This window comes from Lycorma delicatula, chromosome 11, assembly GCF_047948215.1.
Source record: "Lycorma delicatula isolate Av1 chromosome 11, ASM4794821v1, whole genome shotgun sequence".
Taxonomy (NCBI): domain Eukaryota; kingdom Metazoa; phylum Arthropoda; class Insecta; order Hemiptera; family Fulgoridae; genus Lycorma; species Lycorma delicatula.
Window position 1 is genome coordinate 66,751,208 of NC_134465.1, and position 245,667 is coordinate 66,996,874.

The 245,667-nt window shown below is 31.1% G+C and overlaps 1 protein-coding gene and 1 long non-coding RNA gene across 11 annotated transcripts; both read right to left on the bottom strand.

Annotated features, from left to right (window-relative positions):
• Window positions 1-83,050: 83,050 nt before the first annotated feature.
• Window positions 83,051-105,519, bottom strand: LOC142332079 (uncharacterized). Of its 2 annotated transcripts, XR_012758148.1 has the most exons (4): window positions 105,380-105,519; window positions 97,780-97,907; window positions 92,206-92,276; window positions 83,051-87,569 (listed from the first exon to the last, which is right to left on the bottom strand). It is a non-coding gene; the product is annotated as an uncharacterized LOC142332079 (long non-coding RNA). The 2 variants fall into 2 exon arrangements; XR_012758149.1 differs by lacking the exon at window positions 97,780-97,907 and having other exon boundaries at window positions 105,380-105,472.
• Window positions 105,520-112,282: 6,763 nt separating this feature from the next.
• On the bottom strand, window positions 112,283-239,748 carry LOC142332080 (uncharacterized). 9 transcript variants are annotated; one of them, XM_075378271.1, is made up of 27 exons: window positions 239,582-239,747; window positions 236,578-236,713; window positions 231,076-231,171; window positions 225,903-225,998; window positions 216,651-216,764; window positions 211,945-212,013; window positions 209,917-209,973; window positions 204,401-204,502; window positions 197,991-198,045; window positions 195,280-195,933; window positions 190,453-190,520; window positions 180,862-180,963; window positions 174,465-174,519; window positions 171,754-172,407; window positions 167,196-167,263; window positions 157,054-157,155; window positions 150,649-150,703; window positions 144,774-145,520; window positions 140,816-140,883; window positions 133,569-133,661; window positions 132,140-132,226; window positions 128,968-129,060; window positions 127,347-127,418; window positions 127,071-127,142; window positions 123,738-123,833; window positions 120,898-121,058; window positions 112,283-115,864 (listed from the first exon to the last, which is right to left on the bottom strand). In XM_075378271.1, exons 3-27 carry the CDS (start codon window positions 231,134-231,136, stop codon window positions 115,727-115,729), a joined length of 3,939 nt encoding a protein of 1,312 aa, XP_075234386.1. In that variant the 5' UTR covers window positions 231,137-231,171; window positions 236,578-236,713; window positions 239,582-239,747; the 3' UTR covers window positions 112,283-115,726. The 9 variants fall into 9 exon arrangements, with proteins under 9 accessions (XP_075234386.1, XP_075234385.1, XP_075234391.1 ...); XM_075378270.1 differs by lacking the exon at window positions 236,578-236,713; XM_075378276.1 differs by lacking the exons at window positions 195,280-195,933; window positions 236,578-236,713 and having other exon boundaries at window positions 239,582-239,748.
• Window positions 239,749-245,667: the final 5,919 nt, after the last annotated feature.

A 245,667-nucleotide genomic window follows, 5' to 3' on the forward strand; every position in this document is an offset into this window, starting at 1 on the left:
CGAATAACAGTAAAAAATTGAACAGCAATGTTCATAAAAATATTCAAATCCCACGTAACTTGAACGGGTCTGGCCATTTAAACCTTTGTTTACTTAAAGGTGCCCTAATACATAGGCGATATGAAAAACTACCCACCGGGTTGGTCTAGTGGTGAACGCGTCTTCCCAAATCAGCTGATTTGGAAGTCGAGAGTTACAGCGTTCAAGTCCTAGTAAAGCCAGTTATTTTTACACGGATTTGAATACTAGATCGTGGATACCGGTGTTCTTTGGCGGATGGGTTTCAATTAACCACACATCTCATGAACGGTCGAACTGAGAATGTACAAGACTACACTTCATTTACACTCATACATATCATCCTCTGAAGTATTATCTGAACGGTAGTTACCGGAGGCTAAACAGGAAAAAGAAAGATATGAAAAATTACTTTAATCAAAAGAATTTTTAGAAATATAAAAAGTTGATCTAATTTTATCGTAATATCACCTTTTAAAAATTATTTCACCGTTTCTATTTTAAAATAAATCTGTAGTACAGCGCTGCACAATGCAAACCTCCGCGGCTTAGCGGTATCATCGATAATTTTTATTAAAATTGTTCTAGGTTTGAATCCTGGTTCAACCAGACCGTTCCAGAATTTTTAGATGTCCAGCGGTGCTTCAAGTGCTGCAAGTGACGTCAGAGGGCTAAGTTCTGTAGTTATCCTGCTGTATGTGCTCATTGTGGTGACGAGGGTCACAAGCGTGACGAGTGTCAGCAAAGGTCAGAGGGTCTGACTTGTGCTAATTGCAAGCGTGTTCGGAAGGAGTCCAAGCTTTTTGAATCGGAACAGAAAAAAGAATCCTTACGCGAGAACATCGACTTCTCTTTATTTTATTTTGTATCTTATTAAAAATAACAATTCATTCTAATCGATCGTCTAACTTGCTTGCCCCGCTCAAATTTGTTCGACCTTAATTTGAATGTAACTCAAGAACGACTCGACCTATTTTCATCAAATTTTCACACGCATAACTTCAGATACGCTACTAGAGCGTATCTAAATTTCAATAAAATCTATCGAGTCGTTTTGGAGATTTTCGAGCCACAAAATTTTATACGTAGGCCTATAAATATGTATAAATAAAATATATAAGGAAGCCGCAATTTAAGCGAATGGTATTTTCGTACTCGTACATCAAAACGTAAAGAAAATTCACTTTCACCCCCCCGCTCCCACCGAGCGACCGAACATAATACCTTATTTTTCTTCAAAAAGTCTGTAAAAGTTTAAACTTTGATTTCGAACCTTGCATAGTTTACTTGACGTATTCGCGTTGTTGTTGTTATAGTTAAACTCTTACGATTAATTATTTCACACTCAGTTTTTTTCGTATTAGATCGTAAAGAGAAACCGATTCCGAACGAAAGCCGCCGAGTGAGGGGGGCTGATGCTCTCGACCGGTAACAGCGATCCACTTGAATTATCGTCATAGACTTCATCGAGTGTAATAAGCGTTCTAAAAAAAAAATGTAATAGAGTTTGCAAGCCAAGATTCAACGCTCTGACTGTTTGAATAAGTCATCATTCGTGTCGTTTTGCCGTTTTTCAAAAGCGATTAACGTAAGCGACCTATTGGTGTGACGTTTTGAAGAAAATTCGGAGAAACGATTACAGAAATAATAAACCGTAAATTCTCATTTACAACTATAATTTTTTACGCCGTGCAGAGCGTTTGAATGGTTAAGACGATTTAAAAAATGGATACGAACTCGCCGAGCTGCAAAAGTGAAAGAACTTGCGCGCAATAATCGCTGTTTAGACGGGCGGGAAATAACGAACGAGGATATAATTTTAATCGGGTCAAGCGCTGAAATTCTCACTGAAAGATTAGGGGGAGATGATTACGCATAGAATTGCTACATAGTGCACGCCGCAATCGATAACAAAATATAAAAAATCATCGTCTTTCGGTCAGAAGTGTTAAAAACGTGTCGACGAAGACGAAATATTTAAAAATAATATTGTAGTAGACGACAAAACCGGTTTCAACGCTACGATATCGAAAATATAGTCGTATTCGTAACGGGTAGAAAAAAGTTAGTCGACACAAAAAAAGGCGAGTCGAATTCGATCGAACACCGAGGTCACGCTTAAGGATTTTTTACAATAACGATATCATTCGCTATACATTTTTTAAGCCGGTTTGCGGGCCGCCTGAAGGATAAACTGTAAGTCGACATTATACCTTGAAGTTTTAAAATACTGTGAAAACAATGTCGGCAGGAAAAGCTCCGAACTTTAGCGTTACGAGTCGCGGCGACTCGAAGCTTCCAAAATTTCCAAAATACGAAACTTCTGTTCGAATACTAATTCGACAAATTACCGTTTCGTAAAACAGCAGCGTTCCTGACTTCACAATGCGGTCGGCGTACCGTTATTTCCTCTTCGACGACAGCAACCGTATATTTACACGACGGGCTTGTGATATCACCGCGATCCAAAAATAAAATAATCTAAAGAGGTAAAAATCAACAAATCTTGCATTTTGCTTTAAAAATTCATCTCCAGAAATATAAACATCGCGTGAAAAAGTATACGGGTAAAGGGCATCGAGGTCACGAGTTCACGAGGGGTACAAGCGTTTCCACGATACTGACATTCGGCAATTCCAAAAGGAAATCGTTTTGACAAATATTAACGCTTACGTTGAGATTTCAAGATCGAAGATTCACTCGCATTCCCCGGATTATTTTTCTAAAAACACTAAAATAAAGTCGCTTAATGATTTCACGATATAACAATTTAATGAATTCTAAAAGTTCATCGGCGAATACTAGCGGTCAAAGGGGGTCATTTTGGTTAGAATTATCTAACGATGATTTCTTTATACCGATATGTTTGACTCGTTAAGGCGATTTAAATGTATATCTCGGGCACAGTTTCCGATTGAATACGAGTTATCCTTTGTTCCTTATTAACCGGGTTCGGGTAAATTCACTATCTCCTCGCTAACAGCGTAAATTATCTACCCCGAGACGTAATAATAACAACGCTATGTTGAAATTTAAAAAATCGGCGAACGTAAAATTTTATTCGGTGTTAGGTAGCAATTACACGGGATATATTTTACATATATACGGATAAGTCTTCATCGACACTGATTCTCTCGTAAGAAAGCCGAAACTCTTTTTAAATTTTTAACAAAAACGTAATACGAAGGACAAAATTTTAACATCGGATTGCCGGTCGCTTCTTCCACTTCTAGATCGTATTTGAAATTTATTCGGCTATAAGATCGCATTTGTTTTACAAGAAAAACTCGTTCTTTAGCTCAAAAAGACGTAAAAAAAAAAATGAAAATCTCTTTTTTTGTATCTTTAATCGGTTCAGTGTTCGTAAGATAAAGAATCGGTTCTGTAGAAAGTATCGAATAAAATTAGAATCTTTAATCGGTTATAAAAGTTTTTTAATTAAATTAAAAAGTTCTATAAAAAAAATTCATCGTTTATAATCTGCTAATAGAATATATAGGCCCGTTACTGATGTAGTCGTCTTTATTATTTAAGTACGGTCATCGAAACGTTGTAAATGTAAAACGACAGACAATAAAGAGAACGGATTGTTCCAACGATGTAGTTTCTAGTTATGACTTGTCGATCTATCATCCTCTGGTTTGAACGACCGATCTAATTAAGAGACCTGGAATTTTTTTACGTTAAGATCGTGCCGAAAGTACTGTAAACTATATTTTTAATCTACAGAATTTTTTGATTTAAAATTTTAAAATTTAATTAGGAATTTTTGTTACGTCTTCGAAAATAATGCGGCACAGCTACTCAAAATTACTTTAAAAAAGTGAAAATATTTTCTAAAAGAAAATAAATTTCTTTTTTCGGTTACTGTGTTTATTATAAAAGATTCGTTCGCTTTCAATACAAATAGAATAATAAATATATTATACGCCCGGTTTACGATAGATTATTTTAAGTGTGAAAGTAATAAATAAAAGAATTTTAGGCGGTTCATAATACTACTGTTTTTTTAATTTTTTAAACCGAATTTTTTTTTTTCTTAACGACGATTAAAATTATAGTAAAGTCTTAAGCTACAATATTTACATGTAGCCCACTCCTACGATAAAAAAGTTTTCGGTATTTTTGATACGGTTAAGCAGGATAAAAGATAAATTATACCGTAAAATTTGGTAAGTTTTAGTAAAAAATTTTAGAATTTTCAAGGGGGCTCCACCGCAGCAAAAGATTGCTCGAGACAGTTTTTTTGTAACGTATGACATCAAACCTTTTTTTTGGGAAAGAATCCTTAACGGTGAAATTAAGATAGATTTTTAACGACTTTACTGGAAAAATGTGTCAAAATTTCAAATCGAGCTTTCTTTCCCGTATTGGCGAAACCTTTTTCAGGTTTATTCACTCGGGGTGCGCTTACAAAATAATTTCAACGGAAAATTCAAGCGAACGTAACTGGAGACTACAATCGAAGGAATTATTTTTTCGTAATTTTAAGCCGGATTCTACTTTTAATCGCCGATACAAGAGCGTTGCATTGTTTTAGCTTTTTTTCTTTCTTTTTCCTGTTTAGCCTCCGGTAACTACCGTTTAGATAATACTTCAGAGGACGAATGAGGATGATATGTACGAGTGTAAATGAAGTGTAGTCTTGTACATTCTCAGTTCGACTGTTCCTGAGATGTGTGGTTAATTGAAACCCGACCGCCAAAGAACACCGGTATCCACGATCTGGTATTCAAATCCGTGTAAAAATAACTGGCTTTACTAGGATTTGAACGCTAAAACTCTCGGCTTTCCAAATCAGCTGATTTGGAAGACGCGTTCACCACTAGACCAATCCTGCGGGTAGGCGGGGAGGCCTGTTTGAGTATATGTACACTGCCCTGGGCTGTGTTATACTTAATTGTGGGTGCGGCCCAGGGGAAAGAAGGAAAAAAAACATTGATGCTAGTGGAAATAAATTTGTCTAGATTTTTCAAATTTCCATAGGATTTTTATGGATCTTCCAAACAGTTTCAAGAATATTATACGTAAAAATATTTTGAAATCGCTTTTTAAAAACTATTATTATTAATACCACTAATATTAGTTTCGATGTCGGAACGATTCTAATCTTACGCTTTTACCCAAAGTTATTGTTGACAGTTACGCAACATTTTACGTGTTATCTTTCACTTATAAGGAAGTTAAATGAGCTGTTTTAGTTTTAATTGAAAAGAGATCTGTGGGAATTAATTTAATGAAAGTTTCTGACTTTAAAATGATTGTCGATAAGACTTATAAGTCATTTTAAGACCTAAAAACAAGTACAGTTTCCCGAAGTACTACTCCCTGGCGTGATTCTTGAGGTATTCTCTGATTTATCACCGGGCGCATTCATAAAAAAAAGATACAGAAGCGAGGCCGACATCTAGTGGTATCGCTTGAATCCGCGATCTACTTTATTTCGAAATAAAATTAGATTTTTATTTTAATTATCGGAATGTATGTAAGGAATATTTATTGTTTTTTATCGTAATTTAAATTATTTAATATGGAACAGTTATTTCTTATTAATTATGAAAGTTTTGAGATGCGGCTACGGTTTAACGACATAATATAGAAAGAATTTAGTATTTTATTATTTTGCTCGATACGATTTATCTTCGAAGAGATATGTCAAATCTAAAACACGAACTATTCTAAAGAATAGACCGACAGTGTTCTTAAATCATTCGGATGAAAAAATAATTAAGAACGATAAAAATTAAGCTGTCTATCGCTCACTATTTTTTTTTTTTTTTTGCAGTTATATCATCCGTTTGAGACTTATGTAAATCGTTAGTGCGGATAAAATATTCTATTATTGCGGTCAATATCACCGATTAAAACGTGTAAACTTAAAGATGCGTATATATTTTTAATTTTATGAGTCGACTTTACTAATTTAATAACTTCATTGATAGCTGAAAAAATATGATGTATTCGTAAAAACATACAGATTAAAATTTACTTACCGAAACGTTCCGTGCATCGTAAAAACAGTACATTTAAAACGCAAAGAAGAAAAACAACAAAATTCTTTTATAGGTTACATTTTGAATCGAACTAGCCCGCGGAACCCTTTATTGTTTTCGTATTGCGGTCAAATACATAGTACAGAATTTACATCGACTGCACGAGATTACTTATGTAAATTTAGTTTGCATCAGCAGTATTTGAATATATAACTTGGCGATTGTATAATTCTATAAAATTACTACTTCTATAATTAGCAAATTACATAGATAAAGGTGTACATCGCCTATTTTTAAGGGAAAAGGAACGATTTCCATTATAAGACACCAGCCTTTGTACGAAACGGTTTCAAAATACTAGTTGAATTTCTACTGAAATCGGTACAGTAGATTAATTTATTCTTCGATACAACCTTTGCCCGATCTGAATTATTAACGCAATAGTTAAACTTTTCTGTATCACTTCTGTCCGGGTTAATGAATAATTCACTTGTATGGAGAATGATTTATCCGATCCCAGACCGTAAATTCATAGCCTAAAACTATAAATAAGCGTCGCCTAAATTTAATATTAACGCTATGAAACATTCAGCTACACGGCCGATTACTTAAACGATTAAATTAATATCCGTGTTGTAAAGTATATTTCTATCCGCTACACTGGACTACCACAGGCCAGACAATTTCATTCTGTTTGACCCATTTTCTTTTGAAATCTCTTAAAGAAGACTTTTTTTTTTGCATTTGAGATGCAGTGTTTATAAAAGCGTATTTGGCTAGATTTAATTTCTGATTTTACAATTCAATTTTTTTGCACACTTTTCCCCAGGATAGTCCATTAATCATTTAATGTACTACTTCAAACAGTTTTATGGCCCGGTACAACAAATCAGTGCCGCCTAGGCTTTTCTTTTAAACTATGAAACGTTCAAATTATCTATCAGATTTAACCGGTTAAAATAGCGATAAATTTTATGCTATTTTATAATCTTGCATTTTGTCACCGGTCTATCGCAAATTTCATAGTAATCGCTTCAATTTGCAATCTACAAGTTATTCGTCAGAATTTTATGAAAAATAAAAGAAAAAATATACAATATCTAGTTACGTCGAATAAGATCGATGAATTAGTATATTGAACATGTATACGTTAAATGACGCGTTATAAAAATTTAATTAAAACAAAAATGTCGCTTCATCCAAAAATACATTTTTTTGTAAAATGTCGGAAATAGAATTAAATCCCCAAAAAAATTACATCATTATAATAAATAACAAAGCCTAATTACATTAAGGAATTCATTTTTAAATAAGTTTCAGAATTAGTGCGGTATTTTTAATTTCGCATAATCATTGCAAACTGCGGAAAACCACGTGCTGGTGCATTTTAAATTAATTGAAAATACTTTTAAAAACTATGTATTAATGTTTTTTCTCGCATAAACAAACGTCGCATCAAATAAGCTTATCCTAATTTTATCTTAATTCCTAGTAATTTTTAAGTAATATCTACAACGACGATGTCATCCCTTCGAAAGTTTTATGATCGCGTTACCAATTTGAATATCTTTCAATTTCAGCTTAATAATAAAAAAAAACCGGTTTGAAACTTAAACGTATTTTGAAAGTCAAATTTATGCCGATTACGAGTGTGGCTTACCCTGATGTAAATTCTTAGTTCAAGAAATGAAAATATAGAGTATTACTCTGTAAACAGTGTTAAATTTGTGAACGGTCGTCATTTCCTATAATTCTATTATCAAATTAATTTATTTTTACGTATATTATGTTACTGATACAAATTGATATTTTATAGACAACGAATTAAATTTAGCAAATCACATAATTACTTTCTGAAGAAGTCGATATTAACATAGACAACACTATTAAATCTCGGTAAAGAAAGTTATAGATTTTTATTTATAAACTTTTTTTTATGACTTGCATAATAGTGAGATTGATGAGATTTGAACTGCGGTTAAGTTTCCAGGTGTCATAAGAAAGTTACAGGTAAAATTTCGTAATGACCGGTTCAGTAGTTATTGCGGTAATCGGGAACTAACGAAAAAAATGCCGTCAATATAATAGAACTGTGGTTAATTTTTTTTTTTATGTGTATTCTTCAACAGTAAAAGATTTTAATCTCTTGCCATTTATTTAAAATATTTTCTTGATATTTTACAACAAAGTATGTAATTATTTTTTCATAATGTGTCCGAAAATAAAATCTGTTTATATATTATTTTACATTTACAACATTTTTGTAAATGCTTCTGGAAGCTGTATTTTTTTATAATTTTTATCTTCAAATTATATTTTATAAACATTACATTTATTACAAATATATTAGAATTAAGATTCGTTATTGATTGTTTTATCCGATCATTTTATTTATAATTTTAAGATAGATTGTATTATTAGTTAAATGTATTTTATTTGAAAAATGTATTCACGTCGGTATAAATTGAAAGTAAAATATTCAGTGGAATATAAAAATTCATATTTTAATGATGAGTACAGATTAGTTCATTTTTTATCAGCGACTGAAATAGCAAACATACAGCTCTATAATTTTAATATTATATTTATAATTAGACCGTACGTACAGTGTATTCGCCGAACTCCAGAAACCGATTCAGGACACCAAAATGTGAAAAAAAGTTTATATCGACATAAGTCCTACTTTGCTTTGTTTTCCTTCTGGACGCTATTTTGTGATTTTCAACAAAAAATTATTTCTCAGGAGCCGGTAAACCTACAGTAATTAAAATTTTATAAACGTCACCTTAAAAATTGGCGGCCATCTTAATTTTTTTATTCTTCAATATCTTTATGATTGTTTATTTGATATAATTTTTACTAACACAAAATTTATTAAGCATTTTATTTTGAAGAAAATGACACCTCATTTGTAAAATTCCGTTGACAAACAATCGAGTTATAGCAGACAATTAACCCGGCAGTACGCTTTTGCTAGCTGATAATTTTTTGTCTGTTTCTATTTTCTCCATTAATTGTAATAAAAATTATTAATAACAAATAATAATATAAAAAATTAATAATAATATAATAAAAATTATCAGCTTTTAATATTTTATTCCTTCTACGTTGTATGCTTGGAAATGCAAAAATTTTAATAATATTTAATTAAGACTCATTTATAAAATTATTGTAATAGTTCTTTCCTTTAATTCTGCAGTCGAAACATTTTATTTGTTTTGACTATGCCCGCGCGCGCGTGTGTGTGTGTGTGTGTATGTATTGAAACATAATGGACGCACACTTATATCACAGTCACAAAAACCAAAAGAGAGAATATGAAGAGATTTGTTAGTTATTTATAATAAATCGTTTATATTACAGAGCATGCTTACTCAGTTATTATCTCTCTCACTCTCTCTCTCTCTGCACCAACATATATATTTACTGGACAGCTGTCATTTGTTTTGTCTATTATAAGTGATGTTACATGCTATGTTGAATGATTTATGGCTTTTAGTTCTCTTGCGGGTCACTTTGTTTTTTAACGGTAATAGTAGTTGCTTCATTTGTTTCTTTTCTAATGTAACTTACTTAAATCAGTTATATTCTTTCTAATAAATAGAATAACATTTCTTTAAAGATATATTCACTTCCATTTGAATTATGAAAAAAATCAATATTATTATTTCTTGAATCTTTTCTTTATTTTTTTTTTCGGTTGCCATTTCTTAATAACTGGAGATGATTTCTAAAAATATAAGATAAATTATAATTTTCAGTTATTATTAAATTATCAGATGTTTCACCATCTCTATTACATCATATACACATTTTTAAAAGTACACAGAATTTTATTTCACTAATAACTTCTGATTTTTTTTTTCATATTTTTTTTTTATTGAATAATTATTTATTGTAAAATTCCTTTTACAATCACGGGTTAATAATTATTAATAAATTAATATATTTAATTAAATTTTTTAAAAAAACTTGTTAAAAAATGGAAAAGGAGATGATGTCTGATTCAAACCGATATGCCTTTTCCTTATAGATCCAGATACGAAACGACTAGGACTAGATAAGGGAATCTTGGAGAGCCACATAAAAGCAGTCAAATGACTTAAGGCATAAAAAAAGATACAGATAGAAAACGTTTCAAAAATATTAAACGGTTTTGATTTAACTTTTTAAAAAGCATTAACCAAATTATTATAGATTATTTATTTGAAGAAGTTTACGAATTTGAATATAGATCAAAGAAATGAAACAATCGATTTAATACGCGCTATCAGTTAAAAAATATTTGAAATACTTTTTTATAATTTGATATAATACAAAAATCTACTTATTCATCGGCAAAACCTCACAAGATGATGCGGTATGAAAAATTTATCGATGCAAATTTGGACGATTTTTTAAGTAATTTATTAAAAATCCTGTATTTTAATTTTCGTTTCCTTTTACAGCGAAAAAAAAAATATTGCGACGTTTATGCAAAGTTTATTTTACGCTCGCTTACATAAGATCACTCGTACTTTCATGCAAACTATTTGGAAAAAGTTCCGTTCCGTGTTACAGTATAGATAATAGTTTAAATGAAAGTGAAAACCTGCAAAATCGGTGTCTTAATAAAAACTGTACCTAACGTGTAGATTCTATTACACGTATTATATAGATTAATGTATCGATTACCACACGATATATCCAGGGATAAAAGTTGAAATTCCAGGAAGCCTCCTACTTATACGCCCATTTCTCTGCAAATCAATCGTCCCAATAGAAACATCTTCCACACACACACAAACGCGCGCGCGAGTATATAAGAATCATTCAAAAACAACCAGTAGAAACCCTCTATTGAGACTTCATTTATACTTTGATTTATCCTCTACTTTATATATATAGTAGCTTCCTGTTGCAGCTTCGCCCGCGCTGTATGGTTACTTGCGTTTCCCGTGGCGTTCAGTCTTTTTTATTTTGTGTTTATCAGTCAAGTAACCGGAGGAAGTGCAGTCAGTCACACGTATACTAACGGTGGCACTGGCTGTGGTGGTTGAGCCACAGCGCCGAATACCTTCGCACCCCTTCAAAAAATCGGAATTAAAAAAAAAACGAAAATGGTTTTTAAACATTTACCTGAAGAGTATTTGCAAGCCCAAATCTACTAAATGTCTCGTTTATTACAGTCGGGATTCGGAAAATTTACAATAATTGTTTAAAAATTTTTTACCTTTTTTCATTTCCTTTCAAGGTCGAATTAAAAAAATCTAGAAATCGGTTTATCGACGTAAAGATTACACTCGCCGAAAATCAAATTGATTTTTTCATTTGTTACCGAGAAAATAAAAAAGTTAACAGGGTTTCAAATATCGTTTTTAAGTCTTGAAACTCGGAATTAAATTCAAAAAATCTAAAAATTGATTTTTAGATGTTTCTAATCAATCGGTTAAAACTTAGCTTACACAGTGATAGACACTCACAGTTCACAATTAATTAGAGTGTGCTTCAATCGGAAAATCTACACTCCTAAATTTTAAATATATATAAATATATTAGACATTTTTCGAGATGAGATATATCGAAAAACCTTTTAAGTTACACCAAGAAACATGAGTAAAAATTTAGTAGCAATAGATCGGGAAGTTCATTTGTTTATCCCGAACTAAAAACCCTGTTTCTCACTCTCTCTCTCTCTCTCTCTCTATATATATATATATATATATATATATACAAAATTTACTCACAATGATGACATTTTTTTTCCTAACCAAAAAATATTCTTAAAATCATTCATTTTTTTTTTAAATTATTTTACGATAAAACTGTAGATAGGAACTTGGAAATTTAAAATCCTTTTTTACCGAATGTGTTAAAAGAGGACGATTTTTAATTCGACGTTTTTTTTTTTTATTTTGGCCACTACGGAATGCATTACAACTTTTGTTTTGCCTTGTACGTAATTTTCTTTCTTTTCAGTATGTCTTTATCGTTTCTTCTTTCTTCCGACGGTTGAATTTTAGTTCGAAGTTTTCTGATCTCGGATCGGAGACCTTCCCGTTTGATTTTTTCCCTAAAGATTTCCCTACACTGGATATCATTTTCAGAGATCTGTTTTTCTCGCTCGGTTCATTTTTTAATTCTTAGAACCGAGTTGAATTTAACGTTTCTGTTTCTAAAAGAATTAGAATAATTTTTATCTGTCGATCTATTTTTTCCCGTTCTTGAAAGATGCGCGTAAAACATTTTCATCTTGTTCTTTGTAATCGAATCTGAAAATTTTTTCGCATATTTTATCCGTAATTTGTATTTGTATTTTTTATTACGTAATATAAAAACATTCCGGCAGAAGCTGAATTTACTCTCTCGACACAAAAATGTTACGGTACAGGCGGGTAATCTTTACCGTTATAGAGAACAAAAGGAGAACGTAAAAAAAAAAATTATTTCCAAAGAAAATAACGCGATAACTAAAACAGAACAGACTTAATTACTTCGTCAAAATAAAGATAGCCGTAATACGTACAAGATGATATCATTTCAAAGTCATCGAGCTACGCCTCTCAGAGTTCGACGGGCGATAAGGTTTAAACCCTTTTTTTTTATACGTAAATCGATCAGAGATTTGAACGTAGAAATTCTAACTACCTAGTAAATAAAAATTCCTGTAATTTAAAATTCTATCTAAAAACAAATGTTAACGGTACAAGCGACCGACGATAGGGAAGTTAAAACAAAATCGAAAACGGATGTGCAAAGTCGTGAGGAAATATCCCTCTTCACCGACAAAGCTTCCGGTCTAAAAAAAATTCTGGGCTCTCAAAGGAAAATAAAAAAAAAGTTATTTCAAGGGCCTGTATCGTCGGTTCTTGAAATTTTTACGGTACAAAGCTCTTTTGTAACTTTCTTTTGTAGTCTGTAACATTAAACAGACATTACTCTGTAACCGAACTTCAGAGTTTTAACCGTTATATTTACTGTGCGATCGTTATATAAAAGTTAGTCCTCGGTTGTCACAGATGCGTTAACTCGATAGGTTTTAGTGACCTCGGCCTTTTGGTCAAGACGTATTTAATAGATAGCTTTTTTAAATTTTTGGGAAATGGAGAACGCGAGGGCAATGTTCTTTTTAAATAAGATAACCGCGTATGCGCGTATATATTGAGCTTAAAATAAAGTTAGGTTTGCAAAAGTTTGGGTAAATTGACCTGAAAGAACTATACCCGGCCGCTGGATATGTCGTCCCCGAACTTTTAACGAAAACTTTCCCCGTATACCTAAGTCTGTGCCGAATTTCATCAAAATGCTTCAAACACGCCAACACAAGTACTTACATACGAACTAACATTACGCCCCGCTTTTTTTCTCTTTTTTGGGGGTTCCTGGATCGTAAATCGTCGAGAAATGCAAAAACAAAACCGTACCCCATTTTTTGACCGATTAACGTACTTTCCTTCCCTCACCGTATATCAAGAGCTATTATTCCAGTAAAGTAAACGATATAATATCATCCGTTGAAATCCAATCGATTTGGTTCTAAATGTCGTTTAAGATAGTCCAGAGTGTAAAGACATCGTGTAAGAAAGTTTTTGCCCTATCAAATACAACGGGTACGATAGTTTTATTGAAACTACGCATTATTAATTGATTTCTCTCTTTTACATGGTGATCGTTGAAATCTGTTAAAAATTTACAGAAAAACAATCGCTAATCTACGAAAAGAATATAGGACCCGGAGTACGACCGAGTTAAACTCCAATTAATATGTATTTCGATCATATAGGAGTCTTAAATATAAATTCTAAGCGATCTCAGACGACACGGTAACGTTTTTTGGGGAATTAATATACCGTTTAAATGAATCAAGTAACTTTCAACATTTATAAAGAAATAAAGACGATAAGTTTATATCTTAATTTATCGTCTTCATTTTCTGTTTTTTTGTTACTTAAATGTTTATTTAGAATTTATAAATTTTATTTCTCATTTCTCTCGGTTTTAAAACGTTTCTTTTAAACTGTTAAAAAGTGTTTTCTTAAGTTTACAGCCTTTTTTCGATCGGTTTTGTTTGTGTGTAAATTTTTTATATATAATTATGGAATATCATTGACTTAAAGGTGGTACTTAAAAGCGGAACGCAAAGACTCCAAACACTTGTAATATAAAATAACTCAAACATTATTTACGCGTTTAAAAACAATATTAAATAAAAATGGAAGTAAATCAAATGAGATTTAGTGCGATTAGTTTTCAAAAATTATCAGGTTTTTTCGAGATTGATATTTTTTACAAAACTAGGAAGAATAATTTATCATCTTAAACTGAAGTTTTATTAAAGTATATTTGTGTATTAAAGTGTTTTAATTATAATGTTCATTTTAATTTTTGTAATGACAAACGTTTGTCGTCGACAAAACATAAACGTAAAATAACAAGCTTTGATAGGCTGGACTTGTATAAGTTTATAGTTCGTAAACGAAGTCGGATATATGTATTCCTATCAGATATTCAAATAGAAGTGAATTTAAAAATAACGACGGTACTGTGTTACGTTAAACATTGCGAAATAAAATTTCTAATTTTTTATCGAGTTCTAATATAATAAAAAAAATCTGTAAACAGAATTATTTGTGATGCACGCCTTACACACACACACACGCACACAACTTAGTTTAAAATATTTATCGCTTTATTTAAATACAATATTTTTTCCTTTATTTAAGTCTGTGATTCTAAAAACGCGCATACACATACCGTATTTAATTCGCGTGGGTGTGGCGGTCCTCTGCCACGGTCGGCGCTGACTAAATTAATATAATTTCACAAATTATATAGAACAATTTTCGCTTGTACGGTCTGCAGCCGGTGTAGCCGCGAAGCTTAACGCATCAGTTACCGAATCGACCGGACGATCGAGTTCAAGACCGTACGAGATAGAGTTATATTTTTACACTTTAAATATTATTCATTTATTTAATTCTACCGCTCACCTGTGACGTCACAACACGGGAGAAGACTATAACCGAATTTTACGGTACGGGTGTGGGTTTTTGCAAAAAATATTTTTTGCAGATATTGTTATTTTTTAACAAATACGTATATTGTTTAATATTGTTTTTTCGTTAACAAATACGTCTGAGAAAAATACGACTTAATCAGGCGAAAACTCGAGATGCTGAACGTGACCTTGGTCCACAGCCTCGACTCCTTGTTAAAGATTTAACGGCATCAATGTCCCATATATAGAACTAATCCGATCATGTCTGGTTAAAATCGGTCTGAAATAAGGCGATTAAGTGGCCAACAATGAACACACAAATATATATACACACGCGCTCACTGTCGTACAAACATTCGAAAATTTCCATCCGCTTTTTGGTTGTTTGGGTTCCTCAGACATCAAAACCTGAAGATCGGGTGAAAACCACGTATCTTATTTGGTGCGAGGAGATAAGTCGGTTAATTTAAATTGCGATCGAGAAGCGAATAGAATATTGGATCGCTGCAATAAAGAATATTTGCCGAATTTTCATTATATCTTACAAGTTTTAGCGACTCTTCCGGTAACAACATGTAATAATGAACGCTCGTTCTCCGCAATGGAAAGAGTCAAAACGATTTCGTGTAACAAGTCGGGGGATGGAAAATTTAAGTTCGTTAGTGTCTTTGTCGGTGCATATGATTTTATGATTCGATTAATCTTCTTTTTAAAACGCTTTGTTTTTTAAAAAAAAACCGTTGGTCTGCTTCCATTAGAGGAAACAACATCTGAATCCGGTTGTTTTATTTGCGATACAAGAGTGTAAGCGATTTGTTTACTCGTGTACACATGTACACATTTACTCATGTATGAGGTTAAATGAAGTGTAGTTTTGTACATTCTCAGTTCGACTGTTCCTGTTTAATTGAAACCTAATGGTTAATTGTGGTTAATTGAAACCCGACCGCCAAAGAACACCGGTATCCACGATCTGGTATTCAAATCCGTGTAAAAATAACTGGTTTTACCAGAACTTGAACGCTGGAACTCTCGACTTCCAAATCAGCTGATTTGGGAAGACGCGTTCACCGTTAGACCGACCCGATGGGTTACTGTTATTTATACTGTTCGTATATATTATACTGAATTACAGTGCGGTTATCAAAAGCGGAAGCGGAATTAATAACGAAACAGGATACATAATTTCATAAAAATATTAAGCGACTTATCTTCCTCTTTTCTCATCGCTTGTACTTGTACTACCGGAATTTATTAATTTCTTTTCCATTATTTCAAACTATAATAATTTTGATCGATTTCACACGCCGTTAGAGTTAAACGTCTTATTGACGAATTTGCATTTACGTTTAAAAGCAGGAAGTCGAAAGTTCGATCAAAAGTGAAATTTAATCGACAGGTCAAAATTAAAATTAAAAACAGCATCGGCTTAAAATGATTTTGTACGGTGTAAAATGCCGCGTAATATTTTTTACTTCCTTGTACGAATTAAAGGAAGTATTGTGACGGCGAAAGATTTCGGTTTACAGTTTTTAACGAAAATATCCATTTTGACTAGTTTCGGTGTGACGTCTATACATATATACGTATATCGCATAACTCAAAAACGATTAACTGTAGAACGTTGACATTTTTGATTTAGGACTGTTGTAACATCTAGTTGTGCAATTCTCCCCTTTTGATCGCAATCGACTTGACTAAAAATGACCAATAAAGCCCAAAATCCAAAAAATTTCGATTTTGGACTTTTTCTTCGCCGCAACAATAAGCCTTCAACGAGAGCTTTTCAGCGATGTACCGTAAGCGGTACTTATTTCCATTTGTTCCAGAGTTATAGCCAAATAAAATTTTAATTAATGAAGTTTTTGGATCTTACAAGATCGAATTACTTTAAATCTTTGTTTCTACTCCGGAACGCAAAAATCTACACGCTAAAAATATATAATGAATTTAAAAATCTAAACGCATTTTGGAAAAAACTTTAAAACAAACAGAACAATTAAATTTTGAAATTCTATTCGTTTGTTAAGCGGTTTAAGATAAAAGAAAGAAGGGAAATTTGTTCTAATTTTTTGTGGGTTTAGGGTTAAAATTTATTAATGAAGCGGCTATCGAGAGAAGTCTTTCATATGGAAAAATTATTAGCACCTTTTCTTCTTTCATATAGTAATACAGATATACTTAGTTTACTGTATTTGGCTTTTATTTTGTTTTTTTCTTTTTTGCGTTAGTATATAAGTTCAATATTAGAAGAAATAAAGTCAAATTACTAAAGCCGGGAAATAATAAAAACAATTTTAATCAAAACTACTCGTATGTAATTTTACCGGCTTTTATTTCTCAGTCGCATATATTGTAATTTACTATTGACAATGTACGCGCGAGAAATAATTTATTTGAATAGATAAACAGTAATCGATAATCGTTTGCATTTACATTACACGCTTACAAAAGAAATGCCATTAGATGTATTATGAAGAACGTAAATTTATATGAATATGTCTGAAGCGATACGTTTTCTACTCTGTGTTTATGTACAAGATACCGGAGAATATTTATGCAGTATAAAATTATTTCGCAGTTCTTAAAAAGAAATTATTCGAGGTCGCCTTATAGGAGAATAATTTTAAATTGAAATACATAGATGTTTCATACACCGAATATGTGTTATTAAACGTAAATAGATACGTATATGTTTGTAAAACGTAAAATATATACTTGTGCTCGCGATGTAAACTACTCGACATCTTTACTTTTTTGAAAAATTATTTTTATATTCTGTCTTTATTACCCCGTTTATTTTTATTAAACAAATTATTACGCGTAACAGCGGTACAGGAATTTCGTTAAATCCAGCGTCGTATTTTTATAATTCTGTACGAACCGTTTTAAAAACGTATCGGTTTACAGGTTTGCTTCTTTTAAAAGAAACTACGTCTGAATTCGGATATTATATTTACGATGTCAAAAGCAAACAATTTATTTTCTCATATATTATGTACATAGCGTTTTACTTACCGCTTTCGTCACCGTGGGTTTTCTCAAACCGTATACAAAATGGAAATTGTTTAACCGCAGAGAACATTTTACGTTCTTGTTATTTGTTACTTTCACTTCTACAACGTATCGCATTAATTAGTTTTTATATAAACCTTCACAATATATTGAAAAGTTTTGATGCGTTTGGTAATAATTTGATAACCGAATTTCGGTTAAAAAATCGTAAGTACTTTGAAAATGATCGTAGTAGAGACATCGGTGTAATATTATGTTTTATAATGTACCTTTTATTTTCTTCTTTTTTACCCTAGGGATGGAATCGGCAATATGATTTACAACTTATTTTATGTAAAGTTTCAATTTTTCCCATTCCATATGAATTTTATATCGATAGCTTCAATAAGAGGTATATTTAATCGATCAAACGTAATTCGTGAATTACTAAAATAAGTTTTGATGGATATTAAATTTGGGACGTGCAAAAACGGTTCGCCTTCAAAATTGATCGAAAAATTAAGATCTTCACATCAAAATTTATTCGTTTGTCTGAAAGCAACGAACGACTCGTACTCGCCGTTCAATTTGTACGCGAATATGTTTATAACGATGGAGATAACTTATATAGTATTTATCGTAATTACCTACAGGTATATACGGTTTAGAATCGCACTCATATTATGGAGTATTTATTATGCGGTTACGTATTCAGTTATTGGCGTACTTGCTACGAGGCAAAAAAATAAGGTACCTTAATTGCAGCAGGTAAATTAAAAAAAAAAACTGTGACAAAAACTTGGTACTCTCTACGCAATTTGAGAAGAAAATTTAGAATGTACCGTCAGTTTTATCGAAATTAAATGAACGGGAACGAAATGACTTCTTCTTTAAATAATAAAGTTTATATCGTATTTTCTTAACGTAAGTAGCGATAGCTTTTTTTCATTTTGTTATGAAATCGTAGTAAAATAAGTTCTGAAGTACTAAAGATTTATTACAGTTATACTATCTTTATTAGATTAGCAGTAAAGTCATTTTTAAGCGTACAGTTTCATTAAATATTGTTGCAAACACAGCATTTGTCTTTCGTTAATATATGGATTAAGCTAGAAGAGAGTCTATTAAGTAATGAACAATAATAAAGATTTAACGGTTTGAGTGATGTATAAAATTTTACTGGATCGAGAGAATACTAGATAAATCCGTTATCGATAGAAATGCTTTATCAAATTAAGAATATGTTATAAAAAGTTTATCCTTTTTGACGAGTCTTTTTTTTTAAATTATATTTCTTACTTAAGAAAATTTGTTTTCGTTATTTTACTTCTTGCAACAATCCCGTTCTTTACATCTAACGGAATAATTTTAACTTTTAAAAAATTCAAACGGGCAACGCGTGTTTCACACGTGCTTTTCATATCGAAGAGATATCCTTGTACCGAAGACCCGTTTATAATAATGAAGTGCAGAGGTGAAATTATTTAAAGAAAATTAGTATTCGGTATTACGTAGTGAAATTTTGAATCGTTCATAATAATTTCATATACCTAATCGAGCATAGCCGATTCTATCTGCTTTCCGTATTTAAAAGAATTATATTTATATTCTTTCTTTTCAAATATAATTCCTGTTATATTTTAATAAAATTAATTCCGCTTAATTTAAAATAATTAATTACATGTAAAATGCGATTTCAATTTGTTATCCGATAAAATTTACTCTTATTTCAGAAGTAAGTCGCGCAAACGTTAATTAAAATAAAAATATAATCTATATCGTACGACTCGGTCAGTGCGAAATTCAGGTCCGATGTTAGAGTCGATTCTGTTTTAACGGTGCAAAAATTAGAGGTTTATTCGTTAATACGATTTGTACGTACGAAATAAAATTATCTGGAACAAAAACGAATCGGTTACATTTAAAGTAATTTTCTAATATTTTCATAAAAATTCTATTCTTATCTAACGATTTGAAAGGATTATTTTTTCATTTTGTTAATCGAATTTGTCAAGCGAATTTTCATGTTACTGTGATATAATAAATATCGTATCGATCTGCCGCGGTTTAAATAAACGACAAATAATACCGTGATTTTTTTTCTAACTATTCGTAGGCGAATTAAATATAATAAATATTAAATGAAGATGTATGACGCGATCGTTAGGATGAATCGGATATGTTAAACTCAAAAGAATTTATTTTCATTTATTTTTAACGTGAAACTTCTGTTTGACTAATTACGGGTTGTTCACGATTCGAATAGCGTGAAATAAATAAAAAATAAAAAACAAATGTTCATAATTCAGACAAGATGCGTATTTAATTAAACAAAGAGTGGTCTGTAAAAAGAATAAAATACGAATTTATAAATGTTCATAAAGAGACTTGCGTTGAAATGAAAATAATTTAAATAAAGATTAAACAAATAAGATATAAGATCGTTAATGATGCTTGACGGATGAATTGCATACACGGCTGTTATTGCGCGACGACTGACCGGTCCAGCTAGCGTTGCGCGCATACCCCCACTACTACAGTGACAGTACGAGCGCAAACATACCGGCCTACAAAAAATATATTTTTTTAAATAAGACTAAGTTTTTTTTTTTTGTCTTCAGTCATTTGACTGGTTTGATGCAGCTCTCCAAGATTCCCTATCTAGTGCTAGTCGTTTTATTTCAGTATACCCTCTACATCCTACATCCCCAACAATTTGTTTTACATACTCCAAACGTGGCCTGCCTACACAATTTTTCCCTTCTACCTGTCCTTCCAATATTAAAGCGACTATTCCAGGATGCCTTAGTATGTGGCCTATAAGTCTGTCTCTTGTTTTAACTATATTTTTCCAAATGCTACTTTCTTCATCTATTTGCCGCAATACCTCTTCATTTGTCACTTTATCCACCCGTCTGATTTTTAACATTCTCCTATAGCACCGCATTTCAAAAGCTTCTAATCTTTTCTTCTCAGATACTCCGATCGTCCAAGTTTCACTTCCATATAAAGCGACACTCCAAACATACACTTTCAAAAATCTTTTCCTGACATTTAAATTCATTTTTGATGTAAACAAATTATATTTCTTACTGAAGACTCGTTTAGCTTGTGCTATTCGGCATTTTATATCGCTCCTGCTTCGTCCATCTTTAGTAATTTTACTTCCCAAATAAAATTCTTCTACCTCCATAATCTTTTCTCCTCCTATTTTCACATTCAGTCCATCTTTGTTATTTCTACTACATTTCATTACTTTTGTTTTGTTCTTGTTTATTTTCATGCGATAGTTTTTGCGTAGGACTTCATCTATGCCGTTCATTGTTTCTTCTAAATCCTTTTTACTCTCGGCTAGAATTACTATATCATCAGCAAATCGTAGCATCTTTATCTTTTCACCTTGTACTGTTACTCCGAATCTAAATTGTTCTTTAACATCATTAACTGCTAGTTCCATGTAAAGATTAAAAAGTAACGGGAATAGGGAACATCCTTGTCGGACTCCCTTTCTTATTACGGCTTCTTTCTTATGTTCTTCAATTATTACTGTTGCTGTTTGGTTCCTGTACATGTTAGCAATTGTTCTTCTATCTCTGTACTTGAACCCTAATTTTTTTAAAATGCTGAACATTTTATTCCAGTCTACGTTATCAAATGCCTTTTCTAGGTCTATAAATTCCAAGTATGTTGGTTTGTTTTTCTTTAATCTTTCTTCTACTATTAATCTGAGTACTAAAATTGTGTCACTTGTCCCTATACTTTTCCTGAAACCAAATTGGTCTTCTCCTAACACTTCTTCCACTCTCCTCTCAATTCTTCTGTATAGAATTCTAGTTAAGAATTTTACACCATTTTCTAATTCATTTCCTCCGTATAACTCTTCAATATATTCCACCCATCTATCGACTTTCCTTTTCGTATTATATATTGGTGTACCATCTTTGTTTAACACATTATTAGATTTTAATTTATGTACCCCAAAATTTTCCTTAACTTTCCTGTATGCTCTGTCTATTTTACCAATGTTCATTTCTCTTTCCACTTCTGAACACTTTTCTTTAATCCACTCTTCTTTCGCCAGTTTGCACTTCCTGTTTATAGCATTTTTTAATTGTCGGTAGTTCTTTTTACTTTTTTCATCACTAGCATTCTTATATTTTCTACGTTCATCCATCAACTGCAATATATCGTCTGAAACCCAAGGTTTTCTACCAGTTCTCTTTATTCCGCCTAAGTTCGCTTCTGCTGATTTAAGAATTTTCTTTTTAATATTCTCCCATTCTTCTTCTACATTTTCTACCTTATCTTTTTTACTCAAACCTTTTGCGATGTCCTCCTCAAAAATCTTCTTTACCTCCTCTTCCTCAAGCTTCTCTAAATTCCACCGATTCATCTGACACCTTTTCTTCAGGTTTTTAAACCTGAATTTACATTTCATTATCACCAGGGTAAGTTTTGCAGTCAACGATTTGATTTCTAAATCTTTGCTTAACCATGATGTAATCTATCTGATACCTTGCAGTATCGCCTGACTTTTTCTAAGTCTATATTCTTCTATTGTGATTTTTAAATTGGGTGTTGGCAATTACTAAATTATACTTCGTGCAAAACTCTATAAATCGGTCCCCTCTTTCATTCCTTTTGCCCAGCTCTTATTCACCCACTATATTTCCTTCCTTGCCTTTACCAACACTTGCATTCCAATCTCCAACTATTATTAAATTTTCATCTCCTTTTGTGTTTAATTGCTTCATCAATCTCTTCGTATACACAGTCTACCTCATCATCATCATGGGCGCTTGTAGGCATATAGATGTTAACAATCGTTGTCGGTTTAGGTTTTGATTTTATCCTTATTACAATGACTCTATCGCTATGCATTTTGAAATACTCTACTCTCTTCCCTATCTTCTTGTTCATTATGAAACCTACTCCTTTTTTTTTTTTTTTTTTTTTTTTTTTTTTTTTTTTTTTTTCTTAAACACCCCCAACATCCCCGGCCTCCGCCGTTAGGCTATGCGCAGGAATGTCGGAGTGTCGTGGCAGTCGACTGCCCCCCTGTCTTGCCTTTTCTTTGGCGTCCCATCGGGGTCCTCTCAGTTTCATCAGGATGCAGCAGCCCTCCCTTCTGGACGACCACTACATCCCTCCACTTAGAGGCTACCCTTCCCGTCCCTACACTAGGTTGCCGGCTACGCATTGCGCGAAGCCGGCAAACCGCCGCGTCCCCTTCTCACACCTGAGGGTCCCAAATGCATCATCGGAGCACCCCAACTGACCTTCATTCTTGCATATGAAGGAGCCAAAGCGTCCTCTGCATCCAGGCTGCCTCCCTGGCCCTGCACGGCGACCACGATTCGCCCCCTGTATTTTATTTATTTATTTATTTTTCCTCCCTTCAGTTGCAGCCCATCACGTTGGCGTCTGAACTTATTCCTCCTTCCGCAATCCGCGGGCACGTTCGCTGTGAGTGCCCTCGTAACCGTTAGAAGGAACACAATCAATAAAATAAAATAATACCACAATCATACAATACAAGGAAAATACATAATAAATGAAACCCACTTCATGTTGTCTCTTCGGCGATGTCACCTCTAGCCGTGGCCCTCCTGCACACGGTCGAAGCGATCGTGCTTGTCATCTCGAGCCGGCCGTAGGGTACCAACCACAGTGACAATGGAGACAATGAATTCACAATACCATACAACACAAAAATAATATATATAGTAGAAGAAACACACAGTATACTTGCTAGGGACATTGCTGCTTACCCGCGCCTAGAAGTCTTCTCCCCACTCTCTTCCATGTACCTCCTTCGTCTTCAGGATGCTAACCACCATGCTCTGTACCGCATCCCATTCTCTCTTCCCTTTCAGCATGTGAGCTACAGTTGTTTCTGGAGTGAGGCCATCTGTGCCATGCCTACGCCGGACCACAGCCCACCTTTCGCACTCGTAAAAGGTGTGCTCCGGCGTGTCATCCTGACCGCAGTAGAAGCACCTCGGTGTCCGTCTTCTCTTGAACCGATATAGGTAGACCCCGAACTCCCCGTGTCCAGACAGGAACTGCGTGAGGAAGTAATCTACCTCCCCATGCCTCCGCCTGACCCACGGTCCCAAGTCCGGGATCAGTCTCCTGGTCCATGCCCCAGCCGTAGCCGTTCTCCACATCTCCTGCCAGTTGACCATCAGCTGCCTCCCGGCTTCCGCCTTCGGCGTTCCTTCGTATGTGGAGACCAGCTGCGTGGCCCGCAGCTCGATGGGAGGCACCCCTGCGATGACTGCCACTGCGCATCCAGATACGGTGCGGTACGCCGATGTTATGCGAATCGCCGCTCTTCTGGTAAGGGAGGCTAGCATCCGTACGTTCTTCTTTCTCGAAAGTGCGTCCTTCCAGGCCGGGACCGCGTACAGCAAGACGGAGGAAACCACTGAAAGGATCAGCCGTCGCTTGCTCGCCCGTGGTCCGCTCTTGTTGCCCATTAGTTTTTGTAGAGCGTCTTGTATCTTCTCGGCCCTCTTAGTGACCTCTCTGAGGTGGGTGTTAGACAGCCCATTCTTGTCAATCCATACGCCCAGGTACTTAGCGCAACCGGACGTGTGGACCCGTACGTCGTCTACCATGAAGGACATTCCTCTCAGTCTTCTTCTGCCGGTGATCGGGACAGCTGCCGTCTTGTGCGGTGCCAGTCGTAGTCCTCTCTCCCCCAGCCATCTGCTGACGACTGCCACCGCCAAGTTTGCCTTATCTTCTACCTCCTCCTCCGTCCGTCCCGACACCATCAGCGCGAGGTCATCTGCGTACGCGACCGACTGGCATCCTTCCGGGAGTTCTTCCCGCAGAAGGCCGTCGTACGCGATGTTCCAAAGAAGAGGCCCAAGCACCGACCCCTGCGGAACGCCTCCAAACATGTTGAAGTCATCTTCTCCTTCCTCTGTGCGTACCCGCAGAGATCTCTCATGCAGATAGTCATTTATTACGGCGAGCAAGTAGCCGCTGATCCCTCTCTCCCGGAGTATTCCCATGATCACTCCCCATGGCACGCTGTTAAATGCATTCCTGATGTCTAGGAGAATGATCAATGGGATTTTCCTTCGTCGCCACGTGCCTGCCGACTGAACTCTGGCCCACTCTAGCACCCGTCGGACGGCGTCGACGGTCGATCTTCCCCGAACGAAGCCGTACTGGTCTGGGGAAAGACCTCCGCCCGCCTCAATCTCCGACCGCAGTCTTTCAGCGATCAGTCTCTCATACAGCTTTCCCATCGTGTTGATGAGGCAGATCGGCTGGTATTTCCTGGTTTCTTCGGCTCCCGGTTTCGGGAGGAGGACCAACCTGGCCTCCTTCCAACAGCCGGGAAAACTCCCCGTGGACAATGCCCCACTGAACATGTCTAACACCGTCCACGGGTGCCTATCCACCAACACCTTCACGATGGACCCAGGGATGTTATCTGGGCCCGGGCTCTTCCGCAGGCTCATCTTCTTGGACGCCCACTGTAGTTCTTCTACAGTGAAGCGCCTTTGTTGATCACCAGCTATCGGTTCCCATTCCTCCTCTTCGACGTGGAAGAGCTCCGTTATCGCTGTGAGAGACTGTTCCCTTGTCAATGGGGTCAGGCGCCTACCAAACTTCTTGGTGACGATCTGGTAGGCCCTGCCCCACGGATCTTGCTCCAGGTCTTCCACAAGGTGTTGCCACGCCTCTTGTTTGGCAGCCTTAATGGCTCTACAAAGGCTTCTTCGTGCCGCGTGGAACACCTCCGTTTCCTCCTGTAGGCGCTCAGAGTCCCTCCGTCGTGCGCGCTGCAACCTCCGCCTTGCTGTTTTGGTTTCACCACGTAGTCTCGCAATGTCCCTGTTCCACCAGTAAACATTCTTTACGCGTCTTCCAGGCTGTGGCCGCTGTTTCACACATTCCCCCTGTAGGATGAAACCTACTCCTGCCTGCCCATTATTTGAAGCTGAGTTAATTATTCTAAAATCACCTGACCAAAAGTCACCTTCCTCTTCCCACCGAACCTCAGTAATTCCTTCTACATCCACATTTACCCTATCCATTTCCCTTTTTAAATTTTCTAGCCTACCAACCTTTTTTAAACTTCTAACATTCCACGCTCCGACTTGTAGAATGTTATTTTTTAATTTTCTGGTGACCCCTTTCTTAGTAGTCCCCACCCGGAGATCCGAATGAGGGACTAGTTTACCTCCGGAATATTTTACCAAGGAAGGCGCCTCCATCATTGCTATATGAAAATGCAGAGAGCGACATTTTCTTGGAAAAAAAGCAGCTGTAGTTTTCCATTGCTTTCAGCTGCGCAGTACTCAGAGGACTGAGTGATGTTGATATGGCCGTTTAAATCGTCCTGACTCCCGCCCCTAACAACTACTAAAAGAGCTGCTGCCCTCTTTCAGGAATAATTCCTTAGTCTGGCTCTCAACAGATACCTCTCCGATATGGTTGCACCTTCGGTCCAGCTAATCTATATCACTGAGCACTCAAGCCCCCTCACCAACGGCAAGGTTTCATGATTCATAGAGGAGGAATAAATATATATTAATTTATTTATTTAGCGTATGGCTCCAACATGCAACACCAATTACAGTCAAAAATTACAAACAAACATTCAACAAATTAATATAAGCTACTGATTCTGGAATTGCCATCAGGAAATCTTCAGGATTCCCTTCATAAGTTGTCCTAGAGCAAACTTCTGTAATGTGTTTAACAGTGTAATTTTCACCACACTCACAAAGCGGCGTCGGTGTTTTACCCCATTTATACAGGAAATAGGCGCATCTACCATGCTGAGTTTGTATTCTGTTTAGCGTTGACCAAGTCTTACATGGCAAGTCAAAACCCGGCGCTTTTGAGTAATACATGGGATTTCGTTTGCTCTGTGGTCCCATTTTCTCCTGGTCAGCCATCAGGACCCTCCTGCGACTTTTCAAATGATCTACATTTTGTTGTTAGCACCCAGTCATCGGCGTAGCCATGCTTTTTAGTCTTGTCTCTGGCATGTCTGCACCACAGAAGCTGAAATGAGAGGCGCAAGTACCGATCCTTGTGGCAGGCCGTTCTTGAGTTTCCTAGGTGAGCTTATATCGGATCCCATGATAACTTGGAACATTCTGTAGTTTAACATGTTATTAAGGAGGCGAGCTGTTAGTTTGCATGGGATTACAGGGAGGACCTTACAAATCATTCCTTCTTCCCCCCCACACAAACATTTAAATATATATTTAAATGTATAATTATATACACGGATTTTTAAAGACGGATATTTCAAACAGTGAATATTGTTGTTCATATTCATAAAAATTTATTATATTTACTTATTTATTTTGTAAAAAAGGTATCAAGGTTAGAGGTTATAGTTATGTATTATTTTTTATGAGTAAAATTATATGATACATAAAATAGTATCAGATAAATTCTTGATTTTGCATAAATAAATTTAATTAACCAAAAACAAAATTTTTGATAAAATGGACTATCATAAAATAAAATTGTTTGTATCATATATATATGATTTCACAAGCCGCCGGTAACCTTTCCTGGCTATTAAATCGTCATCCGAAGAATTAATGGAACTAAACTACTCAAAATATATTCAATGAACTTGTTTTATATGACGAATATTTCAATCATTTTTAACAGTATAAAATAAATATTATTCAAATTATTAAGTGTTATTCAATTAAACTATTATTCATGTATTAATGTCGATTGTTTGACTCAAATATGTTTGAACGTGTAAAAACAATAAGTTTTTTAAACTTTTTTTTTGTACACAAATATTACTCCTCGTAGCGACGTTTTATGTCTATTTAATTAAAGACACGCGTATTCAAATTGTAGAAAAATACTTATTAATTAAAACATAAATAACAAAGACAAAAGTGAAAATTGAATAGAATACTGAAAACAGATTTTATTGACTGGCTCCAAAAGTTACATCGATAATCTACACACATCGATAACTCGAATGATGGAATACAACAAAAACTAATAATAACGAAGTAATTATAATAACCTATTGAATATTGAATATATTAGAAAAAAAGAAGGTAAGTAAAGTTTAGTTATTTTTTGTGAAATAATGGGTCCGAGTGATAATCGACCTGTTGGAAAATAGGAAATTAGTCATGAACAACAAACAGATATTCAGAATGGTATTGAAGGCGAGAGGAACCCATTGGTACCTCACATGTTTGTTCAGTAGAAGCTTTGAGAATCCATGGTGGTTACTAACTCGGCAACTTATTTCATTATTTTTACATATATTGTAGACTGTGGTGTATGAACACCAGTAGTGATGTGCATTCCTACCATGCGCTGTCACTGTTGACACCCTCGGTTATATATGAAATCTACTCTGTGATCTGTGTGGTGTTTGATAGTCATTTAAATTATTTTTACAGAGTGAAAGATGTATGTATTATTTACATGTTGTAAGTTTATTAATATAACTAAATATAATATAGTAAACTGTATAATAACAGATTTAATAATTAATCATATTCGCATAGCCAGATGGTAAGAAATCGCCATGTTACTTTTTGTGAAATTACGGAAGGTCACCCGGGACTGAGTCAGAGCATTAGCAAACAGGAAATTAGTCGTGAACACCAAGAGACAGATATTCAGAATTATTCTGTAGCCGAAATAGTTTGAAGTATTCTCAAACAAGTATAATTAAAACATTAAACATATTTATGGAAATAGGCAGATTTCGATGTGCTTGTGTTTTTTCAGTTGAAATCATATCCTACATATAAATTATATTTTTGATTAAATTTTATGTACTGGTTGTGATTGTTCAATTCTCTAAATGGTAATTGTAGAAGGTTCTCATAAACTTTCTATAAGAAGAGATAATCTCATATTTTTATGTTAAATTTTTAACTTTGACACAATGGCTTCTTTGTATCACAGAAAATTAATGCAGTCTGGCTTTACCAGAAACACTGTAATAAATTTAGATGTTTAGTTAATCGAATGCTGCTCCTGAATATTTCATGCAAAAAAATCTGTAATGTGTTTATTAATGGTTGGTTTGGTTGATAATGGCATATGAGAGTCTGCAGTTTTACAAGTTTTCATGTCTAATGTTACTATGTCAGATTAATTAAAAGAGAAAGAAGCCAAAGCGAATATGCTTGTGTTAAAAACACAGTATAACATTGAGATGTCATGTCATATTATGCTAATCGATAAGCACTGGCGTTTGTCACCCCAAGATGCTTGTGTGACAAAATTATAACTAGGGTCAGGTTAGAATACTCACTTTTGATTCGCGTTCTTCTAATAGCTCATGGAATATATATGCTTATTTTATGTTACTGGCTTCTTAACTCATTAATTATGTTTTTTCTTCGGAAAATTTTTGATTCTCTAAAAATTAAAGTTTTTTTATAATACAACTGAATTGACTTTCACTAGTACTTTAAAAACATCCAATAATCCTTGTTTAATTTAGCATCATGCTCTATATACATAGCATATAGTTTTTTTTCTTTTGCAAAAGAAAACCTTTCTTTTGCAAAAAATTGTATCATTTTAGGTAATAAAAAACCTTGACCTCTACTGTTATTGCCTACTCATGTATATTTTTGGGAGAAAATAGAAATTCAGTTATACCATAAAACTCTGGTTTTCATGTGGTGTTAGTTATAAATATAGATTATTTGTATAGCAAATCATTTCCATACATAACCGATGCATTTTAGTGCATTAAAACCCACTTTTATACATATCTTTATGACATATCTTAAATTATCTTTAACAATATAGTGAGATCCAGGCTCTTGACTTCATCAAATGTTACGTTTCAGTAATATCTCATTTAACATGCTTATTTTAAGTCACACTTTTGTAGTAGGATATTAATATATCTTTATATTTTTTTTTGCAGAGTATGGATTCACAAACTAACGATTCAGTTTTGGAAGAAAATCCATTATCCTTGCCCATTAAAAAAGAAGACATGCACGAAACAGGGCAACAAGAATATTTGTTTGTACATCTTGCCAAGACTGATGATGAACTGACAATTTTTAAACAAGTAACCTATTTTCTTCTTTATTTTGGTTTAAGTTACAAACATAAAAGCTAGAATTTTTAATTTTTCTGTTCGTGAAGATGTTTTATATTTACTGTTTATAGTCCACATATTATTGAGCATTCATGTCTGACACGAGATATTTTCATTTATAGTGTAAAAAACATTTATTAGTGGAGTATAAGGGGTTAAAAAGTAGCTTTGTTTAAGAAATTTCATCTTAACATTTTATGGTAGATAAATTTTGTTCAACAATACGTAACAAATAAAATACAGTGAGCAGATGCCTCATGCTTTAAACAAAGGTGACTAACATATTCATTTTATACCCACATTTAACATTGTTTATATAAATGTTTTAAAAGAGTACAAAGCTATCTTTGCCTTTATGAAGCATTTTCAGTTACAAGAAACTTTGTTATAGGTTTCAATAATCCTTATTCTATGTAACTGCAATTTTGTTTCCAAACAAGGTTGATGTGTTTCTTTATATTTGCACCAGCAACTGTTTCTTTTACCAAACAATTTAGATTCTGCAAACATTTTTCTATTGATTTACTGCCAATGCTTACAATATTTCCCTTTTCTGGAACTATCATGGGTGATTATATACTGAAAGGTTCCAGATGAATGTTATTATAGATGTACTCACTCGGATGAATTATTTCTATGAAAATCTATTTGTTTTATCATTGTAAGAAAACTAGATATTTTTTTAATAGCTGTTAATTATATAACAATAATAAATTATTATTATTACTTTATGTTTTGCTGCAGAGTATGGATGCACAAACTGATAGAAGATTTTTGATGAAGATCCATTATCTTCCAGTATTAAACAAGAAATCAAGCATGAAACAGAGCGAACAGAACATTTGATTGTTCCTGTTGCTATGACAGATGATAAACTTTCAACATCTTGACAAGTAAGATATTTTCATTTCCTTTTTATGGTTTACCTAATATTTAGCATTCTTGTTTAACACTAGATATTTTGTTTAAAAGCTTAAAAAAGTGATGCCAAACTGTCTGTGAAATGATAAAACAGTATGTGTAGGATTGTACAATTGACAAGTCACACGTCACTCCTGAAAACTGGTGGCTTTTCATAAAGAATAAACATTCTTTATGCTTTATACTTCCTTCTCATCACACAACAAACCTACTGAAATGCAACTGATATATTCTTGCAAGTAAATTTATAATCTATTCTCAGAAACCAGTTTTATACAGAACATTGTTGTCCACAGAGAAAATACTTCATTGTATCTCTTATGGTACTGTAAATGTTGCACAGCCATAAAAAATTCTGTAACATAACAAACTGTTTACCACCTCCCAACAGACAGCATGTTATATTATTGCTGTTAAAACATCCATAAAACATAGAAATAATAAACGCAAGAAATATTTTACTTCGTAATACCATCTTATTGGTCTTTGTTAACAGCCATGAGGCTACTCTTCCAAGATGTGTACATCATGTATAGTTTTTTCAAAAGAAAACCTTTCTTTTGCAAAAAATTGTATCATTTTAGGTAATAAAAAACCTTGACCTCTACTGTTATTGCCTACTCATGTATATTTTTGGGAGAAAATAGAAATTCAGTTATACCATAAAACTCTGGTTTTCATGTGGTGTTAGTTATAAATATAGATTATTTGTATAGCAAATCATTTCCATACATAACCGATGCATTTTAGTGCATTAAAACCCACTTTTATACATATCTTTATGACATATCTTAAATTATCTTTAACAATATAGTGAGATCCAGGCTCTTGACTTCATCAAATGTTACGTTTCAGTAATATCTCATTTAACATGCTTATTTTAAGTCACACTTTTGTAGTAGGATATTAATATATCTTTATATTTTTTTTTGCAGAGTATGGATTCACAAACTAACGATTCAGTTTTGGAAGAAAATCCATTATCCTTGCCCATTAAAAAAGAAGACATGCACGAAACAGGGCAACAAGAATATTTGTTTGTACATCTTGCCAAGACTGATGATGAACTGACAATTTTTAAACAAGTAACCTATTTTCTTCTTTATTTTGGTTTAAGTTACAAACATAAAAGCTAGAATTTTTAATTTTTCTGTTCGTGAAGATGTTTTATATTTACTGTTTATTGTCCACATATTATTGAGCATTCATGTCTGACACGAGATATTTTCATTTATAGTGTAAAAAACATTTATTAGTGGAGTATAAGGGGTTAAAAAGTAGCTTTGTTTAAGAAATTTCATCTTAACATTTTATGGTAGATAAATTTTGTTCAACAATACGTAACAAATAAAATACAGTGAGCAGATGCCTCATGCTTTAAACAAAGGTGACTAACATATTCATTTTATACCCACATTTAACATTGTTTATGTAAATGTTTTAAAAGAGTACAAAGCTATCTTTGCCTTTATGAAGCATTTTCAGTTACAAGAAACTTTGTTATAGGTTTCAATAATCCTTATTCTATGTAACTGCAATTTTGTTTCCAAACAAGGTTGATGTGTTTCTTTATATTTGCACCAGCAACTGTTTCTTTTACCAAACAATTTAGATTCTGCAAACATTTTTCTATTGATTTACTGCCAATGCTTACAATATTTCCCTTTTCTGGCACTATCATGGGTGATTATATACTGAAAGGTTCCAGATGAATGTTATTATAGATGTACTCACTCGGATGAATTATTTCTATGAAAATCTATTTGTTTTATCATTGTAAGAAAACTAGATATTTTTTAATAGCTGTTAATTATATAACAATAATAAATTATTATTATTACTTTATGTTTTGCTGCAGAGTATGGATGCACAAACTGATAGTTCATTTTTTGATGAAGATCCATTATCTTCCAGTATTAAACAAGAAATCAAGCATGAAACAGAGCGAACAGAACATTTGATTGTTCCTGTTGCTATGACAGATGATAAACTTTCAACTTCTTGACAAGTAAGATATTTTCATTTCCTTTTTATGGTTTACCTAATATTTAGCATTCTTGTTTAACACTAGATATTTTGTTTAAAAGCTTAAAAAAGTGATGCCAAACTGTATGTGAAATGATAAAACAGTATGTGTAGGATTGTACAATTGACAAGTCACACGTCACTCCTGAAAACTGGTGGCTTTTCATAAAGAATAAACATTCTTTATGCTTTATACTTCCTTCTCATCACACAACAAACCTACTGAAATGCAACTGATATATTCTTGCAAGTAAATTTATAATCTATTCTCAGAAACCAGTTTTATACAGAACATTGTTGTCCACAGAGAAAATACTTCATTGTATCTCTTATGGTACTGTAAATGTGGCACAGCCATAACAAATTCTGTAACATAACAAACTGCTTGCCTCTCAACAGATAGCATGTTGCATTATTTCTGTTAAAACATCCAGAAAACATAGAAATGAATAACATAGAAACAACATAAGAAATATTGTACTTCTTAATACAATTCTTATTGGTCTTTGATAACAGCCATGAGGCTACTCTTCCAGGATCTGTACTTCATGTATAGTTTTTAGTGTGGTATTTATGAGTTTTCTGAGGGTTCCTTGGGATTTTTAATGTGATTTTATGCCATTTCTCTATGCTTTTTCAGTACTCGTTGATTAGAATCTTTTTTTCATGTGTATTAAATTATAATCTGTAATTATAATAAAATGATTATTCAATGTAATATGACTATTGCATGATATAAATCTGAAAATTAGTAGAACATATTGATACGTCACTATTTTTTTGCAAACTTGCCTTTTTGAAGCCATGGATGGCATCGGCTTTCTCAAAACAAGGTTAATTTCTTACAGTTTCTTTTCACAGAGAATTTAATTCATATTTAAACGGTAGTATAAATTACATTTGTGCTTAAATAGTTGGCAGCTCACAAACATCGTCTAGAAACTGTTGAAACCATTCCCAGTATTGAATTCTCTTTGCACAGTCTCTGGCCAATAACTTTTGAATCGTTTTATATGAGACAAGACTGAGGCGTATTACAAATTGCCTTGTTGCAGTTGTTTTTCTGTTAAATTAACTTTTGTACGGATTTGTTGAGACTACATCACATAGTAGTCGATACGTCTTTATAAGTACTGATGGTCTACCACTTCACTCATATTTCTTTACTGATCCAATCTTATTATTCATTTCATTCAATTCTTCCATAGGATGAAAATCTAATAAAAATTATAAATCGATCTTATTACTCTTCTCTGTGTTTGATTTTTTAAGAACAAATGTAATGACCAATATCTTAATCTGGGGATGAGTTTGGAAAATATCTACACTTATTGCCAGGTTTCTATTTTCAGTTAATATTAACAGAACTATACTACAGTAATTTTTTTTTTAAATTTGTTTTTTTTTTTTTATTTATTTGGCATTATGAAATTGCCTGTTGACTGATCAGCTTTAGTTTCTGTGCTATGTAGCGTATAGTTTGATTGTGTTATATTTTGTCTTCTGTATTTTAACTGCTTATACTAAAGAAATGTATTTTTGCTACTTTGAAACAAACATATTGTGCTTGCTTAAATAAATATGAACATAAGATATTTAATATTAGAGTATATGTTGTCAATTTGTAGTTGAACTTATTAAAAATAACAAAGTTTTCCGATAGATTTTTAACTTAACAGTTAAGTTTTTTTTTTTTTAGGATCTTGTTGAAGAAGTTATCAATGATGTGGAGGAAAGAATTACTGAAAGTAGTTTACAGACATCAGAATGTGTGGTTTGCAATAAATTAAAATATAAGTGCATATGTGACAATGTCATCGATGAAGAATATGATGATTTCAGCAGTTTTTCTTTTAAAGAAAAGTGCTTGCAAATTACAGAAAAACTTGTTAAAGAAAGGAATGTCATATCTTCTCATCTTCCTATTCACACACGTGTTTCTTGTCAGGAGTCTTTCACTCAGAGATCTAATTTAGAGTCACACTTATCTATTCATGTTGTCAAAAATAACCTAACCTGTAATTTTTCTAAAAAAACATTTATTCGACGCAGTAATTTAAAAACACATATCTCTACTAATACAAATGAGAAAAAATTTACATGTAATTTTTGTAAAAAAACTTTTAATCAAAGCAGTAGTTTAAAAACACATCTTTCTATTCATACTGGTGAGAAGAAATTCACTTGTAATTTTTGTAAGAAATCATTTAGTCAAAAGAGTAATTTAAAAACTCATCTCACTATTCATACTGGTGAAAAAAATTTCACTTGTAATTTTTGTAAAAAAACATTTAATCGTAGCAGTAGTTTAAAAAGACATCTCTCGATTCATACTGGTGTAAAGAAGTTCACTTGTAATTTTTGTAAAAAAACTTTTAATCAAAGCAGTAGTTTAAAAACACATATCTCTACTAATACAAATGAGAAAAAATGTACTTGTTTTTTTACCTTATACTATATCATAGTAGTATTTAAAAGCACATCTCTCTATTTATACTGGTGAAAAAAATTCACTTGTAGTTTTTGTAAAAATACTTTTAATCGTAACTGTAGTTTAAAAATACATCATCTATTCATACTGTTGAAAAAAAAATTCACCTGTAATTTTTGTAATAAAATGTTTATCAACGCTTTAGTTTAAAAACATCTCTCTGTTCATACTTGTGAGAAAAATTTCACTTGTAATTTTTGTAAAAAAACATTTAATCTAAACAGTAACTTAAAAAGACATCTTTCTATTCATAATGGTTAGAAGAAATCCACTTGTAATTTTTGTAAAAAACTTTTAATCATAGCGGTAATTTAAAAGCACACTTCTCTATTCATATGGGTGAGAAGAAATTCACTCGCAATTTTTGTAAGAAATCATTTAGTCTAAAGAATAATTTAAAAACTCACCTCACTATTCACACTGGTGAAAAAAAATTCACTTGTAATTTTTGTAAAAAATCTTTTAATCAAAACTGTAGTTTAAAAACACATCTATCTATTCATACTGGTGAGAAGAAATTCATTTGTAATTTTTGTAATTAAATATGTATTCAACGCATTAGTTTAAAAAACATCTTTCTGTTCATACTGGTGAGAAAAATTTCGCTTGTATATTTTTGTAAAAAAATTTCTAATCAAAGCTGTAATTTAAATACACATCTCTCTGTTCATAATGGTGAGAAGAAATTCACTTGTAATTTTTGTGAGAAAACATTTTGTCACAGGGCTAATTTAAAAAGACATCTGTCTATTCGTACAGGTTAGAAAATTTCGTTCTGAAAAGTTTTACACAAAAGTCAAATAAGGTTACAGAGTGGTATAAATTGTCCCTGTTATAGGGCAGTTTGTGGCTCGTTTTTTCATTTTACACTATTGTATACACAATTATACTAATTAGTTTATAAACAAGTTCATTTGGAACCATTTATATTATATATGTAAATTTTGTTAATAAAGCTTTATAATAACTTGCATATTACATGATTCATATTTCCTTTATTTCCGGTTGTCTAAAAAGTATTGAGCCTTTGGAATCCAAAATGTAGAGTACATCTATTATTATTGAAAAATAACATTTTGATACTACCTAGACCATATTTTTTATAACCTTCTGCCATTTTTCTGTCAACACCATAGATCCTACACTATAGAACTTCTAAGGTTTTCGTTCTTAAAATTGAGATACATGGTTTTCACAGGCCTTTTTTGAAACTAATTTAACAGCATTCAGGAAGTTATTGCAGAGACTGAAACAAGTTATATCCTAACGGTGCTAGGTCCAGGCTATATGATGGATGCATCAAAACTTCCCAGTCAAGTTCTTGCAATTGTTGATAGGTTGTTAAAGATGTCGTATTCTGGTGGTTATCAGTGCTGTGTATGACATCCTTTCTGTTTACTAATTCTGGCCGTTTTGTTTTTAATTGCTAAGTGCAGTCGCACTAAATGCCAACAGTTCAGGTTTGAGCCTATCATACAGCTTGGCAGCAGCAGTTTGTTACACGATGGCCTTCCAGTTACACCTAACACGACATTATCTTCTTGGCTGTCAGTATGGGCTTTGTCACAGACTATGAAGTTTCTCCTTGTTTCAGTCACAATCTTTTTCGCCATTGTGTTCTTAAATTATCCACTTTTCATCACTGATGATCATCTGGCTTCAGAATGGCTCACTTTTGTTGCGTTTCAGTAGAGATTCACAGATAGAAATTCAATTGAGTAAAGTTTTTTCAGTCAGATCATGTGGCACCCAAATGTCAAGCTTCTTTTTGTAACCGGCTTTCTCTGATTGGACTAACAGTGTTTGGTGATGGGTGTTAGGCCACTGACAATGTCATGAAGGCTTGCATGGCTAGACTTTTGGCAGAATATCACTCACTTTTTCTGTGATTTTGTTGTTGGTCTTTACTGCAAGGGTCATCTTGGACATCAAACTTTACAAAACAAAAGCGACTGAACAATCTTTTGATTGTTGTTTTTGATGACATATCTTGCCCATAAACAGCACAAGTTTCTTCACGGTCCTGCGCAGCATTTGCATCTTTATCTAAATAAAATTGTAGTAAGATGTTCATCAGTTTCGCTGAACATCCACTGATTTTCATAGCACAATACCTTACGTCCAAGTATAAAAATTGCAACATATTTTGCACATCAACTGCCAGCTGTCAAATAACATTCGGCCTGACCCACTGCGACTCATATACCCTGAGATTTAGGACATTGAACTATATAGTGTGCAAAACATTCATTACTTCTTAGATTTCCTATTATTAATGAATAACAAATTAAAATTTCAGGTTTAAAACATTGTTTCAAAGGTGTTCATTAAGTTAAGAGTGTATTAGAAGTAATTGAGAAAGAATATTAAAAACTGTATCCAAATATATCTATAAGTATAAAATAGCATGGGAGTCATTTATAAAAAACTTCCAAAAATCACTAATGAAGATTAATTTGAAATGAAGGAAATTTGTATACACGTCTTTCCTATAGTGTAAGTGAGCACCAAGAAAGAAGTTTTTGAAATTTTGAGTTTAAAGGTTCAAATTAAGTTAAATAATTTATTATTTTTTGAATTTTTCTGATATCTGCTTGATTTTTGGTGTGTGTATATATGTGTGTGCACATGTGCATGTGTTTGTGTAATCTTCATGTGAATATCAAAAGTGCAGGCAGTATATGGCATGGCAGCTCAACAAATACAGCTACTGCCACTCTTATTGTATGTGCGATGCGAATGTGGCTTTACCAGCCTCTGGTTACTTGACTAAAAAACATAATGTTTTAAAAAATAATTTTCCATTTCACAGAATACGATTCAAAAGAATATAAAATATTAAAAAACCTCTGTATTTTTATTAAAAATTTTAAAACGCCTTCTTAACTTTAAAATAAGGAGTGCGATACATACATGCATTGTGTTTTTTGACCCAAAAACGTACAGATTTACAGAAAAAAAACCCGATACCCTATCTTTGACATGATCACTGTACTTCATCTTTTAATATAGCTGTTCTAGCAATATTCGCTGGAAAAGTAATATTTATTTATAAAATAACGTTAAGTTAAAAACATATAAAAAGGCCATGTTGATAACTTTGTAAGTAGATTTCGTCACATAATTTAATTCAACTTTGATAGCTAAGATACTTGCTAATAGTATTTGATCTTAATCACCTTAAAGAGATGGGAAAAAACTTTTCTTTTTTGCTCTTTCTGGATTCGAATTCCCATGCTTTAATTTTATTACATCAATATTTTATTATATCAATATATTCTGAAATACTGACAGAGCACGTACTACATATCTTATCAAAGCAATTTTATGTTTTCATATGCACAAATCTATATCTATTTCTATCTATAATTTTAACTATTAAAATTCATAAAAACTATTGTTTAAATTTTTGTGCTAAATGAATGTTTACAAAGTTCATATTACATTAAAAATATATATATTTATAAAAATAATATCAATCTAAAAATCAATGTGATATTTGACATTCCATTTCATTGACCAGTGCCTCATAATTATTAGATCAGTATGATGATATTCTGTTCGTAAACACTTCGGTTGCTCATCAGCGAGTCAAGATCTATATTTTATGTTTTCTGACACATTTTGATACTTTGATATTATTTGATACATTTTAATATTATAATATTTATTGTCAGAAATGATTTGCAAAGATATATGGTACCCGAGAAATGATTCTGTCCTATAAGCTACTCTTTTTAAGAATGAAAACCTCTCAGTAGTGCAATACAAAACTGCTGAATACAGAACTACGTTCTTATATGACACGTAGTATTTTAGCATAATGTCATTACGAAGATCCAAACTTTCTTTCCTCATTTCTTACTTGAACAAGCTCTGTAATGTGTGCATTCATTCCTATTATATTAGGTGAGTAGAAGGGTCCATTAAAAAAAACCATTGGCTTGATGACTATTGACTTTTTTTTTAGAATTTGAAAAATTGTATGACTAGTTAAATGTCACCTACCATTTTTTTATATATGTATGTATTTATATATATTTTTTTTATCGATGTGGAGAGATATCATTTATGTACCCCCCACGAGGTGGAGGAGTGTTGGACACACACCGGTTTGGCTAGATGTTATAGAGACTATGAGTGCCTGCACCCTACTGGCAGCTTCATCGCCGCCGCCGCCCACCTGCTCAAGCATGGACAGACGGCGACTCCACTGAAGGCTGTCCCTCACCGCCTCACCTTCCGACTCTTGACGCTGCTTCTGACAACTACATTATTCTGACTGTTTCTTCTTGGGCTGTTTTAGTTCACTGCTTGCATTAATTAACTATAGTTTAATCAATAATCTAGATAACATAATAACTTCTACCGACTATACACACGTGTTAGCTAATATTCACAACCTACGTCTCTATTTACCTTCCTTTTGTACATCGGTTTCACTTGCAACTTGCTCAGAGGCTAGTGGAGTCCCCTCGCTTCATCTACCACCCATGCGTGTAAACCCAAACGAGCGGCAACTCCACGATGGGCTGTCTTCCATTCCCTTGCGACACCTGACCTGGCTGCCAGGGTTCTGTTGTAACACTCTACAGACAAAATTAGCCGCAGCTGCAAATCAGTCGCTTCACATCACATTGGCAGGATTAATTTGCCCTGTTACTGGTGTGCACTCTCTTTCCTTCTCCCATCTACTACAGGAAAATATGACATATTCTGCTGTTTCTCTTTCATTGCAGTACCGACACTCCAGACTATCTGTTCTGTGTCTTGCAAACAAGTACGCTCTGAAGGAGCTGTGGCCGGTTAGGAACTGTGTAAGCCAGTAATTTAGCTCGTCAAATTCTCTCCCGATTCACGGCCCGATCTCACATATTAATCGTCTTGTCCATTCACTTTTACACGAAACAGTCCACCCTATCTGCCACTTCTCTAATACCTCACGATATGCTTCTTCTTTACTCATATCTTCATCTATCTTCACCCGTGAATCAGCCAACTGCTGCAGCGGAAACACTCTGGGGACCACAAATAAAGCCTCTGTGAACACTGAGGAGTAGGCACACGTAATTCTCAGAGCTATCCTCCTTTGTACTCCCTCCAGCTGTCATCTGTTATGATCATACCTCAGAGATCTGTACCATACTGGTACACCATACAACAAAATGGAATTTACGTGTGAAAACAATCTCCGTTTTTACAGGCCCACGGTCTAGTCGTAGTTCTCAGCAATCTGTTCAGGCTTTGAACAACTTGTTCGGCTTTTACCCGAACTTCTAGGACATGAAACGTGAAGGACCTTCTACGGTCCAACTACAACTCGAGGTAATTTGCAATCTTAACTGCCTGGATCTATCACAATCGGTGTAGATCCTATAATTCTCCTACCTGTCGTAGAGATAGCCACTGTTTTTCCATGTGATAATCGATGGCCTCTGGCTTTCATCCATCGACTTACCATGTCTAAAGCTTCGTTTGCCGCCCTCGCAACATTTCCTTTTTTTTGCTGCAACCACCAAATTGAGGTCGTTGGCAAACGCTACTGCGTTCACCCCTTCTGGGTACTCTAGGCGTAAGATCCCATCAAAAGTACTATTCCATAGTATAGAGCCCAAGACTGAACTCTGGGGTACCCCACTAGAAACTAAACTTGAGCTCATTGTTGCCTGTACGGTACACCAAGATTCTTTCCTGCAGATATCTCTGTATCAGTTTTCTCAGATAGCTTCTTGACGTATTCAGATATCTTATCCTTCACGATCACCAGTAAACCGTCAACCTAATCTTTCTGATACCAACTGGTAGCCTCTCCCCCACAGATCCCTGTCAATGTTCTCGCATAGTTCCTTCCAACATTTAGTCTTGGCGTTTTTAATAGCTGATGCATTCACGGTTCTGGCTTCAGCATACTCCTTTTAGGCACTGTTTGGTTATAATAAAGAATAGAAAAAGAAGAAAATATTGTAAAACCGAAAGGAGTAAAAGATTGATGAGCCTTATGTAGCCTTTACTTGTAAATTGATGTATAAGAAATCTAAAGAAAAATTAAGATCATGAAAGTTGTTTTTTTTTTAAATATTTTTATTGTAAATTTTTTCATGATCTTTTCTGCCCTGCCAAAAACTCTACAGCAGGGAGGAAGCTACGGCCTTGCACTGGGAACTACAAAATAATTTCTTTAATACACTTTTTAGGAAGTGTACCGTACAATGCTTCTTAAAACTACATTGTTTTATTTTGTGATGTAGACATCACAAAAGACATACAACACTTTTCCCTTCAAAGTTAATATGACAGGTGGTTTAGCGAAGCAGAAGAAACTTCTTGGCTGCCTTTGCCGGCTTGGTCCACAGACCAAAAATCAAAATATGGACCTTTTGTGGTTGAGATCAGTTATGCGTAAATTATATAATTTTATATAAATTATATAAATATCTTGATAACAAATCAAGTAAAATCGTATTTTTTATTTACTTATTACTTTTTTGTTATAATATTTGGGCTTATAATATTCTACAGCGGTTTTACATATACATATACATATATATATATATATATATATATATATATAAATTTATAACTAACTTCTTCTATTGCGGCTTCGTACACGCTATGAGTAGAGAGCTTAAGAGATTGGAAATAGTTTTTAGTAATTATGCGTGGGTTATTTGCTCTTAAAGTTATAGTTGTTACTAATGTCATAAAATGTTTAGATAAAACATGTGTTCCCAAATTCAAATTTTTAATGAAATCTACCTCTTACATTTGAGGTGGCATGGTTGTAGTCGATTAATAGGTCCTTTTATACTTGAAAAGTTTTCTGTTAAGATTTTTTTTTGTATAATTAAATTCTCTACAAGTTTTGATAATAACATTTACAAATTTATTAGTCATTTAACAAAGCTATTGTACTTCAAAAAATAAGAACTTGTTTTACATTGTCAAATTTTTCTGTTTTACCTCCGGTATCATGAAAACGACTAGAATAATCTACAGAATAATTTTAAAAACCCGGACTCTGTATATCAACATTTTTATTAATTATAAAGAACGATATGTTATTTTTTTAGAAAATTTTAAGAATTGCTTTAGTAATTAGAACTCTTTAAATACCTGTGTTAGAATTATTTATCTGATGCCTTTCTTTTATATATAATCTCAGGCACATCTCAAATTAACGTCCAACAGTAATCGAATAGCATGTTAGTATTCCATTTCCTTTATATCGGCTTTCCATCGCCGAAATGTCTTGGTGGAAACGTTCACCGTGTTCGTCGCTTACGTCTCCGAGGTTGTCCGGGGAAAAATCCATATTTGAGTGGAGGAAATGAATTTTCAAAGACATATTACATCCCATAGCTCTGTATGAAGTAAGAAGTCGATTAACAATATCGTGGTAATTGTCGGATTTTTGTTTGCCGAGAAAATGTTTGCAAACGACTTTAAATGAAGCCCAAGCTGCACTTTCTACGTTATTGAACATCGACTTAAATACTTCATCTTTGACCAGCTGTCTTATTTGAAGACAAACAAAAATTCCTTCTTTAATTTTTCCTTCACTTACATTCGGAAATTTCTGCCTGATGTACAAAAATCAAAATTTATCCTTCATTGCTTTTACGGAACGAAAGAATGGCGGGAGTTTAAATATCTCTACCTACAGATCGCAGAGCCGGGACAATGTCCCTTGCTGCTGTATCTTTCTATTATCGGGCGGATTTCATCGCGTATTTAGTGGCGGTTATACATTTTAAGTTTTATTTATTGACGGATTTGGTAATTTGCGTTCCTATCCGTACGGACCATGGTGGAATTTATGTACCTGTTCTGACCAAGATAGACTAAGCTTTTGAGCCTAGTAATCCCGGCGTGATTCCCCTTCAGTCCATCCGCTGAAGTACTTTCGGTACCAGCACCTATGGGCTAGCAGGAGTGCGCCTACCGGAGCTCTAGTTATTTGGAGGGAGAAATGCGCCCCGTTCTCCGGAGGGAGTCGCATATGCTGTCTAAATGAAATTGTGGTCTCTTCGTGGGACGGTGTGGGGTGATGTCTAGCTTTTTATGGTTTTAACAAAATTTAATTGTGAAAACGGTCACTTTCGCGGCCGGAATTTTCGTGCGGTTGCCATTTATAGGTTACGCCATATAGAGGCTCCTAAGCCTCATACGGTGGTTCCTACGCATCTTCGCGGTGGTTCGTTTAATACGGCATGAGGCCGTTTTCTTATAAGTACGGTCCTCTCGGCAGATGTCCCGGAGATGGCCGTGTTCGGACATCCCGAACAGTGTGCGTGCCTGCGCCACTCTCACCTCGTAGCGAAGAGTGACGTTTCTGACGAACCACGGTGCTCCAAATATCGTCCGCAACGCTATGTTTTGGACGGCTTCTAATTTCCTTTGAAGCGTGAGTTCAACAAAGCTCCTCATGCCGGGTAAGCATATGTTAGAATTGGCAGGACGTATAGCCGAAAAATGAGCAATTTGGTCGCCAGTGGATATGGACTGGCACTGTTCAGTACTGAGTATAGTGAGGCCCTCACGGCCTTTGCCTTTTGGATCACATATTTAACATGTTCTCCTAAGGTAAGCTGTTTGTCCAGGACTACTCCCAGGAACTTGACTGTTTTCCCAAAGGGGATTTTCTCCCCTGAGATTTCCAGCTGCCTAGCACGTGTCTTGCATGTGAGCATCACTGCCACCGATGTTTCACCGTTGACCTTGATTCTCCACATATCGAGCCACGGCTCTAATAGATCCAGTTGCCATTGGAATCTCTCGATCGCGTAATCTACACTTCCGGATTCATAATAATATGCCGTGTCGTCTGCGTATAGAACTGTTTTGACTCCTTCCGACAGCGGCATATCGATGACGTAGGCCGTGTACAAGAACGGCATAAGCACTGCTCCTTGGGGGACTCCAGCGGCTACGTCTCTGGTGGAGGAGATTGTTCCCCCTACGCGTACAACAAATTGTCGGTCTAGTAAATAAGACCGTATCAGTCTGACATAGCGCCAGGGAATCGTCTTATGTGCGAGTTTATACAGCAAGCCGCTATGCCAAACTTTGTCAAAGGCTTTAGCCACATCTAGAAAAACGGTTGCAGGTACCGCTTTTCTATTTAGGCCTCCGACAAGACTGTCGATTATTTTAAGCAGTTGGAGGATCGTCGAGTAGCCCTCCCTGAACCCAAATTGTTTAGGCCGTACTCCTTTTCCCAAATGTCGCCTAAGTCTCCAGGAAAATCCTTTCAGGTTTGGGTAGGCATACCACCTTTGCAGTTTTCCAGCAATTTGGAAAATATTCAACGTACAAAATTGACGTGAATATTGTGGTTATGGTCGCTATATGAGCGGGTGAAACATTTCGGAATGCGCGGGCACCGATCCCGTCAACACCCGGAGCCTTGTCGGGGCGTGTGGCTTTGATTCCAGCGGAAACCTCCGCCTCAGTGACTTGGTCTATTTCTAGTAGGGCGTCCTCCACCTGTGCTAAATAATCTACGAGGAAGGACTCTACCTCGGTTGTGTGGTCATCGTTCGGGACGGAAGGGGGTTTGGAGTAAATTGGTTCTCCAGTGTGTCGGCGAAAACCTCCGCCCTGTCCGCCCCCGAATTTGCCAAAAGGCCTCGTTGCCCCACAACCGGGTGGCAGGGCTTCTTTCCTTCTGGTAGTTTTTTGTTTAGCCTGAACACCGAGGAGAGGTATTCATTCCATGAATCCTCCCGATGTTGTGTCAGCAGCTGTTTCACTCTGTCCGTTTGAATATAAAAAGCCCTTTTATCATCGGGGGACAGGGTGATCCGGTATCTCCTCCTCAGTCGACGCTTTTCTGCTATAGCATCAGAAACGTGAGGTGGGAGATTATTACGGATAAGCCTCGTGGACTTTTCCGTAGAGCTGTTTGACAGAGCCTCGGTCATTGACGATGTGACGCGTTGGACCGTGTCGTCGATTTCCTCCGGTGTGGTCAGGAGTTCAGGATGCGCTGGTCTGTAATCCCGTTGGAGAGTTTCATAGAACCTTTTCCAATTCACTGAGCTTCGGGGTATAATCGAGGGGTCTCGGCCGCCCCTACTTGGCACAACTCTAATAATACAGGAGAGTGGTCGGAGCCGAGGTCTTCTATCGCTTCAATCGTGACCGGAGTTGTTACCGCCTTCATGATTGCGATGTCGAGTACATCAGGTCTCGCTCGATCTGCTCGTTCGATGAACGAAGGTGGGCACCTCGGGGCCTATGACGACTAACCGGCGTGCTCGTGCCCTTTCGTATAGCAATCTCCCATTTGCACTTGTCAGATTGCTATTCCAAGACTCGTGCTTAGCGTTGAGGTCGCCCATGAGTATCATGGGCCCATCCCATTTTTCTAGCACGGCATCTAGATCTGCGGCGGGTACTGCTGAGTTTGGTTTATTATAAGCCGAAATCAGCCCATACTCCATGCCTAGATGCTCCACATGTACATAAGTCGCTCCATTCATTACGTTAGTGTGGAGGTCGACTCGCGTGTGTACATGGTGTCTGTGGACTAAAATTGCGGTTCTGCCGCTGGCAGGGCGTCCGGGTCGTACTGGGCCTATCCGTCCTATAGGTAAAGTAATTCCGATTGGTCAGTTGTTTGTTCCTGTTCAGACACGTCTCAGACAATAGTATCATGTCTATTAGTAGATCCTCGGCCAGACGGCATAGTTCTGCCGGCTTGCCTACTACTGAATTGGCGTTCCACTGTAGTATCATCATCTGAGAGTTTGCATAACCATACCTAGATAGCAGGTTCATGAGGCACTCTATAATGGACTGAATGCAGCCCTTAAGAGATTTTGCTTGGAGCAAGCTGGGCAATATTGCTAGAATTTCCGGTAGGACATCTTTATTGTCACTTGCGACAAGAAAACCTTGTCGGAACTCTCCTTCGGGATAGCGGTTATATTTATTTTGCCGCTGGATGGGCCGGTAGTCGTTAACGCCTTTTTGGTGGGGCTTCTGGGACCTTGGTGTGTTTGCCAGACGTTGTGGGTTTGGCACCTGCCCTCTTTGATTTTGCCGGTTCGGCTGCGCAGGCTTGTTCGGCTTTTTTGCTTCCACCTTTCCTGTAACTATTGCTGGTTTAGGCTTTGTTGGTGTGGGGGTAGGTGATTCTCCTTTTTCCACCGTCATCGTTGCTGCCGGTAAAACTACCTGAGGCTGGGGGCTCGGTTTTCTCCCTCCTGCAACTCGTGCCCAGCTACGTCTGTCAGTAACAGCGGATGTTTTCTGGGTGCCCTTTTGCTTGTTCAGCTGCTCCTTTTGATAAGGACAGCCCCTGTAATCGGCCGGGTGCGGCCCGGCCGATTTTTCTGCAGTTTTCATTAGGTGCTCCTTAAATTAAAGCGTTCTATCAAGTGTCACGCCTAGGTATTTTGGTGTCTTATTGTGAAAGAACCACGTGTTCTCGAATAGAATTTTAAGCTCCCTATTAGCAAATTGTTACTCAGATGGAAGCATGAGACTGCTGTTTTACTAGCATTTGGTTGGAGGCGCCATCTCCGGAAGTACCTTCCCAGTTTCTCCAGGTCAGCCATCAGGACCTTCTCCGACTCGTCAAATGATCTACATTTTGTTGTTACCACCAGTCATCGGCGTAGCCATCTTTTTAGATCTTCGTCTGTGGCATGTCTGCAACATAGAGGCTGAAAAGGAGAGGCCCAAGTACCGACCCTTGTGGAAGGCCGTTCTTCAGTTTCCTATGTGAGCTTATATCAAATCCCATGATAACTTGGAACATTCTGTAGTTCAACATGTTATTAAGGAGGCGAGCTGTTAGTTTGCATGGAATTACACGAAGGGCCTTACAAATCATGCCTTCTCCCCACATTTAAATATATGTGTAATTATATACATGGATTTCTGAAAACAGATATTATTTCAAACGGTGAATATTGTTGTTCATATTCATAAAAACTTATTTATATTGCAGCGTATATTTATTTAGTGAAAAGTGTGTATCAAGTTTTGAGTTTATACTTATATATTATTTTTTTATGAATAGAATTATACAACACAGAAAATAGTATCAATTAAATTCTTGATTTTGCATATATAATTTTAAATTCACCGAAAACAAAATTTTTGATAAAATGGACTGTCATAAAATAATCTGGACTGTCATAAAATATGTTGCAAATCGCCTCATAAAAAACACTTATCATGTCACAGGGGAAAAAGTTAAATATTATTCATCTATGTACTAAAATGGTTTCCTAACCTTTTGGAGAATGGTCATCGTTAACAACAGGGCTTTCAGAAACTCCTTTGATGAAAGTGCTGATAATTGGTACTAAAGGTTCCTTAATCCAATTGAAAAAGTTAAGATAAATAATACAGATCAAGAATAAATGATTGAATGAAAATGACGGTAATTGATTTATTGTCATAAACATTGTTTCATGCCGATCTCCATGGCAGATTAGTTAACTTTTATCAGGAGGTCTGGGCTCGAATACTGGTCAAGCATGTCATTTTACAAAAACTATTTTTAGAACTATGCTATTTTGTAGCATGTCGTGCTACAAAAATTCATTATCATCCATGAGTAAATGTAAGCAGAAATAAAGATTAATAAATAGTATATGATTATACCATGCCATATTAATATTTTTAAATTTTGTGTAAATTTGTTAACTACGTTAACTGTATATAAATTATGAACATTTTTCAGAACAACTAATATAAACCATACTTTTCTAAATTTCCCTTTTATTATTACTACATTATAAAATAAACTCTACAAAATTTCTTATGATAAATAATCAGCAGTTTAAAAAACTAACAATAACATACAGGAAATTAATGAAACTGAAAATTCAAATACCCTGGGGAGATTATTGAAGTCAACATCTCTCAAAAAGAAGCCATTATGGCCAAAATCAGTAAAATGGCTAGCCTATCGATTAACAAAGAACACTTGCGGTAAAAAATTAATATCACTCAATGGTAAACTATAGCAGTACTTTACAGTCATTTCATCGGAAGCTCTACTTCCAACCGAATATCTGACATTTGACAAACTTCTAATCGACAAAAAAAACGAAGAATACTAAAAAAAAAAAGTTTTTCAGTCCATCAAAGACAGAAAAGAACACAATAATGAACTTTACATGAACATGGAGAAACTATCACATTTAATCAGAAAATTAAGAATCACCTTTTATGGTAATCTACAAAGAATGAACCCCCTATTTATACACTTTAAAAATCTGACAGAAAAAGACATATTAGGAATGAAAATAACACATCAAGTCATCAAAGAACATTTACTATGAGAAAGAATCGCAAAATACTTCAGGTTTCCAGGAGAAAAAAACGACTGAAGAAATATTTACCCGGTAGAAAAAAAAAGTAAAATACTGGAAAATAACGAAGGAGATATGGAAGAAAAAGAAACTGAAAAAGGGAAATAAATTGTACATAAAAACAATTTGATTAACAGCAACATCAAAACTACAATTTAACCAAACACAAATCGTGTAAACCTATGAACCAAATACTGATAGTAATAGTTAGTTATTTACCCCTTAACAATTTTTGACAAAATAACTATTCGTCAACTACCTTGATAAAAATTGGCCTTCACAAAATAATTATTCATCCACATTTTGGCTTAAAAGTGTGACTGACAAAATAATTTATCATTATTAATTGTTTTATTCTGTTTGTTGATGGTTTACTGTTACATGCGCGTGTCTAGTTTCATTTTTACTCTAATTTAATGCTGAAGTGCTAATAGCACATTGTTTCTTTATTTTATGTCTTGTTTCCTATCATTCTGAAGAGCTGTTACTACGTATTTGTTTTCATAGTTTTGATTGCTCCGTAAGTTGAGTTTGGGTTAATTTTATTATTTCTTTGTATAATATATTAGAAAGAATATTTCAAAACGCATAGCGATAGAATCATTGTAATAAGGATAAATTCAAAACCTAAACCGACAATGATTGTTAACGTCTATATGCCTACAAGCGCCCATGATGATGATGAGGTAGAGTGTGTATACGAAGAGATTGATGAAGCAATTAAACACGTAAAAGGAGATGAAAATTTAATAATAGTTGGAGATTGGAATGCAAGCATTGGAAAAGGCAAGGAAGGAAATATAGTAGGTGAATACGGGCTGGGCAAAAGGAATGAAAGAGGGGACAGATTAATAGAGTTTTGCACGAAGTATAATTTAGTAATTGCCAACACCCAATTTAAAAAACATTATAGAAGAATATACAATTGGAAAAAGTCAGGCGATACTGCAAGGTATCAGATAGATTATATCATGGTTAAGCAAAGATTTAGAAATCAACTCGTTGACTGCAAAACTTACCCTGGAGCAGACATTGATAGCGACCATAATTTGGTGATAATGAAATGTAGATTGGGGTTTAAAACCTGAAGAAAAGGTGTTAGTTGAATCGGTGGAATTTAGAGAAGCTTGAGGAAGAGTAGGTAAAGAAGACTTTTGAGGAGGACATCGCAAGAGGTCTGAGTAAAAAAGATAGGGTAGAAAATGTAGAAGAAGAATGGAAGAATGTTAAAAAGGAAATTCTTAAATCAGCAGAAGCAAACTTAGGCGGAATAAAGAGAACTGGTAGAAAACCTTGCGTTTCAGACGATATATTGCAGCTGATGGATGAACGTAGAAAATATAAGAATGATAGTGATGAAGAAAGTAAAAGGAACTATCGGCAATTAAGAAATGCTATAAACAGGAAGTGCAAACTGGCGAAAGAAGAGTGGATTAAAGAAAAGTGTTCAGAAGTGGAAAGAGAAATGAACATTGGTAAAATAGACGGAGCATACAGGAAAGTTAAGGAAAATTTTGGGGTACATAAATTAAAATCTAATAATCTGTTAAACAAAGATTTACACAAAAATTTAAAATATTAATACGGCATGGTATAATCATATACTATTTATTAATCTTTATTTCTACAGTAACCACAAGCTTATGGCTGCTTACATTTACTCATGGATGATAATGAATTTTGTAGCATAGTTGTAAAAATAGTTTTTGTAAAATGACATGCTTGACCAGTATTCAAGCCCAGACCTCCTGATAAAAGTTAACTAATCTGCCATGGAGATCGGCATGAAACAATGTTTATGACAATTAATCAATTATCGTCATTTTCATTCAGTCATTTATTCTTGATCTGCATACCGACTGGTAGAGATTGCTTTGTTTTTGCAGTCAATAGGAAGTATGAAGTTTGTAGGAAATGTTTATTATGTCTACGTAAATTCCTCTATAAAGTTTAATATCAAATCTAGGCACTCCCTCAAAGTCAGATTGAGCTTTTAAGATAGAAAATTGTGCTGTCTGATAATTAACTGGTGTTTATAAGTGAAAATAAATATCTTATTCTATCCTTGTGTTTATATTTTTGGATATGCAATCTTTACTAAAACCAATTGTCACTTATTCTTAACAAATAACAATATCCACCTAAACTGAACCATACAACAGTACTGTTCTTTAATCACATCTTTTTTATCTTATAATTTGTTTTATTATTACTAATTTATTTTGCGAAAACATAATATAATTATATAATGGTATTATTAAGTTCCAGTCAGAATAAAAAAAGATTATTTGTCGAATAATAATTAGTTTTTCACATTTTTTTATAAGATTTTTTCTTTTATCTTATTTAAAGGAGTCTGAGATCTCATTTAATGATGAAGTTTCACCGCAGATTAATCTTAACATGAAAACCAGTGAATTTGAAATAAATGATTTACACACTGTGAAGACAGAAGAAAAGATGGAATTTTATCCGGGTCATGTAAGTATTTATAATTATTGGATATTATAACAAACATGAGTTAGTCTCTTGTTAATTTCATTTCTGTGTGTGTATGCGCACATGCATGTGTTCTGTTATAAAAAAAATTATTTTTAATTCTCTTTCTATTTAATTAATATCGACTTATTAAGTTGTGTGTGAATGATAAATGGTTAACATTTGAGGGCAAAAGTGTTGTTTTTAAACTTCAGGGATATCTGAAATGCATGTATTTATCTTTTTGATAGAGTTGTGATTTTAATAAGCGCTGGGTAAACAGATGGTATTTGCAATCACTTGTCATATTTGAATATTTATCAAGTTAGTAATTAAAACCTAACTTGATTCAGATTCAACAGAGTTGTGACATTTAATTTTATTATTGAAGTGAAAATAAAATAAAATTTAATTCAGTATTTACATTAGGAAAAGTTAACATATGTACCATATTATTACAAATTATATTTTAAGTTAGCACTCTGTGGAGCTGATGCGGCAATGCTAAAGAAATCATACTTAGTCACCTGATGCAAAATGTTGTCAATAATTTCAGTTTTTTGTTGTGAACGTTTGCCTTCAGTTATTGATAGTGCAATTTCAGAAATATGATAGTAGGCAGAGGGTTTTATATTTGTACAATATTATAATGTTTAAAAGTGTATATTTAAATATAATCATTTAAAACTTTTTCTAATTTTTGTAACCCTGTAACTTGGTTGCCCAAAGGGATAACACATGTTAGGTCTCTTATAAGAGACTATCCGTCTAACCAGAACCTGGACCATTCGAGGCTCAGGTCAACCCATGCGAGAATCCCAGAGACAACTCAGGGGCACCTCAAGGTCTATCCCATGGGTGCAGACATCGCTTCGATTGCCATTCCCAATTTTCCAGGGGGAATGGTGTCCTAGACACCTGCAGATTTTGCTTCGGTGGCCATTTCCATCTCACCAGATGACTCCATATCCTAGACTCTCCCGCACTGTATGTTATTCTCATGGTTATGAGAATAATACTGAAAAATAATAGTTATAGTATTCAGGCTTTACAGAAATCTGAAAAAGGACCTAAATTACAAAAGGTAGAATAATGGGAACTATGGTAAATAAAGGACACACACCTTTGAAGATGAAAAAATTCTTATTTTTGTGCAAGGTGCAGAAATATAATAATGAAGTAAAAGGATTAGTCTATTTTTTCCTTTACTTAATGAGTATCTTTAATAAATAATTTCACCCACCTTGGGGGCAAAGTTAAGTTATATTTTAACTTACAAGGCAGCCAGGGCCTTGGGTGATGGTTTAAAAGCTTCTCTGGGATAAGATGAATGTATCCTGCAAATTTGAAAGTAATTGGTCAGTTGGTTCTCGCTTGATGCATTAACAGCAGACAAACAATATGTATATATATATTGTTTCTGTATATGTAGATCTTAGAAGAATCAGTTTTTTTTTTTTTGTTATTGGATTTGTCTGTATTTCCCCTCTGTACTGATTATGTCAAAGACAAAAGTATAAAAAGTTTACCACCAAGAGTACAGAATTCAATAATGCCTCACCTTAAGTAAGTTGTTATTATATAAAAGCGCTTTCGAGGGTTTCCCTCATCATCAGTTAATAAAACATATTCTTTTTAAAAATCACACATTAAAATTTAAAACTTATAGTTGTAAATATATAAAAACACATAGTCATAATAATTAAAAAAATTAAAAATTTGTTTAATCTTGCACATTGCAGCAACATATCAACAAACAGAATAAATAAAGTCAATTCATATTGACAAATTATTTCGTCAGTAGCACTTTTCAGCAAAAAGCGGATGATAAATTATTTTATCAAGGGCAATTTTTATCAAGGTAGTTATTTACAAATATATTGTCAAAAACCAGTAAGGGGGTTAAATAACTATATTAATATCAGAAAATTTACATGATTTATGTTTGGTTAAATTGCAGTTCTAATCTCACTTGTTAGATCAAATTTTTTTTATATACATGTTATTTCACTTGCTCAGTTTCTTTTTCTTCCATATCTCCTTCTTCGTTTTCCAGTATTTTACTTTTTTCTTCTGTCCGGGTAAAAAATATTTCTTCCATGGTTTTTGTTTTCCTGGAAACAGATATTTTGCAATTCTTTCTCACAGTAAATGTTCTTTGAACATTTTAGTCTTCCTGAATTATTTTCATTTCTTCTGTCTCTCTCAGTTTCTCTAGTCAGTTGTTATTATTTTTTAGGTTTTTAAAGTGTGCAAATAGTCTGTTAGGGTTCATTCTTTGTAGGGCTGTCAGATCATTCTCTGGTGTTTATAAGTATGAATCGTGTAGACCTATATTTAGAAAATTAATATCTTATTCGATTCTTGTGTTTCTATTTATGAATATGCAATCTTTGCTGAAAAAAAAAATTGTTAACTGAACCAGACAACAGTTCTGTTTTCATAAAACTAAACACAATACGTCAACTTACAAGTAAGGGGCTTATTGTGATTCTGAATTACTGAATCATTTTAAAATATCTTCCCACCAATTTATTTATAATACAATTAAATAATTTTCTTTTACAGAAACAACGTTCCTCTGTCAATAAATTTTCAAATAATACTAATTACAAAAAAGAAGCACAATTGAACTGCATTCTGAACAAAATATACATAGATGTATGCTCAAAATTAATTTTCATTACCGCCTTCGGAATTATGAATTGTCTTTTTATGATTTTTTTATGTTTATATATTTACATTAACATTATTTCATTTATTTTATATGAACAATTAATATAGACTTTATTATCTTTTTTTATTTGTTGAGCTGATGCATCAATGCTAAAGTCATGCTGAGAGTCACTTGACACAAAATGTTTTCGATGACTTCAGTCTCTTATTGTGAATTTTCACACTCAGTTATCGATAGTGGAGAAGTTTGATTTATAAACTTCAATCCTTTAAATAACCTAAAGGAAAAAATTGCAGCTAGACAAATTTGGGGAAGCCACTGTCCTCTGCTCACAGTAAAAGCTGCTAAAGTCCAAAATTATTGCAATTATTTGGAAGAACAATGTACAGTCAGCAGCAAGTACTTTTGTGATAATCTAAAATATAAAGCGAAATAGAAGTAAACATCCTGGTTTTCTTTCAAAATGCCTTATTATTTTGCATGAAATGCTTGTTCCCATACAGCTCAAAACTATTCAAAAGTCAGGGTGGGATGTGGTCCACATCGGCCTTACATTCTAAACTTGCACCGATAAACTTTTGCTTGGTTGGTCCTTTCAAAGAGTTTTTATATGACACCGAGTTTATGACAATAAGCCGGTCAAGATTGCAGTACAAAAATGTCTTAGACAATGAGGTGAAGAATTTTTTACTACTGGAATAACAAAGCTGACAAAAAATATGCGACAAATACTTAAGTGTCGCTGGGGATTATGTTGAAAAGTATTATTAGTTCCATTGTTATTGAATAAATAATTATCTTTCTACAGTCATTCATTTCTTTAATTATTGAACCCTTGTTTATTAATTTAGAAAAAGAAAACAGTCTTTCTTCTGCAATGACCATTTTGTTACATTGAAATTTAAGTGGTGTAATTATAGAAGTTTAATAGTTTAATTTTGGAATAACCGTTTGTTGCATTGAACAATGATTGTTATTGTTTACATTTTTCTTTTATCAATGTTTTTTTTTACAGACGTAAGTAATACCTGTGTCTACGTGGTTCCAGCAGCATCATCGTACCAACCGCTGTATTCATCTTTGTCATCATCGTCGTTATAAACACCATAATCCAGTTTAAAACGTAATCAGAAATATATTGATATGAAAGTGAAGATTGTTGTTTTCGGCACAGGAGGCCAATTAATAATATATTGACAAAGTGTTTTGTTAAGCAAGGTGTGTATACATATGCATGTAAAGTATATATATATATATATTAGAAAAAAATAATGAAATAATAGATGTACAGTTTCTCTTAATTATTAACTATTAACTATTGACTATTTATAGAATGACAACTACTAGAAGAAAAAAATTGTAGTAAATAGGTAAAAAAAAACACATGGAAAAACAAGTTATGTACTTTAAATAAAAAAAATGTTGTTCAGGCTGAGCCAGTTTGAATTAATAATAAGTAGGCCTGCATTATAAACTTGTTTATTTGAATTTGATGGTGCCAGGTCAAATTCGATTACTGTTGATTATGTAACTCTGTTCAGTAGAAAAAAATCAGATTGATTTATAAAATTTTTAAATTTACATCTGCATAATGCAAAATTATTTTTTTTTTTACAATCTAAGTTGTATTATAAAATTGTGTTTAAAATTAGATGCATAAGATTAAATTTAGTATAGAATTTGCAAAACGGTTGAAAAAAAATAGTGGATAAAATCCACTAAACATAATATTTTGTTTAATTTTTTTTTTTTTTTTGTCTTCAGTCACTTGACTGGTTTGATGCAGCTCTCCAAGATTCCCTATCTAGTGCTAGTCGTTTCATTTCAGTATACCCTCTACATCCTACATCCCCAACAATTTGTTTTACATATTCCAAACGTGGCCTGCCTACACAATTTTTCCCTTCTACCTGCCCTTCCAAAATTAAAGCGACTATTCCAGGATGCCTTAGTATGTGGCCTATAAGTCTGTCTCTTCTTTTAACTATATTTTTCCAAATGCTTCTTTCTTCATCTATTTGCCGCAATACCTCCTCATTTGTCACTTTATCCACCCATCTGATTTTTAACATTCTCCTATAGCACCACATTTCAAAAGCTTCTAACCTTTTCTTCTCAGATACTCCGATTGTCCAAGTTTCACTTCCATATAAAGCGACACTCCAAACATACACTTTCAAAAATCTTTTCCTGACATTTAAATTAATTTTTGATGTAAACAACTTATATTTCTTACTGAAGGCTCGTTTAGCTTGTGCTATTCGGCATTTTATATCGCTCCTGCTTCGTCCATCTTTAGTAATTCTACTTCCCAAATAACAAAATTCTTCTACCTCCATAATCTTTTCTCCTCCTATTTTCACATTCAGTGGTCCATCTTTGTTATTTCTACTACATTTCATTACTTTTGTTTTGTTCTTGTTTATTTTCATGCGATAGTTCTTGCGTAGGACTTCATCTATGCCGTTCATTGTTTCTTCTAAATCCTTTTTATTCTCGGCTAGAATTACTATATCATCAGCAAATCGTAGCATCTTTATCTTTTCACCTTGTACTGTTACTCCGAATCTAAATTGTTCTTTAACATCATTAACTGCTAGTTCCATGTAAAGATTAAAAAGTAACGGAGATAGAGAACATCCTTGTCGGACTCCCTTTCTTATTATGGCTTCTTTCTTATGTTCTTCAATTGCTACTGTTGCTGTTTGGTTCCTGTACATGTTAGCAATTGTTCTTCTATCTCTGTATTTGAACCCTAATTTTTTTAAAATGCTGAACATTTTATTCCAGTCTACGTTATCGAATGCCTTTTCTAGGTCTATAAACGCCAAGTATGTTGGTTTGTTTTTCTTTAATCTTCCTTCTACTATTAATCTGAGGCCTAAAATTGCTTCCCGTGTCCCTATACTTTTCCTGAAACCAAATTGGTCTTCTCCTAACACTTCCTCCACTCTCCTCTCAATTCTTCTGTATAGAATTCTAGTTAAGATTTTTGATGCATGACTAGTTAAACTAATTGTTCTGTATTCTTCACATTTATCTGCCCCTGATTTCTTTGGTATCATTACTATAACACTTTTTTTGAAGTCTGACGGAAATTCCCCTTTTTCATAAATATTACACACCAGTTTGTATAATCTATCAATCGCCTCCTCCCCTGCACTGCGCAGTAATTCTACAGGTATTCCGTCTATTCCAGGAGCCTTTCTGCCATTTAAATCTTTTAATGCTCTCTTAAATTCAGATCTCAGTATTGTTTCTCCCATTTCATCCTCCTCAACTTCCTCTTCTTCCTCTATAAAACCATTTTCTAATTCATTTCCTCCGTATAACTCTTCAATATATTCCACCCATCTATCGACTTTACCTTTCGTATTATATATAGGTGTACCATCTTTGTTTAACACATTATTAGATTTTAATTTATGTACCCCAAAATTTTCTTTAACTTTCCTGTATGCTCCGTCTATTTTACCAATGTTCATTTCTCTTTCCACTTCTGAACACTTTTCTTTAATCCACTCTTCTTTCGCCAGTTTGCACTTCCTGTTTATAGCATTTCTTAATTGCCGATAGTTCCTTTTACTTTCTTCATCACTAGCATTCTTATATTTTCTACGTTCATCCATCAGCTGCAATATATCGTCTGAAACCCAAGGTTTTCTACCAGTTCTCTTTATTCCGCCTAAGTTCGCTTCTGCTGATTTAAGAATTTCCTTTTTAACATTCTCCCATTCTTCTTCTACATTTTCTATCTTATCTTTTTTACTCAGACCTCTAGCGATGTCCTCCTCAAAAATCTTCTTTACCTCCTCTTCCTCAAGCTTCTCTAAATTCCACCGATTCATCTGACACCTTTTCTTCAGGTTTTTAAACCCCAATCTACATTTCATTATCACCAAATTATGGTCGCTATCAATGTCTGCTCCAGGGTAAGTTTTGCAGTCAACGAGTTGATTTCTAAATCTTTGCTTAACCATGATATAATCTATCTGATACCTTCCAGTATCGCCTGGCTTTTTCCAAGTGTATATTCTTCTATTATGATTTTTAAATTGGGTGTTGGCAATTACTAAATTATACTTCGTGCAAAACTCTATAAGTCGGTCCCCTCTTTCATTCCTTTTGCCCAGCCCGTATTCACCCACTATATTTCCTTCCTTGCCTTTTCCAATGCTTGCATTCCAATCTCCAACTATTATTAAATTTTCATCTCCTTTTACGTGTTTAATTGCTTCATCAATCTCTTCGTATACACATTCTACCTCATCATCATCATGGGCGCTTGTAGGCATATATACGTTAACAATCGTTGTCGGTTTAGGTTTTGAATTTATCCTTATTACAATGACTCTATCGCTACGCGTCTTGAAATACTCCACTCTCCTCCCTATTTTCTTGTTCATCACGAAACCTACTCCTGCCTGCCCATTATTTGACGCTGAGTTAATTACTCTAAAGTCACCCGACCAAAAGTCGCCTTCCTCTTCCCACCGAACCTCACTAATTCCTACTATATCAACGTTTACCCTATCCATTTCCCTTTTTAAATTCTCTAGCCTACCAACCTTTTTTAAGCTTCTAACATTCCACGCTCCGACTCGTAGAATGTTATTTTTTAATTTTCTGGTGACCCCTTCCTTAGTAGTCCCCACCCGGAGATCCGAACGGGGGACTATTTTACCTCCGGAATATTTTACCAAGGAAGGCGCCTCCATTATTGTATATGTGAAAATGCAGAGCCACATTTTCTTGGAAAAAAAGCAGCTGTAGTTTTCCATTGCTTTCAGCTGCGCAGTACTCAGAGGACTGAGTGATGTTGATACGGCCGTTTAAGTCGTCCTGACTCACGCCCCTAACAACTACTGAAAGAGCTGCTGCCCTCTTTCAGGAATCATTCCTTAGTCTGGCTCTCAACAGATACCTCTCCGATATGGTTGCACCTTCGGTCCAGCTACTCTGTATCCCTGAGCACTCAAGCCCCCTCACCAACGGCAAGGTCTCATGATTCATAGAGGAGGTTTGTTTAATTAAGTTCTTAATATTAATTGTAGTAGTGTGTGAAAATTCTGGATTAAATAAATACAATCCAACCCAAGTTATATTTATTATTTTTTTTTAATATGTGTGTATGGATATGTAGAAATCTACGAAGTGGGAAATTTTAAGATGTGGATAATAGATGATAAGAACAGTATTTATGAAATTCTCTGTTATAGAATGTAAAAAAATAAGTGTTATTTATGATTTAAATGTATTAGTTTATAAAATTGTAATATTATTATATTAAAAAAAATTACTGCCATATAATATCTGAGAACGTTTCCATTCGGGCTATCGCATTTGAATATTTTAATTGTAATTGGATAATTGTTCGGTTCATCTTTGAAGAACATTTAAATAATTTTGTTGTAACGTTTTAAAATCGCAGTAACTAGTAATAAAATACAGCCCTCGATGAGCATAATCTTCTAAAACTTTAAATACAGGTTCAATATTCTGCCTGATGTATGTAGATGAGCCTGATGACAATGTGTCAGTAAATGCTGTTGATTCTGCCGAAATGAGCCTTTGGCTGCTTTTGATAAGTCTTGTTGTTCAAATTTTTATCGGACATGGAAAGGAAGTTGTTTTTTTAGATTTTACAGTAAATCGAATGATTCTAATAAGAAACTATTTTCTTGTTGTAAAATCATAATGTAATTGAAATAAAATTTTTAAAATAAAATATGGTAAATGCTAAATTAATAATTATTTCCATAAAATATGGTTTCTGTTTATCATCAAAATTTTAATGACAGCTCATTAAATTTACTTTTTCTTTTAAAGAACAAAAATTGTTTTACTCCTTAGTCTTCTATCTTATATATCTATTAATATTTAAGAATTAACACGATTCACTCGGGGGAGAAAGCAGGGTAAATAAACTACTATATTCTGTGAGGTTATAATTTTGAAATATATTTTGTAATGCATTGTTATGCGATGCAGTAATGCAGCATAAGGGTTGGAAGTAAATCTTGAACTGTTACTCGTGTTTGGTTCACATGGCCCACCTTTATTCAAATGTGTCATTGGTAGTCAATCTGTTAAATAATCTAAAAATGAGATTCTGGTAGTAGAAAGATAAAATATTCCAAATGAATAAAATAAATCTGAATTTAATCGGTGATATATGTTTTTTTTATAGTTTCAAGTAGTTTATTTGTTTATTATTTTCTTTTAATTTGTTTCACACTGTAAATTTATTTAATCGTATTAAAAACAGGAGAGTTTTATAAAATGAACAAGTATTGACGTTAAAATCAGGGATAAATTGTATATTTATAAAGGGTAAATATTATTTACCTATCTCCATTTATTTTTTCGTTTTTAGATTTATTATAATCGCATTAGAAAAATGTGCGTCTAAGTTGTGTTAAAAAATCAAGACTGAAATTGATCTCAAAGGATCTAAAGATGTCTCGGTTGAGACGATGTTTTATTACTCTATTTTATATTAATATTGATAATAATAAAATTATCCTATATATGCATAATAAAAGACCATGTATGTATAATATTATTGGCCAATTTTTTTTTTTAAGATAAACAACCATTGTATAGACTATTCCAAACAGTATCGGATGTAATATTTCATTTCGTAACAAATATGAAGCTGCATCATAATTCAGTAATATTTTCTAACCTCATCACTAACACAGTCATGTCTTACCTTTACTTTTATTCCTAAAATGAACTCCAATTCTGTCGGTTACCTTACCTAGCTGCTTTTATTTGTTTTCACTCAAAATATTATGTTTAAATATATTATTTTGTCTTATTATACAAAGGAACTAGAGGAAGGAACCGATAAGATTATCAGTCATTTTATTTGTGGGAAAAAGAAGTAATACATGTTGTAGTTGGAATAAGTGACTTCTTCTTAAGAACAAGTGAATTGTTCTTAATAAGTTGCTAATATTATATAAATGTTTACACTTAAAATTGTCTGTGAAATGATTTTTGCATCGTATTTTGTATGCAATTTAATTTAAATAAGTGGTTTATAACTAAAAATAATAAATAAAGATTATAATAATGTTGGATGCATTATAAAAATTTGATTGTTTTTTAACGGAGACAACAGTTTAATTACTGAACATATTTTAAAATTTATTTTCCCGATATGGTGTCGTTAGTGTAATTGCATTTCTCAGTTATACAAACAGTATGAAAAAAAAGTTACGTTTTAAAAATTATATTGTTCAAATGATGTTCACCAGGCAGTGCTTTATGCAGCAGTTGGTAATTGGCTTATGGCCTTTTTAACTTCATTCAAATTACAGGGTTTATTCAAGTATATTTTGGATTTAAGAAACCTGTATAGGAAAAAATCACATATGCCGAATGAAAGAAGGCCAAGCAACATTATCTATTAGGCACGCAAGAAATTTCTGTTTCAAATAATCCACCGCAGCGGTAGCTGGGTTTATAGTTGCCCTAACACTTGCTGTTACTAAATTGACTTGCGAGTAATGGATCTCTTTTGAAGTTTGGGTATCAGGTAATTTTGAAGCGATGGGAGGTAGTTAACACTGCTTTGTTAACATGCTCGATGTTCTCTGATCTCCAGCTGACCTCGATCTTCAGATTGGTTCTGTTTTTAAAACTGAACATTTACTATAAAATTCTGTACTTGTAAAAAAATAGTGTTACAGGATGGGATACGACCTCAATGTTCAGCACTGAAGTGTAGGCAGAACTGTCGCTGGGTAGTAACAGAAGACTCACCATTCTTGAAAAAATTAATACAATGAACACGACTGCACTTCCATTGTTATCAAAATAGCACTGTGTAGGAAGTTGGCCCTACCTATTTTCCCTTTCATTTGCCTGTGCTGTCAGCTAATTAAAACCGCCAAGTTTTTATGTCGCACCTTTTATCATATATTTGCATGGTAAAAAAAAAACATTGTGTATTTATTGAGTTTATTTTTTTTTTATGTAATGTTGAAAATTCAGTATTTATACAAATATAGTATTGTTCTTAAAATTTTTTTTTTTTTAATTTTATTCCTAGTTCAGAAAAAAACCAATTAGTTTTTACGTTAATTTCTTTTTTTGAGCATATTTTCTCCTTTTTTAAATCTATATCTAACTCTGTGATTATGTCTATAAATTTTATTAATAAAAATACACGTATTTTAACACTGACTTCTAACCAAGCTAGGTAATTCCGTTTTATTTTTTTACAATTATCTCCAACAGGACAAAAACTAATTTTTTAAAGATTTTTTACAGCAAATACCACATAACAATATCCTTATTGTATAATATACATGAATAAATTATGTTAAATGAATTCAAAGAGATTTTCTGATTTCTTTGTTTGTTTTAAAATAATTTCATAATGTAAACTGTAATTGTAAAAATATTAGTTAGAAAATGTAATATCAAAGTTTTTTAGAATTTCATTTTTGTTTTAAAAAAATCATTTCAAATTTGTTTAGAAAACCAGAAACAATAATACAGAGGGAGTCCAAAAAAATGTATTCACTGTTTATAATTAAATAGTATCTAAACAAAAAGACTTACACTCACTAATGTAATGTGTAGTTGTAAGATATTAAATTTGTTGTGGTAGGCAGAGGTGGCAATTTATGCCAGTAGTGGAATGAGTCAGTCATATTAGCCAGTGCAGCAGAAGACAGTCGAGTAGTAAAAATGGCTGAGGTTCGCTTATCGTTTGTTGAATGCAAGGCTGTACTGAAGTGGTACTAGAAGTACAAGAACATTCATGAGGTACAGTGCCAGTGGCAGATAGAGTTTGGAACAAGGATAGATCTGACCAAACGTGAACAGCTACAGGTCCAGTATCCAGTGCTGCGGTGTTGCAACATTTTGCTCAATCACTGTAAAAATCAGTGAACCAGAGCACGCAAATGTGGGGTGAGCCGGTCAAGTGTAAGACACATTCTGAAGAGTGGAGAGCGTACATTCCAAGACTGTGACGACCCAGATCGAAGGATGGAGTACCGTGAATGGTTTCTGCACATGGTTGGTGAGGATGAGGAATTTGCAGGGAGGTTTGTGTGGACTGATGAGGCGCAATTCAAAATTAATGGTACTCCTGTGGGCTCCTGATTTTCAGGAGCCCACAGGAGTATCCTGTGGATACTCCTGTGGACTCCAGGAGTACTCAGGAGTTCCTGAAAATCAGGAGCCCACATGGTTCAGGAGCGTCAGGATTTTCAGGGCTCCTGAAAATCCTCACGCTCATGTGGACAGGGCAGTGAATCTATCAGGGGTTGCTGTATGGTGCAGTCTTTAAGTGCATGGTTTGATTGATCCCTTCTTCTTCAAGGGTACTGTAACTGGTGGGCGTATCTTGATATGCTTCAGACAAGGATTTTGCCTGCCATCCAAAATCTGTATGGTGATGAACTTTTTTACATGCAACATGACAGAGGCCCGCCTCACTACCATCGAGATGTCAGGTTATACCTCAATAAAACTAACTGGACGTGGGTGGATGGGTTGAGAGCTGTTGAATACCCATCTTGGTCTCCTGATTTGACACTTCCGGATTTCTACCTCTGGGGGACTGTCAAAACTGACATGTATTGACAAAAATCTGCAACAATCAATGACCTACGTGAAAAAGTCACAGTCATGTGCTGCCATTATGCCAGATACACTAACAGTTGTAGTTTGGTGTGAAGTTTGGCACCATGGGCGTTGTATAGAAGCTGCTGGTGGTTATTTCTAACACATACCATAAGTCTCTCTTAGTGCCAAAAATTGTCACTTTAAGTCAGATTTGTCATGAGATATGGACTAGCAAACAGTGAGTACATCGTTTTGGACCCCTCTGTAGATTTCAAAATATATCTAATGGAAAACATCCTGAATAAAATTTGGTTACTTTTTTTTTTACATACAAATCCATCATTACATTTGATTTGTTTTGTTCCATATCCTCAATATTTTCATTGTTCACATACTGCTTCATCAAAATTATGATTAATTTTTTGTAATATTTTTCCATTATCATCATCAGAAAGATTTTGGAATAGTACGGTAAATGAGAACTAGATTGAAAGACTAGACTAAAGCGTGTAGTGGCCCTAAATAGCCTTACTTAGTTTTTTAACATTTGGGTTAAAAACCTTTATTAATGAAATCTTTTAATAAATCATTACATTTATCGATACAGTAACTTACAAATATATCAGGTAAAACAATAGTTGAATATTCGTGAATTTCGTGTCAGGTGCCATTTTTGAAAAATCATAAATGTACAAGTGTGTTGGTTAGAGGGTTAAATTATTAAATTAAATATTTTTTTTTAATTTGAATGAAAAAATTTAATGCAAAGTATTTTAGAAATGGTTTCAAATATTTTTTGGTAGTGACATTTTTACATTATTTGAAATTAGAATAAATTATACTTTTAAGTAATAGTTGTGTATTTTTTTCTGCGATGTTGTAAGAGATGTATAAAAATAAGTTTTGTGAACACCCATTTTTCTCAGTCTTTTTATCATCATTTTCCTTGTGTTTGCTTTCTGTTACTTACAATATTGCAATCCTTTTTTTCCATTTTTCTTCATTAAAGACAATTCCTACATATAATATTCATTTCTGCTACTCTTTCCCTTAATCACATTTCAAAATACAATTATTTCTTTGACTGTCCATGATCCAGATTTGTATATATTATCTCACACTATACAAAATCATTTGGCATACTTCTTTTTCCATAAAATCAAAAAGGTACTTTGATTAATCCTTTTTAAATATCTAGAAGGATAGCGTATGTAATTTAGGTATAGGTTTAATAAGAAAAATGTTTTCTTAAAAGAATATACTGTACAAAAAAATTAATTTTTGTTAAATAAAGTCAGTTTATGTAACTTGAATAAAAAACTGGTTAAGTTTAAATCCTGTACTTTTATAACCGGCAGGTATATAAACTAATATTAAAATTGTATAGAAGTAGTATGTTTGGTTAGTTTTTTTATGTAGCTTTTACTCGATTACATTCTTGCAGTATAAGAACTGGGAATGACCTGCTTAAGGAGTTAATCGTAATCGATATGTTAATTATATTATAAAATTAGATATTAATAAATATTTTATCTCTGTGATTTTAAATAAGATTTCTGTTATTGTAAAATGATTAAGTATTTATAAAATAATTTTCTTTATATGTATTTCTAATTTGTAATGTGGTACCAGAGTCAAAAAAAGACACGAGTTCAGGTAACGTTAAACTATTATAATATTGTTTATTGATAAGAAGTTTGCCTACAGCAAAACAAAATTTTTTATTTATGTTTGTACAGTTTAGTTAGATTTATCACCTTTGAACTAGTGTTCTCACACTGTAATAGGTTTTTTTTTTTACTGTAGAAGTATATCTATATATTCAGTAGTAAATTTTTTTTATCTCACATTATTTGGAAACAGTTTCCTGTCAGTGTAGTTTTCATTTTTGAAAACAGAAAGAAATCCAGTCGTGTAAATTCACATGAAAAGGTGTAATTTTATTTTCGAAAATGTTTGAATAAGAAGCACATAGAGCACCAAATATTCTCATGGAGCATATAGTGAGTCAACAGAGACTCAAAAAGGCTTCAACCTTGAAAAAATTCACTACAGAAAATAAATTGTTGGAATGGGTTTGGAAGAAGTATGTAGAATAAAAGTGTGTCCTAGCAAACATGAGCGAATAATTATTTAATTTGTTTATTAACAAATTAAGGAAAAAAGTTTTAATTTTTTGCTTTATTTTTAATCGCATGTAAAAATAAAAGGCACCAATAAATCTTATATCATAGACTAAATGGATAAATTAATAATTTCATCGATTTTCAATAAATGAAAAATTTGATATTTTTTACTTCCTATTGAAATTTTTTGAAAAACCATCTCTGCCATAAAGTACATGTGTTTTGCCTTAACAATGCCAATTAACAATTAAAATACTTTTTAAATGAATAAACTGAATTAATAATGATCTGTTTTGAGCATTAGCCAAGGTACCAAAACACACTTTTTCTTAAAAAATACAATTTTCAAATGACGATAAATAAACAAATAAAAGAGTTATACCGAATGGAACTAATAGATAGTAAGCTCAAGACAAAATGCTATATTGAATTTTTTTAATTTTTTGCAATTTGTTTATTGTTATAAGAATTTTATCAACAACTTGCAAATTTTCACATTATCTGGATTAAAAGGCAATCAGAATTAAAAATACTTTAAAAGATTGACTAATCTATAGCCTTGAGTCTTATGAATCTGTACATTTTCATTTTTTTAATTATCTAATAGGAACTGAGTTACCAAAGTTTATTTATTGCATGCCCTCGAGTTATGTGTGTGGTAGCTCTGGCAAGATTTTAGTACTTATTGTAAAATTTGCTAGCAATTTTAGGTTTGCTCTTAGAAAATTCTCAGCTATCTATTGGTGCTCTTTATTTTTACATGCGATTAAAAATAAAGCCGCTATTGATGAAAAACAAAATAAATTTCCTGAATTTGTTACAAATGAAATAGTTAATCGATAATTTCCACGCTATGGCATTCCCTTTTTATTTTATATATTTTTCTAAGCCCATTCCAATAATTTATTTGCTGTAGTAAATTTTTTTGAGGTGACTTATCTGTAGTGACTCGGTTAACACATATTTTATTTTCTCGCATTTCTTCCCCAAATATTGCATTACTTTCAAATTAACATTTTATTGATGTCAATAATAATATTGTGTGTAAATCATATGATATTATTATAATAACTATCAGAGTTTGTGAACATCTCACCTGATTTGAAATAAAAGATTTCCAATACAAATGTTGTATATCAATGATTTTTTTATTAGAAAATCATTCCAAGCATGAATGATATGTTATTTACATGGTTGTAGATTATAAATTTAAAAAAAAAATGAAATAATAAAAATAAAATTATTTTTAAAATATCCTATTATACACAGTACGATTAGTGGAAATGATAATTTTTTAACATAATCTTTCTTCCTGTTATTAGAACAAGCTAATGACAACTGATATAAAATAATGTTTTTTTTAAAGTTCTATTTTATCGACAAAATAAATGAACAAATTAAATTAACATATTTTAAACAGAAATAGACAACTTTTAACAAATTGTAAATTTAAATTTGAAATAATTTCATTTTGTAAAAGTTTTTGCACATTCTTTTGGTATGTAAAAACTTATTTATCCTAGAATTAAAATAGAAGGGTCAATTACATATTTGAATTGATAAATTATATATATAGTTAAGTGTAATAATGAAGTAAAAGAAACAAATTTGTAGATGTATTTTAATTTTTGTCTTAGCTTGGTATGAAAAAAGTTTTTTTTTTAATATTAATAGTAATGAAATTATAATTATTTTCATCATTAAAAATTTAAGTAATATTTTACAAAATTTTACTGATTTTTGTTTGAAAATATAAATATTTGATTAAATTTTAAATTATTCATTCTCTTTACTGGCAGATCATTAAAACCTAGTAATTTTAAGCCCATTATTCTCAATAGTACACGTATATATATATTTGTAGTTTTATTTTGTTATGTAAAACAAATAAATTATTACATGTTATTACAAAAGTATAAATTTGTGAAGTAATAAGAAATTCAGTTCATTGTACTGTTTTATAATTTTACTCACCTCCCTAAATTGCTACTACTGATATTGAGATATTTTTCATATTCATATACATAAGTTTAAAAATACTTTGCTTCATATTTATTTGCTGCTAATGCATTTAATTTGTCACACCATCACATTTTTCATTCTCTTTACTTGATGATCATTATCGCTTAATAAATTCTTAATTTTTTCTTAAATTATATGTGTAATTATGTTTCATAGATACACACTGCAATATTAGCGGTGTAAAATCACAACACTATTTGTAAGTCACTGTCATTTATGGTTAGCATGAATAACTGTGGTTATGTACGCAGATCGGTTGTGTAATTTTTCCTAATTATTCTGTGCATTATAAAATCTATCGCATAAGAAATACAGGTCATCGAAAAAAGTTGCTTCAATTTAAAAAAAAATCATATCTCAGAAACTTCTAAAGATAATCAAACAAATATTTTTTTTAAAAATTCACCGACTCAGTTTTCTACATACCTTAGAATATTCCAGAATGAGCTGCGTCAGTTGCTGTCCAAACATCCAGATGATAATCAACTTGTGCCCAGGACTGGTGGATCATCGCAGGCTTAACTGTGGCAAAATAGCGGTGGTGATGTATTGTCATAAATGTTGTACATCCCTGATTTTTTTACTGTAGACAAGGTTTTAAACATATCCTTGTACAAAATGTTTAGGGGATGTCAAATTTGGGCTTTTTGGAGGCCAAAGCACAGAAACTGCTCTGTGCTTTAGGAAATTATTATGAAATCTTTCAATTAAGAACCTGTTGATCCCCTAGGATAAAGTGTGGGGATGCACCATCTTGTTGAAACATTACACCAATGTTCAATTTGGTCAACTTGTGGGAAAACATACAGTTTTAACACGTCTAAATAAACATCCCTGTGATAGATTCATGAAAAAAGAATAGGCCGATCACATGATCGAATCTCAAACCGCACCTTATGTTTATTATTTTTGGGGAATCTCTGATGTTATCAATAATCTCATCGAGTCACTGAGAACATTTAAGACAACGGATCACTTCACCGCTATTGCTGTAGTTGTGCCTGCAATGATCCAGCAGACCTGGGCAGAAGTCGATTATCAGCTGGATGTTTGCAGAGTGATCTACGCAGCTCATATTGAAACATTTTGATACATAAAAAACCTTGTCGGTGAATTTTTAAAAAAATTATGTAGTAATTTTTGAGATATGATTATTTTAAATTGCTGCAACCTTTTTCGACGACCCTATAATTTAAAAAAAAACTATTTTTTTACATTTTATCAATTTGTTTCAGTGACTAATTATGATACTGCTTAAGTGATTCATATTTCATCTTTAGTAACATTATTTGACAGCCATGTTTTCAACAGTGGTAACAGTTGAATTCAATAATTCATTACATTTCTGTATAATTAATAAAAAAAAATATTTTGCTATATTTTCATATGTTTATGATTTTCCATGAACATGCACAAATCTTTAAGAAAATTTTAAATTACTTTAACTTAAAAAAAATAGTTCAGGCAATTTGTCATCAAAGTAGGCTGTATTTGAAAATCCTTACCTATCGATTGATCTTTTGTCCATGCGTTAGGAGTGATGAGGGAAGCTTAACCCCAGATTTTTAACATCCCCCTCCCATAGATTATTGAAAAAACTCAAAAGGTTTTTGAAGTGCGTTTTTCTCTGAATCTATGCATTTTAGAGAAATATTTTTCAAACAAAAACTGTACAGAACATTCTCCTCTACAATTAATGTCTTTGAAGTAATGCTGTATAATTTGAAATTGAAATACTAGGTGGTGCTGAAGTTGTAAAAAACGTGTTTTTTTGTTTTTTTCACCGGAAAAAATTGTTTTTGTGAAAAATAACTTTGAAACGACTGCTTTGAAATGTTACTCGTTTAATTAAAACTCATAAATTGGAATTTTTTAATTTCAAAAAGGATCATATGGAAGTTAAAAAAAAATAATACAAATTTCAGTCATAGACTGATTTCATTTTAAAAGTATAATTGTCATATAAATAAATATGTTGACTACAGTGATGGCAAAAATTTGACCTGCGTAATTAAAATAAAAGTACGTAATCAAAGTATGTTGTAATTATATAAATAACGAGATAACCATTGTTTTATTAAATGTCATACATAAATGCTATTGTGTGTATGATATTTTTCTACTACTTTTTTTGTGTTAAAAGTTTATGTTTCTTATGGTATTCTATTTTGTAATAGGTTCAATTCAGTTTAATTTTGTTAAAGGATGTGACATGTAAATAGAGATAATATAGTTATGTAAATAACTAGAAGCCGTTTCTCTTTTATTTGGTATTTTCTAAATATTGATATAAACATAAAAGGTATCAACCGCAATGTATTATTAATTATTTATAAATGCATAGAACACGTGCAGTATGTCTTAAATATTTTAAGATTAAATTTAAGTAATTCTTCTAATCTTTCTTGAACAATTTTAACTATTCCTCACCTGAATTGATATAAAATAATTTTTATTTTTTTAGTATATTAATTTGAAGTAAAATTAAGATGTTCATTAAGTAGTAAATAAAAAATCAAATAAAACAATTCTTGTTCTCTTATCTATCATGATGATCTAAGTTCGTGAATTTTTTTTTAAAATAAATAAAGTAATAAATAAATACAAAAAGCTGTAAAAATTGAATATATGAACTGTATTTTATTATAGAATTAAATAGCTCATTGTGAGTTATATTTTGGTGTAGTTAGGTTATTCAAAACTACTTTGGAGCTAGGCTTTATCGTTTCATGTATCTTTATTCGGTGAGCCTGTATGTTTATTTTTATTTGAGCTAAGATTTCAGAGTATTAAAAATAACTTTAATTTTTCTTAAGCACACACTTCACACACTGGGATATGTTTACCTAGGACAAATTTTTTATTATTATTATTTCTTACATGTTAACGATTATATAATGTGGATTGTACTTTTAACATACACATTTTCGTTTGTTATTACACCTTTTTTTAAATACAGTTCTTTATTTTTGTTTTTAAATTTGTTTATAACTTGAAGACAATTTAAAGATATTGTACCTGAGATTTATGTTAAATGTTTACAATAAAGCATATGAAATATGTTGCTGCTGCTACTCTGCCTTTTTTCTCACTCTGATAATTTTTCATAAGCAATACAGATATATACAGCTATTATGATAGTATGTAGATTTCTATGTTTATTTATAAGTTATTAAAAATTAAACTTTGCTTCTGTAATTAATGAACTATGTTATGTAAAAATTGATATTTATTTCTTTATATGTCGTAAAAGTAAAAATAAAAACTTTTTCACAAACTTAATTTTTAAAAATTTACAACTATGAATTTACATTTGTTAAATTAATTAACAGATTACCGTATATATATATATATATATATATATATATATATATATATATATTTTTAGTAATTTTTCATTGAAAAATAATTAAAAATACATTTTTAATAAATATTTTTATTAAATATATATACATAATTTTTTTTTGTTTTTGTAAATTATTTATTATATTAAAATATAATTGTATTAAAAAAAAAAATTCTTTTAATAAATTGTTTATAAAATTAAACACAATTTTATTATCATTATACCTTCTTCTAAAAAAAATATTTTTATTAAAATTAAGAATGTTAATTATTTTGATTTAAAAAAATAAGTTAATGTAAAATAATTTTTTTTTTTACTTAACCGTTCATTGATGTATGTAAAAACTCAATGTTTGAGTCACATGATTTAACAATGAAAATTTAAATATATCAAATTTCCATCTCTGATGCACCACTATATACGAGACCTGACTTAGTAGTCTGACTACCGTTTGTTTTAATCTCTGCAGACACTAAAACAAGTTCATTCAGAAAACACGTTAGTCTACAGCGAGAGGATTTCAATTTTTACGTCAGAGATGACAAAAGGTGGTATATCAAAACTGCACATAATTGGTTTTAATAAATTTTACGTGAAACAAAAAACCTTTTTGACCTTTGTGTTAAGATAAAAAACTTTGTATATATAATCAAAATAATTGATTGACATCTCCTTAATAAACTATTTTATTTGTCAAAAAGACAGGCCTTCAAGGGACTGGTCATGCGATCGTCACATACAAATGCGTCGACTATAACTCCACAATTTATAGTCGCCTAGGTAACTTGCAGGTTGTGAATAACTGTCACCAGGAGGCCGGGGGTTATGTGCGTTTGAGTACTTATCACATCGTTGGAAGGCGTAGTGAGCGTAGCGTAGTGAAGGCGTAGTGTGTATCAGAATAGGAAAGCCGATAATATTTCAACGAATGAAAACATATTCAGCTGTCAGTATCTCGTTTTATATTTAACATTCAACGCCATCCAACATTACTTTATTAACAGTATTATCAGAATAGGAAAGCCGAAATTATTTAAACAAATCACAATACACAATCACCCTTTAGTATTTCGCTTTACATTTAACATTCAACGCCACCAAACATTACCTTAGTAACAGTGTTATCAGAATAGGAAAGCTGGTAATATTTAAACATATGACAGATCTTATTCACCTTTCAGTATCTCGTATTACATTTAACAATAATCGCCATCCAATAATAACTTCTAACATTGTTATCAGAATAAGAAAGCCGTTAATATTTAAACCAGTGACAACACACATTCACCTTTCAGTATCTCGCTTTATATTTAACATTCATCGCCATCCAATAGTGAATTAGTAAGAGTAAGTAAGTAAGTAATAGTGTAAGTAAGAGTGTTATCAGAATACGGAATTTGATAATATTTCAACCAATTACTACACACTATCACCTTTCAGTTAACATTAATTACAGTTAACATTCATCACCACTCATAGTAACCTAGTAAGAGTTATCAGAATAGGAAAGACGATAATATTTGACCATATGACAACACATGTTCACCTTTCAGAATCTCGATTTAAATTGAACAATCATCGTTATCCAATAGTAAAGTAGTAACAGTGTTTTGAGAATTAGAAAGCCGTTAATATTTGAAAAATGACAACACACTTTCCCCTTTCAGTATCTTTTTCTTCACACTGAATATTCATTAGTAACTCAGTAAGAGTGTTATCAGAATACAGAAGTCAATAATATTTATACCAATGACTACACAAATTCACCTTTCAGTATTTCATCTTACATTGAACATTCATCTCTATCCCATAGTATAATAGTAACAGTGTTTTCAGAATAAGAAAGCCGGTACTATTTGAACAAATGAAAACACAATCACCTTCAGTATCTCGCTTTTAAGTTTTAATTACAATAACTTTGTTGTAAACTAATAAAAGCGTTAATTTTATTATTAAATCTTTTTAGAGAATTTAATTTTGAGAAAATTGATGAAATAAGATTTATGAAGAAAAAAATCAACTGTTATTATAAAAAAAACCTTAAAAAAATGTTATGGATTTATAAAAATAAAAAACAGTTGTTTTCAGTACACTAAATTAAAAATAAAATACTTTTTATTTACTTTTAAAAAGATACTCGTTGTGATTTATAGTTTTTTTTAATTTAAAATAAATATTCGAAAATTCCACCATTGACATCGATGCGCTTTTCCACTCATTTCCTTACATTTTCTGTTGCTAATCTAATGATATCTTCGCGGTCGTTGATGAGGGCAGTAGCCAGTTCATCTCACACTTCTACTTTTTGCATTTACTTCGCATTTCATTGATCGCTATTAACAATAATCTGAGGGAGTAATGTACGATAATCTAGGTGGCCGATTTACAGGTCTTCTACTTCCAGTAAACTTTTAATGTGTCTTATCTCATTTGTTAAATGTGATGGTGCTCCATCATGGTTGTAAATTTTAATTCGTTTCACGTATGAGAAATTTTCAAGCGGTGTAAGAAATTAATTTTTTTTAAATTATATATAATTTCTCGCCGTTACACATTGTTCTAGTATGAAAGAGCTTGTTAATTGCCACACCAAACTTTCAGTGAAAATTATTGTTGGAAATTTAACTCGACTATAATATGTAAGTTATCTTCAGACCAAACCACCAAAAAGGTGGTAAAACGAAAGCCTGCTAAGAAGGCTGCGGCCAAGCCGGCTCCGGCGGGGAAGGCCAAGCAGGCAGTTAAGAAAACCGCGGCCCCCCTGAGGCCCCGCGCCCCACCAAAAAGCGCCTCCAGCGGCAAACCAAAACAGGCCACCCCGAAGGAGAGTACCGGCATGGATTTCCTGTCACAAATGACAGTGAGGGATGTCCTGCCAGATATTATGATGGTCTTGCCACGCCTGCTCCAGGCATAATCTCTCAAGGACTGTATTCAGTCCTTAATAGAGTTTGGCTTCGGGAATGCGCGTTTTTTTTTCTCGCGTGTGTGTGTTCTGTTTCTTTTGTTACAAATACGTGAGAGATGTGTGTGTGTGGAGCGATTCGTGCCCACTTGGTCTTGGTCGTTGGATCACCGAAATAGAGAGGGAAACGCCTTTCCTTTTAATCCCGCCATCCCAAAATGTAAAAGAAAATATAAATTCCTTTTTTTTTGTGTGTGTGTTCTGTTTCTTTTGTTACAGAAACCCACAACAAACATAAATGGTTTCTTCACTGCGGCCACCCGGTCCCCCCAAACCCTTCCCGGACACACGTGTGTCTGTTGATTAATAATTATCTTGTGTAAAGAACCTGCTATTTGCTTCTTCTCAAAAGGCGATCGCCTTTTGAAAGAAGAAAAGGGAACGAGTGCAGCAGCCATCAGCCCAGTGGCCACTGACTGAACAGAAGAACGAAGAAAGCTGCACTTTTCCCCATTCAGCCCTCCGGGGCCACGGGAATATCAAGGTTAATGGCATGTAACTTCGTTTACTGCCAATTCTCGCAAAGTGCAGGCCAAAGAAGAACGAAGAGGTCATCGGAAGGAGAAGAAGAAGATAGAAGACCGTCTACACGACCCAACGTCCCGGACGGGGGTCCGGGAAAAAGCCCAGCAGAGATGCGTCCTGAAGGGCAGCCATCAAAGAAGTGGATGAAGAGCTTCTACTTAACCTTTTCCTACATAACTTACAAATAAATCAGCAATTGCGACTTCCTCCGGAGAAGGGGGCGCATTGCTCCCTCCAAATAGCCAATGCCCCCTTGTGGCGTGTTCCTGCTAGCCAATAAAGCGTTAGCACCGAAAGGACTTCAGTGGACGGACTGAAGGGGAATCACGTCGGGAGCACGGGTTTTAAAAAGCCTAGCTCCTGCGGTCTGACCCAGAATTGGGTGTGATAACGCTGGACATGAACGGACACGGAATGCTATAGAAAATCCGTCCATAAAACTAAAAGAAACCACTAAAATCATACCCGACATTAAAATAAACCCATAAACACGCCCGAATAATAGATAGATACAGCAGCAAGGGACATTGTCCAGGCTCTGCGTTTTCGAAGGGAGAAATAAAAACTCCCGCCTCCTTTGCGTTCCGTTCCGTTCCTTCAGACCACCGATGTGAATTCCATGGGTTGTTTATAACGCTACTGATTAAAATAGCTTTGTCCAAAAATAGTGAAATTATGTGGTAATTATTGTTAACTCATTGACAAAACTGTATTCGTCACAAAGCTGGAGCTATTGAACTTCCTGAACATATTAAGTGCACTGCCCCTGAGCACATAATATCCTCTAAATTGTATTTTGTGGAATGTCGAGTCGTGTAGAAATTCTTCGTGTGCTCGTTTTAGGACTTGCTTTATTATCTGAAGAATGTTTTTCCTTCCATCCCAATGTACTGGTTTAACATGAACACTGGGAAGGTATTCTCAAGAATATTATTAAAAATAAATTTACAATAAATATATTTGTACTTTAAAAAAAGATAAATATTAAAAATAAAAAAACAAGACTGCCGAAAAAGAACACTGCTGACAAACATTGCTCTTGTCTTGTTCTGATTTGGTTCCAACGTGATTTTGTATTATAGTATAAAATACCCCGTTCAAATTTTGCAAATCGGAAAACTGGTTGCAAAGATATAACGACATTTCCGAATAACCGTAATCTATTAGATCGATATTGTACCTGATGAATGCAAAAATTAGCCTTCAACCTACTAACAGATTAAATCTTGAAAATCGGACGATTTTTTGCAGATATTATAAGTGCAACTCGCTGCTCAAAGAAGAGCAGTGAACAGCGTGCTCCAAGGGCATCATCCATTTTGTTACTAGTTGATGGTGATGATTGGTCTAACCTCGCACGAGGTGCTCGCATCATCTCACTCCTCTAGCAGGCCCCACGGAAGCAATTATTAAACTGAAATTTTTAAATTTATTTAATATTATTCATTCGATTGATTCGAATCATTTAGTTCAAACCCAGCTACACAGTAATAGAGGCTTGCAGTTCGCAGTTCATTATTCGATTTTATACAGTTTGTGCTTCAACCAGCAAATATCCAGTGCTACATAATTTTTTTTATATATATATACATTTTTGTATAACTTATGACACTCCCGGTGACATAAGGATTCAACGCCGTCATACATCTAAATCGGTTCGGCCATTGAGCTACTACGGTGAAACAAAAATATTTACACGTAAATACATTACACTCCTTTTTGGACAGTCATGTAAAAAGAATTGTTTTTAATATTTGCAAATTCATAATATCTTTCTGCGAGTTTTGTTTTTAATAATAAAAGTTGACTTTCTTTTTTTTCATAGACTTTATCATATCAATTTCTCAGAATTAAATTCTCTACGAGTTTTGATAATAATAACGCATTATTAGTTAACTAACAAAGTTGCCTTGTATGTAACCTATTAAATTCAAACTTAGCTCAAATATTTCTGTAAATGGGGCATTGATTATATCAATTTTTTTGTTTAATCTTATAATTCATTTTCTGCAAACATATATACGAGATGTGTGAGAAAAGTAATGAGATTGGTAACACTGCAAGCGATCTGGCAACGCTGTGTCTACCGGTCTGTTCATCCCTTCCACATGCTCAGTACGAGTTTCAACTCCGTTCAGCCAAGACATTATCTTTAACAGTGCCATCAGTGAAGTTGTGTTTTTGTTGTGCGTTACGAAAATGTAGCATCGGAATTCAGAGCAAAGTTGTGCAATGAAGTTTAACAGCAAAGGCGGCGAATTCCCCAAGTTTAACTTGGGGAATTCGCGAGTGTGACCTTTGAAAAGTTGAAACAGGCCTATGCTTATCAAGAAACTATACATTGCTTATCAAGAGCACAAGTTTTCAGCTGGCAAAAATCATTTTTGGAAGGCCGAGAACACGTTGAAGATCAACCTCGCTCAGGGAGACCTTAAACTTCAAAATCTGAAAACGTTGAGCGTGTGTAGGTTCTTGTGAGATCAGACCGTCGTTTAACTATAAGGATGATGAGTGAACAGTTAAATTTAGACTCTTTCACCGTACATCAAATTTTGACAGACGATTTGGACATGCGAAATCGGTGCCGAAAAAACCTCACAACAGGACAGAAGGATAATCGAAGAAACGTGTGCGTTAATCTTCTTGAGAGGATTGACAATGACCAAGAATTCTTCAATCGTGTGACCACAAGTGATGAATCCTGGATATTTGAGTACGATCCTGAAACAAAGCGAAGAGTGGCACACTCCGTCATCTCCTTGACCGAAAAGATGTCGAATGAGCAAATCAAAGATTAAAACTGTGCCGATTTGCTTTTTTGACAGTAGGGATATCGTGCATAAAGAATTTGTTCCTCCACGACAAACTGTCAACCGAGTGTTTTACAAAGGTGTCCTTGAAAGGCTCAGGAAAACAGTGATTCGCGTGAGATCAGACATTGCTGACAAGTGGATGCTTCATCATGACAATGCCCCGTGTGACAGTTATTTCCATCACGGAATTTTTAACCTCAAAACGCATTTCTACGGTTCCTCAACCCTCCTCTTCATCTGATTCGAGTCCTTGTGACTTTCTCCTTTCCACGAAATTGAAACGTGTCTTAAAAGGACGTCATTTTGGAACTCTGAAGAACATTCAAAAGATTGTGACCGATCAGTTAAAAGCCCTACCGGTTGAAGCCTTCCAGCGCTGCTACCAGGAGTGGAAACAACGACTCCGCCGGTGTATAGCTGCCCAAGGGAACTACTTTGAAGGGTATATTTTTGTTTGAAACATATAAAAACTTTAGTAAGTAAAAAGTAAATCTCATTACTTTTCTCACACACCTCGTATATATATATATTCAAGCTCGATTGAATGTATTAATTTTATAAGGTTACAGATTGACATAACTGAAATAGAAGTTTTCACACACAGTACGGCGGATATATCTATTACGTAATACCAATTTAATTTCTCGACTAATCATCATAATCAAAGCTTAGTATATAATGTTATTGTGAAAAATCAATATATGGCACATATCGATATTCTCCGTTGAATGTCAACACATACCAAATAAGTCAGTGAAATATTTGTTTTTTCAGACTTTCGCCGGTATATGTCGACAAACAGTTAACCTATGGTGAGGGTCGATAATAATTAAAAAAACAAAAATCATCTAATACCAATCTCTAAGGTAAATAATTTTTTACGAGAAACCTTTAAAAAAAGTTTAAATTTAAGCAAAACATACCTACGCTCGCTAAACTCGTCTAATTAATGTTAAATATAAAAATTATATATGTTAATCTCTAATATTGGAGGCGATTAATCAAATTCACCTCATTTATAAAAAAAATTAATCAAATTTTCCACATTTTATAATTTGGAAGGGCCAATCAGGATATAAAGAATATGTGCATTGATGAACGGTAATGTTCAAAAATGCTTTATTCAACTTCTACCATCAGTGCATACTGAATGCGGTGAATTTGATTAATCACCTCCAGAGTGTTAGAGAATATCATATATAATTTTTGTATTTAACACGAGGTTAGCGAAGTATAGCTTATGTCTTCTTTCTTTTTCCTGTTTAGCCTCCAGTAATTACCTTTCAGATGATACGTCAGAGAATGAATGCGGATATTTACACTCATATGAGTGTAAATGAAGTGTAGTCTTGTACAGTCTCAGTTCGGCCATTAGTGAGATGTATGGTTAATTGAAACCCAACCACCAAAGAACACCAGTATCCACGATCTAGTATACAAATCCATGTAAAAATAACTGACTTTACAAGGACTTGAACACAGGAACTCTCGACTTCCAACTCAGCTGATTTGGAAAGACGCGTTCACCACTCAGTGGGTTACACAGCTTATGTCTGGCTTATTTTTAACTTCCTTTTTTTACGATGATTTCTCATAATCTATTTACTTTGTAAGAAAAACAAACCAACATACTTGGCATTTATAGACCTAGAAAAGGCATTCGATAATGTAGACTGCAATAAAATGTTCAGCATTTTAAAAAAAATTAGGGTTCAAATACAGAGATAGAAGAACAATTGCTAACATGTACAGGAACCAAACAGCAACAGTAACAATCGAAGAACATAAGAAAGAAGCCGTAATAAGAAAGTGAGTCTGACAAGGATGTTCCCTATCGCCATTACTTTTTAATCTTTATATAGAACTAGCAGTTAATGATGTTAAAAAACAATTTAGATCCGGAGTAACAGTACAAGGTGAATAGATAAAGATGCTACGATTTACTGATAATAATAATTAGTAATTTTAGCCGAGAGTAAAAAGGATTTAGAAGAAACAATGAACGGTATAGATGAAGTCCTACGCAATAACTATTACATGAAAATAAACAAGAACAAAACAAAAGTAATGAAATGTAATAGAAATAACAAAAATGGACCATTGAATGTGAAAATAGGAGGAGAAAAGATTATGGAGGTAGAAGAATTTTGTTATTTGGGAAGTAGAATTACTAAAGATGGCCGAAGCAGGAGCGATATAAAATGCCGAATAGCACAGGCGAAACGAGCTTTCAGTCAGAAATATAATTTGTTTACATCAAAAATTAATTTAAATGTCAGGAAAAGATTTTTAAAAGTATATGTTTGGAGTGTCGCTTTATATGGAAGTGAAACTTAGACGATCAGAGTATCTGAGAAGAAAAGATTAGAAGCTTTTGAAATGCGGTGCTATAGGAGAATGTTAAAAATCAGATGGATGGATAACGTGACAAATGAAGAGGTATTGCGACAAGTAGATGAAGAAAGAACCATTTTGAAAAATATAGTTAAAATAAGAGACAGACTTATAGGCCATATACTAAGGCATCCCGGAATAGTCGCTTTAATATTGGAGGGACAGGTAGAAGGAAAAAATTGTGTAGGCAGGCCACGTTTGGAATATGTAAAACAAATTGTTAGGGATGTAGGATGTAGGGGGTATACCGAAATGAAACGATTAGCACTAGATGGGGAATCTTGGAGAGCTGCATCAAACCAGTCAAATGACTGAAGACAAAAAAAAAAATTTACTTTGTACATTGATATCAGGTACTCTTCTTTTTTTTTTAATTTTTAATTATTGTTTCAATTCCCACCAGAGATTATCCGTGTTTGTCGACATATACCGGCGAAAGTCCGAATAAGCAAATATTTCAGGTTTCACCTAACATATTTCGTATGTGACGACACTTACCATATAGCAACCATAATTTAGTAATAATGAAATTTAGAACTGAGTTTAAAAACCTGAAGAAAAAGTGTCAAATGAATCTGTAGAATTTAGAGAAGCTTAAGGAAGAGGAAGTAAAGAAGATTTTTGGGAAGAACATTGCAAGAGGTCTGAATAAAAAAGATAAGTTAAAAAATGTAGAAGAATGGGAGAACATTCTCCCATTCTTCTACATTTTTAACATTAAAAAGGAAATTCTTAAATCAATAGAAGTGAACTTAGGCATAACAAAGAGAACCGGTAGAAAACCTTGGATGTCAGAGGATATGTTGCAGTTGATGGATGAACGTAGAAAATATAATACTACTACTGATGACGTAAAGGAACTATTGACAATTAAGAAATACTATAAACAGGAAGTGCAAACTAGCAAAAGAAAAGTGTTTAGAAATGGAGAGAGAAATGAACATTGGTAAAATATGACGGAGCATACAGAAAAGGTAAGGAAAATTTTGTGGTACATAAATTAAAATCTAATAATGTGTTAAGCAAAGATGATACACCGATTTAAATATGAAAGGAAAGGTCAATAGGTGGGTGGAATATATTGAAGAGTTATATGGAGGAAATGAATTAGAAAATGGTGTTATAGAGGATGAAAGGAGAGAAGCAATACGGAGATCTAAATTTAAGAGAGCATTATAAGATTTGAATGGCAGAAAGGCTTCTTGAATAGACGGAATACCTGCAGAATTACTGCGCAGTGCAGGTGAGGAAGCGATCGATAGATTATACAAACTGGTATGTAATATTTACAAGAAAGGGGAAGTTCCGTCAGACTTCAAATAGAGTGTTATTGTCATGACACCACAGAAAGTTGGAGCAGATAAATGTGAAGAATACAGAACAATAGCTAATTGTTAGTAGTTAGCTAAACTACTCGCGCATCAAAAATGTTAACTAGAAGTCTGCACAGAAGAATTGAAAGGAGAGTGGAAAACGTGTTAGGAGAAGATAAATCTGGTTTCAGGAAAAGTATAGGGGACAAAGGAAGCAATTTGAGGCTCAGATTAATAGTAGAAAGAAGATTAAAGAAAAACAAAGGCATTTGCTAATGTAGACTGGAATAAAATGTTCATTATTTTAAAAACGTTAGGGTTCAAATATAGAGACAGAAGAACAATTGCTAACATTTACAGGAACCAGACTGCAACAGTAATAATCGAAAAACATAATTAAGACGCCGTAATAAAAAAGGGAGTCTGACAAGGATGGATGTTTCCTATCACCACTACTTTTTAATCTTTTCATAGAACTAGCAGTTAAAGAGCAATTTAGATCCAGAGTAACAGTGCAAGGTGAAAAGATAAAGATGCTACAATTTGCTGATGATGCAGTAATTCTAGCCAAGAGTAAAAAAGATTTATAAGAAACAAAGAACAGGATGGATAAAGTCCGCGCAAGAACTACCATATGCAAATAAACATGAACAAAATGAAAGTAATGAAATGTAGTTGAAATAATGTAGATGGACCACTGAATATAAAAACAGGGCGAGAAAAGAATATGAAAGTAGAAGAATTCTGTTATTTGGAAAGTAGAATTATTAAAGATGGATGAAACAGGAGCAGTATAAAATGCCAATTAGCACAGGTGAAATGAACTTTCATTGAGAAATATAATTTGCTTATATCAAAAATTAATTTAAACATAAGGAAAGTATTTTTGAAAGTATATGTTTGGAGCGTAGCTTTATATGGAAGTGAAACTCGAGCAATTGGAGTACCTGAAAAGAAAAGATTAGAAGCTTTTGAAAGGTGATGCTATAGAAGAACGTTAAAAATCAGATGGGTGGATAAAGTAGCACATGAAGAGGTGTTGTGCCAAATCGATGAAGAATTATTAAAACTTCACATTTCTTTTCATTATTATTATTATTATTATTATTTTCTTCATAATTACTTCTTACTAACTAAACCAGAACTTCAGTGACATTAGTTTCAATTCACTGTAATAAAAAAATTATAACATATATATAATGTTAAAAAACAAAAAAACAATCAGAGAATTAAAATATATATATATATATATATATTAAAATCAGGGGCACTTATACACTTAAAATTCGATTAGTAAATTATTATTTATACATTTTACATAATTACATTTATAATAATATGCATATACATAAAAATACATCTGCCCATAATATTCTAAAGCTGCCATTAGCAACCTAATTGGTGTGTCATTTTGCAGTGAACCAAGCTTATTCATGCTAGTTCAAAAAGGGTGTGATGTATATAAGTTATATCACAATTGAGAATAACAAATTGTAATGATGCTTAACGGTTGCATAAATAGGAAATTTCAAGACCCGACCAAATCAATTACAATATAACACCGGGTGAAATGAATAAAATGTAGAATCTAATGTAACTTCTCTCCAAGTTCCTTTGGATGAATTTTCACTTTGGTTCCCAAATAGATGAAAGATTTAAAAGAATACAAGGTCATAATAGAGATGGTTTTCTATTTGTCATATAATTCAACACCTCTTATTATATGGGAACATATTTTAAAAAATGAAAAGGTTAATGGAAATACTGAATTTCTATATCTACTTGAATTGTAGAACGGTCTATTTCATCGTTGTTTCTTCATTCAACCTGTTATTTCTGAAAAAAATTAATTTCTGATAATGACAGATGTCATTATTGATTAAGATGTAGGTATATTTTGTCGGCAATAAACAAATAATATTTAACTTTTCTGTCACCTTTATTTATTAATTTATTTAATAACAAAATACATTAAAATATATAATACAAAATTCAATACAATACAAGCATTATACATTTTTAAAAGAAATATAGTTTTGTTGATTCATTTAAAATAAAAAATATTAATGTTATTTTACAAATTTATTTTAGTTTCAGCAGCAAAGGTTTAAGACCTTGTTGTTAGTAAAAACATTAATTTAACTATAGTAATAAATCTAGTAGATACAGTAAAGATAAACCTTGAAAATGCAATACTTAGTTCATGAGCACAACAAAATTATAGCAGCTAATTACTGGATTTAAATATTGGATGTTTTGAAGAAAAAAAAACAAGGAGGTAAATTAGTTATGTAAATATACATATGATGGTGTGTGTATATATATATATATATATATATAGACAACTCATTCTTGAAAAGTAAGAAAAAAATCATATAAACATAGGTCCGAAAACGCTTCGTTAACGAGTTATACAGGTGAAACATTTCACCCGAGTTTTAGTTCCTCCGGGTAAATTAAGGCTTTCTGAAATTCTGGGAAGGTCAATTAATGGGCAAATTCAATTGTTTCTTATGGGTTTTGAGCTGGGAAATCAAAAAAAAATAGGTCCCAGAACTGTATCTCTCTTAGTTTCTAAGATATCCCGTGTAAAACGCCAAAAATAGGGTCAAAAAACACATTATTTACGTTTGACGTACAATTACGTTAAATTGGCAATAAATCATACATTTTTTGAACATAAATTGTAGAGAATTTAATTATAAGAAGATTGATGAAAATAATGTCAAGAAAAAAGAAATAAAATTTTAAACATGTCGACTTTAATTAACAACAAAACCAACGAAAACTTAGAAGAAAATGTTACAAAAAAGAAAACAGATGTGTCTAGTAGGTACAATAATTTTAGACCTATATTCCGTAACCGCTGCGGCACTTCAATTGCAAAATCCATAGATGAAAATCATGTCGGCATATTCGGCATTAGTGAAGATACATTTTTCAAAACAAAACTAAACAGAATTTCACATTTTTTAACAGACTTGATTTTGATGCGCCGTAAATTGAATACAAAATTACACTTAACAGTTTTTCCCTCACTAAAACTTTCCATTCTCTCACTAAAACTTCTACAGCACAGTTGAATAATAGCGGTGAGAGCCCATCACCTTGGCATAGTCCTGTTTTGATCTCAAAAGGTTCTGAGAGGTCACCTCTAAATTTTAATTCTGACTCAATGTATGCAAGGGTCAGTTTTATCATGTTTATTAATTTGATAAATAGTCCACGGTGTCTCAGGATTTTTTGTAAGGATTCTCTGTGGATGCAATCACAAGCTTTCTTGAAATCTCCAAATGTTATGACCACGTCTCTTTTTATTTTCCAGTTGTAATCCATTATTAGCTTGAGACTCATGATCTGGTCTGGACAACTCCTCCAGGCTCTGAAACCTTCCTGGTATTCTCCTAGTTCTTTCTCGAGTTGTGGACCGATCCTGCTGAAGATTATTCTTGAAAGAATTTTTTATGTTGCGAGTGACATTCCCCTGTAATTGTTAGGGTCGTTTTGTCACCTTTGTTGTGTAGCGGATGGATGAGGGTTGTCGTCCAGTGTTCTGGTAATTCTTCATTGAACCACATGTTGACAAGCTATTGATGAAGTGCAATTTTTGCTGATCTTTTGGCAAGTTTCCAAATCTCTACAAAAGTTTGATCTTCTCCTGCCGCTTTGTAATTCTTCATCTCACCCAGTGCTAGGTAGATTTCTTTTATTGAGGGAGAGTAGATGTTATGATGGTTGTGTTGTTATTGGGGTGTTAAGTGTTGAAATTTAGGAATTCAGTCAGTTTTAGGAGTTTGTTGAAATATTTAGCTAGGATTTCCAAACAGTTTTTATTATTATGGACCAGTTTACCATTTTCATTCTTTATTAGCAGGGTTTGGGGTTGGGGTTGGTATTTTTGGAGATTTTGTACTAGTCTCTCGACTGTGTTTAATTGAATTCTTCTATTGATTTCAGTGTGTCCTTATAGTGTTGTCTCTTTATTCTCCTTAGGGTTTGGATGGTTTCTTTTCTTTGTTTTACTAGAGTTTAGAAGTATATTTCTGATTTTTGGGATTGGTAAAATAGCCATGCTCGATGTCTTTTTTCACTGTTCGTCACCATTGATGTTTTTTACAGGATTTTATTGGAGCTAATTCTTCTGTGAGTTGTTTAATGTTATCAGCTAGATCTTCGAGTGTACCTGTGACTGTTATTTCTTCTATTGCTTTTTGGTCATTTTCACTCTTGATCAGTTGGGTAGGATTCAATTTTCTTTTAGTTTTAGGGGCTTGGTTTTGTTGCTTTCTTTGAGAAGTAAATTTAATTTTGACTACATAGCGGTCTAAGCCTGTGTCTACTCCTCTGAGGACTTTTACGTTGCAGATCTCCTTGAGGTGGTGTTTATCCATGAAGACATAGTCCAGTTGCCATTCTCCTTTAGTGTAGTCAAGATGTTTCCATGTTTTGAGTTTTCCTCTTGAAATATGTGGATTTTGAGATAAGGTTGTAGTTTCTGCAGAAATCGAGTCTCTGCTTATTTTTGTTTTCTTTTGGATTTCACGATGACGTCATGATATCTTCTTTCTCTGCCTAGTTGAGCATTGAAAACTGCAATTAATTGTTTAAGATGATTTTTGAGGATGTTATTTATAGTTAGGTCAAGCAGATCCAAGAACATTTCTGTTTCCTAATGGTCTTTTGGAGAGTTATTTTTATTATTAGTGAATGCATGGGCATTTACGATAGTGTCGATTTTATTACATTTATTTGGGTTGAGTGGTAAGGCTCTTGGGGACTGCGACTTGAATCCTTGTATGGAGTTTATTACTTTGAGGCTGACTAAAAAGCCTGTTCCAAACTGTGGGACATTTTTCACCACTTCTATCCAGGTATAACTTTGTAGACTCTATAATTACTGAGATTCCATGCCATTGTCAGTGTTTCTTACTTCTTGCAGACCCATGATGAGAATTTTGCGGTGGTCAATTTGGCCAGTTATTATTTTTAGTTTACCAGTCTGCATCAGTGAGCATAGATTGTGTATGGAAATGTAGGTCATTTGCTTTGGTTTGACTTTGGACTTTGTATTTTTGTTATTTGTGTATGTAGTGTTGAGGCATTCCAGTCCTCTGATTGCATGTTATCTTCTAAATGGCAGCCCACCATATCCAAATGCTGCCTTCTCTGAACTCTGGTGTTGTTTAGTTCAGACGGTGGAGTATTTCTTAAAAGACCTTTCATGGTTGACTGTCAAGGGGTCACCTGTAGTGAGACTAGGTCCTGAGTTACAACTCTAGATGTGATCTAGTGAGGTGTGATTTGATGATAAATGAAGCTATGAAGAAGTTTGTTTAGATTCAGTTCACCAGACAATTTTCTCATGTTTGTTCCACATATAGCCAACAGCTATATGTGGAACAATCTGTCAATCTGTGGAGGCTCAATCTGACTTTTGTAAATCTTACTTTGAAGAAAATTTAGAAAGTCTGATCTTAAATGTTACACCCAAATGTGATATTAATAAATAAATAAATATATTTATATATTATATAATTGATTAATGTGTATATATACATACATCAATTTTAATCATAAGATTGGAATACGTTTTCATTCTCTTGACTGAACAAAATATTAGTTCTGAAAGTTTTAAAATATTTTAATTTTATTAACAAACAATTTTTAAAAAATGAAATGTAAAAAGCTTAAAATTAATGTGTAAATGTAAACAAAGAAGAATTTATTAAATAAAAAATATCATTAAAGATGGGCATGGACCCAAAAACATTTTTTATATATGTGTTAAGAAATGAACTGCATGTAATCCAAAATTTACAATTTACAAATAAAGTAATAACAATGAAAAATACAGTAGGATGCCAATTTTCCAGATGTTCAACTAACTGGACTACTTAAATCCAAACTAGGCAATTTAAAAAAACAAAACCAATACATTATTTGAAAAAATAAATCTTTGCTTCAATGTAAATTATTTTTATTGATATTTATTTACTGAGTTTTTCAATTGACGTTTATGTATTCATTTAGCAAAAACATATAGATACCAGCCTCTGTAAAACTAATTATAAAAGCAAATTTCTACACATTGTACCGTATTACTATATCTCTTTTTTCTTACATTGTACATATGTTCCAAATTTCTTCTTAATTTTACGGAAATACATTTACTTTTTTATTTTTTTTACTTAGTGTCTTACATTACATTACATTAAAATGATAACTGCAGTATATATGATGAAACTTTTTTAAATTGTCCTTTACAATTATCCAAATTTGGCCTTCCAAGGTCCATCTGAATAATTGCTGTTCCACTGTATGTAAAATCTAATACCCTTACCACTTTATTTTCATCTTTTCAATTTTCTGATTTAACTAAGTCAGTCTCTTCAATTGCTAACGGATCTTTTTCAATATCACCATTACTAATATCAAGCACTTCCTCTTCCAGTTGTAGTAAATTTACTTGCTGTAATAAAAAGCAAAACATGAATGTTATAAAGTAAATATGTTTATGATTTTTTGTAAAATTTATTAAATAAAAATAAATTGTATCTCTAATTTGCTTACTATTATTATTCGGTGACTTTAATATGCCAAGTTTCGCTAAACGTTATCAAAAAATGCTGCTACTCATCTTACTGACATTAGTGTTAATATTGCTTATGGTGAAATTTTTCATTTATCACAAACATCATCACAGATAACGTTATCTAAGATTTTGAATTCTATCTTATTTCTCATAAATTCTTACCAAATTATAAAAAAACTCATTTTGTAATATACAGCATTTACTTAATGAGAGTTTGATTGTAAATAATAATTATTTTTCATATCGCCACATAAGCATGAAGCTCATGTGTGAAACATAGAAACGGAATTTTACAGGATATGAAAAATATCTCACCTGACTGAGATTTGATATTGATCATGATATAGAAATCTTTGCTTAGGAATTGCAACTATGTATTAATAAATAATATTGTTGATAGTCACATGACTATCAAAATATTGATAGTCATGACTATTCAATATTTTTAGTCACATGACTATAATATTTTTGGTACATACCAAAAATATTCATAAAAATATGTCATTTTCAAAGCGGTTCTCTAGTGAACTTATTTTCACAATTTTTAATAAGAAAAACTTCCATAGGTTTCAAAAACAATATGGATCTACTTATTATCAAAAATTATTTAAGAACAAAGTATATTCTTAGTCATAAAGATTTATTATATACTATTATATAAAAAGGAAGAGGGTTTTTGTTTGTTCGAGATACACAAAAAAAACTACTCGATCAATGAAACCAGATTTTTACCCACATTTCTCAGCATAACTAAGAAGATTTTAGATATTATACCAATCTCAAAAAAAAAAAATAAATATATATATGAGTATATAAGTATATGATTTGCCGGTTGAAACACAAACTCTAATGAATTGAATTAGAGTTTGAATTTAATTAAACTGTGAGTTTCTATCACTGTGTGAGTTGGGTTTGAACTGAATTATTCGTATCATTCAACAAAATAATATTACAAAAATAATAAGAATAATATTAAATAAATTAAAAAAATTTCTGTTTAACAATAATAATGGGCTTTCCGTGGGGACTGCGTGTGAGGCTAGAGTGGTGAGATATATGAGCGCACCTCGTGGGAGGCTAGACCAATCATTACCATCAACTGGTAACAAATGGGATGTCCCTGGGGTACTGTTTTGGGAGGGCAGAGTTGTGTTCTTATAATATGTCTGCAAACAATCATTTGATTTTCAAATGGGGTATTTGTTAGAAGGTTAAAGGCTAACTTTTGCATGCACAAAGTACACTCAAAATCTAACAGAACACAATTATTTAGAAATGTATATATATATATATAAATTTTTTGTTTTAAACAATTCTTTTAAGAATTATACTCCTCTGCACTATATTTAAATATATTTATTTTATTACATTAACCAAAGGACAGAATAAATAAAGTAGAATAATAACTTACCACCATATTCCACTATATATGCAAATATTCACCTCAAATTATATTACCAACTTCGTAAAATATAATAACATATCATGCATTTATTTATTTTATTTCAAATTTAAAACCTTTAATCCTTTTATTTTTATTTTAAACTTATTCGGTTAAATTAAAAATTAAACAAAATTTAAAATATGAAAAATTAAAATTAACATTTAAACATTTTAACATATCTAAAAATATGACATCAAGGCATAAAATCAAATTAAAATTAAAAAAAATAATTTTAAGTAAAGCAATTAATTATGCATGTTGTCCATTTAACTGAACTTACTTCACCAACTACTTTACTAATTACTACTTTCTTTAATTTTTAATTTAACTGAATAAGTTTAAAAAAAAGATTAAAGGTTTTAAATTTTAAATAAAATAAATAAATGCATGATATGTTATATTTTACGAAGTTTGTAATGTAATTTGAGATGAATATATAATGCAGCTGTAGTATAATAAGTTAAGTCATCCTACTTTATTTATTCTGTACTTTGGTTGATTAAATAAATAAAAAATAATACATATATATATATATATATATATATATATATATATATATATTATTGTCTGTTTGTTAATGCATCATGCAAGAACCAGAGAACCAACTGACCAATTACTTTTAAATTTGCAGGAAGGTTATCTCAGAGAAGGTTTTAAGCCATCAACAGAGGCCCTAACTCCTTTGAAGATTAAGATATTAAAAATATTCATTATTTCTTCGCCCCCAAGGTGGGTGAAGTTGTAAATTAAACATATTCATTGAGGAAAAAATAGATTAATCCTTTTACCTTACAAGAATATGGGAATTTTATACAGAAGTTAAAAAAACTTTTAAATTACTATTTTTGAATATATACTTTTTATAACATTATAATACTATACAAATATAAAACCTTCTACACTATCATACTTTTGAAATTGCACTATCGATAACTAAAAACGAACGTTTACACTGATAACATTTTGCATCAGGTGTTTCTCAGTATGATTACTTTAGCGTTGCTGCATTAGCTCTGCAGGGCACTAACTTCAAATATCTTTTGTAATAATATGGTAAATATGATAGTTAACTTTTCCTAATGTAAATACATAATTAATTTCATTTCATTAATAAAATTATGTCACAACTGTCTTTAATCTGTATCAGGTCAAGTTTTAATTACTAATCTGAAAAATATTCAAATATGACAAGTGAATACAATTAACAACCGATTACCCAGAGTTTATTAAAATGAGAACAAGTTAAACTTAAACAACTTATCGACAAGTTAAAATACATGTATTTCAGATATCATTGAAGTTTAAAAACAACACTTTTGCCCTCACACTTTTCCTGTGATAGGAGTCCCATAGCAACACAGTATCTTTGATATCAAAGTTTGTTGTCTACTGTAGCAATCCAGTCATCTAGCCGCTTTGCGCAAAGTGTGAGTTTTACACAGTTAATAAATTAGGATGTAGTAACAAAAGTAGTGAAAGAGGGTTGACTAAATGCGTCTTTATAGCAGCGGAATCTGCACATTCATTACCCAGAATCCCCTCATGGCTAGAGATCCAACAGAAACTCACTTGTGTGTCGTGATGGTTCAACTCAGCGATTGCATTGTAAATTTTGATGACGATAGGATGTCAGCTTTGTCTATGAAATTCCGGCCACCCGAAGGGCTTGTACCGAATAGTTGAAGACGATTCCACAACGTGATTTCTCCAGAAAGTTTGACAGGCTCTACTGGCATTGCAACGAGTATAACTAGAGAAGGGTTCTGTTGGGTTCTGTTGCACTAGAGAAGGGCTGATGTTAGTTGCTCTTTTTCTTGGGGATATTACCGATAATGAGCATAATAAGGGACAGGATTTACAGCCTCCTGTTCAAATAGGTAAAAGACCTTGAATATCTGTTGCCAAAAAAAAGAGACAAAACTTTGGGTTTAGAATGGTTGACATACGATGTTACCACAAAGCTTTGTAATGCTCAAATATTTACTGGAACTCCAGGAATAAACTTTCCAATTGATGACCCTAACAATATATTATTCAATGTATTAATTATTTAGATTTTTTACGAATAAATTAGTTGATATTCTATGAAGCAGACTAATCTTCATGTCAAAAATTTCTTTAAAAAAAATACTAAACCGGTTTTTGAGGTTTCACCTGTGGAAAAAGACTGATAATTATAAGATGCTTTTGTTTGCAGCTGTATATATCCTATCAGCAATTGTTTGGAAGCCAAAAATTCAAATTTATGGCACAAACCCCTTTTTACAACTCTTGGATTTGAAAAAAAATTATCCCATAAGAGCCAAACTTCTGTCACATTTCCTCCACCTTACTGATGATAATAATACTTAACCATCTCCAAAAAATAAAACCTGTTATCTTGTTAACAGATTCGGAGAAGTATATATACATGAAAAAATTTAGCGATTGATTAAAGTTTACTGGAAAGGTAGGCTGAACTAGTTTAGTAAAATAAAAACGGCACCCTTTGGCATTAAGACGTATGCTAATTCAATCAGAAACTGGTTATATACAAAACTTGATAGTTTATGTAGGTGCATTATATGGTTAGAACTGTAAATTTCTTTATACAAATTTGGATATATGAATATAATTGTTTATAATCTAATATATAAAGAATATTTATTATAAAAAAGTTTATTACAGGTTTTAAATTTTTATATAATTCAACTACCATTTCATACACATAATCATTTTGATTTACATTAAACAGAAACTTCTTTTTAAAAGAGGATTTCTTTCGTTTTCTAAATTTTCTTTCTGATATACCAATTCAAAAGCAATATTATGCAATATATTTGACGCTGTGTTTTTATATTGAAAATTATGTATAGTAAACTTGGACAATTTTTCCATGTTCAATATAATTTATATTTAGTTTTATTTTTACATTTAAGTTTATAATCAATAACATTTACAGTTTCATGTAATTTTGAATATAACAATGTAAGATATTCAGATATATTGTATGTAGAATCATCATATTTTTCTAAAATATCTGCAATCTGTAAACATGAGATCATTTTAATATATAATTACGGTACTCACGTATTAACGCCACCGCAGCTACAGCTTTATTTAAAAACAAAGTAGTCAATCAGATTTCAGTGGAAAATGGGCTGAAACAGATTCAAAACAGAATATAAATGGTTATTTATATTTATTTATTTTATAAATATAATTTAACCAAACTTAACCTACGCTTGCTAACCTTGACTAATTAACACCGTAATTTGTTTAATAAATTCAGTAATTACAATTATTTATTATTTAAATAATCAAATTGCAATAATTACTGAATTTATTAAATAAATACTCAAAAAATTACGGTGTTAATTAGTCAAGGTTAGCGAGTGTAGATTAAGTTTGATTAAATTATATTTATAAAATAAATATTTATTTATGTTAAATTCTATATCGGCCCATTTTTCACCGAAATCCGATTGACTACTTTGTTTTTAAATAAAGCTATAGCTGTGGTGGTGTTAATACTAAGTACCTATAATTACTGTTGTAATAAGTAAATTACTAAATCATTTTTTAACTATTAATGAGGTTTATAAATAATTTATGTTTTACATACAGTTGAAATTACAATAAAATAGTTCATATTAAACAATGAATGGTAATAAATATTTGTTGCATATATCATAACATGAATGGAACTACAACACGGATCTCACAGCGGCCGGAATTCCGGCTGCTGTGGAAATGTCTAAAGTCACTGGTCAAAGTGTGAAATCATAAGAGGAATGTAATAAGAGAATGTCTTATGAATGTCATAAAAGGTTTGTGATAATTTAATACTATCAATAGCTTCCTGGATATCCCCAAGTTTTATATTAAATGTAATAAAATTTAATCAATTTTTTCATCAAAAATTTTAAGTTATATCAAGATGCATATATCTGAGTGTAACACTCGGTTACAAGCAAAATTAAAAGAACTTGAAAATATTGAGGATTGATTACATCAAATCGAAAAAGAAAACAACTGTGCATGAAAATTCAAATCATATGTTTGAAAATGATAGATTAAACAATAAAGCAGAGACATAAAACTATGGCAGTACCATTTACACACGATAATGAAGATAATTGTATTGTAATTATAGATACAACCGGATGATTCGTATATTATTCTATGATTCTTTTAAATTAAAAAAAAGATCCCGATTATGAAATCCTATATCGAAAAGTAAAAGAGCCAAACAGTATTAAATTTTTCAATTATGCATGCCATGATCTTAAATTAAAAAGGAAAGGCAATCATTTTGATACAGCAATCGACATTGATAGTTTAAAACAAGAATTAGATGATGTAATATATTATTATTTTTAGAAGGGGAATGTCCATTAAAGCTGATTCCATTCAAAAGAATTAATTGAGTTTTATAATAGAAAAGCCGCAATCAGGATTCCGCAATAGATTATTATTCAGAAACTTTGGCTACTCAGAATTCCGATGAGTCAAACACTATATATGAAGTTAGTCTAAAATGTAATAAAAATCAATTAGATTTACTAATTTCTGGTACATATAAAAGTTAGATGTTATATGAAAAAAAACGTTTAATAAGTTGCAAATCACAGCAACAGTAAAAGAAGAATGTTAAGGTGAGTCAATCTAAAGAACTATTATTACATTAAATCTCATCGGCCCTTTTTTTAATGCGACAAAGTTATATCATGATGAATGGAAACAGTTTGATAATTTGTTACAAAAAAAAAACAATCTAAAGAATTAAATGAATCCTGGATCGGCTTTTTATGAGATTACGGGTGATAATAAAATAAAACTATTACAATTACTACTGGTACACGTATGTTTATAAAATATTATTATTACTCGATATTGCTTCATGGTTATCAAAAGAGTTTTATGATAAATGTTATGATATGAAAGATTATTTCATCAAAGACTTTCATATCAAAACGATAATATTCAGCTGCATTCAAAGTTGTAATATATAGAAAATAATAGACTTGGAGATGAGAATTTAAAACGCAAGTTGCAAATTAACGAAATGGTAATGTAAAAACCCATGCCCACACCATATTTGTCATCACACATTTCCCACATGATGAAAGTGATAATTGTCTTGTAATTTTAAATAAACAACAAGCTAATGATGAGTATAAATATTATGCTATTCACGTTTGCTACACTGAACATGTTCACATTCAACGTCGGGTTCAATATAGCATTATAGAGTTTGTTCAGCATTTACTGTTTTTTTCCGGTTTTATATGAAATTATTTTAGCCTTGCAAATCTGAAGGAACATATACTATAAAGAAGATTATTTGAAAAACTGATAATGAAATAGGTTTGAGGTGAACTGACATTAGCGAATTCTACTCGCGCAAGTATCTCGGGAACGGTTGGACCTAGATGCATTAAACTAGGACCTATTGTTCTGGAAAGTACTCTTTTTAACCGTTAAGGTTTTCAAAATCGCATCAAAGATTGTGTAGGACGCACCCTTTTCAAGATACGCCCTTTTTTAGAAATCATTATTTAATATAATAAATATCAATTTTTTATGTATAATATACATAAGATAATGTCATTAGCTATCTCAACAATAAAAAAATGAACAATCCACAACCTTTATCACATATCATCCCGCTTTCGCTTAAAGTAATGATGACCGATTTTTTCAAAACATAGTCATAAATTTAAAAGTGATCAGAACAGTTAACCTGTTGATTGGTAGATAATAAAAACATATTTTTATTTTATTTCATCATCAAATACAAAAAATATTGTAAGAAAAAGCATATCTTGAGAATGGTTGGACCTAGACGCTAGAATGGTTGAAACTAGCAGCTATTGTTCCAGGAAGTTGGAAAGTACCCATTCAGTTAACCCATTCAAAATCGTGTTAGAATTGGCCTAGGACACACCATTTTCGAGATAAGGAACTAACAATGATTTTGAAGTTTAAACTGACATTATAGACATTAAATAATAATCAATGATATATTACACAATCGCTGAAAGTAATGATGACCAAATATCATAATACAATTTGCACTTAATCATGGTGATTGCAGTTAAATGAAAGATTGGATTCGATGAGAATATAATAATAAAACAGTGTTTCCCTTATAGTTGAGAAATCATTATTAATAGAGACGGGGGAATCCCCATGACAGCATCAAACTATTGAATAAAACAATTGTTTTACTATGAATTTTTCAATAAATTAACTGTTTTAACATGTAAATTTAACGTGAACACACATTCATCATTGTGAGTAGCCGTTCTTTAATGTATCTAATAAACCCGTGAAAAGAGACCCTCAGGTTCAAACTTCATTTGATTGTTGGTTATTTACTATAATTTTGGGGGACATCTCAAATCCACGTTTGGCTATATATTTTGCAGTAAATCCACTCTTTCAGCTCATAAATTTAACTACAAACACATGTTCATCTAAAAAAACATGACATCGGGTTCAATTCCAAATAATCACTACTTTCATAGAAAGCAAAATGACAGTTGAACCCGAGGTTTCTATACTACTCATATGTCTAATAATGCCGCAGATGCTCCTAAACATCTGCCAAGAGTTAGATTATTGTTCTAGACATCTGCCAAGCTACAAAAGGTGCATACATTGAAGTTGAATAACCTATAATAAAACAGGGAGAGTTGTTTGTTCTCTTAATATACACTGTACACTTTAACACTGTACAATTAGATACTTTTAAACCAGACACAAATGTAAATTCAGCTTAATGAATCTGCAGACAGAATTCACTAGGGATATTCTTATAAATATTATTTAAGTTGGTAATTTATAATTTATAAGCAATTTCATATAAATTAGATAATCAGTACAGTAATATGTTAACGTAAGATCGCAAATTAAAGTAAATTTTAATAACATTTAAATTTTTAAAACGAAATTTTTATTGACTGAACAAATTTTAACAAATGTTACCTATGTGTAAATTCAGTAAACATTACTGAAGACAGGCTTATGCCCGAAACCCACCAGGTTGGTCTAGTGGTTAACGCGTCTTCCCAAATCATCTGATTTTGAAGTCGAGAGTTACAGCGTTGAAGTCCTAGTAAAGCCAGTTATTTTTACACGGATTTGAATACTAGATCGTGGATACCGGTGTTCTTTGGTGGTTGGGTTTCAATTAACCACACATCTCAGGAACAGTCGAACTGAGAATGTACAAGACTACACTTCATTTACACTCATACATATCATCCTCATTCATCCTCTGAAGAATTATCTAAACGGTAGTTACCAGAGGCTAAACAGGAAAAAGAAAAGAAAGAAAAAAAAGGCTTATGCCCGAAAGCGCTTTAATGTGAAAAAAGTAAGGTATGAATATTCTTTCATTCTGTACTTTGTGGAGTGTGTAAATAAGTTGTAAATAATAAAGTTACCACAACAACTGAAGAAAAGCTGAAATCAAACAGTGGCTTTAAGAAAAAGTGGTTGCTTGCAACTGCATTTTCATATTTTTTTTTTAAATTTCACCATTATATTAAATTGTACAATGTTTACTGATATGATTTTAATGTCTTTAAATTTGTTATTCTTTTTACACAGATGAGTCTTTGGCAGAAATATTGCGAATAATAATGATGATGATGATGATAATGATAACAATAATAATAATGTGATAATGATAATAATAATATTAATGTCAATGAAGTATAAAGTAGTCTGATAAAACTGTACGAAAGGCATTATTAAACCATGACTGTGTGTCGCTGGTTATTATTGTCAGCCCATGCTGACAATATTACAATTTTCTTGGAGAACCTCAAAAAGGCAGCTGAACAAGTAAAATACTTAAAATAATTTGAAGAGAAAATAAGGCGTAAAGATTTCTTTGAAAAAGGCAGAATTCACAACCAACCAAGATACCCCAAGTCCCTAAAAATGAAATATGCAAAAATCAATAAAGTTAACAAATTTAAATATATGGAAGAAATAATACAAATTAATGATTTAGATAAAAAAACCAATGAAACAAGAAAGAATAAAAGAAAATTAGCCTACCGACTAACAAAAGATATTTTCAACAAAAAGGACATTCTCAGCAGATGCCAAAATCAGGCACTAAAATACATTAATCAAACCAGAGGACCTGTTTGCATCAGATGCATCTTCCATTTGAAATCAGATTAAATAAATCCAATACAAAAATAGAGTAAAAACTTGAGAAAGATTCTAAAATCAATAAGAATACAAGAAGAAAATGAATGCAAATTTAGAAGTAATAAAGACATTTACAAATACAATGAAACCGATAAAATGTCAATTTCATCAGTAAATGAAGAGTCAAATCTCACAAAACAGATTTTCAACCACATTTACAGAGAAAAGAATGAATATCAATAGATTTCAAAGGTTGTAAATGAAATGAAAATATTAGAAGGAGATAGTACAACGTTCAGAAAACCAGTAAAAATTTCAAAGAAAAGTAAAAAAAGAAACAACATTTGGTCAGAGGAGAGAAGGCAAAAATAAAGCAAAATAATGAACTGTTGGAAAACCAAGAAAAAATGCACAGAAGAAAGAGAAATGAATGTTAAGTAAAATATTGCCTCAAATGTACAAAAAAAAAAAAAAATTAAAAAAGCTTACATGCCATGTGATGTGGTAACAAAAAACATATTTCTGCTACATTATCCTGTTCAATCTCTAATTTAATATTTTTATTTAAGAGGTAGAACTTCACTACTCAAAGTATTATTTACAGGCCCATTCATCATCTATAAAAATGAAACAAAAAAAATAATAAACACATCCATAATAAAAAAAAAGATATATGGATAAAAATATTGTTGTGTTTTACTCTTCTCATAAATAGCTCTCTTATAATCCTTAATGATTTGTTTTTTGATTATGCTTTATGGTGGCTTGAATGAGGTTATATTTTATACTGATGCAAGCTTTCTCAATGAAAAATATAAGAACACAATAACAAGCAAATAATATTAATACATGATGCCAATAGTATAGAAACCTCAACTCCTGCATCAGTCCGACCAGTCCTGAGCACGAGCCACTGACGCAAAAGTTAGGTTTTTTCTCGCAAGAGCGACCCCCTCTTTTTCACCACGAAAGCCTGTATTTACTACGAAAAGCACAGCAAAACACGACCAGTAAGCGCAATTCTGCATCCTTCATAAAACAATACTCATTAATTACAAAAGAATAAAAATAACACATACACACACACACACAGAGAGAGAGAGAGAGAGAGAGAGAGAGACAAGAGTGAATGTTAACATCAATAACGCATCATTATTAAAATTATTTAAATTGTAATAAGAATGCAAAAAACCATGAATTTTGAACGAATTGATAATGTTAGTAAATTAGTAATTTGTTATAAAAATCTGACTGACAAGAATGATTTAAAAATATTTTTAGATAATATAAATGGTGATATTGAACAATTATATAAAAAATATACTTCTAATCCATTTACTTATAGAATTAATTTGTGAATATATTAAAGATGTTTTTATTTCATACGGAAAAACTCTTTATAAATCAAACAAATTAGAAAAAATAAATCTTTACGTGGAAAATAAATTGTCTATTGATAGCGCTTTTGATGATTTAATTGAATATTATATTGAATGGAAACAAACTAAATAAAGAAATATCTGTTTCTGAACTGATGTTGCATATTCAAATACCAGATACAAAACAAGCATTGGGTGGTTCTTTAATAAATACTCATGGAATGTTAGTGATATGAAAGATAGGGTATTTAACGCTAAAAGATTACAAGTTGAAAAATATAAAGGAGACAATATTAAATATTATATAGTCGTTGTTGAGTTGCAAAAATGAGCGGGTGATGAATGTGATTTTTGTGAAGTTAACTTACACAGCAGCATTCGATTAGCTTTAAAAATCCAACTGTCTTGAACTAACAGTATTTAGAAGCCTATGAAAAAATTAACAAATCTTTTGAAAGATTTATTCAAATGGGAAGTGGTTGGGTTATGAATAAAATATTAAGATTGGATCTTTCATTATCAGAATTCGATCCACTTTATGGAGTTAATAGTACATATTTACAAACACCAAAAGCTTTATTAAATAAACGCGCTATAATAAATATACAAAATGATGATCAAAAATGTTTTTTATGGTCTATTCTAGCACATCTATTTCCTAACAATAATCGTAATTATCGTGTTTCATTCTATACACAATTTGAAAATCGTTTAAATATGAAAGAAATAGAATATCCTGTTTGTGTAAAAGGCATTGATAACTATGAAACTCAAAACCCAGATATTGGTGTAAATCTGTTGTGTTATGATATCGAAGATGACAAAGTATCATTTAACCCTTATAATGTATATATAAAAACGTGTGAATAATAATCGAAGAATCGTCATTTGGTTATTATTATTATTAACTGATGTTAAATTAATTCGCTCCCATTATATTCTAATAAATATGACAAACAAGCATAATGGTTTATCAAAGATGTTGAGTGATAATAATAAAAGATTTACAAAACGTGAATATTGCCCCTATTGTTTTAAATCTTGGACTAGTGAAAGCGAAACTAAAGAAAAGCTAGCAAAACATATTTAAGATTGTAAACAAGGAAAGGTTCAGAGAATTAGAATGCCAAATGAATGGATTGGCAAAGGAGAGAATCATAGACGAGGTAATATAGTATCGTTTAAAGACGATTCTTCAACATTACGCGTGCCTTTTGTTATATATGCAGATTTCATATAGTTTATCATTCCAAATCGAATTGCAAACTCTGAACCAGACACTAGTAATACTACAAAAACACATACTCATAAACCATCTGGATATTGTTATGATTTTGAATTACACAGAACTACTATAGATGATGATAAAAGGTAGTTCAAAAAAAAATTTGAAAAACATACTAAATGTATTATATGTGGAGATGAGATTGATGGGAATCGTGTAAGAGATCTTTCTCACACAAGTGGTAAATTTATTGGCCCTGCGCATGAAAATTGTAAACATGTAACATTTATTCCAGTTGTATTTCATAATTTATGTGGATACGATTCACATCATATTGTATTGGCGATGGATGAATTGACAGATAAATTTGAAATTTCTTGTATTGCATACAACAGTGAAAAACTCGAATCTATTAACACTCAAGAATGAAATATCATCTTGATTTATAGATTCCTATCAATTTCTATCTTACAGCTTAGATGATTTGGTGTATAGTTTACTTGATTGTGATGGTTCATTTAAAAAGAAGTTGTTTAAAACAACATACTCTCAATTTGAAAAAGTATACAAAGTAATTGTGATGAAAATAATAAAGAAAAGGATTTGTTTTATATGTTAATCCGACAAAAAGGTGTTTATCCCTATACATATATTACATCAGCTCTGTTTTCAATGAAACACAATTACAACCCACCGAGGCTTTTTATGATGATTTAAAGAGAGAAAATATCTCTGAATCCGATTATAAACACGCGCAAAATGTTTGGAATAGTTTTAAAATTAACACGCTTGGTGAATACCATGATTTCTATATGAAATTGGACATTATGCTGTTAGTTGTGTATTTGAAAATTTTTGTAATCAAATGATTGACATAAACAGTTTGAATCCTTGTCCACATTTATCATGGTTTGCAGCACTCAAGGCTACGAAAGTACAATTGGAACTTGTTACAGACCCGGATATGTATTTGTTTTTTGAAAAAGGCATTCGTGGTGGGGTGTTGATGATTCCCAACCGTTATGCCTTGGCAAATGATCCAAATGTAGATAATTATGATGAAAATAAACCGATGAAATCTATTAAATATTATGATGTCGGATCTCTTTATGGTCGTTGTATGATGGAACCATTGCCTGTAGATGGATTCAGTTGGTGTGACGAAAATGAACTCAAATATTTGTTCACAAATGTTTAAGATTTGAAAGATGAAGAGGAAAGAGTGAAATAGTTACAGCGCAATGTTCAGATACAAAAAAAAATGAAATGGAAAAATAGCAGGGATTTCATCAAAACACAGACAAAACAGAAGAAAGTGAAGGCCACAGTGAAACCCAAGGTGGTTATAAACAACAGTGCAAAAGCATATATACATTAATAGGTTTGAAAAGTTCCCAACTAAATTTCTGTAGTCGATACAAGTAGCGCCACCTCTCAGACAACCAAGGAACTATGTAGCACAATGTGTGACGAATGTGTGTATAAAATTTCATCACATTTTGTCACTCCAGTCACTAGACATATTCGGCCACATTCATTGTGTTTATGTGATCTTGTGCGAGCACGATATATGTAACAGAGAAGCATGATAAAATTTTATATTCGACTTCAAAAATCGTTCAATGAAATTTATTTTATGATACAGCAAGCATTTGGTGATGAAGCCGCATCTTGTACTGCAACATACACATGGTGGAAGAAGTTTAAAGATGATGAACGAAGTGGGAGGCCATCACAGCTGTTCATGACGAAAACATTACGAAAGTGCATGCACTCCTGCTGGAAAAACCTCTTCTCTTTTTCTACCTAAAAAAAAAATGAACAGAAAAAAATAACCATAAACAGAAAAAATGAACTGCTGAAAGATGTGCTCTCGTTTTGTTCCACATTTCTTAACCAAAAAATAAAGATAGATGAATCTTTCTTGCGCTTAAGACTTCATTGAAACTGCTGATAGTGACCCAAATTTTTTACAAACAATTGTAACTGGAGATGAAAGCTGATGCTTCTTGTATGAACCACAAACAAAGCAGCATCATCTGCTGCTTGGCTGAGTCCTAAAGCACAAAAACCGGCGAAAGTCAGGCAGCAAAAATCAAGAGTAAAAACAATGTTGATTGCATTCTTTGACTTAAGGGTCTGATTCATCATGAATTTGTTGTAAATGGTTAAACTGTGAATTCTAAACTCTGTTTGGAAGTAATGAAACCCCTGATCTGCTGCAGTCATCGAATGTGGCCTGAGTACCAGGATCCAGGCAATTGGAATCTCTTGAAACGATAATGTCCCAGCACACATGGCAACAGTTTTAACATGTTATTACGCTGCAAATGAAATCACTGTCTTATCACCACCTATTCACCCGACTTTGCTCCACCAGACTATTAAATGTTCCTGAAACTCAAGTTGAAGAAGAAAGACCGCTTTTCGACGACATTCCAGCCATCCAATGGGCTTGCACTGAGCAGTTGGAGGGCATCTCCAAAGTGATTTCTCCAGAGCGTATTGACAGGCTCTACCGGCACTGCAACAGGTGTATAAATAGAGAAGGGTTCTATGTAAAGGGCAATGTGAGTAAATTCGTTTATCTTTAAATCGTATTTTTATTAAATTTAGTTCGGAAACTTTTCAGACATTTGTCTGACCAAATGAGCTCATATTCCAACAGCCTTCGACATTCAATCAAGTGATATTAAAAAATCATTTTTTAAATACTGTTTGAAGTTCAATTGCCAGCGCTTGGTTTTCGTACAACGTTGTTATTGAACAACAGAGACTTCCAATGAGAACCAAAATATTTAGGGAAGAATTGACTTTACATTTTTTTTTACAAATTTTTAACAATGATATGCAAATTTAAGTCAGTCAAGATGGAGCTACAAAAGAGACTGCAACAGTATATTGGCTTATCAACACAAGGTAAGAAGTCATCAAAACAGCAAGACAGAGCTGCAGTGGCTACTAAAAAATAAAGATGCAGACAGAAGACAGAGAAACCTCAGCAAAAACTATCAAAAGGGTAATGGCAAAATGTTATGTGTTTGAAGCTTTATTTTATCTTAATTGCTTCAGCTGTTAACTAATTTTGTTATTTCATAAAACTTTTGATTGAAACGTTGTTGATCATGATTTTGTGTAAAAAAATCTGTATTGAATTATTTATAACAAAATTCATAATTAAATGATAGATATAATGAAATGTTATTGTTTTCTGTAAATAGTTTTTTACAACATAGTATGATGTAAGTAATAATGGCAGTAGTAGTTAAGAGATGTACATAGGTAGTTTCCTTAAGGGTTATAAATATAACTTTTTTTTTTTTTATATATATATAAAAATACTTTGTAAATAATATTAAAATTTATCAAGTGATCCCTCTAAGGCTTACATGGATCTCACAATCAAAAATTAAAGAAATAGTTTTTTGTAACCGATCTCAGATTTTTTTAGCGAGTTTTACCAAATATAGTAGGTGAGCAGGCAATTTTCGGTAAACACATTAGATGGAAAATAGACGTGGGGATTTTTCCTTTATATTGTTGTAAATATAAGTTTATGGTTATCAAGCGATGGGGTTTTTTTTTCTACATCTAGTTGGAAATTATGGAATATTTACAGACATCAGAAGAAAACAAAATTGAAAAACTTATGGGCATATTATTGTGCAGACATGTTTAGAGCAACATATTTTTGTTCAAGTTGTTAATAGAACCTTTGAAAAGCCTGAGACTGGAAGTGTTGATTATCAGAAGAAACTGGTGAATGGATCATAGCAAATAGAAAAAAGAAGAATAGTCAAGAAAAGAATTATTCTTTCTCTAGATAGAAATTTTTTATTGGGTCGAGTTACATCCTACTGCCCACAAAGTATGGTTGAAATTAAAATAAATCTGACATTCCTCTTGCAAAGTACAGTGAACTTCAAATGAAATGATACTCCTAGGCAAAACAATATATGAGAATGGCGTGCGCAAGGCTTTAATAAACATTGCCTCATGTGTTTTACCCCATTTACATCACATGGCATGACTTGCCAACAGAAGACACGGTCTGAATTGCAAAACTACTTTTAAATATGAGTTGGGATTATGATACGAAACATCTTTAACTCAAGGTTGATTGTCAGTCAACCCAGGAAGCATGCTTCTAGATCAAACCTTAGCAAAAGTGAGTCATGCTAAGGCTAATGACAATGGCAAGAAATGTTTTGGTTGTAGAAAATTAGGTCATCTCTCTAAAAATTGTTATGTGGGACTTATTTGTTGTAAAAGCAAATTATATGGCATAAATCAAATGAATGTCCATCTAATAAAACAACACTTTGCTATAGTTGAATCAGGCTTGGAAAAATTAATGCAAGTGTTAACATTTTATGACGGTATCTTATACTCCACAACAATCTAGAGTAGCTGAGAAAGAAAACAGAATCATTTGTGAGGTGGCAAGATCCTGGTTGCATTCTGCACTCTATTTACCCAAATTGCTTGGGGGGGTGAAGTAATGAAGCAGTCCTTTCTGCTACATATACAATAAATAGAACAGCACTGACAAAAATGAAAGGAAATGCCTCTGTTGAGTTGTTTCTGAAAAGGGAAGTGAATATCAACTACCTCAGAATTTTTTGAACTGAATGTTTTGCTTGGAATCTACACAAAAAAAGAAGAAAATTTGATGTAAAATCATTAAAGGTTAGATATGCAGACTGCAGTTATGGAGTTTATTTTCTAGACAAGTAAAAAGTTGTTACTTTTTACTCTCTGACCTCAGAGTGACTTAAGATTCACAGGTTAAATTTGGTTAATTTATATCTATAATTATAAACAGTAAACTTTTGGGTTATAGTTAATATCATCCAATATAACCATTATATTACCATTGTTATTTATTTATTTTATAAATATAATTCAACGAGACTTAACCTACGCAAGCTTTTCTTTCTTTTTTTCCTGTTTAGCCTCCGGTAACTACCGTTTAGGTAATGATGTGTATGAGTGTAGTCTTGTACATTCTCAGTTCGACAACACCTGAGAAGTGTGGTTAATTGAAACCCAACCACCAAAGAACACCGGTATCCACGATCTAGTATTCAAATCCGTGTAAAAATAACTGGCTTTACCAGAACTTGAACGCTGGAACTCTCGACTTCCAAATCAGCTGATTTGGGAAGACGCGTTCACTAGACCAACCCGGTGGGTTAACCTACGCAAGCTAACCTTGCCTTACACCACGTGAGTAATAACGTATACGATACAAAGGTTAAGGTAGAACAAACTGCTTAATTGCCAAAATTACTAATTAAAAAACGACTAATAATAATATGCCCACGATATAATAATTTTTTAATGTGCTGCTTAAATAAACGATTTTACGTCGAACTTAAATAAATTTACATCGCAAGTTAAAGCTACACTCTCAGTTCATAAACACATTAAATTCAAACTTAAATTCTATTAAATTATGTTAGAATGGTATAAAATTACTTACTTGGTCAACAAAAGTGAACACAAATAAATAATACTGATATTACAATACAAATTTCACTTTAACAACGCCTATGAACAAATGATCCCAATCTACTAAACAGTGACGCCAACACATGTAATTGTACATTTCAATACAAACGATATCTGGTTATAATGTTGGGGGAAAAAAAATATATATATACACACACACATATGATATTGCACAAGACTTAATAAATAATGTTTCATTCACTTAACAGTTAAATAAGTTTAATAAAATAAAAATTTACTTAAATTTTCAGAATACATTCGGGTTATAATAAGAAATGTACAAATGTAACATTGATCTCAAATTTGTTTCAAACATTAACTTCAATGTTTGCCATTTTATGCTTTGTCTCACCGCGTGTTAAACGTTGATGGCAATGCAAAGTCTATCAAATACAGTAGTCCTCGCAATGAAAATTATATAACTGGTGCAGTTGCAGCAGCCGCCAATGTGATCTCTTTTGTCTCTTATTTGTTGTGCAAGACAAAGAATGAAAAATTTTGCAGTCGGTTTCTTTCAACCGTTGATATGAATGGTAAGGAATTTTAATATAATGCAGCAAATGAATTGGAGTTTACGAACTGCTCAGTAAGCTGCTGCTTTGAAACATGTCCATTGTTGGACGTATGGTGTAGCAGTCATGAGCTTTCAAGTCACGACGAGTTCCAGTTCTGTAACTCTCGACTTCCAAATCAGCTGATTTGGGAAGACGCGTTAACCACTAGACCAACCCGGTGAGTATCACTGTGTGGACTGGGTTTGAACTGAATGATTCGAATCAATCAAATGAATTATATAAAAAAAAAAATAGAATTAACTCCACATTTAGTAAAATAATATTAAATAATTTTTTTTTTTTAACAATAATGGGATTCCCGTTGGGGCTGTGTGTGAGGCTAGAGTGGTGAGGTGCGCAAGCTCCTCACAGGAAGCTTGACCAATCATCACCATCAACTGGTAAAACGCGATGCCACTGTGCCGCTTTTTTGGAAGGTGTTCTTATAATAGCTCTACAATCATACGATTTTCAAAATTCAAACAGTGTATTTTTTAGTAAGTTGAAGGGTAGCTTTTGCATGCATCCGGTACACTCTCAAGCTAACAGATCACGGTTATTCGGAAATGTATATATTTATAAAAGTTTGTATGTTTGTTTATTATCACATCATGCAAGAACCAACCGACCGATTACTTTCAAATTTGCAGGATACGTTTACCCCCTATGTGAAAAATGAAGTTAAATTTAATTACGTTAAAAAAAATAAGATTGAAAGAAAAATATTTAGTTTTATTGATGATATATAAACAATTATGTTTAATGAATTCGTCTAAAGTCGATCTCGTATTCTTCTGATAATGGAAATTTGAATTTAAAGAAGCTAGGAAAATTTAATCAATTTTATTTACTTTTTATCCTAAATTACGTTAAAACAGATAAGATTGGAGAAAAATATTTATTTTATTGATGATTTATAAAAAATAACTATGTTTAATGAATTGGCCTAATGTCGATCTTGAATACTGATCCTGTCTTTTTCAGATATAGAAGAATCTTTTTACAACAAAACTATCCGACTACCGGTTTGGCTTTCAAACAGATCATAGTATCATCGAACAGATTTATAGAGACTTTGATAATATTCAGATAGCTTTAGACAAAAAACGTTTGCTCTACCGGGTTTCTTGATATCTGCCAAGCCTTTAGATTAAGTGTGGCACACAGACTCTTTTAAAATTAGTCAGCATGTACCTTTTTCAGTTCTTTTTTAAGTAATTGATATTTCAAGGTTATATTCCAGACTGAACTAGAGTGATCGGTCGGTTGGTTCTCGTATAATGCTGTTGCAAACTGACAGATTCACAAACAATCGCATTTATCTATTAGATGAACCTTCAACGCGTTTAATAAAATAAAGCAAAACAAAAATATTATTGGCGTAAAGTTTTATAATAAGTAGACCGATTAAATTAAATTTTTAAAAACAATATACGCATATGCTGGCAAAAGATACATCTACCATTGGCTGTACGTATTTATGTACATATTTTATTTTTCCTAGAGTACTTTTTCAACTCGTACTATTTGTGTTCATTTCTTCCTAAGATACTTTGTATTTTTGAATAATTACTCAATTATTGTAATTAAACAAAAAAATAAGCTTGGCGCGGAGAAACTAATCTTTGTACTAATGTTAACGAGCGAAATATGGTATATTTCGCCGCAGTTCACCGTTGTGCGAGTCACAAGGGGTACACCGATGGCTTGGCGAAGATTCTGAACGATCTCCCGGGCATCAAGAGTGCTGGTTGCTAACGCAAAGTCTTCCGCCTGGGGTTCACCACTCACAGGACCCAGTGTCGCACAGTTCATTGAAGCCAGGAACCTCTACAAGCTTAACACGGCAGAACCGCCACCTTTCTCTTCTGACTGTGGGAAAGTTACATCGACGTCACCTTGGTGACGGGCGGTCTGCTTAGGTGTACAAGTAGTTGGACTGTCTGGCCCAAGGCCAGGTTAGTGATCAAAGGTTTGTAACCTAAGGAGCCTGGATCAGGGCAGGCTGCGGCTTGTCTTTTTTTTAAATAGAAAATATAAATTTTTTTTACTATCATTAAATTACAAAGAACTCATTCTTTTATTGCAAACAGTGTAGCACTATTTTTAATGCTCTAATAACTTGTGATTTTTTCCAAGTCTTTATTTAATGTCTCATTTTCACATCATTGAAAACCTTTAATAATATTACAGAGCTCCTTAATTAATACTTTGACTTCTCTTTGTTAGTTTAATAAATTTAATTTCTCTTTTAGTGGATTTGATTTTTGTTTACTTGAATATATCTCAGACCAACTTACTTATATATTACCAGCTTATAGATGACGTGATTATATTTTTTTTAGAAAACTTTCATTTTTTACTTTTGTTGAATAATAAATACTTCATCAAATTAAGTAACTTATCAAAATAAATAATTACTTTGATAAATACAATTTTAAGCCCAAAAATCAACAGGGCTTAATGAAATCCATACTTAAAAAATCATTTTTTTTTAACTTTAATTTCATGATCAAAAATCTAATTGTATTAATGTAAATGAAATGCAAATTTAAAAAAAATACAGGTTATAAACAATTTTTCAGACTTCATCAATTCTTAATCTGTGGCTGTTTTTATAAATGTCACACGAGGTAGCTGTTCAGCAAAGAGGTCAATGAATTTACAATTTTTTTTTGTGATTATATTGCATAATTTTAATAATCAAAAATTTCATTTGGTTAACCAGCCATTAGTCAGGTTGTGAGAAAAAACCTCACCTTTTTATACGCCATTTCTGCTCTACTGGGAAAAGGATGAAACCGTCCTAGGAATTTTTCCAAAATTATAAGAGCTGTAGTCGTGGCAGTTAGTTGATGCTCATTCTTAAAACATTACTAAACTAGCAAGAGTAGTAGCAAAAGACAACAAAATAACTATGGAGTGCTGGAAACACTTTTGTCTGGATTCAATGATGCATGAAATCATAAATTTTACAAACCAGAAATTGTACTAAAATGAATATAAAATATTCAAGAGGTGTACAGGACTGTTATTTAACTAATGAAACAGAATTAGCTGTATCTTTAGGGTTAATGTATATCATTGGAGTTAAAAAAAGAATCGCATTGAATTAAATGATCTTTGAGCTGTAGATGTAACAGCAACTGAAATATTTACTGCCACTATGTTCCAGTGAAGATTTCGTTTGCTACCGCAAGCACTGAGATTTAATGATTACTCTATACACGTTGAATGAAAAAAGATTGATAATTTAGCCCCTATTCGTAATATTTTTGATGGATTTGTAAAAACATGTAGTGAAAGATACAGTGTAGGAAAAAGTGTCACGGTTGACGTGATGATGCAGGTCTTCAGAGGACGCTGTAAATTTAGTGTATATGAAGAGTAAACTGTGTCGATACAGAATAAAATCTATGCTACCGTAGACTGAAGAACCCTCTAGACAAATACATGGATATACAGGTCAACAACTTAAAGACAGCCCCCCTTTATCCGTATCAAATGTAGTCAAACTCTGTGTCAGTGAAATAGATGGTACAGGAAGAAATGCGACTATGGATAATTTTTTCACCTCTACACCTTTAGTAAACGATCTCTATGCCAATCACGGATTTACGATAATTGGGATTCTCTGCAAAGATAAACGGGAAATTCCAGGAGAGCTTCTCAACGTTTCAAAAAATCCCAGATGTTAATCTATATTTGCTTTATCAAATCCCCCAAATTATTGTTCCATAGTTTCTTGCATTCTGGATAAGAAAGAAAAGAAACTTGTTCTTGTACTTCCTATTCTCCATGGTATGAAAGTAGTGGACATGCTCTGAAACCCGAAATTATAACTTATTGTAATGTTACTAAAGGTGGATCACCGATCATCTAAAAACTGAATATTGTATATCATGAATCAGTCGGTTGTCGGTTGAAATGGCCGTTTACTATTTTTAATGGTATGCTAAATGTCAGTGCTATCAATGCTCTGATTATTTTCAAAACATACATGTGAATATAAGAAGAAAAAATGATTTTGAGGACCTTGGAAAAGTTAGTGAAAAATCAACTGCTGAAAAGAGTACAAATCAAAACACTGACTATTCCCGCAAAACAAAAAATTACATTGTAGACCTTGCCTACAATGTTTAAGATTAGCCTGCTGAACCTAACGATCAAAAGCCTCCAAAGTGCAAGTACTGCCCTAAAAGAAAGAACAGGTACACTAACAAGTGCAGAGCCCCTATTTATAAGGAGCCAGTATCTAGGGCAGTCTTTGTCTGCTTTGAATGTGTCAACAAAGACTGAATTAAAACAATTTATAAGAAATTATGTTAATTTTTTTTAAATATAAAGCAAAGCAAATTGTTTTATCTTTGTAATATGCAAACAATAAGTAAATATTGATTACATGTAACTTCTATCATACTATTTTTACATACCCCAATTTTTGTTTACCAGTGATGTTTCATTTGTCTAATATCTTATTCGCAATTATATCTTGCAAGAACTAAACATATCTGGGACAAAATAAATCATTTTTTTTTAATGTCAAATACAAGAAAAGTTCTCTACACACCTGACTAATGTCGTGTTAAGCGGGGGGAACCTAATCAGACCCAAATTTTTCTACGCTCTCTTCGGATATTGTGTCAAATTTGCTTCCGGTATTAAGTCACCCAAATCATAAAAAGATTATTTTCATGATTAATAATCATTAACCCCTTACCAGTTTTTGAAGAGATAACTTGTCATTAACTACCTTAATAAAAATTGCCCTTAAAGAAATAACTCATCATCCACTTTTTTGCTAGTAATTGCAAGTAATTTGTTATTATGAACTGATCTGCTTTATTCTTGATGAGTTACTGCAATGTGTGAGTCTAGTTCCATATTTATTCTAATTTAACACTCAAGCACTAGTAGCATATTGATTCTCTATTCTATCCTTCGTAACAGCTGATACCGTGCATTTGTTTTCATTGTTCCTGAGTTGAGTTGATGTTCGTTTTATTATTTCTTTGTGTTATTTGTTTTCTTTTATTGCGCTCTCTAATATATTTTCTGAAAAATCTCTAATATATATGTAAAAGTGGAGATTTGCCAGTTGAAGCACAAACTTCAATGAACTGAATTAATGAATTGTGAACTACCAGTCTCTATCACTTTATGATCTGGAACTGAACTGAATTATTCGAATCGATCAAAGGAATAATATTACAAACATAATAGAATTAAATTTACGTTAAATAAAAGACGAGGGTAAATCAAATATAAACGGGATTTTTGTTCCAGAGGATCAACGGTTGGTAGGACTGGGCCTGTGCTTCTAGTATGCTTGGGTGGAGTCATTATGAGTGGGGAGAGCCAGCCATTCCACACTTCCAACCAATTCGTCAGTAACGCTCACAATGTAGCAGCAATAGGTGCACCCTTCCACCGTGCAATGTATAATTATAAAATTTCTTGTTCATGAAGTTTAAGCGTTGGAAATTTTTCATATATTGACTGCACAGTTCAGGGACCAAAAATTGTCAAGGACTCGTGTGTTTGCCTGGCATAAAGAGTTCAAGGAAGAACGAAAACAAGTGGAAAATCAGGAACACGATCACCGTCCTCGGACCAGCATTACAGACAAAAACACTCGTGTGATTTGAGGCATTCTTGAAGACGATCAGGTTGAGAGTATCTGAAATTGCAGAACAGGTTGGAATAAGTTATGATGATGATGAATCATCACCATTAACTGGTAACAAACGGCGTGCTGTTTTGGTAAGTGAAATGGTGTGCTTCTCTAATATCTCTGGAAAGTCATCAGATTTTCAAAATTCAAACATGGACTTTGTTAGTATGTTGAAGGCTAACTTTTTACATTCATCAGGGTACACTGTCAATCTAACAAATTGACATGATTATTTGGAAATGTGTATATATATATATATATATAAAGTTTGTTTGTTTGTTATTGCATCACATGAGAACCAACTAAAAGAATTGCCCCAGAGTTGGCTCTGGATTCGCCTGGGCTGACCTGAGTCCAGAGGGTCCAGCTTCTGGCTAGACGGCCAGCTAGTACTTGATAAAATAAATAGCAACGAAATGTATTTCTGTGTATTACTGAACTCTTATCTGTCTATATATATAATATGAGAGAGATCTTTGACAACAATTTTGGCTGAAGGGAAGTTATGTCTAAACATCCATTTTTAAAAAGAAAATAATCTATCCCCAACTTTTTATTTATTCTTTTGAAGTATTTGACTGTACAGATTATAAACTGCTAATATTTCATTGATATTATATAAATTGGTGTCATTACTGAACATTAATCATTTTCCAGCAATTTTAATTCCACTATTATTCTATCACAAAATAACATTAATAGCATAAATAACATTAATGTACCTATCCGTAAACATATAATCAGAGAGACCTAAAATAACAATTTTTATATTGTATTATTTTTAATTATAAAGTAAATAGCAACCAAGTATTTTAGCTTATAACTCATATCTACTTATCCATATACATATGACAGAAATCTACAACCAACCCGTTTTACAAAAAATCAAACTGCTTTTTTCATTTACTATTTTGGTTAGATTGCATTAAAGTAATACATTAGATTGTACAGATTATAAAAATCTAAAAAATAAAATCACAAGAAGAAATCTTACTTACAAACATGCACGGCCCTGTCAGACAACAATGTAATAAAAAAAACAAAACAGAAAGATCAATCGTAAAAGAAAAGCTGTTAAAAACTTAACATTGTCATGAAAAAGTATTAAGTATTTCTGTATTAACAGAGGCCATTTGATTTTCACTAGTTTCTGGTTTTTCAAATTTTATTATTGTGTTTAGTTTAATTACTGCTTTTTTTATAAATAAATTGTATCAAATTTGTATATATAACACAGACCTGCAAAATTTGGGATGTAGAGGAATGTTTTTTAACTACTGACAGACAATTAATTCCTAAGTATTTTTTTAACACTGAATCCAAAAATAATCTTCATTTTTTCTATCATGTCAGAATTTTTCACAAATCGCAAATTTCAAAATTTGTAAAAAGTTGAAAATGTGATACTATAAAATAGGCATAAAACATTATTTTTTTATTAAAAAATAAAAAAAACATATTCATTTTTTTGGCCTTTACTATGCATTCTTATAGCTAAACAGATTAGTTAAACTGAAGATAGCTAAACTGAAGAGAATGGTTGGGGGGGGGGGGGTTGAAAATAACAAGACAGTGGAAGAAGAGCTTGGTCAACAGGTTGCGATAACACTTAACAAGATGTAATACTTTATTGGCAGCTATCCGCCACTGCTGTTTTTGTCAGTGGAAAATATGTTTCCAGACCATAAGCAAATGAACTGAACCGTCTCAAGCTTTTAAATATTTAGCCTAATTTTATAAAATCAAGATGAAATTATATTTAACACTTTCAGCGCCAGGCATATATGGCAGTGTTATTGCAGTAGCCCACGATAGATTTCCCATTTTCTTTTCACCAGACCATGTGTATCAATGATATACCCGATCACAGTTTCACCCCAGGCTGTGTGTATCATATTGTCTCACATGTGTTGTCCAAGTTGAGAAGGTTGTGTATCAATATTTTGCACGCTAGCAGTGATTTGTGTGGGTTAATATGTAGGCCTGGGCCGGGGTAAAAGTTTTATGCCTTTGGGTTGTAAGATTTAACACATCGGTAGCCCTGTCAGCTACACAAGATCAGCTGACTTTTCGAGTCCATGTGTTTAGCATCGCTAGTAAAATTTTGTGGTTATGATTGTTGTTTTGTAGCTTGTGTTGCTGTTAATGAAAATAATCGATAATGAATTCTCAAGACATTATGGACTTCTTAAAATAATAATGGTGGTAGTGACTCGAGTAAATTTGCCGATATCTCAGACTCTGATGACCTAATATTTGATATTAACAATGCTGAAAGCGAGTCTTGTGATTTAGATAGTGAATGTGATGTTTTTGAACAATTTGAACTTCCTGAAAGAGATGTTAGCAACTCTTCTAATTTTCAATCTAAAACCTCAAAATAATACACAGGAACCACCAAATATAATTCCAGCTGACCGTCAACTTGTACAAATTAATAAAACAGGAAGGTGTGTATTGTGTTATGCACATTTTGCTAAAATATTTGATAGAAATACTGCTGCTAAGAAGACACGCAAGTTACTCTTAAGTGTTTATCTTGTGAGGAAAAATTTATGTGTATACAGTGTTTTTTTAAAATCCATAAGTGTATAAAGAAGCGGTGAACTTCACATTGTAAATACCATAAATAATAGACTAAAGTAACACTTATACTTTAGAATAGTTAGGTTTACAGCATTTCTTAATAATTTGTATTTTTTTATAGCAGCAGTCTACTGCCAATTATAGTAGAAACAATAACTAATAAAGTAACTTCTAAGCGCTTTAGGGTAACTTATAATTTGTATTTTTCAGAGAATCAGTCGACTACCAGTCATAAACAGTGAAAATAATAGTTTGAAGTAAAATACTGTATGTTACGTTTTGTTGATACATCATGGTACATTGATAGGCCTATAATATTGCTTGTTATTTAATAATTTGTAATCCTAATAATTTGTTTTTCTTGAGAAGCAGTGAACTTTAGACTATAAACGGTGAAAGTAATAGAATAAAAAAACTTAAAACTTTAGGATAGTTGGCCTTTGTCATTCGTCGTATCATTAATTAGTCGTATCGGTTTTTGTATTTTTACATTAGGGAAGAATATTAAACATAATGGTATTGTAGAAACCAGTATGCATATGTTCTTAAATTTACAAGTACCCTGCTATATTTGTGGACCGTTTACCAATTTTTTTCCATAGACCGCAGGTATATATTTTATACACGCATTAAAACTGAACTTAAATTGATTAAAATGCAATTTTAAGTACATCAAACTATTTAACTTACATCAATATTGCTTGTTTTTGAAAAAAATTTGCTTAGGCCCAAGGTAAATTTTTTAAGATTATGAATTGGTCTGGTGAACTGGGTCTCATTTGTATAATATGTATACACATGGTCCAGATAAAAGTCTTACTGTGAATAATAACTATACACATGGCGCTGAAAGTGTTAAAAAACAATGACGTGTATTTAATCGGTTAAATGCCGAATGATGTATAAGAACAGCGGGACAACACTTTTAACACTTCTTCCGATGTGAATCGGACATAATAAACCTTTCTTTATTAACTATTTTCTAATTACTAAATAAAGACACAGAATTTTAGTCCACCCGGTATAAGATACCCGTCTCAGAATTGTTTCATACCGACAAGATGTATTTTTTACACGCTTAATAACACATTTCAGCTCCATTTCTATGTTGCTTGCACGTACTGCTTGTAATTTCACGTAAAAAAATGTTACATCGCGTCGAATATTATATTCACCATTCCTGATACTGAGTATATGTATATAAAATTTGACTACAAAGAATGACCAAAAACCACATTTCTGAAAACAATCTTTAGATTCGACACGAGCGAATTTTAAAAAGCTATACATTTTCAGTGGCGTACACTTAATGTTCTACAATAATTAACTTAAGATTATAACAGGTAGTTGTTTTATTTTTTTAATTATTAGGTCTATTATTGTGAAAAAATTATTACTTAATTTGATACTAATTTACAATACTAGAATTAACTATAAATAAAAACAATTAATATTTCATCGAATCAAACGTAAAAATAGACACGATGTAACTCTATCTACATGTTCAGTCCAAAATAATAAGTTTTGCTTCTGGATACGACATTTTAAACAAAATCATGTCTTTAACAATTTTTGGAGTTTCTACAATTTTTTTGTTATTGGCCTTAGCAACCATAATGATATCTTTTACCTCTTGTGTAAACTGTAAAATAAAAAAATACATATAATAATTACAAAAAAAATCACATATGAACAAACCAAAACAGCAAGCTTAATATCTGGTGAGCAACTTAAAATCTAACCAACAAATTGTATTTTTTTTTTTTTAGTTGATCCATTTTTTTTTTTTAAGATTAAAAAGGTTTGATTTTTGCTATTAAATTAAGTTGGAAGTTTATATATAATAAACATGTAAATTTTTGTAAATTATTTATTTAATTAAAGTTACATTTTTTAGTAGACATAAGATTTTATGAATGAAATGAAAAAATGAAAACGTAAATTAAATTCTGTATTTGCATTAGCAAAGGTTTACATATCTAACATTATTATTACAAAATATCTTTGAAGTGAGCACCACCCTGCGCAGCAATGCAAAAAAGTGCACTGGTGCACAAAAACTCCATCAACAGTGGCGGGGGATTCAATTCATAAAACTTACCCTTCAAATTACCTTGAAGGAAAAATTCATAACTAGACAAATTTGGGAACATGGAGGCCATTGGACTCCAATGTGAATCATTTGAGAAACATTGTTCTATCTTATCGCAAGAAGCAATACTTGTCTTCATGATCTATTCAACTTAGCAGAATTCTTTAAAATTTGTACAGTAAATTTGTGTACTAACAGTTCGGTCAAAAAGTATTGGCCCCACTACACGATTATCAGAAACCGCACACCATACACTGATGTTTTTCATCACGAAGTAGATACTCAAACATCTAGAGAGGATTTTCAATCATCCAATATTTGGTATAGTGCAAGATAACATGTCCACATAATGAAATCATGCCTCATCTGACATGAAATATAGCATCTGGTCTATCAGTCCATTGAGAATTACTTTGGAAAGCCAATCACAATAATGCAGACATTTTAATTTGTCTGTTCTCTTAAGTTATTACACAATTTGAATTAAAATTTAAAGCATGATGAACTTGATGCAAGATGTGTATGTACGTCACACCACCTTGTTGTGAACATTTACGTATAATTTTGAGACTGGCAAATATTCTTTGAATATCAATTATGGCTTCTGGAGTCTAAATGGAAGTTGCCTATTTCATTTTATGTTTGAAACTGATCCCATTGGATGCTAATTTTTAACCAAATCATATATACTACTCTTTGCTGGGATATAGGTATTCGGAAATTTTTCCATGAATATTTTATGTGTTTCTTGAAAGGATCCAGAACACACATTAGCTTCCAATATAGCAACCCTTTCCTCGATCAATTAAGGCATTTTAGAAAAACACAACTGAAAAGAATGAAACACTACAGCACAGAAGCACAAACAATTTACTATTGACAATAGGTGTGAAGAGTAGTAACATACACAACCAATAGTGGTGCTAGTAATACACATTAGCTTCCAATATAGCAACCCTTTCCTCAATCAATTAAGGCATTTTAGAAAAACACAACTGAAAAGAATGAAACACTACAGCACAGAAGCACAAACAATTTACTATTGACAATAGGGGAGAAGAGTAGTAAAATACACAACCAATAGTGGTGCTAGTAATAGTAGTATTCAGATAACTGTGGTTCAAGCTGGTTCAGGTCATTTTTAAGTTGCTCACCAAGTACAAACTTATTAATTTACATAATAAACTTTTAAAACACATTATCATCATCCTCATCAGTTATAAAGCATCAAATGACTAGGAAAAAGGCATGCCTATGGTCAGCTACAAAAATTTAACATGGTTTATGTTTCATTACACATGATTTTGTTAAATGTTTTTGCCGATTGTAACTAAATAACGTTCATGAATTGTAGCGTACTAAAACAAAAACTTTTACAATGAACAGCTTCCTAAACATTTTTAGATGTTTCTTGAGTTATTTTTTAATTTAACACAGCTTTAACCCCAATGTTTTCCTGTGTTTTCCAAAATACAAATACAATTTTAAATAAAGTGTTTGTATCAAGAAGTATAAATTGTTCGGAAGAATAAACTGTTCAAACTAATGAATTGCTTGTGCGCTGTGCACTGCCATTGGCCTGCTTTGTGCTAGTAGCAGCTAAAATAAAAATTTGAACACAAAACAAACAAACCCATTTTTTATGGGAAAGATACATTATTATCATTTAAAAACTACATTATACCATTTAAAAACTCTGATGGTTCTCAAGATCAATTAAATAAAATATTTATTATATAGTTATATAGCTGGCTATTAAAACATGTTTGACAGTTTAATAATTTATACTATTCAAATTTTACCAGTTTATTCTTAACTTTATTTACATGCTTACGATCATATAAATATTATACATTCATTTTTTATATTAAATTTTTTTTCTTTATTTGTTATTTCATATCTGCATCTAATAAGATTGTCAGCGAAATTTGAAATAATTCTTTCATTTACTTTTGTATATTCTTAAATGTTTTTAGAAAAAAATCTGTTTGAACTATTTATTACCATTGGGTTAGTCTAGTGGTAAAATAGTTATCACAAATCAGCTGAGTTTCAAAGTCAAGGGGTTCTGAGTTCCGTCCTAGTAAACTTAAAGTTAGTTTTATACAGATCTGAATACTACACTGTAGTATTACTACTACACACTACACTATAGCAAATACTACAAGCTTAGAATACTACAGAGTGGATACTGTAAATTTTGGTGGTTGGAGTTCCATTAATTACACAACTCAGGAATCTAAAAAAGACTGCACACCTCATTTACATGTCATACACATCATCCTCATCTCATAGGGCTACGGGATTGCTTAATCTTTACAGGTTAACAGATTGCAACATAAATATTAGAAAAAAGAATAAAAAAAAAGGATTTATTTTTTTTACTGATGAATATTTATTTATTTCCCTTATTGGAATGAATTCTTTAAATTCTGTTACTATTAAATTCATCATGTGATGTACTTTTTATGAGTTATTTTATTAAATTATTTATTTTATTAATATAGTTACATATACAGGTGATTCAAAGAAATGGAAAATTTTGAAAGTTGTGTTGGTAGCCGTGGGTGATTGGTACCACTTGATAAGTGGCGCCAGCCTCTCTAACCTAACCTGCCATTTAGCTGTCATGGATCCTTGGAGTGGTCGCAACGTGCATTTGCTATCAAAGCGTTTTACAAAAACAATGACAGTGTGGAGGGAGTACGTAGAGAGAGAATTTCGTCGTCATTTTAATCTGGGACGGCACAACCGTGTTCCATCAGCACATGCAATTAAAACATGGATATCTAATTTTAAGGAAACCGGTTCGGCAATGAAAAAGAAACCTCCAGGCTGTGAGCGAACCGTCCGTACACCACAGAATGTTCAAGCTTTACAAGATGCTGTCACACGAAGTCCACATCGGCCAATCCATCATCTCTCAGCATCTTTACAATTGCATAGTTCAAGTGTTCGAAGAATGTTAGTGAAGGACTTGCAATACCATCTGTACAAGTTGCAGATCGTCCAGGAACTGAAACCGAACGATGCAGTTATGCGAGCACAATTCTGTAATGTAATGCTTCAGAAGATAAATGATAACGAAAAGTTTGTTCACGAACTGTGGATGTCACACAAAGCGCATTTCCACCTCAGTGGATTTGTTAACAAGCAAAATTTCAGATACTGGGCACAAGAAAATCCTACGCAACTACACCAGCGTCGGTTGCACAGCCATAAAGTGACCGTGTGGTGTGCTATGTCATCTTACAGTGTTATAGGCCCTTATTTTTTTGAGTTTGACAACGGTCTTCGATTACAGTGACGTCAGCTCGTTACGTAACCGTGCTTGAAACCTTTGTTGTGGAACAACAAAAGAGATTTCCACCGATTCTTAACACAGGCTGGTTTCAACAAGACGGAGCAACATCACATACTGCACGAATATTGATGGCAGCTGTACGCCGATTGTTTGGACAACGTGTCATTTCACAAAATGGTGACATTAGATGGCCTCCCAGATCGCCTGATCTCTCAGCTTGCGATTACATTTTGTGGGGGTCACCATAAAAGCAAAGCGTTCCACAGTAGACCTGCTACAACGGAAGAACTGAAGGCAAAGATTGGAAAAGCAATTGCGGAAATTCCAGTTGAGATGTTACATCAAACCATGAACAATTTAACGAAGAGACTTCGTGAGTGTTTACGTAGAAGAGGAGGTCATCTGGAAGATGTCATCTTTAAAAAATAAACTAAAATGTATGAATCCTAAAATGGCAACATTTTTCATTAACGTTATTTAATTTTTTTAATTTCCCGTTTCTTTGAATCATCCTGTATTATATTTCTTACTGTTTATGTTGGAACTAATGAAATCTTTTTTCTATTATCTTTAATGAATTATTATTCTCTAAAAAAAAAAATGCAACACCCTTAATTTTCATTAATTCTTGTATGCTACTTAAATATATTATAGATTTTAAAAATAGGTATACTTTATTTATATAAAATTATTAAAAAACCCAATCATGATCACACCTAATTAACAGCATGATCAATGTAAACTTTTACTAACCGATTTAATAAGTCCTTTATGCAAATAGGTAACTTTATATTGAATTTGGTGTGTTTATAGTTACTTTTTGTTAATAGTCATTGATCGCAACACATTGGAAAACAATGTTATATTTACTTAACATTCAAAATTATTGCAAATGGAAAGAGAAAGGTTACATATCATTTTGAAGAACAATGAAAAACAAAACTTTTAACAAAAAATTTTCAATCTATGACTAATCAAAATGGCAGCCTCTTACTTTTTTCACAGCTGTTTTTAAAAATGATCTACAATATCCCTTAAATAACTATACAACTGTGAAAAACTAAACAAAAATAAATGATATAAAGAGAGTTGCAACCTTTTACCTTTCCTTTTAAGAATTTTTGACTTCTCTCAAATGGGGGGTTTCTTGGGTTTTACGGGAAGCATTTTCTAAATTTCCATTTTTCTATGTTTAATGGTTGAAAAGTTGTTTAAGGATTACAATACTTTAGTAACACTAAATAAATATCAAAATTATATAATTCATAATATTACATACCAATAAATTTCCATTTTCAACATCCATTATAGTTGGAAACTTATTAACAATAAATATATTTATATTATCTTTTGAATTATCAGATCCAGCAGAATCACTTTTCTGTTTTTCACCAGTACTTTTCTTTTTCCTTGGTTTCTTTTTTTTTGCAGCATTTGGATCTGAAACAAAAACAAAAAACAGCAATTTTTTATATGTAAAATAATAGAAAGATATTGTTTAAAAAGCAAACATAATCTCAATAGTAAAGAGGTACTGGTACACATTTAATACTAGAATACAATGTAGCCTAAAACTGAAATAAAATAGCATTCAAAATATTCTCTCCTAAGAAAAAAATTCTAAATTGGTACTAGGTCTTGCATTTTGCTAAAGGTTTAAAACAGGACTAAAAGAAAAAAAAATTTGGCTGCTAGTGTACATAGCGTAATTTTTTTCAAGAAAAACATTTTCCTTAATGAACATTTGGAAATTGCTAAGAATTTCAGAACTGCAAGATAAAAAAGTGTAATATATTTTTAAAGAAAAAAAAAGATAACCATTAATAATAAGTTAACGGTTAATAAATATCATTAAAATATAATTTAAAATTGTGTAAATATTATTTGTGTCAATTATGTATAAATATTCTAATTCTATTATTGAATTTTAAATTACTTAACATTTTTTATATAGATTAAAAACATTTCTCATGTAAGAAAATTGATTTGGCTTCACTGTTTCATTTAAATAAAGTGACAGTAAAAAGAATTTGAAGGTATCTTCCAGTAATATACTTAGAATTAAAAATTTTCATGTAAAATGACAACAGAAAAATAACAGTTTTTCTGCACTGTAACTTGTAGTTTACTTTTCTGTGATATAATCAGAAATTCAGCATACACAAATTCACAGTATACAAACTGTGAATATTACTTTTAGTTCAATTATATCACTATCATTTACACGTGAAGAACAGGTCATTTTGTACTAATAAATATCACTTAAAATACCTAATTGTCATATCAATAATATTGTAAAACACTAGTAAGTAATTCAAATAATGACACAAAGATCATTTACTCAATAAAAAGATTATTAAAAATAGATTATAGTAAACAACTCTTGTTATTTCTTATTTAAGTATGGTCACATCTACAGACACAAACAATCGGAAATAAAAATATAACTGAAAATTACACAAAAATAATAGTAAAATTATGAAAATAAAATAAAACAATAAATAACACAAAGAAATAATAAAATTAACATATATGCAACTTTGAGGAACAATCAAACCAAAACAAATGCATGGTAACAGCTGTTCAGAGGTAATGAAACAAAACATATAGAATAGAGAACCGATAGACTACTACTGCTTCAATGTTAAATTAGAGTAAAAATGGAACTAGATTCGACTTACATGGCATACATTTTGGGTATGAAACTAGTAGCAACAAAATTGATAACAAAACTATTAAATTTTCAAACACAGAATAATTGTTAGTTGACATTGCCAATGACTAAATTACTAAAATGTATAAAAAACAAAAAACAAGGCAAATGTTAAGGTATTCCATACTGTTTTTACAAATGTAACACTTTCATCCATTGTAAAGTCTTACTTCAAGTTTGTATGGTTAACAAATATGATTAATTGGTAGTTTTATGTCGATTGCGTGAAGCAATCTAAAGATAATGACCACAAATGTAGGCAAACAATTCTTGGATTTTGCACTATGATAATGCCCCAGCTCATACTTCACTATTTATTTATGAATATTTATCTAAAAATAATACCATACTGATGCTGCTGTCTTCTTATTTTCCAGATATGACACCCTATCATGTTTTCTTGTTCCCAATGAATAAGAGAACAAGAAAAGACAATGATTTGAGTTAAGAGATGAAATAAAGAAAAAAGTTTCTAAATAAACTAAAAGTTATATAAAATAATGCTCTCCACAAATGTTTTGAATAGGTAATAATAATATTATCATTTTCTTCGGTGAATTCTATAATTTTCAAATTAGTTTTTAAGTCAGTAATGGAATTTTTATTCAATATTAGATGGTCAGTAACATTAGAAAATCCTACTTTATTGTTTTCATAATATCTAAAATGTTCTACAAATTTTGCTCTAAATTATTTATCTATTAGTTTTCCCAGTATAAATTTTATCAAGTCATTTCATATTATTTTATAGATACAACATAAAATATTAATATTATAATTATCATTATGGTTTTTTAAATGTCTTATTATATGATTATTTGGCTTCAAACAATTCTTTTATGAATCACACAAGAAAATTGTAATAATAATAAAAAATTGGCCATTTTAGAAAAATACCATATATATACAAATAAAAATGGAAACTCAGCTTGACCAATCTGCAGACAGAGTTTGATAATGATTCTCTTATCAAAGCTGCTAGAAGTAGCAGCACTTTTTTCAATGTCAGGTAGAATTTATATTAATGCTGTGCTGTATTCAGTGGTTAGCCACAAACATGTATAATAAGTTAAAAGAATTTTTAATTTTTTAATTATTCGACTACATATATGTATTACATATAACAATATTTTAATGTATGAAGTTTTTAAAAAGATTTTAAAAATATAAAATTTTAATTTTAACCACCTGATGAGGAACTCCTCAAAAGCGCTATTGGTGTGTAGATGAAAAAAGAAAAATAATAACATAAAGTAAGAAATCTTATTTGATTCTGCGGTGGATTGTGTTGAATTTTGTTTTATATATATATTTCTAAAGCCGATCCTTTCAAGAATTATATTCCTCTGCGGTATACAAGGTTGATTGGATTAATATAATATATATATATTTTAATAAAAGTATACCTGACGAATCTTCTTTCTCAGCACTTCCAGCAGTATCAGGCTTTTCTTGACCAATTTCAGGTTTTTTCTGATTTAATGGAGTTTCACCCTTTGATTCTAAACAAATTAAACATTTTTAATTTAATCTAATTTAAATTTAACTCAGTGGATGACTATAAAAATACAAAAAATATGGATAAAACAGATTTTCTTTCAAAATTAGAAAGATTAAAAATAATCAAATATCATTTTTTTACAATCTCGTTTGCATAATTTTTATATATTGAACTATTTATTTAACACAATGTCAACTATTATCTACAACATTAATTTTGCCTTTGACAAGAAAAAATAATAATATTCACTACAATTAAAAATCATAAAATAGGCAAAACTTTTTTAGCTACTTTTCAAAGGCAGGCATTCACTTCGCTTTCTCTGAAAACAAAGCTACTAAATTTTGTTTAATTTGCATCCCATTCAAAAGATATCATTTGTAACATATAGTGTCAAGGAAACTAGCTTACTATACTTTCAAATTTGATTACCAAGCAAAAGATACTTGTAAAAAAATGACCTCCCTTTATGAGGACTAATGACCACTTTGTAATTTCTCCATTGGAAACATTTAAAATGATGAAAAAATTACTCGATCACAATTTCTGATTTAGAACTCTCTCTGATTTAGAGTTTTTGGGAGTTTAAGGAAGTTCTAGGTAAAAATCATCCAAATATTAAGAGCACAATAAAATCTGTAAATGTTATTAAAAGGCCATAAAACATATGCAAATAAAATTTATGTTGGAATTTTTGATAATCTATGTATTGTATTGATAATCAAAATTTAATTTTATTAATGGATTGTAGAATAAACACTGAATTGAACATACAACTTTATTAACAAGAAATGATACTAACACTTTTAACAAAAGAATATTGATACATAATAGTTGGCGACTTGGCTATGTTGTGTAATTGCTCTTTTAGTGCACTAACAATTAATGAATAAAAATAGAAAGAAAAACATTATGTAAAAAAAAGAAGTAAAACTAATATTTCAACATATGTAAAAAAGAAGAAAAACTAATATTTTGTATTACATGGTGTACGAGACAGTAGCGCTACTTGAATAGTTCGATCTTATGCAAGCGACGCAACAAGTCATATAGATAATGAATTTAGTGATTCTGAGATTAAATAACCATAAATGAAATATGGTTCATAAAGAACTTTAGAGATAAAAATCATCTCCTTAAATGGTACCATCCCCTTTAATTACTAAATCAAAAATTTTTTTTAAAAGTAACCAAAATAAAACTCTCTTGTACAAGTTGATAAATACAATCTTTTACAATGAGTGTTCTTATCAATTTCATACCAAAAAGAGCAAAATATAAGAAAGAGTCTACTGATAAAATAACTCCAGGTTATGTTAATACTGACATTAGATCAAGGTGATGCTAATATTTATTGTTACACGATAATGGATACCCACGTTATAACTGTGATATGCCATTTGCTGGCAAATCTGAATCATATATGTTTTGTTGACATGAGAATAGTATTTTTGGTGTTAAAAATTTCAATCAAGTAATGATCTGAGTGTATAGTCTAATTGAAGTTAGATATGAGAAGAGTTTTTGCGTGAAATCTTTGCTGTTAGGGAAAAGTATGGGGATCGTGCTTCTGTGATTCAATTAATCTGATAGCAGAGGGTTACAAGTTACAGTAGGTGGGCATGGTTGGAAGAAGTCATACAAAAGCGACAGTAAATTGTGTAAGTACACTGATGGAAATATCTGTTGAGGCATTTGCACCAATGGCATCCTGACAGAGATCGAACTAATGACTGTGATGTGTTATCAGATAGGGCATCTAAAAAACCTCCAGTAAAGCCCATCAAGGCAAGAAACAGAAGGGGTGGTGTGTAATCGGGATTATCACAAGGTGGGTGCTTTCCCTGCAGGGGGTCAAGATCTCAGAAAGTAGTCAAAAGGACCGACAGAAAAAATAATGATAACAGTATTTTAAAACAAAGTATTTCAAACACACTGTCAATTGACAGATAGACCCGATGCTGTTATTTCACAGCACAGTTTCATTTATCTACGCATATTAATTCGCTCAACACCAAGTATTACATGACTGAAAATGTGACCAGATGTTTGCCCACCACTTTCAATGAGAAGAAACGCCTTGCCATACATAGGTATGGCGAGGTGTTTCTGGTAGTTGTATTGTGGAGCCAAATCGTTTGACTGGACTGTCAGTATAGAAGTGTATTGTATAGATCTAAAAGAATTCTACACTCATTTTAGAGCTCATGATAAAAAGTACAGTTTCTTAATACAAGACAGAACAACATGTTGTTGTTCAAACAATTCACTAGCATGCAGTCATGTAGCTTTTACAGAAAAACAAACGGTCAGCAAGGGACAGTGACGACCGCATCCCCCATTTGTCAAGTTGCAATTTTTTTTTTTTTGAGTTACTTTATGATTAGTTTATGAATCAAATTTTCCAAACTATTGATAATTGGAAGACAAATAATCAACAAGAAATTGATGGCATTGCCAATAATGTTTTGCGTCAGGTGATCACAATATGATCACTTGAGCGTAAAAGTACAATGCTGTACAAGCCTCACACTCTGGACTTTTTTTTAAATATGATAAATATGTAAACTTTTGCTAATGAGAATTTAACTTAATTTAGATTTTCATCTTTTCACTTCATTCATAAAATATTACATGTTACATTTTACAACTGTGGTTAGTCCATAGCCCTTCATTTTGAAGTTGTTCACTCTGTATATTTATAAATTTAAAAGCGCTTTTGAGAGATTTCCCTCATCATCAGTTAATAAAAGATATTCTTTTTAAAAATCACCCATTAAAAATTTAAAACCTAAAATTGTAAACATATAAAAATATGTAGTCGTATGAATTAAAAAGATTAAACATTTTTTTATATGTGGCTAGCCACACATACAGTACTGTACACACAGAGTACACTCACTAGAGTACAGTACTGTATGTGTGGCTAGCCACATATAAAAACACTTTTAATCTTTTTAATTTTTATGACTACATATTGTTTTTATGTTTACAATTTTAATTTTTAAATTTTTTTGTGATTTTTAAAAAGAATATCTTTTGTTAACTGATGATGAGGGAAAACCTCGAAAATGCTTTTACATAATAACAAGCATAAGGTAAGAAGCATTATTGAATTCCGAACTCTTGGTGGTAAATTTTTCATACTTTTGTCTTTGATATATATATATATATATATAAAAGTGTGTGTGTATACTTTTTTTTTTTAATTACTATCATTAATACTATTACAACTTACCTGACGAAAGTTTTTCTGAAGTACTTCCAGTATTCTCTGTTTTTTTCTTGTTTGTTTGAGCATCACCTTTACCTAGTCAAAAAAAATTAAAAGATTAATAAAGACACACACATACATATATACTCAGCAAATTAAAAAGATTTAATTAAAAAAATTAAAAGCAGTTTTCTGTAATTAATGTACATAGATAGCATGTTCAATTTCATATATATATATACACATACACACACACAATTTTTTTTTAAATGCTACTATCATTAAAACTATTACACTTACCTGACGAAAGTTTTTCCGAAGTGCTTCCAGTATTCTCTGCCTTTTTCTTGTTTGTTTGAGCATCACCTTTACCTAGGTAAAAAAAATTAAAAGATTTAATAAAGACACAAACATACATATACGAGGTGCTATCCACAAGTTCAACGAATTTGAATTTCGCACGCGAACCATTACTGGTACGACCTGCTGCCATTAGATACGGCTAACAGTACTCTTTGTGAATCAATGTTCCAACAGCTGTGATGGTGAGAGGCTGCATTGTTGACTTTCGTGCGGTTTTGTAACGTTGTGTTTTACTGCTTCAGCGAAGTTCTGAATGGCAGATTTTAAAGAGCAAAGAACCTGCATCAAATTTTGCTTCATGCTTAAAAAAACTGGTGCAGAAACCCATCACATGCTTGTGAAAGCATTTGGTGACAATGCTATGAGAAAAAGTAAAACTTTTTTGTGGTACAAACGATTCAAACATGGACGAACAACAGTCGACGATGACCATTCAGGAAGACCATCAACACGCGCAACACCGGAAAACATCGTGAAAGTGCGAGAGGCTATTGTTGCAGATCATAGACAAACAATCCATGATGTTTGTGCAATCGTACAAATGCCATATAGGTCCATGCAACGCATCTTGTCAACACAATTTGAACATGAGACGCATTGCTACAAAATTCGTACTGAGACTGTTGAATAGCGACCAGAAACAAAATCGCATAGCTGTCTGTAGTGAATTGAAACATTCAGCAAGAGATGACCCTAACTTCATCTCCAACATCATAACCGGTGATGAGACATGGGTGTACGGGTTATGACCCTGAAACTAAGCAGCAGTCGTCGCAGTGGAAATCGCCAAGTTCACCGCGGCCAAAAAAAAGCACGCCAAGTTCGCAGCAATGTGAAGTCCATGATGATTGTTTTTTTCGACATAAAAGGCATTATCCATAAGGAATTTGTTCCTCTTGGTCAAACTGTGAATGGGAAGTTCTATTGTGAAGTTTTGAAGCGGTTATGTGAAAGCATTAGGCGCAAACGTTCAGATCTGTGGGATAACAACAGCTGGGTTCTGCATCATGACAACGCACCCGCGCACACATCGCTAGCCGTTCGGAATTTCTTGGCTTCCAAAAAGACGGTAGTGATTACCCACCCACCCTATTCGCCTGACCTTGGCCTGTGCGACTTTTTTCTCTTTCAGAAAATAAATTTCAATTGAAAGGCCATCGTTTTAACACAATTGAGGAGATTCAGGAAGAAACGCAGAACGTGCTTCGAACACTTATACCTGCAGACTTCCAGGGATGCATGGAATCATGGGAAAAACACTGGGATCACTGTATCAATGCCCAAGGAGATTACTTTGAAGGAGACAGTGGAAATTATAAGTTATGGTAAGCTATTTTATTTTTATGGTAAAATTCCCCGAACTTTTGGGTAGCATCTCATATACTCAACAAATTAAAAAGTTTTAATTAAAAAAATTAGAAGCAGTTTTCAGCAATTAATGTACATATGTTCAATTTTTTACACACACACATACACACACACACATATACACGCATGTGCGCGCACACATACACAATTTTTTTTAAAATACTACTATCATTAATACTATTACACTTACCTGACGAAAGTTTTTCCGAAGTAGTTCCAGTATTTTCTGTTTTTTTTGGTACATTTTCAGTTTTTTTCTTATTTGTTTGAGTATCACCTTTTCCTAGGTAAAAAAAATTATAAGATTTAATAAAGAACAAATACACACAACTCGGCAAATTAACTTGAAGAACACAAAAATATTAATTTAAAAAACTAATAACTTAAGAAAATTATAAAATTTTAAATTATCATATAAAACAAATATTTAAAGTTTCCATTATTTATGTTATTAAATGTATACTTTTCTCACTCAAAAAATTGTAACTAAGGGTTTTCCAAAAAGTATTCACTTGGTTCTTTAACACTGATATTGTTCTCTTCCAATCCTGTCCATCTTCTATAGGCCTCATATAATTTATTGTATAAAATATTTATAGCTTTACCACCTACCTCTAGACCATTTTAAAGAAATCGGTACAGGAATTTACATAATAACTACTACTAAAACTCAGTATACAATATAAGAGATGACATGAATCACTTGCCAGAGAAGCAAAAGAAATAAATAATCGCAGTTGGAAAAACTAGATAAAAGAGAGTTTCCTGATATGTTCTTGATATAATTATGCTTTTCATGATAAATCCACCATAATCATTGGCTAGCGCAATAGCTATATCCCATTTCATATTAATAATTATTTGTTTAAATAAGAGTCATAATGTCATTTTTAATCCACACAATATGAGGAAGATTGAAGTCTCTGAAGATGTACAAAGATGCATAATTATATCTGTTCATGACCTCATTCACTCCTAGAAAGTCACTTATAAACACTCAATTTTAAACATAGATTGAAAGTAAACAGAGCCCAAGATATGTTTACAGAATGACACATCAATAAATACAAATATTTGTTCGATGTTAGATGGGGATGAAGTAATAAGAGAGCTACAGATTTTTTTCAGATACTGCAATAAGGACTCCATCCCCGCCTTGAAGTTGTACTTGTCGAAGAGCATATTTTACATATGTAGATAGCATAATTATTCAATTATATCTCGTTCAGAGAAATACAGATTAATGAATTTGTAATTTTACTTCCTACCAGTATATAATGATTATTATCAAATAAATAAAATAAAAATTTCACTTTCTGTTTATTCCTTTAAAAATTATCTCACATTAGCGCTTTCATAGTGTGCACCGCACCGCTTCATGGTATGTATAAAAAATGTTTCTTTAAAGTGTAAAAAAGAAGTATGACACTCCTTAGATTGTTAAAGGGCAATAAGAAGAAAAATATTTACTGTCAATAACATATACTGCTATCTATTAGATGAATTTATAACTACATTAATTCTACTATTTGCTGAATCCATATTCAAATTTCACTTGCTCATTTATAATATTCTGCATTTTTAATTCATTACTATTTACTTATAATACTTTTATACCTCGTAAATTTGAAAATGTATGTTTGTTGTATTTTATTTGATCTACATAACTTGATTATTGTTTATTATATTTAAATGCTCGTAAGTATTTCTTAATTTTTTTTTAAATGTTCTATTTGTCATACCTGTATAAAATTTACTACAATTCTTATTACCACAATTAATTCTATATATTCCTGGTTTATCATAAATTTTGTTATTATCAGATTCATTATTATCTACAACTTATTTTATAAAAGATTGTGATATGTTTTTTGAAGAAGTGAAATTATTATTATACGTTATACAATGTAGGTAAAAATATTTATTATCATTAAACTATAAGAGTAGAATATATTTTCTTATTGCTGTATCTATACATTAATTTATTTGTTAAATTATTTATGATGTTTTACTGCATCCATTTTCAGTTGCTAAATTTTAATTAAATTCATTCATTTTTTAATATTATATTATCATCAATGTATTATAAAGCTCCATTTATCATATGAAAAAACAGAATTTTATTAATTTCATAAAAAAATTGTATGTGGAATTTTTATGAAATGGATGTAGTGGTTATTTACAGTTTTTATAGGTAAAACTGGTTTCCTGTATACTCCTAATTTTAATTTTCCTTTTAATATTTGTCACGAAAATTTATAGTGTAATTTAAAGAAAATCGTTATGTTTATTAAACATTATTACAGGTTCCACATTTATTTGTTTATTAAATAATATGAAAATAGCTTCTACATATCTAATCCAAAGTTTTATAATGTGAATATGTGCAATATTAAATTTAAAAATTTCTTTCATCTTTTTGTTTCTAATAAAATATTACTTAAATAGGATCCCACTGGTAAACCTTTATCCTGAAAGTAAAATTCATTATTAAATGTACAATAATTATGATATATGTTAAGTTCCAATAATAGTATTATTTTATTTATTATAGAAATGTTTATTTTATTTTTATGTAATAATTTTTTTTACAATATTTAAAGTTTCTTTTACTGGCATTTTTTATAACATATTAGTTTCGTATGATATAAACAATATGTATATGGATTAGAAAACTTTGTCATGCAATTCATATTAAGTAACAAACATACACTTTCAAATTTACAGGACATCAAAATATTAGAAATACGTAATAATAATTAAAAAACACAATCTCTTGAAAAAAATACATAAAAAACAATGATACTAATATTATAAATGAACAAATGAAATTTGAATATGATGAATGGATTTAGCAAATAGTAGAATTAACATAATTATAACTTTATCCAATATAAAGCAGTATATATTATTACCACTATATATTTTCCTTCATATTGCCATTTAACAGACTGACTAAGAAGTAATATCCATCTTTTTTAAATTTAAAGGAAATTTTTTTGACGAAGCTATTAACACTGCGAAAGCACTAATATGAGAATTTTTAAAGAAGCAAGCAATAAGTGAAATCTTTAATTCATTTGATAATAATGTATATATCATGAATTATATATATATATAAAATTTTCACAATATTAATTGTCAATAACTAGTTTTCACAGTATCCTGTATATTCACTTGGTAATAAATTCTATATCTATTACACTAAAACTCATTCTTTTAATTTTTTATAGTTTTATTTGAAATTAAATTTTATATTTTAAAATTTAAAATAATATAATGAACATAAATGTAAATTTTGCTGTTCAGTACTGAAAAATACATGAAAAAAAACTATTATAATTAATACTATTCCAACTTACCTGATGAAGTTTTTTCCGAAGTACTTGCAGTATTTTCTGTTTTTTTTTGTACATTTTCTGTTTTCTGCTGCTTTGTTTGAGCATCACCTTTAGATAAGTAAAGAAAATTGCAAAATTTAAAGAAAAATAAATACATATTAACTCAACAAATTAGAGATTTGAAAGTACACAAAAATATCAATCTAATAAACTAACTTACAAAATTATTTAATTTAAAATATTCAAATAAAATAAATGTTTACAATTTCCACTAATGTTTATTTTAATAAATTTATACTTTTCTCATCTGTAAAATATGTTGAAAAAATGTTAATTAAAATGATATATAAGAAATAGGAGGTGATGAAAATAATATTGAGACCAAATTTTTTTTCAAAAATAATTTACTCATTCTTCTACACTAATACTGTCCTCTTCAAAGTAGTCCATCAAGGATGTCACATACTTATTCTTTTCCAATTTACAAAACGTTTTTGGTATAGCATTAATTTCATTTTTCTTTATTTCATCTATCACTGCAAATCCTTGTTCTTTTAATATTTTCTTGATCTATGAAGAGAAAAAACATGGTTCTAAGTCTGGAGAATATAGAAGCTGTGACACCAATACTGTGCTATTTTTGTCTAAATGAAGATGTGATTTTTGAATTAATAAAGATATGTGAGCTAGGGCAATACTGTGGTACAAAATTCAATTACTAGATTTTAACCATATTTGTGGTAATTTTTTCTGCTTGTGTCAAGTAAATGGCATTCAAGTTTGTTGTCCATACAACCTTGTATTAAGAATTGATAATGGACACCATTGTAATTGAAAAATACACCTTAACATTCAAACTTGAGTGTTTTTTTCAGTCTTGGTTCTTCAGGAAGCTTCCATTGGGATGTTTGAAACTTTGTTTCAATTTCATGTTTAATATCACATTTCATCAGATGTTACGACGAGAGTAATTCTGAGTGACCAGTAACATCAGTTAACAACCGACTTGTGATGTTGCTTTTGTTAAAAATTCAAGTTTTGGAACAAAATTAGTTCCTATTCATTTTACACCAAAATAACAGTAAAAAATTAACACACCTTAAGAAATTTCAATCTCTTCAGCAAATTCTCTAACAGTGATTCAATAATTGAAGACCTGAGAATAACAACCAGATAAAGACCAAACTGCTAATTTAATAGGGGAAGTAAAACGCTGAAGAAGGATCATTACAGAGGACCTTTGATAATGACAACCAGATAAAAACCAACATTTCTGATTATTCTTTATTTCATTTCAGTTATTAAGCTAGCTATTTCAAATTAAATAAGCTAGCTACTTTTATGTTTTCATAGGCAGTTTTCAGTAATTGTAGCATACTTGACAACATATATATATATATATATATATATATATAAATACATTTTTTTTATCAATATTATTACAACTTACCTGAAGAAGGTTTTTCTGAAGTACTTCCAATATTTTCCGGCTTTTTTTGTACATTTTCAGTCTTTTTCTGCTTTGCCTGAGCATCACCTTTAGCTAAGTAGATAAAATAACAAAATTTAATGAAAAATACATACATATAAACTCAGTAAATTAAAAATTTGAAAGTACACAACAATAACAATCTAAATTAGTAACTTTCACAAAATTATTTAATTTTAAATATTCAAATAGAATAAATGTTTACAATTTCCTATAATATTTATATTAATAAATATATACTTTTCTCACTAATAAAATTTGTTCACGATGTTTTAATTAAAATGGGTGCATTTTTAGGTCTTTGTTCTTCAAGAAGTTTCAATTGGGATGACTGGATCTTCATTTCAATATCATAACCGTACACCCACATTTTGTCACATGTTGTGACAGAATAACGCTGAGTGATCAGCAATGTGAACTAACAATTGATCCTGTGATGTCGCTTTTTTTTTTAAAAATTCAACAATTCTGGAACAAACGTTGTTGGTAGTCATTTCATATCCTAAAACATAGTCAAAATAGTTTCACATAAGTCATAAGAGACTCTACTTCTTCAGCAACTTCTTTAACAGTGATTCAACAATTACTGATAACAATGTAGTTAATTTTATCAAAATTTTCATAGGTTGTTGATGTTTTATGAAGTAGAAATCTTTTGTTGTCATCATTATCAACAACATCTTCAGTCTTCTTGAACCATTTGTACCACTTACATAAATCCCTGGTGTCAACATAACATTCTCGTCAAAAGTGTTCTTTATTTCATTTTTTAACATAAAATTTTATGTATATACTTCGTTGTCATTTTCAAACAAAATAAACTGCCCTTATAATAAAATAGGTTCTCATTATTCAGTTACAATATTTTAACTATGCGTCTTATACGATAGAAAATAATGATTAACATAATAGACAGTACTACAACTGTGTGGGGAAAGACAAACTTTGATGGAAAGGTGTAGAATAATAACATTGTTTCCTTTTAACTATTTGTTCTAAGTTATAATTAGGCTCTGTAATAATAATAATAGTTCAGTTCATAGAGTTAATTGTCAACTAAATATTCTTAAAAGCACTGACCATCATGTTTGGAAGTGATTGAAACTGCACGCATATAAACGCAACTGCTCCATTAAATTACACCCAGTGGTAAGTCACAAAGAGTTCAATTTGTAATAACCAATTAGACATCATGTCTGTTAATGAAAACTACTGGCAGTGAATTTTATTTTCTGATATAGCAACTTTTCAAATTCATGGAGTTGTGAAACACTGTAATTGTTGAATATTGGAATCAGAAAATCCACACCAATTGGTGGGGGTTCGTATGCAACTATCCGAAAGTGAATGTCTGGTGTGGTAGGGCATAATCCAAATTTGGGCTATTTTTTTCGATGAGCAGTCTATGATGGGCGTAAGAGTATTGAACATGTTAGAGAAATTTGTATTTCTGCAGACTGAAAATACAGTGGGCCTAATTTTCCAACAGAATGGAGCACCTCCATACTGGAAGATCTACTATCATGGATTTTTCTTTTGGGGCTACGTAAAATTTCTTGGTATATGATGCGTACCATCAGACACCAAGAAAAAATTCAGTCACTTGATCACCTGTGCCAAAGAATAACAGCACCTGTAGAAGTGACTCCTATAGTCATATTCTCCAGTGTTGGATGAGGTGAATTATTGGTTTGATGTCTGCAGGGCTGTAATCAGTGCTCCTATTGTTATGTAAAGAAGTAAAAAAAAAAACTACACTTTGTACTTTCATGTAATAAAGTACATAGATTTGCAATTCTAAATGTAATAAAGTCATTTAATTTAAAGTTGCAAAGTTCTTTTTTGGACAACTGGTAAATATCTGAAAAATAAAACTTTCTTCCAATGAAGTGAATACAGTGAACCATTAATATGTATGAAAAACTAAATGCTTCATAAAATCTAAGTTTGAAAGAAATATAGTAATTTTCAAAAAATCATTCTGTTAACAGAGTACACACAATTTTCTATTATTGATTCCAATATTAATTACACCAGTTGCTGGAAATAAATTCTGCGTAGATTTTTGAATTGAAGAAAACAACAGTCATTTAAAATATCAAGATAAGTATTTTCATTAACAGTTTTTTGCAAAGAAAAAGAGCCCAATTTCATGATTTGTTATTAAATCACACCAAAGATTAGCTTTGGGTATTTCATATGATTTAAAAAAAATTACATGTTGATTTTCAGATATCTATGTTAAGGAATTATGTTTACTAACAAAACCATTAAGAAATTTCAATAGTGAATTGGAAACAATTTTCTCTAACATGGTTTTATTTCTTCCAGTAGCTTAAACAGAACTTTAAAATTATACAATTATACAAGTGCTAACTTTTATGTGGAGCTTTATAAGTAGTTTTTTTTTTGAAATTTATAACTTTATGCTTAAATGAGCAATGGATTTATTAGGACTTTTAATTGAAAATCGACTAATTTTTTCAAACACTTTCTTCTGACAATAATGGCCTTCAAATTGATTTGTTTTAAAACTGATCCATTTCCTTTGAACTAGTTGAACTGGCATTGTATATTATTTTCTTGTAATGACTTCTTTTTAAATCTATCCCAAATTGCACATTTAGCTAAAATTATTGGCTTCAGTGCATCGAGACATAAAACACACTGTGATTTTCCTTGAAGAAAAAACATAGTAAACAATGAAATACATATCTGCATATACAGACTAATGCAATGGTTAAAATGTCTGAAATATTTTGGGTAAGACATTTTGGTAATGCTACCAACATAATTTCTCAAAATGTCCTTAACACTTGATCCGAGCTAATAAAACCCAACCATTCTTTTATAATGACTGTATCAATTATTTTAAAGATTGATTTTAGATAAAAAATTTACTTAACAAATTTAATAAACAATTTTAAAAAAGGACTTTAGAAATAGATTTGTATAGAGTGTTTCTAAAGGTTCTGGCAATCATTCAACGGGTGATAAGAAAGTGAGGAATCTAGCAGTGTTTATCTATTGAAAAATTAATAACCAGTTGTATGATTCACTTATACGGGAACATTTTAATTAAATTTTACAGTTAAATATAAATAAAATCTGTTTAAAAAAATTTGAAGAAGACTAATAAAACATGAAATCAAGTCTCATCTTACTCACTTGTCTGTAGGGGACTTAAAACTTAATGTGGTTAAAATTTCATGCACTTTGATCTAATTTGGTGCTTAATGGTTAATCTAGTTTAGTAATATTAAGCAAAATTAAAATATATATTTACATATATTTAGGATATGGAGCCTTGTTGGAACTGAGTCAAAAATGTAACAGAAGTTAGAATTTATGTAGATAAATAGTTTTTCAAAGTTTCATATGTTTTTAACAATATATCTTGGGAAATATACCAAAAACTCTAAAAAAAATTAAACCAATTATATCTCCACGTAAATAAAACAATTACTGTATCGAATTCCAATCTCCTACATGCCCCAACAAAAAATTGATTTTTTAAAATGGTGGGAAATACTACAATTCCTTGGAAGATGATCAAAATTTAATGGGACAATGCCTGCTTTATATATAAAATATTTGAGCCAAATTACTAGCTTTAATGTTCAAGCAATCCCGAAATATTTAATAAAATATAGGCATATTACACATATATATATATATATATATATATTAATTTATGTACATTGATACACACATATACGTGTGTATCCATATATGGATATATACACGTAGATACACACATGTACGTACATAAATACACCCTTCAAGAACTTTTCTTTTCATGGATTTTATGTTTTTTTATTAGAGAAGAGATCGAGATTTACAAAAACTCCTGTATCCAAAACTCTGACTTAACACCATATTATCTTGACCAAAACATAAAAGATAAAGCAGTAGCTTTGTCTAAGAAAGAAAACGTTAAAAGACATTATCTAACAAATCATAAAAATTACGAAGAAGATTATCCACGTGGCACTGCGTTAAGAAAAACAAAAGTGCAACAACTGAAGGCACAAATAACTGCACAACAAAATAGTTTTTTAAAATACAATACAAATTCGAAGACAGCTACGATTGCTTCATTCAAAGTTGCTGAAACTTTGATTAAACACAACAAACCGTTTCAAGATGGGGAAATATGGAAAGAGGCATTCATTAAAGCTGGAGAAGAATTGTTTCAGAATTTTAAAAATAAATCTGAAATAATGACATAAATCAAAAATATGTCGTTATCGCGAAATACAGTTATGCGTAGAACAGAAGGAATGAGCCAAAATCTTGAAGACATTTTACATGAAAACATTAATAAATGCGTTGTATTATCACTGCAGTTTAACGAATCTACAGACTATATCGGTACTGCACAATTATGTGTTTTTATTCGAATGGTTTTCGATGATATGTTGGTTACAGAAGAATTATTAACTATTATTCCAATGCATGATCGCACAAGAGGTCAAGATATCTTTGATTTATTTAAAAATTATATTGCACGAACAAATTTTCCAATCTGCAAGTTGGTATCAATAACCACTGACGGGGCTCCAGCAATGATTGGCAACAAAAGTGGCTTCGTTGCTTTGTGTAAAGGTGATGATGACATTCCAAATTTTATTGACTATCATTGTATCATACATACTCAAATATTATGTTCAAAAGTGTTAAAATTCAATCATGTTATGGATGTTGCGTTTAAAATTGTAAATTCCATAAGATCTAAAAGTTTGTCACGTCGTCACTTTCGCGCTTTGCTGAATGAATGCGGAGAAGAACACAATGAACTGTTACTTCATACTGATGTAAGATGGTTAAGTCATGCTACATTTTTAGCAAGATTTAGAGAACTTCTGCCACAAATAACCTCATATTTACAATCTAAAGGTGATTCATATCCGCAATTAAATGATCAAGAATGGCTTCTCGATCTTGCTTTTTTCTGTGATGTTACTGAAAAATTAAACCAATTAAATCAGCAACTACAGGGTAAAGGTAAAACAATAATACATATGATTAGCATTTTGAAGTCATTTAAGGAAAAATTAAATATGCTTACAATGCAACTAAAGCGTCGTGATTTAAAACACTATCAAAATCTGGCAGATGAATCTAAAAATAACAAGACTGTTGCTTACGACAAATAAGCTGATGTTATTGGAATGCTTCTGAATGAATTTGATAGAAGATTTCTCAAACTAAGTGAACTTGAAGATATTGCCTGTTTTTTATCTTACCCATTTAATGACATCGACGTTGAAAGTCTTGCACAGAAACTTCACAATTTTCTTAATACTACAAATATAGCAGAATTAGAAGAAGAAATACTAAATATTAAATGCGATATAAATCTAAAATCAATGGTTTCAGATAGCAATTTTTGGAAACTAATAAGCAAAGATAAATATCCAAATATTTGGACAATTGTTGCTCGTTTCAATGCCTTCTTTGGCTCCACATATTTATGTGAATCTGCATTTTCTTATATGAATGCGATCAAAACAAAACAGCGATCGCAAATAACGGATCTACATTTAGAGTCATGCTTAAGAATTGCTTTAAGTTCATATGAGCCAAATTTTGAGAAACTTGCTGCTCTTATGCAATGCCAAGTTTCATCCAAATAAAAATTGTATGCTTAAAATTTGTTTTGTTCGTATTTATTTCTTGACATTGTTTTTTTTTAAATTTTAATTAATATTGTTGGAATTCATAAAATAAAAAATATGTTTTGTTCGTATTTATTTCTTAACATTGTATTTTTTTAAATTTTAATAAATATTGTTTGAATTCATAAAATAAAAAATATATCGTAGGCTTAGATTGCAAACCTGCTAACTCATATTCAGCATATTTTGCACAACTTTCTTAAAACGCATAAATTTTTTGCTTGTCACATGATTTCAATTAAATAGGTGCATAATAGCGGTGTTTCATAGCCAATGTAAGGTGTTTTTCTCTTTCTAATAGTGTGAAAATGTAATTTTTGACCAAAAGTGGAAGTTTGCAATTTAAATCGGCGATATAATGACTTCTTTAATTATCTTCTAAAATTTTAAAATTATTTGCCCATATCCATAGTCGACCGCAGACTATATTTTATGGAAAAAGTAGCCCCTAAAAGCTAAATGTTTGGCCACACCTGCACTAGACCAACCCGGTGGGTTTGGTATCCAGTCTGGAACTCAGATTCATCACTCCAATCATAATTCTACACTCCCAAAACCCATATCGGTTAACAGAAGAGGTGGCAAGCAACTGGAAAGTTACAATCACATATCACACATAATTTCTATCATCTTTGTGCTGTTTCACAATGTATGTGCTATTTGTTTTTTGTTACTTTGTCAATATTAACTTTTAAGAAATGTATATAAGATTTATTTCTAGTACTTTACGAATATTTTATAATAAAAAAAAAAGATGATGCAGAAAAGCATTTTATGGCTTAAAAATGAAATCCCTTCCTGTTAATGACATCTAGTGTGGACCGTACTCCCAGCACCCTCTCTAGCCAGTTCTATAGGGTCCTTATCTTTTATCCTGGTGACTGTTTTACTGTCATATTGACTACAGTTGACTATGGACTCTGACTCAACAAAGTTATACCAAACATTCAGTAAAACATCCAGAATATCATACATTCAATCACAAAACCACATGAAATAAAAACTATGATGAAGGAGTTTAAAAAGTTTTAAGTTATGAGTATTTTTAACTGAAAAATGTTTAGTGCAAGTAAAAATACTTTCTTTCTTAAGTTTAAATGGATCCAATTAAGCTAACTTCAGAATCAATATGCTGAATCACCAGTATAAGAAGTGTTTTTACACTGAGATAGTATTAAAAAAAAAAATGTAACTAAATGTGATGCATTAAAAAAATAATGAAAATTATACTGAAGATAAAAATTAAAAACAAAAAACCTTCATCACACATATATAAAAAAAAAAAAATATCAAGACATATCAACCAGGGTTAATAGTGGAAGGAAATGTGAATAATAAAATATACATTAGAGTAATTTCACAATAAAAAACAGTACAATTAAAACAGTTTTAAAAAAATTTAACAAAAATTTATGCATAATGCATTTTCTTTAAAAAAATAAAGGTTGTAAGGAACAGACTGGAAAGTAGAAAATTATTTAAGTTATTGATAACAAAAAAAAAATTAATACACAGTAAAATACATACTATTAATATTAGGTTTTGTAGCATTAGAATTCTTCATCGTTTCATCACTTTTACTATCTCCAGCATTTCTGAGGAAAAGAAAAAGAAAAATTAGCTTACTGCATTATTATTATTATTAACAAGCAATAATAAATAAAACAAATTATATAATAAAGCAGCACAAGAAATATTTTACAAACTACTCTAGTATTTAAATTGTCACGAAGTTAAAAAAAAATTATGGGAACATTATTCAAGTATTAACGATCATTTGATTAACGATCAAAGCAATATGGTTGAAAGCTCAATTTAAAAAGTAAATTACCAATATCATCGAACACTCTCATTAATTGTAAATGATTAGCAGAACCAAGAGAGAAGTTACTGAAGAGGTGGAGTTATGCCTTGTGTGAAAGATTTTGAGTGACATTTAAGGTAACGAGTACCAGCAAAATTTGTTCTAAAACTATTAAACTTTTCACAAAAGCAACACCGACAGAACAATTGTTACCCAACATTCTTGATGGCTCAGAATTAGTCAAATGTGTAATAACAGGTGACAAAACATGAGTGTAAAAATTATGATATTGAAATGAAAGTCCAATCATCCCAACAGAAGCTTCCTGAAAAACCAGATCAAAAAAAGCATATAGAGTTCAATTGAATATTAAGGTTCTTCTTACTGTTTTTTTCCAATTGCAATGGGGTCATCCATTATGAATTCTTACCAAAAAGGCCATATGGTCAGGTCAGCAAACAGTATTAATTACCAGTATTAAAAGGTATATATGTGGAATCAAAGAGAAATATTGCAAATACGGATAAAAAATTTTTGGATTTTGCGTCACAATAATGCTCAGCTCACACTTTACTATTAATCTGTAATTATTTAACCAAAAATAACATCAAACTAATGCCTGTCTTTGTATTCTACAAATATGGCATTCTATAACTTTTTCTAGTTCTCACTGATAAACAGAACATTAAAAGACAATGACTTGTGATGATAGATAAAATAAAGGAAAAATCTCTAAATAAACTTAAATCTATACCAATAAACACTTTCCCCAAATATTCTAATTTGACACCCATCTCTGGAGACTACTTTCAAAGGAATATATCAATGTAGAAGAAAAAGGATTTTTTTTTATAAAAATTACAATTATATATATATATATATATGAAATTTTAAAATGGTCCTGGATTGGCAACATATTTTGAAATAGTAAGTGAAAAATTACTACTTCAAAATCAGGTTTCATAAATTGACATCATTTATGTAATCATAATATGGTGGGTTTTACATCCACCAATCACTTTAACAGCTACTGTTGGAAACAACTACAGAGAGCAAAATACATGCACAATCCAATATTACTGAGGTAATGGATGCATGTCTACTGTAACATATGATGAAAATATTTAACATGAATTTAAGTGATAAAAGAAAATACTGCGAGAATTGGAATCTAAGTGGAAAGATGCTACAATATTATCCAAATTATCTGAAAATGCACTATATTTACTGATATGCAAAATATTGCTTCAAAAAATGTTACCAGCACATCAATAAATGAAGGTCAAAAAGTACCTTACATATGCGCAGTATAACATATCTGAAGCAACCATCACACAATCCTGACTTGGTGCCAGCTTATTCTTACTTGTTCAACGTTTGAAATTTACTTGAAAACAAAGTAGATACAAAGATCCTGATGGCATCATCAATGATACAACAAAGCATCTGAAGTTTCTAAGAATTGCTTCAAGGAATGTTTTCAAAAACTTTAACAAAAAATTCTAGCTAGTTAAGGTAAATACTTTGAAGTATATTTTTTACTTACACAGGTTTTATTTTTAAATAAATGTAAGCTAGGAAGTTTTTGAAACTGTTTTGTTTAATTAATTAGTAATGAAATTTACAAATACAATATTTTATATTTGGAATGATTTAGAAATACCAACCAGTTTTAATTCTTCTTATCCATTATTTTATCAGTTCACTTTTACGTAAGCATTAACAGACAGAACATAATTTAATAATTAATAGAAGTGCAGCAATAATTTTAACCAATAATTTTAATATTCCAGATGAGATAAAAGTACAGCAGTGTTAAAAATTATTTATGATAGTTTTAATCATATAAAAACAAATGTACAGGGTATAGTTACTATAAAATTTATTTATTTATTTATTTTTTTATTTAAAAAAATTTGCTTTATCAAAAAAGGGGTATCATGTATCTATATTTTTCTGGCTAGAATATTCCAGAAGGTGTTGGCTAAACTTAAGGGACCAATTCAGAACATCAAAGTAAACAAGAAGTTCATGCGGACAAATCCCTTACTTGCCATTTTCCCTCTATCTCCAATGTTTTATAAACTTTTGTTCCCCTGACAACAGCTATAGGGTGTCCTGAGAGGTGTTGGCCAAACTTAAAGGACTGATTAATACATCGAAGCAAGTAAAACCCTTCACATAAAAAATGACTTACCTCGTTTTATTTTCCCCCTGTTCACCATTTACTGTTTTTTTAATAAGAATTTGTATTTTAATAGATCAAGATTTTTTTTTTAAATTTGGTAATTAAATACCCAACATTTACAAAATAAATAGGTTTGAAAAGTTTCCCTACGAAAATTACAAAATTGTAGCTATTTAAATTTGTTAATCATAATAGTTCCGTAAATATTAGTCTTATAGAATTTTTATTAGATAAATTGTTAAGCCTTTCATTGTGAATAAAACGACATCTCATTTATTCAAATCTGTTTACAAACAAACAGCTGTAATATGTCTAAAATTTTTATAATGGAACACAAATATTACACATTAAAACAGGCAAAAAATTGTCAGACTTCATAATTTACAGTCCACACTCCCCCTTTAGATAAGCAAGTAAGGTGGTGTCTGATTTCACATTAATTATTTTTCTTCTACCATTAAACAGATTCTACATTTACAAGAGATTTAATTTAAATATCTTCTTACAAGAAAAATATACAAAGAGTTATTAATTTTTTACATGAAGTAGCACCGTTACATTCATTATCAGCTAGTGAAATATCACCAGAACTTCTAGGAACATTCTGTAAATACCAATTTCTAAATTTTTTTATCTAAAATTGTTTTCCAAAATAATTTCCATCTGTATTTTGTAATTTATTTGGTCGATTTTTAGTAAAAATAATATAATCATTAATATTTAAAAACCCAATGGTACATTTGAAATAAAGGTTTGTAAAGTATGAAACCAAGAAAGTTATATATAATCCTTTGTTGTCTATATTAAATTTAAATCTATTGAAAATTAAATAAAATATTATAATATTTAAAGTATTCAGTAACTTCCATATAATTAGTGCTTCAACAAAATATTTACAGAATATTAACACAATGTATCATTTCTATTTTTTTTAACTGCAATCTAGCAGCACTATTTGTCACTATCTTAATTTGTAATAAGCTTTTCAAAATTCATCAAAAAATGAGAGATGAATCATAATGAGCCACATAATTCAAAGTAAAGGAACGGGTTAATAGCACTGACCTGCATACACAAGTCACCATATGATTTTGATAACTGCTCCAAAAATAACAAGCAAAATAGAATCATATCCACATATACAAAAGTTACCCACTTTTGTTTGCAAATTTCAACTTCGGGACCTCAACTTAAAGTAACGAGAGAAAAACTGGGAATCCAACAAAGCTTTAACCCGTGTAATATTTTTTTCTTATAGCACATAATAGTATCTGGGAAAGGAAAAAAGAAAAAAGTTATTTTTAGACTAATCAGTTCAGTAGTTAGTGCTTCTGTCCACCATACACGTCATATGCAAACTATGCTACAAACTAGATATCCCTGACAAAATCAACCAGATTTTGTAAAAAAAAGAGAACGCAGAAGTAGGCAAAACATATATTAACCAAAAAAATAAATTTCTATTTTAATTAATAAATATTTAAAATACTTACTTTGTATGCTCACCACTTTCTGAATTTGACTGCGGTTTAGCTGCTGCTTTTTTCTTCTGTGTATTATGTTTGTCTGATGGCTGTTGCTGTCCATCAGTTGGATTTTTTTTCGGTTCTTGTGGTTGTGACTGTTTCCGTCGCGTTTTCTTTCCAGGTGCCTTATTCATCTGATTTGTATTCTGCTGATTAGGTTCTTGATTAAAATAAGGTATAAATGGAGACTGATTGGTATTAAACATATATTGTGGGTTTCCTTGAGGAAAACTATTAGGATCCATTGGTATATTATAACCACCTGATGGTTGCAGTGGAAATTGTTGCGGTGGCTGCGTAAAATTCTCATTACGTACAAGATAAAAACCTTGAATGGGTTGATTTATATCAAGAAACTGTTTGTTGTTAAAAAAAGGATTCATCGGTTGAGAAGGATGAGAACATGAATCTTCAGTAAATTTTGAAGTATTTTTTAATTTATCATTTGAATTTGCCTGTCCAAAAAATGGATTGGAAGCACAATCAATATTATTAGTATTTAGAGGAAAATCTTGATAAGGAGATGTTAGATGATTCACTGATGGAGAAACTGGGAAATTAAATTTATCCTTATAACAGTAATTATCTTTTAACTGGTTGTAAGTATTATTTAAATCATTTGATTTACTTGTTCCAGGAAACCAAGCCGGGTCACTGTAAGACTTTCCTCCATTATTCCCATTACTTTCTGCTTTCATATATTTAGATGAGTTGCTAAAAAAAAATATTTAGTTTTAAATACTTCAAAAATACAACTCTAATAATATTTTTTTTTTTTTTTTTTTTGTCTTCAGTCATTTGACTGGTTTGATGCAGCTCTCCAAGATTCCCTATCTAGTGCTAGTCGTTTCATTTCAGTATACCCTCTACATCCTACATCCCTAACAATTTGTTTTACATATTCCAAACGTGGCCTGCCTACACAATATTTCCCTTCTACCTGTCCTTCCAAAATTAAAGCGACTATTCCAGGATGCCTTAGTATGTGGCCTATAAGTCTGTCTCTTCTTTTAACTATATTTTTCCAAATGCTTCTTTCTTCATCTATTTGCCGCAATACCTCCTCATTTGTCACTTTATCCACCCATCTGATTTTTAACATTCTCCTATAGCACCACATTTCAAAAGCTTCTAACCTTTTCTTCTCAGATACTCCGATTGTCCAAGTTTCACTTCCATATAAAGCGACACTCCAAACATACACTTTCAAAAATCTTTTCCTGACATTTAAATTAATTTTTGATGTAAACAACTTATATTTCTTACTGAAGGCTCGTTTAGCTTGTGCTATTCGGCATTTTATATCGCTCCTGCTTCGCCCATCTTTAGTAATTCTACTTCCCAAATAACAAAATTCTTCTACCTCCATAATCTTTTCTCCTCCTATTTTCACATTCAGTGGTCCATCTTTGTTATTTCTACTACATTTCATTACTTTTGTTTTGTTCTTGTTTATTTTCATGCGATAGTTCTTGCCTAGGACTTCATCTATGCCGTCACTGTTTCTTCTAAATCCTTTTTATTCTCGGCTAGAATTACTATATCATCAGCAAATCGTAGCATCTTTATCTTTTCACCTTGTACTGTTACTCCGAATCTAAATTGTTCTTTAACATCATTAACTGCTAGTTCCATGTAAAGATTAAAAAGTAACGGAGATAGAGAACATCCTTGTCGGACTCCCTTTCTTATTATGGCTTCTTTCTTATGTTCTTCAATTGCTACTGTTGCTGTTTGGTTCCTGTACGTGTTAGCAATTGTTCTTCTATCTCTGTATTTGAACCCTAATTTTTTTAAAATGCTGAACATTTTATTCCAGTCTACGTTATCGAATGCCTTTTCTAGGTCTATAAACGCCAAGTATGTTGGTTTGTTTTTCTTTAATCTTCCTTCTACTATTAATCTGAGGCCTAAAATTGCTTCCCTTGTCCCTATACTTTTCCTGAGACCAAATTGGTCTTCTCCTAACACTTCCTCCACTCTCCTCTCAATTCTTCTGTATAGAATTCTAGTTAAGATTTTTGATGCGTGACTAGTTAAACTAATTGTTCTGTATTCTTCACATTTATCTGCCCCTGATTTCTTTGGTATCATTACTATAACACTTTTTTTGAAGTCTGACGGAAATTCCTCTTTTTCATAAATATTACACACCAGTTTGTATAATCTATCAATCGCCTCCTCCCCTGCACTGCGCAGTAATTCTACAGGTATTCCGTCTATTCCAGGAGCCTTTCTGCCATTTAAATCTTTTAATGCTCTCTTAAATTCAGATCTCAGTATTGTTTCTCCCATTTCATCCTCCTCAATTTCCTCTTCTTCCTCTATAAAACCATTTTCTAATTCATTTCCTCCGTATAACTCTTCAATATATTCCACCCATCTATCGACTTTACCTTTCGTATTATATATAGGTGTACCATCTTTGTTTAACACATTATTAGATTTTAATTTATGTACCCCAAAATTTTCCTTAACTTTCCTGTATGCTCCGTCTATTTTACCAATCTTCATTTCTCTTTCCACTTCTGAACACTTTTCTTTAATCCACTCTTCTTTCGCCAGTTTGCACTTTCTGTTTATAGCATTTCTTAATTGCCGATAGTTCCTTTTACTTTCTTCATCACTAGCATTCTTATATTTTCTACGTTCATCCATCAGCTGCAATATATCGTCTGAAACCCAAGGTTTTCTACCAGTTCTCTTTATTCCGCCTAAGTTTGCTTCTGCTGATTTAAGAATTTCCTTTTTAACATTCTCCCATTCTTCTTCTATATTTTCTACCTTATCTTTTTTAGTCAGACCTCTTGCGATGTCCTCCTCAAAAATCTTCTTTACCTCCTCTTCCTCAAGCTTCTCTAAATTCCACCGATTCATCTGACACCTTTTCTTCAGGTTTTTAAACCCCAATCTACATTTCATTATCACCAAATTATGGTCGCTATCAATGTCTGCTCCAGGGTAAGTTTTCCTTCCTTGCCTTTTCCAATGCTTGCATTCCAATCTCCAACTATTATTAAATTTTCATCTCCTTTTACGTGTTTAATTGCTTCATCAATCTCTTCGTATACACATTCTACCTCATCATCATCATGGGTGCTTGTAGGCATATAGACGTTAACAATCGTTGTCGGTTTAGGTTTTGAATTTATCCTTATTACAATGACTCTATCGCTATGCGTCTTGAAATACTCCACTCTCCTCCCTATTTTCTTGTTCATCACGAAACCTACTCCTGCCTGCCCATTATTTGACGCTGAGTTAATTACTCTAAAGTCACCCGACCAAAAGTCGCCTTCCTCTTCCCACCGAACCTCTCTAATTCCTACTATATCCACGTTTACCCTATCCATTTCCCTTTTTAAATTCTCTAGCCTACCAACCTTTTTTAAGCTTCTAACATTCCACGCTCCGACTCGTAGAATGTTATTTTTTACTTTTCTGGTGACCCCTTCCTTAGTAGTCCCCACCCGGAGATCCGAACGGGGGACTATTTTACCTCCGGAATATTTTACCAAGGAAGGCGCCTCCATTATTGCTTTTGAAAATGCAGAGCCACATTTTCTTGGAAAAAAAAAAAAGCTGTAGTTTTCCATTGCTTTCAGCTGCGCAGTACTCAGAGGACTGAGTGATGCTGATATGGCCGTTTAAGTCATTGTGACTTACGCCCCTAACAACTACTGAAAGAGCTGCTGCCCTCTTTCAGGAATCATTCCTTAGTCTGGCTCTCAACAGATACCTCTCCGATATGGTTGCACCTTCGGTCCAGCTACTCTGTATCCCTGAGCACTCAAGCCCCCTCACCAACGGCAAGGTCACATGATTCATAGAGGAGGAATAATAATACTAACAGCAATATTTATATAATTACTCTAGTAATGTAAAGTATGACGGTTGTTCAAAACGTTCTCAACAAAGAGAACAGCATTTTTCTGATTTTTTTTTTCCATGTAATCAGTCTCTTGCAATTTGATATATTTAGATTAATGACTTTCCAACTTTTTAATATTCTTAGTATAATGTGATTTATCAGACTTTGCAAAATAAACAGTTGTCACTCACAGCTTTCACCTCTTAATTTGAAACGAATCTTTGTCTAGCAAGCCATTTATTAGCCTTTAAAAAGAGGAAATAATCATTAGGAGCCACATCTATTAAATAAAGCACATGCATTATCGTAGAGAAAAAACACTTCTATCTGGGCAGATATGGGAATTTGGTCCGAATAGCAACTTTCAATTGGTCCAGTATAGTAAAAACATAATAATCCTTGATGATGGTCCAACATTTTCTTCAGATAGTTTATAAGCACCACAATTTTTATGATGGGTTATCAATACGTGAACCTCACTGTTAAATTTTGTTTTCTTTAATGGAAAACAGCTTCTGAAATAATAGTGATGTTTCAAAGGTTTTTAAAAAGAAACTTTAAGAATTATAATTGGTTCACTAGTAATTATATATTTCAAATGAGGGGAAATATCACTTGAAGACCAACTAAGATCTCACTAAACTTTCACTATTAGTAATAAAAAAATCTTGAAAAATTTTCCAATTCAATTTACAAAGATTGCTGTCAGGCTGTTGAAGAGATTTCTGAATTGATTTATGTTTTGAAGCTCTTGCTAATGAATTTTAATGGTGATTTGGAACATAAAAAAATTATGCCAAATTTTTTTAATTGTGTGATTTGAAACTAAAAAATTTGTGCCTTGGTTATTTATAAATCAGACAACCATGTACACAGATCATATTAATGTGTTGTGATTTGAAGGATCAACTTTAAAATAATCTGACTTTTCTAAAATTGTGACAAGTGATAACAATGTTATGACCCAGAAACAAAACGACAATTGCCAGTGGAAATCACAGAGTACACCGAGATCAAAAAAGCATAAAACATTTAACCAAATGTGAAGGCAATGTTGGTATGTGCTTTTCAATGGGATTCTGTTAACAGAAAATGAATCAACATCTCTACTTGTATATGTTGAGAAGATTGTATGTGATAAAAATGAGAGTGGAAGAATCGTGAGATAAGTTTCTGTACCATAAAAAAGCTCTATGTGACCAATTGTTTCTGTCAAAAACAAGATGGCCATATCCCTCACCTTTGCTATTTGCCCAACCTCACTCAACGTGACATCTTGTTCCTACAAATGAAAAAAAACTCAAAGGACAATTTTTTTGAATTAAAGATGAAGTGGAAGAAACGTCGCGGCATGCCGTGAAGAAAATTCATCTTGAAGAAACCCAAAGATGTTTCCACCATTTGAACAAATGGAATATACTTTTAAGGAAACTAAAATTTTCATAAGTAGAACTCATAAAAAATTATTTTTTTTTATAATTCTGGTTATTTTTGGGTACTCACATATGTAAATGAAAGTATCTAAAACATATAAATGTACATATACATAAGTGTATACAAACATAAATGTAAATGAAACATTAATGTATGCAGACACAAACGTTTTAAACAGAAAATTTTCTAAGTTTCATCCAATAGCCTGAAAGAGATCATGCTTTAAATCACCATTCGAGAAATTTGCAACACCAGTTAGTAGCAATACCCATCTTATCAAAAAATGAAGAATTGTTTAGGGGATCTGAACATTGCTAGGATTGTAACCTAATTATTGAAGTGTATAAAATAAGAACAATATTCTAACAGGTGAAAACATTTTCAAAAAACTAATTCCTGCAAAGATAAATAATGAGCTGAAAGTCAAGAACTTCACTACAGGCTGACATTTTTTTGTGACGAGGGTATAGTAATCAATTTGACAATCTATTAAAAAATATTTTCTAGTAAATGGTAAAAAGTGTCTAGTACTCTTACCCTGATACATTTTCTGCCAAAGCATCAAATTGCCGAAGTTTCTCATTTAAAAGAGCTGTAAGCAGAGATTAAGAAATAAATTAAAGATTTTCATAATAATAAAACCAAAAAACATATTTTTACAGGTATACATATTATTGAATATGTTGTCCAGTGAGTTTAATTAGCATTACCAACCTCCATGGTTGAGTAGGTAGCATCCTGACATTTCGTGCAGAGGTAACAGGTTCGAACCTTGGTCAGATGACCTTGGTCATCTTTTTATATGCGACCAATTTTCACTAATGACAATAACTGTTGATGCCAGCTCTTTCATAACAAAAAAAAAGATTAACATTATTAACAAAACACATTTATGAACACATGAAAACGGTAAGCTTAATATACACTAAACAATTTAAAAGGTTTGATAAAAAAATACGGGGAATTTTAGTTTTTCTCAAAAAATCTTTATTTATTCATCAATATTGATTTTGTCCCCTTCAAAGTACTCTTTTCAGATATACATTTGTGTCAGCGCTTTTTCCAATCTTTGAAGGAACTTTGGAATGCAATTTCTGGTATGGCATTTAGTTCCTTCAGCGATTCTGTCTTTATCTCTTCAAGCCATCTTTCATGGTTCTTTTCAGCTTGGAGAATAGGAAGAAGTCATAGGGAGCCATGTTTGGAAAATACAGAGGCTGAGGTATCATAATGGTGTTTTTGAAAATTCACAAACAAACAGTGAAATGTGAATAGGTGCAATTGCCTTGAACTGTTTCACCATAAATCTGGGCATTTCTTTGGATTGCTTCATGCAAACCGCCTAGTACTTGCAGGTCCTTGCATCCTTATTGAATCTTATAGTCATTTTCAACGTTGTAACTGGTTGATGTGCTGAAATATCTAGGGTACTCATCATCCTCAACATCTTCATGTCCTTCTTGGAAATGTTTGTACTACTTGTAAATGCTTGTTTTATTCATAGAAGAATAGTCATTCAACATTTTCATTGCAGTGCTGCAGTTTATTCCACTACTAAAGGAGAATTTAATGTAAATTATTTATTCCATTTTTTCCAGAAGTTAAAAATTGCCAACCATACAAAACACATGTAACCTCTTTGAAAGCCAAAAATAAACTAAGCATCCAATACAACTACCAATGTAAACATACATTAAGAAAAACTGAACAAACACAAAAAAAAAATTGTGGCAACTGAACTTATACAGCCTGTGAAATTAAAAAATTCTGTATACAGATTTTTAACAATACAAGCAAAAACTCAAAGATATCATACTCAATTATGACAAAACAGATGAACTGATACATTCTTTATTTCATAACCTTCAATTGAGTTCAGTTGATCATGCCAATTGTCAGTTTTACATGAATGACAATAATGCTCACCTGATTTTACTACTGATAATGAGTCCATAGATTCAAAGATCTTTTTATACAGATTGCTGAGGTTATATTAATCTTGCTATTTTGATGTGTTCATAAGTGGTTTTGTTAATGATGATATACATGTTTATGTGTGTATATGTATGTGTGTATATGGGGGGGGGTGTATGTACATATATATATATATATATATGTGTGTGTGCAAGTGTGCATATGTATGTATGTATGTGTGTGTGATAAATGCAATGTATATTATGAAATACAAGGTCTGTAAATAAAGTAATGAGACCGGTTTAGAAAGACCTTTTATTTACAATCCAATTACACGTGGACTCTCAAAATAGTTCCCTTGGCAAACCATGCAACACTTCAAATGGTTTTTCCACTCTTCATAGCAGTGTTGGACTCAGCAACCGGAATATCGCTTCAGATGGTCGGTTACATTTATGTTTTATACTGTTCCAAAATGGTCTCCTTTGAGGTGTTTTTTTAAAGTTGGTAACAGGAAAAAGTCACAGGGACACAATTCAGGTGAAAAGGATGGTTGAGGAACTATAGGAATGTTTTTCTTTGCCAAAAACTCATTAATTGAGAGTGCAGTGTGACAAGCTGCATTGTCTTGATGCAGGATCCGGTTGTCTTTGATGGCTGGTCTCACGCAGCCAACTCTTTTCCACAATCTTTCAAGAATTTCTAAAAAAAAAAAAAAAAATGGTTTACAGTCTGTTCTGTAAGCAAAAACTCCTTATGGACAATGCCATTTTTAATTTGCTCATTTTTTTCTTTTTTGGGACGTGGTGAGTTTGAAGTGTGCCACTCCTTGCTTTGGCGTTTTGTTTCTGGGTCGTACTCAAATAACCACGATTCATTACCAGTAACAACATTTTTTTAGAAAATCAGGGTCAGTTTCAATTCGCCTAGAAGATCGCGGCACACTTCCATTGTTGTTTTTCTGTTCAACACTGAGGTTTTTTGGGACCAATTTTGCAGACTTTTTTCATGTCCAATTTGTTTGTCAAAATTTGATGGACCATGGTATGGTTCACATTCAATTGTTCTGCAATCATTCTGACAGTTAATCGCCAGTCATACAGTATCAAATCTCAGATTTGCTCAACATTGGTGGCATGTTTTGACGTTAACAGTCTTCCAGAGTATGGATCATCTGCAGCTGATTCCCAGCCATCTGAAAATGCTTTAAACCACCAAAAGACTTGAGATTGTGACAGAGCGCCAACTCCATATGTCCTTTTCTATTTTGAAAAAGTTTCAGTTGCATTCTCACTGAGTTAAACAAACAAACTCGACTGCACAATATTGCTCATAATTAGTATCAGTCATTTTTGTAACGCACAACAAAAACTTGCATCATGAAAATTTTGCTTACGTCTCACATGGCAACAAGAGATTAAAAATATTAACACTTAATATAAATAAACTCTTCATGTAACCGTATGTTTACTAGTAACTTTACAATGTTGCCACTTTGGCTACCAAAAAAAAACTAGTCTCATTTCTTTATTTACAGACCTTGTATAGTATTTTATATTCACTTATAATGTAACTATAATATCTTTACAAAAATGTTAACATACTACAAGTAATAAATAAAATTAAAATAAAAGTATTCAGAAATTACGTATATTTTTTATTATATATTTATTTATACTACATTTAAAGAAATAAGATCCTTGTTATAGGGCTGAAAGAGTAATGATTACAATCAATTTTACAAAAATATATGAATATAAGAAAACATATAGTAGGGCCAGTTAACTATACATCAAGCTTTTATCTTCATGGCTCCCACACTAACATGAGTAGGCTATCATAGAGGGATATACTGACAGCAAAGAAGTGGAAGGAGATGGGTAGTTAGCTACCTCAACATTTACGAAGATAAATGCTGATGTTTGATAAAACAATGGCAACTTACGGTTGATATAACTGCTTCACATGTACTATCAGTCACGGAAATGCTCATTCCATTACTACAAAGCGCTTTGTGTTTCACAAAATCTATGTGAGGTAGGTTATAATATTAGTTCCAAAAATTAGAAATATGCCCGACAGGAAATTTTTCAGACTACTGAATCAATTTCAACAAGAAATAATTTTTTCATTTAATAGTCACATGTGACGGACATGGGTCCATCACTACACTCTCAAGTCAAAATCTGTAGTACGAAATAGCACAGCAATGGAAATCTTGACTTGTAAAAAAAAACATCTGTCAGGAGGAAGAGTCCTAACAACCATTTTTTGAAAGTTGAGAGGTGTACTACTTACTGATTTTCTCCACAAGTATCACTCTTTCAATGTTGCATACAACTGCCAGCACTTTCAATTTGTCCAAGAGTTAGCCAGCTTTGACAGAGAAAGCCACCTTTAAGAATAAAAGGCACTGTCACCCAAACAGAGATACGATTCTCCTTTACAATGCCAGCCCTCACACAGTCATTAGTATTTGAGATAAACTGGAAAACCTTACAAAAATCCTTATACAGTCCAGATTTATCCCCCTATGATTTATTTTTATTTGGGCCACTGAAAGAGACACTGGGAGGACATCAATTCCAGAGAGACAACAAAGTAGAGAAGTTTGAACACATCCTGAAATGTTTTATGAAAAAGGGATCCACAGTTCTCAGTGTTAGAACAACTAGTAGAACCTCAGGGAGACTACACAGAAAAGTAATAAATTTGTTTTATATTTTTATCCAGTACTAATAACTGTTAAAACAAAAGTTAGTTTATAACTAACTAACCCTCATAATAATAATATCTAACAGTAAAAGTAAATTCAATCTAAATAAAACAATAACTGTGTTTATAATAGAAAAAAAAAACAGATTGAACAAAACAAGCAAGGAAAATAATAATAAAGTATTGAAAACAAATGAAAAAAATAATAAATAAATAATAGTATCAGTGTGGGTTACTATTCCACCATCTGGCACATCACCAGATGGTGGACAGGGGTAAGCTCAGCAGATATGCAGGGTAAGTCAATCAAGTCACACAGTTTAAATATCTAGGTGAAACGATTCAGGAAAATGGAATCAAAAAAACAGCCAAATGAAATTAGATGGCAAAAAATGGAATCAGCATATCATCTCGCCTATAACATTTATAACAAAAATGCATCTTATACATATAAAATTATTACATTATAACACAGTCTTAAATCAGAATATCTCTTTGGATCAGAGATACTTTATTTTGAATAAAAAGGGAGATATAGAAAACACTGAGAAAATGGAACGCAAAATAATGAGAAAGATTCTAGGACCAAAATGTACTAGTGAACAATACAGACTCAGAAGCAATCAGGGAAGCAAACAGTACACAAATATTCACATGGTCATTAGAAAATGCAAGAACTTTATGAACACAAAAAAATGAACCCAAATAGACTTGCAAAACAAGTAGTAAAATTCTATGAAACCAGAAATAAACCAAATACAAACACTATGGAATGGATTGGTGAAATTAAAAATGACCTAAAGCTGGCAGGAATAATTAAAGCAAACCATTCGAAACAGAATAATTTTTGCATACAAAATTGAGAAATGACAAGTTGACTCATAGAGAAGACCGGAACACCTGGCTCCAGGTGTTCCGGAAAAAGAGACTCACAGAAGAAGATTGAAAGAAATATGGGCACAAAGAATGCAACAAAAAATGCCACTACGTACTTTGCATAATCATAAATGGGATTATCGAAAAAATAAAATAATACTAATACAGATTCAAGAGGCAAATCAAAAAATAATTATCACTCATTGTGAATAAATGAACGAAGAACTTAAGTATTAATTATAAAATTACAAGTTTGAAAACATTCAACTTTAAAAACAAATCTAAGAAAAAAAATGAACTAACTTTTGTTCCTGGTCAACAGTAATCAAAATATTTAATACAAATACCAATCTACATAGGGCACCTTACATAAAATTAACTAAATCTTAATTTTCAGTATGATTAAAAATTTTACAGAGCTGATTAGGATCTTTTACAGTAAGCAATCATTTTTTTAACAAATTTAATAATCACAATACTATGTAAACACATATATGAAGTAATAATTCGGTAGAATAAAATGGAAGAGAAAACAGGAGATAATTTTGAGGACGAGTAATATATAAACAAAGGTTAATATAATACTTACTATAATTTGACGATTTTAATTTCAGTAAATCAATATTATAAAGATCCAATTCATACTTTTTTTAGAGTTAAATCTAAATTTTTTCTCATTTCTGGAACGTATTGCCCATTTCACAGCAAGTATGTCAGTCTTTATGAAAAATTGCTTAACCCAAGGTACCCAGTTGAACTTTACATTACTGGAAGGGAAAGAGTCAAGCTCTAGTAGCCTGTTATAAATAATTCCAGATTACCTGCAATTCTCCCATACCAAAACTTTTACACAATCAGTTCACTGATAACTTCAAAATCATAGAAGCTACATATGCATTACTCATTTTTAAGAGAAATTATATAATTCAATGCAGATTTTATTAACTGAAATAATCAGATTATAAAAATTTATCTGCATCACATTCAATACTGGGTGTAAAAAAGAAAGAATATAGATACTCTGATTTATTATAATATCTCTTGAATGAGATGTAACTTACAGTATTCAATTAAGGTTAGAATCAAAAGAGCAGAAAGTGTCTGAAGAAAATGTTGAATATGTCAGGAAATCTTTCCTGTGCAACCCTAAAAAATTTGCTAGGAAGGCCAGCTGCTAACTAGCAATACCAGTGATGATAGAGTACGATATTTTAAGGAAACGCTTATACATGCCCCCATATCGTATACAATTGTTTTATTAAATGCCGTAACAAAATGTTTTTAATCAACCAAATTAAAAAAATTATTTGCTTGAATTTCTTTAAGAAATGAACACAGTCCAAAAATACTAATTTATCATGCACTAAATAAATAAGTTTAGCACTTCACCAACAAATTTTCTGATCGATTTATTTATCTAATAAACACTTAACTCACCATCATTATTACATGATGTAGAAGTTTCAGAAGTAGAATTAGTTTTTTGTAGATTAGCAATCGCTTCATTAAAAACTCTTTTTATCACATCTTCTTGAGTTTCTACAACAACAAAAAAATGCAAAAGAAAAGATTTAGGTAAGTAAATGAGATAAAATAATAGGAACCAGAAAAAAATTACAAAAATTTATTTTTAATTCTCTAAACTATAATTTAGAAACCTATCCTGATAAATTAGACAGTAATTTTTTTATTTTGAGTTAGATAATATAGACTAAGTAAGCTACTTTAAAATCAATACTGCACATTATGTACTTACTGATAATAATTAATACTTTTATTATGACTCCTTTTCGTATAAAATACATTCCCAGTGTCACGTGATATTTATTTATTCATTCATTTCGCTTGTAATATTTTATTCATCAGGTTTTAAGCATTTCATTTAAACTACAATAATTGTATGCTTGCAAGCACAAAAAAAAAAATAGCATGAAAAGGTGTAGAATATGACTAAGTGTCATTGTGTAATTTCCACACCATACAATAAGCAGAAAAATATTCATTAATTCTACATGAGCATTATCTTGCATAAATTTACAGTGTATATTTTATTCTTATAAAGAAAGTTGAATATATGCAATGAGAGTAATTAAGAGTATACAAACAAAAACATTTGAATGAATCTGCATAGATATATGCGTATAGAACGGCAAAATTTATGGATAAACAAAACTGTAAATTGTTTTTAAGAACTACAACTAAAATATTAAAAAAAATTCATATTTTTCAGCAAGAAAACTTAAATTGTAACTGTGGTGCTATCCTTAGAGTTCAAATACTTATTATTTCAAACTGCTTACATTTATAATTATCTCAAAGAAAAAATAGATAATTATAACTAAATTATATATATATAAAACACAGTCAACATAAAAACAATTAATTGTAAAAATGAATCTTATGACAAAAACATTATGAAACCAAAGAAATGGTGAAAAATACAAACCACTGAAAAACACAGTGTGGTATCCCTCAAAAAATAATTGTTTATCCTGAATCTGAAAAAAGAATATTTTGAAAATTACAAAGGTTTACTAACCACAGGGCGGTTACAATTACAAAAATAATAAATAGCAAACTAATGTGATGTGCTCTTAATGACTGAGTAGCTTGCTTGTTTTTTCTACACCAGTTGTTTGTTATATTTTGAAACAGCCTCATGATAAGTGAACCAATCTAACTTTAAAAATCAATTTTTTTTCAGTTTTGGGCAACCAACTGTTTTTTGAGAGATAACTTCACATTAAGTGTTTTTTGGGGGTTTGTATTATTCACAATCTTTTTTTCTTGTTTTTGTCATATGGATATTTACTAAAAATTTTACAATGAAATTGTTTTTTTGGTAGTTGTAATCAATTATTTTGGTTATAGTATCCTTCACCCTTTTCTCATAACGTATATGATGCTATAAAATAAATAGAAAACAAATGACCATTTTAGCTTCAAATTGTAGTTGTTGATTTATCCAGCAAAAACACTTATTTCAGATATAGGTATTATTACTAATAATAAATGTTGTAAGTGTATTATTTAAAAATCAGATGGGTGGATAAAGTGACAAATTGATGAAGAAAGAAGGATTTGGAAAAATATAGTTAAAAGAGACAGACTACACATAGGCCACATATTAAGGCATCCTGGAATAGTCGCTTTAATATTGGAAGGACAGGTAGAAGGAAAAAATTGTGCAGGCAGGCCACGTTTGGAATATGTAAAATAAATTGTTAGAGATGTAGGATGTAGGGGGTATACTGAAATGAAACGACTAGCACTAGATAGGGAATCTTGGACATCTACATTAAACCAGTCAAATGACTGAAGACAAAAAAAAGAAGTGTATTATTTCCATTTAAAAGGTATTATACAAGAAACGGAATCTTCAATTTTAAAAATAGTCATTTATGGAGCGAAGACAATCCAAAAGGTGCTGTTGGGAATAGTTTCCAACAGATTTCATGTTAATGTTTGGTGTGGAATTCAATATTTATGACAAAATTCTGGGATCATTTTTTTTCAATGAAACCTTACGGGAAATTTATACATTCATTTCTTAAAAAATAATTTTCCAGCTCTTTTGGAGGATGTAGCTTTACAAACTAGATTGCAAATGATTTTCCAGCACGATGGTGCAATGCCACATGTTTCTTCAACAGCTAGAAATCACCTGAATGCTAATTTTTTACACTGGATTGGACGTGATGGACCAATCAATTGGCTACCATGATCACTCGATTTAACGCGACTAGATCACTTCATTTGAAGCCATATGAAAACAATAGTATCCAACAAAAAGTTAATACTAAAGAAGAGTTACTCATTAAAATACTAAATGCTATTAAATTTAACAATAAATTCTGAAGTGATACGGAAAGCCATCGGAAATATTTTACATTAGACAGACTGCTGTGAACATGATGGAGGGAATTTCAAACAATTACTGTAACTGAGGTTTGTAATTATTTAACATTTCATATATTTTATTTTTGTTTTGCTGCGTTATGAAAACAATGTTTATTAGGTACAGAATAATACAATTTTCTGTCTATTCTTTGTACGTTTTGCTTCAATAAAAAAAAAACAATTTTTAAAAGTTTTTAGTTAATTTTTATTGACTGTATTTACATTAATTTTATCAGAATTTAATCTCTACAAGTTTTGTTACTAAATCTTTCACATTTATTAGTCATCAGATTAATAATCTATATTACAATTAAATGTATAAATAATTACAAAGTTTTTTCATAATAACCTTTTGATAAATTCTAGTATTTTCTAAACCCTGATAGCCTGCGCCATCTGACAGAATATATAAGGAAAAATGGAGGTTTCAATTTTTCTTGATAAGAAAAGAGTAAAACATATGATTGCAGCCTGCGCTATCAGATTAAATATAAATAAGGCTGGCTTGATGTTGGGGAAGAATAAAACTGTCGAATTCATTTTCCATGATGAAAAATATTAAAAACATGTAAATCTTGTCAATTAATGCATATTTAACAGAGTAAATAGCTGTTATATAAAGAAATATACATAACAAAGCCAAATTATCGGTTATCATGTTAGTTTATGTTTTTTTGGTGAACAAAAATCCATGACCTTTCGTAAGAAGCTATACCGTTACTGTGATTAACACCTACTTTATTGTTTTCTTGTCATTTTTTGGTGGAGATTCAACGCCCAAATGTGAGTCTTGATAAAAACACAAATAAATAAATAGCAGACCTAATTTTATCCAATGCACATTTTAGTTTAGTTGGCTTTTCTTGCAACACTTAAGATAAGAAATAAACTTTGTTCTACAGGCAAGTAAAAAAAAAAGTAGCTCCACAAGCATCACAAATTTGCTACCTCACTGAGAAGCAGTTGTCCTTCCAGCAACTGGAAGGTGATAGTATTGAATCACAGATAGAACAATTCCCATGACATTCAATCGAGGAAGAAAGAATAACAATAAGGTATTAACTTTGATCAGAGTTTATCATTCTGACAGGACTTAAGGTAGCAAAAATTATCTGGTTTTCAAATGAAATGTGAACACAGATTAAGACCTATGTTGACATTTTACATTTTTTAATGCTATTTTCCCATTCATCATCATTGTCAAACCTTTGTGATGCAAGCTACTGTTGAAGGTGCAGAAAAAGAAAACAATCACTGGGAGCTAAGTCAAGGCTACAGAGTGAATGAATGAAATTTTTCTACTGTCTGATTTGCTGTGTATAGATGGGCATTATCATGCAAACACAAATTCACAGGATAGGATCCCATGTCATTTGTTCCTTATAGTTCTAAGACTTTTAACATTTTGCAATGCGTATCAGCATTCACGGTCATTCTGCAATCACTAAATTTTCTTGTTTGAACTTCCTTAGTATAGGAGATGATGAATGCTGTCATGGATAACATCAACTGCTGTTTTGTCTCAAAGTTCATTAAATAAAAAAGTTTTCATTTCCAGTAATAAACAATTCATCACTTTCATTTTCATAATGCCATAAAAATTCATGTGCTGCAAATGGGGCTACGTAAAATTTCTTGGTATATGATGCGTACCATCATACACCAAGAAAAAATTCAGTCACTTGATCACCTGTGCCAAAGAATAACAGCACCTGTAGAAGTGACTCCTATAGTCATATTCTCCAGTGTTGGATGAGGTGAATTATTGGTTTGATGTCTGCAGGGCTGTAATCAGTGCTCCTATTGTTATGTAAAGAAGTAAAAAAAAAAACTACACTTTGTACTTTCATGTAATAAAGTACATAGATTTGCAATTCTAAATGTAATAAAGTCATTTAATTTAAAGTTGCAAAGTTCTTTTTTGGACAACTGGTAAATATCTGAAAAATAAAACTTTCTTCCAATGAAGTGAATACAGTGAACCATTAATATGTATGAAAAACTAAATGCTTCATAAAATCTAAGTTTGAAAGAAATATAGTAATTTTCAAAAAATCATTCTGTTAACAGAGTACACACAATTTTCTATTATTGATTCCAATATTAATTGCACCAGTTGCTGGAAATAAATTCTGCGTAGATTTTTGAATTGAAGAAAACAACAGTCATTTAAAATATCAAGATAAGTATTTTCATTAACAGTTTTTTGCAAAGAAAAAGAGCCCAATTTCATGATTTGTTATTAAATCACACCAAAGATTAGCTTTGGGTATTTCATATGATTTAAAAAAAATTACATGTTGATTTTCAGATATCTATGTTAAGGAATTATGTTTACTAACAAAACCATTAAGAAATTTCAATAGTGAATTGGAAACAATTTTCTCTAACATGGTTTTATTTCTTCCAGTAGCTTAAACAGAACTTTAAAATTATACAATTATACAAGTGCTAACTTTTATGTGGAGCTTTATAAGTAGTTTTTTTTTTGAAATTTATAACTTTATGCTTAAATGAGCAATGGATTTATTAGGACTTTTAATTGAAAATCGACTAATTTTTTCAAACACTTTCTTCTGACAATAATGGCCTTCAAATTGATTTGTTTTAAAACTGATCCATTTCCTTTGAACTAGTTGAACTGGCATTGTATATTATTTTCTTGTAATGACTTCTTTTTAAATCTATCCCAAATTGCACATTTAGCTAAAATTATTGGCTTCAGTGCATCGAGACATAAAACACACTGTGATTTTCCTTGAAGAAAAAACATAGTAAACAATGAAATACATATCTGCATATACAGACTAATGCAATGGTTAAAATGTCTGAAATATTTTGGGTAAGACATTTTGGTAATGCTACCAACATAATTTCTCAAAATGTCCTTAACACTTGATCCGAACTAATAAAACCCAACCATTCTTTTATAATGACTGTATCAATTATTTTAAAGATTGATTTTAGATAAAAAATTTACTTAACAAATTTAATAAACAATTTTAAAAAAGGACTTTAGAAATAGATTTGTATAGAGTGTTTCTAAAGGTTCTGGCAATCATTCAACGGGTGATAAGAAAGTGAGGAATCTAGCAGTGTTTATCTATTGAAAAATTAATAACCAGTTGTATGATTCACTTATACGGGAACATTTTAATTAAATTTTACAGTTAAATATAAATAAAATCTGTTTAAAAAAATTTGAAGAAGACTAATAAAACATGAAATCAAGTCTCATCTTACTCACTTGTCTGTAGGGGACTTAAAACTTAATGTGGTTAAAATTTCATGCACTTTGATCTAATTTGGTGCTTAATGGTTAATCTAGTTTAGTAATATTAAGCAAAATTAAAATATATATTTACATATATTTAGGATATGGAGCCTTGTTGGAACTGAGTCAAAAATGTAACAGAAGTTAGAATTTATGTAGATAAATAGTTTTTCAAAGTTTCATATGTTTTTAACAATATATCTTGGGAAATATACCAAAAACTCTAAAAAAAATTAAACCAATTATATCTCCACGTAAATAAAACAATTACTGTATCGAATTCCAATCTCCTACATGCCCCAACAAAAAATTGATTTTTTAAAATGGTGGGAAATACTACAATTCCTTGGAAGATGATCAAAATTTAATGGGACAATGCCTGCTTTATATATAAAATATTTGAGCCAAATTACTAGCTTTAATGTTCAAGCAATCCCGAAATATTTAATAAAATATAGGCATATTACACATATATATATATATATATATATATATATATATATATATATATATATTAATTTATGTACATTGATACACACATATACGTGTGTATCCATATATGGATATATACACGTAGATACACACATGTACGTACATAAATACACCCTTCAAGAACTTTTCTTTTCATGGATTTTATGTTTTTTTATTAGAGAAGAGATCGAGATTTACAAAAACTCCTGTATCCAAAACTCTGACTTAACACCATATTATCTTGACCAAAACATAAAAGATAAAGCAGTAGCTTTGTCTAAGAAAGAAAACGTTAAAAGACATTATCTAACAAATCATAAAAATTACGAAGAAGATTATCCACGTGGCACTGCGTTAAGAAAAACAAAAGTGCAACAACTGAAGGCACAAATAACTGCACAACAAAATAGTTTTTTAAAATACAATACAAATTCGAAGACAGCTACGATTGCTTCATTCAAAGTTGCTGAAACATTGATTAAACACAACAAACCGTTTCAAGATGGGGAAATATGGAAAGAGGCATTCATTAAAGCTGGAGAAGAATTGTTTCAGAATTTTAAAAATAAATCTGAAATAATGACATTAATCAAAAATATGTCGTTATCGCGAAATACAGTTATGCGTAGAACAGAAGGAATGAGCCGAAATCTTGAAGACATTTTACATGAAAACATTAATAAATGCGTTGTATTATCACTGCAGTTTGACGAATCTACAGACTATATCGGTACTGCACAATTATGTGTTTTTATTCGAATGGTTTTCGATGATATGTTGGTTACAGAAGAATTATTAACTATTACTCCAATGCATGATCGCACAAGAGGTCAAGATATCTTTGATTTATTTAAAAATTATATTGCACGAACAAATTTTCCAATCTGCAAGTTGGTATCAATAACCACTGACGGGGCTCCAGCAATGATTGGCAACAAAAGTGGCTTCGTTGCTTTGTGTAAAGGTGATGATGACATTCCAAATTTTATTGACTATCATTGTATCATACATACTCAAATATTATGTTCAAAAGTGTTAAAATTCAATCTACAGACTATATCGGTACTGCACAATTATGTGTTTTTATTCGAATGGTTTTCGATGATATGTTGGTTACAGAAGAATTATTAACTATTATTCCAATGCATGATCGCACAAGAGGTCAAGATATCTTTGATTTATTTAAAAATTTTATTGACTATCATTGTATCATACATACTCAAATATTATGTTCAAAAGTGTTAAAATTCAATCTACAGACTATATCGGTACTGCACAATTATGTGTTTTTATTCGAATGGTTTTCGATGATATGTTGGTTACAGAAGAATTATTAACTATTATTCCAATGCATGATCGCACAAGAGGTCAAGATATCTTTGATTTATTTAAAAATTATATTGCACGAACAAATTTTCCAATCTGCAAGTTGGTATCAATAACCACTGACGGGGCTCCAGCAATGATTGGCAACAAAAGTGGCTTCGTTGCTTTGTGTAAAGGTGATGATGACATTCCAAATTTTATTGACTATCATTGTATCATACATACTCAAATATTATGTTCAAAAGTGTTAAAATTCAATCATGTTATGGATGTTGCGTTTAAAATTGTAAATTCCATAAGATCTAAAAGTTTGTCACGTCGTCACTTTCGCGCTTTGCTGAATGAATGCGGTGAAGAACACAATGAACTGTTACTTCATACTGATGTAAGATGGTTAAGTCATGCTACATTTTTAGCAAGATTTAGAGAACTTCTGCCACAAATAACCTCATATTTACAATCTAAAGGTGATTCATATCCGCAATTAAATGATCAAGAATGGCTTCTCGATCTTGCTTTTTTCTGTGATGTTACTGAAAAATTAAACCAATTAAATCAGCAACTACAGGGTAAAGGTAAAACAATAATACATATGATTAGCATTTTGAAGTCATTTAAGGAAAAATTAAATATGCTTACAATGCAACTAAAGCGTCGTGATTTAAAACACTATCAAAATCTGGCAGATGAATCTAAAAATAACAAGACTGTTGCTTACGACAAATAAGCTGATGTTATTGGAATGCTTCTGAATGAATTTGATAGAAGATTTCTCAAACTAAGTGAACTTGAAGATATTGCCTGTTTTTTATCTTACCCATTTAATGACATCGACGTTGAAAGTCTTGCACAGAAACTTCACAATTTTCTTAATACTACTAATATAGCAGAATTAGAAGAAGAAATACTAAATATTAAATGCGATATAAATCTAAAATCAATGGTTTCAGATAGCAATTTTTGGAAACTAATAAGCAAAGATAAATATCCAAATATTTGGACATGCTGCTCTTATGCAATGCCAAGTTTCATCCAAATAAAAATTGTATGCTTAAAATTTGTTTTGTTCGTATTTATTTCTTGACATTGTTTTTTTTTAAATTTTAATTAATATTGTTGGAATTCATAAAATAAAAAATATGTTTTGTTCGTATTTATTTCTTAACATTGTATTTTTTTAAATTTTAATAAATATTGTTTGAATTCATAAAATAAAAAATATATCGTAGGCTTAGATTGCAAACCTGCTAACTCATATTCAGCATATTTTGCACAACTTTCTTAAAACGCATAAATTTTTTGCTTGTCACATGATTTCAATTAAATAGGTGCATAATAGCGGTGTTTCATAGCCAATGTAAGGTGTTTTTCTCTTTCTAATAGTGTGAAAATGTAATTTTTGACCAAAAGTGGAAGTTTGCAATTTAAATCGGCGATATAATGACTTCTTTAATTATCTTCTAAAATTTTAAAATTATTTGCCCATATCCATAGTCGACCGCAGACTATATTTTATGGAAAAAGTAGCCCCTAAAAGCTAAATGTTTGGCCACACCTGCACTAGACCAACCCGGTGGGTTTGGTATCCAGTCTGGAACTCAGATTCATCACTCCAATCATAATTCTACACTCCCAAAACCCATATCGGTTAACAGAAGAGGTGGCAAGCAACTGGAAAGTTACAATCACATATCACACATAATTTCTATCATCTTTGTGCTGTTTCACAATGTATGTGCTATTTGTTTTTTGTTACTTTGTCAATATTAACTTTTAAGAAATGTATATAAGATTTATTTCTAGTACTTTACGAATATTTTATAATAAAAAAAAAAGATGATGCAGAAAAGCATTTTATGGCTTAAAATGAAATCCCTTCCTGTTAATGACATCTAGTGTGGACCGTACTCCCAGCACCCTCTCTAGCCAGTTCTATAGGGTCCTTATCTTTTATCCTGGTGACTGTTTTACTGTCATATTGACTACAGTTGACTATGGACTCTGACTCAACAAAGTTATACCAAACATTCAGTAAAACATCCAGAATATCATACATTCAATCACAAAACCACATGAAATAAAAACTATGATGAAGGAGTTTAAAAAGTTTTAAGTTATGAGTATTTTTAACTGAAAAATGTTTAGTGCAATTAAAAATACTTTCTTTCTTAAGTTTAAATGGATCCAATTAAGCTAACTTCAGAATCAATATGCTGAATCACCAGTATAAGAAGTGTTTTTACACTGAGATAGTATTAAAAAAAAAAATGTAACTAAATGTGATGCATTAAAAAAATAATGAAAATTATACTGAAGATAAAAATTAAAAACAAAAAACCTTCATCACACATATATAAAAAAAAAAAAATATCAAGACATATCAACCAGGGTTAATAGTGGAAGGAAATGTGAATAATAAAATATACATTAGAGTAATTTCACAATAAAAAACAGTACAATTAAAACAGTTTTAAAAAAATTTAACAAAAATTTATGCATAATGCATTTTCTTTAAAAAAATAAAGGTTGTAAGGAACAGACTGGAAAGTAGAAAATTATTTAAGTTATTGATAACAAAAAAAAAATTAATACACAGTAAAATACATACTATTAATATTAGGTTTTGTAGCATTAGAATTCTTCATCGTTTCATCACTTTTACTATCTCCAGCATTTCTGAGGAAAAGAAAAAGAAAAATTAGCTTACTGCATTATTATTATTATTAACAAGCAATAATAAATAAAACAAATTATATAATAAAGCAGCACAAGAAATATTTTACAAACTACTCTAGTATTTAAATTGTCACGAAGTTAAAAAAAAATTATGGGAACATTATTCAAGTATTAACGATCATTTGATTAACGATCAAAGCAATATGGTTGAAAGCTCAATTTAAAAAGTAAATTACCAATATCATCGAACACTCTCATTAATTGTAAATGATTAGCAGAACCAAGAGAGAAGTTACTGAAGAGGTGGAGTTATGCCTTGTGTGAAAGATTTTGAGTGACATTTAAGGTAACGAGTACCAGCAAAATTTGTTCTAAAACTATTAAACTTTTCACAAAAGCAACACCGACAGAACAATTGTTACCCAACATTCTTGATGGCTCAGAATTAGTCAAATGTGTAATAACAGGTGACAAAACATGAGTGTAAAAATTATGATATTGAAATGAAAGTCCAATCATCCCAACAGAAGCTTCCTGAAAAACCAGATCAAAAAAAGCATATAGAGTTCAATTGAATATTAAGGTTCTTCTTACTGTTTTTTTCCAATTGCAATGGGGTCATCCATTATGAATTCTTACCAAAAAGGCCATATGGTCAGGTCAACAAACAGTATTAATTACCAGTATTAAAAGGTATATATGTGGAATCAAAGAGAAATATTGCAAATACGGATAAAAAATTTTTGGATTTTGCGTCACAATAATGCTCAGCTCACACTTTACTATTAATCTGTAATTATTTAACCAAAAATAACATCAAACTAATGCCTGTCTTTGTATTCTACAAATATGGCATTCTATAACTTTTTCTAGTTCTCACTGATAAACAGAACATTAAAAGACAATGACTTGTGATGATAGATAAAATAAAGGAAAAATCTCTAAATAAACTTAAATCTATACCAATAAACACTTTCCCCAAATATTCTAATTTGACACCCATCTCTGGAGACTACTTTCAAAGGAATATATCAATGTAGAAGAAAAAGGATTTTTTTTTATAAAAATTACAATTATATATATATATATATATATGAAATTTTAAAATGGTCCTGGATTGGCAACATATTTTGAAATAGTAAGTGAAAAATTACTACTTCAAAATCAGGTTTCATAAATTGACATCATTTATGTAATCATAATATGGTGGGTTTTACATCCACCAATCACTTTAACAGCTACTGTTGGAAACAACTACAGAGAGCAAAATACATGCACAATCCAATATTACTGAGGTAATGGATGCATGTCTACTGTAACATATGATGAAAATATTTAACATGAATTTAAGTGATAAAAGAAAATACTGCGAGAATTGGAATACAACAAAGCATCTGAAGTTTCTAAGAATTGCTTCAAGGAATGTTTTCAAAAACTTTAACAAAAAATTCTAGCTAGTTAAGGTAAATACTTTGAAGTATATTTTTTACTTACACAGGTTTTATTTTTAAATAAATGTAAGCTAGGAAGTTTTTGAAACTGTTTTGTTTAATTAATTAGTAATGAAATTTACAAATACAATATTTTATATTTGGAATGATTTAGAAATACCAACCAGTTTTAATTCTTCTTATCCATTATTTTATCAGTTCACTTTTACGTAAGCATTAACAGACAGAACATAATTTAATAATTAATAGAAGTGCAGCAATAATTTTAACCAATAATTTTAATATTCCAGATGAGATAAAAGTACAGCAGTGTTAAAAATTATTTATGATAGTTTTAATCATATAAAAACAAATGTACAGGGTATAGTTACTATAAAATTTATTTATTTATTTTTTTATTTACTGCTTTGTTTTATCCCTAGCACATTTAATAACTTGGAGAAACTTCCTCTGCTTCATCAAGATTTTTTTTATAGAATGTAATTCAAAACATAATTTAAAATTACTTAAATCTAATTAAATTTCATTAAAAAAATGAAGCAGAAATTTCTGTGAGAGTACTAACTAAATTTATTTTTTTACTAATCAATTATGAACTGGAAATCATTTGTCTAAATTACATTAATAAGACAAAATCCGTTTCAATGAATAAATTTGATTAAATATACAAAAAAAGCACTACTACAAAAAATGAAGTAAGCAAGTATACCCACTGACTAACTGATATGGACTGAATAAAATAAAAGGTAAATTATTTTATTAAGTATTTTTACTTTCATGGCTACAGCTCTACTTCTGATATATATAGCAACTATGCTATAAAAGTAAAGTAGAAGGATAAGTTCCAAATTTCAACGTTGTTTTGTGCAAATCTTGACATTTCACAAACTCAGAGTCCTAAAAAACGATAACAATTTCCAGAAGATGTATGTTTATATGTATATGTTTTAGTTTGTATTTTGATTAATATTTCTTGATTTTTACTGATATAAATTCTTCAAAAATGGCTCAAAATTTCCTTTATGTGGAACAATGGTGGGATTAAATTTTGAAAAAATTGACATTATTGGTATTAAGTTTTCGCATTTTGGATTTCTGTACAGTTGTTGTAGAAAATTAAGTTTTAATATGACAAAAGTATTTATTAAGTAATTTTTTAAATTCTAAAATTTTAAGTCGATTTTAATTAGGGGAAGGAGAACATTCAATATTAATTTCAAAAGTTTTCATCTCATATCTTGAAAAGTTGAAATTCTGACTGAAAGCAAAAAAATTTGCTTTATCAAAAAAGGGGTATCATGATATCTATATTTTTCTGGCTAGAATATTCCAGAAGGTGTTGGCTAAACTTAAGGGACCAATTCAGAACATCACAGTAAACAAGAAGTTCATGCGGACAAATCCCTTACTTGCCATTTTCCCTCTATCTCCAATGTTTTATAAACTTTTGTTCCCCTGACAACAGCTATAGGGTGTCCTGAGAGGTGTTGGCCAAACTTAAAGGACTGATTAATACATCGAAGCAAGTAAAACCCTTCACATAAAAAATGACTTACCTCGTTTTATTTTCCCCCTGTTCACCATTTACTGTTTTTTTAATAAGATTTGTATTTTAATAGATCAAGATTTTTTTTTTAAATTTGGTAATTAAATACCCAACATTTACAAAATAAATAGGTTTGAAAAGTTTCCCTACGAAAATTACAAAATTGTAGCTATTTAAATTTGTTAATCATAATAGTTCCGTAAATATTAGTCTTATAGAATTTTTATTAGATAAATTGTTAAGCCTTTCATTGTGAATAAAACGACATCTCATTTATTCAAATCTGTTTACAAACAAACAGCTGTGATATGTCTAAAATTTTTATAATGGAACACAAATATTACACATTAAAACAGGCAAAAAATTGTCAGACTTCATAATTTACAGTCCACACTCCCCCTTTAGATAAGCAAGTAAGGTGGTGTCTGATTTCACATTAATTATTTTTCTTCTACCATTAAACAGATTCTACATTTACAAGAGATTTAATTTAAATATCTTCTTACAAGAAAAATATACAAAGAGTTATTAATTTTTTACATGAAGTAGCATCGTTACATTCATTATCAGCTAGTGAAATATCACCAGAACTTCTAGGAACATTCTGTAAATACCAATTTCTAAATTTTTTTATCTAAAATTGTTTTCCAAAATAATTTCCATCTGTATTTTGTAATTTATTTGGTCGATTTTTAGTAAAAATAATATAATCATTAATATTTAAAAACCCAATGGTACATTTGAAATAAAGGTTTGTAAAGTATGAAACCAAGAAAGTTATATATAATCCTTTGTTGTCTATATTAAATTTAAATCTATTGAAAATTAAATAAAATATTATAATATTTAAAGTATTCAGTAACTTCCATATAATTAGTGCTTCAACAAAATATTTACAGAATATTAACACAATGTATCATTTCTATTTTTTTTAACTGCAATCTAGCAGCACTATTTGTCACTATCTTAATTTGTAATAAGCTTTTCAAAATTCATCAAAAAATGAGAGATGAATCATAATGAGCCACATAATTCAAAGTAAAGGAATGGGTTAATAGCACTGACCTGCATACACAAGTCACCATATGATTTTGATAACTGCTCCAAAAATAACAAGCAAAATAGAATCATATCCACATATACAAAAGTTACCCACTTTTGTTTGCAAATTTCAACTTCGGGACCTCAACTTAAAGTAATGAGAGAAAAACTGGGAATCCAACAAAGCTTTAACCCGTGTAATATTTTTTTCTTATAGCACATAATAGTATCTGGGAAAGGAAAAAAGAAAAAAGTTATTTTTAGACTAATCAGTTCTGTAGTTAGTGCTTCTGTCCACCATACACGTCATATGCAAACTATGCTACAAACTAGATATCCCTGACCAAATCAACCAGATTTTGTAAAAAAAAGAGAACGCAGAAGTAGGCAAAACATATATTAACCAAAAAAATAAATTTCTATTTTAATTAATAAATATTTAAAATACTTACTTTGTATGCTCACCACTTTCTGAATTTGACTGCGGTTTAGCTGCTGCTTTTTTCTTCTGTGTATTATTTTTGTCTGATGGCTGTTGCTGTCCATCAGTTGGATTTTTTTTCGGTTCTTGTGGTTGTGACTGTTTCCGTCGCGTTTTCTTTCCAGGTGCCTCATTCATCTGATTTATATTCTGCTGATTAGGTTCTTGATTAAAATTAGGTATAAATGGAGACTGATTGGTATTAAACATATATTGTGGGTTTCTTTGAGGAAAACTATTAGGATCCATTGGTATATTATAACCACCTGATGGTTGCAGTGGAAATTGTTGCGGTGGCTGGGTAAAATTCTCATTACGTACAAGATATAAACCTTGAATGGGTTGATTTATATCAAGAAACTGTTTGTTGTTAAAAAAAGAATTCATCGGTTGAGAAGGATGAGAACATGAATCTTCAGTAAATTTTGAAGTATTTTTTAATTTATCATTTGGATTTGCCTGTCCAAAAAATGGATTGGAAGCACAATCAATATTATTAGAATTTAGAGGAAAATCTTGATAAGGAGATGTTCTTGTACTTGTTCCAGGAAACCAAGCCGGGTCACTGTAAGACTTTCCTCCATTATTCCCATTACTTTCTGCTTTCATATATTTAGATGAGTTGCTAAAAAAAAAAATATTTAGTTTTAAATACTTCAAAAATACAACACTAATAATAATAATACTAACAGCAATATTTATGTAATTACTCTAGTAATGTAAAGTATGACGGTTGTTCAAAACGTTCTCAACAAAGAGAACAGCATTTTTCTGATTTTTTTTTTTCCATGTAATCAGTCTCTTGCAATTTGATATATTTAGATTAATGACTTTCCAACTTTTTAATATTCTTAGTATAATGTGATTTATCAGACTTTGCAAAATAAACAGTTGTCACTCACAGCTTTCACCTCTTAATTTGAAACGAATCTTTGTCTAGCAAGCCATTTATTAGCCTTTAAAAAGAGGAAATAATCATTAGGAACCACATCTATTAAATAAAGCACATGCATTATCGTAGAGAAAAAACATTTCTATCTGGGCAGATATGGGAATTTGGTCCGAATAGCAACTTTCAATTGGTCCAGTATAGTAAAAACATAATAATCCTTGATGATGGTCCAACATTTTCTTCAGATAGTTTATAAGCACCACAATTTTTATGACGGGTTATCAATACGTGAACCTCACTGTTAAATTTTGTTTTCTTTAATGGAAAACAGCTTCTGAAATAATAGTGATGTTTCAAAGGTTTTTAAAAAGAAACTTTAAGAATTATAATTGGTTCACTAGTAATTATATATTTCAAATGAGGGGAAATATCACTTGAAGACCATCTAAGATCTCACTAAACTTTCACTATTAGTAATAAAAAAATCTTGAAAAATTTTCCAATTCAATTTACAAAGATTGCTGTCAGGCTGTTGAAGAGATTTCTGAATTGATTTATGTTTTGAAGCTCTTGCTAATGAATTTTAATGGTGATTTGGAACATAAAAAAATTATGCCAAATTTTTTTAATTGTGTGATTTGAAACTAAAAAATTTGTGCCTTGGTTATTTATAAATCAGACAACCATGTACACAGATCATATTAACGTGTTGTGATTTGAAGGATCAACTTTAAAATAATCTGACTTTTCTAAAATTGTGACAAGTGATAACAATGTTATGACCCAGAAACAAAACGACAATTGCCAGTGGAAATGACAGAGTACACCAAGATCAAAAAAGCATAAAACATTTAACCAAATGTGAAGGCAATGTTGGTATGTGCTTTTCAATGGGATTCTGTTAATAGAAAATGAATCAACATCTCTACTTGTATATGTTGAGAAGATTGTATGTGATAAAAATGAGAGTGGAAGAATCGTGAGATAAGTTTCTGTACCATAAAAAAGCTCTATGTGACCAATTGTTTCTGTCAAAAACAAGATGGCCATATCCCTCACCTTTGCTATTTGCCCAACCTCACTCAACGTGACATCTTGTTCCTACAAATGAAAAAAAACTCAAAGGACAATTTTTTTGAATTAAAGATGAAGTGGAAGAAACGTCGCGGCATGCCGTGAAGAAAATTCATCTTGAAGAAACCCAAAGATGTTTCCACCATTTGAACAAATGGAATATACTTTTAAGGAAACTAAAATTTTCATAAGTAGAACTCATAAAAAATTATTTTTTTTTATAATTCTGGTTATTTTTGGGTACTCACATATGTAAATGAAAGTATCTAAAACATATAAATGTACATATACATAAGTGTATACAAACATAAATGCAAATGAAACATTAATGTATGCAGACACAAACGTTTTAAACAGAAAATTTTCTAAGTTTCATCCAATAGCCTGAAAGAGATCATGCTTTAAATCACCATTCGAGAAATTTGCAACACCAGTTAGTAGCAATACCCATCTTATCAAAAAATGAAGAATTGTTTAGGGGATCTGAACATTGCTAGGATTGTAACCTAATTATTGAAGTGTATAAAATAAGAACAATATTCTAACAGGTGAAAACATTTTCAAAAAACTAATTCCTGCAAAGATAAATAATGAGCTGAAAGTCAAGAACTTCACTACAGGCTGACATTTTTTTGTGACGAGGGTATAGTAATCAATTTGACAATCTATTAAAAAGTATTTTCTAGTAAATGGTAAAAAATGTCTAGTACTCTTACCCTGATACATTTTCTGCCAAAGCATCAAATTGCCGAAGTTTCTCATTTAAAAGAGCTGTAAGCAGAGATTAAGAAATAAATTAAAGATTTTCATAATAATAAAACCAAAAAACATATTTTTACAGGTATACATATTATTGAATGTGTTGTCCAGTGAGTTTAATTAACATTACCAACCTCCATGGTTGAGTAGGTAGCATCTTGACATTTCGTGCAGAGGTAACAGGTTCGAACCTTGTTCAGGCATGGCATCTTTTTATATGCGACCAATTTTCACTAATGACAATAACTGTTGATGCCAGCTCTTTCATAACAAAAAAAAAAGATTAACATTATTAACAAAAAACATTTATGAACACATGAAAACGGTAAGCTTAATATACACTAAACAATTTAAAAGGTTTGATAAAAAAATACGGGGAATTTTAGTTTTTCTCAAAAAATCTTTATTTATTCATCAATATTGATTTTGTCCCCTTCAAAGTACTCTTTTCAGATATACATTTGTGTCAGCGCTTTTTCCAATCTTTGAAGGAACTTTGGAATGCAATTTCTGGTATGGCATTTAGTTCCTTCAGCGATTCTGTCTTTATCTCTTCAAGCCATCTTTCATGGTTCTTTTCAGCTTGGAGAATAGGAAGAAGTCATAGGGAGCCATGTTTGGAAAATACAGAGGCTGAGGTATCATAATGGTGTTTTTGAAAATTCACAAACAAACAGTGAAATGTGAATAGGTGCAATTGCCTTGAACTGTTTCACCATAAATCTGGGCATTTCTTTGGATTGCTTCATGCAAACCGCCTAGTACTTGCAGGTCCTTGCATCCTTATTGAATCTTATAGTCATTTTCAACGTTGTAACTGGTTGATGTGCTGAAATATCTAGGGTACTCATCATCCTCAACATCTTCATGTCCTTCTTGGAAATGTTTGTACTACTTGTAAATGCTTGTTTTATTCATAGAAGAATAGTCATTCAACATTTTCATTGCAGTGCTGCAGTTTATTCCACTACTAAAGGAGAATTTAATGTAAATTATTTATTCCATTTTTTCCAGAAGTTAAAAATTGCCAACCATACAAAACACATGTAACCTCTTTGAAAGCCAAAAATAAACTAAGCATCCAATACAACTACCAATGTAAACATACATTAAGAAAAACTGAACAAACACAAAAAAAAATTGTGGCAACTGAACTTATACAGCCTGTGAAATTAAAAAATTCTGTATACAGATTTTTAACAATACAAGCAAAAACTCAAAGATATCATACTCAATTATGACAAAACAGATGAACTGATACATTCTTTATTTCATAACCTTCAATTGAGTTCAGTTGATCATGCCAATTGTCAGTTTTACATGAATGACAATAATGCTCACCTGATTTTACTACTGATAATGAGTCCATAGATTCAAAGATCTTTTTATACAGATTGCTGAGGTTATATTAATCTTGCTATTTTGATGTGTTCATAAGTGGTTTTGTTAATGATGATATACATGTTTATGTGTGTATATGTATGTGTGTATATGGGGGGGGGGTGTATGTACATATATATATATATATATGTGTGTGCAAGTGTGCATATGTATGTATGTATGTGTGTGTGATAAATGCAATGTATATTATGAAATACAAGGTCTGTAAATAAAGTAATGAGACCGGTTTAGAAAGACCTTTTATTTACAATCCAATTACACGTGGACTCTCAAAATAGTTCCCTTGGCAAACCATGCAACACTTCAAATGGTTTTTCCACTCTTCATAGCAGTGTTGGACTCAGCAACCGGAATATCGCTTCAGATGGTCGGTTACATTTATGTTTTATACTGTTCCAAAATGGTCTCCTTTGAGGTGTTTTTTTAAAGTTGGTAACAGGAAAAAGTCACAGGGACACAATTCAGGTGAAAAGGATGGTTGAGGAACTATAGGAATGTTTTTCTTTGCCAAAAACTCATTAATTGAGAGTGCAGTGTGACAAGCTGCATTGTCTTGATGCAGGATCCGGTTGTCTTTGATGGCTGGTCTCACGCAGCCAACTCTTTTCCACAATCTTTCAAGAATTTCTAAAAAAAAAAAAAAAAATGGTTTACAGTCTGTTCTGTAAGCAAAAACTCCTTATGGACAATGCCATTTTTAATTTGCTCATTTTTTTCTTTTTTGGGACGTGGTGAGTTTGAAGTGTGCCACTCCTTGCTTTGGCGTTTTGTTTCTGGGTCGTACTCAAATAACCACGATTCATTACCAGTAACAACATTTTTTTAGAAAATCAGGGTCAGTTTCAATTCGCCTAGAAGATCGCGGCACACTTCCATTGTTGTTTTTCTGTTCAACACTGAGGTTTTTTGGGACCAATTTTGCAGACTTTTTTCATGTCCAATTTGTTTGTCAAAATTTGATGGACCATGGTATGGTTCACATTCAATTGTTCTGCAATCATTCTGACAGTTAATCGCCAGTCATACAGTATCAAATCTCAGATTTGCTCAACATTGGTGGCATGTTTTGACGTTAACAGTCTTCCAGAGTATGGATCATCTGCAGCTGATTCCCAGCCATCTGAAAATGCTTTAAACCACCAAAAAACTTGAGATTGTGACAGAGCGCCAACTCCATATGTCCTTTTCTATTTTGAAAAAGTTTCAGTTGCATTCTCACTGAGTTAAACAAACAAACTCGACTGCACAATATTGCTCATAATTAGTATCAGTCATTTTTGTAACGCACAACAAAAACTTGCATCATGAAAATTTTGCTTACGTCTCACATGGCAACAAGAGATTAAAAATATTAACACTTAATATAAATAAACTCTTCATGTAACCGTATGTTTACTAGTAACTTTACAATGTTGCCACTTTGGCTACCAAAAAAAAACTAGTCTCATTTCTTTATTTACAGACCTTGTATAGTATTTTATATTCACTTATAATGTAACTATAATATCTTTACAAAAATGTTAACATACTACAAGTAATAAATAAAATTAAAATAAAAGTATTCAGAAATTACGTATATTTTTTATTATATATTTATTTATACTACATTTAAAGAAATAAGATCCTTGTTATAGGGCTGAAAGAGTAATGATTACAATCAATTTTACAAAAATATATGAATATAAGAAAACATATAGTAGGGCCAGTTAACTATACATCAAGCTTTTATCTTCATGGCTCCCACACTAACATGAGTAGGCTATCATAGAGGGATATACTGACAGCAAAGAAGTGGAAGGAGATGGGTAGTTAGCTACCTCAACATTTACGAAGATAAATGCTGATGTTTGATAAAACAATGGCAACTTACGGTTGATATAACTGCTTCACATGTACTATCAGTCACGGAAATGCTCATTCCATTACTACAAAGCGCTTTGTGTTTCACAAAATCTATGTGAGGTAGGTTATAATATTAGTTCCAAAAATTAGAAATATGCCCGACAGGAAATTTTTCAGACTACTGAATCAATTTCAACAAGAAATAATTTTTTCATTTAATAGTCACATGTGACGGACATGGGTCCATCACTACACTCTCAAGTCAAAATCTGTAGTACGAAATAGCACAGCAATGGAAATCTTGACTTGTAAAAAAAAACATCTGTCAGGAGGAAGAGTCCTAACAACCATTTTTTGAAAGTTGAGAGGTGTACTACTTACTGATTTTCTCCACAAGTATCACTCTTTCAATGTTGCATACAACTGCCAGCACTTTCAATTTGTCCAAGAGTTAGCCAGCTTTGACAGAGAAAGCCACCTTTAAGAATAAAAGGCACTGTCACCCAAACAGAGATACGATTCTCCTTTACAATGCCAGCCCTCACACAGTCATTAGTATTTGAGATAAACTGGAAAACCTTACAAAAATCCTTATACAGTCCAGATTTATCCCCCTATGATTTATTTTTATTTGGGCCACTGAAAGAGACACTGGGAGGACATCAATTCCAGAGAGACAACAAAGTAGAGAAGTTTGAACACATCCTGAAATGTTTTATGAAAAAGGGATCCACAGTTCTCAGTGTTAGAACAACTAGTAGAACCTCAGGGAGACTACACAGAAAAGTAATAAATTTGTTTTATATTTTTATCCAGTACTAATAACTGTTAAAACAAAAGTTAGTTTATAACTAACTAACCCTCATAATAATAATATCTAACAGTAAAAGTAAATTCAATCTAAATAAAACAATAACTGTGTTTATAATAGAAAAAAAAAACAGATTGAACAAAACAAGCAAGGAAAATAATAATAAAGTATTGAAAACAAATGAAAAAAATAATAAATAAATAATAGTATCAGTGTGGGTTACTATTCCACCATCTGGCACATCACCAGATGGTGGACAGGGGTAAGCTCAGCAGATATGCAGGGTAAGTCAATCAAGTCACACAGTTTAAATATCTAGGTGAAACGATTCAGGAAAATGGAATCAAAAAAACAGCCAAATGAAATTAGATGGCAAAAAATGGAATCAGCATATCATCTCGCCTATAACATTTATAACAAAAATGCATCTTATACATATAAAATTATTACATTATAACACAGTCTTAAATCAGAATATCTCTTTGGATCAGAGATACTTTATTTTGAATAAAAAGGGAGATATAGAAAACACTGAGAAAATGGAACGCAAAATAATGAGAAAGATTCTAGGACCAAAATGTACTAGTGAACAATACAGACTCAGAAGCAATCAGGGAAGCAAACAGTACACAAATATTCACATGGTCATTAGAAAATGCAAGAACTTTATGAACACAAAAAAATGAACCCAAATAGACTTGCAAAACAAGTAGTAAAATTCTATGAAACCAGAAATAAACCAAATACAAACACTATGGAATGGATTGGTGAAATTAAAAATGACCTAAAGCTGGCAGGAATAATTAAAGCAAACCATTCGAAACAGAATAATTTTTGCATACAAAATTGAGAAATGACAAGTTGACTCATAGAGAAGACCGGAACACCTGGCTCCAGGTGTTCCGGAAAAATAGACTCACAGAAGAAGATTGAAAGAAATATGGGCACAAAGAATGCAACAAAAAATGCCACTACGTACTTTGCATAATCATAAATGGGATTATCGAAAAAATAAAATAATACTAATACAGATTCAAGAGGCAAATCAAAAAATAATTATCACTCATTGTGAATAAATGAACGAAGAACTTAAGTATTAATTATAAAATTACAAGTTTGAAAACATTCAACTTTAAAAACAAATCTAAGAAAAAAAATGAACTAACTTTTGTTCCTGGTCAACAGTAATCAAAATATTTAATACAAATACCAATCTACATAGGGCACCTTACATAAAATTAACTAAATCTTAATTTTCAGTATGATTAAAAATTTTACAGAGCTGATTAGGATCTTTTACAGTAAGCAATCATTTTTTTAACAAATTTAATAATCACAATACTATGTAAACACATATATGAAGTAATAATTCGGTAGAATAAAATGGAAGAGAAAACAGGAGATAATTTTGAGGACGAGTAATATATAAACAAAGGTTAATATAATACTTACTATAATTTGACGATTTTAATTTCAGTAAATCAATATTATAAAGATCCAATTCATACTTTTTTTAGAGTTAAATCTAAATTTTTTCTCATTTCTGGAACGTATTGCCCATTTCACAGCAAGTATGTCAGTCTTTATGAAAAATTGCTTAACCCAAGGTACCCAGTTGAACTTTACATTACTGGAAGGGAAAGAGTCAAGCTCTAGTAGCCTGTTATAAATAATTCCAGATTACCTGCAATTCTCCCATACCAAAACTTTTACACAATCAGTTCACTGATAACTTCAAAATCATAGAAGCTACATATGCATTACTCATTTTTAAGAGAAATTATATAATTCAATGCAGATTTTATTAACTGAAATAATCAGATTATAAAAATTTATCTGCATCACATTCAATACTGGGTGTAAAAAAGAAAGAATATAGATACTCTGATTTATTATAATATCTCTTGAATGAGATGTAACTTACAGTATTCAATTAAGGTTAGAATCAAAAGAGCAGAAAGTGTCTGAAGAAAATGTTGAATATGTCAGGAAATCTTTCCTGTGCAACCCTAAAAAATTTGCTAGGAAGGCCAGCTGCTAACTAGCAATACCAGTGATGATAGAGTACGATATTTTAAGGAAACGCTTATACATGCCCCCATATCGTATACAATTGTTTTATTAAATGCCGTAACAAAATGTTTTTAATCAACCAAATTAAAAAAATTATTTGCTTGAATTTCTTTAAGAAATGAACACAGTCCAAAAATACTAATTTATCATGCACTAAATAAATAAGTTTAGCACTTCACCAACAAATTTTCTGATCGATTTATTTATCTAATAAACACTTAACTCACCATCATTATTACATGATGTAGAAGTTTCAGAAGTAGAATTAGTTTTTTGTAGATTAGCAATCGCTTCATTAAAAACTCTTTTTATCATATCTTCTTGAGTTTCTACAACAACAAAAAAATGCAAAAGAAAAGATTTAGGTAAGTAAATGAGATAAAATAATAGGAACCAGAAAAAAATTACAAAAATTTATTTTTAATTCTCTAAACTATAATTTAGAAACCTATCCTGATAAATTAGACAGTAATTTTTTTATTTTGAGTTAGATAATATAGACTAAGTAAGCTACTTTAAAATCAATACTGCACATTATGTACTTACTGATAATAATTAATACTTTTATTATGACTCCTTTTCGTATAAAATACATTCCCAGTGTCACGTGATATTTATTTATTCATTCATTTCGCTTGTAATATTTTATTCATCAGGTTTTAAGCATTTCATTTAAACTACAATAATTGTATGCTTGCAAGCACAAAAAAAAAAATAGCATGAAAAGGTGTAGAATATGACTAAGTGTCATTGTGTAATTTCCACACCATACAATAAGCAGAAAAATATTCATTAATTCTACATGAGCATTATCTTGCATAAATTTACAGTGTATATTTTATTCTTATAAAGAAAGTTGAATATATGCAATGAGAGTAATTAAGAGTATACAAACAAAAACATTTGAATGAATCTGCATAGATATATGCGTATAGAACGGCAAAATTTATGGATAAACAAAACTGTAAATTGTTTTTAAGAACTACAACTAAAATATTAAAAAAAATTCATATTTTTCAGCAAGAAAACTTAAATTGTAACTGTGGTGCTATCCTTAGAGTTCAAATACTTATTATTTCAAACTGCTTACATTTATAATTATCTCAAAGAAAAAATAGATAATTATAACTAAATTATATATATATAAAACACAGTCAACATAAAAACAATTAATTGTAAAAATGAATCTTATGACAAAAACATTATGAAACCAAAGAAATGGTGAAAAATACAAACCACTGAAAAACACAGTGTGGTATCCCTCAAAAAATAATTGTTTATCCTGAATCTGAAAAAAGAATATTTTGAAAATTACAAAGGTTTACTAACCACAGGGCGGTTACAATTACAAAAATAATAAATAGCAAACTAATGTGATGTGCTCTTAATGACTGAGTAGCTTGCTTGTTTTTTCTACACCAGTTGTTTGTTATATTTTGAAACAGCCTCATGATAAGTGAACCAATCTAACTTTAAAAATCAATTTTTTTTCAGTTTTGGGCAACCAACTGTTTTTTGAGAGATAACTTCACATTAAGTGTTTTTTGGGGGTTTGTATTATTCACAATCTTTTTTTCTTGTTTTTGTCATATGGATATTTACTAAAAATTTTACAATGAAATTGTTTTTTTGGTAGTTGTAATCAATTATTTTGGTTATAGTATCCTTCACCCTTTTCTCATAACGTATATGATGCTATAAAATAAATAGAAAACAAATGACCATTTTAGCTTCAAATTGTAGTTGTTGATTTATCCAGCAAAAACACTTATTTCAGATATAGGTATTATTACTAATAATAAATGTTGTAAGTGTATTATTTAAAAATCAGATGGGTGGATAAAGTGACAAATTGATGAAGAAAGAAGGATTTGGAAAAATATAGTTAAAAGAGACAGACTACACATAGGCCACATATTAAGGCATCCTGGAATAGTCGCTTTAATATTGGAAGGACAGGTAGAAGGAAAAAATTGTGCAGGCAGGCCACGTTTGGAATATGTAAAATAAATTGTTAGAGATGTAGGATGTAGGGGGTATACTGAAATGAAACGACTAGCACTAGATAGGGAATCTTGGACATCTACATTAAACCAGTCAAATGACTGAAGACAAAAAAAAGAAGTGTATTATTTCCATTTAAAAGGTATTATACAAGAAACGGAATCTTCAATTTTAAAAATAGTCATTTATGGAGCGAAGACAATCCAAAAGGTGCTGTTGGGAATAGTTTCCAACAGATTTCATGTTAATGTTTGGTGTGGAATTCAATATTTATGACAAAATTCTGGGATCATTTTTTTTCAATGAAACCTTAAGGAAATTTATACATTCATTTCTTAAAAAATAATTTTCCAGCTCTTTTGGAGGATGTAGCTTTACAAACTAGATTGCAAATGATTTTCCAGCACGATGGTGCAATGCCACATGTTTCTTCAACAGCTAGAAATCACCTGAATGCTAATTTTTTACACTGGATTGGACGTGATGGACCAATCAATTGGCTACCATGATCACTCGATTTAACGCGACTAGATCACTTCATTTGAAGCCATATGAAAACAATAGTATCCAACAAAAAGTTAATACTAAAGAAGAGTTACTCATTAAAATACTAAATGCTATTAAATTTAACAATAAATTCTGAAGTGATACGGAAAGCCATCGGAAATATTTTACATTAGACAGACTGCTGTGAACATGATGGAGGGAATTTCAAACAATTACTGTAACTGAGGTTTGTAATTATTTAACATTTCATATATTTTATTTTTGTTTTGCTGCGTTATGAAAACAATGTTTATTAGGTACAGAATAATACAATTTTCTGTCTATTCTTTGTACGTTTTGCTTCAATAAAAAAAAAACAATTTTTAAAAGTTTTTAGTTAATTTTTATTGACTGTATTTACATTAATTTTATCAGAATTTAATCTCTACAAGTTTTGTTACTAAATCTTTCACATTTATTAGTCATCAGATTAATAATCTATATTACAATTAAATGTATAAATAATTACAAAGTTTTTTCATAATAACCTTTTGATAAATTCTAGTATTTTCTAAACCCTGATAGCCTGCGCCATCTGACAGAATATATAAGGAAAAATGGAGGTTTCAATTTTTCTTGATAAGAAAAGAGTAAAACATATGATTGCAGCCTGCGCTATCAGATTAAATATAAATAAGGCTGGCTTGATGTTGGGGAAGAATAAAACTGTCGAATTCATTTTCCATGATGAAAAATATTAAAAACATGTAAATCTTGTCAATTAATGCATATTTAACAGAGTAAATAGCTGTTATATAAAGAAATATACATAACAAAGCCAAATTATCGGTTATCATGTTAGTTTATGTTTTTTTGGTGAACAAAAATCCATGACCTTTCGTAAGAAGCTATACCGTTACTGTGATTAACACCTACTTTATTGTTTTCTTGTCATTTTTTGGTGGAGATTCAACGCCCAAATGTGAGTCTTGATAAAAACACAAATAAATAAATAGCAGACCTAATTTTATCCAATGCACATTTTAGTTTAGTTGGCTTTTCTTGCAACACTTAAGATAAGAAATAAACTTTGTTCTACAGGCAAGTAAAAAAAAAAGTAGCTCCACAAGCATCACAAATTTGCTACCTCACTGAGAAGCAGTTGTCCTTCCAGCAACTGGAAGGTGATAGTATTGAATCACAGATAGAACAATTCCCATGACATTCAATCGAGGAAGAAAGAATAACAATAAGGTATTAACTTTGATCAGAGTTTATCATTCTGACAGGACTTAAGGTAGCAAAAATTATCTGGTTTTCAAATGAAATGTGAACACAGATTAAGACCTATGTTGACATTTTACATTTTTTAATGCTATTTTCCCATTCATCATCATTGTCAAACCTTTGTGATGCAAGCTACTGTTGAAGGTGCAGAAAAAGAAAACAATCACTGGGAGCTAAGTCAAGGCTACAGAGTGAATGAATGAAATTTTTCTACTGTCTGATTTGCTGTGTATAGATGGGCATTATCATGCAAACACAAATTCACAGGATAGGATCCCATGTCATTTGTTCCTTATAGTTCTAAGACTTTTAACATTTTGCAATGCGTATCAGCATTCACGGTCATTCTGCAATCACTAAATTTTCTTGTTTGAACTTCCTTAGTATAGGAGATGATGAATGCTGTCATGGATAACATCAACTGCTGTTTTGTCTCAAAGTTCATTAAATAAAAAAGTTTTCATTTCCAGTAATAAACAATTCATCACTTTCATTTTCATAATGCCATAAAAATTCATGTGCTGCAAATGGGGCTACGTAAAATTTCTTGGTATATGATGCGTACCATCATACACCAAGAAAAAATTCAGTCACTTGATCACCTGTGCCAAAGAATAACAGCACCTGTAGAAGTGACTCCTATAGTCATATTCTCCAGTGTTGGATGAGGTGAATTATTGGTTTGATGTCTGCAGGGCTGTAATCAGTGCTCCTATTGTTATGTAAAGAAGTAAAAAAAAAAACTACACTTTGTACTTTCATGTAATAAAGTACATAGATTTGCAATTCTAAATGTAATAAAGTCATTTAATTTAAAGTTGCAAAGTTCTTTTTTGGACAACTGGTAAATATCTGAAAAATAAAACTTTCTTCCAATGAAGTGAATACAGTGAACCATTAATATGTATGAAAAACTAAATGCTTCATAAAATCTAAGTTTGAAAGAAATATAGTAATTTTCAAAAAATCATTCTGTTAACAGAGTACACACAATTTTCTATTATTGATTCCAATATTAATTGCACCAGTTGCTGGAAATAAATTCTGCGTAGATTTTTGAATTGAAGAAAACAACAGTCATTTAAAATATCAAGATAAGTATTTTCATTAACAGTTTTTTGCAAAGAAAAAGAGCCCAATTTCATGATTTGTTATTAAATCACACCAAAGATTAGCTTTGGGTATTTCATATGATTTAAAAAAAATTACATGTTGATTTTCAGATATCTATGTTAAGGAATTATGTTTACTAACAAAACCATTAAGAAATTTCAATAGTGAATTGGAAACAATTTTCTCTAACATGGTTTTATTTCTTCCAGTAGCTTAAACAGAACTTTAAAATTATACAATTATACAAGTGCTAACTTTTATGTGGAGCTTTATAAGTAGTTTTTTTTTTGAAATTTATAACTTTATGCTTAAATGAGCAATGGATTTATTAGGACTTTTAATTGAAAATCGACTAATTTTTTCAAACACTTTCTTCTGACAATAATGGCCTTCAAATTGATTTGTTTTAAAACTGATCCATTTCCTTTGAACTAGTTGAACTGGCATTGTATATTATTTTCTTGTAATGACTTCTTTTTAAATCTATCCCAAATTGCACATTTAGCTAAAATTATTGGCTTCAGTGCATCGAGACATAAAACACACTGTGATTTTCCTTGAAGAAAAAACATAGTAAACAATGAAATACATATCTGCATATACAGACTAATGCAATGGTTAAAATGTCTGAAATATTTTGGGTAAGACATTTTGGTAATGCTACCAACATAATTTCTCAAAATGTCCTTAACAATTGATCCGAACTAATAAAACCCAACCATTCTTTTATAATGACTGTATCAATTATTTTAAAGATTGATTTTAGATAAAAAATTTACTTAACAAATTTAATAAACAATTTTAAAAAAGGACTTTAGAAATAGATTTGTATAGAGTGTTTCTAAAGGTTCTGGCAATCATTCAACGGGTGATAAGAAAGTGAGGAATCTAGCAGTGTTTATCTATTGAAAAATTAATAACCAGTTGTATGATTCACTTATACGGGAACATTTTAATTAAATTTTACAGTTAAATATAAATAAAATCTGTTTAAAAAAATTTGAAGAAGACTAATAAAACATGAAATCAAGTCTCATCTTACTCACTTGTCTGTAGGGGACTTAAAACTTAATGTGGTTAAAATTTCATGCACTTTGATCTAATTTGGTGCTTAATGGTTAATCTAGTTTAGTAATATTAAGCAAAATTAAAATATATATTTACATATATTTAGGATATGGAGCCTTGTTGGAACTGAGTCAAAAATGTAACAGAAGTTCGAATTTATGTAGATAAATAGTTTTTCAAAGTTTCATATGTTTTTAACAATATATCTTGGGAAATATACCAAAAACTCTAAAAAAAAATTAAACCAATTATATCTCCACGTAAATAAAACAATTACTGTATCGAATTCCAATCTCCTACATGCCCCAACAAAAAATTGATTTTTTAAAATGGTGGGAAATACTACAATTCCTTGGAAGATGATCAAAATTTAATGGGACAATGCCTGCTTTATATATAAAATATTTGAGCCAAATTACTAGCTTTAATGTTCAAGCAATCCCGAAATATTTAATAAAATATAGGCATATTACACACATATATATATATATATATATATATATATATTAATTTATGTACATTGATACACACATATACGTGTGTATCCATATATGGATATATACACGTAGATACACACATGTACGTACATAAATACACCCTTCAAGAACTTTTCTTTTCATGGATTTTATGTTTTTTTATTAGAGAAGAGATCGAGATTTACAAAAACTCCTGTATCCAAAACTCTGACTTAACACCATATTATCTTGACCAAAACATAAAAGATAAAGCAGTAGCTTTGTCTAAGAAAGAAAACGTTAAAAGACATTATCTAACAAATCATAAAAATTACGAAGAAGATTATCCACGTGGCACTGCGTTAAGAAAAACAAAAGTGCAACAACTGAAGGCACAAATAACTGCACAACAAAATAGTTTTTTAAAATACAATACAAATTCGAAGACAGCTACGATTGCTTCATTCAAAGTTGCTGAAACATTGATTAAACACAACAAACCGTTTCAAGATGGGGAAATATGGAAAGAGGCATTCATTAAAGCTGGAGAAGAATTGTTTCAGAATTTTAAAAATAAATCTGAAATAATGACATTAATCAAAAATATGTCGTTATCGCGAAATACAGTTATGCGTAGAACAGAAGGAATGAGCCGAAATCTTGAAGACATTTTACATGAAAACATTAATAAATGCGTTGTATTATCACTGCAGTTTGACGAATCTACAGACTATATCGGTACTGCACAATTATGTGTTTTTATTCGAATGGTTTTCGATGATATGTTGGTTACAGAAGAATTATTAACTATTACTCCAATGCATGATCGCACAAGAGGTCAAGATATCTTTGATTTATTTAAAAATTATATTGCACGAACAAATTTTCCAATCTGCAAGTTGGTATCAATAACCACTGACGGGGCTCCAGCAATGATTGGCAACAAAAGTGGCTTCGTTGCTTTGTGTAAAGGTGATGATGACATTCCAAATTTTATTGACTATCATTGTATCATACATACTCAAATATTATGTTCAAAAGTGTTAAAATTCAATCATGTTATGGATGTTGCGTTTAAAATTGTAAATTCCATAAGATCTAAAAGTTTGTCACGTCGTCACTTTCGCGCTTTGCTGAATGAATGCGGTGAAGAACACAATGAACTGTTACTTCATACTGATGTAAGATGGTTAAGTCATGCTACATTTTTAGCAAGATTTAGAGAACTTCTGCCACAAATAACCTCATATTTACAATCTAAAGGTGATTCATATCCGCAATTAAATGATCAAGAATGGCTTCTCGATCTTGCTTTTTTCTGTGATGTTACTGAAAAATTAAACCAATTAAATCAGCAACTACAGGGTAAAGGTAAAACAATAATACATATGATTAGCATTTTGAAGTCATTTAAGGAAAAATTAAATATGCTTACAATGCAACTAAAGCGTCGTGATTTAAAACACTATCAAAATCTGGCAGATGAATCTAAAAATAACAAGACTGTTGCTTACGACAAATAAGCTGATGTTATTGGAATGCTTCTGAATGAATTTGATAGAAGATTTCTCAAACTAAGTGAACTTGAAGATATTGCCTGTTTTTTATCTTACCCATTTAATGACATCGACGTTGAAAGTCTTGCACAGAAACTTCACAATTTTCTTAATACTACTAATATAGCAGAATTAGAAGAAGAAATACTAAATATTAAATGCGATATAAATCTAAAATCAATGGTTTCAGATAGCAATTTTTGGAAACTAATAAGCAAAGATAAATATCCAAATATTTGGACATGCTGCTCTTATGCAATGCCAAGTTTCATCCAAATAAAAATTGTATGCTTAAAATTTGTTTTGTTCGTATTTATTTCTTGACATTGTTTTTTTTTTAATTTTAATTAATATTGTTGGAATTCATAAAATAAAAAATATGTTTTGTTCGTATTTATTTCTTAACATTGTATTTTTTTAAATTTTAATAAATATTGTTTGAATTCATAAAATAAAAAATATATCGTAGGCTTAGATTGCAAACCTGCTAACTCATATTCAGCATATTTTGCACAACTTTCTTAAAACGCATAAATTTTTTGCTTGTCACATGATTTCAATTAAATAGGTGCATAATAGCGGTGTTTCATAGCCAATGTAAGGTGTTTTTCTCTTTCTAATAGTGTGAAAATGTAATTTTTGACCAAAAGTGGAAGTTTGCAATTTAAATCGGCGATATAATGACTTCTTTAATTATCTTCTAAAATTTTAAAATTATTTGCCCATATCCATAGTCGACCGCAGACTATATTTTATGGAAAAAGTAGCCCCTAAAAGCTAAATGTTTGGCCACACCTGCACTAGACCAACCCGGTGGGTTTGGTATCCAGTCTGGAACTCAGATTCATCACTCCAATCATAATTCTACACTCCCAAAACCCATATCGGTTAACAGAAGAGGTGGCAAGCAACTGGAAAGTTACAATCACATATCACACAGAATTTCTATCATCTTTGTGCTGTTTCACAATGTATGTGCTATTTGTTTTTTGTTACTTTGTCAATATTAACTTTTAAGAAATGTATATAAGATTTATTTCTAGTACTTTACGAATATTTTATAATAAAAAAAAAAGATGATGCAGAAAAGCATTTTATGGCTTAAAATGAAATCCCTTCCTGTTAATGACATCTAGTGTGGACCGTACTCCCAGCACCCTCTCTAGCCAGTTCTATAGGGTCCTTATCTTTTATCCTGGTGACTGTTTTACTGTCATATTGACTACAGTTGACTATGGACTCTGACTCAACAAAGTTATACCAAACATTCAGTAAAACATCCAGAATATCATACATTCAATCACAAAACCACATGAAATAAAAACTATGATGAAGGAGTTTAAAAAGTTTTAAGTTATGAGTATTTTTAACTGAAAAATGTTTAGTGCAATTAAAAATACTTTCTTTCTTAAGTTTAAATGGATCCAATTAAGCTAACTTCAGAATCAATATGCTGAATCACCAGTATAAGAAGTGTTTTTACACTGAGATAGTATTAAAAAAAAAAATGTAACTAAATGTGATGCATTAAAAAAATAATGAAAATTATACTGAAGATAAAAATTAAAAACAAAAAACCTTCATCACACATATATAAAAAAAAAAAAAATATCAAGACATATCAACCAGGGTTAATAGTGGAAGGAAATGTGAATAATAAAATATACATTAGAGTAATTTCACAATAAAAAACAGTACAATTAAAACAGTTTTAAAAAAATTTAACAAAAATTTATGCATAATGCATTTTCTTTAAAAAAATAAAGGTTGTAAGGAACAGACTGGAAAGTAGAAAATTATTTAAGTTATTGATAACAAAAAAAAAATTAATACACAGTAAAATACATACTATTAATATTAGGTTTTGTAGCATTAGAATTCTTCATCGTTTCATCACTTTTACTATCTCCAGCATTTCTGAGGAAAAGAAAAAGAAAAATTAGCTTACTGCATTATTATTATTATTAACAAGCAATAATAAATAAAACAAATTATATAATAAAGCAGCACAAGAAATATTTTACAAACTACTCTAGTATTTAAATTGTCACGAAGTTAAAAAAAAATTATGGGAACATTATTCAAGTATTAACGATCATTTGATTAACGATCAAAGCAATATGGTTGAAAGCTCAATTTAAAAAGTAAATTACCAATATCATCGAACACTCTCATTAATTGTAAATGATTAGCAGAACCAAGAGAGAAGTTACTGAAGAGGTGGAGTTATGCCTTGTGTGAAAGATTTTGAGTGACATTTAAGGTAACGAGTACCAGCAAAATTTGTTCTAAAACTATTAAACTTTTCACAAAAGCAACACCGACAGAACAATTGTTACCCAACATTCTTGATGGCTCAGAATTAGTCAAATGTGTAATAACAGGTGACAAAACATGAGTGTAAAAATTATGATATTGAAATGAAAGTCCAATCATCCCAACAGAAGCTTCCTGAAAAACCAGATCAAAAAAAGCATATAGAGTTCAATTGAATATTAAGGTTCTTCTTACTGTTTTTTTCCAATTGCAATGGGGTCATCCATTATGAATTCTTACCAAAAAGGCCATATGGTCAGGTCAACAAACAGTATTAATTACCAGTATTAAAAGGTATATATGTGGAATCAAAGAGAAATATTGCAAATACGGATAAAAAATTTTTGGATTTTGCGTCACAATAATGCTCAGCTCACACTTTACTATTAATCTGTAATTATTTAACCAAAAATAACATCAAACTAATGCCTGTCTTTGTATTCTACAAATATGGCATTCTATAACTTTTTCTAGTTCTCACTGATAAACAGAACATTAAAAGACAATGACTTGTGATGATAGATAAAATAAAGGAAAAATCTCTAAATAAACTTAAATCTATACCAATAAACACTTTCCCCAAATATTCTAATTTGACACCCATCTCTGGAGACTACTTTCAAAGGAATATATCAATGTAGAAGAAAAAGGATTTTTTTTTATAAAAATTACAATTATATATATATATATATATATATGAAATTTTAAAATGGTCCTGGATTGGCAACATATTTTGAAATAGTAAGTGAAAAATTACTACTTCAAAATCAGGTTTCATAAATTGACATCATTTATGTAATCATAATATGGTGGGTTTTACATCCACCAATCACTTTAACAGCTACTGTTGGAAACAACTACAGAGAGCAAAATACATGCACAATCCAATATTACTGAGGTAATGGATGCATGTCTACTGTAACATATGATGAAAATATTTAACATGAATTTAAGTGATAAAAGAAAATACTGCGAGAATTGGAATCTAAGTGGAAAGATGCTACAATATTATCCAAATTATCTGAAAATGCACTATATTTACTGATATGCAAAATATTGCTTCAAAAAATGTTACCAGCACATCAATAAATGAAGGTCAAAAAGTACCTTACATATGCGCAGTATAACATATCTGAAGCAACCATCACACAATCCTGACTTGGTGCCAGCTTATTCTTACTTGTTCAACGTTTGAAATTTACTTGAAAACAAAGTAGATACAAAGATCCTGATGGCATCATCAATGATACAACAAAGCATCTGAAGTTTCTAAGAATTGCTTCAAGGAATGTTTTCAAAAACTTTAACAAAAAATTCTAGCTAGTTAAGGTAAATACTTTGAAGTATATTTTTTACTTACACAGGTTTTATTTTTAAATAAATGTAAGCTAGGAAGTTTTTGAAACTGTTTTGTTTAATTAATTAGTAATGAAATTTACAAATACAATATTTTATATTTGGAATGATTTAGAAATACCAACCAGTTTTAATTCTTCTTATCCATTATTTTATCAGTTCACTTTTACGTAAGCATTAACAGACAGAACATAATTTAATAATTAATAGAAGTGCAGCAATAATTTTAACCAATAATTTTAATATTCCAAATGAGATAAAAGTACAGCAGTGTTAAAAATTATTTATGATAGTTTTAATCATATAAAAACAAATGTACAGGGTATAGTTACTATAAAATTTATTTATTTATTTATTTTTTTATTTACTGCTTTGTTTTATCCCTAGCACATTTAATAACTTGGAGAAACTTCCTCTGCTTCATCAAGATTTTTTTTATAGAATGTAATTCAAAACATAATTTAAAATTACTTAAATCTAATTAAATTTCATTAAAAAAATGAAGCAGAAATTTCTGTGAGAGTACTAACTAAATTTATTTTTTTACTAATCAATTATGAACTGGAAATCATTTGTCTAAATTACATTAATAAGACAAAATCCGTTTCAATGAATAAATTTGATTAAATATACAAAAAAAGCACTACTACAAAAAATGAAGTAAGCAAGTATACCCACTGACTAACTGATATGGACTGAATAAAATAAAAGGTAAATTATTTTATTAAGTATTTTTACTTTCATGGCTACAGCTCTACTTCTGATATATATAGCAACTATGCTATAAAAGTAAAGTAGAAGGATAAGTTCCAAATTTCAACGTTGTTTTGTGCAAATCTTGACATTTCACAAACTCAGAGTCCTAAAAAACGATAACAATTTCCAGAAGATGTATGTTTATATGTATATGTTTTAGTTTGTATTTTGATTAATATTTCTTGATTTTTACTGATATAAATTCTTCAAAAATGGCTCAAAATTTCCTTTATGTGGAACAATGGTGGGATTAAATTTTGAAAAAATTGACATTATTGGTATTAAGTTTTCGCATTTTGGATTTCTGTACAGTTGTTGTAGAAAATTAAGTTTTAATATGACAAAAGTATTTATTAAGTAATTTTTTAAATTCTAAAATTTTAAGTCGATTTTAATTAGGGGAAGGAGAACATTCAATATTAATTTCAAAAGTTTTCATCTCATATCTTGAAAAGTTGAAATTCTGACTGAAAGCAAAAAAATTTGCTTTATCAAAAAAGGGGTATCATGATATCTATATTTTTCTGGCTAGAATATTCCAGAAGGTGTTGGCTAAACTTAAGGGACCAATTCAGAACATCACAGTAAACAAGAAGTTCATGCGGACAAATCCCTTACTTGCCATTTTCCCTCTATCTCCAATGTTTTATAAACTTTTGTTCCCCTGACAACAGCTATAGGGTGTCCTGAGAGGTGTTGGCCAAACTTAAAGGACTGATTAATACATCGAAGCAAGTAAAACCCTTCACATAAAAAATGACTTACCTCGTTTTATTTTCCCCCTGTTCACCATTTACTGTTTTTTTAATAAGATTTGTATTTTAATAGATCAAGATTTTTTTTTTAAATTTGGTAATTAAATACCCAACATTTACAAAATAAATAGGTTTGAAAAGTTTCCCTACGAAAATTACAAAATTGTAGCTATTTAAATTTGTTAATCATAATAGTTCCGTAAATATTAGTCTTATAGAATTTTTATTAGATAAATTGTTAAGCCTTTCATTGTGAATAAAACGACATCTCATTTATTCAAATCTGTTTACAAACAAACAGCTGTGATATGTCTAAAATTTTTATAATGGAACACAAATATTACACATTAAAACAGGCAAAAAATTGTCAGACTTCATAATTTACAGTCCACACTCCCCCTTTAGATAAGCAAGTAAGGTGGTGTCTGATTTCACATTAATTATTTTTCTTCTACCATTAAACAGATTCTACATTTACAAGAGATTTAATTTAAATATCTTCTTACAAGAAAAATATACAAAGAGTTATTAATTTTTTACATGAAGTAGCATCGTTACATTCATTATCAGCTAGTGAAATATCACCAGAACTTCTAGGAACATTCTGTAAATACCAATTTCTAAATTTTTTTATCTAAAATTGTTTTCCAAAATAATTTCCATCTGTATTTTGTAATTTATTTGGTCGATTTTTAGTAAAAATAATATAATCATTAATATTTAAAAACCCAATGGTACATTTGAAATAAAGGTTTGTAAAGTATGAAACCAAGAAAGTTATATATAATCCTTTGTTGTCTATATTAAATTTAAATCTATTGAAAATTAAATAAAATATTATAATATTTAAAGTATTCAGTAACTTCCATATAATTAGTGCTTCAACAAAATATTTACAGAATATTAACACAATGTATCATTTCTATTTTTTTTAACTGCAATCTAGCAGCACTATTTGTCACTATCTTAATTTGTAATAAGCTTTTCAAAATTCATCAAAAAATGAGAGATGAATCATAATGAGCCACATAATTCAAAGTAAAGGAATGGGTTAATAGCACTGACCTGCATACACAAGTCACCATATGATTTTGATAACTGCTCCAAAAATAACAAGCAAAATAGAATCATATCCACATATACAAAAGTTACCCACTTTTGTTTGCAAATTTCAACTTCGGGACCTCAACTTAAAGTAATGAGAGAAAAACTGGGAATCCAACAAAGCTTTAACCCGTGTAATATTTTTTTCTTATAGCACATAATAGTATCTGGGAAAGGAAAAAAGAAAAAAGTTATTTTTAGACTAATCAGTTCTGTAGTTAGTGCTTCTGTCCACCATACACGTCATATGCAAACTATGCTACAAACTAGATATCCCTGACCAAATCAACCAGATTTTGTAAAAAAAAGAGAACGCAGAAGTAGGCAAAACATATATTAACCAAAAAAATAAATTTCTATTTTAATTAATAAATATTTAAAATACTTACTTTGTATGCTCACCACTTTCTGAATTTGACTGCGGTTTAGCTGCTGCTTTTTTCTTCTGTGTATTATTTTTGTCTGATGGCTGTTGCTGTCCATCAGTTGGATTTTTTTTCGGTTCTTGTGGTTGTGACTGTTTCCGTCGCGTTTTCTTTCCAGGTGCCTCATTCATCTGATTTATATTCTGCTGATTAGGTTCTTGATTAAAATTAGGTATAAATGGAGACTGATTGGTATTAAACATATATTGTGGGTTTCTTTGAGGAAAACTATTAGGATCCATTGGTATATTATAACCACCTGATGGTTGCAGTGGAAATTGTTGCGGTGGCTGGGTAAAATTCTCATTACGTACAAGATATAAACCTTGAATGGGTTGATTTATATCAAGAAACTGTTTGTTGTTAAAAAAAGAATTCATCGGTTGAGAAGGATGAGAACATGAATCTTCAGTAAATTTTGAAGTATTTTTTAATTTATCATTTGGATTTGCCTGTCCAAAAAATGGATTGGAAGCACAATCAATATTATTAGAATTTAGAGGAAAATCTTGATAAGGAGATGTTCTTGTACTTGTTCCAGGAAACCAAGCCGGGTCACTGTAAGACTTTCCTCCATTATTCCCATTACTTTCTGCTTTCATATATTTAGATGAGTTGCTAAAAAAAAAAATATTTAGTTTTAAATACTTCAAAAATACAACACTAATAATAATAATACTAACAGCAATATTTATGTAATTACTCTAGTAATGTAAAGTATGATGGTTGTTCAAAACGTTCTCAACAAAGAGAACAGCATTTTTCTGATTTTTTTTTTTCCATGTAATCAGTCTCTTGCAATTTGATATATTTAGATTAATGACTTTCCAACTTTTTAATATTCTTAGTATAATGTGATTTATCAGACTTTGCAAAATAAACAGTTGTCACTCACAGCTTTCACCTCTTAATTTGAAACGAATCTTTGTCTAGCAAGCCATTTATTAGCCTTTAAAAAGAGGAAATAATCATTAGGAACCACATCTATTAAATAAAGCACATGCATTATCGTAGAGAAAAAACATTTCTATCTGGGCAGATATGGGAATTTGGTCCGAATAGCAACTTTCAATTGGTCCAGTATAGTAAAAACATAATAATCCTTGATGATGGTCCAACATTTTCTTCAGATAGTTTATAAGCACCACAATTTTTATGACGGGTTATCAATACGTGAACCTCACTGTTAAATTTTGTTTTCTTTAATGGAAAACAGCTTCTGAAATAATAGTGATGTTTCAAAGGTTTTTAAAAAGAAACTTTAAGAATTATAATTGGTTCACTAGTAATTATATATTTCAAATGAGGGGAAATATCACTTGAAGACCATCTAAGATCTCACTAAACTTTCACTATTAGTAATAAAAAAATCTTGAAAAATTTTCCAATTCAATTTACAAAGATTGCTGTCAGGCTGTTGAAGAGATTTCTGAATTGATTTATGTTTTGAAGCTCTTGCTAATGAATTTTAATGGTGATTTGGAACATAAAAAAATTATGCCAAATTTTTTTAATTGTGTGATTTGAAACTAAAAAATTTGTGCCTTGGTTATTTATAAATCAGACAACCATGTACACAGATCATATTAACGTGTTGTGATTTGAAGGATCAACTTTAAAATAATCTGACTTTTCTAAAATTGTGACAAGTGATAACAATGTTATGACCCAGAAACAAAACGACAATTGCCAGTGGAAATGACAGAGTACACCGAGATCAAAAAAGCATAAAACATTTAACCAAATGTGAAGGCAATGTTGGTATGTGCTTTTCAATGGGATTCTGTTAATAGAAAATGAATCAACATCTCTACTTGTATATGTTGAGAAGATTGTATGTGATAAAAATGAGAGTGGAAGAATCGTGAGATAAGTTTCTGTACCATAAAAAAGCTCTATGTGACCAATTGTTTCTGTCAAAAACAAGATGGCCATATCCCTCACCTTTGCTATTTGCCCAACCTCACTCAACGTGACATCTTGTTCCTACAAATGAAAAAAAACTCAAAGGACAATTTTTTTGAATTAAAGATGAAGTGGAAGAAACGTCGCGGCATGCCGTGAAGAAAATTCATCTTGAAGAAACCCAAAGATGTTTCCACCATTTGAACAAATGGAATATACTTTTAAGGAAACTAAAATTTTCATAAGTAGAACTCATAAAAAATTATTTTTTTTTATAATTCTGGTTATTTTTGGGTACTCACATATGTAAATGAAAGTATCTAAAACATATAAATGTACATATACATAAGTGTATACAAACATAAATGCAAATGAAACATTAATGTATGCAGACACAAACGTTTTAAACAGAAAATTTTCTAAGTTTCATCCAATAGCCAGAAAGAGATCATGCTTTAAATCACCATTCGAGAAATTTGCAACACCAGTTAGTAGCAATACCCATCTTATCAAAAAATGAAGAATTGTTTAGGGGATCTGAACATTGCTAGGATTGTAACCTAATTATTGAAGTGTATAAAATAAGAACAATATTCTAACAGGTGAAAACATTTTCAAAAAACTAATTCCTGCAAAGATAAATAATGAGCTGAAAGTCAAGAACTTCACTACAGGCTGACATTTTTTTGTGACGAGGGTATAGTAATCAATTTGACAATCTATTAAAAAGTATTTTCTAGTAAATGGTAAAAAATGTCTAGTACTCTTACCCTGATACATTTTCTGCCAAAGCATCAAATTGCCGAAGTTTCTCATTTAAAAGAGCTGTAAGCAGAGATTAAGAAATAAATTAAAGATTTTCATAATAATAAAACCAAAAAACATATTTTTACAGGTATACATATTATTGAATGTGTTGTCCAGTGAGTTTAATTAACATTACCAACCTCCATGGTTGAGTAGGTAGCATCTTGACATTTCGTGCAGAGGTAACAGGTTCGAACCTTGGTCAGGCATGGCATCTTTTTATATGCGACCAATTTTCACTAATGACAATAACTGTTGATGCCAGCTCTTTCATAACAAAAAAAAAAGATTAACATTATTAACAAAAAACATTTATGAACACATGAAAACGGTAAGCTTAATATACACTAAACAATTTAAAAGGTTTGATAAAAAAATACGGGGAATTTTAGTTTTTCTCAAAAAATCTTTATTTATTCATCAATATTGATTTTGTCCCCTTCAAAGTACTCTTTTCAGATATACATTTGTGTCAGCGCTTTTTCCAATCTTTGAAGGAACTTTGGAATGCAATTTCTGGTATGGCATTTAGTTCCTTCAGCGATTCTGTCTTTATCTCTTCAAGCCATCTTTCATGGTTCTTTTCAGCTTGGAGAATAGGAAGAAGTCATAGGGAGCCATGTTTGGAAAATACAGAGGCTGAGGTATCATAATGGTGTTTTTGAAAATTCACAAACAAACAGTGAAATGTGAATAGGTGCAATTGCCTTGAACTGTTTCACCATAAATCTGGGCATTTCTTTGGATTGCTTCATGCAAACCGCCTAGTACTTGCAGGTCCTTGCATCCTTATTGAATCTTATAGTCATTTTCAACGTTGTAACTGGTTGATGTGCTGAAATATCTAGGGTACTCATCATCCTCAACATCTTCATGTCCTTCTTGGAAATGTTTGTACTACTTGTAAATGCTTGTTTTATTCATAGAAGAATAGTCATTCAACATTTTCATTGCAGTGCTGCAGTTTATTCCACTACTAAAGGAGAATTTAATGTAAATTATTTATTCCATTTTTTCCAGAAGTTAAAAATTGCCAACCATACAAAACACATGTAACCTCTTTGAAAGCCAAAAATAAACTAAGCATCCAATACAACTACCAATGTAAACATACATTAAGAAAAACTGAACAAACACAAAAAAAAATTGTGGCAACTGAACTTATACAGCCTGTGAAATTAAAAAATTCTGTATACAGATTTTTAACAATACAAGCAAAAACTCAAAGATATCATACTCAATTATGACAAAACAGATGAACTGATACATTCTTTATTTCATAACCTTCAATTGAGTTCAGTTGATCATGCCAATTGTCAGTTTTACATGAATGACAATAATGCTCACCTGATTTTACTACTGATAATGAGTCCATAGATTCAAAGATCTTTTTATACAGATTGCTGAGGTTATATTAATCTTGCTATTTTGATGTGTTCATAAGTGGTTTTGTTAATGATGATATACATGTTTATGTGTGTATATGTATGTGTGTATATGGGGGGGTGGGGGTGTATGTACATATATATATATATATATATATATATATATGTGTGCAAGTGTGCATATGTATGTATGTATGTGTGTGTGATAAATGCAATGTATATTATGAAATACAAGGTCTGTAAATAAAGTAATGAGACCGGTTTAGAAAGACCTTTTATTTACAATCCAATTACACGTGGACTCTCAAAATAGTTCCCTTGGCAAACCATGCAACACTTCAAATGGTTTTTCCACTCTTCATAGCAGTGTTGGACTCAGCAACCGGAATATCGCTTCAGATGGTCGGTTACATTTATGTTTTATACTGTTCCAAAATGGTCTCCTTTGAGGTGTTTTTTTAAAGTTGGTAACAGGAAAAAGTCACAGGGACACAATTCAGGTGAAAAGGATGGTTGAGGAACTATAGGAATGTTTTTCTTTGCCAAAAACTCATTAATTGAGAGTGCAGTGTGACAAGCTGCATTGTCTTGATGCAGGATCCGGTTGTCTTTGATGGCTGGTCTCACGCAGCCAACTCTTTTCCACAATCTTTCAAGAATTTCTAAAAAAAAAAAAAAAAATGGTTTACAGTCTGTTCTGTAAGCAAAAACTCCTTATGGACAATGCCATTTTTAATTTGCTCATTTTTTTCTTTTTTGGGACGTGGTGAGTTTGAAGTGTGCCACTCCTTGCTTTGGCGTTTTGTTTCTGGGTCGTACTCAAATAACCACGATTCATTACCAGTAACAACATTTTTTTAGAAAATCAGGGTCAGTTTCAATTCGCCTAGAAGATCGCGGCACACTTCCATTGTTGTTTTTCTGTTCAACACTGAGGTTTTTTGGGACCAATTTTGCAGACTTTTTTCATGTCCAATTTGTTTGTCAAAATTTGATGGACCATGGTATGGTTCACATTCAATTGTTCTGCAATCATTCTGACAGTTAATCGCCAGTCATACAGTATCAAATCTCAGATTTGCTCAACATTGGTGGCATGTTTTGACGTTAACAGTCTTCCAGAGTATGGATCATCTGCAGCTGATTCCCAGCCATCTGAAAATGCTTTAAACCACCAAAAAACTTGAGATTGTGACAGAGCGCCAACTCCATATGTCCTTTTCTATTTTGAAAAAGTTTCAGTTGCATTCTCACTGAGTTAAACAAACAAACTCGACTGCACAATATTGCTCATAATTAGTATCAGTCATTTTTGTAACGCACAACAAAAACTTGCATCATGAAAATTTTGCTTACGTCTCACATGGCAACAAGAGATTAAAAATATTAACACTTAATATAAATAAACTCTTCATGTAACCGTATGTTTACTAGTAACTTTACAATGTTGCCACTTTGGCTACCAAAAAAAAACTAGTCTCATTTCTTTATTTACAGACCTTGTATAGTATTTTATATTCACTTATAATGTAACTATAATATCTTTACAAAAATGTTAACATACTACAAGTAATAAATAAAATTAAAATAAAAGTATTCAGAAATTACGTATATTTTTTATTATATATTTATTTATACTACATTTAAAGAAATAAGATCCTTGTTATAGGGCTGAAAGAGTAATGATTACAATCAATTTTACAAAAATATATGAATATAAGAAAACATATAGTAGGGCCAGTTAACTATACATCAAGCTTTTATCTTCATGGCTCCCACACTAACATGAGTAGGCTATCATAGAGGGATATACTGACAGCAAAGAAGTGGAAGGAGATGGGTAGTTAGCTACCTCAACATTTACGAAGATAAATGCTGATGTTTGATAAAACAATGGCAACTTACGGTTGATATAACTGCTTCACATGTACTATCAGTCACGGAAATGCTCATTCCATTACTACAAAGCGCTTTGTGTTTCACAAAATCTATGTGAGGTAGGTTATAATATTAGTTCCAAAAATTAGAAATATGCCCGACAGGAAATTTTTCAGACTACTGAATCAATTTCAACAAGAAATAATTTTTTCATTTAATAGTCACATGTGACGGACATGGGTCCATCACTACACTCTCAAGTCAAAATCTGTAGTACGAAATAGCACAGCAATGGAAATCTTGACTTGTAAAAAAAAACATCTGTCAGGAGGAAGAGTCCTAACAACCATTTTTTGAAAGTTGAGAGGTGTACTACTTACTGATTTTCTCCACAAGTATCACTCTTTCAATGTTGCATACAACTGCCAGCACTTTCAATTTGTCCAAGAGTTAGCCAGCTTTGACAGAGAAAGCCACCTTTAAGAATAAAAGGCACTGTCACCCAAACAGAGATACGATTCTCCTTTACAATGCCAGCCCTCACACAGTCATTAGTATTTGAGATAAACTGGAAAACCTTACAAAAATCCTTATACAGTCCAGATTTATCCCCCTATGATTTATTTTTATTTGGGCCACTGAAAGAGACACTGGGAGGACATCAATTCCAGAGAGACAACAAAGTAGAGAAGTTTGAACACATCCTGAAATGTTTTATGAAAAAGGGATCCACAGTTCTCAGTGTTAGAACAACTAGTAGAACCTCAGGGAGACTACACAGAAAAGTAATAAATTTGTTTTATATTTTTATCCAGTACTAATAACTGTTAAAACAAAACTTAGTTTATAACTAACTAACCCTCATAATAATAATATCTAACAGTAAAAGTAAATTCAATCTAAATAAAACAATAACTGTGTTTATAATAGAAAAAAAAAACAGATTGAACAAAACAAGCAAGGAAAATAATAATAAAGTATTGAAAACAAATGAAAAAAATAATAAATAAATAATAGTATCAGTGTGGGTTACTATTCCACCATCTGGCACATCACCAGATGGTGGACAGGGGTAAGCTCAGCAGATATGCAGGGTAAGTCAAGCAAGTCACACAGTTTAAATATCTAGGTGAAACGATTCAGGAAAATGGAATCAAAAAAACAGCCAAATGAAATTAGATGGCAAAAAATGGAATCAGCATATCATCTCGCCTATAACATTTATAACAAAAATGCATCTTATACATATAAAATTATTACATTATAACACAGTCTTAAATCAGAATATCTCTTTGGATCAGAGATACTTTATTTCGAATAAAAAGGGAGATATAGAAAACACTGAGAAAATGGAACGCAAAATAATGAGAAAGATTCTAGGACCAAAATGTACTAGTGAACAATACAGACTCAGAAGCAATCAGGGAAGCAAACAGTACACAAATATTCACATGGTCATTAGAAAATGCAAGAACTTTATGAACACAAAAAAATGAACCCAAATAGACTTGCAAAACAAGTAGTAAAATTCTATGAAACCAGAAATAAACCAAATACAAACACTATGGAATGGATTGGTGAAATTAAAAATGACCTAAAGCTGGCAGGAATAATTAAAGCAAACCATTCGAAACAGAATAATTTTTGCATACAAAATTGAGAAATGACAAGTTGACTCATAGAGAAGACCGGAACACCTGGCTCCAGGTGTTCCGGAAAAAGAGACTCACAGAAGAAGATTGAAAGAAATATGGGCACAAAGAATGCAACAAAAAATGCCACTACGTACTTTGCATAATCATAAATGGGATTATCGAAAAAATAAAATAATACTAATACAGATTCAAGAGGCAAATCAAAAAATAATTATCACTCATTGTGAATAAATGAACGAAGAACTTAAGTATTAATTATAAAATTACAAGTTTGAAAACATTCAACTTTAAAAACAAATCTAAGAAAAAAAATGAACTAACTTTTGTTCCTGGTCAACAGTAATCAAAATATTTAATACAAATACCAATCTACATAGGGCACCTTACATAAAATTAACTAAATCTTAATTTTCAGTATGATTAAAAATTTTACAGAGCTGATTAGGATCTTTTACGGTAAGCAATCATTTTTTTAACAAATTTAATAATCACAATACTATGTAAACACATATATGAAGTAATAATTCGGTAGAATAAAATGGAAGAGAAAACAGGAGATAATTTTGAGGACGAGTAATATATAAACAAAGGTTAATATAATACTTACTATAATTTGACGATTTTAATTTCAGTAAATCAATATTATAAAGATCCAATTCATACTTTTTTTAGAGTTAAATCTAAATTTTTTCTCATTTCTGGAACGTATTGCCCATTTCACAGCAAGTATGTCAGTCTTTATGAAAAATTGCTTAACCCAAGGTACCCAGTTGAACTTTACATTACTGGAAGGGAAAGAGTCAAGCTCTAGTAGCCTGTTATAAATAATTCCAGATTACCTGCAATTCTCCCATACCAAAACTTTTACACAATCAGTTCACTGATAACTTCAAAATCATAGAAGCTACATATGCATTACTCATTTTTAAGAGAAATTATATAATTCAATGCAGATTTTATTAACTGAAATAATCAGATTATAAAAATTTATCTGCATCACATTCAATACTGGGTGTAAAAAAGAAAGAATATAGATACTCTGATTTATTATAATATCTCTTGAATGAGATGTAACTTACAGTATTCAATTAAGGTTAGAATCAAAAGAGCAGAAAGTGTCTGAAGAAAATGTTGAATATGTCAGGAAATCTTTCCTGTGCAACCCTAAAAAATTTGCTAGGAAGGCCAGCTGCTAACTAGCAATACCAGTGATGATAGAGTACGATATTTTAAGGAAACGCTTATACATGCCCCCATATCGTATACAATTGTTTTATTAAATGCCGTAACAAAATGTTTTTAATCAACCAAATTAAAAAAATTATTTGCTTGAATTTCTTTAAGAAATGAACACAGTCCAAAAATACTAATTTATCATGCACTAAATAAATAAGTTTAGCACTTCACCAACAAATTTTCTGATCGATTTATTTATCTAATAAACACTTAACTCACCATCATTATTACATGATGTAGAAGTTTCAGAAGTAGAATTAGTTTTTTGTAGATTAGCAATCGCTTCATTAAAAACTCTTTTTATCATATCTTCTTGAGTTTCTACAACAACAAAAAAATGCAAAAGAAAAGATTTAGGTAAGTAAATGAGATAAAATAATAGGAACCAGAAAAAAATTACAAAAATTTATTTTTAATTCTCTAAACTATAATTTAGAAACCTATCCTGATAAATTAGACAGTAATTTTTTTATTTTGAGTTAGATAATATAGACTAAGTAAGCTACTTTAAAATCAATACTGCACATTATGTACTTACTGATAATAATTAATACTTTTATTATGACTCCTTTTCGTATAAAATACATTCCCAGTGTCACGTGATATTTATTTATTCATTCATTTCGCTTGTAATATTTTATTCATCAGGTTTTAAGCATTTCATTTAAACTACAATAATTGTATGCTTGCAAGCACAAAAAAAAAAATAGCATGAAAAGGTGTAGAATATGACTAAGTGTCATTGTGTAATTTCCACACCATACAATAAGCAGAAAAATATTCATTAATTCTACATGAGCATTATCTTGCATAAATTTACAGTGTATATTTTATTCTTATAAAGAAAGTTGAATATATGCAATGAGAGTAATTAAGAGTATACAAACAAAAACATTTGAATGAATCTGCATAGATATATGCGTATAGAACGGCAAAATTTATGGATAAACAAAACTGTAAATTGTTTTTAAGAACTACAACTAAAATATTAAAAAAAATTCATATTTTTCAGCAAGAAAACTTAAATTGTAACTGTGGTGCTATCCTTAGAGTTCAAATACTTATTATTTCAAACTGCTTACATTTATAATTATCTCAAAGAAAAAATAGATAATTATAACTAAATTATATATATATAAAACACAGTCAACATAAAAACAATTAATTGTAAAAATGAATCTTATGACAAAAACATTATGAAACCAAAGAAATGGTGAAAAATACAAACCACTGAAAAACACAGTGTGGTATCCCTCAAAAAATAATTGTTTATCCTGAATCTGAAAAAAGAATATTTTGAAAATTACAAAGGTTTACTAACCACAGGGCGGTTACAATTACAAAAATAATAAATAGCAAACTAATGTGATGTGCTCTTAATGACTGAGTAGCTTGCTTGTTTTTTCTACACCAGTTGTTTGTTATATTTTGAAACAGCCTCATGATAAGTGAACCAATCTAACTTTAAAAATCAATTTTTTTTCAGTTTTGGGCAACCAACTGTTTTTTGAGAGATAACTTCACATTAAGTGTTTTTTGGGGGTTTGTATTATTCACAATCTTTTTTTCTTGTTTTTGTCATATGGATATTTACTAAAAATTTTACAATGAAATTGTTTTTTTGGTAGTTGTAATCAATTATTTTGGTTATAGTATCCTTCACCCTTTTCTCATAACGTATATGATGCTATAAAATAAATAGAAAACAAATGACCATTTTAGCTTCAAATTGTAGTTGTTGATTTATCCAGCAAAAACACTTATTTCAGATATAGGTATTATTACTAATAATAAATGTTGTAAGTGTATTATTTAAAAATCAGATGGGTGGATAAAGTGACAAATTGATGAAGAAAGAAGGATTTGGAAAAATATAGTTAAAAGAGACAGACTACACATAGGCCACATATTAAGGCATCCTGGAATAGTCGCTTTAATATTGGAAGGACAGGTAGAAGGAAAAAATTGTGCAGGCAGGCCACGTTTGGAATATGTAAAATAAATTGTTAGAGATGTAGGATGTAGGGGGTATACTGAAATGAAACGACTAGCACTAGATAGGGAATCTTGGACATCTACATTAAACCAGTCAAATGACTGAAGACAAAAAAAAGAAGTGTATTATTTCCATTTAAAAGGTATTATACAAGAAACGGAATCTTCAATTTTAAAAATAGTCATTTATGGAGCGAAGACAATCCAAAAGGTGCTGTTGGGAATAGTTTCCAACAGATTTCATGTTAATGTTTGGTGTGGAATTCAATATTTATGACAAAATTCTGGGATCATTTTTTTTCAATGAAACCTTACGGGAAATTTATACATTCATTTCTTAAAAAATAATTTTCCAGCTCTTTTGGAGGATGTAGCTTTACAAACTAGATTGCAAATGATTTTCCAGCACGATGGTGCAATGCCACATGTTTCTTCAACAGCTAGAAATCACCTGAATGCTAATTTTTTACACTGGATTGGACGTGATGGACCAATCAATTGGCTACCATGATCACTCGATTTAACGCGACTAGATCACTTCATTTGAAGCCATATGAAAACAATAGTATCCAACAAAAAGTTAATACTAAAGAAGAGTTACTCATTAAAATACTAAATGCTATTAAATTTAACAATAAATTCTGAAGTGATACGGAAAGCCATCGGAAATATTTTACATTAGACAGACTGCTGTGAACATGATGGAGGGAATTTCAAACAATTACTGTAACTGAGGTTTGTAATTATTTAACATTTCATATATTTTATTTTTGTTTTGCTGCGTTATGAAAACAATGTTTATTAGGTACAGAATAATACAATTTTCTGTCTATTCTTTGTACGTTTTGCTTCAATAAAAAAAAAAACAATTTTTAAAAGTTTTTAGTTAATTTTTATTGACTGTATTTACATTAATTTTATCAGAATTTAATCTCTACAAGTTTTGTTACTAAATCTTTCACATTTATTAGTCATCAGATTAATAATCTATATTACAATTAAATGTATAAATAATTACAAAGTTTTTTCATAATAACCTTTTGATAAATTCTAGTATTTTCTAAACCCTGATAGCCTGCGCCATCTGACAGAATATATAAGGAAAAATGGAGGTTTCAATTTTTCTTGATAAGAAAAGAGTAAAACATATGATTGCAGCCTGCGCTATCAGATTAAATATAAATAAGGCTGGCTTGATGTTGGGGAAGAATAAAACTGTCGAATTCATTTTCCATGATGAAAAATATTAAAAACATGTAAATCTTGTCAATTAATGCATATTTAACAGAGTAAATAGCTGTTATATAAAGAAATATACATAACAAAGCCAAATTATCGGTTATCATGTTAGTTTATGTTTTTTTGGTGAACAAAAATCCATGACCTTTCGTAAGAAGCTATACCGTTACTGTGATTAACACCTACTTTATTGTTTTCTTGTCATTTTTTGGTGGAGATTCAACGCCCAAATGTGAGTCTTGATAAAAACACAAATAAATAAATAGCAGACCTAATTTTATCCAATGCACATTTTAGTTTAGTTGGCTTTTCTTGCAACACTTAAGATAAGAAATAAACTTTGTTCTACAGGCAAGTAAAAAAAAAAGTAGCTCCACAAGCATCACAAATTTGCTATCTCACTGAGAAGCAGTTGTCCTTCCAGCAACTGGAAGGTGATAGTATTGAATCACAGATAGAACAATTCCCATGACATTCAATCGAGGAAGAAAGAATAACAATAAGGTATTAACTTTGATCAGAGTTTATCATTCTGACAGGACTTAAGGTAGCAAAAATTATCTGGTTTTCAAATGAAATGTGAACACAGATTAAGACCTATGTTGACATTTTACATTTTTTAATGCTATTTTCCCATTCATCATCATTGTCAAACCTTTGTGATGCAAGCTACTGTTGAAGGTGCAGAAAAAGAAAACAATCACTGGGAGCTAAGTCAAGGCTACAGAGTGAATGAATGAAATTTTTCTACTGTCTGATTTGCTGTGTATAGATGGGCATTATCATGCAAACACAAATTCACAGGATAGGATCCCATGTCATTTGTTCCTTATAGTTCTAAGACTTTTAACATTTTGCAATGCGTATCAGCATTCACGGTCATTCTGCAATCACTAAATTTTCTTGTTTGAACTTCCTTAGTATAGGAGATGATGAATGCTGTCATGGATAACATCAACTGCTGTTTTGTCTCAAAGTTCATTAAATAAAAAAGTTTTCATTTCCAGTAATAAACAATTCATCACTTTCATTTTCATAATGCCATAAAAATTCACGTGCTGCAGCAAAACAATTATCCATACGCATGTCAATTAACATCTTCTGCACACAATTTTTTATAACCCAATCTTTCAATCAAAACTTCCTAAATCAAAGATATTAAAATATCAAACACAATTGTGACACAGTGAAGTATGGTTTGCTCAAATTTTTTCATAACTTAGTCAATCAAATCACTGACAGCTGGCCGCTACGTTCATCATGAATGCTCATTCAAAGTGAACCGCACCCTTGTCTTACTTTGGCTTTTCTTATAATATTTAGCCCATAAACATCACAATTTTGCCTGTGAATTTCAGCCCCAGAACTGTTTTTTGCCATCAAAATTCGGATTACTCCTCACTTGGTGGAATCACAAATTGTAACACTCAATATAAACAAAACAAGATTATAAATTACTGCTGTTAACAGCTGACTATTGATTAAATAACTGAGCTACACCTGTGCCATTTGTTGACATCATGTATACAGGCAGAAAATTCAAAACAGACCTTACTTTAAAAACATGCCTCTACATCTACATTATAAATACACACCTCATTTACATTATAAATAAAAAATGTTTTATTTATAAGCACACAGGCCTTTAAAAAAAAAAAATGAACAACCTTTGATGTTTTAAACCTTTTCCACATTATAAAAAAATTAATTTTAAAGCACACATGTTACACAACTTTGTTTTTTAAAATAGGTTTAAAACAGGACTTCTTGTGGGCAATATAAAAGTTGTTAAACACTAAATCCAATTTACACAAATGTTTTTACAACACTTACCTTTCAATTTCTCTAAAATGTTTTCTAACTTATGGTAAAACATGTTTTGTTGAATCATAATTTTAGAAATCATTGGCAAATACACAGAGTTCTCTTCACCTCACCAAAATAAGTAAAAAAAATACAATAATTATGAAAAGCAGTTTTCAAATGAGCAGTTAAAGGTTAATACAACCAGCTACTGTACACATCCACATCCCAGGAATGGTACTACTTAACAGTGAGATCAACCAGTCCTGGCCGATTAAATGATTTTAAATAAAATCAAGTAAAAAAGATGTACAATGGAAACATAAAAATTAAAATCCAAATATAAACTATAACTTATCTATATGCACACTTTTATCAAACTGAAGCCCAAAATGTCAAAATAGGTGATTAATACTTACTAGTGATTATTATACCTGGTACTTCAATATTAACCTCAGTTAACTTAAACTACATGTCGATGTAAAAATAAAAACTTCCAGTTTGTTCAACCATCAAATAAATTTGTTTATTTACTACACCTATGCAGGTAGTTTCCATAACCAGGTAAGGAAATGAATTAAACAAAACAATCTAATATAAAAATTGATTAATCAATTAAAAAAGAATCTGAAGAAATTCATTCATTGATTCTAGTAAAACAACATAAAAGTAAATAAAAATAAATAATTAGAGATCACCTTCAACTTCAGAATTTTCTACTTCCAATTTATTTAAATCTTTTCTGATTCTTTCGGCTGTAAAAGAAAGAAATTTATAAATTAATTTTTTTTGTTTATTTTACTTCGTTTTTATAAAACTAAAAAATACAATGTGGAAAACAATTGTTTTCCACAACATTATTCAGTAATATATACTTGTACAAGGTATGATACAAAAAAATAATGAGAATTTTTAATTCTCTGCATGTTGTCTTTTTGACCGAGTTTTCCTTTTACCCACGTGATGATAGCACTGTCTACAATGTAAAGCAATATTTTCAGCCATTTTTGACAGCTACTTTAAATTTGGCAACAAAGTAATTATGATATATCTTATTACAAGTGATAATTTATTTTGTTTGAAAATGACAGTATAATGGATTTCCATTAAAATTGTTAAAATGTGCAGTGAAGTGGTGAAGGCTTTTAATGACGATGATATGTCAATATCAAGACTTTATAACTAGTAAGCAAACTGTTTCAAGAAGGCCATGAAGATATTAATGATGACAAAAGGGTTAAGTATTGATAACAAATCAATACTGAAAGAAATATTGACAAAATAAAGGATATTGTGATCAATAATCATTAAATTATTATTGGAGAAGTTGCTGAAGAGTTGAGAATCTCTTAAGGATTATATTAAACATTTAATTGACATTCTGTGTATGAAATGAAAAATAACAAAATTTTTTCCAACAAAATTTTTTCCAAAACTGATTTTCAACAAAAATAATTAGCAATAATTAGCATAATTATTTAAACGTGTCACAATATTAAAATGTGGATGTATGATTGATTATGATATTGAAATTAAGATCTAATCATCCCAAAGAACCAAAATAAAAAAAAAAATCACACTGAATTCAACTGAATGTCAAGGTTCTCCTTACTTCTTTTTTTCTATTACAATGGCGTCATCCATTATAAATTCTTAACACAAGGTTATATAATCAACAAAAAGTACTATTTAACAGTTTTAAATCATTTAATGAGCCAATCTGAAGAAAAAAACCACAAATTTGGACAAATAATTCTTGGAATTTGCACCATGGAAACACTGTAGCTCACATTTCACTATTATTCAGCAAAACATCACACCATACTGATGTCACAGTTGCCATATTTGTCAGATATGGGATCCTCCAATTTTTTCTTGAACCCACTGATTAAGAGGACATTAACAAAAAAGTACAATTGGTACTTACGTATTAAAGCCACCGCAGCTACAGTTTTATTTACAAACAAAGTAGTCAATCGGATTTCGGTGGAAAATGGGCCGATAGAGAGTTTAATATAGATTCAAAACAGTCCCTTTATTAATTTTAATAAATGGTTTTATTTTATAAATAAACCACTTAACCTACGCTCGCTAGCCTTAAGAGGTTAAGTTTGGTTAAATTATACTTATAAAATAAATAAATATAAATAACCATCTCTAAAAATTAATAAAGAGACTCAATAAAATAAATACTCAATTTTAAATAAAGCTGCGGTGGCGTTAATACGTAAGTACCGTACAATTTTCAACAAAAGAAAAAATTGCTAAATGAATTTAAGGATATACAAAAAAAAACGTTTTCTAAAGATGTTAGAAAGAAATTCTGGCATAAGTGTGTCATAGCTCTTGGGGGTACATTGAAAAAGTCGATATAAATATTGAATAATAAATACATTCTTTTGATACAATTTTTTTTTTCTATCCTACCTTGTACAAGGAGTTATACCTAGGTATATATACCATCTTCTACATACTTAATGCTACTTTCTTGAATCTTAATAAGAAAGTACAATTAAACATATCAAACACTGAAGTTAATGGTTTTTGGTTATTTTCTTATTCAATATCTTTTTTTAATGCACTAAGGCTACATTTAATAAATGAAGTAGGGTACAGTTCCCATTATTGTATAATGTTAGCATTTAGTTGCTAATGATTAAAAGAGATAACTGATGACACTAAAATTTAAATAATAGAAAAAATAATAAAATAAGTTACATGCTTACCTTCTTTCTTATTTCCTTCATCTTCTTTCATTAGTTTGATTTCTTCTAGTTGTTTCCTGAGGTCTTGAGCTAATAAACATTTTTTTTAGGTTTAATCAAAGTTTTTTAAGCATTTAAATAGATGAGAATCACAAATATTTAATATATATAACTAATTTAACAGTACAAAATTCATTACAGATACTCCAAGAAAATGCAGATTAGTTGTACTCATTTTATCTTTTAAATTAATTATTATTAATATAATTAGTGGGTCAATTTCCACCTTATTGGAAAAAATATTTGGCATAAAACTTTTGATTGAAATTTTTCAGATAAACCTTTGGTTATGAACAATGTTGATGGTTTGCCTGCAAGTAATCTCCATGGATAGCCAATTTTCAAAAGAAAACTTAATTAAAAATTGTATAACTAACAATTCCAGTTTGATATTTTTTTAAACCTATTTTACCCAAACTGAATTTTCAACAATTTTTTAAGTACAATGCTTAAGCCATTTGGAAATAAAATTAACCCAAAATAGAAAGAGAGATGAAAATATCAAGGTGGATTTAGGAAGTCAAAAAATTTGCACAACAAATATTTTCTGTTAAACTTCTTATCTGTAAAGCTCAAACAACAACTAAATTTATGTAGCAATTTGATTGGTTTTAAAAACATACAGAACAAATGGATGATAAAACCAGAAATATAATCAAACTAGCAAACACAACTCTTGATTAAATTTTAGGTCAAATTTCTAATCCTTTTCTCATAGTAACAGATGGACTTTCATCAGCACATTTTCAATTGTATCCTTGAAAGAGTTATCCATGAGTGGAGAAACAAATGTAAAAAAACAAAAATGTACTCTCCACAAAACTAGCATAAGAAAATTTCACATGGTTACTGACCATCTCTTTTTTGCAGCTGATTTGATTATATTGTCAGACAACCCCAAAAATAGCATCAGAACAAACAAAAAATATTACAAACAGCAGAAAAAACAGAACTACAATCATTTTTTGAAAAAAAAATTATATGATAAGAATGCTCTAACGCTTTTAAAAACCAGGTATGAAAAAGTAAATCAGTTTACATATCTCTGTTAACTACTGAATGAAATAGTCAAGTAACAATAGCACTAAGAAACTGGGAAAACAAAATGGAATTAGTCTAACACAAAACATGTAAGAAAAAAGTAAGTCTTTATAAATGCAAAATTAAGGCATTTGGAAACAATGATTGGTCCAGAAGTATTGTACACTGGAGAATGTTCGATGTTGATCAATAATGACCTTTTCCAAAAGAAAAAAAATTTTCAAGGAAAACTATTTGTTCTTGTAAAAGATGACTCTATATATATATATATATATATATATATATTAGACTTATAAATACATACATACATACAGTAATGGGCAAATTCATCCAAACACAGAAGTAATTTAATAAAAAATAACTATTTAGAAAAAAAATCATACCTGTACAATTTGTGAATATCTAGTAAATAATATGTCCTCTCTATTCTTAATCACTTCATGTACATCATTTGATATAGATTGAACAGGGGTACTACACTTTTTTTTTCATCATAAAATCATACCAATATTATTGCTCTAATGAGGTATTTTTTATGGTACAATTCATTTTTGAGAATTGTTTTTTTACTATTGATCACAGATTTTCAATTGGGTTTAAGTCTGAGGAGTTGTCAGGTCACAGGAGTACATAGGGTTTTCATTCTCTAAAAAATGGTAAGTTCAGAAATAAAAACTTTTAAACACTTTCTTGGTGTTAATATCCATTTTATTATATATTCAAGACACACAGAACAATAAAATAAAAATTAAAAATAAATTACAAAATATGAAATAAGATTTTGTAATAAAAAACCTTGCAAAAAACATTATTCATAAGAAAATTGTTAAATAACTAAAGAAAAATAACCTCACACTAGACAGATAACTTAAAGAATGGGTGTGGTTAAGTAGTGTAACCACAACATAAAAATAAACAAAACATTTCCTGTGTTCAGATGAATTTACACACTACTATATATAAACTATGCCCCCAGATAATGTTATATCAGAAATTAGAAGAAATAATACATGAGAGGAGACTGGCTTTCATAAGCTACATTTTAAGAATTTATGAAAAATAGAATCCCCAAGAAAATCCTCATCTGTTATCTATTAAAAAAAATAAATAAAAGTTTTTTTTTTTATAAAGAGAGCTTATTTATTAAATAATCTTTTTTTAAATTTTATTGTGATAAAAATTTAGAAACACTTATTTAAGTCTTTCTTAACTTCTCTTAATATCTCTCTCTTTCTTCTTTCTTAGCAACTGGAGATACTGTCTTACAAATCAGAACTTAATGAAGAAAAACTTTAAAAGAATCTAGGAAGGAAGCGTTTTCTATAAAGAAGCAGCTCCAAAACAAAAAAGAGTAGCAACAGAAAAATTCAGGAAGAAATCAATCATGGATTTAAAAAGTACTGCCAAAGAAAGAAAAGAGGAAAGGAATGTAAAAAAAAGTGTTGGTCTATCCACGGTTAACTGAAATGAAAAAATAAACACTTTAATTACATAAAGTTGGATCAGATTTTGTTTTGAAAGAAGTTTCAAAAAGTTAAAAAAGAAGTTTCTTATGAAACCCTCTCAAATTCTGAGGGTTACAAGAGAAAATCCAAAAGAAATCAGGACAACCCACACAGAAGAAAGAAGAAATTAACAGAATTAGATTACAACCAAATTCTAAAAGAAATTGGTACAATAAAAAAAGTAAAAAGTTATTTCTCATTGTCCACGGTTGACCAAATTCAGAAAAAAAAAACAGTTTTCATTTCTCTAAACGTAGTAAACTATGTAACAAAATTAAAAATTAAACCAGCAAAATTAAATCTCTAAAATAGTAATAAGAACTGATAAAATTATTCCCAGCAGATTCAATCCTTCTATACACTGAAAATTGTGTATTTTTTCTAAACTTTTAGTATCATAGAAGTACATTTTTAATAAATAATAGAATTTTGCTAAATTAAAATGGAAAAGTTGTCAATAATTCTCAATAAAGGCACTGAGATGCCCTTATCAAGGTTGCCGAGACAAAACCTTCTTCATATACCCTTTAACTGCAAGATACAGCATAGATATCTAAGTTTGAAAAATTATGCTAACAAACTTTGTAAATAAATCAATTATTTTATAATAAAAGCAAATGAAGTATAAAAATATAAAATAAAAGAAAAAAATATTTTGGCTTTTTTGTTTAAATGACATATGAGGGTCCTTCAATCAAACGGACAAATAAATGACAGTAGCAGAGAAACTACTTAGTAGAATAAAATGAGACTATCTTGATGTTCAACATGCCAACCCATCACAGAAAATAACATATATTTGAAATGAATTTCAATTATTATAACCTCTTTTGTTTATTTCAATATGTCGATTCCACCTGAAATGTGTAGTTTTAAAAGTAAAATGAATAGTTTAAATCGGGTAAAGCATTTGCTACATATTTTCATTGTAGCAGAAAACTATAGATTTGATTATGTTGCAAAATCATATTACTTATTCACTAGCACAGATGCACAAAAATTTGGAAAATGTCTAATGCAAGTATCAGCGCTGTCCATTACATTATCCATGGTAAGCTCAATTGTGTTAACGATGGGTTCCAAGACAGTCAACTCAAAATCACCAAGACACCTGAATTCACATTTTTACAGAAATAACAGTTTTTAGCAAAAAGTAATGCTTTTTAAAATCGCAGAATAACCCATGATGAAATTTGAATACATAATTTTGAACCTGTTCCAAAAGTATGGAACAGAAACATCCGAGTTCAACCATCATAAAAAGATTAAAAACCTATGTGTCAGTCAGTAAAGTGATGCTAAGTATTTTGAGACTATAAAGGTCCAATTTATTGAGATTATTTATAAGGAGAATATACAATCAACAGCGAATACTAGTGTCATAAAAAATAACCGTAATAAGGAGGAAATATCCTGGTTATTTTTCAAAAGGTGTAATTCTTCTGCAAGATAACAACAACCTCTCTCAACTGCTCAAAAGATACAGGAAGTTACTCAAAAGTGGTTTTGGGAAGTGTTTTCCAGATTCATCTTGCAGCCCCAATCTTGCATCATGAGTTTTTTTTAGTCCCCTCGAAGAATTTTTTAGTAGCACCACATTCAGCAACAATGAGCACAACAGGAATGGCTCAGACAACAAGGTGAACACAATTCTTTAGTGCAGGAGTAAGAAAACTCCCAAAAGATAGGGCAAGAGCCTAAATCAAGCCAGGATTATGTTGAAGAGAATAGCATTGGTTTCATTATCACTAAATAAATAAATATTTCTCTAGTCATTTGTCTGTTTAATTATTTAACAACCTCATAAGTTCAACCAACCAGCCAAAAAAAATCAAAAAAATTTCAACGCACTAAAAATTATGAACTCCATTTAATCAGAAATTATTAATATAAATGCATTTAATGGACTAAACTGAACAGTTAGAACGTGTTAAAAGTTCATTCCAAAAGGTCACCATATAAAAATATTATTATCATATTTCAGATTTTACAGACCACTCCACAATATCTCCTGCTATCACTGTGTGTGCTATAAAAAATGTCCAGTGACATCCTATGACACTGAATCAAACAAAAATAAATTACAAAAATGCACAAAAATAAAAAATAAATTAAATTTACTTTCTTTTTCCGCTTGTAATCGTTTAGCCTTTTCATTAGCCAATTCTGATTTCTCAGTAATCGCATGATCAATCTGATAGTTCATAACCTTTGAAAAGCTTTGAACAATGTCATCTGTAAAAATCAAACAAGGAAATTCATTTCAAAATTATATAATATTTATTATAAATTCTTTTATAATTAAATGTCCTGATACTAAAACTAACAAACAGTAAGAGCTATTTGCCATCGCCATGGCACAAGTGGTAGCATCTCGGCCTTTCATCTGGAGGTCCGGGTTCAAATCCAAGTCAGGCACGGCGTTTTCACATACGCTACAAATCATTCATTTCATCCTCTGAAGCAATACCTAACAGTGGTCCGGAAGTTAAACAAAAATAAAAAGAAAAAAGAAGTAAGAACTGTCAAATAGATGAAAAAGTGTTACATTTATATTCAATATTTTTTATATTATTAAAAAAATACATGTAAATTAAAATCACAAAAAGCCACCAAAAAATTACTTATTTATTTAAATCTCAACAACAAGTTGACACCCAACAACAATTACTGATGGATCATAATGAATTTTGTAGCACGAAAAAATGACATGCCTAACTGGAACTTAAACCTTGAACCTCCAGATGAAAAACAGATCGTACCACACTGCCACAGAGATTACTGATATTTATTATAATATTGAAAATTCTTTTTAACATTATAATTAAATAAAAATAAGGAGGTAAAAATATTATAACAAAAAATTTTGTTTTCATTAACTGCAATGGAAAATTATGACAAGTTTTTTTCACAAAATATAATTAATTTTTATCACAATAACATTAATTCTACACAGTTATTCATGCCTTTTAGTTTGCACTATTTAAAAATGTATTCACCCAGTATCCTTACATAATGTACGAGAGATTATATTTAAAGTAAAGACTGTCTCATTGTAAAAAAATTTATTCTGAAAACTTCATAAATATTTTTTTAAATTTTTCTTAAATTACATACCTAATACTACTTCACTATATAATCGCCACATGAATTAAGACATTTATCATAGCAATATACTAGCTGCTATATACCCTCGACATATTTTCTGCCGCCAGTCCATTTGGCCATTGATTAACAGCATTTTTAAGTTCATCGTCACCTGTGAATCGCTTACTGCTCAAAAATTTTTTTCAATCTCCCAAACAAATGGTAATCAGAATGGGCTAAGTCCTGACTATATGGTGGGTGATTGTAAATTTCCCCAATTCAAGCATTCTCAGTAAATTTCGTGTCAGACCAGCAAAATGTGAGGTGCATTATCGTACAACAGGACGATGCCTTTGGTCAGCCGCTTATGCCGCAGATTTTGAATTGCATGCCGTAACGTATGTCAAGTTTCGCAATAGGCTTCTGGATTTGTAGTCATTCCACATGGAATGAAATCAATCAGTAGTATGCCAAACCGGTCCAAAAAGACTGTGGCAATCAGTTAGCATCCAAATGGCTGTAGCTTGACCTTTGTTGATCTGGTTGGTGATTGAGGATGATGCCATTCGCCTACTGCTGTTTTCTCTCTGCCATGTAATACGAATCCATGTTTCATCGCCCGTAACAATTTACTTAATGAACTCATCACCTTTTTCTGTGTAGCGCATCAAAATTCCAAAGCAGATTCCCTTCGGATTTTTAAATTTATTATAAAGCGTTGAATGACGATCTTTTCTGATTTCATCATCGACAAGTTTCAACAAGTCCTTTGCGATTATCGAGGGCCTCCTCTAATGTTCTTCATCATGCACATTAATTCTGTTATTTCTAAACCCTTCCCACCATTTTCAAACATTTCTTTCATTCATTACATTATCACCGTACACATCAACCAACTGCCTATGAATTTCTGCTGGCTTAATGTTTTCATGTTTAAAAAACATATGACCATGTATTTCACAGTCGGCAGCCACATTGATTTTCCTATTCATTTTATAATGTAATAACTCACATGTAATCAAAGATACCACAACACGACAACTTACAGACAACAATGCAGTGTATATATTACTAGGATGGCCATGAATGACACACATTCATCAACCTTAAGAAAAGAAATTTCCCAGTGGTCTTTACTTTAGAAATATCCCTCGTACATAGTTACATTAATTATGTGAGGAGAATAAAATCTTCTGCTGATGTACTGATGTACATGAGTGCTATTGTTCTGGGTCATTTCCTGATCAAGCTTGACAAAGTTCTCAAACTACAAAATATTCATTTCCCATCAAAGAAAGAAGCCTGTAATTGTTACTTTATTACCTGTACATGACTTATCTAGTTGTTGTTACTAGAATAAATAAATAAACAGCAGACCTGATTTTACCCAATATACACTTCAGTTTAGTTTGGCTTTTCTGGTAATATTTGGATAAGAAACAAACTTCATTCCACAGGCAGGAAAAAATAGCTCCACAAGCACTACAGATTTGCTACCACACTAAGCCCAAATAAAGAAGCAGTCGTCCTTCCAGCAACTGGTGATAACATGTAATCACAGATGGAACCAAGGCGGTAACTGAATCAACTCCCATGGCACTCAATCGAGGAAGAAGAAATAAAGGATAATAATAGGGTTTTACCTTTGATCGGAGTAATTTTCCTTCTTGAAATGAGCCAAAATAGCAAAAAGTATTTATCTAGTTTTCAAATAAAATGTCAACATAGATTATCTGAAAAACCTAACATTTTATTTATTTATTTTAATTTATGTAGGTTATATAGTAACAGCACAGTGACATAATGTCAACAGTATTCTGCAGAGATACCAAGGCATCTGTTCACAGTCTGGTATGTAAGTGTAAATGTACCAGTAAATGTGTACTCTTGAACAGACTCAGGCCGACCACTCCTTGAGACATGTGGTTAATTGAACCCAACCACCAAATAACATCGGTATCCACAGTCTAGTACTCAAATCCATATAAAAGCAACTGCCTTTACAAGGACTCATACCTTCCACCCTTACTCATTCATGGCAGTGTTTAACCAATGAACCATACGATTTATCTAATAAAATTTTATCTCAATTGAAATTATCTCAATCAAATTTTCAATTAATAGCTAGAGATGGTTCACCCCATTTTGATCTGAGGAAATACTATGTCTCTGACAATTTTCCAGAATGAAAAATCACTAAAGTAGTGATCATTCAATTGATCCTTAGAGCCCTATCCATTTGCAAAACACTGAATAAGGTAACCTCTAATTTGAAGAGCATGTAGTGAAGAGGTGCTCCATCTTGATTCCAAACATAGAGATCAATATCAAAATGAATGTGAATTCTTCTTCATGGATCCAAACATTATCTGTAATATTTTTTCTACCAACATTAAAAACTAATTTTTGTTTTGTGTCCTTAAAGACCATTATTCCAATCATCATCGTGTAGTGTTCTGCCATGAAGAACCTTACACTACTGTCTCCATCCACTTCTGTCCTGAGCTTCTTCCTTTATTTCCTCATAGTTTCTAATATTCCCCTCAGCAGTTTTCTTTTTCTTTTGTGTACTTCCTGCATAAATTTACTTTCTTTTTTAACTCTTTCCACATGTCTGTCACAGCAGTGCCAACTAAATATTGAATTGAGCTTCATGTCGGATGAGACCCATGCAAACTCTGCCATTCATGTAACTTGTGTGTCAGGACTACCGCTATAATATTTCTTATAATGTAAGCTTCTGCGATGGTATTCAGTAACTAACTATTGTTCGTTTTTTGTTCACGTAGTTTCTCATCTTCTTTTTTCCTTACTGAAGTTCTCAACGTCATATAACAACAAATATGGAGAATGTCAAGAGACAATCCACATTACATTCTATAATACAGATTTTATACAAAAGTGAGATAGTAATAACTATGAACCTCAGGAAAATGAAGACAGTGATGAAAACAATGGAACTGATGGTAAATAATCAGTAAGTGACAAAGATTGATAAGTAACCCTCTTCTACTAACGAATGAAGTAAATGTGGTCACCAATCTGACTGTAAAACACAACCTTACTACTGGAAATGGATTACTCAAGTTACCTTATTCTCCAAATCAGGTAATAATGTTATGTTATGTTATTTTTCATTCCAGAACTCATGCATGAATTCACAAAAAATATGAATGAATATGCCAAGTAACAAATAAGAAAAAATACTGCGTTGAAAAGAGGCATCGGGTAGATGTGACAAAAGAAGAAATTATGGCATTTTTGATACTAAATATGGGTAAGAATCCAAAATATAAATTCAGGACTGTTTCACTAAAGAATAGACACAATAAAGCTGCTTTTACAAAGATGTATTCAACAAAGAAAGATTTTTGGAAATTCTTTGAATGTTCCATGTTGGACCATTAGTCAGGACATGTGTCCCAAAAGTAAACACTAGGGATGCAGCAATGAAAAATATGGTGGACTATTTTGAAAGGAAATTTAAAGAATACTATATTTCTTGGAAGAACATTTATATTGAAACAAATTTACAATTAGTTTCAAAGGAAGCGTGATATAAAATATTTTAATCCTAAGAAACCAACCAAAGTGGGACTTGAAAGTGTTTGCTACAGTGTACCTATAGCAAAAATGTATCTGTACATTTACAGATTATATACAGAAGGTGATCTGAGTACAGAGTTGCTGAATATTGGGTATCATGCGACTGGTACAATCTAACAGATTGAAAATGGTTGACACAGTTACAAAGAAGAAATTGAAAATAAAAAAGCATGAAACTTCACATATAGAAAGCATGACAAAATGCTGGTACTAGCGTGAAAGGACAAGCAAAATGTAATAATGCCAAGCACTTTGCACAATAATAGTATGCAAAATATGATAAGGAAGGGGAAACAAAATTTAGAACAATTCAGGAACCCTGTAGTTATCTGTGAACAAAATAAACATATGGGTGGGACTGATTTGTTGGATCAGTACATCTCATTGTACAACTTTGTCAGGAAGTGAAAAAAATGGAGGAGTAAAATGGTTTTTCTGGTTGCTGGAGGTAGCAGTGGTAAACAGTTTCATTCTGTATAACCTGAATGCTGTGGCAAATAAGCAACTTAAGTTGAACCAAAAGAAATACAAAAGACTGGAGCTTATGAAAGCAACCGGGAGGATAGGAGAGAGGAGACCATCTACTACATGTGACAAAGAACGACTAAATAACAAACTACACTTCATCTACTCCAATGAGAAGAGTAATAGAAGGGACTGTGCTGTATGCAATAACAGAAAAGTGAAGGAGGAAGAAGGGAAAGAATGTTTTATGGCAAGACAGGAAGCCAGGACTACATCCAGGAGGGTGTTTGGAGAAATACCACACCGTGATGAAATACAAGAAAAACACTAAAATGGACTCAGAACAATCATCCGTAAGCTAAACTAACATATCAATGTTTTCATTTGTCAGTGTTTAGTTACTATAAAACAAAATTTAAAACATGTGTTCAGTTATTATGTTTGACAGTAAAATACAAGTGCATACAGTAGAAAGGGAAAACAGTTAATCTTGTTCATTACATCCTCATTCCTCACTTTATCCATCTTACTTTTTCCATATTCACATCTCAAAAGTCTCAATCTAGTCCCTCTATCTCTTCCTTACCATCCATTCTTCTCTTCCATCCAACACAATACTCAGCATACATAACATTTGGTTAACCTCTTCCTTAACTCCAAACTTTTTATTTTTAGTAAAATATTATTAATTCATCTCACAATTCCAACAACCAGGTTAACATTTTTCCCTGCGATAACCATCTGACGTCTGTATGGAAAAGATGAGTTTTTTTTTGGCCATTTCATCGCATAGTTTAGCAGTCTATTCTGTAATGATCTACTTTTAATAAAATTAACCATTTTTAAAACTTTACTTTAATTTGTTTGAGATTTTCTGGCATATTTTTTGTGACAAAAGCATATCTGTGAAAGAAGCAATGCATCCACTCCACCCTTGGTATAAGACGATCTTTTAATTTTTCAGAAATCCAATGTCTTTTCCTGTTATAGCCTTTGCACCATCATTAAATACAGCAAAACATTTTATTCAATCTATGTTACATTTTTTAATAGCTTCATAAAAAAAAAAAATAACATCAAAAAGACATTTTCCTGTCTGTTGCATGACCAGGTAGGTACTGATTTGCAAAAAAACATATTTTCTTTGATCTGAAAGCAAACAATGCACTGTGGCTTTCCATCCAATGCGGTAAAAACCATAATTTAAATAACTGTCCTTGTACAATCTTGTCTTTTTAGCAATCGATTCACTGGATGTAGATGGCTCATTTTTTTTCACAAATTTATCCAATTTGCATAAGAATTTAATTTAACAAAAAAAAAGGTTACACCATTTGACCGGACACTAAAAAACCAAAACCTCAATTATTATTTTCTATAAAACCATGCTTTTAAAAACTTAAAGGCACCAGACGTACGCTTCACATTCGAAATTGAACTGACATTCCGCAATCCATTTACACTGCTAAGAGCTCGACATGTTCAAACTCATCATATAAATGCTTGAACATGACGATCTTACAGTGAATATTATGCAAGGAGCATGTACACATCAAGTTGAAACCTGTAAATTGCTCAAGTCTGTATACTTACACATGCATGTTCATATCCACTGCTATCAACACAGCTAAAACGTTTTAACTAGGTTTCATTGGAATGAGGTTAGGGTCATGAAATAAATATTCATTACACATATATTTTTTTTTTACTTTTTGCAGGTTGTGGAATTAAAAAGACTGAAAATCACTGATCAAAATTAAAAAAAACATGTATGTTTCTGTGAAAGTATGTACATAAGTATGTCGCACTGCTTTTGGTGTTATATCTCAGGACTGACCAAACTGATTTTTTTTTATCTTTAGCTCAAATATCTCTCTATATATGAGCATGATCACATTAATTTTTTTTTTCATAATTTGTTAAGGGGATGGGGGATATTGCGAAAAAACTATTTCAATTTTCTTCAGAGGCATTTTAGGGAAAATTTTATTACAGTGAATTGTCTACAACTGCCTACAATGCATATATGAACAAAAAAAAAGAAAAGATTTATTCAAAAAATCAACCCCTATCGCTTAAAATTATGTTTTTTGTTCTTTTGCTATATCTCCCTTCAGTTTAAATCACTTTAAAAAATTTGCTTAAAGTTTGTATTTCATAAATAAAGCATCAAGGAATATCTACAATTTTTTTTTAAATTATACACCTCAGAACAAAAATGCAGAAAAGATTCTTTGAAAATTTTATTTTTCTTATTTGTCTTTACTGAAGGAACTTTTTTGACTTTTTAATTTTGGAAAAACTTTACTTAAGCAAATTTGTTAAGCTTAACCTAAACATGAATATTTTTTTTTCATTACTTAAAGAGCTATTAAAATTAAAGTAGCTTTGGTGTACCTACATTATATTCTGGACCCAAATCAGAAGCATAAAATTAATACTTCATTTTTTCAATATTTTGAAACAATTTTCCTTTAATTTTTTTTTTTAAGTAAAAGTCAGACCCTTAATAATCTTTAAATTGCAACAACTTTCCAGCAAAGCTGAATTTTACAGCAAAAAACCTATGAAAGGTATTGTATACCTTGGCTGATATAGCCAAGAAAATCTTGCAATATTTTACATGCTTATTTCTCAGTTTCTTTTTTGGTTATATTTTGGAATATGTTTTTATGTATGAGAGCCATTTGGAAAGTTCTTAAACTATCAAAGAAAACAGAAGATTTTTCACAAATTTTTTCCAATGTAATCACCTTTTAATTCAATACCTTTAGACAGACTTTCCAATTTTTTAATACTCTCAGCACAATGCAATTTGCCTAACTCTGTAAAATAAACATTTGTCTTAACTTCGAGCTTTTCATTTGAAGTGAATCTTCATCTAGTAAGCCGTTTCTTCAGATTTGGGAAAAGGAACTAATCACTGGGAGCTAAATCCGGTGAATAAGGCTTACTAGAAAGTAAGCACACGTGAAAGCACTTCAATGCATAAGTCATTAAGTTTTGGAGTAAAATCCTGAGATAAGTGTGCACCCACATTATTCTGCAATAGAACACTTTCCTTTGGTTAAATTGTGGAAATTTAACCTGAATAGCACCTTCAATTGGTTCAGTAGTCAAGCATAATACTCACTCTCTTTGGTGCATTTTCATTTGTTCCCATCTACTGTTTGGTCTGTAACGTATAATGCTAAATCCATGTTTCATCTACCACTATAAAATTCAAGAAAAGTTAGGAAAATCCTGTTAGGATTGAAAAAGTATAGGGAAATCTAAACTATCTTGAAGTATTTAGTATGAGAATGAAAATATTTAGTCAAATGAGTTTTTGGTCGACTGTTAAACAAATATGGCACCCACCAAGCACAAATCTTTTTCACTTGAAAAAAATATCATGCAAAATATAGTGGACACTGTCTATTGAGATGTTTGCGATGTCAGCAACCTTGCATACCTTCAGTCTTAAATTAATGTACGATAATGTTTAAATTCAGCAGTCCACTTTTTTACAAACAAAGATCGTTTAAAGTGGAACCTAACTCCTTTTGTATGTTGTCAGGGGTTAAAACTTTTACACAAGTACTTCAAAAGAGCTCAAATTTCAATTTTATCCATTTTTCAGAAAATATCAAAAGTTATTTGTTTTACTCAATTCCCCTAAACAAGCAACTAATTGCATGCATCTGAAACATCACAGCACATCATCTAAAGAATCATACTTCACAAATATCATAGTTGTTTGATCATATTTGCACTACCTGTCAGGCCAAGAACTTTCTGAATGACTCTGATGATTTTATAACTTTTTTAATAACTGCGATTACTACACATTACCATAAAAGTACTCTTTATATAATTACAATACAAAAAACATACATAAATCCATTGTAGTTATCATAATTATTACTGCTTATTAGAACCAAATATATATATATATATATATATATATATATATATATATATATATATACACACACACACATATATATATATACAGATAGAGACCCAATTATACAACAACTAAAATAAAATAATTGTTCTGCCTATTGTTACAAAGTTTAAATTTCAAATAAATAATTTAAATGCTTTATCTATTACATTACATTACTTCTAATATAGGGCAAAAATTAAATCAAAAAATGAGAAAAAATCATAAAAAAACAAATTTGATTTTCAACACCATTGTGAGAGAGAATTTTTAACTAATTAACTTACAACAATTAGCAGTAGCAGCTGCAGAAACAGTCTGACTTTGTAGATGATTTATAATCATTTCATTAACAAGTTTTTTAACCATTTCTTCTTGAGTTTCTGTAAATAAATTAATACAAAAATAATATATTTAATTCAAGTCATGAAATACATTTTATCTTAAAGATATACATTTAATCCCGAACCTAAAAGTCTAAATCTATTTACTTTTATAACCATACAAATTGTCTGTGTTAAATGCATGCATGATAAACAATAGAGCAACATGGTTTTTTTACATTTTTACAAGATTTGTTCAAAAAAGTGTCTCACCATACTTTTTTTAAAACATCCTCAATTGCAAAAGAAAAAACTGAACAGGGCAGAGCAACAGTATCTAGTGTTGCCCATGAGTCATTATGTATGCACTCACTGTCTTTGTCACATATTAATTTGTTAAATAATTGCAGATCATAATAAATAACATTACTGTATCAAGTTTTGATAAAAACATTTTTTAATCACCAAAGCGAAACAATTTGTATTTACAAATTCTAAAAAAGATTATTTTTTTTATTTATTATAAGCTTAAGTTGTTACACACATGGTGATTAAGGAGGAAAGGGAAATAATTTGGAACCGATTCTAGAGCCTGAAATAAGGAAAAAAGTTCAAACAAACATACATCTGAAAACATTTTTTATCGAGTTATGACTAGTGAAAAATTTCACCTGGATTGAACATGGGCTCATGACAGAGCATCTCCATACGCCCTTTTCAATTTTGAAAATGTTTCTCACCGAGTTTAACACAAAACTTGATTATATATAATAAAACAATGAAAGATGATAATACATGATAAAACAATGGAAGAAATGTTCCATAGCAATTTATGTGAACGAAGAGTCATAAGGCAGTGAAGGTACAGTGCCAAAAGAACTCACTAAAATTTGTCAATTTAGTGATGAAATCAACAGTTTATTTTTTTGTCTTAATTCAGATGTTACTAGTGTTTGTAAATATCATGAAAATAAGTTTTTGTAAAAATTCAGTCATCTTTATGTACAGTTCTGTTATGACCCTTTGAGAACTCATAAAAAAAAAAATTAAGAAAAACTTAATAGTGTTAACTGTTTCAACAGTATTTTTTCTTAGCAGAAAAAAGAACTATATGAATTCGAAGACCAATCAGTAATACATCACAATACTGGACAATTGGATACTGCTTGTAGCATTTTGGGTGTATCACCTCCATCAAAATTGAAAAAAATTATGCACGGATCAAAGACCATCAGTATTAAAATTTAAAGTAAATAAGGTATCTGAAAAATTAAAAAAGAATCTTGATTTTTGTTTTGACTCAAAAGTTTCTGAAAATGAAAATCTTTAAGAAGCTTTATCTTCTTCACATGAAAAGAATTTTCAACTAATCTTCAACTAAAAGAAAAATGTGTTCTTGCTTCCAAAGAAGATAAGATTAAAATTATTAATTTACCTTCCCTATCTTGGACTACATCTAAAATAATATCAGAGTTTAATGTGTCTGAGTGTTTGGTTAGACTTACTAGAGAATTAGTTAATGAGCAAGACATTCTTACGGAGTTAGGTAAAAGACATGAAACAGGAATTAGTAATGACACAATTAAAAAAGTTGTGTTATTTTATAATGACAATAATAGCAGGCTGTGTCCTGGTAAAAAGGATTGTGTTAGCACACGTGTTGGTATCAAATGCATAAGCATTGTTCTGATAAAATTAAATGAACTGTATATCCTCTTTAAAAGTGAAAACCCTGAGGAAAAAATTGGAAGATCAAAGTTCTGCGAAATCCATCCAAAATGGTGTATCTTGGCTGGTCCATCCAGGACTCATACAGTTTGTGTCTGCCGCCACCACCAGAACATCAAACCCATAATTGATGATTCCAAACTTAATGTTGATTATAAGGACTTACTAGACATCTCTGTTTTTGACAAGGATAACTACAGCTGTGCACCAAATATCCAGGTAAGCAGGCAGTGTTTGACATTCTCAACTTTTCTAAAGATTATGATTTGTTGCCAGATACAATAATGTACAAACAGTGGGTAACAGCTGATAGGGCAGAGATAATTACTGTTCTTAAGACCAAAGATGAGTTTTTCGAATCAGCAAAGAAGACAAGAAACCCTCTTGGAGCACTTACTTATCGAGTCAAAATGGTATCGCTTTTAACAGGTTTTTCATGATTTTTGAGAGGTTATAAATTTTTTATTTGTACAATACAGAAGAAACCTTTTTATTTGCCATAGGCATCCACAAAAACCCTGTAAGTTGTGTAAATTTGAGATTTTTATCACCAAGCCCATCAGAACTATTTGAAGCCGTTTGAATTTTTTTTTAAAAATTAGTTTTCAAAAATTCATAAAAATTAACGGTAAGTATATCACCATTAATATTATTTATGGTAATACTAATATATAATTACAAATAAAAAAATAATTCAAACTGTGTATGCCATCCCTGCCTCTTGAAAAAGATTACCAAAAGTGAAATTTCACTGTTTTTCATGTTCAACTTTATTGGTAATTTTCTCATATGAAAAAGAAAGATAGGTAAATAAACAACTGGACCAATCTTTACTATGAGAAAATATAAATAAATTGCTTTTTGTTTCATCCTTTCAAGACCAATAGTTTTTAGTTATGATTTTTTCCGTAAACCCTTATCACTCACAGGGTTTACTCCGTAAACCCTTTCCAATCACAAAAAAAGATGTGCGCACCATAACAAAAATGGCTCTCACAGGTAAACTGCTTAAATAAAAAATTTAAAAAAAAAAGTTTTAAAATCTTGAGACATGTAGGAATTGGTCAAGCAACCAGGTTTGGTTATGTTTTTTTTGGACACTTCAAATGGATTGACACCTGTACAAAGTCAAAGAGTTGGCACCACTGGTGTGTATCAAGGGGATTTTCTGTTAGTAGCAACTTTTGGAAGAACGTACACAAAGTTTCAACCTGATTAATTTCTCTGTGTTTAATGTCAATTTTAATAGAGAAAGTCTAGCAATTTCTAAAAAATGGATAAAAGAAAGTTTTACATGTTGATTAAACATTATTTTATGAAGGGTAAATTGGATCAGAAGACTAAAGAAAAATTGTATAAAGATTATGGTGAATCTGCACTTTCAATTAGAGCAGTTTATAAGTGGTTTCAAAATTTTCAAAGCGGTCATATGAGCACAAGTGATGCTGAACATTTTGGATGTCCTGTTGAAGTCACTACTTCAGAAATGATTGATAAAATTCATGATATGGTTTGAATGATAGAAGATGAAGGTGCATGAAACTGCTAGTGCTACAAGCATCTCAACTGAATAGTTCCATAATATTTTGCATCAACACTTGAACAAGAAAAAGCTATCCACAAGATGAGTACTGTGATTGCTCACAGTTGTCAAAAAATGAAATCGAGTGAGGTATTCCATGAGCAGTTTGCAGCTGTTTCAGCGAAATACACAGGATTTAAGTGTCACTTTATCACAGTGAGATGTAACATGAATACGCCACTACATGCCTGAGACCAAGGAACAATCAAAATATGGATTGCCAGCAGGAAGTCTGTACCAAAGAAAGTGAAAGCTGTTCCTTTCGCTGGGAAGATTATGGTGACTGTCATTTGGGATCTACTAGGAATAATCCTCATCGACTATTTAGAAAAAGGTTCAACGACTACATATAAATACTATGCATTGTTATTAGACCACTTGAAAAACAAGCTACAAGAAAACAGCCATTATCAGTCTACAAAGGTCTTTTTCCATCAAAATAACGGACCTTTCACTCCTCTGCAGTTGGGACTGCAAGATTGATAGAGTTAGGGTTTAAACTCATTCTGCATGCCCTTATTCTCCAGATCTGACTCCACTGCACTAGTACTTGTTAACCCAAAAAAGAAAAAAATGGCTGGCTAAAAGATGTTATTTTAACGAGGAGGCTGATTGCAGGAATAAATGCCTAATTTACAGAGTTGGAACAATCTTATTAGCTCAGAAAATCCACATAAATTGAATAAATTTACCAAAGTGAAGATTTGCATAATCAAATTTTTGAGCTATTTTTTTCCATGAGCAGACTGTTACAGTAACGTACTCTGTAATGTTAGAGAACTCTGTTTCTCTAGATTAGAAATATGGCAGACATAAATTTTTAACAGTACAGAGCTCCTCCACATCATGCAGAAATTTGCGGACTGCACTCAACAAGAGGTACTCAGAAGGAAGAGAAGCTTCCATCACTTGGCTATCGCGATCTGATGCTGACAGATTTCTTCTTATGGGACTTTATAAAATACCATGAAAAAATCCAATCCAGTCACTTGACCACTTGTACCGAAGAATAACAGCAGCTGTGCAAGCAATTCCTGCAGAAATGATTGCCGGGGTCTGGAATGAGGTGGATTATCGATTTGTTGTCAGTGGAACTGTAAATGAAGCTCATATTAAGTTACTATGGGGTAAAAAAAAATTTAGATTTTTTTTTACCCCGTACACTTTTTAGCACTTTTTTTTAGCACGTACACTTGTAATTCTATATGTAATAAAGTAAATTTAATTTAAAACTGCAAAGATTTTTTTTGACACCTGTAAGTAAAATACAATAATCAAATGTGAAGATGATCTAAGAATTGAAATGAGCCTATTAAATGTGATCTTTATTCAATTATTGTATTAGGTCTCTTACTTGCAAACACTGATAATAAAGCTTCAGCATTTTAAATAGGTATAAATCTAGACGATACATGAACGAGTATTTTTAATTAAATTTAATAGTCGTTGGAAAATCATGAACATTACATACAAATTTGTAACATACACACACATGTATAGGAAAAAATAAATACATAAAACAACCTAAAAACCACCTCTATTAATAATAATAAATAAATAAGAAAATTTAACATATCAGCACCTACTTACGTTATATAAAACGCAGTTAAGGCAAAAAAATAATAAACATATAAATCAGATTAATACTATTTAATAAAAACTCATCCTTATAAAAATGCAAATGCATAAAATTCATAAAAATTTGGCATCTTTATAAAAAAAAACCCATTAATACACATTTATTCTTTAGCTTCTACTTCTGCTAAAAAAAAAATATATATATATAATGTTAACACTAATATAACAACAAAAAAAAAATTGTTTTACCATGTTGATTTTTGTTAGCATCAGCGACAGTCAGAAGTAATTTCAATAAATCTTCAGCCATTTTATATGTATACTCAAATTTATATTACATATGATCTAAAAGAAAAAACAATTATTTAAAGAAAACAAACTTCTAAAAATCTATAAAATGAAAATAAAGATATAGCAAAAATGCCAAAACTGCAAAATACACAAAATATTAGAGATACAATTTCAAACATTAGTTTACAAAATTATATTCTGAAAACTAAAAAAGAAAATTATCATATAGTAAATTTCCAAAATTACTATATTTAATTGATTTTCTTATTTAAGCAAAAATAATACCTATTAGTAATTTTAACAAGAAATAAAATATTTAAGAAGATAGAAATAATAATTTACTTCTTACCATTATCATAAGTTATACAATGCATTACATTTGTTAAAAAAGCAATAAAAGTATACTTACATAAGAAAAATAAATAAAATAAAACATAAGAACAAGAATGTAATAATAAAACACATTTTTTACAAAATAAAGTAAACTGTATGTACATAATACAAATTATAAATAAATGTTCACAAACTATAATTCTTACCCCCAAAATACTAATAGTAAGAATAAATGGTAAATAGGTAACCCAAATGACAGGCTAGATTAGGATTTAGCAGCAAAGAAGTCAACTATGTTAAAAATTAGAACACATAAGAGAGAAAAAATAATATCATTGTTTGGTCATCTAAAAATATGTTAAAGTAAAAAAATTCACAAAATTGAATACAAAGGAATTAAAAAAAAACCCATCAAGAACAACAAATAATTATGTATTTATTAACTTTTAGCCCATCAAAGACACAAAATTAAAGATTAATGATATAAAATTAACCCAAAAATTAACTAAAAAAAACTCAGTAATATCATGGACTGAAAAAAAACTTTTGTAGATTTATTACTAAAACCACTCAAAAGTTTTGAATTTTTGCATCTTAAGAAAACTAATATATAAAAATATATAATAGAATATAAAAAATGTTTGCAACTTTAGGAATAACAAGGCTAAATTTAATATTAATATTATAAGCTGTTACTCTTAAGGGACAAATCATTAATACAGTAATAAAAAATAGAAATGGCCTTTAATAAAATGAACAAGCTAGAAAAAATGCATGTTTTGAAATATATTACTTTGATTATACGCTTCTGAATTGTGAATGTATAGCCGACTATACTATATGCCCACAATTGGGTATGCAATGCCAAAGGATAAGTGAGATTTTATCAAAGTTAATTATAAAGCATCTTATTATTAAACATTTTACTATACTTATAAAACATCTACAGTACATAGGTTACGTATAATATAAAACTTTCTAAGAAAATTGTAAAGATTAGTTAGTATTAACATGTTTTGGACTGTAGATAGTTATATATTTTAACTTTCTTTTATAAAAAAAATCCTCAGTTTCATACTTATTTTATAAATAATTAATTTTATGATCTCAGAAATAGTACTATATCTGCTTTCCGGCACAAGAGAATTGGTCAGCGACATGATAACTTGATATCAATGATAACATGATAACTTGTTCTGAATATTATGTCTTCAAGAAACATTTGAAATTGTGGCTTGGAGATGAGAACATGTTCTCAACTCATAAACAAAAATATTTGGGAAGTTAATTGATTACTACCTAATGTTTTTTTACTCTGTTTCTTTTGCTTGGTTTCTTAAATATATTAGTTTACTTAGGTTGAATTGTAGTTTTAAATTACTTTATTGCTTAAATATGTAATATACTTTATAACAAACGTTACTTATAATTTCTTTTTTTTTTAAATATATATTACTTTATACATTATACGATTTATGTCTTGATTATTATTCCTTAGTTATATAATGATAGTTCGTATTTGATTCATGTTTGAATAATATATTTTAATATGTTTGTCATTTGGTTTAACTATATTCACTTTTACAGTTTTCTAAATTTTTTTAATTAAAACAGAATTTGTTTTTTTTCCTAATTTGCATACAGGAAATGGCCCACACACAAGTTTTCACGTAGGTGAGCTTTGTAACTTTTCTTGTTCTTGTTTGTATTTTATTATTAGTGTTTTAGGTTAATTAATTAAATTGTACCAATATTTTGTTTTTGTTTATGTTAACTTATCTATAGATAGGAATATTAAGAGTTGTAATTAAAATAAATTAAAAAAAAAAAAAAATTTATCAAGTTCTTGCCAATTCAGAACTACATCCAAATACACCCCTATATATTTAAAAAAAGTCACTTCTCAATTTTCATACAGGAACACAAGTCAGGCACCCTATCACAATCAGTATTATGAAAAATTAATGGATCATCCCCAAAAAGTTGTTTCTCCAAACTAAAAAACATATATTTAGTTTTGAAACTTTAGTTTTTTTTAATATTTTAGTCGGTAAGGATTAAATGTTTAATCCTTAGTTGCACAACTAAGCAAAAGATTAAACAGTGTTTAACCCTTACCAACCTGACAAGCACTGTTCCATATTACTTTCAGTGGACTGCACATTCTCAGTAATACAAAAGAAAATCATATCACATCAAACGCACTGACTTTATTGTACAATTTTGCATTACATGACCACTATTAATATAAATAAGGAACAAAATAAGAACAGAATCTTGAGGAACTCAAAAATTTTATTGTAAATATTGATCTTAGATTGGTACCCACTCTTGACAAACTGAATCCTACAACTGTGACAACTTTGGAAAAGCCTGCAACAAACAGTATCTCTTACATCCACAAACCAAAGAACCCAATGTCTTAAAAAAAGGTCAGAAAACAACAGATGCAAAGTAAGCACAACCTAAAGCATTATAACTCTTCCTTCCTAGATTTCAATAGTGGGTGATTTGTGGTTAGATCCTCCTGAAAAATAACTGATTCTTCCTAAATAAGATAAAATTATATTTGTTCAAAAAAGGCATCAGATTTAGTTTTAATATATTTTTCAAGTATTTTTTGAAAATGTCGTTAGCAAAATCTTTTTCTATAATTCCCCAGATCCTTCCAAGCTTCCATCTTAAATAATGGTATCACTATAGCATGCTTAAGGCAGAATAGAAATTCCCTTGATGACAAGGCAAAGGGTTGAAAAGATATTCCAGGAGGTGAATGTTTGATGATACACTTTTAACCATGAAAGAATTAACACCATCCTAACAATGAATTTTCCATATTTTAAATTACTAATTAAATAAGTATTATCAATAATGACATCAAAGTGGTACTAAATCATGATCAAACTTTTAATTTAGGAGTATTATTGTATAACTATGATAATTTGAAACAAATACATAACTTGTCTAGTAGCAAAACCAGAAAAAAATCATTATTTTACCATTGGTTAGCCTCAAAGTGGGGAAAAAACGTACTTGTATACTACTAAAAAAATGTTACTAAATATTAGTTTACCAAAAAAAAATGGGTTAATTTAACCAAGTTATTAAATAAAAGTAACAATATACTTAAATATAAACTGCAAAGATGGCTATTAATAAATAAATAGAATAATACAAGAAAAGGTTTTTTTTTATATTTGTAACAAATAATAAGTATTTTTATTAGGTTAAGTTGGAGTTATATGGACATCTGATATGAACTGAATTACAAATAATTTTTTTAGGGTAAAATCTTTATTATTTTATTTATTTTTTTTTTTAACTCTATATCCAGGTTCAGTTTTTAATAAACTTCCAAGTTCCACTGTAGTTTATGTATGTGTAATATAAGATAAAGGTACTTACGTAAATAAAGGTATCTTTACGGTTACATAAAGGTACTTATGTATTACCCTGTCTACCAATAAATTGCAAACTTTTGGGTTATTGTTAACATCATCCAATATAACCATTATATTACCATTTATATTTATTTACTTTATAAATATAATTTAACCAAACTTAACCTATGCTTGCTAACCTTGACTAATTAAGATACTAATGTTTTGAGTATTTAAATAATAAATTCAGTAATTATTGCAATTATTTATTATTTAAATAATCAAAACATTACTGTTAATTAGTCGAGGTTAGCGAATGAAGCAAGCGTAGGTTAAGTTTGATTAGATTATATTTATAATTTATATCTATAATTATAAGCAATAATGCTTATATTTTTAAGTATGTAAAATATGTTAATGATCCCACAACTTTTAAGTATTTTCAAAGTTTGATCATTATGGTTATGGTCAGGCTAATATGAAAGCACAACTTTTAAGTATTTTCAAAGTTTGATCATTATGGTTATGGTCAGGCTAATATGAAAGTAAGTAATATAAGTGTGTATTGAGATTATTGTAATTATGCATGTGTAATAGAAGATAGTTGTAAGCCTTTACTGGAATATTGTAATAATACCTGGTAAATAAATAAGGTACTTATGTATTAACACCACCGCAGCTACAGCTTTATTTAAAAACAAAGTAGTCAATCAGATTTCGATGGAAAATGAACAGTCTCTTTATTAATTTTAATAAATGGTTATTTATATTTATTTATTTTATAAATATAATTTAACCAAACCTAACCTAAGCTCGCTTCGCTCGCTAACCTTGACTAATTAACACCGTAATTTTTTGAGTATTTATTTAATAAATTCAGTAATTATTGCAATTATTTATTATTTAAATAATCAAAACACTCCTGTTAATTAGTCAAGGTTAGCGAGCGAAGCGAGCATAGGTTAAATTTGGTTATATATTTATAAAATAAATAAATATAAATAACCATTTATTAAAATTAATAAAGAGACTGTTTTGAATTTATGTTAAACTCTATATCGGGCCATTTTCCACCGAAATCCGATTGACTACCTTGTTTTTAAATAAAGCTGTAGCTGCGGTGGCGTTAATACGTAAGTACCATAAATAAATGTCCCATATACAGAAATATTTGAGCCAATTTGAAAAAAATTGGTTCAGTTAATCCTGAGACATAAGGCCCAAAACAGTACACACATACCTACTAACATACATAATGTTTTGTCTTTTTTATCTAAATGAACTAGTTAGATCATCATAAAATGTAAATATTTTCAACAAACCCGATACCTTATTTATGACATGATCACCATACTTTCCCCTTTAGTATAGCTATTCTAGTTCTATTCAATGGAAAGTAAATTTACAATTACTTCATTTTTTATAATTAAAATGGTGAATTACGATGCCTGAAGCAAGGAATGGCTGAATTGTTTTTAGAAACTACTGAATCCTTGATTTTTTTTATTTACCATTTGAAAATCTTCTCAAAAATTTAATTAAAATAAAATCAAAATCTCTTTTTTACATGGGCCAATATTACTCTATTAAAAAGAATATAGATAATACTAATAAAAAAAAATTATTTTTAATTTTCTCTACCATCACATATTTGATTTACTATTATTTTAAATTATTTAAATACATTTTAAACACTTCTATCTTTTTATAAAATTGTTAATGATGTTACTATAATGTTTCCCTTCACCTGTCAGGCAAAAGCATGGGCACTTTTTTTTATTATCCTTAGAGTAGCACTTCTAGCAACAGATGGGTTAGTGTGGCAACCAGAATCTTCACAAGGTGGGTGGGTGTCTTCCCTTGTGGAGGTCAAGATGCTCAACCTTGATGTAAAATAAAAGTTAATTACACACTGATCGACTGATCTAAGGAATAAAATAATTTTCATGTATGTTAAGGTATGGATTTGTATGATCTAGCAATAGGTGACACTTTGTGTCATTTTATTTTGAAGGAATTGTTAATGATTCCTTCAAAAAAAGTATGGTCCTATTGAATGGGTTTCAGATATCACTGCTCTCATTATTACATGAGGGGTTAGTTTGCAACTTCATCATAAAAGTGGTGATCAGTAAACCAAAATTACACGTTCCGAGATCTGTTACTCAGGTAAACAGCAAACTTATCAGAGAAGAAAAATTGGTTTCCATGAAATGAGGAAAACGCATTAGAGGAGGTTTGCAACAAGTTTCCCTTAGTCATGACCCAATAAGACAGCTCATTAACATGAGCAACTAAACTGTTTAAACCCAAGATTTTTTTCATTATTTTCTGAAATGTTAAACAGGGAGTATTTAACTATGAACACCTTTTATTGGTCAACTTAAGAAGCAGCAATCAAAACAGGTTTCCTCAACAATATCAGGGCCATTCAATTGACTGGAATGAAGTTCAGATCATTTCAAATCAAGGGCTGACCAGTAATTATATATAATTATGTATTCACCTCTGATTCTGATGAAATTTGGAATATACCTAATTTATGACCTAAGTTACTTGTTCCAACTGAAATTATTCACTGGAAATGTCTTTCAACTTACAAGGGATTACCACAAAATATTTTATAATTCACCACCGTACAAGGGTAATAAATACATTATCTTTGAACTAAATAATTGACTACTATACACAATTATGGATTCAACCTAATAAACAGCCAATTTAATATTTAAGGTTTATTAGACAAGTTAGAGAGTGTTAGGTTATGTTTGGTAGGCTGTTGGATCAACCCACCGGGTTGGTATAGTGGTAAATATGTCTTCGCAAATCAGCTGATTTGGAAGTCGAGAGTTCCAAATCGCTTTCATATGGATTTGAATATTAGATCGTGGGTACCGGTGTTCTTTGTTGGTTGGGTTTCAATTAACCACACATCTCAGAGTCGACCTGAAACTGTACAAGACTACACTCATACATATCATCCTCATTCATCCACTTTAAGTAATATCTGATGCTAATTCCCAGAGGCTAAACAGGAAAAAAAGGAAGGCTATGTTGGATCATAAAAGGTTCAAAACAAATCATTAGTCACCTAACCTAACCTAAATCTAACTTAAAGCAATTAAATTTCATTTAGACAAAGTTATTTACACTGTAAATAATGTATGCAGTAGATTTACCAGAGCCCCACACCTTAAGCTTAACCTAACTTAATTTAGTCTTTTGTTAATCTGATCTCATTCTTAACTTAATTTCACTGAAAACAAATTAATTAGTCTGAAAATAATGTACATTACACATCATGAAATCTTTGGTAAGGATACTTTGCAACTTACGTGGAATGTTAACTAGCGTGAAAAGCATTTCCTATGAATAATTTCAACTGCAATGAATAACTTAGGCCCTAAATAAGGTATATTCTAAGTTCAATAAAGATCAGAGGTGAGTCTATAATTGTACATAATTACTTTTTTCTCAACTTTTATTGTGTTATTACTGATGGAACTTCCTTATCAAAATGTTGAATGAATCTGTCTTATGTTTTCATAATCCTCATTTGCATCTGTTACTCATACAGCCACGCACCAGTAAGTCTTTCTTAAATTGAATACTCACTTGAGTCTACCATTTAACTTAATATTGAAAAAATCAAGATTCTTACAAAACACATGAAAATAAAATCAATTTCACACAAACTTGGCATTTTGTGTGTAGGTGAAAGCAGCTGATTAACCTTTATGATCAACTTCTATCGACACAAATATTTTTGGGTCGATCATAACGACCTAAAATATTTGACTGCAGCACTTATTGAATTACTGGAATGAATCTTTTAATGTGTTACAGCTAATTATAATTCAAAATCAAAATACAATAAATTTGGTACAAATAATCACCACACAATTAAACAAAAGAATCATTACAGTTTCAAAAATTTAGTTTTAAAAAGTAGGAAATCTACTTTACCAAACTTCACAGTCCAGTACATTAGAAAAAATTAACAGAAAATTACCCTTTCATCAAAAAAATAAAAAGGCCTAACTAAGCCTATTCACGGCCATCTTGTTACACTCAACATGTAAATGAATTACTCATTTGAGAAAAATAAATAAGTAATTAAATCATAAAGCCCAAATAATCGTATTTAAATGAGATTTCTTAGAGGGCATAGTTAAAAACGCAAATTTTTAAAAGATTCAACATTTGAAGTTTTATAAAAAATTATTTTAATTACAAATGAACTCGGCTAAAATTAATTGAAAATACGAACTTCAATACAAAAAGAATTCATATTTCAAATATTTTTGATCATCGAAATATTTTTACTGGTTAAACATTCATGTAAATTTTCAATTAAAAAATGAGGGTTATATATAAATTATTAACATGCTAAAGTAGGAGTAAAATAAATGTTATAGTTTCTCTTGTATACAGATTTTTATGTCTGATATAAAACAAATCTTAAAGATCACATAATCAATTAATTTACATGCCGATTCTCTTAAAATGACCATATAATAAAAATACATTATTTATGTATTATAACCAAAATATCAATACTGGAAATGATAAGATGTTTATTATGCAACAGATTTTTTTTATATAAGCAACAGAATTTTGATTGGCTTGAACCTTCTACAATTACATGAAGATATTCTGACACGTTAAAATTAAATACGTAATAGATTTAATTGAGGAATTAATATCCGTCAAAACTACGCAATAAATTAAAGTAATATTAAAATACTAACCCTAACTAGACAAATTGTAAGCAATGCTGGATAGACCACCACAATGCTAAATTTGCGTTACTGATTTGTAACTTGTTTCAAACACAAATGACAATAACACGTAAACGCTATCTTAACCTTAGAGGTTAACACGTACGTAAGCATCAGTTGATACGAACAGAAGTAGGAAAGAGGTGATCCACTAAAGAAGGGTGGAAAAGAGAGCATGCGCATTAGAGTTTACAGCACATATAGAGAGGGAAAGGAAAAAAATCGTTGATCGGACGAACGATTCTTTTTTACGAATACTTTCTGAGAATCGAATCGAAAGAATAGATTTCTGAAAAAGAATCGTTTATCCCACCACTAGATACAATTTTAGCAACACATAACTTTAAAAACTCGTACAACGCATTCTAAGAATACTATCTGAATTTACTAACCCCGCTATGAAAGTTCACTAGTCAATAAATTAAACTTTTTTTAACCAACATTGAAGTAAAAATACTTACATTTTAAATATTTAAATTTTTGTCCCCCGAAATTCGAAAATGATCGAAATAATGTAAACACATACAGTTTTTTTTTTTTTGTTATAGAAATTGGGGTTTTGACTAAAATCAGAGGACAACATATTTTTGCAATGTAATGTATATTTAATAAAAAATATATTTACATCTAAAACATGTTAAATATAATTAAAAACGTTTTATTAAGGAACATAGGCAATAAAAAATATGAAATGTTACATAAAGATAATATACAGTGACAAAATGTTTCACTTTTTTCTCTTGTGTTCACTAAAATCTTCGCTTTTTAAAAACCAGCAGTAGTTGTCTATTATAGATGGGTCCCTGCATCCCTGATGTATTTCCATTGTCCTGATGTCCTGGAGAAATCTATCCTTGTTTGCCATTTATTGCACCTAAATTTTCCCCAAAAAATCCAACTGACATTACATTTATAAGGACATGCAACATCCTAGTAATTCATAGGCTTTTAAGAGTTCATCTTTTAGGGTTTTATAATCCTAATCTTTCCCCATCTTTCTTATTACCCAGAAATCCTTTCATTACACATACAAAATAGTTCCAAGCTGCCAATCTTTTATCATTTATTCTTTCTTTAAAAATGGGATCTCATAAAAGTTCTCTTATTTGCGGTCCAATAAAGATGCCTTCTTTTAATTTTGCATCACATAACTGGGAAAATAGTACTTGAAACCATTACCTTCTTTGTCCATAGTTTTAACAAAGGTTTTCATTAGTCCAAGCTTAATATGGAGAGATGGGAGAAGCACCTTTTTTGGATTAACAAAGAAAGCATACTTTATATTTGATGTACCTGGTTCAAAAGAGGTTCTATGAGGCCAGTCTTTTTTAATTACAAGTTCTTGTGTTGCCTGACTGTCTCTTATGCATAAAAAACAACAATACTTTGTAAAACTCCCTTAAAGCACTAGTAATACACTCATACGTATCTCTTTTAAATCTCCACAAATATCCCACTGATACTATTCATATTTAACTTCATTTAGTATGGTAGCCAAGTTAAATATAATTCTTTAAGGATTGATGGATTAACAAAATGAAGAAAATGCTTGCCTAATAATATTGTGATGTTTCTCATACATAATAAGTATGTACTTAAACACATAGGTATTAATAACTTGAATAAATGTTCTAAATATTTAAAAATATTTAGACTTTTTTTTTTTGTTTTTTGAAAAATATTAATGTTCAAAACAAAGATTTTCTAAAAAAACATTTACACTATTAAAGGTTTATCAATAAATAAAAAAAAATCTGATGTGAGCACCACATAACTTCTATGTATGCCTAATAAATTACATATAAACATGTTTTGCTGCACTTCATTTAAACTTATTTCATTTGAAAGTGAGATACAATCCTCCAATACTTTAATAAAGTGGACAGTTACACAATTTGTGAAATATTAGTTTTTATTAGCATCAAATATTTATAGAATTATTAATTCAACAATCTTACATGACATATTAGGATAGAGTAAAAATCCTTTTTTATTATTCATTTTACTATATCAGAAAATGTTAAAACCAAATAAAGAATAAAAAGGAAGAAAATGTTATAAACAAAGAAAGAATAAAAAGATTAAGAGATGATGATGAATATAAAGTGAGAGGAAATTTGAAAACTAGAGAACGTGAACACAAACTAGGATCAGAAGAATTATATCAAATCAAAGAGCGATTAAATGACTGGCAACAAGAAACAAATAAACGAAATGATGATCAACTCTGATTTTGGGAGAATGCTGTCCGAAAATATCATAGGAGTAATGAACTAAAAGATAAGAATTTTTTGCAATTTATTAAAGATCGGGCATGTATGCCTCTCAGTGATGGTCTATTTATTTGTCACTCTGTAGTTAACTTTAATGTAGCCAAAATTAAACAGAAATTCCGTTATAAGTAATAAAATTAAACAAAATTCAAACTATAAAATCCAAAAATAATTTGATTCTAAATTATAATTTTCAATTAATATTAAATAATCAGATGTTTCACCAAATCTATTGCATACACACATATGTAATACTTTTTTTTTTCTTTTTTTTTTACCTCCGGGGTCGCAGTTAAGCATTACTGTACAGAGGATGACAGATGAATGATTTGTAGCGTGTGTGAAAAATGCCATGCCTGACCGGGATTCGAACCCGGGACCTCCCGGGTTCGAATAGGTATTACATATGTAATACCTATTAAATTACATTTACACATTTTTAAACTTTATAAAATTTTGTTCCACTAATAATTGTTTTTGTTTTTTTTTTATTATCTTTGAATTATTATTTATTGTAATTTTTTTTTACTATCACGGGTTAGTAATTATTAAATCAATATATTTAAATTAAAAAAAGAAAAGTTAAGAAAAATAATATAATAAAGTAAAAAAAACAAAAGGAGGTGAAGTCTGATTCGAACCGATGTACTTTCCCTTTAAAATCCAAATATTTCATTAATTAAAATTTTAATTTTAATTTTGATTGTAATAAAAAAGGGAGGTGCACAACTAGATGTTACAACAGTTCTAAATCAAAAATTTCACCTTCCTACGGGTAATCGTTTTTTAGTTACGCGAGATACAAACGTACGTACAGACGTCACGACAAAACTAGTCAAAATGGGTACTTCCGTTGAAATATGAAAACCAAACTTTTTTGCGATCACAATACATTTTACTTCTTTTAGTAAGTAAAAAACAAATAACTTAATATTAAATACGATTCTTTAAAAAACAATTAATTTTAAGTTTAAACGTTAAAAGACTTTCTTTCTTGCTTTAAGCGATGCAAATTTCCTTATAAGAAATTCTAAATCAAGCGATTTAGCTTGATTAACTCAGGTCGACCATTCCTGAGACGTGTCGTTAATTGAAACCCAACCACCAAAGAACACCAGTATCCACGATATAGTATTCAAATCCGTATGAAAGTAACTGCCTTTACTAGGATTTGAACGTTGGAACTTTCGACTTCGAAATCAGCTGATTTATGAAGATGAGTTTACCACTAGACCAGGTGAGTTATAAATATAATTTAACCAAGCTTAACCTACGCTAGCTTAACCAACGTTGACTAGCGAACGAAGCGAGCGTTAGTTAACTTTGGTTAGATTATAATCTCTCTGCAAATACTTCCAAACACCCACTGGTTTGGGGCCTTTTCTGTTACGTAACGTAAAAAAAATATAAAAACCATAGTGAGGATGAAACAGAAAAGACCCCATTCTCCTTGCCCCCATCCTGACCTAGTAAGAGCCCCTCTGTTCTGAGCCCTTATGGGCTTTACTGGAGGTCATCTTCGAAACCTCAGCTTAAGACATATTCCAGTCCGCTTCGGCTAGAATTCCACGAGTGATATTCCCATTGATGTACTGCTATTAATGAACTCACCGAGTCTTAAGCAAGGCTGAAAAGACTTAATTAAACAAAAATTGAACTACCTACCCGTAGAAGGTAAAAGTGAGTTCAACACATAACACGAAACATAAAAATATTACATGGAACAATAACAACACAGTATCATAAAACAAATCAAAGGACAAGAAGAACAACAAAAACATAATTTATAAAACAAAAACAGAATACAAGAGAAATCCAAGCAGAGCTCTAGATCTCCTCAGTAATCATTTCCTTTCGTAAGTACAATATAAAACTCTCCACTATTGCCCATTCAGCCTGGCTCCTCCAGTTTACACGGAGATCCAACGCCGACCCGACAAGATCAAGATCTCCGTACGCATTAACTTGTATTTCGAGCACTCATAAAGATCATGGTTGGTATCATTCAATTGTCCATGCTAAGGACACATTCGAGAATCTACCAGGAGGAATTTCTACAGTCTGTCCCTAAAAGCACTATGCCGGAAAGAAATTACGTCACATATTTATTAGGGTGCACCCAAGAGGCGTCCCGCAAACCAACCACATTTGGAAAGACATCATGCGTATAACGCCTACCATCTGTTCATCCCATCTGGCCTGCCACAAGGCATTCCCATGTTGTTCAATTTCTCAAACTTCATTCGAAGTCAACTCACCGGACTTCTTAGCAATATACCGCTGCTGCTTCTCAGACGCAATCGAGTATATCGGTTTCACGCCTGTAATCACCAAGCCTGCCTCCCGTTAAATAGTAAGATAACGACCCTAATAATAATATTAGGCGTTGAGCCCTTAAAAATATGTCCCGATAACTTTTATATTTTGCCCTATCCACCCAAAAAGGCGTCGTGTATAGCATAATAGCCTTGTACATGTCTTTATACAGAAAGCTTATGGTGTTAGAGTTAAAACCCCAATCAGGATTGACCACACGTCGAATACCGAAGAAGGTATCACAGGCCCTCTCCGCGACATATTGAAGGTGCTTCTTATATTGCATTTTCTCATCAAGAAACACCCCGAGGTACCTTAGAACCTGAACATAATTTATACGCTGACTCACTGCCAAGTGGCCTTTGAGGAGCATCATCGTGTTCTTTCCCGGGCTAAACGTCACCTTGTGTTGATAGCCCCACAGCTCAAGCATTCTGCAAGCCTGAGTGGCTCGGAGTTCAACCTCCCTCTGCAAGCTTCCTTTGACCAGCAAGAGCCCATCGTCAGCATAAGCCATGATGCAATACCTGCTGGGCAACCTCAGGGAAGAATCAAACTCCACCACCCACAATAATTGACCCAACAGGCTGCCCTGGGGACATCCCTTAGACAGTGTCTTGCCAACCTCATGGCTGCCCTCGTGGAGCAGCACATCCTGATGACTGAGGTAACTTTGCATAACTTGCAATTCACTTACAGTACATTCTCTTTTTTGGAGTTGGTAAATAGCAGAAGGCCACCATAGATTACTAAATGCTCCGAAAACGTCCAGGAAAAAACTCAGGACATATTCCGTCTCACTGGTTGTTACCACACTCATCACACGGAGTATGGCGTCCTCCATATCCTTTCTGGGAGAAACCAATACTGATTCTCCATCAACAATCTTTGCAAGGTTAACCTCTCATTTATATGCAGATAAAGAACCTTTTCAAAGACCTTGCCAATAACCAGAAGTAATGTCAGAGGCCCATACAACAAACTAACAGCAGGATCCTTGTCGCCGTCTTTAAACACAATTCCCTTCTTCCAAACACACAGGGAAGTATCCTAAAAACAACAATTTATTAAATACACATGTTCCTTCTAATTTTACATCATAACTTTGTCAAATAAGTACCTCTCCATGTATAACCGAATAATATTTAATTATTTTTCTACAAGCATATGCATAAAAATAATTTCTATAAATATTTAATAACCCATTTTCATTTGAATTGCTTAAATGTATTATCTTTCTATTAAAATCTTATATTTTTGTTCATCAATCACATACTGATTGTACTTTCAGTTCAAAAGTCATTTGTATTTATTTATCTTTTACAAATTTTTCATATAAAGATTTTAAATCATTTATGTCAAAAATACTTTTCTTTATCTTAGTTTCAATAGTATAATTTATAGAACTCCTTTTTTTAATTCCAACCTGGATTGGCCATATTATGTGATGAAAGTGCATTCTAAAGA

Bases quoted from the DNA above. Each gene is read 5' to 3' on its own strand.
- LOC142332080 (XM_075378270.1), bottom strand. From the start codon at position 231,136: ATGGCTGAAGATTTATTGAAATTACTTCTGACTGTCGCTGATGCTAAC. The intron at 212,014-216,650 runs GTAAATTTAATT...AATGTTTATTAG, and splicing joins ATTACAAGCGGAAAAAGAAA to CTCAAGACCTCAGGAAACAA. The intron at 145,521-150,648 runs GTAAGAGTACTA...ATTTTTTTTTAG, and splicing joins TTGGCAGAAAATGTATCAGG to CAACTCATCTAAATATATGA.